The 282,827-nt window shown below is 51.6% G+C and overlaps 4 protein-coding genes and 1 long non-coding RNA gene across 12 annotated transcripts; 4 read left to right on the forward strand and 1 right to left on the reverse strand.

The window, feature by feature from the left end:
* Window positions 1-14,941: 14,941 nt before the first annotated feature.
* Window positions 14,942-77,446, forward strand: PTPN1 (protein tyrosine phosphatase non-receptor type 1). 2 transcript variants are annotated; one of them, XM_065922168.1, is made up of 9 exons: window positions 14,942-15,167; window positions 57,349-57,439; window positions 60,305-60,405; window positions 62,681-62,779; window positions 68,292-68,429; window positions 71,355-71,564; window positions 71,873-72,034; window positions 72,386-72,612; window positions 74,283-77,446. In XM_065922168.1, exons 1-9 carry the CDS (start codon window positions 15,105-15,107, stop codon window positions 74,467-74,469), a joined length of 1,278 nt encoding a protein of 425 aa, XP_065778240.1. In that variant the 5' UTR covers window positions 14,942-15,104; the 3' UTR covers window positions 74,470-77,446. The 2 variants fall into 2 exon arrangements, with proteins under 2 accessions (XP_065778240.1, XP_065778241.1); XM_065922169.1 differs by having other exon boundaries at window positions 57,349-57,419.
* Window positions 77,447-78,693: 1,247 nt separating this feature from the next.
* RIPOR3 (RIPOR family member 3) lies at window positions 78,694-151,674 on the reverse strand. Of its 3 annotated transcripts, none has more exons than XM_065922172.1 (22): window positions 151,541-151,674; window positions 107,617-107,735; window positions 99,271-99,402; window positions 97,650-97,728; window positions 95,018-95,041; window positions 94,659-94,715; window positions 93,935-94,084; window positions 93,714-93,777; window positions 93,344-93,387; window positions 93,038-93,163; window positions 92,822-92,967; window positions 91,240-91,369; window positions 89,201-89,773; window positions 87,783-87,913; window positions 86,792-86,915; window positions 86,179-86,314; window positions 85,408-85,569; window positions 84,563-84,724; window positions 83,889-84,091; window positions 82,622-82,705; window positions 80,561-80,651; window positions 78,694-80,007 (listed from the first exon to the last, which is right to left on the reverse strand). In XM_065922172.1, exons 2-22 carry the CDS (start codon window positions 107,724-107,726, stop codon window positions 79,904-79,906), a joined length of 2,832 nt encoding a protein of 943 aa, XP_065778244.1. In that variant the 5' UTR covers window positions 107,727-107,735; window positions 151,541-151,674; the 3' UTR covers window positions 78,694-79,903. The 3 variants fall into 3 exon arrangements, with proteins under 3 accessions (XP_065778244.1, XP_065778243.1, XP_065778242.1); XM_065922171.1 differs by having other exon boundaries at window positions 94,659-94,712; window positions 99,271-99,417; XM_065922170.1 differs by having other exon boundaries at window positions 99,271-99,417.
* A 17,589-nt stretch (window positions 151,675-169,263) lies between these two features.
* LOC136158045 (uncharacterized) lies at window positions 169,264-170,833 on the forward strand. The gene is made up of 3 exons (XR_010661310.1): window positions 169,264-169,533; window positions 169,963-170,072; window positions 170,332-170,833. It is a non-coding gene; the product is annotated as an uncharacterized lncRNA (long non-coding RNA).
* An 11,189-nt stretch (window positions 170,834-182,022) lies between these two features.
* Window positions 182,023-198,149, forward strand: PARD6B (par-6 family cell polarity regulator beta). The gene is made up of 3 exons (XM_065922173.1): window positions 182,023-182,187; window positions 186,830-187,052; window positions 195,594-198,149. The coding sequence occupies exons 1-3, from the start codon at window positions 182,122-182,124 to the stop codon at window positions 196,421-196,423; spliced, it is 1,119 nt and encodes a 372-aa protein (XP_065778245.1). The 5' UTR covers window positions 182,023-182,121; the 3' UTR covers window positions 196,424-198,149.
* A 26,502-nt stretch (window positions 198,150-224,651) lies between these two features.
* Window positions 224,652-280,918, forward strand: BCAS4 (breast carcinoma amplified sequence 4). 5 transcript variants are annotated; one of them, XM_065922176.1, is made up of 5 exons: window positions 224,652-224,799; window positions 241,198-241,269; window positions 248,957-249,058; window positions 255,016-255,150; window positions 280,343-280,908. In XM_065922176.1, exons 1-5 carry the CDS (start codon window positions 224,710-224,712, stop codon window positions 280,463-280,465), a joined length of 522 nt encoding a protein of 173 aa, XP_065778248.1. In that variant the 5' UTR covers window positions 224,652-224,709; the 3' UTR covers window positions 280,466-280,908. The 5 variants fall into 5 exon arrangements, with proteins under 5 accessions (XP_065778248.1, XP_065778251.1, XP_065778249.1 ...); XM_065922177.1 differs by lacking the exon at window positions 224,652-224,799 and adding an exon at window positions 230,179-230,332 and having other exon boundaries at window positions 280,346-280,918; XM_065922175.1 differs by lacking the exon at window positions 224,652-224,799 and adding an exon at window positions 230,189-230,332 and having other exon boundaries at window positions 280,343-280,909.
* Window positions 280,919-282,827: the final 1,909 nt, after the last annotated feature.

The following is a 282,827-nucleotide window of genomic DNA, read 5'->3' on the forward strand; positions in this document are numbered from 1 at the left end:
GGGGATTAGCGCATAGACATCTTTGGGGGGGTGCGGTGTGTACTCAGTTATGTGTGTGCTCAGCTGACTCTTCACAACCCCATGGACTGTAGCCCACCAGGCTCCTCTGTCCACAGAATTTTTCAGGCAAGAATACTGGAGTTGGTTGCCATTTCCTTCTCCAGGGGGTCCTCCTGACCCAGGGATCAAACTCACGACTCCTGCATCTCCTGCATTGGAAGGCGGATTCTTTACCACTGTGCCACCTGGAAAGCCCCTAGACATCTTTAAGGGGACCCTTATTCTGTCTACTATAAGTGGCTGTTAATGGCATTATTAGTATAGTTGCTCGCTGCAAAAATTCTGTGGCAATGTAGAATATTGATGATGACACATTGGTAAAGGGGAAAAAATATGCTCTCACACTGCCCTATGAAAACCTTCCATAGGAAAGAAGACTGGGAGAATACACACTAAAATGCAAATAGTGGTTGTAATTGAAGTTAAATCAGCATAACCAGGGGTGGTGTTTCTTTTCTCCATTTTTGGTAACACTTTTATAGGACTTTTATAATAAAATATTTTAATGCAAATATTAGTAAATATTAAAATTGAAAACCTTAATTACATATATATTATTTTTATATATATTGTTCTCACTATCAATTGATGCATGACAAACTACCTCCAAATTTAGAGGCTTAAAAACAATGGTTTATTATTCTCATTCACAGTCCTGTGGGTTGACTGGACTCGGCTGAGTGGCTCTCACTTGGATTCTCTCAGGCCGTTGCAAGCAGATGGCTACGGGGGCTGATGCGTCTTGACTTGGGCTGGACCTCCAAGGTGGCAACTCAGCGCCCTCCCACTGGAGCAGCCCTGACTTCTTCCATGGTTGCCCAGGGCCGCATGAGGCAGGAAGCCCAGAACTGGCCCAGGGTCACGTTCACCATGTTCTACTGGTCAAAACAGACACAAAGTCTAGGCCAGTTCAGATTCAAGCAAGTGGAAGGTTAGACCCCATACCCAAAGGGAAAGAATGAACGACAGCCATCTCTGAAGTCCAGTTAACATGCACGCTTTCTCTCCCCACTCCTCCCCAGCATCATCCCAGGATGTTGCCTGCTTCCCCCCTTCCCTATTTCATTCTGGGATGTCTTCCTCTCCTTCTTTGAGGGGAGTGTCACTGCCTGCTTCTTTGGGGGAAGATCACAGTTTCATGGGTTCTCAGTTAAGACATGAAACTTGTCCTCTCTAGCAGTATCAAGAGCTTAAGCTCCTTAGAGAAGTTGAGGTGGGCTTTTTTTTTTGCTTTGTTCTGCTAGTTTAACATCCCTTCCCACTTCCTGCACCAGGATCTTCCTGTGGGGAAACTACTGGTCAACCACGGTGCTTTACACTCTATAAGCTTATGAGTGGGCAAGTGCTCCAGGCCAAGCCAAACAAACCCTCCCTGAAATTTGAATCCCTTAACACAGTGTCCCTAACAGAGTGACAAAGTCTGGAAAACAAAGTTTGCAGTGGACACTGTAGGTGACTCCCCACCAACCAACTATTACACCCCAGAGCAGAAAGGTCCTGATTAGTCTAAGCCAGGGATTTTCAATCTCTGCAGTGTTGACGTTTCAGAACAGGTAATTTTCTGTAGCGTGTAAATTGGGGAGGCACCCATCCTGGCACTGTAGGGTATTTAACTGCATCTCTGATTTCTACAGGCTTCCCTGTTGGCTCAGCGGTAAAAATTCACCTACCAATATAGGAGACATGGGTTTGATCCCTGGGTCAGGAAGATCTCCTGGAGAAGGAAACAGCAATCCACTCCAGTATCCTTGCCTGGGAAACCCCACAGACAGAGGAGCCTGGCAGGTTACAGTCTGACGGGCTGCAAAAGGGTGGGACACAACTTAGTGACTGAACTTCTGATTTCTACCCATGAGATGCCACTAATACCTCCACATGTCTCCCAGTGTTGCCAAAACACGTCCTCCAAATATGCCTCTTGCCGATGACTGGTTCAGGGGTGAACAGGCCCAAGCCACCTTAGCCCACAAGACACCAGGATAGATGTCCTGAGGACTTCTGGCAGCAACACTTCCTTGCTGTTAAGAGAGAGTCCAAGAAAGCCACTCTCTCCTTTTCCCCACTGGATGCTAACAATTTTTTAGCCCGATTTCTACTGGCCACGGCTTTGCAGCCACAGAGGGAACCAGCTATCAGCTGAAGCCAGCGTGTAGATGGTAAAGGGGAGAGAGAGCGCCTGGGTTCTCAGTTACATTCTTGAACCCCCAAGTCAAGTGACTTGAGAGCTGCCCTGCCTCCCAGCTCCCCTACTGCTTAAGCCAGTGTGAGGCCCTGCTCTCTGCTGCTTGTGGCCAAAGCACCCTACGGGACACACGATCAGAGCTGAAGAGGACTTGCCCGCTTGTGTAACCAAGACCCCCTCCCCCCCGCCCAGGCCATCCTGTTCTCAAGCCTTTTCGAACTTGCTTCTGGCATTTTCTCCATTTCTATAAAGTGCCTACCTCCTTCTCACCAGTTCCTTTACCATGCCTGCTGGCCTGAACCAATTTCATCATTTGGCAGTAGGAGAATTCTATAACTCCAGTTGACTAATTTCAGCTCCATAAAAACCGACATTCCCAGCCACCGTACCATGACCATGGGGCTACCTGAGAACCTGTTTGCTGAGGATGACTGACTCACCTGGCATTTCACAAAGTACTGCTTAGGAGATCCGCGAGAAGCATGGAGCCTCATGCGAACAGATCAATGAGAAAATCAAGACGGGAAACATTCCTGTAAGTCCTAAGGGCAGGACCACCTGGCTGCGAGGGTGGGGGAGGCGGGTCAGGCCAAGGGGCAGCCAGGCGGGACCACCCCAGGGCATCCTGAGGACTGCTAGATCCAGCAGGAGATGAGAAGGAGGTGAAAGGGCAGAGAGAAGAGACGAACAGGATTCCCGGGTCAGAGAGGCCCCAGCTCCACCACCAACCCCCTCTGTGACCCCAGAGGAGTTGCTTTGTCCTCTGAGCCTCAGTTGCCTCATCTGTTAAACAAGCATGAGCCATCCTAACTTCTCAGGCTTGACGTGTGCTCTACCTGAGACACACACCTAACCGGTCTAGGGATATGTCTCAACTAGCTGAGGTGTTACTATGAAATCGTGTTTATAATAATTACTACCAAATAGCGTGTGTTGAAACCTCCGTTTTCCCTCTGGGTAATAATAAAACTCTAGAGTAAAGGTAGGATTTGTGGCGGAGACAGGAGTGGAGGCAGCAGCAGGCTTCCACGGAGCGCCCCCCACAGGCCAGGCCCTGCTCTACACAGCTTGTGTCTTCGTCTTGTCCATAGAGTTCAGGCAAGAATACTGGGGCGGGTAGCCATTCCCTCCTCCAGGGGATCTTCCTGATCCAGGGACAGAACCCCGGTCTCCTGCATTGCAGGCAGATTTTTTTTAACCGTCTGAGCCACCAGGGAAGCCCCTGCACACCTTGCAGACATTAATTCAGTGAGTCCTCACAAGGACCTTGTGAAGTAGGAACTTGTATTAGCCCCATGTTACAGAAACAGAGAAACAAGAAGTTTGATCACTTGCCCCAAGACATGTGGTGTCCTCAACCCACCTCTCTCCAATTCTATAATTTTGGGGACTCTTTTAGTTACTGAAACTATCTCCTTTCAGCTCTTAAAACTCGAAACTCCTCAAATTAAAATCTTGGTCTCAACCAGTGACCCACAGCTAGACCCAGCACGGATAATTCTCATGGCCATTATGTTGACGAAAAGAAGGCAAGGCAGGCATGAAAGAGCACACGCTGAGGGATTCCACTGATGCAAAGTTCAAAAACAGGCAAAACCAACTCAGAGTGTTAGGTGTCAGGATGGTGGTCGTCCTTGAGGAAGGGATGTGATTGGAAGGGGTACCAGGTGGCTCTTGGGGGGCTGGCCGGGCTCTGTGTCTTGATCTGGATGCTGGCTACATGAGCGTGTTCAGCTGGGAGAAATTCTTTAAACTATGTACTTAAGACTGTGTACTTTAAACCGTGTACTTATTCTGTATATATGTTATATTTCTGTAAAAATTTGCTCCAAAAAAACCTTCAATCTAGAATTTGATTTTTTTAAAAAATTAGCATAGGGCCTTCCTTTGCGGTGCCGTAGTTAGGACTCTGGGCTCCCAGTGCTGAGGGCCCAGGTTCAATCCCCAGTCAGGGAACAAATATCCCACAAGTCACCTGGTGCAACCAAAAGAAGAAAACAAAATCAGAATTTGATGCAAAGTTCCTCTACACCTCCCTCACTTCCATCACCAAGTTCAAGTGAGACCTCTGGCTCTCAGGGCCTTGGAAATGGAGGGGATGGGAAGTAGGAGAGGCAGGAGGGTGCTTTCCCACTGAAATGGCTTTCCAGGGAGCCCAGGAGAGAAGTGACTGCCCTCCCCTGCTAGGTGAGCTCTGAATTTAGACCTAGTAACGCAGAGGGCCCCCTCACCATTTTATTGTATATATATGAAGTAGTGGCGGCTAAGCATGTGTAATGGGGGGGCCTAGATGAAACCCAGTATACTTGATGTCTTGAGGACTAGCAGCGGGGTGCTCTGCTCTTTTGAAGATGCCAGGAGTCTGTGGATCACACCTGGTTGAAGATGATGCTTCTATTCACGGCCTTTTAGTTAGAAGGAAAAGCCCACATCTACCGTCTTGGGCAGAGTTCCTCCAGAAACCGACGCGGAGGCAAAGCTCTGAATGCAAGTGAGTGACCTGAGAGGAGACCTTAGAGAGGACCGGTCCAGGGTTGGGGGAACGAGCAGGACACCCAGGAGCCGGCCACCACTGTGGGCAAGGGGGACTCCGCCCCGAGGGGACTCCCGAGAGCCCAGGAGCAACCAGCCCCGGAGAGGCCCCGCTCCGGGGAGCAGGAGCTGGGCTGCTTGTGCACCAGCCTCCCCTTGTCCTCGGCGAGGGCTGCTCCCAAAGGCGCGCGCTCCTTGGCGCTGGCGACCAGACCCCGAGGGGCGCTGAGCCCGCCGCAGTGACTGCAGGAAGCTTGCGAGTGTGAAGGCGGCGGCGCGCGCGAGGGGAGGCGCAGGCCAGGAGCTTGACCCGGGACACCTGTCCCGGGTTTCTCGTCCTGTGGGGAAACGCAGCCTCAGCTGGAGCGTGACTTAGGGCCGAAGCCTTCCCGATGCAGGAAGAGCAAGGGAAGCTGGAGAGCAGGCTGAGGGAGCCATCGCGAGCGAGAAGAGACAAGTGACCCGAGGTCGAGGAAAAGGTCCCCAGACTTCTCAGAAAGTGCTGCGGAGGCCAGGGCACTGAAGTTCCTGCTGCCTTACAAGACGGGGAATTAGATCAAGCTGAGTTGTTTATTAAGGAGGGCGGGGGACGACCCGGTCTGGAGGGTGAAGAACTTGGAAACATTTAAATTTGAGGAGAGAAAGATACTTGGAGAGAGAGAGAGAGAGTCAGGAGGGGCTGAGGGAAAGAGGGAGATGGAGACAGAGGGGAAGAAACAGGGACAAACCATAGAAATGTGGAAATGCACATACCAAAACGTTAAGTCACCATCACAAGTGGTCAGACTAAAACACTGAGTTTCCTCTCTTTCATATGTGCTTTCCAAGGTTTCTTCACTAAACATGTATTACTTTTGCAATTAGAAGAAGAACTGAGGGGGGAGAAAAGGTCTAGAATTGACAACTCTTGGTGGAGAGCACGCCCACCTCGAATCATTTCTGTGTCTAGTTCTTCCATGTTTCTTGAAATGATTTAAATACAAATACAGTTTCCTTTCTCCTCTCTCTCATTCCTTCCTTTTTTTTTTTTTTTTTTTTTTTTGAGATGCTCTGGGTCAGAGTCAGCTCAGAGCTGAACCAGACCTGACTGAATCAGAGCTAAGGCTGACAGTGGGTGGATTAAAGGTAATTTAAAGAGAGAAGGATTAGAAGCTGCTTTGGAACCGAGAACCGAATTAACTTCTTCCTGTCTCTACCTCTGCAAGAACTGTCTTGTCCCAGAGTAGTGTAGGAGGGCAGTGGGGAGGGAAATTGGCTCTGTTGAGGGAGGTAATAAAATTGGGTTTAGATGATTCATTCTTTCATATAGTCATTCAACAAGCATTCAGGGAGCACCTCGTTTGCCCAGCCCTGAGCTACCCAAAGGTATACCAAGATGAATGCTCCTCCGCCCAGGCCTGAGACAAGCTCCCAGGCAGCAGAGAGAGACACACATCCGGACCAATACGAGAGGACTGATCTGCGCCAAAAGAGAGGGTTGCACAAAGGTTGAAGTTCTGCTTTCACCCCACCCCACCCAGATACAGATCTTGGTTTGAAATGAAGAAGTAAGACATGACAAGGGAGATTCTTACTTAGAAGAAAAGTGGTGACAAGTCGATGCAGGTGGTTTCCAGAAGGGCTTGACTTCCAAAGCAATGAGGGCTTTGCAGAAGGAATAAGGTTACACTTGAGACCCAGGGCTGGAGGAAGGTTGAGACAAAAGACAAAGACAGTGTATCAGTTAGCGTGCTTCCGGCTGCAAGTAACAAAAAAGCGGCTTCAACAATAAAACAAAAAAGCTTGTCACTACAAAGACGCCAGAGCCAGGTGGTTCCAGGAACAGCTCCTTAACTCGGTGACTTTGTCAAGGACGCAGGGCTCTCACTCTCTCTGTGCTCCTCCAGCCTTAGCCTGTTGAGGAAGAAGTGTAATTCCTTCTGCGTGTCTTTTACAAGAGGGAGAAACCTTTCCCAGGAGCTCCTGGGCAGACTTTGCCTGACATCAAATTAGCTGCGCTTGAGTTATACATCCATGCTCTAACTGCCAAGACGGTTTGGAAAAAGAACAGCTCACTTTTTTTGTCTCTGTTATATTGGGTGGGCTCAGTCAGCCAAGAAGGAGGGTGGGGGAAGGAATGATGGAGGGATAGGCAACCAAAAAGGATCTGCCTCAGAAGGGAATTAACATTCTCTGGGCATGGTTTCTAACCCCAGCTGTCCCCGAAATTTCCAGCTTCCCCTTTAATATCTAACTAACAATCAGACCCCATGACTCGAACAAGACTCAACTTTATCAGGTTCTTTCTGCGGATATTACTCAGAATCTCTGGGGGATGTTCACATGTCCCATGGACCACCCCTGTGGTTGCAGCCCTTGTCTCCCTTCTCTTAACTGCCTGCAGCAGGGTGCCACTCCTGTCCCCAACACCATCTGAATCTGGAGGCACTACCCAGCCCTCTTCCTTACCAGCCCCCTAAAGCAGGGCTGAGTTAACCAGAAAACAGGTTCAATTACTGTAAATGAGACTTCCACAAACAGTGGCTTAAACAAAGCAGAAGTTTATTTTTAACAGTAAGAATGTCTGTAAGCAACCACGATGACTAGACCTGTATGTATCAGCTGAATATCAGCCTCCTTTATGTCTCTCTCATAGAACAATCTATGCATGACCGGTCTAGGGTGATGGGCCAGGCACTTCTATCTTTTTCTCCTCCACCCCTGTATCTTGCCCTTGTCTGCACAGTTCAAGTTGGAACTCACTGCATCCTGCATTCCAGGCAGAGGGATGAAGTAAAAAGCGAAAGAAAGAACTTACCTGTCCCCCTGCCCAGTACTACTTAGGCCTTTGAGGGCACGATTTAGAAGTGGACCATATCACTAGCACTCACATCCTATTGGCCAGCATGTAGTCACAGGGCAGAGCTACCTGCAAGGGAACACGGGAAATGCAGTCTTTAGATGGGCAGCCATTGCCAAGTACAATCCTGTTTCTATGAAAGAAGAAGAGAATGAATGCTGGGAACGGTTAGTATCTAACCCCCAACTTAAGATGACCTTGTAGCAGTGAACAACACTTTAGTGAAGCCTTGAGTGGAACAGGTGGGAATTATCTGCAGAAAAGGAAAACATAAAATGAAATTGTGAGCACATAGTTTCTAGAGGCCACGTACCTGCATCCTACTTTCGCTCATGCTGGTCTCCTTCCTCCTTCCTCTCCAGCCTGTGACCGTGTTGTGGGAGCCAGTCTACCTGCCATGGAGGGGGCCTTCCTGCCTCTCCCTCTAGACTTTGGACCCTTTCTCTCCCTTGCCTACCCCAGATGTGGGCAGTGGCAAGATCCTGGCCCTTCGAAGGAAAGCTCCACCCACCATTCCCCATGGCTCAGGTGAGGATAGCAAAAGAGTTGTGAACGCATTTCCCCAAGTCTGGGTCTCTCTGCTCAGTCACTCCAAGTGTGGGACCTCCCCACAGGTCTCCCTCCAGCACAAGGAGAGAAAGTTCAGGCCAGCCCCTCCCTCTCTGCAGCCAGTTCTCAAATGGAAGACTATTTCCATCTTCAAACACAAAAACTGCTGAAGCAAAGACTTAATAAAAAGACCTCAGCCTGGGGCCCTGCGCGGCTGCACAGGTCACAGGGTGTGCGTTCAGCCACTCAGTCGTGTCTGACTCTTTGCAATCCCATGGGCTGGAGCCCACCAGGCTCCTCTGAAAAGGGGTTTCCCAGGCAAGAACACCGGAGTGGGTTGCCATTTCCTCCTCCAGGGGATCTTCCTGACCCAGTGGTTGAACCTGCGTCTCTTGTGTCTCCTGCATTGGCAGGCAGGTTCTTTGCCCCTGAGCCACCAGATTAGAGACACACCCACAAAGCCAGCCCTCCTCACCTCCAGCAGCATGCCAAAAATTAGAGATGTAAAATAGGAGGTGGCAACATGAAAACATCTGGAGGCAGGTGGTAGCTTTTTTCACTCAGCAACCTACGCAATCGCAATAATAACAGCCATATTTATGGAGTCCTGGCCCTGAACTAGTGACAAGGCTCAGACACCAACTCATTCAACTGTCACATCCCTGTCTTAACGTAAAAGACGGAACACTGACAGAGAGGGTGAGTAACCTGTCCAAGGGCACATAAGCCCAAGTCAGCCAGATTACAGAATCTCCACCCAGAACCACCATAGTGGGGCGGCCTCTGGAAACCTTCTTTTGCTGAAAGCATGGGGCCAGGTCTAGTTTCCATCCTTGAGTCAAACTTCCCTGATCGAAGGTTCTCTGCTTCAATCACCACCCCCCACCCTCCTTTCTCAGAAGACACGTGATTCCCCTAGTTCCCCTGAGTGCCTGCCCCTCCAGTCCCTGGGAACTCACCCTTGCAAGAGAGGCAGCTCCAGATTAGATTTATGTATTTATTTTTGTTTTTATTTTTAACAGCTTGGAGTCAAGTCTGAAATATTTTGTGGGGGTGGGGGGAGGGGTGATGGGAGAGTCTTCACAAGAATGGTTAAGGTCCCGGGAGGAGGTGAGGGAGGAGCTTCTGGGCTGCTAACCTTTCTGTGAGTTCTGAAACAGTGCAGAACTCAAATGTAGTCCTAGAATTTCAGAATTAGAAACAGCATCTAGAGCTGAGCTGGGTTCAAATCCTGGCATCACCATTTCTTAGCCGTGTGACTACAAGCAAGCTGTGAAACTTTCTGTGCTTCAGTTCAAATGTGGGATAATAATAGTAGTAGCTTCACCATGCTGTTGTGATAATTATTATCACTATTATCATGTGTCCATGGTTTATTATTAAGCCTTCCCTGTTGGCTCAGATGGTAAAGAATCTTCCTGTAATGCAGGAGACCTGGGGTGGAGCCCTGGGTCAGGAAGATCCCCTGGAGAAGGGAATGGTTACCCACTCCATTATTCTTGACTGAAGAATCCCATGGACAGAGGAGCCTGGTGGGCTACAGCCCATGGGGTCAGACATGACTTAGCATGCACACATGGCTATTATTTGTTAAGAGCTCATGGGAGTTCTTGGAGAGACAGTGACTGAGAGCACAGATGCTAAAATCAGATTGCCTCTTATCTAAATCCTACTTCCATACTTATAGCTGTGTGACCTTGGTTAAGAAATTGACCTTTCTGGGCCTCAGCTTACTTCTTTGCCAATATTTCCCTTAGACAAAGCGACTGGTTTAGAGATGGCATGTGAGACTCAAGTGGACCAATGAGATTCAAGGCCAAGACTGGTACCCGGGACCACAGCGGAAGAAACGCACTATTTCTGCCGGGGTCGCCAAGTTGGCGAGGAGTGAGGCTGGAGCTGCCGGGGCCGTCCTGGGTACCTGGCGAGGAGGGTGAAGCTACACGGACGGAAGCACTGAGACAGCAGGGGTGGGAGAGAGCCGCAGTGACAAGGTCTGAGCCCCCGGCCGCGGCTGTGCCTGGAGCGAGCCACCTTTGGACTTCCCAGTTTCCGGAGCCAGTGAATTCCCCACTTTGTGAAAGCTACTTTCAGCTGAGCGTCTCTCGCTGGAAAGCATCCAGGCTGACACTAGAAGGTTGAGCAACTTGCCCAAAGCCTGAAAGGTAGCAAGCAGCAGACCTAGGGTTTAGAAGCTTCTAACCCACTGCATTCAGACCAACATTCTATATTGGGTTATTCACTGATTTCACCTCTTTTTACCCATTTTCTCATCACAAAATGGAATAACACCAGACTTTCGGGACTGTTGGAAAGCATAAGATGCAAGATCAGAACTTCCCCGGCCGTCAGTGGTTAAGACGCCACACTTCCTCTGCAGGGGTGCAGGTTCAATCCCTGGTCAGGGAACTAAGATGCTATGTGCCACACAGCCAAAAAAACAACTCTATTTTTTTTTTTTTTAAGAAAAAGCCAAAATAAACTATTTTTTAAAAATAAAATAAATTGCAACATCACACCTAGCATGTCTGTAACCCATGGCTGAAGCTCTCTCTATGCATCCAGTTTCCGTGCTGTGGGCCTGGGTTTTGTCCCGAGTCAGTTATCCCATCTCAGGGATGCATGTGGCTGTCACCGAATTGGTCAACCGGCCCAGGTGCCCAAACCTCTTCAGGACAGCAGCTGTGAATCTCGGAGGGAAGGGCCACGTCCCTTCTCGGCTGTGTGTCCTCACTGGCAGACAGAAGGAGCTGGGGGGCCCTGAGGACCCTAGAGGTCCGAGTCGATGAGGTAGAAAAAAGCCCTGTTATCTTGATTTCTGGAACCTTCTTGTGGGCCTTGTGGGTCTTGTGGGCCCATCTGGGAACGACCTGTAGGTCAAGGCAGACAGCACTGAAGCAGATCGACTTTTGTCTTTTTTCTTCATGGAGTTTACACGCAGTGGTAGACGGGAACATGTAGAAAAATGTATGACGTTGACACCACATGGTAACAGTAGGGAGAAAATATGTCCTCAAGGGCCTGATAAGTGCTAAGAAGAAACAGGGATTCGGAGCACTGTTTACTCGGGGGCATCAGAAGGGGCCTCTCTGAGGAAGCAACATAGCATCGGAGACTAGTTTGACCTCTCCCTGAATCCCAAGCTCCTAACACTGGTCTGTCTCCCAGAAAAAAAGACCAGGATGGATTTTACCAGGAAACTTGCTGACACTGCTACGTCAGGATTCAATGATGTGTCCGAGGCTTGGTAAACAGCCATCCTTCTCTACTGACAACTCTTTAGGACATTTTTAAAAGTTTAATGGGTCATTGATTTCCTCCATTAGCTAAATCTGTGAAGGAAAGACCCGGGAAATCGCGTGAGACCATCCCTTAGGCAGGCCTGCCAGGAAAAGGTTTTAGCTATCATGACATATGGTCATTTGTTTATTTTCTAACCGGTCATCACTAAAAGATTCCCCAACATCACCATCACATCTCTAGGGGATAGCAAGGCTTGGCTAGTTCTAGGTCAGGCCTTGGCAGGGAACTGGCAGAGTGTTATGGACAAGAGCCAAGCCTCAGAGAGCCGCAGAAGATTCCAGCACCTGGAGTCTCTCCTCCCAACCCAATATCAGGGGCTTGAGACACGGCCCAAGAGGTCGAGGTCCCCACCCTCATGGAATGCTTTAGTGGGGGGGGGGGGGCAGGAAAAGGAAACAAGCCAACAAATAAAGAGGGGGATTTTACAGAGAGATGAACTCTGCGATGCAAAAAAAATGAAAAAATACAAGGTCACTATTAGAGAGTGACTGGGGTCTATTTTAGAGAGGGTGGTTATAGACCTGTCTGCAGAGGACATTTTACCTGGAATTTAAAGGGTGAGAAGAATTGCAAGAAGATTCGGGCAGCAGGAAAAGCTGGTGCAAAGGTCCTGAGGTTCAAACTCATTCTGTGAATCAGAGAATTGGACTAGAGTACAAAAAAAGGAGAGAGCTTGGCAAAATGGACCAACGTTAGGACTTATTTGGGTTTCATTCTAATAAGGATGGGTGGGTAACTACTGGAGGATTTTACATATAAGTTTTCATGATCTAAAAGTTAAGAGCATCTTCTGGCTGCTATGTGAAGAATGGATATAATAGTGACTAGCTGAAATCTGAAATGAGAAGTTTCATTCAGGACCAATATTGTGACAAAGTTTTACCCTCGGCCATTGTGGTAGGTTGAGTGGGGGGCCTCAAAAAGATATACCTGAGTCCTATCCCCAAGAACGTAGAATGTAACCTTATTCAGAAAAAGAGTCTTTGCAGATGCAATTAATTCAAGGATCTCAACATGAGATCATCTTGGATCACCTGGCCATGCAAAGTCACCCTGCATTAGAGTAGGTCTTAGACCCAACAACAGATACTCTTCAAAGAGTAAGGCAGAGGGAGACTAGACAGCCGGAAGAGGAGACAGAGAAGAAAACTGAGTAAAGACAAGACAGAGACCAGATTTATGCTGCCACAAGCTGAGGAACGATTGAACCCACCAGGAGCTGGAAGAAGCAAAGAAAGATTCTCCCCTAGAGATTTCAGAGGGAGTGTGGCCCTGTCAACACGTTGACTTCAGACGTCTGGCCTCCAGAACTGTTCAAAAATTTTATTTCTGCTGCTTTAAGCCAACAAGTTTCTGGCAATTTGCTAGGGTCACCCTAGGTAACTAATACACCCACTAAACACACAGACCCTGCACCCCGCCACACTCCTTCACCAGGATCCCGAGCACAGCGCTGGCTCCACTCGAAAGCCGCTCCCGTCACTGGGTGGCACTCCCTGAAGGCAGGAGGGCCACTTGGGCTCCATATGGGCATTTGATTTATTTACTTACTTAGCTCAGCCCATGTGAGAGGAATGAACCAGCCCTGTTCTCTGTTCCCTTCAAGGAGCTCTTCTGTGAGTTCCAGACAAACTAGCACTTAAAGAAACAAGGGCAGGAAGAGTTCATGGACCTGGAGAGTCAAATAGCTAAGACTTAGATTAGACAACTGCCAAGTGTGGGGTTCCCAAACTTTTCACTTGAAGGGACATCTTTTGTTAATTTCCCCCTCCATGAAATAGTTTCTAAAGACATTGCTTACCAAACCAATTGCATTTACTCAATAATAATTTACCTCCCATTTGTTATTATTTGATGGAATATAAATAATAATGGGGGCTCATATTTATTGATCCACCCACTAGACTAAAAGAGCTGTGCGGTGTGTGCTGAGTTGCTTCAGTTGTGTCTGACTTTTCGAGACCCCATGGACCACACCCTGCCAGGCTCCTGTGTCCATGGGATTTTCCTGGCAAGAACACTGGAGTGGGTTGCCACGCCCTCCTCCAGGGGATCCTCCCCACCCAGGGATGCAACGCCACTCTCCTGTGTCTCCTGCACTGCAGGCAGATTCTTTACCGCTAAGCCACCAGGGAAGACCCCAAAACACTATACATATTCTTTCAATCTTCACACCACCCTATGAGGTGGGTACTTTTATTATCTTCACTTTACAAAGGGGGGAACAGAGGCAGAGAGCGGTTGGTTAGGTAATTTGCCCAAGGTTGCACAGTTAGTATTATATTTAATAGAACTGCAATTTGGACTTAGGCAGCCTGGCTCCAAAGGGTGTTCTCGCCTGGAGACTGGGTTAGAATCCTGGTTTCCATACCCATATGCAAAGGTACATTGGCCAAGTGATTTTGCCTCCCACAGCCTCGGTTTCCTCATCTATAAAATGAGAATAATAAAAGTGCCTATATTGTAGGGTGGTTGTAGAGATTAAATGAGAAAATGTACTTGAAGTGCCAGGCACAGTGCCCACCTAAGCACTCAACGAATGAGCTGGAATTCAACACAACTCTTGGGGAGGCTTGAGATGGGAACAGTGAAGAGAGATGATTCCTTCCTGTAGGGTCTCTGACCCCACGAAGTTCACAAAATCTAAATAAGGTTCCAGAGCCAAAGGTAGATGGCTTATAGTAGAACCTGCGGGAAAGCAACTTGACCAGCCCTTTTCACGTGCGCTTCAAGGACCACAGGTACAGAATTAGCTGGGTTGCCGGGTGAAAAATACACATTCCTGTATCCGAATCTTTTGGAGGTCGGCCCGGAAACCTGCCATTATTCAACACTATTGCACCGTGGAATGTGTGCTACACTGAGTCCAGTCTGAGCAGGACTTCCTTGCTATTTTGGGAAATATTGAAAATCATTTCAAGATCCCAATCCATTCATTTTCGCAGCGTCCAGGAGACTCCAAAACGGAAAGTACATTCAGAGAATAGCGGGGCCTTTCCCAACAGTCCGGTAAACCATGAAGCGCTAAGTTTCAAGAAACCAGGGCGGACATCGGGGCAGAGAAGGGAGCCTGGAAGGGGAGCACGTAACGCCCCCTCGCTCCCCGCGCCTCCTCCAGCTTTGAGCCCTGAGACCTAGGCCCTGGCGCTGCAGAAAAGAAGCATGACTGCTTCAAGGTCACTCGAACCCAACGCTCCGCGTCACGGCCTGCGCTCAAGACGCGTGGGCGGGGTGGGGGGAGGCATGCAAACCCACGCGCCGTGGGCGGGGCGCCAGGGGTCGCCTAGGCAACGGGCGCGCGCCACGCCCAAGCCCGGAGTCCGGGAAAAGAGGGGGGAACGCGCGCGGCAAGATGTCTGCCAGGCCCCGCCCCCGGCCCCGCCCCGCGGAAGTGCTCGCCGACACCTACGAGCGCTGATTGGCCCTCCTGACTGTGGGGCGGAGCTCGCGGCAGCGCGGTGCGTACTTCCGGCTGCCGGGTTGACATGAAGAAGCGGCGGCGGCGGCGGCGGCTGAGGCGGCGGTAGCGGCGGAGCCGAGGCTTGCTGGGGGACTCGGGGCGGCGAGCGCGACGCGGCCTAGAGCGGCAGACGGCGCAGCGGGGCCGAGGGAGAGGCGCGGCAGCCGCCCCGGCCCGTCATGGAGATGGAGAAGGAGTTCGAGCAGATCGACAGAGCTGGGAGCTGGGCGGCCATTTACCAGGTGCGGGAGCGCCCCGGAGCGCTGCAGGCCCTTCCTGAGGCCTCGAGAGCCTTCCCCTCACACACGCCGCCCCGGGCCCCGGTCTCCCTGTGCGTCCCGCCCTCCGCCTCGGCCACCGCTGCTTGAGGACGCGATCGGACGGCGGCCGCGGCCGGTGCCCTGTGTCTTTGTCCCCTGGGCGGGCCTGCGTCTCTCCCGGGACTCGCAGCCCCCCGCTGACCCCCCACCTTCCTCAGGTCCTTTAGCCCCGGCTGACCGACCTCGCGAGCCTGGAAGCCGCCGGCCTCCGCTCTCGGCGCGAAGCCTCGCACCCCGACCCCGCCCCCCTGCCCGGCCACTCTTTGTCCCCTGGGGTGGTGGGCAGAACGCCCCCCGCCCCCACTTCCCTTCCTAGACCGGACCACCGCGGACTGTCTTCCTTTGTCTCCCCGGGGGGAGAGGAGGACTCCCGCCCTGCCTCTTTTACATTTCCTCTCCCCTTAGTCGTCGTGCTGCGTCGAGTCCCAAGGATGACAGTCCCTTCCCCTTTCCTGTTCATTCATTTGATGGATCTGCATCGGCGTGCCTCTTACCGTGCTAGGCACTGCGGAGGCGCTGGAAGTAGTGTTTGCTGAACGAGACCCGCGAGATCCTATCCAGCCCGGGAGCTTAGAGTCGAACGGGGGCAGTCAAACACGTGAGCAGATCATTTCAAGTGGTGACAGGGGCTACGAAAAAAACCAAAATATCAGCGGATCGAGAGTGACTTCAGGGGAGAGGGGCTGTCTCAGGAAGGGGATCAGGGAAGACCTGTCAGAGGAAGAGGCATTTGCTCTGTGAGCTCAGCCCTGAGAATATCAGACTCAAGCGCTTTCCAGCCAGGAGGCCTGTAGCACCCACTCCACTGGGGCCAGAAGGTTACCCCGTGTCAGGCAGGCAGCGAGGGGGGTGGGGGTAGGTTAACGTTTTTAACTCTCCCGAAAACAGTATATTTTTCTCCGGCGAGCATCTGACCCTTCGGTCAGGGTGGAGATGATGTTTTCGCAGTCCTCGTCTCCTTGTGGGCTATGGTGGTTCATGAATAAAAACTTAGGGAGGTGGGGTTTCTCCCATATATCCGCATCATCAGCTAGAAAAGATGAAGAGGTCTGCTTTCAGGAGCAGCGAAATCCTGTGAGGAAAATGTCATTGCGGGGGTTGTGAGGATTAACCAAAAAAACCACACTGGGTGTTTTAAATAAGCGATGTGCAAATAGAGAGGTGTTGTTACTTGTGTAAAGCGAGAAGACTGTCTTCGGCTTATAGGCTCAAAAGGCAAATTGTGAGACCCATCAGCTGGTAGTATTAACATCTATTTTGAGCTCCACTTAAAAAGGAAAAAAAGCTTTAAGCACTTCTTTGGTATGCTTGACTAACAAAAGCCTTTTTTTGGCAGGCTTGGTTTCATGTGGATTTGCATCAAGCTTATTTGACAGGATTATTTTTACTTGCACTGTAATGTATATTAGCTTCTGATAGACTAATGTTTATACCCACTCTAATCTGTATAAGTACGGTCGATCAATATATAAAATTTGTATTCCATGTCTAGTCTCTCTGAGTGAATTGAATGAATTCCACAAGTGACTTTGAGAATGTGTAGACAAGTTTTTTGCATCAGATTTAATACAGTAGAGTAAAGTGGTTTGAAATGAAAAAATTCTTGGTCTGAAGTGTTGAAGTTGATTATGATGTACCCCGTCTCAAGTAGGGGTGGCCTCCAGGAGGTTTGGGGGAAAATCTTTTATATGGAAACTGACTCAGTTGGCAGCAACAAATTCATATTGTAAAAAGCCTTTGGTTGAATTTGATGTTTTAGGGCAGAGTGAGAGACCTGTCACCCAAGCATTATTAAAACTGTTAAGCAAGCCACTAGCGTGGAGCATGGTCTTCAATTGAACTTCCCTCGTTCCTAAGTTTGTCTACCACCTTGAAGTCCCATGAGTTATGTGTTGAGATTTCTCTAGACTCGTAATGGATTGCCACATTTCTGGAGGTGGTTTCTTTTATCTTAGAGAATTATCCACTCAGGCTTTCTCACCTTTGCAGTACAGATATTTCTCTCTTACAAAATCGAAATTAGAAGTTCTTTTCCTTCTTAACGTTAAAAGTGTTAACAGCCAACTGTGGCATTTTAAAACTATAGAATTCAAATGACCTTGAGTTTAAAGTGGCAGATTTTCCAAAGTATGTGTCAATTTACTGAAACCATTATTTTTCAGAAATTCAAAGAAATGTGTTTATGGTTGGTAGAAAATGGAAGTTAAAAATATTTTCTGGCATGTCACAAGGAAGGCAACTTTCTACCAAGCCACTTTGAGCTTGCTTAGTCTATTGTGATTTAAAAAATAATACGTAATTTTTGTAAACAAAGCAGTGCAGTTATTTCTCACTATACTAACTTCTAACGAACAAAAAGATGTAAAAACTCAGAAACAGTGGGAAAAGAACACAGGATGAAGTAGACTCTTACATGCTGAGGAATGTGGCAGCTTAGAAAACACATGTTTCAAGCGAAGATTCTCTGTCGATTTGATAAAGTGAGTATAACTGCTTTTAGTCGTTAATGCTAACAAATAGCATAGACATTGATAAGCATTTAGGTCTATAAAAAGCTCTGAAAGCATGTGCAGGTGGCTTTAAAAATTGTTTTCTATCATTTAAATGATTGTATGTCTGGTTTGAAAAGTGGAAGTAATACATAGCGGGCCTTGAGTGCTCAAGAGAGAAGAGATAGGGGAAAGGGATTGGTTTTGGAGCTAGAATGAGAGAAGAGTGGGCTTGAATGAATCAAAATAGGAAAAACTGCGCGTTTGTAATTTAAAGTTGGGGTCAGGTGTTTTCACTATTTCTCTCATCTTTAATTCTTTGATTCTCTGACACTGTTCACTACGTCTCAGTATGAATGATTTGATTGTCTCAGATAAAAGAGATTGCAACAACAGCTTGTGACTCGAAGGCAAGATTTATTCTGTGTTAGAGGCAGGCTTTGTAAAATAGGCCACTCTCCCAATTGACATTTGTTTTTATAGCTGCTTTCATTGTGAAATACGACTTAAAGCCTGACTGTGTTAAAACCATGTTGTAACAATAGTCCACTAAAATTCCTTACTGTTCTACACTTCTTGTGTTGTTATAGTCTAAGGCGAATATTAAAATTTCCTAATAATTTTTATATAAATACTATGCGCTTCAGAGAAAAACTATGTTTTGTACAGAGGAAGAGATCTATACACTATGACTCACTTCACTTAAAAAAAAAATAAGACAAACGGAAATGACATGGAGAGCTTGGGAAGCCCTAGTCATCTTGAGTGACCCATTAGATCTAAATGTTCTCTTGTAGCCCTGGTTTGAGTGCACTAAATTTAGGTGTCTGATCCCCACTTTGGAAATGTGCAAAGACACTTGTAATTGTCTGGACTCCTCTTAGATTAATAGGGGGTACAAGTAGAAATAGTGAAAGGAGGAGTGTTTTGCTGTCATTATTTGTTTGACATCACTGTTGTATTTATAGGAATACTTTGGTTCTTTTGGAAATACATCATAAATCGTACCAGATGGTTCTAAAAAGTCAGCTGGCAGATAACATGTGTATACATGCACGCACACGTATGTGCTTAGTCGTGTCCAACTCTGTGTGACCCCATGGACTGTATCCCGCCAATATAGTGGTAATGCAAGTGATTTTCAGTTCTCTACCATTGGGCTCCAAAGTCCCTCCAGTGCATTTTGCATTTTAGCACAAATAGCTCTCCCAAATCTATTTTTTAAAAATTCTGGTATTGAGTAATGTAATTAATGTATATTGAATTTCATGATAAATCTTTAAATTTCCTGTAGGGGTTTTTTCATTCTCTAAACTGCTGAAATAACTGTGTCTGCCCCATGGCGCCTTTTTTCTGTTTTTTCTGTTTTTCTGTTTTCTTTTTTTCTGTCTGTTTTCTGATCATTTGGTTGCAGAATCCTTTTAGCAGTTTTGGTCTAATGCTGTGCTCTTAATGGCATGTATTTTTCATCAGCCTACCTGATGGGGTGTGAGTTTTGCACAAGCTGGCATCCGTCCCTACAGTGTTTATGTTAATTCGTTCATGGTAACCAGCTGATACTGACTGCAAAGAGGCTGGGCATGTTCCCTTGTACTGCCCCTGCTCGGGAACAATAGGAAGTCCAGCTGGGTCATTGTGTCCAAGACAGTGCAGTTTGGTACCAGTCATTTGGTGCACGTTTTGAATATCCAGGAATGCTGGGAACTTTGCAGGGGTTCTTGATTTCCTCTGCCACATCTCACTGCCCGGTCACCATGACATGCTTCCTACCATCCCAGTGGTCTCAGTTCTCAAATTTTACCTATGCTGCTACCTTATCTTGTTTCACATGACAGAAATTAGTGAAACGAGAAACATAATAATCAGGTCCCTCAACAATCTCTCCACATCTTCCCCCGCCCTACCAGACGTATTCTTCACATTATCTCTAGAGTAATTGTGTTAAAAACAGACCTGAGCCTGTCTCTCCTCTGTTTACTTCTCCGCTGTCGTTTATCTGTGAGGTCCAAACTCCTTGGCGTGGCAGCCAGGCTCCCAGCCTTCCCCTCTCTCCCATGTACCTTTTATTCTAGCCACCCTGGAAGGTGCAGTCTTCTCCAGACTCTCCCTTCTCTCTCTCGTTCCTCTGTCCCTTGGCTCAGCACTCTGTTTAGGCTGCCAACCCCTTTCTGGCTTAGACGCGTGCCCCTCACACTAGATTTTGGCCTTCTCACTTGCCGTGTCCACACACCTTCACACCCATCTCTTTCAAAGCCGTGGGCTCTCATGGGAGTGGTTTCTTCGCATCTGGGAGCATCTCCTGTAGAGTCGAGCTGTGGAAGTCGGCTCTTCATCTTTCTCGTTCATCTAGGTGTGTTTTGCCCTGGCCACAGGTGCCTTAAGAAATGCTGGGGTCGGATTGACTGTCAGCACTTGGCTCTGGGCGTTGACAGCAGACAGACAGTCATGGTCCCCAGCTCGCGTTCTAGGGGAGGAGGGATGGTAGTCACACGTGAGTAGATGGGCCTGTGTGGGTACCGGTAGCAGAGGCCACTCAGAGGAAACCAGCCCAGTGTGGGCCGCGGCCTGGTGAGGCCGTGTGGTTCTGCCCACTGTGGGGGCCTGGAAGAAAGGCTTAGGTTCTTACCCAGTAGCGTTCACATCACCAGTGTGTTTCACAGGAACTTTCAGTTTAACAACAATTTGTCCTTGGCCTGGGGTGAACTTAATAGGAAACTCGGAGGTAGTATATCTGTCTCTCTAAGAATTTTTGAATTACTCTGTTCTCATCACTCGACTTGTTCTCACATGCCTCTAGAAGGGCTTCACATGTACCTGGTTTGTAAAATATGTTTTGACTATGGTGGGATTAAAAATATGGTTCTCCATAAAGTAACAACCCTTTTAAAATCTGTGATTTTTCTTTTTTTTTTCCTCAAAGTATAAATGGTAAAGGCAAACATTTTTGGCCTTTGATCAGACCACACTTCTGGCCAAGACAGTAGTTGAATCTTTTGCTTTTTCTGTAGCCAGTTCTAACACTAACTAGGCTGACTGGGTCTCTTCCCTACTTTGAGCTTCAGTCCCTTCCTTTGTAAAAATGATCCTCGACTAACTGACCACTAAGTTTTCATTAAGTAATAAAAGTCTTTAATGTACTCACAAAGAGAGTTTAATGTTCTTGAAGTGATCCTGTAAACACTGCAGTGGTTACTCAGTTTTGTAAGGGATGTGGGTGTCAGTGGGCACAATTAGGCTCAAAAATGCCTGAAAGTTTTGTGAGTATAAAGATTCAAAAGAATTGAAGCTTTTTTTCCCAAGAGGTATTGAAACATTTTTAATAAGTGGGGTTCCTTTGGTTCAGTAATGTGGGAAAATGAGTGGCACTGACATATGAGTTACGCTTGCAGTTTTTCTCGAAGTAGCAATTGGTGGTTTTTCCTGTAAAGATAGAGGAACTGATTCTTGAGAATTTACGAAAGATTCAACCCCAGCTAGGTACACGAAGAGTCGCTGCCCTTTATGTTGTAATTTTAGAAAGAAGCCTGCATCTGGTCTAAATTCGTTTGAAGGGTATGTTAGTATACGCAGCGGCCATGTTTGCGAACACAGCACCTGAGGCTCCAGCATTTGGGATATAATGCTTCACTTTGGGCTTCAGAGTTGCCTAACAGCTGCCCTCCCCTTTCTCAAGGCAGCTTGATGTAATCACAAGTGACTTACTGACAGTCTGTAAATTTTGAATGTCTGAAAGCTACAAACAAGACCGTTTCCCACATAAGATCTTTTCCCCGAAAATAAATAGCCAGAGGAAAAGCAAGCGCACACACCCCCACCCCCAACCCCACCCCTGCCCCCATCAGTCAATCTTGAGACTGAGGTACAAGTCACCCTGCAGATAAAAATAACTCCTGATACATGATTTTCAGTTTTCTTCTTTTTAAATTTGTGACCTGATTTAATTTGCAGTTCCAAATGCTTATGATTCTGCCGAGGCTGTATGTAAAATTTTACTGGTGGTTGTTATTTACTTGCTAAGTCGTGTCTGACTCTGTGACTCTGGACGGTAGCCCACCAGACTCCTCTGTCCATGGGATTCTCCAGGCAAGAATACTGCAGTGGGTTGCCATTTCTTTCTCCCAAAGTTTTACGGATACCCCATGGTAACTAGATTTGGTGCTTAAAGTGTTCTGCAGCACAGAATCACAAAGTAAATGGGGCTTATTAACAAAGGGACCCTTAAGGATTGTAGTTTTCTCGGGAAAATTCACATATTCCCTACTACTCTTAATCTAGTACTGTGCCAGGAAATTTTGAGTCCTTATTGAAGAAGGTTAACCACTTGTTGAAGCAAATCTTTGGGCCCAAGTAGCCTTGTGTCGTGGGCTCTTTTACTTGTAGAGCAGTCTTCTCAAAGACTGAGTGAGGCATGCTTTCTTTGACAGATGAAGAAAGAAAAGCCTCGGTTGTGTTTGTGGCTTTTGTGGGCCAGCAGCACCACTTGGAAAGATAAGATGAGCATAGCAAAACTAGGGTTCCAAGACTGCGTTTTTCTAGTTTACTAGTTAGTGATTAGAGAGGGAGATCTCTCCCTTATCTCCTTTACTCTGTTATTAAACGTTCTCCCCCTGACTTTTGTCTTCTTACCTAATGGCTTTGTTATTGGTACAACTCTTGCTTTTGAAGAATCACATTTAAAAATTGCCACACTGAGTCCCAGGGAACAGCTTAGCTAGTTTTTATTCTGATGAGTGCTGATTACTCAGAGAATTATGCACTGCTGTGAATTGCTTACAGGAAGGTGAACATCAAGTAATCACTCCAAATAGTTGGAGTTCTCTGAAGAACAGGGGGTCACTTAAAAATGTCTGCACATGAAATCACTTCTGAATATAACCTTCACTCAAGAGAACAAATAGGCAAGCTGCATTTGGCATAATAGGGCAAATTAGCTTTAAATTCCCAATTTAACCACCAGTGGTTAAACATTTGTCGCTGTTATATTTATCTCTCTTAGACCTTGTATTGCTTCACTTTTCAAAGAGTCAGGCCTGAGTTTGCTTCTGCAGGTATAAAGGTGAAGTGTGCTTCAGTGGCTAGTCAATATTTGTGTGGCCTTCGCACAGAGAGAAGAGGCCTCTCAGAAGATGTTCAAAGGTGTATTGGAGGGAGTTTTGTTTTTTGTTGTTCTTGTTGTTCTGCTTTATTTTTACCCTAATTTGAACTGTTTTTTGACAGCATCTTGGAGTGAAGAGTGTCGCCATTCTTTTTCTCTGTTACGTGGATGTGCTGTGTAGTGTAGCTGCTCAGCAGTGTCCGACTCTTGGCGACCCCATGGGGATTCTCCAGGCAAGAGTCCTGGAGTGGGTAGCCTGTCCCTTCTCCAGGGGCTCTTCCCAGTCCAGGATTGAACCAGGTTGTCCCGCATTACAGGCGGATTCTTTACCTGCTGAGCTGCCAGGGAAGCCCCTACCGCCTGGATGCCACTTCCTCATTGCCAGGGTCTTTCAGATCATCGTCCTAAGAGGTGGGGTGAAGGGGTGAAGCAGAGTGGCGCGAGGTCAGGAAGTTGCATTAAGCCGCGTCAGGTTGACAGACGCAAAGCCCGCCTCTGGAGCAGCCCTCGGAGCGCGGGGTGAGGTGGCCGTGCTGGAGGGCCAGCCGATCCACATGTCTCTTGGCTATTTGTTGAGAATCCGCGTCCCCAGGATGCGTGCTGTGCTCTCAGGGCCCTGCATGCGCCTAGCATGGCGCTGTTTCCGAGTGTATGCAAGTGCTCCTTCATGTCCTACTGACAGTTCCTTAGTACATCCTGGGATTCGGTGCCGTCAGCAGAGCTTTATTCCGTCTGTTCTCCTCGTAGTGCCCAGGTCTGCTCCTGTCCCTTGTTTTCCTGCTTACTGTTAAGAATGCTTTTGATAATTTGAGTAATCGTATTGAAGAGTGCAGAGGAGCAGTTGGTAAGTTTTATGCTCATCTTTTCTTAACCACTTGTTTCCATCCTTTTTGAGCTTGAACTTGCCTCAGAAAACTTATCAAAACGTAGTCATCACTCAGAATAACTGTAAAAAAAAAATAGTCAAGTTTAACAAACTGGTACCTCCCACTCCCCCCCCCCCCACCGCCAGGAACCCATATTTGTCAACTAAGCTTCCTTTTGCAACATGTTCCACTACTTGTTATTGTTTCCCAACAGGCTGTTCATTGGACGGTGCTGTTCCTTTTGAAAGTAAAATAGATGACTGGAGGAGATGGAGGCAAGGTTTGGTTTGCAGTAGGAGTCTGGCGTGTCCCTGGCTCTTTGTGTGAAGCGCAGCTGGAGATGGGTGTGGTCCATCATCTAAAATTTCCTATCTTCAGTTTGAGGAGGTGGTTACCATTCTAACCACTGAGGAGCTGCACAGTACATGCTGTTTTATTTTCAGGGTGAACCTTAGCTCTAGTGGTTTCCCCTGTACTTGCCTTCAAAGTAATAAAATGTCATTCTTTGGTAATGTTTCCATGTCAGGTCTACTTTAGAAGGAAGAAAGGATACAGCTGAAGTTAAAGGATTAAACTGGCATCACTCCTTTAGTTTTGTAAATGGTTTTAATGTTTGATTTTTGTAGGTTGATCATAAGGAAGTGATAAGTGTGTTAGGTTATTTGTGGTTTGAGCTAATTTTAGTCTCCTGTTCACAGCTTGCTTTGTATCCTTTGACATTAAAACATGCTTTCTTAGAAAGACAAATTTTGAATGTAGGACTCAGTCTGTATTCTGCACTTGGCTACATTTCAAAAGCATATTTTTCTCAGTACTTTGGTAGCTGGACACTGTGAAGCATAGCAGCCTTCTTTTAAAATCATCTTTTGCTTTGCTGAGTAAAGTCTATCCTTTTCCAGCAGGTAAATTAGATTCTTTCCTCCAGGCATGGAACTGTTGCTCCAGGCCAGTAGCTAAGAGGGTATTTTTAAAAAGTGTCTGATCCTGGGATGTAACTGTGCTCGGAAACCTTTCCCACCCTGTCCCCTTCCTTGATGGAGCCTTGTACTCCTGAAGGCTGGACTCTTGTCTCCAGTACTGGTGAGTTTCTCACAGGAGTTTTGCTTCAGAGCGTTAGTTCCAAGCTGCCCTGCTCCCCACCCTTAAGGAACCACCCTGAACATACATCCCCAAGGGACTTGTGAGGTGATGGAAGGGAGAGCATGGGGTTTGGGTTCTGGGTCTGCCTTCTACTGTTGTGGGACCTCAAAGGAGTTAGCATTCAGGATCAGGAAAATGTAGTGATTAGACCAGATAACCTCACAGCTTGACTGGAATCTAACATCCTGCACCTCCGTGGTCAGATTAGGAGATCAGAGCTTCATGTCCTACGGATGCTAGATTCAGGAGCCTTCTATGTTCCGTGCTCCCCCTTTATCTAACAGTGAGACAGAACTTTAAATTTTCATATTAGCTCAAAACTTTAAAGACTTCATTATGTCTTTAAAAATAGAGAAAGCACTGTATGTAGGCATAAATTATTTTATAAAATGACCAACTGCCACACTGATGAATGCAGTTTCTTCTGAAATTCTTCTCATGTCTAAAGAGGATTATTAGGTTTTTGTAATTGGACTAATATCTCCCATTCAAGGGAGAGAAACACGGTCTGATCCATGTTCTGTGCTCATTCATAATGAAACCCAGTAATAGCTAACATTTATTGAAGTCTGTTGTATGCCCCAGGCACTGGGCAAAGTGCTTTACATGCAGTGCCATTTATTACACACCATAAATTGGTCTTTAATAGCAGGAAATGCTTTAGGAGGACAATTAGGTGTCAGAACTTCTATGTTCTTCCCTGCCTGAGGTCTCCCATGTCCTGGATCCAGCTTTACAGCAGCCTGGTGGCGGTGCTCACACTGACGCACCACTGCAGACAAGGAATTTTGCTGTGCCTCCTGGGCCATCAGCACCTGGAAAGAGAAGGTGAAGATCGTGACCGTTGTCTCTGTTTCTGACCTGTTACTTAGATGTCACAAGGGGACCACCCAGTTATATTGGACTTGGTCCACACAGCGCTTTAAAAACAAGAGGAGCTTAAACTTTGTCGTTGCTGATAAATCAGGAGGAATCACATAGAAATCTGGGTTTCTGACTTTTCTTGAAAAATCTGCAGATCACGCGGTCTGAACCCACTGTGATAGTGGTCTGGTGGGCCCAGGGGCACCACTCCCGCTAACTACACACTAGTAATCTAACTTGTGTGTATTCATTTACCACAGCTCTCCAGCAGGTCAGCCCATCCTCTCTCATATGAACTACCCAGCCCTTGGACCCTTGAATTTGAGCCTCTACTCCAGGCTGGGTTTTTTCCTTAGAGTTTGCTATCAGCATTAGAATTAAGATGATTTTTAAGATGATGTTTAGGCTTGTAAGTAGTTAGTGTGCTGTTATTAGATAAAATCAGAGCAAGGGAATTCTAGCCTGAGATGTGGTGGCTGGTGTCAAAATGCCTGAGGGCGGGCCCTTGACATTAAAACCCAGGATAAGATCATTAACCAGGGGCTTCTTTCCTTCCTGCCCTTCCCCCTTCCCTCCTCATCCCCTGCCCCCTTCTGCTATTTTGAAGAAGCTGGAAGCTGCCACCATGTTTTTCCACCTCGAGCAACTGAGTGCGACTATATTTTTGTCCCATGTTCAATTATTTCCACGAACTATTTTTGATGATCAACTTGGAAATTAAATTGGGTAGTCCATGTGGGACTTGATAAAAAGAATGACTTGCTCAAATGTATTTGCACTGAGAAATCTTAAGAAGTAAGGTTTTTAATGACTTGCTTTGTGACCTGGTTAGGAGTGATACCATTTGTTGTGTGTCTCAATTCATGAGATTTCTTTCTCTACCTTATACACTCTAGCAAGGGATGAAATAAATGACAGTCATAATAAGAATATTTATATATTACAAAGACTAGATGTGAGGGGTGTCTATACCTGTTTAGCAACAGAAGTTCATATTTTATTGTAAGAGATGCTGTTTCTTTGATCTCTCTTCAACACCTGTTCTTCCACAGAGGTGTGTTCTATATAACGAGTCAGAACAAGCAATAGAGGGAAATCCCTGGTGGCCCAGTGGTTAGGACTTCGTGCTTTCACTGCCACTGATGTGGGTTCAGTCCCTAGTCAGGGAACTAAGATCTTGCAGGCTGCATGGCACAGCCAAAAATAAATACATTAATTAATTAAAAATAAAGTGTTTTTTTTTTTTTTTAAGTACAAGCACTAGGTAGGGCAGATTCTTTACCATTATAAAGCATATCAGGATCTTTGTTCCAGGGTTTATACCTTTTCCCTTCCTAAAGCTGAATCCCAGAAGGACAGAACTGACTCAGGCGTGAATCATGTGACGTGATGGCACTGCTCATTTAATGCTTTTTTGTATTAAAGTATTTGCAGTTAAAATCAATAACTGAAGATCAGTTTCTCCATGAAGCTTTTTAGCTACCCTTTATTTCCTCTTCTGTTCTCCATTTGTAAGCTCCTCTCAGGCTGAGTCCATTCACTCATTCAAGTACGTGAGCTGGATACCAGGCTCTGGGAGGCAGTGAGGATAAGTGGTGCACGAGAAAGACACAGTCGGTCCTTACTCTTAAGAAGCTTAGCAGTCCAGCCAGCAGAGGGGCTGAAAAGAGATGCTCCCAGTTCAGGAATGAGTGCCTATTGGCTTAGGCCTGGCATTTGGGCGTTTGGGAGAAGGAAAAGCAGGCAGAGGAACTGTCAGGTAAAAACGGTTTATATAAGTCACATCTGGGCTTCCCTCGTGGCTCAGTGGTAACGAATCCACCTGCCAGTGCAGGAGACGGCTTCGATCCCTGGTCTGATCCCACGTGCCCCGGAGCACCTAGGCCCATGCACCGCAGCTATTGCGCCTGCGCGCTGAAGCCCGGGAACCTCACCTTCCGAAGCCTGAGCGCCCTAGAGCCTCTGCATCGCAGCGAGAGCAGCCACCGCAGCGAGAAGCCCTGCAAATACTCTTCAGTCTACAGAAAACAGCCTTATATTTTAACATGTAAAATATTTTTTAAAAGAATCTTTAAGTTTAAACTTGACTCACTAAGAGCAGATTGAAAATATGTGGCTCTCCCCCTGATTTGCAGATGATACTGTAAGATAAAGGTCTCATTTATTCATTGTGAACTTTAAAGGATATTTTTAATGGTGTTGGCTAGTTCATGCCATTGTGTGGTCTGTATTAGCGGTTCTCTATAAATAGATGGCTTTGTTTGAGTGATTCTTTCATGTCTAGTACCTTGTAAAGTAAGTTTGCTGATCATTTATCCTTGTTTTAAATGACTGAGTGATGGGCTTTAATTCTTAGGCATTTTAGCATTTTGGGTATGATTACAAATTCTGAGACTTTATGATTGCTTAAATTTAAACATACAAATTACCATCTTGAGCAGTTCTGAATGAGTTGCTGACTGTTTCTGTTTTCCATTCACATACTTACTAAACTCATTCCCTGCTCTGTAGGGACAGTCAGAATTAGATATCTGCAAACCATTAAGGTTGTGAAACATCTGTTTTTCCCTTTTTCTAATTCTGGCTATGAAGATCATGTATCAACATAACACTGGATTTTATTTTTTAAAGAATAATTGTTGATTACTAGTCGTCAGATTTGAAAAGGGGAGAGGTCTTCTTACTAATGGGTGACAGAGTAAAAGAAGCTTTGACTATTTTTCTTTTAATGGTGGAGGAGGATGTTTAAGTGTGGTTTTGTTTTGGAGTCACTTACAGGTTGCTAAATGGATACCATGGAACACCCACAGCAGTAGATGTACGGAGTAGAAAACAATAGTTCATAGGCCTCTCACAGAATCACTCAGCATAGCAATTAACGGGCAGAATATTGCCAGGCGTTGGTGGGGGGGGGGGTGCGGTGCGAGGGAGCAGCTGTTTAAGATGGAAGTGAATAGGAAAGCATCATAAAAATAGACCTTCAGTAGAAATCCAAACTCTGGACAAGACTCCAGTTCATTGATTTTGCTTTGTCTTCAGATTTGCTGAAGAAAGTGAAAACAGTTAGGACCGGAGGGGAGTTATGGCGGCGGGGGGGGGGGGGGGGGGGGGAATGGGTATATATCTTAGAGAGGACCACAGCAGGGATTCATCTCCTAGTCAGTAAATCGCCTTTGGGGACTGGTATTGTGCTGCTTATGTTTTAAGTGGGCCCCTCTGCATCCCTCTGCCCCCCTAATTTTCCTGGCTCCCAGCATGTCTTCTGTCCCATGGCTGCTTTCATCCCGGGCCGCGTCAGAGTTCACTGGGGCCATCCGCCTGCCGTGCTCATCTTGTACAGTTCGTGTCTCTCCTTTCGGTCTCCCTCCCACAGGCGTGCTCTGGCCCTTAGCATCATCTCTGTCTTTCCCGTCTCCGTAGACTCAGACCTTTCACTCTCTGATCACAGTGCCTGTGCCTCCACACCCCCTCCCTCGGTTACTCCCCTCCTCTGGGTTTACTCCTTCAGCCAGATTTTCAGCTGCTCGTTTCCAGCCCAAGCCCTCCATTCCTGCCAGCGGTCAGTCCCATGAAATGCTGCCTCTCCAGTATTCCCGCCTCGCCCTTTTGCCCATCTTCTTGCCCTCAGCACACCTGACCAACTCCACTCTGCCTGGACCAAGCCAGCCACCTGCTTGTCTCTCCCTGGGCCCCCGCTCCTAAGTGCTGCTGGAAAGGATCTTCCAGCTGTGCAGATGGGCCCGCTGGAAATCTGGTCAGTAACCTCAAATCTGTCTCCCCCAGCTTCTGGCTGTCAGGCCTGAAGTTTGCCAGCCATCCTTCAAGCCTTATTTCTCTCGACGGGAAAAAGGAGCCTTTGTCCTAAGACAGCCCTTATATCGGTGCTCTCCACGCCTTCCCATCCTGCCTGTTCAAGGCCTCTTGTTCTGACAGGTTTGTGACTCTTTTATGTATGTGTCCTTAGCCCTCCATCTATGTTGCCATCTTTTTTGAACCACTTAAACATTTGCAGGCTTTCTCTGGCAGCAACTCCCCCACCATCAGTGCTTTCCAGTTGAAATGTTTGAAATAAATAGGTCACTGTGTCCATTGTTCACCTCCCGTCATTCCCCGACCCAGGGAAGCTATGCTCCACCCTAGCACACCTTGAAAATAATTCTTCACAAGGTCACTGTTCGCTTCCTTGTTGCTAAATCCAACGGATTCTTTGCATCCTTATCATAACACCGTTTAACACGGTCGATCCCATTTGCTTCTTGAATATTCTCTAAGCGCAGTTTCCATCACTCTCTTCCTTTCCCTTTCCTTTTGTATCTTCTCCCTTTCTAGCTAGTTGGTCCCAGGTCTCACTCCTGGGCTCCTCTGCTGGGGGAGTTCCACGCGTCTCCCCACACCGCCGCTCTCATCTGCCTCTCTGTTCTTTGCTGTTTCAGTTGTTCGCCCAGAAGTAGTACCAGCCCCTGAGTTCAGAGTGGCTCACAGATGTTCTTGGACTCTGGTACAGCTTCCAAAATGAGTTTTGTTCCTGAAATGTCAACTCGCTATCTCCCACAGGGCCTTTGTGTGTACTGTTTCCTCTGCCTGGAACATTCTCCCTCACCAAGTCTCATTCTGCCTTCCAGTCCCCGCGTGGGCGTCTCAGGAGGCTTTCTCAGACTTCCCCGTCTCGTCTCCTGCATCCCTGAACTTCCGCTTCCATAGCCTGGGTGTGATGATGCTGTAACGACACCTGTTGTCCTGTAATGGCCTGTTTGCCTACGTGTCGCCAGCTAACCCGTCTTAGAAGTCTTCAAAAGGGCAGGACTGGCAGGATTGCTTTTGTTTGAGTTATTTCTGTCCCTTAGTACCCAGTATAGTGCCAGGCACATAGAAGAGCCTAATACATAGTTCCTGAGTGAGTCGATGAGCTGTGCTCTTCGGGTGGGTGAGTTGAAAGCTGGTTGATAGTGAGGCGTTGATAGGTAAGTGTTGTGCAGACCATGTGTTACTGACCCCGCCATGGGTTTAGCGCACTGTTCTCTCTCCCCTTTTAGAGGATGTGTGGGAACCCCCCGCCCCCCCGAAACTAGACGCCCTTCTGACCTGGATCCGGGTGGAATTCTTGGTGTGTCCCTCAGGGTGCCCTGATGTAGTGAGACTTCATTCCAGTGGTCCTTAGCTCAGATAAATAGACGCACACGTACATAAATACACTCGCTGGAACTGTCTCGTCTGTAAGCCACCTTTGTCTCCCTCAGCCGGTCCTGCCTCGGGGCTGTGGCCTTTGCCCTGTGGGTCCACCGTGCGGGCCTAGTAGGAGCGACGTCAGCAGGGGGGAGTCTTCCCTCCTGAAACTTCTTAGGTTTGGTAGCTGGGACTGACCAGCGCTGACTGGAAGTAGAGGCATTTATTAAAAGCCAGAGTTGTCAGCGTGCAGGATGAAGAGCTCCTGTTCGCAAAGGATTTTGTGGTTGGCTTGGTGCTCCTCTATAAAAGTAAAGAATTGGACAAAAATGGGAGGAGCATGCTTAGGTCTCTAAAGTCAGATCCTTTTTCCTAAGTAATTTGCCTTTAGAGTTTCATTTGTTTGGAATTTCCTGAGATTTTGATCTTGCCAGACAATTTCCAGCAAAACAAAATTCTGGGCAGGTGAAGAATCTGCATGTGAAACGAAATCATTGTTCTTGTTTTTGACTTTTTTCTTAACGTATTATCCTTGGTTCAGCCCTGAAGGTTATTCTGTCTTTTGTGACTCTCAACTTTTCCCTCATCTTCTGGTTCTTACGGAAGGAGTGGCATTGTCTGAATGGAGAAGAGGAATAAAAATAGACGTCAAAGCATTATTCTTGCCTAGGCAGGCTTGCCTTTACGGCTTAGAGTGGAATGACGTGTCTGATCTGATGAAGAAGGGGTATTTTGGGTTGGTTTGGCTTCTTGTTGGATTTGACTTTTTTTTTGAAGGTTTGTCTTTTAAACTGGAATTTTTATGTGAATGTAATCAAATGTGTATAAACATCCTTAGTTTCACAGTTGGCATCACACATTTCTGTTACCTGTATTAAACGCAAGTCATTGTGGTGAATGGCGTGAGGCAAGGTTGCTTATTCAAATGAACCAAGGCCTGGCGTGATTAAGTGGTCGTAAAGCGGACTTGTGACCAGAGAGTTGTCCAGCGTCCTTTCCTGCAGGTGTGCCCCTTTCCCGGAGCCCGGGGAATGCCTCTTGTCGGAGTGACGGAGCAGAGGCTTCCTGTTGGGACTGCAGCACTCGCCCGCCTTCAGTCTGCTCGCCTCAGAGCGGAGGCTCTGAGCCCTCATTGCTACTTACAGAAATTGTTTTTCACCATGAAAGTGCCTTTAAACAAGTTTGAAGGCCAGAGGTAGACCAGTTGAGAACCAAGTCGAAATAGCATTAAAGCCAGAGCTGTTGGCAGGAGTCTTACAATATGTGTTGAAGATGGTTATGGGAAGCAGGAAGCGTTTCTGTCCCAATAGGTCGGGTTCAGACATACTAACACAGCCCCGGTGTTGTGGAGTCTGTTACCGAGTCCCCCCTCACCATCACATTCTTTGTCTTGTTTCCCCCTTCCTTGCTTCCCCTCCTCACCACCCTCTTCCCCCGTGGCCACTGCGGGCACCAGTAGCAATCGCCCACATGTTGGGCCTCAGGCTGCTTCCCTACCAGGACACGGGCCGGCGGCGTTGGCTGTGGACGCGGAACCGAGGTCAGCAGGTTCTCGTGCTGTGTGCCTTGGGACATTTGACTGGCTGCAAGCTAGCAACAAACTGCTACTTCCACGGTCTAATCTGTGGTTGTTTTCTGTCTCTGTATTTTAAGGCCGGTTGAAGAGGATGGATGATAGAAGCAAGCCTTCAGCAGGTTGGGAGAGGTGTCATGAGCAGTCAGAAAGCCGGGCGTAGCAGCCTGTAAGGCAGAACAGGCTCCGAGGGGCCGAGTTCGGCGTCCATGGGTTTTGGTTTTCGTCTGAGTTTTAATTTCCCTGTTTTGTCTTTGTTAAATTGACAGGCCTCAGATAAAAAGCTGTGGGCAGTCTCGTGTGTCATGGAGTACCTGGGTGTGAGTCTCAAAGATTATGACTGTCCGGAGCATCCCTTAAATCTTACTTGGGTCAGTTCACAGGAACAGGGTTCAGATGGACTTTTCCAGCTGGCAGAGTCTAGAACGGTAACCAAGCATGAAAGTACAGACAGTCCCTGATACGTAAACGCGTCCAGTACAAAAGGTTGAAAGTTAGTTGTTCAGGACACAGAACATAGTTTCTATAGAATCAATGTGGTGGTTAAGGTCCAGACTTATCCTGGTACCTGTTTAATGTGCAGTATACCTGAAGTGTCCCTATTAATGTGTGCTTTTCTCATAGAATTATTACATACGATGGTTATTTATGCATAATAGTGGTTTTCTTATTAAAAACCGTGCTCGGTTCCGTCTGGGAGGTTGTGTGTGTCTCTGGGGGAGGGGGTGGGATGGGCGTGTATTAAGGTACGCTGTTCTCATGCAGCCTTGGCACTGGACGTAGTTTTTCTCCTCCCCTCCAGGTAAGTGTGGACTCCCGTGGATTTCAGGGGAGAGGCTGGGTTTAGGCATGCAGGGGGTAGACTGGAGCTTGAAGAATTGGTTAGGCTGGTGCTTCTGGGGCTGGAGGGCAATGGCAGCTCCCACAGCACTTCCTGGGCCAGCCGTCTCTTTCTTGTCCTCTGTTGTTGTCTCCTGGGGTCTCCAGACATTGACCTTTTTTCCTTGGTTACCTTTTTTTTTTTTGTTTGGACTAGGGTTTTTACTTCTGATCTGTGCCTGAATTTCCTATCCGAGGCTCCTGTTTTGAAATAAATATAAAGTCTTTCAAAATTAAATGTTGTAGCAGAGTTGTCACCTGTTAATTTTTCTGTGAGAAATTGTAGAATCCCAGGTGACTAAACTTTATAAACTGTACCTGTAATCGCAGGTGACTAAACTTTATAAACTGTACCTGTAATCGCAGGTGACTAAACTTTATAAACTGTACCTGTATTTCAATTTCACTCTCCCCTGATGTGTATCACATTGCAGAAAATAATAATAGCATTTATAGTTAATACTGGTTACATTTCCCTTGATTATATTTCTTATTTAAGACTTGTTTTCAGGTAAGACATTTTCATGACCGTAGCTGAAACTGTACAACGCGCTTTCTACTTAAACCTTTGGAAGCTGTCCACAGAGCCCAAGATGAGTTCCGCCAGGCACCTGGGTAAACCTTCGGGCAGGTGGTCTCTGTGGCCTCCTCCAGCTTGATTGGTGCCCCACCTGGTCCACAGAAATCTTCACGGGCAAGTACAGGCAGCACAAGCCAGGCCTAGCAGACGGGACCTAGAGAGCGTCTGAATGGCTCGGCAGGCCTGGCCCTCGCAGCCTTGGAGAAGTGGTTTGCCTCCGGGGCTGTCATCTCCCATAAATGTCGCATTCCCCTCGCTGAGCCCACAAATAGCCCGCTTGCACTTCACCTTCGTGCTCAACCAAGCGGCGCTGAGATGCGGGGGCCGGGCCCCTGGGTGTCTTCATTTAGCGCCGGGCTGCTTTTGAGCTGGCTCGTGGGCAGCTATAGGGCTAAGGTTCCCTGCTAGTTCACGTTCAGCTTTTTGTCCCTGACTGGACAGCTGCTGTTTCACTTCTCAGCAGAAAGGGCCACTGGGCCTACCCATGCCCACTCAGAAAGGAAGGTGTGATGTACCACTTCTGAAAGGTTGGGTCTGGCGCCATCGTAAACAAGAAGGGGGGTCAGGCAAGGCTGGAGGTGGAACGTGGCTGCTGCCCAGAATTACAGATTGTTCCACAAGTGCATTCTGGCACACTGTGTTGGAAGTTTCTGGCATTTTATTCCTCTTAATAATCATAGCACAGAAGGGGATGGGGGAGTGGGCTTGTCTGGCCGTGGAAGCTGTCATATTAAACAGCACTTTTTGCTTTTAACAAGCTTTATCCAAATGAGACTTTACGTTTTCTCTCTCAAATTTACTGGCAGTTTTTCTGAAAACATCTAATTATTTTGCCAGAAAATCACTCAAGGACTTAGCCTTTTTTTTTTAACCTATGCAAATATGTACACACTCTTTTAAAATAGATCAGACAGAAATGGGTTACCTGTAAGATATTATATATTCTCTAATGCATTCTTTTTATATTAGATACACTTCTATAGACTTTCTTATGCTCTTATTTGGAGGGTGTATTTTGTAATATAGAGCAGTGCTTTATCTTGCCTCATAAGCTTGATAAATTTTTTAACCACTAAACATTTTTTTGTATATTGTGAAATCCACTGAGTAATTATAACATCAGCAGACATTTGTTTACACATTACACAGATGTATCTATTCCTAGTTGCACTAAAAACCCAAAATAGCCTTCAGTTCTTTAGCTTTCCCTTACTTCCAGCTGGTTGTCACGCCTGCCGGCTTCCTTCTTGAAGTGTGCGTCTGACCTCTTCTCCCTCGTCTTCTCCGCGTGCCTCTTCAGGCCCCTCCTCTCTGGCCGTTTGTGGCCCCCTTCAGCTGGGTCGGGCCCTTCACTTCCAGCCTGTCTTTCACGGGAGGAGAAGGGATATCCTCGTCCTACTCGAAGACTTCCGGGGGCTCCCCGTTGCTGGGTCTGTCGTCTCCAGATTCCTCGGCCTCACCTAACACAGGTGCTCACAGCAGGTCCGCGGAGGCTGTGGCCCGCTCAGCGGGCTGGCCTCCCCACCCCTCAAAGCCCCTCGCCCGTTCCCTTCGCACTCCAGACCGAGTTGTCGAGGGTGCTGGGTCTCCTGTCCGCCGAGAGCCTCCTTTCGGCTCACAGGCCCACCTCCGTGGAGCATGTGCCTCCTGCTCCCAAGGCCAGCTGACTGTCCTCTTCAGTTCCCTTGCTTTAAAATACTATGGCAAATATTACTAGTATGCCTTCTCTGGTACCTCTGTGAATGCAGTGATTTTCCCTTATCCACCCCAGGAGTCCCATCTCCCTGGAGGAAAGTTAGGATTTGGTCCCGGGAAGAAAGCCACTGAGAAAGCACGTATTCTGCCTCTGGCATGCCAAATAGCATTTTTTTTTTTTTTTTAAACAACATGTTGCTCCTTTTTAGCAATTCCATTTAATGTGAATTAATCTTTTTATTCTATTGCTTATATATTATTTTCTTCTTAGCTAGAACATGAACCCTCCAAGAATATGGGATTGTGCCGTTCAGACCTTTGTATCCTCAGGACCAAGTGTATTGTAGCACCTGGCTGATTGTCACCTTCTGGACTTGTATCATACACGCATTTAATCTTGCTTAGTTAAACTATACATAGTGTCACAAGCAAAACGAGAAATTCCCCTAAGTACCACATTGTCCTATCTGACCACATCTTGATATCCTCTGCAAGGAAGGGGAGACTGCAGGTGAAAGAGTAACAAAAGAAGTTAAGATCTGGGCTTTAAAATATCTCAAGCTTCAATGCTGGCAATTCAAGGTTTTTTCTCACAAGGTTTTAATCTCAGTTGCATATAATTTTTGCTTCATAGAAAATTATAGAATTTAGTTGCCATGTAAGATGGATACCTCTGTACACCCTTCAAAAATGTTTATGGAATTAAAGAAACCACATTAAGGACTCAGCACTTAAGAGTAAGCTGCCTAGCAATTATTCATGAACAGAAGAGTTGTAATTTTCCCTACAAACCATTATGCTGGTCATCTATAAATTCATATAAATTATGTTGACACTTAATTCATTCCAACTTCATTGGGTGCCCGTGGATACCAGGCAGGATGCTAGGCAGTGAACAGGCGTGGGTGATCGGAAACACAGACTGTGGTCTCTGTAGCAGTCACAGGAGAGCGATGACATGAGACAGTCACGCAGACTATGAATTGTGGAGGAAAGTGCCATGAAGGAAATATAAAAGGTGCAAGGAGAGTGTTGAAGAAAGGGCTTTAAGCTAGTGTGAAGAAGTGAGTGAGTGCCTGGGCGAGGCTTCCAAGATGGGGTGGGACAGCCTTTTGAACAGAAGGGACTTAGCAGTTTTCAGCAAGGCAAGGAAGACATGCATGGCCTAAGCATTGGTCTCCAGAGTATGTCACCTCCTGAGATAATGACTCCTGGAAGTTAATTATTCACTCGCAGAAAGTAGGACTTCCTCTCTGTTTATAGACATTTTAAAATTAAGGATTTGTCTTATGCTAGAATCCCATGATTTGTTGAAGAGTCCTGTATTCACTTTACTCGCGTTGCTTGAGATTTTATAAAATATTTTGAGAATACCTAAAGTCTTGATCTTATCCTTTCAACCCTTATTAAGAATTCTTATTTTTCTGATTTATACTGTAATTCATTATACAGTGATATATTTACTGTGGAAAACAAAAAAGAATAAGTTTTCTTTATCCCTATCACTGCACAGTGTAGGCATTATAACCATTTTGTCTTATTTTCTGCCAATATTTTTAATTGAAATTTTTATTGAGATAATTATAGATTCATGTGAGAAATAATGGAAGGATCCCTTGTACCCTTTGCCCAGTTTCCTCCCCCTTGATAACGTGATGCAGAGTGTAACACACCGTCACAGCCAGGACACTGGTGTTGATGGCAGTCTGTCCGTCTCACCAGGTCTCCTCGGGTTTCTTGTGCTCATTTGTGTGTGTTTTCCATAGGTCCTTGTATTAGTAATGCTATTTTGTGGTGTGATTTCATTCCAGTTTTTTTCTTTTTTGCCCTCAAAAAGCTTCTCCTCTCCTGATCATATATCCCTCTCACATCCTTGTGTGCTTTTTCTAAACTTGTTTTAAAAAGCAGCTGCCCATAAGGGAGGTGAGTGGATTGAGAACAGAATTGTCAGTCTGAATGTACTTTGCCAGCTTACTGATTATTTGTAGATAGTTTAGCCAATTTATAGTTTCTGGCCCTGCTGCTGAAAGATCCTCTGGGTGGTTTCTAACCAAGAGAGAACTATTTAGTGCCTTTCAAAACAGACCAAAGTTTATCTGAAAAAAAAAGCCTGACAGGGATGTGTCAATGTTAAGTTGCCTGTAATTTAAGCAGAGCAGAGTAAGTAGAAGGATAAACATATACAGAGAAAGTACAGGTAACAAAGGAGGCTTTGAGAATTTTGCTCTTATTTATTGAGTGAATAGTCTTCTCATTAAGATAATAACCACTTGCTGCATGTGTGGTCAGTTGATTTTTCAGTAGTCATATGATTTTCATACGTGGTCTGGTTTTTGGTATTGCTTGAGTTTTCTCAATGGAAATATATTACCTTAATAAACAGAAAATACCCCCAATTTTCAATTTTGGAGTAAAAAGAAGCAATAGATATGAGATAAGTAAGAAGGAAATTGGTTTAAAATATCTGAGTTCAGGAAGCATGAATAGCGTGGGAGAGAAGCCAAGATGATTGATGCCAGTCATGAAGTTGCAGAGGGTCGCTGAAAGCACAGTGACCAGTCAGCCAGCCTGAAGAAGCTTCACAGTAGGAGATAACTGCCAAGGGCCTCTGTCCATGCAAATGGAAAGGACCCCAGAAGGAACACGAGGCGTGAGTGTCGCATTAGAGTTTGGAGAGTGAGAGAAGGGAGCTCCTTCTGTCCAGAACAGGATCTCAGTGGAGGTTAGGCGCCAACTGATGAAAAAGAACTGTTTGGTTCTGGCTGACCTGGTTCAGCAACTCTTAATGATTAAGATTTAATAACATAAGAATGTCTGGAAGGTACTTCAACAAGAGAGTCTGTTTCTCAAACTTGTTAAAGTGGTGAAGTTTTTTTAGCTTATTGTTTAGTCACTAAATTGTGTCTGATTCTTTTTGACCCCTGAGCTGCAGCATGCCAGGCTTCCCTGTCTTTCACTACTTCCTGGAGTTTGCTCACAGTCATGTCCCTTGAGTCGGTGATGCCATCCAGCCATCTCATCCTCTTTCGTCCCCATCTCCCACCTTCAGTCTTGCCCAGCATCAGGGTCTTTTCCAGTGAGTCGGCTCTTTGCATCAGGTGGCCAAAGTATTGGAGTTTGAGCTTCAGCATCAGTCCTTCCAGTGAATATTCAGGGTTGATTTCCTTTAGGATTGACTGGTTTGATCTGCTTGCTGTCCAAGGGACTCTCAAGAGTCTTCTCCAGCACCACAGTTCAAAAGCATCAATTCTTTGGTGCTCAGCCTTCTTTATGGCCCGACTCTCACATCCGTACATGGGTGTGAGACTACTGAAAAGGTCACAGCTTTGACTAGATGGACCTTTGTCGGCGAAGCGATATCTGCTTTTTAATACATTGTCTAGGTCTGTCACAGCTTTTCTTCCAGAGAGCAAGCATCTTTTAGTAAGGTGGTCTGATATTCCCATCTCTTTAAGAATTTTCCACAGTTTGTTGTGATTCACAAGTGAAAGGCTTTAACCTAATCAGTGAAGCAGATGTTTTTCTAGAATTCTCTTAATTTTTCTATGAGCCAGTGGATGCTGGCAGTTTGATTTCTTCTATTTGCAATGTGATTGATAAACCCAGAAAATGCAGTTTTAGAAAAATTAACCTGAGTAAATGAAGGTAGGTTAGATGGCTGAATAACAAGATTATATTATAGAATAATACATATATTGTGGGCCCGTCTATGTAAAAACAAGTGGTAACAATTCAGAAATAGTGAATTCATTATTTAAGAGTTTATTGCTTGTTTTGTATGTTTGGAGGAGTAGATACGACTAGACTGTTAACGCTGGTGAGGTTTTTCCTTACACCTGTATACTGTATACACTGGACATGTTTTTGTAATTCCTGTAAGTCAGTCTGAGTATTTAGGAACGTTTGCATTTTCTGATGACTCCTCCGATGCTGATGTCGCTGTTCTGTACCCTTGGAGCCCTCCCTTGGGGACTGTTACTGTGACTCCCTCTGTGCGCGCTACTGAGGTTACGCAGTAGTCAGCCGTCCTTTCCTTCCCTCTCCCCCGGCTTGCGATCTGAAGTATTTTCGGCTGGCATCTGAGGAGTCTCTGTGCACATCTGTGAGCTGACTGCCCTTCCCGTCCTGCCTTCCCTGCTCGCCCTGGTGGCGTCCTCTGCATCGTATGCGCCGCGCTTCTCGCTCAGGCCTGCTCTGTCATCCAGTCACTAAGCCGGATCCGACTCTTTAGACCTGCTGCTGAGGAGTAATGCTCACTGTCGTTGCTACTTAAACCTTTCTTGTCATTTCAGTTGCCTGATGCGCCTTCTCTACTAGATTCCTCAGGAATGGTTTATAGAAATAGTCTGTGAATTATCAGTGCGTATTCATAACAACAGTTTGTCTGCAGCTTTAAAATTTGAAGGCCATTTTATCTATATAAAAATCTTTGGATCCCATATTATTTCCTTAAGTAATTTAAATATGTTATTCCACTGTATGTCTTATGGTATAAAGCATTGCTGTCGATGTTTGATGGTCTGACTTTTTTGCCCTTTAAAGTTATTTGGTCCTTTTGCTAGATGCCCAAAGGAATTTAACCTTTTGTGTCAAAGTGTAATCATTTATTAAACTACATCTTGCTCTTGGCCATCTTGGGTCATTCTCCTCCCAAATCAGTGTGTTCTTTTAATATATAGTTTCAGACCTTTTCTTTTTTTTAATTTCAGGTGAGTCTTAAATTCGAAGTTGCAGTAATTTCTGTTGTTCCATTGTTTTTATTTTATTCCCAGGGACTCAGCCTGTTGTGTGTTTGTTTGATTTTCTTGTTCTATTATCTATTTCTTCACTTCCTCAAACATTTTTAAATCTAATTAGCTTTAAAAGTAAAAGAAAAATTGTTAAATATAATTGCACATTTAAAAAAATACAATTTCAAACTTACACAATTAAAACAGTACAGAGAACCTATTTCTCTTTGGTTATATTTTTTGGAATTTTTTTTTTAAACTCCACTATATCTGTTTCCTTTAAGGCATTAAACATGTGTGTTTGCTCTTGGGTTCTCCTTGTTTATCTTCATTTCTGAAAACACTTTCTTCTTTTCCTCTTAATTTGTCCCGCTTTGTTTCACTTAACTTTTCAAATCGTCCTCTTTCCCAGTGACTTTGATTGTGAGTTCGCGTTCTCGTCTGCGCCCTTCTTCCTGAGCTGCTGCCACGTTCCTAGCGTCTTCTCAGCTCGCTGGATTAGCTTCATCTTTTGTGGGCACCTTTCTGGCTCGCTCTTGTTTTCTGTAGGGGAATTTTTTTGTCCCTTGTTCTCTCATATAGTACTGTTATGTGGAACTCAGCTGTTCCTTGTCTGTTGACCATCTTTAAGCGAACAGTTTCCCAGCAGTTTGAGGAGGAAGGGGTGGGTCACGTGGACAGTCTTAAGCTCAGGGCTCTCGGGCTCCTTCTTGAGCTGCCTTTGTGAAGTGACTTCTGTGTCTCCAGGATCTGCTTCCCCTGTCCCTCCCATTTTTACCTGTTATCTCAGCCTTCTCTCTGCTCTGCCCCTTTTGTCCTTACTGTGCTCCATGTGTTCTACTCCCAGAAGCCGCTCGGTACAGGCTTTGTCTTGGAAGGTCTTAGTGGGGAGAGTCTGGAGGTCCTCCGGGTACCAGGGGCAGGGGGAGCCTGCCGACGCCTGTGAATCAGAGCCTGCAGGATCTGCTCCCGGTTTGGCTGCGCACACGGTCGGCCTGTTACACCTCCCCATGAGGCCTGATGCTTCGGGGTTCTCCTGATCACAGCCATCGGAATCCCCCATGTCTTCATTCTCCTTCTTCCCATGCAGTGCGATGCCACATGGGTCTTAATCACTGGCTGTCCCCCACTTCCTTGTCCTTTAAAAATCCTAAAGGGGTTTGTTCTGTTGTCTGAGGGTTGTCTGTCAGTTTTGCTGTCCCATTGACTTTTATGGGGGAATTCAGGGAGAGGGAAAACCTGTGCCGATGCCACTGACTTCCCAGAGCCATAAAGCCAGAGTAGTCTCTCGGAAACAGCATCGGATTGTAGTATTCCTCCCTGCTCAAAAAAAATTGAGTTGCAAGAATCCTTCATGAAAACTTTCAAACATATAGAAATAGATTAGTATAACGAACCCCCGTGCATTCGTCACCCAGTTTCAACATTATAAGCGCATGGCTCACCTTTTTTCCTCTGTACCCCCTACCCATTAACCCCTCCCAGCTCTCATTTATTTTGAAGTATGTCTAGCATGATAATAAATACTTTAAAAAAAAAATTTGAACACTCAGGATCAGAGGAGCCAGAGTCACGTTGCCTTTGGACTTGGAAAGGAAAGGGAAATGTCAGGGAAAGCTGACGTTAGTGTCCGGGATCTGGGCTGAGGCCCCGTCAGCCCGGACATACATGGACAGGCGTTCGGAGTGCGGCCTGTAGGGAGCTGAACATCATGGCATGCTCTGCTAGGCAGGGAGCTGGGAAGACAGCGCTTGCCTTTCCTGCCTGAATATCGTTTGCTGCAGAGGGCCCTGGGAGTGGGGAGGTGTGCTTTCTACCACGCTGAGTTCTCCTTAGCCTGGCTCCAGACTCCAGGAAAGCCTTCTTGATATTCCAACTGCTGACCTGCTCCTCCCCTGGTCTGTAGGGATGGGGTTCAGGGAGCCCGGATGGAGTGAAGCCTTCTCCAGGAATGTAGCACATCAGAGAGCTGTATCCCCTGCAGGAAAAGTGGAGAGGAAGAGGCACATCTTTCCAAGAAATGCTGCTCTCACACCCAGCCATTCCCTGGGTATCGTGGCAGGAAGTTACTCATCACTGGAAAATCACCCCTGACATTTCTGCTGAGGCCGTCCGAGAGCAGAGCTCTCAGAGATGGCGGGGTCACTGGTGCTCACTTGTTAGAGCCACTGCTTGTTTTCCAGCTCCATCCTCACGCTTTCTCGGTTTTCCTCATTCCACGTTCCTGTCTCTCAGCTTGGTTCATTCTGTTTAGCCCACTCAACTCAGGGGATCCTTGATGAGGGCCCTGCATCTGCAGGAGTCGTGCTCGGCAGGGAACACGCTAGACCCGGAGTGTCTGCTCCTTGGAACCGAGGAGGCTCAGACCGCAGTCTGGGAAAGCCTGTCTGGCCGTGTGGAGCAGAGGCAGCTTTAGAACATGGTGGGTGTGCCCTGTGCACCCCTGGGGGTCCCAGACCTGGGTCACAGGCCCAGATGAGGTGCAGGCCCACTCTGTCCTCTGACCACAGGCCTGGAGAGGGCCCAGGCGGCAGGCTGCTGGGGTTGCTCAGTGGAAGATGGCCATGCTTTCTCCTCCCCAGCCCTCATTTTTCAGGCTTCCTTTGAATCAACAGTGTTGGCACAGACTAGGCAAAACAGCTTGGGCATCAGCCGTCTGACTTCTTTTCTCTGCTTAGTGCTAACCAGTCGGCAAGGAGAGGCAGCAGGTCAGCAACGCTGGGAAGAGCTCTGCTCTGCACCATATGCGGCTGCTCCCCAGTCACTCCTGAGTTTGCAGTTCTCACTGTCACTGGCTCTTCTCGATGCCTTTCCCCTCTTCCTGTGAATAGATGCCCCTCCCAGCAGGCCAGCACTCAGTAGTGCTGTGTTTGGCCACAGCTGGTCTTCCCCACCGAGTGGGACCTCGGTGAGGACAGGGATCATGACAGAGCCACCTGCCCCGCAACACCGGCGCAGCATGAGATGCAAGGCAGGAAATTGACTGCAAGTACAATGATAGATTGTGCTCTGGGTTCTGAAGGTGATCCTCCTCAAAACTTGACTTTGGCACCATATGTAAGGCTTTGCTTTAAAAAATAGACGTGGGTGTTAAGACCAGTTACCTTTAAGAGTGTTACAGTTCTGGCTTTCTGACTACCCTGTTCTGGAGTGAACATGCCTTACTGAAGCTGCACAGTTTGCTCTGAGTAATCTTGGGAAGGTTGCTTTTCACGCAGTAAGAAAGCAAACATTCAAATGGCGAGCTTTTTTTCAAGTTTAGGCATTGCTTGTTCCACGAAAATGTCACTAGACTTAGTGTCTCTAAAGTTCTTTATTTATCCTGGTTTTTGCAAGATGTTTGATTTATTTGGTCCTAGGGATTTATTTTCCTGCTAAGCCAGCATAAATGTCATCATTTTGTGAGCCTTGGGAAGAAGAGTGTCTGGCTATTATTGTAATATCTTAAGGGATATTGCTTATGCAATAGCTTCAGTTATTTATGTATAATAGTGACCCAAGTCTGTGTCTAGCAATATGTATATGGATTTTTAGTTCCTATATAGTTTTAGTTGTAGCATTGAGATATCGAGCAAATCCTCTTGAGGAGAGATTTGGCATGCATCAGCTTTCAAAAGCTTCTAAAAATTGATCATATATTATTAGCAGAGATTTACTGCCTCCTTCCATCCCATAGAAAATGTATTATTATTATTATTTTTTTTTTTTAGAAAATGTATTTTTTGTGTATACAGTTCTGAGAAGGCAGATGACCAAAAGATCATGCAGCTGGTGCTCATGGCTTATGACTAGCGAGGAGGAGGGCAGTTGGTGGTGGTGGTGGTGGCCACTAAGCTGTGTCTGACTCTCTGCAGCCTCACGGACTGCAGGTTACCAGACCCCTCTGTCCGTGGGACTTCCCAGCAACAATGCTGGAGTGGGTTGCCGTTTCCTTCTCCAGGGGATCTTCCCAACCCAGGGATCGAACCTGCGGCTCCTGTATTGACAGGCATCTTCTTTAAAACAATTGCGTCTGAATATGTTGAAGGAGACGGGAAGATGTTCCAATTTAATTTGTTGAGGTACAGCTATTTTTGAAGAAGGAAATGGCAACCCACTCTAGTATTCTTGCCTGGAAAATTCCATGGACAGAGGAGCCTGGCGGGCTACAATCCATGGGGTCGCAAAGAATCGGACATGGCTGAGCAACCAAGCAACAACAGCACAGCTGTTTTATGCTGGATCTTGTTTGAAGTAGTTACTCAGAAAGTTGCCTTTTGCTTAAATATACTCAATAAAGTAAAATTTGCTTTGACAGAAGTTAAAAAGTTAGAAGTCAAAAAAAAAGTGAGAAGTCAGGTAACATGGAGAAGTATGCTTTTTACAAAGTAATCGCTTATTGACATAAGCGAACAGAAATAATTTAATGTTTTCATTGTTTTCCGTGTATTTCACTACAAGTTTAGACACAGAATATACATACCAGATAAATACGGAGGCAGAACTTTGTGCCAAAGCCATGCTGCCTACCCTTTCCTTACAAAAGAACAAAGGAACAGTGTTCATCTTAAGTGCAGAAATAACCATTGTGGGTATTTTTAATTTCCTACCATTTTAATCTCCTGTGTTCCTCTTGGTTTTTGCTAAATAGTTGCAAAGAATGAATCGAGCCTACATTAATCTTAAAAAAAAACAAAACTCTACCTAGTTTTAATGGTTTTTCTTTCTCTGAAAAATAGTGATTTGTTCTTTCTGAAATCTGAAAGATCAGATGCAGCTGCATTTTTGTTACTATTTGAGTTTAGGGAGAGGGAGGTCAAGCACTCTGAATGAACACAGAGATTAGCAGAGTAACTGTTAGGCTGACAAAAGGAGAGGAAACACCTAATCTTTGCATAGTTTGAGATTTAAAGGCAATAGAATGGGTATAGTTGAAAACTGTAGGAGGAAAATAAACCAGATGGATTAAAATTCTTTTTTTTTCTGAAGTGTTATTACATACTGAAGAAGATGACGACTTTCTACCATTATAATGAAGCAATAAAGGAAATCGCAGAGGAAAAGGTCAATAGGGTTTGAATACTTAAAAATTTAGAACTACTTTAAAACTTTTTATTACTTAGGTAATGCATATGTGCTGTAGAAAGCCATCGGAAAACAATAGAAAATAAAAAATCTCTTAATCATTCTCCCAAGTGGCAGCTCTATTGTTGTAATGACGTTTTACGATCATCCTTCCACACTTAAAAAAATTTTTATGTAGGGGAAATTAACTTTAAATGTGCAAACAAATAAGTTGGAAAAGTGGTTTCCAGCACAGACAAAGAATTGATGGCTTTAAAATATGTAAAGAGCTTACATGAGTAAGAAAAATGCTTATGTTCTCCAGGACCGGTGGACAAAGACAGACATCCATTCCATTGTACCTCCTTCACCAGACGTTGAGTGCCTGTTGGTAAAGTTAAAGGAGTGCTTCCTGTGCACAAAAGCAGCTGTTAGAAGGGACAGACGTGGCATTCTGTCATCTGTATGTTTTATTCCAGCGTTTTGAGGCATACCAAGATATAAGTGAAAATATATGGGAAACATTTTTCTTTAAACTTTCAAAAATAATGTAGGTGAGTGTGTATATAAACTTGAGATGGAAAACTGTGTTTTTTTCCCAATTATTTATTTATTTTACTTTACAACATTGTATTGGTTTTGCCATACATGGACATGAATCCACCACAGGTGCACATGTGTTCCCCATCCTGAACCGCCCCCCCCACCTCCCTCCGCATCCCATCCCTCTGGGTCATCCCAGGGCACCAGCCCGAGCACCCTGTATCATGCATGGGCCAAACGACTGTTCTGTACATCTGTGTCTCTCTTGCTGTCTCACATACAGGGTTATCATTACCATCTTTCTAAATTCCGTATATATGCGTTAGTATACTGTATTGATGTTTTTCTTTCTGGCTTACTTCACTCTGTATAATAGGCTCCAGTTTCATCCACCTCAGTAGAACTGATTCAAATGTATTCTTTTTAATGGCTGAGTAATAGTCCATTGTGTATATGTACCACAACTTTCTTATCCATTCGTCTGCGGATGGGCATCTAGGCTGCTTCCATGTCCTGGCTATTATAAACAGTGCCGCGATGAACATCGGGGTGCACGTGTCTCTTTCAGATCTGGTTTCCTTGGTGTGTATGCCCAGCAGCGGGATTGCTGGGTCATATGGTAGTTCTATTTTCAGTTTTTTAAGGAATCTCCACACTGTCTCCATACTGGCTGTACTAGTTTGCATTCCCACCAACAGTGTAAGAGGGTTCCCTTTTCTCCACACCCTCTCCAGCATTTATTGCTTGTAGACTTTTGGATAGCAGCCATTCTGACTGGCATGTAAGGGTACCTCACTGTGGTTTTGATTTGCATTTCTCTGATGATGAGTGATAGTGATGTTGAGCATCTTTGCATGTGTTTGTTAGCCATCTGTATGTCTTCTTTGGAGAAATGCCTGTTTAGTTCTTTGTCCTACTTTTTGATTAGGTCTTTTATTTTTCTGGAATTGAACTGCAGGAGTTGCTTGTATATTTTTAAGATTAATTCTTTACCCGTTGCTTCATTTGCTATTATTTTCTCCCATTCTGAAGGTTGTCTTTTCACTTGGCTTATAGTTTCCTTTGTTGTGCAGAAGCTTTTAATTTTAATTAGATCCCATTTGTTTATTTTTGCTTTTATTTCCAATATTCTGGGAGGTGGGTCATAGAGGATCCTGCTGTGGTTTATGTCGGAGAGTGTTTTGCCTATGGGAAAACCGTTTCTTAAACAAGATTCCCCACTAACAATAAAACTAAACAATAAAGGAAAAGATTAATAAATTGAACTGTGTTGACATGAAGAACTTCTCTTCATCAAAAGACACCATTAACATTGGGTTGTTTGCAGAAATGGCCTGCGCATAGGTCAGGTTGTCCTTAATTTACCCACAGTGTACGGCGCGTGTGCTTTTACGCGTGGCGCCTGCTGCCCGTCTTTGTTCCCAGGCGCCGCTGTTCAGGGCTAGAACCCTCACCCTAATCCCCAGGAGGAAGCAAAAGGGAACGCACGTGCGGATGGAGGGCGGGGCTTCTCCAGGAGGGATCAGATCCTTGGTGTTGGGGAGGGGTGTAGGTAGAGCACGCGCCTGCTCGGAGCTCTGGTCCTTCAGCTTTGCTTTTGGTCCCTGATGAGCAGTCGTGGGCCTGTCTGAGTGAGTTCTGTGTGACAGCCTCGCGGGTGTTTGTCTGGCCGTCGTCCCCCCTGGGGCACAGGGTCCACAGGGGCAGGACTTTGCCGCCTTGGTCACCCTCCTGTCCTTACTGCTTTCCACGTCGTCAGTGCTAAACAAATATTTGGATGAATTAAAGAGATTCAGACATTGAATCTATACTTTGCTTCCTTAATCCACATGTGCACAGTTCTTGCAAAGAGCTTGGTCACCGCTTCCTCTCTTCCCCGAATTGTCATTTTACTTTTGTGGCTTTGCTAAAGAACTATCACTTTAGAATGCTTTTGAGCATCAGGCGCATCTTCCTTCATCATCTCTAATCCCCAAATGGTTTGTAGAAAAGTACATTTACATCTAGAAGATATTTAGAAAACTCACTTGGTTGGTAACAAGAGTACAAAAGCCTTTTCTTTGGTTATGGTAAGAGAATCTTGTACTACTCTTGAAATATTAAACAAATTCTTAACCAAAGCTGGTTTCATTTTGACATTCTGTTTCCCTCCCTTCACACTCCTAGATTATCCATAGAATGCCATCAGTTTCATAAATATGGTTCTCAGCTATTTCAGAGGAGGCGTACTGTGTGGGTTCCTCAGGTCCCTCTTGGGAGAGTGACCGTGGAGGAGGAAGCTGGTGGCTGGGAGTCTGGTTCCCTGCAAAGAAGGTGTGAGCCTTCCACTCTCAGATGTCTGCCGGCTGCTTGTGTCCTTAGTCAGCTGTGCCACTGTCCTCGGCAAGGTGCCAGAACCCCAGGGCCTGGACACTTAAACTGGCCTTATGGAAAGCAGAGGGTAAACAAAACAGAAGTGAAAGTGGATTCAGTTTTTTAGACTGTTCTCTTACAGGAATGGTTTTGTGGTTCTCAGCATTCAAAAAAAAAAAAAATGCTTGTTCCAATATGTTTCATTGACATCAGTTACTGTAAGTCTGATTCATTTTCTGCCTATTGATTTCTGCCCAAGGAGAAATTTATGACATTTAACAGAAAACGTAAGTGATGTTAAAAAGCAACAAAAACCAGATATTTTAAGGATTGTAAAAATAAGGTTTAAAGTCAGTGACCCTTGAAAACACAATTTTTATATTTCTTTGTTAACTATTTGACTGTGTAACCATAGAGTTGTTAAAAATAAAGTAAATGATAATGTTAACATTATATTAAGTGTCAAAAAGATAATATAATTTACTTTGAAGATTTTTTTTTCCCCTTAATACTCCGCAGCTCTACTCTGACCCTGGCGTGTGGGCGCTGACTCTTACTGCAGGGGTGTGCTGGGGCCACTCCACCCTTGGCGTCTCCTGTCTCCCCATCCGTGTTCCTCTGGACTGGCTTCTAAAGTACCCAACCTTTGTGTTCTGTGGAGAGTTTATCTTCATCTGTTAAGGTCTGTTGTTGCTTAAATTTCAGTGGTTGTCAATTTCATTTCAAGATTTCTCATTTATTCTTCGCTATCTGCTTACTGTGGCTTCATTTATTCCTTTCTAGTTGTATATGTAACATCTTTTTTATACACGATTTCTTTATTTATCCCTGATCTCAAATATATTTATCTTTAAAGTGCCTGACAAGCTAACAGTAAATTTCATGTCAAATAGTTATTTCTCTAGTTGATTATCTTTTTTGGAGCTAGTCTTTTGTGGTGGTGTGTGTTTTTCTTTTTTTGTTATTGTGCTTACAGATGATTTTGAGTGGGAGGTCTGATTTTTTCATTTGTTCTTGCTTTGTTTTTGAGCCTAGCTGTGCCACTGTGTTTTTCTCTATGTTTAATCGACCCTCACTTTGTGTTCAGAGCTGAAATCAGCCCCACCACCTCCACTGGTTGGTTCCCCGGTTCCCCTTGCCGACTTTGTGGTGGGTACTCCACACTTCCCATGCCTGCCCTCATCTTCTCATTTGTGGGGAATTTGTAAAACAATTTGATTATGCTTTTTTCCATGTCATTTTCCAAATGCACATAATTGTTCTGGAAGTGATTTGTAACTCCATTATCTTTGAACCTCACCCCCAACCAGTGGACAAGATGACCCAACATTTCCGCAAGCTCTGGCAAGGATGATCTTTGTAGATCTTGCTGTCTTTTAAATGCAGGCCAGTTGTGTTCATTTCTCCTTCCTCTCTTTCAGCTTACCACATTAGATTCTGAGGTCCTTGGTTTACTTTTCAGCATCTTTTTCTATTCAGTACATAATCATTTTAAACTTTAAACCAAAGCAAGCTTGCTACTAGTTAACTAAATTTTAAACTCTGTATTATCTAAGCATTGTAGATTATCTTACAGTTTAGCAGTATTGACTATGACTTCTGGCATATTGATTATATAAATGGATAAATATAATAGTTTCCTAAGTTTTATTGGAAGGGCTGAAGCTGAAGCTCCAATACTTTGGCCACCTGATGTGAAGAGCTGACTCCCTGGGAAAGACCCTGATGCTGGGAAAGACTGAAGGCAAAAGGAGAAAGGGGTGGCAGAGGATTCGATGGTTAGATAGCATCATTGACTCATTGGACATGAATTTGAGCAAACTCTGGGACATAGTGAAGAACAGGGAAGCCTGGTGTGCTGCATTCCATGGGGTGGCAAAGAATTGAACATGACTTAGTGATGACTTAGCGACTAAACAACAACAAAGATTTTTGTAGTAAATTATATTGTTCCATTAACTAGTATAGACAAAGAATACAGCATTGCTTTCAGCTTGAAAGATGTTGAATTTCTGATTTTGATAATTTGTGTATTTCTCAGTATGCTTTACTATACAGTAATTTTATTTTACTTTATTTTATTTTAGTGGAGTGCAGTTTATTACACTGGTGGGCCCAAGGCAGGGTCTCCTCTTAGCCAAGGACCTATAGAGTAATTTTATATTCTCATTTATAATGCGATTTATGAGTAACAGAGTTTGTTCAACACAAACATTACTTGAAGATTTGGTTGCTAAAATTCTAGTCTAGCCACCGCCCCCCCCTTCTATATATATCTTCCTATTCAGTGGTGACTACTTGCAAGAGTTCCAGGAAATGTATGCCCTGTATGTTCACATATTATTTTAAATTATTGCGTTTACTGTACTTCTGTATTTCCCTTTGATCTAGCTCTATTTCTGAGAGCCAGTAGCTTCCTTAAAGTACTAGGTAACAGCTAGAACAAATTAGGCAACCTTGTGTAAAAAGAGGGTGTGGGGAGCATAGACGATGTTGAAGATGCTACGGGAGTTGCAGTTTGCTGCAATTATAGCAAGTACAAGATACCACTGGGGTTTTTTCTTCCCTCAGACATTTAAAAACAGATGGCTGTCTAAATCATCTGAAAATAACCATTTTCGCTTTGAATTCGTGTTTTAGTAGCTCTTTTAGTACTATCTTGTCGAGAGGCTGTGTGACTCAGTTGCAAAGCAAAATAGTAATAATAATAATAACTGTTGTTATTATTGAAAAGCAGGAGTGGAACAGACATTTGCTTAAACACATTCCCTTTCAAGAACATTTCTATTCCATAATATGAAGCAGACTGGTATAGAGTTAGGACTCTTTGAGCGCCTTTAGAACCATTCCTTAATTTCAGTCATTAGAATTAGGTTGAATGCCCACTCTGGGCCCGGGCTGGTACTAGGAGGGTTGAGAGTCTAGGACCTTCCCAGCAGACTCCCAGCTTTCATGAGACACTGGCTCCACCTCATCGCTGTTGGATAGTTGTAAGAGAAGTAATGCATTTTACAGTGGGGCCAGAGACATTCCCCCTGTTGTGGGACTGAAAAGAGAAGGATGTTCAAACTAAAATCTCTAGGTTTCACTTAACAAAGTGCTGTAAACATTAGAATATTTCTGCAAGCCTGGCTTTTATGCCTATGTGTTTTTAAAAATTAGAACTCTCAACGTAAATCATTATCAGCTTTATCCCATGTTTGACTTTTGCCTAATTGGATTTGGGAGCTATTTGAATAATGGATAATGAGCTTTCCTGTAAATAGAGAAACCAATTGACTCTGGGCCCTAATTCATTCTGTTCCCAGAGCTTTATGAGGAGCTCACTGGAGGTCATCAGTCATCTTGTTAAGTGAGTGTGGAAGGATGGGGAATCAGAACTAGCTTCAGAAATTTTTCAAGTAATGATGGTTTCTGCTCTTCCTTGCCTGTTAAGATTGATTTTCAGTTCAGATGTTTTGTTTAAATTTTATCAGGCATCTTTATCCCAACTTTCTAACCCAGCCCAGTCATAATTTTAAAAGAACTTGCTTTTTTTTTTTTTTCTCCCATGAAAATGATTCACTGTAGAAATGAGTCAGATCATTTTGGGTACCCAGTGCCTATATGAAATGACACGGTGTAATTTAAACCACTCACCAGTAAGCTGTGACTGAATATGAGCCCTCCTTTGGCCGCACATCATCAGATGTATTCTCTAGGAGAGCATGCACGTTTGATGTCTGTTACACGTGATGCTTTCTTCCGTCACACTTCTGAAAGCTATACTAAGAATAGGAAATGGGCCCCAGAAAAGCCGGTGAAGCGCCATCCGAGGGAAGGAGACAGGTAGGTTGTCTGTTTGTTGGTATAGGTCCTTTCACTGTTAAAATTTCTCATTCAATGTGATCTCATCCCTGAAATGGTGAGGTGCACTTTGAATGGTGCTTGAAATGTTGAATGGGGATTTTTTTAGGGGATGCTTCTGAGACTATGTTTCATGGCAAGTTTACTATTTCATTTTTGGCTTGGCTCCTAAATTTACCCAACAGTCATCTAATCATCATCAGCTTTAATGCCTGTATTCTGTTTTATTTTCTCTGTGTGGCTATTTCACATACTTCAGTGGATTATTTAATCTTTGGTCAGAGTAATAAAAGATCTAGGGATACCGTATACTTGTGATGGCAGTCTCCTTAAACTTGATCATTAGTCAGTGATCTGCTTTTCTTCAACTGCTAGAAAGTTGACTTACCTTTGATACACTTTTAGAATGCAGAAATCTTGTTTTGCTGTAGTTCTGTCACATTTAGTGGTACAGTTGTTCTACTTTTTTCTAAACACTATTGGTAGTTAACTTTTAGTTTTAAAGGTGCTTTTATCACTCCTCAATATTAATACTATAATCCTGGCATTTTATTTTACTGAGTGAAATGTAAACTCTTGTATTTAAAACCTGCATATATTTCTCATATGCAATTCTGAAATAGAGAAACACTTAAACCGGGTTTGTTTTATTATTTGTAAATTATACCTCAAAATTGGTTAGACAACAGGGACCTATTGTATAGCACATGTAGCTCTGCTTAATGTTATGTGGCAGCCTGGATGGGAGGGGGGTTTGGAGGAGAATGAATACATGTCTGTGTGTGGCTGAGTCCCTTCTCCATTCACCTGAAACTGTCAGGGCATTGTTAATTGGATACACCCCAGTACAAAATAAAAAGTAAGAAATTTGGGGGAAAAAATAAATCAGGAAACAAAAAGAAATTGGTTAGAAAAACTAACTGAACTACATATTTAAGATCTGTTCATTTAACTCTTTGAGTCTACCTTAATTTTAAACTCTTCTTTTAAAAGTATTGTGTGCATAGCTTCTATTTCCCAATATTTTTATTAGCTGTCTCCAAATTTCGGTGTGCTCTCTTCAACCAAAAAGTACAGATTAATAAATCCTCCGGTTGCATAAAATCAGTCGCACACTGTTGTTATTTTGGCCCTTATTTCCTCAGAATGAATATTTTTTTCAGTTATTCATATCAACTGTTTCTTCCATTTTCTTTCAGCCATACCAGCTGGACTGCTCAAGATTGTTTCATGTCATAAGGCAAATTTGTACCTATTGGTGAACACTTCCAAATAACAACTAGAGTAAGAAATTTGAAAAAAAATTTTTTTCCCTTCAAGTCATTTTTCTGTGCTGTGTAGCATTTCCCTGAAAGCTTAATCTCAGCCATAAAAGATGTCATGGGTACATTCCTACTAGATTAATTTGTTTAATCTCAAGTGGGTTTATAATATATTACCATACTTTTAAATTGCTGTCTAGTCTCTCGTATGAGTCAAAAACCTTGCCATTTTGTAGGTTTTTCTTTTAAGTAAGTAGAATAGCAGAAAGTGGACTTTCTCTTTAAATCCAAGGTGAATGTATACATGGTTTAAGAAGTTAAATAGTACCACGGTGGTCTTATAATCCAGTTATTTGCTGCCCACATCGCCCCATTCCCAGTCTTTCTCTTTATGAATGACTTTTGAACTCTTTGAACCTGCTTCGAGCTTGTATTTATTTCCAGTTTTTAAGGAAAATGTTTATCCTTGGATTCATTGGTTTAGATCTTCAGTGAGTTACGTCGTTTTCTTAAACAGCCATCCCTTCTGCTATCTCTCTTTGCTTCCCCTCCTCCGTTCTCCCAGTATGTTAGACTTTTTGGTGAAAGCCATATTCATTATTTACATTGTTTGCCTAGCACATAGTCACAGATAGTGTTGTACTGTCATGCTTTCCTTTTTAATAGATTTTCTTGTAGTTATTAATTGCCTTTTCTTCATTTGCATAGTTTCCTTTCTGCCTGAGTCACTAGGGAAGCCCCTGCCTGTTGTTAACTCTTCTCGTACCTTCTGAGAACCTCTCACAACAATTTTCCATAAGTTCAGTTAGCACTATCCAGTAGAAATACTGTACCAGCCATCTATGTAGTTCTGCTTTTTCTAGTAGCTGCAGTAAGAAGGGGCTTCCCAGGTGGCGCTAATGAAAGACATAGGAGACATGGGTTCGATCCCTGGGTCAGGAAGATCCCCTGGAGAAGGGCATGGCAATCCAGTATTCTTGCCTGGAGAATCCCACGGACAGAGGAGCTTGGCAAGCTACAGTCCATGGGGTCGCAAAGAGTCAGACATGACTGAGATGACCTAGCACGCAGCAAGAAAGGTAAAAGGAAACAGATGAAAGTAATAGTATAGTTTGCTTAATCCGACATGTTCACAATGTCATTTCAACCAGTAGTCAATGTTTGACGTATTTGAGATATTTTTCTTTCTTTTCTTAGTACTAAGTTATCAAAACCCGTTGTGTGTTTTCTGCACTTGCACAGCCTCTCTTTTCGGACTCGCCACGTCTCGGGGGGCTCATGGGTACTGTGTTAGAGCAGGTTGGGTGGCTCCGCGGCTGCAGCTCGGATCGGAGGAGGCCTCCCTCCTGGACGCTTCCGTCCCCCTGTCTGGTCGCTGGCTCTGAAGACTGCCGCATGGCGACCATCTTGAGACTGCTTTGCTTTGCTTCTCAGGTGGCGTCCCTGTTTTCTGGACTGCAGGTATTCTCATTCCCCTCTGGTGGTTTTGCTCAGCCATGGTGGGCAGAGGCATGCTGTCGGCATGTCCATCTCTTGAGTCACTCTGGCCGGTCCAGCCGCTCACCTCCTGGGGCTGCTGCGTAGCTGTCCTCCTGGGGCCTCCCCTGCCGCAGCCTGCATGGAAGTTTCCTGTGCCTTTGCCCTTGTGCTGGATCCTTTTTTGTTCGTTTGTTTTTCCCCTGGGTATCTTACATCTTTCTCTTCCTTGGTTTTTTCCTTCACTCGGGTGGAAACTCCAGTGATCGCTGAGAAAAGGGAGCAGAGGTGGTGGGCTTTCTGAGACCCTGTAGATCTGAGCCGTTTCTCTCGTTCCCTCTTGTGTGACGATTATTGGGGCTGTGTATAGAATTCTAGGTTAGACATCATTTTTCTTCAGAATTTTGAAGGCATTGCTTAATTGTCATTCAGCTTTCAGTGTTTTTGCAAAATCTGAAGCCATTCAGATCCCCTTACCTTTTGAAAGTGAACTGTGTTTCTTCCTGGAAACTTACAGAATCTTCTCTTTGTTGGCGAGATCCTGGACCTGCACGTTACTGTGCTCCAGTGTGGGTCTGTTTTTATCACTTGCTGAGCACTTGATGTGTCTGGTAGATTTCCTTAACTATTTTTTAGTGTTTTCTTTCCTTGTATTTTATTCTGCTTCATTTTCCATTGTTATTTATTTAGGCTTTGCCTTCTAGAAAGGCAGAGTTTCTTCTACCTTTATCTCCTGACTCTTCAGTTAAGCTTATCATTTCTGCCATCTTGCTTTCAAGTTTTTATCCAACATCCTGTTCTTAATCCATGAATACAATGAATACAGGATCTTATCTTAGTATATTAATGATAAATATATTTTAAAGCTTTTGTTTCTCTGCACTTTATTTCCTCCAAGGGGCTTGTTTTTCCCCTGTTTTGTTTTTCCTTTAAATCTCTTTCACACTAGAGCCTTTCTTCCTCTGCCGTCTCTTACTCGGTGGTCTGCGCGTGATGAAGACGGGGGTCTTCCAGGGTCTACTGCAGGCTCCCAGCAGGTGCACGGGGCTGGTCAGCACACATCTGCCTCAGGCCTCTGGGTGCAGGTGGGCTGTTATTTGCTTACCCTCATGATGGTATCTTTTGGTCTTTCCTCTTGTTTGCTTGTATCACCTGGATGGTGCTCTGCCCCGATTCATATTTCAGATTTCAGCAGAGGTGTGAGGCGGCAGGCCCCCAGCAGCAGGAGAGGGGAGGTGGGGGTGGAGATGCAACTCCTCTCGTCCAGCCCCGCCCCGCCCCTCCCTGCGGAGAATCCCACCCCTCGTTCCAGAAGCAGGCTTCCTGCCCTTCTGGAGGGTTCTGTGGTGGAAGTCAGGCCGGCGCTCTGCCGTCCCCACCACCGCTGTGACCGAGCCTCCTCCCACCTGCCAGCTGCCCGTCACTCTGGTTGCGTCTTCCAGAGCTGTGCTACTGTTGTCCGAGCTCCTGTTCTCTCCCCGCGGGCTTGTCCTTTTTTTTCTAAGTTGTGGTAAAACACACATAGCATAAATCTAGCATCATAGCCGTTTTCAGGTGCGCAGGTCAGCGGCATTGAGCACATGTGCACACTGCTGGGTGAGCGTGTCTTTTCTGAAAGCACTAGTAAGACAGGTGTGAGAGGAGACCTCCCCGTGCGGTTATGGTGGTGATGGAGAGCAGCATGAGGTGTGTGGTCTGTCTAGCAGGATACACGCTGCAGTCTTCTGTGAGTCCAGGCACTTGCTCTTTCTGACAGTTTGATTTAATGGGATTTGTTTACCATCCGCTAGGAAAGCATTCGGGGTTTCCCAGGTAGTGCTAGTGGTAGAGAATCCACCTGCCAGTGCAGGATACTTTAGAGATGCAGGTTTGATCCCTGGGTTGGAAAGATCCACTGAAGCAGGAAATGGTAACGCACTCCAGTATTTTTGCCTGCAAAATCCCATGGACAGAGGAACCTGGCAGGCTACAGTTCATGGGGCTGCAAAGAGTTGAACATGACTGATCGTGTATGTGCATGCGAGTGCGCACACACATACGGGAAAGTGTTTGGATAGTTGTTTGGCAGAAAAGGGCATTTTATCTGCTCGTGATAAACTGTAGCTTTACAAGAGGTTGCAGATGGAATTCCCAGGCCTGACACAGAAGTCTCTCCAGGATCTGATCTCCACCCACCTGTGTACTCCAACCCCCGTGCCTCTGCGGTGCTGGGTGTTGCTGAGTACTCCGCCCCGTTTCCGTCTCCTTGCCCTCTTCCGTGTCATTCCAGCTCCCAGCCCCATGCCACTTCTCCCACCCGTGGCACGTGGTTGTCCTTCTGTCTTCCTCCCATGACCTTGGACATGCCTCTGAATTAGCACCTTGCCTTTCCCACACTCCCCAGTTCCCTTTGATGTTTGTTTCTGCGCCGCGTCTTCCTCAGTGCTTGGCACGTGGCCTGCACGCAGTCAGCTGGACTCCTGGTGCCAGAGATTTCAAGAGAGAACTCTTTATCTCTTATTTTGTAGGATATCCGACATGAAGCCAGTGACTTCCCATGCAGAGTGGCCAAGCTTCCTAAGAACAAAAACCGAAACAGGTACAGAGACGTCAGTCCCTGTAAGTATTCACACACCACAGCTACCTGCTCCCATCCAGCTGGCTCCTCCAAGACTGCAGGCCTCTCAGACTCCTTTAGCCCCGGGGTCTGGTAATAAATCAATAGCAGTCAAGGTTGATGACTTGGTTGTTTCCTATGATAAAGGTGCTAGAGACTTAGAGTGATGGTGCACTTTCCCTCCCATGGAGAAGGGCTAAGTTTTCGGTTTCTAGAAAATTCAGCAAAGTTCAAAGCACTTCTCTTAGCTTTGACATTAAAATAAGGATGAATCATTTTCCTACCAGCTGAGTGTGTGCAATGGCAGGCATAATATAACCCCTTCTGGGTGACTCAGCGACAGTACTGTTAGGCCCCAAGCATTGTACTGACCGGTAGCGATGCCCTGCACTGGCATGGGGGGGCGGGGGTAGGGGAGGCACTCACCCGCCACCTCAGCTGGAGACGCGGTCGGCTCTGCTCTCTGACCTCACCTCTCCCCCACCCCACCCCTCCCCCATCACTGTTTCTCTGGCTCTTTCCTGCCATTAGCTCGCAGTGTGCCCGCTGGCAGCCGCCGCTGCCTTCTGAGTACTGGACTCTCAGTCCGCTGATGAGTACTGGACTCTCAGTCCGCTGACACCTCGAAAGTGAATGAGTGTGTCAGAATCTGTGTAAAGTGAGAGAAAGTGGGGCGGAGGGGAGAACAGGAGCCTCACCGCCTCCTCTGGGTCACAGAGAGCGTTGGGACTCAGCTCCCCGCGGCGTCGCCCAGCAGCGGGGGCCCGTGGCTGCGGCAGCTCCACAGCGGTGCCCTCTGCGGGGACGTGATGATGCCGCCAGGCCCCGGGGCAGGCCTACCCCGCCGAAGCCCGCTGCGGTGGAGCTCCCGTGGCCGGCATCCCGGCATCCTGCCGGGTGGTGCAGCGCCCAGTCCCTGGGAGAGGAGTGAATCAGACCTGGGCTGGCGCTGAGCAGTCTGCCTCCAACGGATGCCATGGCTTTCTGCTCCTGTGAGCAGGCGGCCGCAGGCGGGTTGCCCTCTCTGATCTTCAGCCACACAGGAGTCACAGGGATCTCAGGACTGGGCGCACGCTGAAGTCAGGTCGCATCAGCATGTAGCCCTGTGTCTCACTCCGTGTTGGCTGTGGTTGAGACGGTCAGGAACTGAAGTGCCTGCCAGGAGCATCCACTGTGCAGGCCTTGGTCAGGTGACACAGGATTTAGCACTTCTAGGCTATGGCCCCACATAGATTTTATTTAAAAATAATACTCATGGCCCCTTCTCAGGGAATTCTGCCATGAGGCCCTGGCCAGCTGCCCTGCGCTGGAATCACCATCACAGTTCACACCGTACACACGGTGCCCACCGAGCCCTCGGTCTGTAGCCTTTGCTGTCCTCACTCTGAATCAGGCAACAATATTATCTTTCATATTTCTTTTCTGTGTTTTCAATCAGTATTCATCTAAATAATTCTGTAAATCAGCTTTATAGAGAAAAAAACAGCATTTGAAATATTCTTCCAGGGATACAATTCCCAAACTTTTTAACCAGTCTTAACTCCTTGCATTTTTCTCCCCTACCCTCCACTCTTCACTAGAGAAGGTAGTTTGCTTTTAAAGTTATGAAGGAAATGGGGAGAATGTTTCAAGGTAGAAGGTGATCCTGTTACCTTCCATTTGGCAGGTGACATACTCAACACTCAGAAGATAAGTTGTCTGCCCACGGTCACCACCCGGTGCTGTGAGACCTCTCATCTCCATGACCTGTTTCAGTATCACCCAAGTATTTCAGTGTATCCTGACCCTCTATGATGAGAAACATTATCCCAGACAATGGCTAATTTACTAAAACATCTCTTTGGAATGCTTTTGAATAGAAAGCCCCTAACTGCTTATCCCCGTTAAGTTTTCCTTTCTTGCTGGGCAAGGGGAGAACTATTTATGGGTCATCACTGAGTTTACCATCCCTTGTGTTACCAGAAATAAAAACACCCACCTGTGCTTGTTAAAGGCCCTGGCAAGATAAAGAAAGTTGCTCTCGGGAAAATAGGACTTTTGTGACAAAATTGTGGTAAAGAGGAAAAGAAGTGGTTGTGCTTTTTTAGTAATCTGGGGCAGACCAAACGCAAGTGTATTTCTAAAAGCTATTCCGAAAGTTACTTTTAATGTATTTTCAGTGTTGTGTTTTGAATTCAGAGTCTATGTTTTCCTGTTAAACTCTCTTTTAAATGTCTTTGATTGTGACATTTATGTTATACTTGAACTTTTTTAAAGACAACCTTGTATCAAGGAATTCGAGGTATGAATTTTCACACTGTTGTATACTTCAGCCATTTAATTTTGGAAGCATTAGGCACAGGTGAGGCTGAGACATGATCGTAAATCTTACCAACTTGGTTCATTGTACCCACTTGAGCTTCAGGGACTGGGTGGAATATTGGTGGATTTTGTTCCCTTTTAAAGATCAAAGCCATTGCATTTTTCACTCATAAAGGTATATTTTAGGCCTGAGAGAATAGATTTCTTGGTGTCCCGTTTCCCCCCCCCCCACCCCCAGTCTTCTGAGGTGTGAGGACAGTAATAAATTTTTATAAAACAATAAAGCCTAGAAACAGATTTCCCAAACAGGAGTTAATCTCTGTTTTAGTGTAATTTGTTTCTGTTACTATTTTGTATTAAGTTTCAGATACTTTCAAAAACCTTCTGAAAGTACTAGTTGTTCCCATTATTGGAGACACTAATTTAATCTCAAAACAGTTTGGACTCACCCAGTGTGAATGCCCTGAGCGCCTCACTCGCCTTCTCTGCTTTCCCCGTAGGGCTCATCGCCTCTGCAGGCACTTAAGTCCCCCCGGATTAACCTTGCGTTCTGGCTTGCCTTTCAGTTGACCACAGTCGGATTAAACTTCATCAAGAAGATAACGACTATATCAATGCTAGTTTGATAAAGATGGAAGAAGCCCAAAGGAGTTACATTCTCACCCAGGTAAACAGAGTCTGAATTTTTCTGTAATGGTTTTTGCCTCTTTGCACAGCCTGAGAGTGACAGTGCCGTAATCCACGCCTCAGATAAAGTTTCCCACATCTTTTAGATCAGGTTTCTAACCCAAAGCAGCAACACGGAAGGGAAAAGTCTTCCTTCAGAGACTCAGTCTGATCATGACGTGAATCTTTTCTGGGAAGTATGGCACTCCTGGGTTTGTAGACAGCAGCAGTGAAGTGCCAGGGTTGTCCGTCTAGTTTGTTGACAGAGGCTGTAGACAGAGAGGACGGTACCCGTTTCGAGTCTCTAAGTGTTTGCCTCAGGGCATCAGGGCTGCTTATGGACTTGGAGAGGGTTAGTAATAGACCAGAAATCTTTATCCAGACGGCCTTTGACAATTCCTCTGCATGGTCCTCATTTTTGGGGGGGTGGAGGGGTGAGGTAGATTATGTGGAGAAGCATGCAAAATCACCTGAAACTCCCATTGCTTTTTGGCATCTTTATGGAAAAAGAAATCACAGCAGTGGTTTCATAATTGGCCTTTTGTGAAACACTGGTATATGACCCAAAGACCACGGGAGTCTGGGGAAGGGGGTGAAGGGGTCTCTTTTAACTGATTTTCTCAAGTCTTCATCTGTTAGTGGTACACTGATTCACACAGTCTAAATCTCTCTCTCTCTGTTTAAATCCTGATTTTCTCTTCTCTCTTTCCATGTCAGTTTCTCAGGCTTATGTAAGCTTCGGGTCTTGGGGTGACTGTTAACATCATAACTCTGTCTAATACTTGGAGACTAAAGTGACACTGAAGCTAGGAAGCACAGGGAACACAGTCTGCTTTGGGGCGGGGCATTTTCCTGGTGGCCCTTCTTGACTGTCCCTTTTGTCCCGTCCGGGTTCCTCCCCACACATGACCAGAGCCGGCCCGACACCCCCGTAGTCACTGTACGGAAAGTCAGTCCCCAGGCCCTCAGCCCGTGGTCCTCCCAGCCCTTCTGGGGTTGGGGTGAGGGGCAGGGAGACCTTGGTGGCCAGCTGGTGGGAAGAGGTTGTGGCTTTTTGGGAACTTCTCTTTTAGATGAAGTCAAGTTTCTTACTTCCTGATTTCAGCCATTCAACTTTGGTCTGGGGTCAGCAAGCCCAATGCAAGGATAGGGTATATAAAGTCAAACGCGCATTAGGAAATCACCGTAAAAACTTTTACCCCGCTGTCCTCCCCGCCCCCACGTCCTCACAGTTGTTTGGCACGTCTGAAGTTCCATCTGTCCATCAGATTGTGCCCCAGATGTGTCCAACTGCTTGCTGACATGGTCTCCCTCTGCCCTGAGACATATGGAAGGGGTTCAAGCAGCCTGGACCCAAAGTTGCGCCCCTGGACGGTGGGACTGAAAGCATTTCCATGCCACAAAACCAAGATCACTGTGCCCAGTGTTTAAATGTCGTTCAGTATGCAAATAACACAAGGCTCTCGTCTCATTTTTTAAACCCATAGAGAATAATGTCAGGGATAGTGACCTTCACTCCCACCTTCAAGTACTGGCTGTTCAGTGTCTGTCCATGTCTGTCCATGACTTTAGTCGCTCAGACCCGTTCTGGACTGGAGTGATGTTTGGGGCCATAACGAGAACTCCGGCTGTGGGGCCCAGAGACGCCGCAGCCCTTGCCCACCCCCGACTGTCTGTGTGTCTCATCTCAGGTTCCGTGCTCCAAGGATGAGGGTTAGCCGTTAATAGGAATAATAACAGCTCACACTTCTTTGGGTGTTTACTGTGTTCCGGGTCCTGTGGAAAGGCGCAGTAAGTCTGTGACCGTCTCCACAGCCCTGTGAGTAGGTGCCCTAATGACTAGTGAGCTGGGTGGAGACGCCGCGGGAAGACAGGCAGGGTGCGCTGTCCGAGGGCACGCAGATGGGACCCTTCCCCGTGCCACTGCTCACCTGCAGCCGGCCGTGGTGCTCGCCGTCCCGCTCGCCGTCCCACCGGCCTGGCACAGAGATCTCTGGCTCTCTTGCTCCGGCCAGCCCAAATCAGAAAGCAGAATCAATGTTTTCGCTCCTCTATCACTTGGCTCTGAACCAGCTCTGAGATATGAAATGACCTTTCGCTGCATGGTAGAAAATAAAACTGTGGTTACTGACCACTAGGCAGGGAGAGGCGGGTCCTGATCTCAGCCCCAGTCGCCACGCTACCTGAGGGTGCTGTCGTCCACTCAGCGCCGACATCAAGCTCGCGCCGGGACGGGTTTGTCTGTAAGACGCACACGCTGTGAATTGTGTTTGCAGGGCCCTTTACCCAACACCTGCGGTCACTTCTGGGAGATGGTGTGGGAGCAGAAGAGCAGGGGCGTCGTCATGCTCAACAGAGTGATGGAGAAAGGATCGGTGAGTCCCCGTTGCCCGGTCTTCACGTCACTGCCCGCGCGGGTGCCCGTCCATGAGGGCGACGCTTTTCTGCTCATTTCCTCAGGTTGCTTTTTATTTCTGTTAGAAAAATCCAAAGCAGCAGTGCGTAATCACATGTTTACTGTAAACAAGTCAGATAAACAGATGAGTTTAAAGGGGAGAAAGGTCAAACGGCCCTTGCCCTGGTCTCCACCCAACCCCGGCAGCCGGCCTCCCCAGATGTGGTGTGTGAGTCCCACTTTCCTCTCCCCCGTGCTCCCAGTGCTGCTCTGCTGGCCTCCTGCAGCGGTACAACAGAGTTCCACTTTGAAAAGCAAGTTCCTGCTGTGTCTTGATCGTGCCTGCTTTCTCTGGTAAAGTGTCCCTTTGCACAGCCAAGCGGTGGGCGCAGCTGAACGCAGATTCAGCCCCGTCAGATTCGCAAACTCTGGGCCCCTGGCCACTCCTTTCACAGGGACAGTGTCCGCGTGCGCTTCCCTTCAGGATGTGTGGGCCTCTCTTCCGAGTACTTTGCAGCATGAACCCATTTGTTCAGGCCACCTCCTGCCTCTCCTCAGTCTCTTCTGCCCCCTGCATCCAGAGCGATCTTTCTAAACCAGGTCTCCCACACCTCTTGCCAGCTGAAACCTTTCTGGGGCTCCCACTGCTCCTATGGTAAATGCCGTGTGACTGCTGGACCGGGTACAGCTGGGCCCTCGGTGGCCTGGGCCCCACTCCCTCCCTTCATCACCTGACTCCAGCCAGAACAGACTTGTATTTCATTTTAAAAACTCTTTTTAAAGTTTCTTGCCCCTTGTCTGGACTAATGACCCAAATCACACTCACCCCCTCACAGGCACGTGTGACTTCCCGCAGGTCCGTGTAGGTGTGCTGACCTCCCCTCACGCCTGGGGGCACAGTGTGGTCTTTGCCGCAGGGCGTAGGTGCCCCGTCCTCCTCCCCGATGCCCACTGCCAGCCGCGGGGCTCCACAGCCTCCGAGTCGGAGGACCCAGGGGAAGGGAGCCGAGGAGCGTGGGGACCAGTGGGAAGGGGAGCCCAGGCCGGACAGGCGCTGGCACCATGCTCGGGCTCAGCGGAGACACCGCTGGCCTGGCTTCCAGAAGGACGCGAATGCTCCAGAGACGCCCGCCTCTGGAGAAGGGACTGTCGTGGGCCTCGGGAAAAGTACAAGTGTGAAGCAGTAACACGTCAAAGGAAGCTTGAGCGGTGAAAACCTGAAGGGCTAACACACTCGCCACGCAGACTCGGCCCTCTCTCCCCAGAAAGGACGGGGCTTGGTGACAGCAAACAGCCCTTTTAGGACAGTTCATGTTTAAAATCGTATTTTTGCTTCTGCCTCCTTTTCTGAAAAGAAAGGATTCGTTCGCTCTACAGAAGCAGATAAAGCACTTACCTGAATATTCGTTTTACCTGAATGTTCAGCTGCTACAGCAGTGCGTTTTGTCTGAGAAAGTCTTCAGTGAAAGTGGTTCTTTAATTTTCTCTGCAGTGGCTTGATCAGTAAAACACAAAGTTGCAAACGTGAGGTGAGCCCTCATCCGGCACCTTTCTTGTCAGCAACTTTGAAACGAAACATCAGGTTCCTGCCATACAGGCTCTCCACAAGGGAAAGCGAACTGTGGTGGCCGGTGCAGTGCTGAGCGCAGAGGAGCGTCGGGGTCTCCCAGCCCTGGTACTGCTGCCGGCCGGCCGGGTCGCGCTCTGCTGAGGGGCAGGGGACAGCCTGTGCCTCGGGGCATCGCTGGTCTCCCCCACCAGCCGCTGGGAGCGCCTTGCCCTCGGCCGAAGCCTTTAGAAGCATCCCCAGATGCTGCCCAGCGCCCCCGGGGATGCAGACTTGCCCGCAGTGGCGACTCTGTCATTGTGTGGAGGGTTGAGCCTTTTAAATCAAGACTGACTGACTCAGAGCCCGTCAGAGAAGGTAGCGTTTGCCTTTTGTTTGTCACTGAAAGTCCAGGTGAAACCTCTTCCCTGTCTGCACGTGGTTTGCTCCAGCTGCTGCTGTCACAGGACACCAGGAAGGGTGTCCAGGCCTTGAGGCCGCGTGCTCCTCCGCAGGCCCTGCCGCTGGTGCTCCCCCACCCAAGGCTGAGCATAAGCAGACCACAGATCCACTGTGGGGTCCTGGCCCCTTGGACTGCTGTGCCGGCCGTTTAAAAAAAAAAAAAACGGGGTTGTTATATGTAGTTTACTGTGGTAATGTGGCGTAGTCCCTGTTTTCTGCTGTACCTCTTCTTTTTACCCTCGGTCACTTGGACATGCAAATTGGCATGGAAGGCAGTGTATGGTTTATGGTTCTTAAACCTTCGTTGGGATAAACATTTTAAATTCAGATCAGCGTTATCCATTATCGCCCCCATCAGAGCTGACCAGGGGAAATAACGAGAAATTGCAGTGTCTTGTTTGCTCGACTGATCTAATCATACTTTCTCCACTGCAGCCGGTGGTTAAACCAGCTTGCAGAGTGTCTCCATGTGATGCACGTTTGTTTTCTGGTTTCTTCCACCAGATAGTGACCAGTGGTCCCTCTCGAGTATTTCGGAAGAGCTCCCTGTTGCCCTTCTGGGACCTGATATGTCCTGGAAGACAGTTGTGCAGAAAATGATTGTGTGTGTTAGACCAGGGTCGTCCAGGTGCCTGAAGTTCTCCTCCATCTCATGTAGAAGTTGCATTTAAGACATGACAAGCTAGCGTGCATGTGTGTGCAGGGGCCAGGCATGCATATTGTCTAGTCAGGGGGAGTAAGCCAGGCCATAGTCAACCAGAAGCGTCACCCGAATCTCTCTCCTGAAGTCCCTACTAGAGATGCTGTTTGATTTCAAGGGCTTTCAGCCTCAAGACCCTGGGTTGTGTATCACGGGTACTTTAGGCTTTGTCCGTCTCTCTCACACTCCACTTTTAGTTCTCCGTGTTCATCGTTCTTTCAGCCAGATCACCCATCAGAAGGTCACCTCAGATGACTTATGGACTTCTCTCAACATGCCCTCGCTGTTTTAGAAGAAGCCGAGAACTCTCACACCACCGTCCTGGTGGTGACAGCATCTCTGACAGGTGCCCGCTCTGGTGCTGGCCCGTGGCTGTTTGCTGCCACTCAGGACATGCCTCCAGTTTAACTCAGCAGAGGACTGCTTTCCAACAAAATAATCTCCTTTTCCGGTCCCTGTGTGTCAGCTTAATAGGATCACAGGAAATAGTGATCTTGTGCCGCTTCTGTTCTGTTCTGTTTTATGTGTTTACAGCAAAAAACTTCTACAGGAAGTGACACAGAGCAGACTGGCATGTTGCTAGAGACGCCTGAGCTGTTTGAAGAACTCCTATTTTTAAATAAGTATTGGTTGATTGACACTCAGTGTGTGCCAAAATTCCTCAGCGATGAAGTTCCAGAGTCTTGGTCTTTATCCAGATAGCAGAGATTTGTGAGGCTTTATATTCACCTTTGAAAGGGAGTGCTTGCTGTGTGGAGATGAGATTTAAAAGACTTGCCTCTCCTGCCCATGAGACATGAAAACATGGGCCTTTCTCTGAGAGCAGCTGGCCGTTCTGCATTTCTGCTTCTTTGCTTCGCTCTCTGTCTGCTTGCTGCCTTGGGTGCCAACTCCAGCACTCGTGGCTCTGGGCCTACCAAGGTGGTTTCTTTGGTTCTGGTGTCTCAAGGCATGACACGGGTCTGATTATTTGCAGTGTAGGAATGAATGCCTCCGTTAAACGTCCTCTGGAGTCCTGCTCGCGCCTGCCTCGTGCTCCGTGGCTGAGCCTGTGGTCGTGAGCGTGCCACGCCCACAGTGCGCCTGTGTCCTGAGTGGCAGGATCACTTCAGTGCTGACAGCTGGGGTCTGGTCCAGGGGTTCGTTTTGGCAGCTGGGCTTCCCAGGAGGCACTAGTGGTAAAGAACCCGCCTGCCAGTACAGGAGACTTAAGAGGCGCAAGTTTGATCTCTAGGTCAGGAAGATCTCTGGAGGAGGGTATGGCAGCCCACTCCAGTATTCTTGCCTGGAGAATCCCCATGGACAGAGGAGCCTGGCGGGCTATGGTCCATAGGGTGGTGGAGTCTCGGACAAAACTGAAGCGACTTAGCACGCACACATGCACACCGGTGCAGGGAGATGACATGGCTGAAACTGTCCAAAACTTCCATGTCCAGTCTCTTTAGAAAACCTTAACTGGCCTTCTGTTTGGGGACCATAAAGTTGGATGCTTTGGTGGCCTCACAATGTGGTGTTTCTTGATTTGTTTCCCTCCCTTTTTTCTGTGGCTTTGGTTTTCATTAAAGCAGGATCAATGGGCATTTGTTGTTCTGTCTTCAGGCTCTTCAAGAGCCTCCTGGCTCCTCTGAGTCAGTGCGTGTTGAATTGTAAGTGTCTTGAACTTGTACTGTTTCCCAGAGAGCTGTTGACACGCACTGATACTTCATTTGATGGAAGTCATACTGCCTCTGAGGGCCCCTGTCTGGGGATGTGTCAGTTCTTCTGGCTTATGGACCTGGCAGCTTCTCCCCGTCTACCTGCCAGTTTTGTCCAGAAATGTCTGGTGTAGAAACTCTGCTCACACTGAGCATTGCCACTGAATTTGACCCAAATTTTCTTTCTTGACCTCTAAATGAAACGAAGTCTTTGGGAGTTTGCTTGCTTTAAGGAAAATGTTAATGAGCTACATTTAAATCAAGACTATCAAGTAGTTCCTGGGATTTTTAAACTCGAACATCAAAAGGGCTTTTCTGAACTGAACCAGACCAGAATAAAAGGGTGGGATGGGGCAGGAGGTGATCCCCAGCCTTGGAGGACCCCTCTCAAGCCTTCTGGATCCTGGTTTGTGTTTGGTTACAGCCTTCAAGGGGCTCCCCAGTGGCTCAGCAGTAAAGAGTCCGCCTTCAGTGCAGGAGCCCCAGGAGGCATGGGTTCCATCCCTGGGTCGGGAAGATCCCCTGCAGGAGGGCATGACAACCCGCTCCAGTGTTCTTGCCTGGAGAATCCCATGGACAGAGGAGCCTGGTGGGCTCCAATTCATGGGGTCGCAAAAATTTGCGGACACGACTGAAGCGAATTAGCATGCACAACCCCTCAAGCTTTTCACAGTCTCGTCTTGTTATCATCCCCAAGGTAAGGGGTCGGCGCTGTGCCAAGGGTGCCAGTCAGGTTTTTGATGATCTTTGAAATGGCTGCATGAAGTCATTCTGAGAGACAACGTTGTGTGCAGGCTGGCTCCTCTCGTGGGTGACGGAGGGGTTGCGACGCCTGGAGCACTCCTCTGTGCGGATAAGCAGGGTGGCTGCGCCCGGAGTGCTCGTCCTGTCTGCCCACCTCTCCCTGGCCTAGGTATTCACAGGCCCCTCCCCATCTCCCTAGGAGGCAGGCAGGTTACATTCATGGCAGCTTCCAAGGTCAGAAAACCCTGGGTTTGGAGGTTATCTTAAAGCTCATGGACAGTACTCCACACCTCCGTAGGAAGACAGTCCATTGCTCACAGTAACTCGGTGCTATTTTCTGTCCTAGTTAAAATGTGCACAGTACTGGCCCCAGAAAGAAGAGAGAGAAATGGTCTTTGAAGACACAAATTTGAAATTGACATTGATCTCCGAAGACATTAAGTCCTATTACACAGTACGACAGCTGGAATTGGAAAACCTCACGGTGAGTGCGGCAGGCACCTGAGTGCTTGGGGCGGGCCTGGGGGCGGCCTCTGCTTGAGGTGGTGTTCCGGTCGGCGGTGTTACTTAGCACCAGTGGTTTTCTGAGCTCTGAGCGAGATGCAGTTTTCACACCATGGTGAGCAGTGCCTACCTGCGTACCTGCCCGGTGACCAGCAGTGTCTGGGGGGGCGAGTCTCAGTACCTCCCTTTCCATAGAACTCTCTCAGCCCCAGCTGACACCAGCTCTTAGGGGAAAGGGTAGGTTCTTACCTCAGACCAACTGCAGAGGGTCTAACGTAACGGCCTCGGAGTTAACACCAGCAGGGCGCGCGGGCCTTTCTCGCCACAGTCTCTCTGGTCTGCAGTGAGAGAAGAAAGGCCCGGTTTGTGGTCAGTGTAAAGTTCCTAGATGAGGTCCTGGTCTTGTGGCGGGGAGTTTATAACACCAGCTGCGGCTATTGTTAAATGATGGCCTTGGACCACCTCTCGGCACTGCTGGAAGCAGCTCCGCTGACGACACGGCCTCGGGGAGGCTGCAGAGCTTGCCTGCGCCCCACCCCCCAGGAGACCCCACTAGGGACGGAGACCGCAGAGGGGAGCTCAGGGCAGCTCCAGGGGCCCCCTCAGACGTGGGCACCCCGGCCTTGTGCAGTCCTGCGGCCCGCCTCCTCAAACTGTCTGACCCTGGGCCGAGGGCACCGTGTCTCCCCGCATGTCAGTCTGCCCCTAGTGCGGGCTTTTGGAAGGCTTCCCGCAGCGGTCTGTGTGCGGTGAGCGCAGCATAGGCCCAGAGCTCGCCGCAAGGGGTCGCGGGCTCCGGAGGGGCCGCGGGCGGGCTGACAGGCAGGGCTGCTCCGGCCTTGTCTTCACTCGAAGCTTAGCTTTCAACTTTGCTCTGTGGTCGCCATGACTCCTGGAGTGGGTTCATAGTGGGAGTAAGATGGAGAACTTAGCACAGGTGCCTGGGAGTGGAGGAGAGGTGAAAACCGCGAGGCTCTGGAGGAAAGCAGCCGTGCCGCACGCGGGCTGCCGGGCTGACTGATGGAGGGGCTGATGCGGACGGTTTTCAGGAATAATCTTGGTGGAGGGTTGGAATGTGCCTGAAGGATTATGTGATAGACTTTTTTTTTAATGCTTTTGAGCACTTGTGAGCCTGGCATTAACAAATGACTTCTGGTAAACTCTTGAGAAAATGTCTTTCATTCATTGAAGTAAACGGTTGGGCCCCAGCAGAAGAGGCGCGTGCTGTCTGGGTGGCAGAGAGAGGTTTGGAGGAGATCTGTTTGCTCTAACAGAATGTGGTTCTGGAAAAAAAAAATCTATTCTGAGACTTGTGGGTCTTTTCGAGCATACGTCTGGAATGAATTCCTTGAGAAAGAGGTGGGCAGGTATGAGGCAGAGAGTAAACAGAGATAACCCACACCTTTCTAAGAATTTAAAGAAGGAACCTGCTTCTGGACTGTTTTCTTATTCCATTTTTTAAAGTCTGTTTTGAAGTGCTTTTCTTAACTGCCCCCCCCCCCCCCCCCCCCCCCGCCAAAAGGAAGACACATTTCCTTTACACCATGAAGGTACGTACGGAGGTCATTTTCTAGGGAGGAAGGTATGGAGTTGTTTGTGTGGTTTCCGAAGTTACCCTGATGAGACCAGCAGATTGGCTCCAGCTCTGCAGGAAGACCCCAGCGTGTGTTCCCCGCGGGGGTCGGGTCCTTTCCCGCGTTTCCGTCCCCCTCGGGTCGGGGAGGGTGGCTGTACCGGAGCCGTGAGCTCTGGGAGGGCAGGGCCGAGTCGCTCCCTCGTGGTACCTGGTGCCCAGGAGGCACGTGGCGGACGTCCGCCCAGTGAGGGGAGAGGCACTGTCGGTCACCGGGTCTCTGGCCCAGGGTTTCCCATCAGCGGCTCTTCAGGTGACCTGGGTGCCGGCGTGGCCCTTGGCTCCGCGCCGCCGGTGGGGCTCCTGTCTCACGTCTTACTCACCCCGTGACTGTGGGCTCTTAGCTGGAGTGCTCTCCTCAGCAAGAACCACGGTTTAACTGTCGTCCCTGGTAGCCCGCTGTCCGCCCTGGGAGTGGAGTCTCAGAGGAGCAGAGCTGGAAACAGCCCCAGAGGCCGTCCTTACGGTTCCCCTGGGAGCTGATGGGGCCACGAGGAGACACAGTTGGGGACAAGCATCAGGATCCACTTTCAAGGGTCCCTACAGCAGGCTGTGAACGTGGGCTCTGGAGTCAGGCAGTTCAGATGGAAACTTCTGTCCCCCTACCTAGCGGAGGGCTGCCTGCCAAGCCTCAGTCTTCTAATCCAGAACATGGGAGCAGCTGGCCTAGTGGGGCTGTGGGGAGAGCTCTGGGAGCCAGGCGCCCGGCACGGGAACGTGTAGACGCTCACCGGTAGGGCCAGGCCAGCTGGTCTTACCGGCACCCCTCCTCGCTGACCATCTGTTCGTTGAGGACTGAGCTACGCGGGGCAGCCTCCAGTCTTTGGGGACCGAGTCAGTAACTTTTTTCTGTAAAATGACAGTCCTCTGAGACGTGCAGATCGTCTTATAAAGCCCTGAGTTCCCAGAGCTGGTGCCGCACACTGCGGCTACGTTTCCACTCCTTCATGTCAAACCCGAGGCGCTGACGACAAGACTGCTGTGGGCGGCAGCGCAGCATCCCTGTGACTTACGGAGAGAAGTCAGTTGGGCCCTTGAAGACACAGAAGGGAGCGGGGCATCGAGACGAGGGCTCCTGGGGGCGAAAGTGCTGCAGTTGAAGCCCGGGGCTCAGGGCTTGTCCGTTGGGTCCGTGGTCCCGAGGAGAGAATCTGGGAACGAAGCCTACTCGTGGAGGCAGGCGGGTCAAAAGGCGCTTTGTGCTTACTTGAAGTTAGTGGTTCTCACACTGGTGATTCTTTGAGAGTCATCAAGTGCATATTTCTCTTTCAGTCTCGAGAAACCCGGGAGATCTTGCATTTCCACTACACCACGTGGCCTGACTTTGGAGTCCCGGAATCGCCCGCCTCATTTCTGAACTTTCTCTTCAAAGTCCGCGAGTCGGGCTCACTCAGCCGTGAGCACGGCCCCATCGTGGTTCACTGCAGCGCCGGCATCGGCAGGTCGGGCACCTTCTGCCTGGCTGACACCTGCCTCTTGCTGGTAAGACGGCCCTCAAGATCGCAGAAAGCAGAGGGAGCTTGCAGTGACCTCCAGGCTCGCCTGGCCGCGGTCCTCTGTCACTGTCTGCGGTCAGCTAGCTTTGGTCTCGACTTTCTAGCAGCTTCCCTCCCATCAAGGGAGCTTTACCCTAAACAGCTTCATTTGGAGCAGTGCTCTTAATTTTGATATGGAAGCCAGAGAATCCCCTTCCCTCACACTTTTCCGTCTCACGCTCCCCCAGGACGTGTACAGTCGTGTTGTACCTGACACACGACTCCATTCAGCTGTGTCTCCTCTCTGGCTTTCAGATGGACAAAAGGAAAGACCCTTCTTCCGTTGATATCAAGAAAGTTCTGTTAGAAATGCGGAAATTTCGGATGGGACTGATCCAGACCGCAGACCAGCTCCGCTTCTCCTACCTGGCTGTGATCGAGGGCGCCAAGTTCATCATGGGAGACTCTTCAGTGCAGGTCAGCATTCCTTCTGCTTTAATCTCAGGTGTGTTGGTTTTAAACTTTTGCCTCTAAAGAAGGAGGCTGTTCACTGTCAAAGCTGAAATAATGTCAGGTGTCAGGGGAAATAGCTAGACTTCATGTTTAAGTCTGTTTAGCTAGAAAGTTGTGGAAGTTGTTACCATGTTCCAATGTCTTTGAAGTGCTCACATAGAGAGCGCTAATAGGGAGAATAGATTGTATTTTCCAAAGATCTCGTCTTCCAAGGACATGGCTGGAGACCCGAGAAGCTGAAAGGCTCCTCACTTGAAAGGGAGCAGATGTCCTGACGAATCACCAAACGTGAAGTCTTCTTGCTGCTTTTTCAAGGAGCAATGGAAAGAACTCTCCCACGAGGATTTGGAGCCCCCACCGGAGCACGTCCCCCCACCGCCCCGGCCCCCCAAGCGAGTCCTGGAGCCACACAACGGGAAGTGCAAGGAGTTCTTCCCGAACCATCAGTGGGGCAAGGATGACACCGAGGAAGAGGGTAGAGAAGACGGCCCCATCAAGGACGCAACCAGAACCCCTTTAAACGCCCCCTGCAGCCTGGAAAGGTAAAGTTAGAGGGTCCTGGCCTCCTGGGGGGCGGGGGGCAGCCTCCTCTTGGCAACCGGTGCTTCTGTGTCCTTGGGGAGACCGGGCCCCTGAACCAGCCCTGTGCCTCCGCTGGTTGGCAGAGCCTCTGGGTTGAGCCACAGGTTGGCCCGGGAAAGGCTTTAGCGGGGGTCTAGCACCACCTGGCGGTGATTGTTCGAACCAGGGCTCTGGTGCGACAGAGACAGTCTTCAGCCCCGTGTTGACAGCAACAGAAAACAGAAGCGGGGCTTCGGGCCAGTCCTGAGACTAAAACCCAGACTTGACCATGCACCTTCAGCCCCCAGAACTTAACCTTTTCATGTAGCTTTGATTGCCGCTTTGCTTCCTTACAGTTTGACAGATTACTGAGCACCTACTGATGCATGTGAGAACTGAGATAATTAGACTTCGGCCCCTGGTCGGTATTGTGGACCATCTTGTTGGGAAGGGAACAGTAGGTTGTGGCAGGGGCCCCATGGACAGGGCTGTGATGGAGGCGCACCCTGAGGTGGTCAGCCTTTCCTGGGAGGTCAGGGAGGGCTGCCTGCAGGAGGTGGCATTGTGCAGAAGCTTGAAGGATGGACAGGAATCAGCCTGAGCCCATGGGAGCGGTGCCCTCGTGCCCCCTGTTTTGGAGGGCAGCTTAAGATGAGCGCCGTCTCTGACCTCACATTTGTCTGCAGCAGTTCTCAGCAGGCGTGTGGGGTACAGGGGTGTGTAGGCAGAGGTGTTCATAGTGGCATCACCTCTGATGGTGGAAAACTAGAGGTGGGTTGATTTTGTATCCAGGGAGTGTATTGGGTGGGCTTTCTCCCTGTGCTGAATATTCTGTAGCTTTTGAAAGACAGGATCAGAGTGTATTCTTGTGGCCAGACTTGGGAACATCATGCGGGAGAGAGCAGGTCACCCGTGGTGTGTCCCCCGCAAGGTCCTCCAGCTAAACTCACCATCCAGACCTTCCCTGGTTACTTTGCCGAATGCTGGCTTCCACATCTGAGTCCTGACCCATGAGCCTGCTCCCAGGGCCTTTCGTGCACCTCTGGTTCTGGGGCTCTAGAGACACTTGTCCGGTGGAGCCTCCCAGAGCAGATCCTGAGTGTAGGGAGCTGTGCCTGGCTTCCCGGGCCTCCGCTGACACTCGAGGGTGGACTGGTGTACTCCCCCTGACGGCTCACGGCGGGCCACGGGCAAGTCAGGAGCTTGCACAAGGCTTGTGTCACATCTGTGTTGCGTGTCCTCTTTCTTTGTTCATGAAGACAGTGGAGAGAGGTGCCCTCCACATTCCGTGGGTGAAGGTGAGGAGGAGGGAAGTGTGGACCTGGGAGCTGAAAGCCAGAGGGTGCCAGGAGAATGTGGAGTGGGCCGAGATCCTGAGCGTCTCTCCACCGGGGGGAGCCCACACGCACCCAGGCCTCGCCCCGTCCACGAGCCTCCCCTGTCTCCCGCAGCGGTGGCTCTCCGGACCCCTGCCCTGGCCCTGCAGCCGGGCCCTGGGAAGGAGGTGGTGACGGGCAGGCTTCCGACCACTGTCAGTGTCGCCAGACTGTTTCCATAGGGCTCCTTTTCCCTACAGTTCGTCCCATGATAATTGCGTTCTTGCCATTGTCTCCCCGGGTGAGTAATCCTTCTCTGCCCCCTCACTCCTCAGCACGAGTCAAGACACTGAAGTCCGAAGGCGGGTCGCAGTCGCAGACCCTGCGCAGGGGGAGCCGTCACCGCCGGCAGAGGAGCGAGACCAGCCGCTGAGCCACTGGAAGCCCCTCCTGGTCAACGTGTGTGTGGCCACGGTCCTCACGGCCGGCGCGTACCTCTGCTACAGGGTCTGTTTCCACTGACGGATGTGCTGGCCGGACCGCGCGCAGAAAGCCTGGCCTTCGCCCGGCGCGGTGCTCAGTGCCAGGGAAGCTCTGAGCCCGTCCCGGAGGAAGCAGGCCAAAGGTTTTCAGAGTCTGGAACTGTGAAGGGCTAACGAGAGAGGACTGGGGTTGATGCACTGGGGTCTGGAGGCACTTGGTCCCCAGAGTAAAAGAGTCTAATCTCAGGGCCTTAACCTATTCAGGAGTAAGTAGAGGAAATGCCAAATACGTCTCTCTCTTTTTTTTTCTTTTTTTTTTGTTCATTTGTTTTTGAAAAAAAAAAATAGAATTACAACACATTGTTGTTTTTAACCTTTATAAAAAGCAGCTTTTTGTTATTTCTGGGGAGGGGGGTGGAGAAAAAACTAGGCACTTATGAAACTTTCTTGTACCCTTAGGTGGTGTAACCAGATACAGTTTTTATTTGATTTCCCAGGGAAAGACTCCCACACGTGTACGAATGTAAACTCCTTTGGAGAAGAGGATTGAGGGGCGGACCCTGTCTGCTCGGGCACGTCCCCTGCTGCGGGCTTCCCCGCTGGGAGGAGGAGAGCAGCGAAGGCCATCTCTAGAAAACAGAGCCTGGCTTCTGCTTCTGCTCAGGGCGTCCCGCTGTGTCCTTCCGTCCGTTGCCCCACAGAGCCCTCCCCTCGCAGCCGGCCTGCCGCCTCGCTCCGTCCCCATTCAGAGCCCCCCAGGGCCAGAGGTCACCACAGGGCGGCCACTGGCCCTTCACCCAGGCCTTGAGACCCAGACGGAGCAGGTTCCACTTGGCTCGTAATAGGAATGCTGTCTCAGTAGAAATACCCCCATTGGAACGTGTCGCTGTTCAAGTTAGGGAAAAGGTCAAGGAGGACTCTCAAATCTCCGGTCACGGAAATCGCCTCCCAAGGTGATTTGTTCTTTAATGGTTTTTCACATTTTACCTCTTTTCTAAGCAACTGTCTTTGAGTGCATCTGGTGGTATAGCAGCATAGAAACAAATTTTTTTTTGGAGGTGATTTTTGGAAAGGCAGAGCTCGTGAAAAATCAAACTTTTCGCGGGAGGCAGGGGTGGCCAGGGTGTGCATGGGTCTGCAGCTCTGCAGCGCTGGGCTTGTCTGGAAATGCTTGGCTTCTTTCCAGTCCTGTTCAACAGTGACACACAGCCTGACCCAGTGCCACCCTCGTCTGCCTGGCAGGCAGCCGCCGTGGGCGAGGGCTGCGGGCAGGGCCGCCAGCCGCCCGCGAGCCCCGGCTCTGCACTGAAGCGGCCCTCCCAGGCGCTTGGCCTCTGCTCCGCCCTCTTCCCTGCCTCCCTTCCCCTGCTCGGAGGACCAGACCCACAGCCCAGTTCTGAGGAGGGCACAGGACGGCGCTGTGCCCGTAGCACGGGTCAGGGCGGCCTGGGTGGGCGGCGGGGCGAGCCTCACGTGGGGGCCTCAGCAGGCGGCACGCAGAGTCCTCCCCGCCGCCCCCCTCGGAGACCGCCGTCGTGAGCCGCTCTCCACTCCATGTTTATTTTTCCATTGTTTCCCCTGAAGGCATCCACAGTGCACTAGCATCTTCTTAAACCAATAACATGTTCAAGTTTTTGATGTCAGCCTTGGACCAAGGGTTTTGTCCAGAAGTAGAGCAGTAAACCCTCAGGTCGGGCTGGACAGGAGGACTCTGCCGTGAGCCTCCGCTGGACCAGTGCCTGGTAGGAGGATGGCTGGGCGCTGTTGCCACGTCACGATGCTGCGGGAAGCTCGAGAAGTCTGTGTGTGTTCACAGAACAAGGGAATGATATATAATGGACACTTGGCTATTTAAGACATGGCGTGAGGTTCCTTTGTCCCGGGTCCTCCCCTCCCCAGTTACCTGTTCAACCTTGATCTCAGCCCCCACTCTCCCTGTGTGTATTAGATGCATGTGCCGTCTTCCTGTGTCCCCATCAGATACGATGTGCTTGGAACACTTAGCGCTCTGCTGACTCACGTGCCCCATGTACAAGTCCAGTTTCCCTTTGCACGGTCCGATCGTTACGTGGCTGTGGTTCCTAAGACTGTTGCTGAAATAGTCGCCATTCAGCAGTGGAATGGCATTTTCCAGTAACAGAGAGTTGCCTAATTCCTGACACGATGCTGTGGTGACTTCCTCGTGAAGCCCAGCCTGTCCTGCTCCAGCTGGGTCCACTGCAGCTCCGACATTCCAAGGGTGTGGGAAGCCACAGTCACACCTGCACTCTGGACATGTAGACAAGCAGGTCCTCCCACCCACATACACGCGCACCTTTGGGATCAGTCGCCACTGCTCCCAAGTTCACACTCTCCTTGAGCGGACCGTGATTTGGAACCAAGGCAACTGTCGGAAACCGCCCTTCCTGAAACAGCCTGGGTGACGGTCCCTTCAAGTCATCCTGTGGCCCTCTAGGTCTGGGGGCCTTGCTGCACGAGCTGTCTGCCCCACCCCGAACCTGGGGACTGATGGTGCTCAGGACTCCGCCTGCGTGGGGGAACCTATGACCTCCACATTCAGTGGCTTTTTTACCAAGAAAAAAAAGGCAGCTGTGGCTCACGAGCTGCTCTTCCGCCAGCATTTTCACACTTTGCCTTTCACATGTTAGAAGCTCTGCGAGGAGTTTCCGTGGGGGAGCGTCTGCGGCGTTGCCCGCAGGCCTGGGTAAGGTGCGGATGAGGCTGGGGGCCAGGCTGTAAGCGTGTTTGAGCAGGGCTTGTCCGTCTTGTTCTGTTAAGTCCTGTATGTTTATGTAGTAGTTTGGGTGTGTATATATAGTAGCATTTCAAAGTGGATTTACTGGTTTAACCTTCTATCCTTGGAAAACAGATGGCTCTGCGTCTTGTCACACGTATGTTAGAGAAGTAGTGAGCTGCTCTGCTATATGCCTTAAGCCAATATTTACTCATCAGGTCATTATTTTTTACAATGGCCATAGAATAAACCATTTTTACAAAAATAAAAACAAAAAAAGCCAGGTGTTTTGGTATAATACCTTTCCAGGTGTGTGTATACGTGGATGCATGATGGGGGGGTGGGGGGCATCTCAGGGTCTTCTGTGACCTCACAGAACTGTCAAACTGTACAGTTTTCCAACTTGCCATATAAATGATGGTTTGCATTTTAGTTGCAACAATAAAAATCTTTTTTTCTAAAGAACATGGATTGGGATGCTTCCCATCTCTTCGCTTAATGGGCCTAAACCAGGCTGGCAGCTCGTGTTTCTCTCCATCCCTGCTGATGTGAAGCGGATGCTGTCGTTCGGGAGGGGTTACAGCTTTTTCACGTCTGAGGATTATGACCGCCTCCTGGGGGTCGTGGGTGCCTTTGGTCTGCGAGAACTTTCCCCGCCTGGTGCGTTTACTCGGAGCTTCAGGGCCTCTTATTCTTACCCCTCAGTAATGGTAACAAAACTCACCACTTCAGTGTATTAGGGCCCTTGGATAACTTAATGAGTTTATACAAGTTGTTTGAAGAACTGCTCAAACCTCACGAACGTGTCCCCTTGCCGGCTGCCTTTAGGACTCAGGGTGACCACCTCTCAGCCCCTTTCCCAAGTCACATTTGACGTAGAACTGATGGAGCTGTAACAGTGAGGATTCGTGTAGTGTAGTCTGAAATCAAATGGGAATCGCCCCTAAGGTGATTTTTTTTTTTCCTTCTTATTCTGGAATAATTTCAGATTTGCAAGATGTTGAGGAAATAGTACAAAGAATTCCCCTGCATCCCTTAATGCTTTATGGTCGTTTCAAAGCTGGCTGCTGAGTAACCTGTGGATGCTGTGGCCTCCCAGTGAGATCTGTGGAACCCAGAAATGAAGACAGCCTGTGGTCACGTGGCCAAGTGCCCAGCGAGGACAGTGGGGACCCGGGTACCACACCCGCCGTCACTGTCGTCTCAGATACAAAAAAAAAGGCAGCCAAACTTTGATGAGGAGGTGGAATGCCAGTGTGAGAAACGATAAATTTGTAACCTTGAGCAGAAATTAGAGTGCAGGGCCAGAGCAGGGTGGCCTCCTGGTGTCTAAGGAGAGAGGACTCAGGGAGCCTGGGGAGAATCCAAGAGGCGCCCTGCCCCAAGACCACCCTCCACTGCCCCTGCGACTGTGGCAGAAGCCACTGCACAGAATGTCACGTTGGACAGGGCCCTGGGGATTGGGGCAGGGCTGAGGGTGGCTTCTTGCTTGAGGATGTTTGAAAAAACCACCACTGCCTTCCATGTGTCTCAGGTAGAGTGAAACACCAATAAAAAGTTATCTTTATTGAAATTTCAGAAAACAACGTATCGGCAAGGCAAATAAATACTGAATTAAACCGAAAAGCACAAAATATATACATGAAATGTAAATGAGCATGTTTAACTTACAGAGCTTTCCGATTTCACTGTGGATTCCACATCCAGAACCCAGGGTGCCTCTGTATTGACCCAGAAACATCCCAGGACACTCTGGGGTTTTCTTAAGACTTAAATAGGAAACAGTTTCTTCCTTTAAACATGGTGTCCAGTGAAATCTTTCCTCAGACCACCGCGTGGCCTCTGAAGCAGTTGTTTAATAAGCCCCACGTGGACTCGCTTCAGAATCCGACTTTGATTTCTGCTTCATCGTGCTCAGTCGCTCAGTTGTCAGACTCTGTGCAACCCCATGGGTGGCAGCCCGCCAGGCTCCTGTCCATGGACTTCTCCAGGCAAGAACACTGGAGTGGGGTTGCCATTTCCTCGTCCTGGGGATCTTCCCGACCCAGGGGTTGAACCCGAGTCTCCTGCAGTGCAGGCGGATTCATTACCGCTGAGCCCTTGGGTTCTGCCTGGTGAAGGTCACAGCACAGGGCGCTCGGGCTTCCCGGCTGGGGCCCCGTCCTTGTGTCCTGGTGTGGAACCACAGTGAGAGCAAGGTCCGTGGTCGGCAGGCCGCCGCCCGGCTCCACAGACATCGGGGCTGCGTGTCGGGTGAAGAGAACAGCGGAGACCCCGGCTGGGCCCTCCCGCGTGGCCCCCGACCCCCTCCCACAGCGTCAGCCTGTGCTGTGGCCAGGCCCGACCCGCGTCGCCGCCTTGCTGGGTCAGCCGCCTGTTCGCCGCCTCGGTCCCGGGCTTGAGGGAACCGGATGGCGCCAAGCCGGCTGCCCTGCTGACTCCCAGCCTCGGCCTCCCCGTAGCAGGACCGGCGGGCCCTGACCCAGCTCTGCAGCCTGGGGGTCAGGCCGCTGCTCAAAGCCAAAGGCGGACCGGAGTGCGGCCCTCAAAGTGCGGTGCTTGCTCTACCCCGGGGCTTCATAACTGGCCCGGACGGTCAGGAAGCAGCTCGGCCAGCTGACGCTTCTGGGGGAGCACTCAGCCTGCCCCCCACTGCTGCACCCCCCCAAATCCTCCCTGTGTTGGGGCCAGGCGCAGCACAGACAGGGACGCCGGGTTTGAGCCCGTCAGCTGAGGCTTTTTAAAAGATGGTGATTTCAACATCTGCCTCCTGGCCAAAGGCCGCTTCTCTCTGTTCTGAGCAGAGTCTGTCCATCTTCTCAAAAGCCAAGCGGCCTTTCTCCCCTGAAACATCAAGGCCGTCTGTCAGTGGACTGTCCCCCTGCCTCGCTCTCGTCTGCCCTGGGGAGCCACGGTGGCCTCAGTGCTTCTGGACGCCCGGGCCTCCGGGGCCGCTGGAAGGCTGCGGGTCAGGGAGCCCGGGGGCCGCCTCACGTGGACCCCGTGACCCGCCCCTGTGTCCGCACGGTCTGCCGAACCTTAGTCCCGCCTTCCGTCTGGCTCTCATCCCCACGGACTGTAAACGGGGCAGGTTAAGAGGTTAACAGAGCGCCTCCTGCCACCTCGGCCTTACAGGAAACCTGCCCCGGCCAGGCGCGGTGAAGCGGGTCACTGGTGGTGCCCGTGTGTGGGTTTGCGTCTCGGGGAGCTGACCGTGGCCTCCCCAGTACAGCCTGTCCATGGACCCCGGCACCCCCACCCCCCGCCCGCACTGGGGAGCACGGGACTGGTTTGGGTCTTTGGGGAGCTGACCGTGGCCTCCCCAGCACAGCCTGTCCATGGACCCCGGCACCCCCAGCCCCGCCCGCACTCGGGAGCACGGGATGCTGGACCTCACCAAAGGACAGTGTGGTTTCCCGGGCAGCCACACGCACAGCCTCCACGTCAGACCGGCACAGGCTGGCGATCTGATCGATGCTTTCCACGCCCTGTTGGAGGTTGGGGAGAAGTGGGCATTTTAAGGAACAGGTGTCCGCTTTCATAAAACCCTGCACGACCAGCCCTAGCATGCTCTCTCCGACCTCAGCCCCTTCCTTCTCCAAAGGCTTACATGCTTCTCATGAGGCCTCAGTCGCTCAGTCGTGTCCGACTCTTTACGACCCCATGAACCGCAGCACACCAGGCCTCCCTGTCCATCACCAACTCCCGGAGTTTACCCAAACCCATGTCCATTGAGTTGGTGATGCCATCCAACCATGAGGCCTCAGGTTCACTGAAGTGCCATTGGCAAACGTCATCTTTTCCACCCTGACACCTTCTGAAAGGCCCATGTTGGAAGAAGACCTGCTTTCTTCTGGACCTTTCTAGCTCCTCTACCTCGCCCAACCCCACCCTCCAGGTCGGACCAGGAGAGGAGTGATGAGTGTCCTGGTCCAGGCACGGCTGACCACCCGCCATCCCCCAGGCCCAGGGCCAGAGTGCATGCTAGCCCCCTCTAGTGGGCGTCTGGACACTCCCTGGTTATTTGATCATAACCAGATGGACCTTGTAGAATTTCCTGTCGGTTTCTTCCAGAAAGAATTTAGTCTCTATTGGATCATTTTTCATCTAGCAAAATGATGATGAGTTTTTTAAAATAAGAGTTATAGACACAAACAGAAGTTAACCGAGCACCGCCTCGTATCTGCATTTTCACACAGGTGAGTGTCAAGGGGTGTGTGGTCTCAAGTCTCAAAAGCATTCAGGGCTTCCCTGGTGGTTCACGGGATAAGAACACGCCAGTCAGTGCAGAGGACATGGGTTCAACTCCCTGCCCGGGAGGATCCCACAAGCTGCGGGCCAACTAAGCCCGATTGCCACAACCACTGAGCCAGCGTGCTGCGACCGCTGAAGCCCGTGCGCCTCGAGCCTTTGCCCCACGAGAAGAGAAGCCCCCACAGCGAGAAGCCACGCTCCGCAACAAAGAGGAGCCCGCGCTTGTCGCAACTAGAGAAAGCCCGGGCACAGTCACAGACCCAGGGCAACCGAGAATACGTATTTTTTAAAATTTATATTTTCTGGCCCTGGGATAACACTGAACAGTAAGTCTAGCCTAAGGAAGTAATCCAGAACTCCATATAAATTTTAAGAGCTTTATGCACAGAGAGGCATAACTTTGGGGGAATTTCCTGGTGAATCAGTGGTCAGGGCTCCACCCTTCCACTTCAGGGGGCCCTGGTTCGAACCCTGGTTGGGGAACTAAAATCCCGCATGCCCCAAGGTGTGGCCAAAAAAAAAGGATGAGTAACTTTTGCATTTCTGCATTTTACACCTTTTCTTTGTTTATTTTTGGCTGTGTTGGGTTTCATCGCTGCCTGGGCTTTTCTCTGGTGGCGACGAGCCGGGCTGCTTGCTGTAGTGACTTGTGGAGCCTGGGCTCTGGCGCACGCGGGCTTCAGTAGACGTGAGACATGGCCTCGGTGGTGGTGGCTCCAGGGCTCTCGAGCACAGCCTCAATAGTTGGGGCGCACAGAGTTACTTGCTCGGAGGTATGTGGGATCTTCCCGGACCAGGGATCGAGCCCCGTGTCCTCTGCGTTAGCAGGTGGGTTCTTTGCTCCTGAGCCACCAGAGAAGCAAGGGCTGTTTTTCTACAATGAGCTTATCGTGCTTTTAGAAAAGTTTTAATTGAGGCTGTTAAATCATATAATCCAAGAGCACAAAAGTGAGCCTCTTGGGGCCACCTGCTTGTTCACACAGAGCCGGAGCAAATGAGCACGAGGCCACTGCCGAGGGGCCTCTGCCCACGGGGCGTCTGCTGGCGGAGCGGATGGCCGTCTCTCTGCAGCCAGCTCTTTGCGGTGCTTTTTCACTGGCAGGTTTTTTTTTGGCCCCAGTGGAATCATTTCGAAATGCACTAACTTCAGCATTAATCACAACCAGGCTTCTCTCCATCGCCAGCAAGGGCAGGTTAGACTCACCCGGAGATGTCTTAGCGCCACGCACGCAGCTTGCTGGAGTTTTGCATCATTTTCGGTCAGGGCGTTGGTGTAGAAGAGCAAGGCCTAGGAAATAAGGTGGCTGTGAACGGCGGGCTGGAGAGAGCAAAACCCACAGTACTACCCACCGCCTGTCTTCCAGCATGCTGGAAGTACACAGCGTGTGTATATGGATATGCCTGTGTGCACAGCATAGTTGTAGGAGTGGTAGGCTGTGGTACTACACGCCCCGTGCGTACCAGCTCTAGTTTATCGAAAGCACTGGTCTCAGGACTCCCTGGGGGTCCAGTGGCTACGACTCCGCTCCCAATGCAGGGAGCCTGGGTTCCATACCCATCAGGGAACTGGATGCCACATGCCACAGCTAAGACCCAGTCCAGCCAAATAAATATTTTTTTGAAAACATCTAACGTTTACAAAATGCATTCTGAAACTACCATCGTAGGTAAAACGCTACATCAGAGATATCCGCTGTCCATGGGGGACAACAGAAGAACGGAACACGGAGCTTTGGTGAGGCCGCTGGAAGGAAAAGCATCTCTTCATCACCCTTTCCAGTCACAGCTCTGACCCCGCCCCATCGGTCACATGACCATGGCTATGTCCGTCCAGCTGGAAAATAAAGCTGGTGCTTCCTTTGCAATATGCTTTAGGGGCTCACAGGAAGCAGGCGGGGGCGGGGGGGGGGTGTGTGGGGGATGTACCTGGCACTTGGATGCGCCCGAGACTATGGTAAGGCCCCAGTATTGCCCTTCTCCGACCCCAGCAGGCTGGTCCCCTAAATCTAGAATAGTCACAGGGCCAGGAACCTGGCGCAGAAAGGCGCCAGGAACCTGGAACCTAAAAGGCAGAGGGGTCCCGTCTCGGTTTTTCAAGTGAACCAAACACAACGAACCAGCCAGCCACACGTGTTAGACGAAAGTAAATGAGGGTGACTGTCAGAATTCTGAAAAAGGAACATCCTACGTGCAGGTGCCGTCTCAGCCACCGAACAGACGACGTGGCTGTAGAAACACTGAGCTGAGCCAGCGCACGTGGGGCATGCGGTCACGACAGCTTGGCAGCCCCGGCCCTGCCCCTGGGGCCAGTGCCGCCGACGGCGGGGACGGCCACGCGCGAGGCTGTCGTCAGTTCCTAGGAGCATCTCGCGAACGCAGCCCCCCATCACCCCCTTTTGTATTTCTCCGAGATGAAGCCTGCCTGCCCCCCGGCTCACATGCCCGCAGAGGCCGCCGCCTGCCACACGCACCTTTTCCCGAAAGCTCTTGTTTCTGGCCGCACCGGCCAGGCGGGCGCTGGCCGCTCTGCACGCCCGGGGGGGTCCCTCCAGCTGGAGCAGCGCCCAGGCCCTCAGTGTCTGCGGCAGGGGCTGGAGCTGGCCCAGCCGCTTCCCCTGCAGCTTCCTGACTGTCCTGGCCTGGGGCCCGCACTGCAGCTCCTCCAAGAGCGTTACTGGAAGAGACAGAAGAGACGCCTGGGTCCCCTCTGACTGTGGCCGAGCCGGGCGGATCGTCAGCCATGGAGGAGCAAATCCCAGGATGCTTCCGTGTGCTCACCGAGGCCCCGCCCAAACCGGTCCCACGGGGGCCTCCCAGAATCTCCAGGAAGGCGTTCGAGCTAGGGGTCAGATACACCCTGAAGACGAATCGATGCCAGCCCCACTTCAGGGACTCGGGCCAGCCCAGCGCACACTCCTGTCCACTTCCGACCTCGGCCCTCTGCTTCCTACAACCTCCTGCCCTTGGCACTCATTTCTACGTGGGCTGAACAGGGACTCTAATTAAATCCGGTTCTCAAAAGAACAGCTGGAGGGGAAACGGATTCTGAGAAACCGGCTTCGCAGAGCCGAGACAGAGGGCTCCGCGGTGGGCCGGCCCCTGTCGTCACCGTGTTGCCTGCGGTGCCCACCGCCCCAGCCCCTACCTTCCTTGGTGAGCTGGGCGAAGTGCTTCTCCAGGTCGGAGACGCTCTGCCTCCGCAGGTAGCTGTGAAACTGGAACCAGGTGACGGTCTGTTCCTCGGGGAGCCCGGCTCCAGGCAGCAGCCCGCTGCAACTGACCACCTGCTCCAGGAGCCTGCGACAGGCTGGCGACACAGAGGGCGAGGGGGGAAGACGCCCCGGGGCCCCGGCCGGGTCAGTCTGGAGGCTCCGTGACGGCCCGTGGATGGGATCGCTGGCGCACCCCCCATTCCCACGAGGGACACACCCCAACTGAGGCCCCCGAGCCTGAGCTGGGGGTCCCACAGGGCATCCATGCACCCTGGGCCCCACCAGCCCCTTGGTCTGAGTCCCAGAGGCAGGCAGGTGGTCAGAACCAAGTAGGGTCCAGAGCCACTGCCTGGCATGTGCCTGCCACCCTTCCGTGGACAACACAGAAGGATGCTCCAGCTCTGCGTCCCGGGGAAGAGTCCAGCCAGGACGCACGACGCCGCCATCGGGCAGACAGGGTCCTGCCTACTGTCCCCAGGGCCTTCCCTAAGGTTCTGGTGGAGGCCATGCAATCAGCCGGTCCCCAGAAGCTGCACCAGCCCACAGATGCAGGCCGCTCCTGGGGTTCACGGACTCCGCCCTCCTCTCCCCGGGAAGAGGAGATGCTCTGTGGTCAGGTGAGCGACACCTCCCTTCGATGCCACGTGGGCAACTGTAGCGGGGGTGGGCACGGCAGGGGCAGAAGGGAGGCCTGCGGTGGTGATGCTCCAGGCCCTGGGGGCTCCACACAGTGTTTCCCGGGGGGGCGTGAGGAGGGGCGGGGCAGGGGAGGGGCTACCTATCTCTAGCTGTCCCGGGTATTTCCCCCTGACTCTGTGCAGGAACGTCTTCTTGAGCTGGTCCAGCAGCGTCGTCCCCGGGCAGGACAGGGTGGTGCCGGGCCCCATGCAGCCTCTCCAGAGCTTCAGGCAGCCCTTCCTCCGCGTGGCCTGGGGGAGGACTGAAAGGCCAGGCTCAAAAAGCCGCCCGGCATACCGGAAGGGCAAGCAACCAGGAGGCCCGGGGGGTTCCTGACCCTGGGACCCGAGGGCTCGGGGAGGGGGGTACGGCCTGGCCTAAGGCAGGCGCCTTCCCCACGGGCGTCACCTGCAGAGACGAGCAGCTTCGGCCCTGAGCCTCATCTGGTCACTGCCCGCCGGCCCCACGACACCCCCTGGGCTGCTGCTCCCAGTCTCCCCTGACGGACAAGGGTGGGTCCCACGGGGGTGGGGTCCCAGCCGCTGTTGGGCAGCACGCTGTGTGTGCCTTGAATGTGTCCTGGGGATTCCTTCATTGACACCTACCCGGGGGCCTCCCCATTATACAGATGGGGAAGCTGAGGCTCAGAGCGGTGACTCATTTGTCCAGGGTCACCCAGCTGACCGAGGCTAGCTGGCCTCCCTTCCCGCCCCCATGGTGTGTGTCTGGTCCCAGCCTAGCCACTCCCCCACTCGCATCCCCTGTGTGCCACTGAACGGCGAGTGCCGGGAAGGGAGAGGAGCCCCACCCACCACGAGCTTTCATCCTCATCACTTCCTGCCATTCACACGGCCGGACGGCAGGTACTTACTCTCCTCAATGGACATCGCTTTGCTGACCTTCTCAAAGTCAAGCACGGACAGCGTCTCCAGAACCTGCTTCTGCTGCGCAGCTTCTTCCAGAAGGCACTCCTGGACCATCCTCGACAGATTAGGGGAGCCCAGTTTCTGGGAAGCAGCCCACAGTGCTCCAGGTTAGCCCAGAACGTGCCCTCTGAGGTCAGCTACCATGCCCGTGGCCCCCACCCGCCCCTTCCCCGTCCCTCCTGTCCCCACGCAGCGCCCTGGCATCTGGGGATTCCTCCTCGCCAGAGCAGCTGGGAGGACAGGATGCAGGCTGGAGCTGTCAGGAGCCTGCCAGAGCACGAAGCCAGCCAGCACAGGCAAGCAGAGATAAGAGAGGGTGAGACCCAATCGTGATGCTGTTTGCAGCCCTGGATCCAGCCGGACCTGAAGCCCACCTCTGGGCCTTTCAGGTCTGTGAACCAAAACATTTCCTTCTGAACCAGTTTGGACTGGAGATCCAGCATCTGCCACCTACCGAGTCACCACCGCCTTTGGTTTACGGCCTGGGCTGCCTGAGGACCACACAACTGTTTGCCGCCCCCCCACCTTGAAGCCCACCCTCCCCAGGTCGTCACCCACCTGCAGCAGCGCTTTGCAGACCTGGAGGTGAACCATGAGCAGCACGTCCAGCTCTGGGGCACCAGCCGTGAGCTCCCGGGACGACGCTTTCAGCGATGGTGGTGGAGGTGGACTCCTGTCCTTTCTGAGTGGAAGTGAGAACTGGGTGACTGGTCCGTCAGCATTCAGCTGCCTCCAAGGACAGGGGAAATCCTCCCTCCCTGGAGAGCTCTGACCAGGGGGGCCAGCTCCCGGTCCCAGGGAGATGGAGCTAAACTGGGGAGAGAACTAAGAAATGGAGACGTGGCAAATGGGAGCAACAACTCACACAACGCGGGGGCTGGGAAGGCTGCCCCCTATCCCCCACCCACCTTCCAGGGCGTGCAATTGGAGCAGAAGCCTGAGGTTCAAACGAATCCCTAGCTCAGGGACTCTGGATAAGTCTGCCTCCCAGAGCGTCAGTTTACTTATCCGAAAAGTGGGGGCAGGAACCCCAAGCTTGGGCCACGGGGGGGTTGAGTCAGACACCAGTGCACCCGGCACCGTGTCAGCTCCATGGCAGGGGCTGAGACCGAGCCCTGAGGGGGTGGACGTGACACAGGGATGCTGGGGGGAGATGCCACCCGCTCCCCGTGGGGTCCTGAGAGGCGGGGAGGAATGTAACGGATTCGTGCACTTCCGTGCTGCTGAGCGGTGGGTGCCCGGCGTGCTCGTGGGGGCGGGGCTGCTGCTTCCAGATTGCAATGCAGAGGTCTCAGGTTCTACTGCGTGTGCTGGTGTCATTTTTTAGGGTTTAAAAAGAAAGCCCACTGCTCAGGGCAAAAGCTCAGACCAACTGAGATATCCTTGTTTGCTGTTGGTCACGTGCCGGGCACATGGGCCGGGACGATAATAAAGGAAACAGACGCAGAGTGGGCGCGGTGGGAGTCACCGACGGGGGGGGGTGGGGGGGCCGGCAGGCCGCTGGGCCCGAGGCTGGACTCCAGGTCAGCACTGGGAGGAGCGCACTCACCGCTGGCCCTGGGCTCCCCCAAACAGGGCCAGCTCATGGGGGGCGATGTGGGCGTTGAGGAAAGAGAAGCTCTCCAGGATGCATTCCATCAGGCTCTCGGCAGACGCATGCTCCCGGCAAGCTCGGCGGGGCTGCGGGCAGACAGACAGACCGACGGCCAGGCTTCAGCGGTGCCCGGGCTGGGGGGCATGTCCCCAGGGCCCTCCCCAAGGGGCCCTGCCACCCGGGGTGTGGGACCTGACGCGGACCGTTCAGGTTTCCAAGAAAAACCAGAAACCTCGACGTTGTGGGGAGCTGCCCAGTTTTTAAATACCAACAACTAATTGCAAATTATTTTTTAAAGATGGCATGGCTCGGGCCAGACGACAGAGGCCAAAGGCCACCAGGTGAGCCTCTGGATTCCAGGTGTCTCCTCTCCCAGGGAAGCGTGGAAGGGGAGGAGTCTGGAGGCAGCCCCTGCCTGGGGGACCGGGAGGCAGGGTCGAGTCATCGAAGCCTCCCGGGGGCCGGTCCCCTGTGGCTGAGTCTACAGACTGCACAGGGCTGACTCGGACCCCACGAGTCAGAACTGGGCTCCTGAAGGTTGATCCCAAGGAGAAAATCTTGAGCAACAAGACAAGAATAAGGCTACCTGCAGATGTTTCCTTGCTCGATGGGGAAAAAAAATGTTTTCATTTGTATATATGCACGAGCGCGCGCACACACACACACACACACACACACACACACACAGCAACCATTATTCACAGTAATTACGGTGCATAAAGTCACCGTGACCCCTGGGATTTGAAACTGAACCAGTCTTTGCTCCCATGGGAAATGCAGAGGCCATGAGCCTCAGGTCAACGTTTTTTATCCGCCCATCAATACAGAGCCTTGTTTTACGCGTCTGTTTGTGTGTGTGTGTGTGTGCTCAGTCCTGTTTGATTCTTTGTAACCCCAAGGGCTCTAGCCTGCCAGATTGCTCTGACCATGGAATTTTCCAGGCAAGAATACTGGAGTGGGCTGCCATTTCCTTCTCCAGGGAATCTTCCTGACCCAGGGATGGAATCTGCACCCCTTGTGTCTCCTGTACTGGCAGGCAGATTCCTTCCCACTGTGCCACCTGGGACGCCTGTGTCTGCTTAAAGGCATCTCGTTTAATACAGACATATCACTGACTCATCAACACTGAACTCAAGGTCAAGGCTGAACAAGGCTTATCCAACACACAGAGTTCCTCCACAAGATGCATCAGGAACACTGACCAGCATCTCAGCCCAGCCCTCGGGGGCTGTTTCCAACAGCAAAGTTACCAAAAATAAGTGCTGGGCTGGCCAAAAGTTCATTTAAGTTTTTCCCCAACATCCCAGGCTCCCTGTCCCACTGCCAGTCACGGCACCATCAGCAAGCAGGGCGTGCCCCCGCAAAGAGCATACCTTCAGCCGGTCCCTGAAGGTGAGGACCTGGTACTCCAGCTCCCGGAGCTGCGGCGGCGCAGGGTCCATGGACCTCAACAAGTCCAGGACCTCCTGCAGAGGCCTCTCGAGGGGCAGCCCAGGCCCACCCACCGTGTCCTCGGGGTCTCCTTCATCAGGGCCCTCCTGGCTCCCCGGGAGCGCGTGGTTGTGGAAAGGGGAGCCCCGTGACAGGTCGGGGGTTCCCACCCCCAAGTCTCTCCAGCCCGGCTGCTCCACGAACGAGCCCTCCGCCAAGTGCAGCATGTCCGGCAGGAGGCCCAGGGGCGGGGGGTCCTCTTGGGCCTCCTCTTCGATGGAGGTGTTGGGGCCCATGGCCGAGGGCAGGACGCCCACGTCCGAGGTGGATGCCGACGTGCTGGTCTCCATGTCTCGGGGGTCCTCGGAGCTGAAGGAGTCCATCTCGGGCAGCTCCTGACTGCGGCTCCTCAGGCCAGGGCCCTGAAGGTCGCCGTCGGACAGGCAGCTGAGGACGGAGGGGGCCCTTGGCCTGTCCAGCAGCAAGGCCTGCTGTGCCCGCGGCTGCAGGACAGACTGGAGACAGACAGACAGACAGGTCGGCCTCAGCAGCCGCCCTGGGGATCAGAGTGAGACCCCCGAGGGCGTCCTCCCAGACGTCTGCTCTGTGGACCCACAGCCTCGGGAAGACGGGCGTCCCCCCAGGCGCCTGGCACTCGGAAGCGCCAGTGAGAGCCTGGCACCTCTCGTACCCCGCTCACTCACTCCTTTCCGGCCCCAGCCCCCGAATCAGCCGCAGTGAACCCTCACCACGCCTCCCCGAGGGTGGTGCTCTTCTGCCCTCAGAGAAGCGAGGTGCACGCAAGGATGGATGTGTGAGCAGTTTAATCCCGGCCAGCTGACGCGGACTCTGACCCCCGCTGCTGCATCCTTTCCCTCATCAACCAGACCAACGGCTGACGTTCCTGCAGCACCGCCTGCTATTGTCAGGCGTTCTAGTAAGCACTCCTCATTTATTTAACCCTCACAAAGCCCCGTCGGGGCGGTGCTGTTAGTTTCATTTCTCCGATACAGAAATGAAGTCCAGAGAGGTTGAGTGACTTGCTCAAGGTCACACAGCAGATGAAAGGCACAGATACAACCTGGAGCCCAGGCCATCTGGCTTCAGAGTCCTTGCTCTTGACCGTAGATGACTTTGTAGCCAAAGTACGCTGGGACCACCCCGGCCAGACAACCAAGCTTCCTTCGAATGCATAGCTGCCTGGCTGATCTAAAGCTGCCGTCCCCACCTAAGGCCCAGAGGAGGGCGGCAGGGTGGTCCTGCTCCGCATCAGCCCCCCTCTGGGCTTGACAGAAAGTCCTTGTTTTTGTCCCGCATCCCTGGACCCTCCCTGGGGCATCTCCACACAGAGGGTGATCTGGGTACCAGGTTCTTTACTGCCCGCTTGTTGGTAACAGCAAAAACTGAACCCCAGGACCGTGTTAAGTAAAGTGTGGTTTTAGCCAAATGCCGGATGCCGCACGGTGCCAACATGTCAGAGAAGGTCCCAAGGCGTCACCAGGGCAAGGGCTGCCGAGGGACAGGCCAGAGAGGATGCGTCTGCTCTCAGATGGCCCAGAGCCTCTCTGGAGGACCATGGAGGAAGGTGAGAAGAGTGGGGCGCTAAGGAGGGGACCCAGGCCCCTGGAGGTCACAGGAAAGAGGTGTCTCACTGCACACGGAGTCCAGCTATTACCTACTGGAAACACGTTCCAAAGTGCAAAACAAACCGGAGGCTAAGGCCGTGGCCGGGGTGGTAGAACCATCTGGAGAACCCCACCCCAATCAAGCCCAGAACCGAGTCCAGAGGCCACAGAACAGAGGGCAGGCAGTGAAAAAGAAAAGGTACCCCAAAACACCCCCAAACAAGGGAGGCTGAACCCAAAGCTTGCTGCCCCTGGAGGTGCCCACGCTGACCACCTGCTGACCCCTGGGGAGTCGCCCCCCTCCCCCACCCCAATCCCAGCCTGCCCACCACATCCCCCCAGTGAGGCTCACTCACCAGATAGTATCTCTCCCGGAAGCTGGGGGTGTTTGGGGGTGTCCAGTTGTACAAGGAGCCTTTCCTGCTGCCTATGGAGAACTTCCCCGGGGGGCTGGGTGACACCAGGGAGCTCTCGGTATCAAATGGGCTGGAGGGGAGCAGAGGCCAGGCTGTCATCGATGGCCGGAGGCCATCGGACCGCAGACAGGACCAGGGGACTAGAGACAGAGGCCTGGGGGGACAGGCACAGTGGAGGGACCCCAGGTCCCCGTTCTGAAGACTCCTGGAAACGTCTCAGATATCCACTGCCCCGAGGCTCCTTAGCCAAATGGGGAGGGGCACCGATCGGCCCCTTTGATTGGAGGCCCTTCGAGAAGCTCAGCAGAGCAGCGGCGGACACTCAGAGCTGCCGTCTTCTGGGTAAACCACGTCACTGCCCCCCGCAGGTTCCCCCCGGGTCAGGGGGCTCCCGTCACAGTCCTGGGGGGGCTGCAGACCCGCAGGGGGAGCACGGGAAGCGACGTTCCAGCCAGGCCCTTGCCTGTCCTTGGCGCAGCCAGGGCTGGGTCGGCCCTCCCTGCCTCGTGGACACCTGCACGCTGTCTGCAGCATCTGCACGCTGGCCCAGCTCACAGTGTCTGGAGCCCAGCCCAGCCACAAGGGCCTGCGGCCCAGGGGCCCTGCCTGGACGCCCCCCTGCCTGCCCAGGGCAGCTACGGACCAGTGGGACACCCAGGTCCTTGGACCTTCCCGACCTGGGGCTGCAGGGCGCTGCAGGGCCACCCCCTGCCCTGACCGCTTGAGCGGTGTGCTCACCCTCACTAGACAAACGAAGGAAGGAAGCCTTAGCCCCGTCCACCCAGTTCATGCCCAGGGAGAAAGGACAGACTGGCCCCAGTGGTCAGCACGGGCACCAGAGTAGGGGAAGTGTGTGTCTGCCCGCTGCTCCCGCAGCACCTGGCCTGGGGAATCAGGAGAAGGGAGTTTCCTCAAAACGCAAGGTTTCATTTGGGGGAAATAAAAGGCCTCTGCTACCAAAAACCAAAACCTGTGGAAACCACCAGGATGGGCTGCTCAGTGGAAAGCCCCACCCTAGGCAGGGGTGGTTCCCGCGAGCCCAGGGGACCGCAGGGTGACCGCTCAGCCCTGGGCCTGGTGGGGGCCGGGGCCAGCAGGTAAGGAGATGGTGGGTGTAGGAAGGCGGAGGTGGGTTTCTCCTGGGAACCCAGCCCAGGGGGCTGCCATAAAGGGTCCTGGCCGCCCCAGTCTTTAACAGCCACTAATTCAAAAATGAGGGGAAAAAAGAGAATTTAAACTCGTGGGGGGCGGGGGGCAGGCCGCAGCATGGACAGGGCTGCAGAAAGGGGTCTGGGCCCCTGCCTGTCTTGGGGGGCAGCCGAGGGCGGGGCTGCCCAGGGTGGATGCTGGGGTGAGGTCACGCTACCAGGGGAAGCCGGAGAGGCCTCTCCGCGGTCGTCTGTGGGGGGCGGGGGGGGGGGCCCGTGTTTGAGGCTGACCCCCTGCCCCCACCCCCTCCTCCTCACCCCACTCCACCCAGCCCCCCGGGAGGGGCAGCGGGGGAGTGGCCGCCCGCACTCACTTCCACAGCACCTCCAGCTGCAGCTTGATGGTGCCCAGCTCTGTGATGTCCACCACGATGACCTGCGGCCGGGTGGTGAAGAAGTCGGTGATGTCACAGGTCACCGCCCCCACCGCCAGCGAGCTCAGGCCGCGCAGCTCGGTCACCTGGGGGAGGGCGGAGTGGTGGGTGAGGGTGCCCGCGCCCCCACCAGCCCCTGCCCTGGGCCCCACCCACCTTGATCTCGAAGTTCTCGTGCAGGGTAGGAATGAAGGCCTTCTCCTCCTCGTCCCAGGTCTGGCTGTCGTCCGACTCGATGCGGCCCCGCAGCTTCCAGCGCTGGCGGCCCAGACGCAGGAGCACCTGTGCGCCAAGCCCGAGACAGGAGCGGTCAGCCGCGCCCCTTGCCACCGCCTGGGGGCCCTCCCTGCCAACTTGGGGGGGGGGGGGCAGGAACCCAGCGGAGACCCTGGTTCCCAGAAAGCCCCACTCCCAAAGGCCTGACGGGGAGCCCTGAGGGCCGATCCCAGAGGGTGGGCGTACCTCGTACTGGTCTCCAGGACAAAGACGTGCGTAGCCCACCAAGCCTGCAACACAGAGACGGGCTCATCTCTCCGCGGTCCACCGTCCCTACCCCATGGGTCACAGGCCCTCACGGGGGGAGCCCCCCACTACAAGTGGGGGTCATCAGCTTCAGGGGGGCGGGCAGTGAGCTAAGCCATCACGATGACAAGGGGCAGACCTGGGCCCTCACTTTCAACTCAGAGAGTGGATAGGACTTGCCGAGGTCACAAGTCACAGAAGAGGAAACCCTGGGGTTCTGACCATCACTCCCCCATCCTCAGCACAGGGTCCCGGAGAAGGTCGGAGGCTCCACCCAGCTGCCCCCCCGCCCCAAGCCCTGTCCTGTTACCTTTCATCCTGACGTGGAACTCGCCCAGGTGAACCTCCAGGGCCCCCTCAATGAGCCACATGTCCTGCCAGAGAAGGAGGCTCAGTGCCTGCCCCGGGATGGACCACGGGGATGCAAGGAGCCTGCCAGACAGAGACCACCACCCCCCCCCATCCCCGGGGGCAGAGAGAGAGGCTGCCTCAGGGCCCAGGGGGCCCCCAAACCGGCCCTCCGCCACCCACCTCGGTGCACTCCTGCAGGCTGCGGCCCAGCTCCTGCAGGCTGTCTCGGGAGGCGCGGCTGGGCGGGCACCGGGAGAAGGCCCGCTGCATGTTGGAGGCGCCGTCGCGCAGGCGGCACTGGATGCAGTAGCCCTCGTAGAGCTCGTCCACCTGCGGGGCGCACGCATCCCGGAATTGTCTCCCCGACTCCATCACCTCGGGAGGCCACACCCCCAAGTCGGCTGGCCCCACCCCCGGCGAACGTGCGCCCTGGAGGCAGTGACCACGTGGGTCCCATCCACTCCGCATCGCCAGCACCCGGCAGCGCCTGGCGCACAGCTCGGGTACGATAAAACTAGTGAGCTGGATGCGTGGATGCGGTTTTCTTTGGTCAAACAGGGAAGGTGGGTATGTGATGTTCCATCCACCCGCGGGGTTCCCGCGGAGCAGAACGAGTTCATGGAGGGGTCTGCCCATATAAAGCTTGAGGGCCTAGCTGGGTGACCCTGAGCCCGTTCGTGTCCCTCTCTGGGCCTCTACAGCCCCATCCGTACAGTCGGGTGGTTGGACTCAACACTCCCAGGCCTCTAACCCCACCCCCCTGATCCCCACCTCTGGGCTCAGTCCCGGCGGTCCCTGCACCGCCTTGGCTTTCTGCAACCACCTGGCGCCCAGAGAGCCTTCCTGCACTGACCCCGCAGAGGTCCCCCCTCAAGCCGAGAGGCGCCCCCGAAACCAGGCTGACCTTGCTGATCTGAAACTCCATCTTCCGAATGTGCCTCTCCACTGAGCGTGTTTGCTTCTCCCAGAAGAAGAGAAGATGCTTTAAAAGGAGCCTGGGCCTCGCCCGACCCCAAGCCCCTGCCACCCCCCTGCAGGTCCTGACACAGAGCTGGGCTCGAAGTCAGGCCAGCCCCTCGCCCTCCCTGAGGAAGGCTCATCGCCGCGCCTCAGTTCCCCATCTGTCAAGTGGGGAGGAAACCCAAGTATTCCTCCCACAGGATGGCCAGGAGGACAGAAGGCCCACGGAGACGTTATTCCCATCCAGCCAGGCCCAGCCGCGGCCCGCCTTGCTTACCCCATGCGGACAGAAGTTTCCCTCACCTTGTCCAGGTCGTAATAGAAAGCCTGTGGGTGGGGGGAGAGGTGTCAGGGCTCCGGCGTTCCTCTGAGACCGTGAGCCTCCATCCCAGGGGCGCCCAAGCTCAGAGGACAAAAAGCCAGCGGCCACTCGGTCCTCCAAGGCCTGCAGTCAGCAAGCTGCGGTCCAGGCCAGGCAGGAAGAAGGAGCGAACGCATGGGCGTTGAGGGAGGTGGCTGAAGGCCTGACTCCGTGTGCCAGCCGTGTGTCACAGACAAGCTTCTCTACTCTCTGAGCCTCCATCTCCTTTTGACAGAGGAGACGCCATCGCACCTGCCCCACAGCGCTGCTACGAAAAGGACAGTGCAAACTCAACAAGAGGGGAACCACTGCGACTTGATTATTTAAGGGGCGACTTCAACCACGATCAGAGACTAGGGAGAGGCAGCCAGCAGCCGCCAGGAGTGCAGATGGAAGGAAACTGCAGATCCAGACTGGGCCATCCCCGCCAGGGGCCATGGTGCAGCCAGTGAAATGAATCTATTGTCAGGGCGAGGGAGTCTTTGTGCAAAGGGCCAGAGAGTAAATATTGCGGGTTTTGCCGGCCACACGGTTTCTGCCTTTGGAGTGTGAAAAGCAGCCACAAACAGGGTGCCCATGATGGGTGTGCCTGTGTTCACGTAAAATTTATTTCCAAAGCAGGCCCTGCTTTGCCTGCATGGGTTAGGGTCACTGTATCTGAGCCTGGATGAATTTCCACAAAGTTGGTGACCACCAATGCAAAGAAGTAAGACAGGGGTGAGTCTGTGAGTTGTGACTTCACCAGAGCCCTCTATATATCCACAGTCTGCGTACTTTCAGTAAGGTGACAAGGGAGGAAAATATGGAAAGATAAATACTAGATGATCCTCAAGGGTTAAACAGGACGGGACGAGAAGATCGGGCAGGGGGGTCGGTCAAGCAAGAGGGAAAAGATGGATTAACCACCCCTCAAAGGGGGCATGTTTTCCTAGGTATGCATCTATGTGACATCGTATGTGTGGGATTATGAAATGAAAACCCTATGTAAGAAATTAAGAAATGGGGAAGTTCCCAAGGCTTTGGGAAGAAGAGGAACTGTACAGCGATTCCTCGGAGACTGGGAACCGGACCCCACGTGCTTCATCCCTCGGGGCGGCACCTTTGTGGCCTCCATGTACCCACCTATGAAATGGGAGCAGCTACACATACAGACCTCTACATACGCCTCGCCTCCCTTAGAGTTACTTCTAGAAGGGAGAGACAGAGGTAGCTGAGCCAGCCGCAGCCACGGGAGAGGGAGATGTGGCAAGCGCTCAGAAGGCCGGGAGCTGGGGTGGGATCTTGGCACCACTTCCTTCTGCCTCTGCGCTGACCCACCCTCACCCCCCAAGACAAGGCATGATGGAGCCTGCCCGCCTTCCGTTCCCCCAGTGGCCGGCCCCCTGGTGAGGTGGAGTGGCCCTGCGTCTCCCACTCTGCTGACCCTCGAGGTCTTCTCTGCTGGGGCCAGGATACAGAGGTGGGGGACACAATTTGGTAGACTCATCCCCACCCCGCCACCACGCTTGCAGTCCCTCCGTCAAGCTGGCGGCTGTTCTGTGGTTTGGTGCTTCACAGGAGTGACGCTATAATAAGCCAGAGAAAGTCACAGGCAACAAGGCCTCCTGGTCTCTGCTTGCAGAAGTCTACTCCTGTCGAGGACAGAGGGGTCTCCTGTCCTTAATAGCAGCCAGATAGAGATGAGGGGGCCAAGAGGGGCTCCCCAAGACCATAAAGAACCTGAGCGCTGGAGAGACGCAGGGCCCCCCGCAGGGGGGTCCTGAACGTGCCAGCAGATAAATGACAAGACAGCCAGTTACATTTAAATTTCCATTGAATGATGGATAAAGTTTCCTTTTTAGTGTAACTATGTCCTGAAGATGGCAGGGGACATACTTACACTGAAAAATGATTTGTTATTTATCTGAAAATCAAATTTAACTGCACATCGTATTTTTTTGGGTTTGTTTTTTTGGTATTGGGCTTTTCTGGAGTTTTTGTTTTTCTGTTTTCTAAATCCGGCTCTGCTAAGGGCATGGTAAAAGCCCAGAGCAGGTGAATCTTGGGCTGAACAAGCCGTGGGGCAGCCTCAGAGGCGCCCCGACGGGGGCAAGGCTGCAGAGCCACAGGACGTTGCGGGAACTCGCGGGGCTGATGCAGGACGGCATCCGGGCCTCTGCAACACACCCGGGACTCGATGGCTGATCCAGTTCCCTGCCATGACATGAGCCAGCCTGCCTGTAGGGGGACTGTGATGGCCAAGACCTACAGAACAGGGCCAGGTAATGCATCCATCCCCCTGTACGCCCATCTACCTCTGAGCTGCTTCCAGAACTAAAGGGGGGCTGGAGGTGACCCTAAGGTGTGTGAACTGCTGCAGTGTGAGGGGTGGGGGTGTCGGGGGGAGCTCCCCACCAGCCTGTGTGGTTTAATCCATCAGGGTCCAAGGGAGGTTCATTCATTAAAAATAAAGTCCACTCTGTCGGCCTCTGCGTTCCCGAGACAGGTTCACACCCACGAGGCAGGCCAGGGGGTGCAGCAGGGGCTGATTCGCACCAGGCCGCTCGGCCGGGAAGGGCTGGGGAGGGTCCTCACCAGCCTGGAATTCCTGCGCGTGTCCTTGTGACGTCCCGTCAGGTAATCCAGCTCGGCCTGCTGGGCGCACAGATGCTCCCTGTGGGGAGAACGAGGGAGAGGAGCTTGGGAAGGAGAAGAGGAAGGAAAGAAATGGGCGGGGGCGCGGTGTTCCGGGGAGCAGGCAGCCACGGCCACTGGCCTGGGGAGAAGCGGGGTGCTCAGCGGGTTCAAGGGTCAAGGGCAGAGCTGGCCCCCAGCTGAGAGCCCGGCCCCCACCCACTCTGCCTCTGCATCCCACACAGTGCGTGCCCAGCACTGAGTTGGAACTCCCCAAACAGCCCTGCCAACAGGAGGGAGCTGCTGCTAATACACCCATTTTAGAGATGGGCAAACTGACTCTGAAACCACCCAGTACAGGGTTCACAAGGCACAGAAGAGTCTGAACCCAGGTCTGAAACCAGGCGATGGCTTCCAGAGGCCAAGATCCTCCCCCAGCCATGGGAGCTGGGGGGGGTGTGGGCACGCCTCCCTCACAGACAAAGGCGGGCTGTCCTGCTGTCTGGACGGCCGGGACCAGAAAGGGGCTTAACGAACCCCTATTCTGGAAAACACAGAAAAAGCCATGGGCCCGAGGAGACTTTTCACATTGTGTTTTGCAGCCAAAGACACTCTTGAGAGTCCCTTGGACTGCAAGGAGATCCACCCAGTCCATCCTAGAGGAAATCAGTCCTGAACATTCACTGGAAGGACTGATGCTGAAACTGAAGCTCCAATTCTTTGACCACCTGATGTGGAGAACTGGCTCATTTGAAAAGACCCTGATGCTGGGAAAGACTGAAGGCGGGAGGCGAAGGGGACGACAGAGGATGAGATGGTTGGATGGTATCACCGACTTAATGGACATGAGTTTGGGTGGACTCCAGGAGCTGGTGATGGACAGGGAGGCCTGGTGTGCTGTGGTTCATGGGGCTGCAAAGAGTCGGACACGACTGAGCAGCTGAACTGAACTGCACTGAACTCTGCAGCTGGCACTTGACAAACCTCCAATAAAAATATGGGGAATAAGTGACTGACTCCTCCTGTCCCGGCCTCTGCTCAGTCAATCAGTCGTTCTCTCCTTCACTCAAGCCCAGCCTCCCTGACCTACAGCTCCTCTGCCAGCTCCTACCACAGGGCCTTTGCACGTGCTTGCCCTCTCCCCGGGATGCTTGTCCCCCAGGGGCCAGCACCACGGCTGCTGCTCAGAAATGGCCAGGACGTCCCCAGGATGGCCTCTGGACCCCCCTGTGTGACAGGCCCTCCAGGTGCGGCCTCTCCACGACCTCCGCTTGTCACTGCCCTCCGGGTGCATGGAAGTTACGGTGTTGACCCCATTACCCCTCTATGGCCATCCCCCCTGCCCCCCGTGGGCGTTCTCCATGAGAACGGGGCGCCCTAGCCATTATTCCCTCATCCCAGCAGCCACGGAAGGGGCCGAGCAGGTGACCGCACGCGGACATGCTTGTTGACTAAACGGATAACCAGGAGCTCGCTCTGTGGTCGCACACAGACAAGACCCACCCCCGATGCCCAGGGAGAGGCAGAGAGGAGCTAGCAGACGAGGCTGAAGGATGTGACAGGCGGCCTGCGGCCTCCTTACTTGAGCCCCCTCTTCAGCGCTTCGAAGATCTTCTTCACTTGCTGGGGCTTGGGGTCCGAGCAGACGCACCCCTTCCGCAGCGTGCCGTACGTCTTGGAGGATTTCACGGGCGTCCGGGACCTCACTGAGTTCCTGTGGATGGACTTTCTGTGAGAAGGGATGGGGGGATCAGGGCGGGGGACAGGCCCTTGGGGAACGGTGCCAGAGCCCCAGGCGGTCAGGGGACCTAGCTGAGCCCGCTTCACTGCCCCCCAAGCTGCATGGTCTCAAGAAGGCTGCAAGGCTCCCTGGGCCTCAGCTTCCTCACTGCAAAATGAGCGCTTGAATTCGAAGATGAAAAGAACAGTGACACTAACCTGATATGAGAAATTAGCTTAGAGTGAGTGAGCAATACAACCAAGTGGCCCGAATGCCAACGCTGTCTGTCTGTCTGCGCTCTTGAGCAAGCTCTGTGCAGGCGAAGCAACACGAAGGCCAAGCCACGGTCCGGGGGCGTCCCCGGGCTGGGCGCCTGCTGGCTTTGGCGGCCCAGCCTCCATCCCCCGTCCCTCTGTTAACAGCGCCTCAGTTCTCCTCTGGGGCGTCTCCCCAGCCTGCTCTTTATTCACGTAGTTTGGCGACTTGTAGACTGACAAATCGCCGCATGCACGCACGCGCACGCACACACATACATCCATAGGCGTTCTGAGCAAACCCCTGTCCCAAGCCTGGATCAGTCAACACATTCCACTCCCCTGAAAGAGAACTTCTCCCCCCTTCCTCGTCTTTCTCGGCCCACTGAGCACCAAGCTCCAGCCACGAGCACTGGGCCCCGCTCAGGGGACGGCTGAGCAACAAGAGAGGAACAGGCCGCCCGTGCAGCAGACCATCCACTGCCTCTGCGCTCGTATGAGAAAGAGGGAGGAGTAACTGGTCTCATCTAAAACTCTATATTTTTGGAGGTTTCTCTGTCAAAGCAACTTCACTTCTACACTACTATACTACCCAAGCCTCAGTTTTTCTTCATCTGTAAAATGGGAAATAGAGCAGAACCTGAATCAGAGGGTAATGCTAAGAATTCTCCCAGGTACCAAGTCAAAGGTTTGACAGAGTGGGGTCACTTAGTAGGTGCTTAATAAATGTCCATTACTGTTAAGGTAATCGTATCCTATCTGTATCCTTCCCTGTAACACAGCCTGGAAGACAGTAAGTGCTCAGTAAACACTGAACTAAACTGAACAAGGGAAATGCCACATGTCGAGGGCGATCCTGAGGCTCTTGGCTGGACCTTGAAGGAAGAGCAGGAACAAAGGTACCCGCCCCCCAAGAAGGGTGAGCCGACAGACTGACCAGGGTGGAGAGGTGAGCCAGTGGAGTCGTGTGTGATGGGGCAGTGGACCTCCAGGGCAAGGCTTGACTGAAGCAGAGGCGGGAAGATGCTGGAAGGTGCCAGACACAGGGGCCCTGCCTGCCTTGGGGACCCCAGAACGGGTGTGCGGAGGAGAGTGTCAGGTCCTAGCAAAGTTCCCGCTTCAAAGACGGTAACGGTGGCAACTGAGAGTTCCACAGAGTGGAGCAACGAAACCCCAGCCGCAGCTACTGGGCCGCTGGGCCCACCAGCACCATCCCCGCGGCGGCCCAGGGAGCTGAGTGATAAGATGCAGCAGAAGACATCTGCTGAGCATCCGATGTCGCCGGGCACTTGCTAAAGGCTTTGTATAAATATCGACTTGCACAACCACCCTAAGGGGCAGGTATTAACCCCTGCCAGACAGGGAGACTGAGGCTCAGGTGGGTGATTTGCCCCAGACCACGTCCCCCCAGAGATGGGACCTCAACCCACGTGTACGCAGGTTCTCAGCCTGGGATCTCAACTACCCAGCTGGGGGCAGGATGCAGGACTCCCTCAGGTTCCCAGAACCACGATGATTTGTGAGACTCGGATTTGCTCTCCCGCGACCACCACCCTCCCCTGAAGGTTCTGCTCTGACAGGTCTGGGTGGAGCCTAGGGATCCACGTTTCTAACATGTCCCCAAGTGCTAACCAGGGTGCTGGTCCACCACCAGAGGACAACTTTCTCAGGAGTCCTCCCTTTCTGCTTTGCTCGGAGCCCTCCTCCTGAGAGAAACCAAGCTTCAGGTCTCTCTGGACACCCTTCCCAGTCGGCTGCCTTTTCAGGGTTTCACAGCCAGGTCACAGGCTCATTCATTCATTCAGACACTCACAGAGTGGGGCTTTCTCTGAGCCAGGCACCTCGATGGGAGCCAAGGGGCCAGAGTCCTAACCTTAGAGGCTCAAGGTCTGCAGGGAAGGGGGTGAGGGCTTGGGGTCTGGAGAGCAGCCAGGAGGCCAGCAGGACAGAGCTCAAGCTCCTTCACCAGGCCTGGGAGCAGGCCACTGGGCCATCGATGAGCCCTGGTCCCCACGGACCCAGCTGGAAGGCTGGGCCGCCCTTCCAGTCTAGTCAAGATGCTGCACGTTCCATGGACGGTCACAGAGCCCTGCTGTTGACTCAAGGGCGCTGTCCCGCCCCCCTGCCCCGAGCCCTGTGCTTCCCCAGCACGGATGCCACATCACAAACCAGCGTGCCAGAGACACAGATCCAAGCCTTGCCCAGGCACGCTGAGAACTCCGTCCCAAGGATGCTGTGGGAAAGAAGGATCTGGAACCCCGCCCTGGAAACCTTGGGGCCTCGCCAAGCCAGAAACTCATATCATCTCTTGGGACACAGCTCCTGGTCAGCTGCCCATGTCCAAATCCTAACCACAGAGATCACGGGTACTTAATCTGCTGGAGCCTCAGTTTTCTCATCTGTAAAAGAGGGATAATGAGAAGGCACGTCCGGCAGAGTTGTCATGAGATAGTCATTCACTCAGGAAATATTTACTGAGCTCCTGTCACGCACCAGATGCCATTCCAGGAGCCAGGACTAGAACAGTGACCGAAACACTGACAAAACCTCCACCCCATGAGCGGCCCTGTCAGCTGGGGGGAGGTCGTGGGAGGCAGCAGCAAGCACCGCCTATGGAGCCAGGGACGCCGTCTGGCTCCCCCGGTTTTAAGCTGTGTGACCTTGGGTCAATTCTTGGATCTCTCTATACATCAGTTTTCTCATCTGTGAAATGAGGACTAGAGGAAGGGTCACTGTGACAGTTAATAAGTGTAGAGATTCAAGCAGTTCCCAGGAAAGAGTAAGTGCTATATAGATGCTGAAGTTAACATGGGGACTTTTTAAGTACATATATCATTTATATCATAGAGCAACTATCTGTTGTTGTTTAGTCACTAAGTCTTGTCTGACTCTTTTGCCTCCAGGCTCCTCTGTCCCTGGGATTTCCCAGGCAAGAATACTGGAGTGGGTTGCCATTTCCTTCTCCGGGGAATCTCCCTGACCCAGGGATGGAACCTGCGTCTCCTGCACTGGCAGGGGATTCTTTACCACTGAACCACCTGGAAAGCCCACAACTGTACTCCAGTTCAGAAGTTATCATCAGATAGTGCCTAGCGCCCAGAAAAGACGGAAGGCCAGATAATGAATTTCAGTCGGGTGAACAGGGAAGGCTCCTCCATTCAGGCCGTGCTTGACCAGGTAGCGTGCATGGAACCCTGGCCCAGAGCCTGTCACAGCAGCCGCGCTCACCCCTGCACCTGCTGCCGCTGTCATTCACATGCTGTATGTCAAGTGACGCTTTGCACAGCCCAGGAGGGGGCTCTGTGCCTCGCTCTCCCACCCTCCCGGACGCCATGTCACCCACCTCTTAGCACACAGCCTCCTCAAAGTTGCCATCTCCAGGCTGGTAGCGACGGGCAGGACTGTAGCCTCGAGAGAAGCAGGTTTCAGACAGGCTAGGGCCCCCGGCAGGCGGGCGGGCAGGCAGGTGCGGTGGGCAAGCTGCCGGGAGGTGGGGCTGCAGGAGCCCCGCTTGCCTGCCAGCTCCGGGGGCCCACGGTCCCCGGCGGGTGCGCACCCTCGGCTGGGCCCCGCTTCCTTCTACCTGGAGGCTTCCTTGCCCTCGGTCTGCGGCTGTGCCTGAAACCACAGGCTCCCGGGGAGGCTCTGCGCCGAGTGCGCCCATCTGAGGCCCCACCAAGCAGGTGTGGCGGCCACTCGGAGCCGGCGTGGTGGCCTCTCCAGGGTCAGCAATGCAGCCTCCGGATGGTGAAATCAGGTTGCACGTCTGGTCCAGTGTCACAACCGCCAGGGCAGGGAGCACCCTCCAGGGGTGGATGTTACACTAGCCCTGGGAGGACTCAGTAAATATTAAACACCCCTGGCATGCCAGACAAGCTTCCAGATGGGCACGTGCGACCCACTGGACCCGTCCCTCACGGGAGGCCGCCAGGCCAGCCCGTCTGCCCGGGCTCGTTGAGAAACATCAGAGGCCCCGGGTGCATGGCTGCTGCAGGTGCGGGATCCAGAGGCGGGCGGGGCTGGTGACGGGGCAATAAATAATAGCATCGACTGGACACATTTCGGGCGAAGACTCAGAGCTCGCTGCAAGCTCACCTTTCTTCCTGCGCCGGTGGTACTCGATGCCCGGGGATGAGGACAGACAGGCACACACACCCGCCAAGGTCAAGTCTGGTCTGGGTGCTCCGTGGGAGCTGGCCCGTGTCTCCTGACACATCTCTGAGCTCTAGCCCCCCATCTGTCCTTTCTCTAGTCTCCTTTCCTTGGAAAGCAAGGGCTGATGCTTTGTTTTCACACTGACATTTCCCAGGCATGTCAGCGGAGGAATTCCCAAGGCGATCGGGACACCACAGCAGATCCTGGCTCGGGAGGGTCCCTGCCCACCAGCCTGGGGGAGGGGAGCGCGGGCTGAGGAATGGCAGGAAGGGGTTGAGAGCGGCCCTGCCTGTCAATCAGGGCAGAAAGGGGACCGTGTCAAGACCTGGCCTTCTTCTTCACCTCCCCCCCTTGTTATATATGGCCTTATGTTATAATATATTATTATGTATCAATATTTGTTACACATGGCCTGGTTATGTTAATAACATTCCTTCACACCTTAGTGGAGAATTTCCAGATGACTTCCCCAAATGAATTCTTTGATTATGCAATTAAAAAAGAAAAATGTCCCGAGTCAAAGGGTGCCTGCCATCTGCCAGGGCGGGAATGTGGGCCGGGGACACCTAAGCGGAGCCTGGCTCTCCTCTTCTCCCGTCTAAGGTTATTTTTGCCTGACCCGCCCCCACTGCTGAGTGCCTTGGCGAGCGGCCCTGTTTCAGCCTGGTTGGATTACCTGGGCAATTAAGCCAGAAGGTGAGGCCTGAAACCCAATCCGGACCCAGAGCCAAGGGTCCGGATCCCTGCGCGTGGGACAGGGACAGGAAGTTAAAGATAGACCTGTTGCTTCTCTGCTGTCGCGGGCAGCATCTCCCCCACCCCCTGGAGAGGGGACTGCAGAGGGCGAGGCCCGATGGCAGCCACTCAGGAACCTCAGACCTCGTCCAGGGCACGTCTCCTCTAGAACTCCCTGTGGGGTTAGGGGAGTGCTGGACGAGGACCCCCAGGAGGGGCCTGGGACATTTACAGCCACCAAGGCCATCTCTCTCAGACTGGGATACAGGCTCTGCAGGCATCTGGTCAGGACAGCCTTGCTGATGACCACTGAGCTCTAGGGTCAACAGGTCAGATCCGCTCTGTTCTCTTTCTGCCCAGAGACCCCAGGAATCCAGGAGAGCCCAGCAAGAGCCCGGGGACCCCCCTTGGTGCACTCTTTGTGCAGAGCTCCCAGCTGGGGCCTGAAGGGACATTTGCCATGGATTCAGGGGGTCCGGAGGCTCCCAGAAGCCTCGCAGGAGAGCTGCCCAGCAGGACAGGGGACAGAATCAGTGATGAGGCAAGACAAGAGAAAACGCAGGACCCTTTGGTCAAAACTTGCTAGGAACTTTGGGGTCGTGACAGTAGTGTGAGCTCTGAGCGTGGGTCGCCGGGTGGGTGTGAGCTCGGGCAGCCAGCCTTGGCTGCGGGGTCCACAGACCCCTCCCCGCTGCAGATCCCCTGGAGTTCTTCTATAGAAGTCAGAGAAAGGCGCCCTCCCGGAGGCCCAGCCACACACACGGCTCCACGCGTGCTCAGCCGGGGAGGGTCCCAGGGGTGGGAGGCCCCCGGGGGACATGCGCAGCTGTCCTTAGCAGCCCCGACTGCAGACCTGATGGGGTGAGGCCCCGGCGAAGCCCAGGAAGAGGCAACTCAGAAATGACTGGGTGCAGAAACAACATCGTTCCCTGGCCAGTTTGGGCGTATCCCCTCTCCGCAGCATTTATGGAGCGCCCACTGTGTGCCTTCCTCATTGTCCCTAGCCCCTCTCCACAGCATTTATGGAGCACCCACTGTGTGCCCTCCTCATAGGGGCACCCACACAGTCCCTCCTCAGAGGCATCAGGGGCGCTGGTGCTAACTCCCTCTGAGGCTTTGGCCAAATTTCTCCCCATCTTGGGGCCTCAGTTTCCTCTGTGCCAGCCCGTCCGTGGCTCCCCTCATGCTGTGCATGTCCCAGGAGTCTCCACAGGGTCCCCTCCCCTCCTGAGCACTGTCCCCCAGGCCGGCCGCACACCCACTTCCTGCCCCTCAAAGCTCATTCCTACCCCAGGGCCTTTGCACCTCTGTCCCCCTGCCTGGAAGGCCTCTCCCCTCCACGCCCTGTCTGCAGTGATCCACCCTTCCCCCCTCCAGCCTTCACTGAACTGGGTCCCTCCTCCCTGGGGGCCTCCTCCAGCCCCCCGCTGCCTGCTTGCCTGTCCTGCTTTAACTCCTTCATGACACCTGCCCCCAGCTGCACCCACCCCGAGTGTCACTGGCTTACAGTTTTCAGCCCTGAAAGGAGGGTGAGACCTGGGACGGGGCCTGACCAGAGTCGGTGTCCAGAAATACGTCAGGAAGGAATTCGGGGCTCCTTAGGGTTTCACCGGACCTCAGCTGGTAAAGAATCTGCCTGCAGTGCAGGAGACCCCAGTGTGATTCCTGGGTCGGGAAGATCCCCTGAAGAAGGGCATGGGTACCCACTCCAGTATTCTGGCCTGGAGAATTCCACGGACAGAGGAGTCGGGCGGGCTACAGTAAATGGGGTCGCAAAGAGTCAGACTAACTGAGCAGCTTTCACTGGGGATCCCTAAGGGTGCTTCCAGGATTTCAAAGTGGACGCACCTCGGAACTGAGGAGCTGAGCGGGGTGGGAGCTGGGAGGGCCTGACTGCGGGGCCCATCCTCACGGCAGTGGGGCCCCCTTCCTCAGCCCAGGATGCGGCAGTGAAGCTCAGGCCCCTGAGACTCAGCAGGACCGGGCCAGGTGAAGGGGACTGGGGGGGTGGGTTCTGGTGGAGGTGGGGTGTGGGCCAAACAAAGGCCTGGAAGGGGCAGAGACGCCAGCGTGGGCTCCCAGTGCCGCAGGCCGGCCAGACCCGGGGGGACAGGACTGGACTCTTGGTGGGACGGGAGCCCCTGCAGGATCTTGGGAGGGGAACGCCGTGATGAGCTCAGGTTGCTGATGGGGTCACCGGCCCACCAGGCCCCGTGCCCGGCTCAGCTGTCGTCACAACTGCTCCGACGGCCTGCTGGCGGGCCCCTCAGGGTGCCAGGGCTGGCAGGGCCATGGCCCCAGGAGCAGGAAGGCACCTTGCCCCCGGGCTCTCCCCGAGGCTGGAGGAGACGTCACGGAGCCGCCCTGAACTCAGGTCCGGGGTGAGTGCCGACCAGGCGTCCCTGCAGAGGCCGCTCCGCCTCCCTGGAAACCTCCCGCAAGCCCCTGCTGTGCGCCAGCGTGCTCCAGCGCTCAGCACGCGTCGGCGCCCTGTTCCCACGTGGCAAGCCCGTGAGGGAAGGACACTGGGCCTCCCCCCGGGCACGTGAGCAAGCCAGGCTCAGGGAGGTGAAGTCACTCGCCCCAGGTCACAGGCAGCCCTGTTTCTTGTTCCGTCAACCAGGAAGGACATTCTAACCCAACCCCGCCTCCAGGAGGCTAAGTTCCAAGTCCGAATCTGTCTTGCTGTGTGACCTTGGGTGAGCGGCTCCACCTCTCTGAGCCTCAGTTTTCTGATCTGCCAAGTGGGCCTGATAAACTCAGGCGGATCAACTTACAGGATCAACAGCGAGGCTTATGTGAGATGACACCTGTTCGGATCTGAAGCAAATTAGAGGTTTCTCCCAGCACTGAGTCTCACACACACACACACACACATGCACGCACACACACACACACACACACACTCTCTCTCTCTCTCTCTCTCTCTCTGCCCTGGGCTGCAGGGCCGGCATGAGTGAGAGCCTCAGGGCCACCGGCCGCGGAGAAGAACGCCCTCACCACCCTCCTCCCCAGTCCCTGGCCTTCAGACAAGACTCCCCCGTGTGGCGTGGGCAGAACTTACGCGATCCTCCGGCTCTGGGCGCTGCTGAAGCCCGCGAAGGAGGCGCTCCGGCCCATGACCCCCACGGTCCCCGCGTCCCCGGAGGACAGGAAGCGCACCCTCACCGACATGGTGGTCACCTGCAGGGAGAGGGCCGGACAGTCAGCCTCGCGCTGGCAGCTGGTGAGTGCTGACCACAGGCCGGCCACCCTCCCCCGGGGCGCCCAAGGGACCGGGGCGGGGGGCGGCCGTGCTGCGTCCAGCTCACAGATGAGAACACTGAGGCTCGGTGAGGTTGCGAGAGCAGGAGCAGGATGGGAACCAGGCCTCTGCACTCTGCGCTCGGGTCCTCGGTGCCTGTGCAATGCTGAACTGCACAGGCACCAGGTCCTGAGCCAGCTATCCTCACCTCCCCTCTTCCAGGAATCCTGACCCCCTCCATAAACTCCGACAGACCATCTCCTGTGAGCCAGACACCACCCTCCGGGCCAAGCCCTCGCCCTCTGGGGCTCCCGGTGCAGCGGGAGGCTACTGAGTCTCCAGGGACAGGAGGGTGTCCCTAGCGGAGTGATGGGGGTACCAGACCCACCCATGGAAGAGGCGACCAAGAGCTGAGAAGGCAAGGCTGAGGAGGGAAGAAGGATAAAGGGAGGGGAGGGAAGGGCCTCTGAGGCAGAGGGAACAACATGAGCAAAGGCCTGGAGGTGCAGAGGACCAGGTGTAACCCGGAGACGGACAGTTCAGTGGGTGGGGGTGTGGCCCCAGGTGAGGCTGGAGAGGCCAGCAGAGCACATGTCAGGGGTACCTCGGCGGCCCCAGGGAGGGCTCCAGCCCTGCAATTGGCTGAGGGTAACTGGGAGCCATGGGAGGTTTTGAGTAGGAGGTGATGAAGCCCAGTTCATAGGATGCCGGGCTGCTGGCATCGGAGACTTCCAGAAGCCCCCGGTCCACTGTCCCGTCTCTGACCCAGCTGTAGTGAGGCCAGCCTAGAACCCTGACTGTCTTTTCCTTTTTCCAAACCATCTTGAGGCTGGGGAAAAAAAAAAAAAATGCCACTACATCCCTTGGGAATATCGCCAACTGTCTTCCACCACAATCGGAAAGTTCTCCTCCATATCTAACCTAAATCTCTGCTGCTACAGTTCCATACCTCACTGCTCAGCCAGGGTGGGGTCAGTGCTAGGATTCCAGGGGCCCCACTGCCCTACGCGCCCTGTCAGCTCCTTCCTGACATCCCCCCAGCCAGTGGCTGAGTCCAGACCACGCCTCTGCCTGCCCTGGGGCCTCTGGCTGGAATAACGTTCTCTTTGGGGCCACGTCTGTCCAGGGTCTAGTTCCACACTTTGTTTGCAGCCCCTGACATAGGCTCCAGAGCCCTCACTCTGAACCCCCTGGAAGACTGGCGTAGCCCCCACAAGCTTCCTCCTCCTCCAACACCCCTCACACCCCTCAGCCCCGCACCCCCTGTGCATAGGTGAACGCTGGAAACCAAAAAGCCAGACCTGGGCTCAAATCCCAGCTGCACTTGGGCCACTCCCTGATTCTGGGCCTCAGTGATCACATCTGTAAAACGAGAATTCCGAAAAGGATCAAAGAGACAACGGACTGAACAGCGCATGACGTGAAGTAGACACTGGAAGGAGAAGGCGATGGCAGCCCACTCCAGTACTCTTGCCTGGAAAATCCCAGGGATGGGGGAGCCCGGTAGGCTGCAGTCCATGGGGTCGCTAAGAGTCGGACACGACTAAAGTGACTTAGCAGCAGCAGACACCGGAAAGAGCTGGTTGTCTGTGCGGCGGTCGGCTGACCGAGACCCCAGCCTGGAGACCCCGATGCTGGGGCAGGTGAGCCAAGGAACGACCCCTGGCCCTGACGGTTTGCTGAGCATCCACTGCATCGCGACCCCAGTGCCAGGGGCTGTCCCACCCTATAGACCCGTGAACCGCGGACAGGTGTATGGACGGGGAGGTGGACACAATCTGGCGGCGGAGGCAACGTTTATTGAGTGCTCATAAGTGCACTAAGTGCCTATTTGAATTATCTTATTAGCACCACACAACCCCCTTGGCGGAGGAGCCACCTAGCTCAGCAGATGAGGAAACTGAGGCTCAGAGAGACAGCAGGGAACCCAGGGACCCAGCTGTGAAGCGGCAGAGCCAGGCTGAGGACCCGAGAGCTCTCAGACACGGGCACGGACGCCAGCACCTCTCAGGCATGCGGTCCGGCATCCCCCACTCTGGGGGCTCACCCCCGCCCCACGGGAGCACCCCCATGACCCCCACAGTCCCTACCTGGGCTGCACTGCTGCCAGCTTGGACCAGCTCGCAAGAGTCGAAGGTTAAATTGTCAGGAATGTTGGTAGCTTGAAATCAACCACGATAGAATTAAGTGCAGCGTGGAACTGCACAAGTGCTACAAATTAGGTTTTGAGGGATTTTTTTTTCCTGCCGGTTGTTAAACTTTTATCAGCACACCGCTGCCCCCACCCCTATCAGCAGGCTCTGGGTGGCGCTGGAACCTCCTCAAACTGCCAAACACCCCCTCCCTCCACCCCAGCCAAGCAGGGCTAGGAACAGGGGGGAGCAGGCAGGGGGACCCCCAAGGCCAGCGGCTGGGGTGTGCCTGCCCCAGAGGGTTGGGACCGGAACTCCTTCCCGCCACCCTTCCCCTCCGCCCCCCACCACCCTCCCTCCCAGGCCTTCTGGGGCCTTCCTCCAGCCTCCCTCTAGTCCTCCGCTTCAGGATAAAAGAGAAAGACAGTTGCTAAACCGCTCAACAGTTCCTCTGCATGCAGTTCGCTAGAACAAACCCACCATCTTCCTGCCCAGCGCTAGGAAAGGAGGGCCAAGGAGGAGGAGACCTAAGGTTTGGTGCAGACCCACACGAGGTATCAGCCCCTGGCTGTGGACTCACAGTTCACGGCAGGGCCGTGAGGGTCAATGACCCTACTTTTCATATGAGGAAAGAAGCTCTAAGAGGTGAAGAGGCTGGCTCAGGTATCTGCGTTTCACATGTGAGGACAGAGGACAAGATGGTTGGATGGCATCACCGACTCAATTGACATGAGTTTGAGCAAGCTCCGGAAGATGGTGATGGACAGGGGAGCCTGGCGTGCTGCAGTCCACGGGGTCGCAAAGAGTCGGACACGACTGAGCAACTGAACAACAGTGCGAGGCCTGGCTGCCACATGGGGGCTGATCCCCTGACTGATACCTCCGCCCTCTGCCACCAGCCCAGATGTCACCTCCCCCAGGAAGCCTTCCTGGACCTCTCCCCAGTCCCCAACTCCCTCTAATTACAGTGGACTGTGAAAGGTGAGGTTTTTTTGGTCTTCCCCACTAGACAGTTGCCGGCAGGCAGGGCCAGGGACGTTCTCTGGGGCTTGGAGGATTCATAGCACATCTTTCTGGGACCAGAGGCCACGTGCTTCCCCGACTTCACAGGGCTGTGCCACTCAAGGCGGAGGCCATGGAAGAACAGGATAAAGATAAGAACTTCGACTGTGCGCTGGGCTCCAGAGAGAGGGGGACAAGCGTCTGCTGTAAGGGCCAGATAGTGAAAGTTCTTGGCTCTGCAGGCAGGCCTTGTACACAGCTATGCAGCTCTACCGTCTTAGAGAGAAAGCAGTCACCGACAGTATGCAAACGAATGAGCCTGGCTAAGTTCCGCCTGAACTTTATTTACAAATGCAGCAGCTTTTGACAGATGACCCCTGGCCAGCACTCTGCCTGCTACCTACTCCAAAAGCTTAAAATCTCATTTAATTCTTTTCATCACTATAGGAGGCAAGTATCATTATTATGGTTCCCATTTTGCAGATAAAGAAACCGAGGCTCAGAGACGAGGGAAAATAACTCATCCAAGGTCACACAGGTCAGAATCTTTAGAGCTGGGTTGAACTTGAACATGACAGGCTTCAAAGCCTGACTACCTCATGCTAGGCTGCACCTGCCTCTCTGGGGGCTGTGCCGAAGACACCCCCCTCCCCCGCGCCCACCATGAGCCTGAAGCGGGGGAAAGGGGGCCCAGAATGAAGCAAGTTCATGACCGAGACCTGCCAGGCTAGAATGCGGCTCTGGAGGTGACAGAAACCCAGCGCCATCCCCCGCAGGCTTCGGGGGGGTGTGGAGCCCAGGTCCCTTCGGACCAGCGTCGGGTCTCAGCAGCGCCCCCTCCTGGCCGGCCTCTGGTAGGGCGGATCCCTGGTCGCGGACCCTTGGGATTGCACCTAGCGGACTTGCAGGACCGCCCCCCTCCGGTGGACTGGGCAGGAGCTGGCCGAGCTGAGACCCCTGGGTTCCCAGGAGCCCCCACTGGGGGGTCCCATCCGACCCGTCCCATCCGACGGGCCCCAACGGATGTCTGTCACCTTGACCAAGGGTCATCCTCGTGGTGATGCTCCACTGTTGACACAACAGCAGACCTGACCACGCAGACAGAGACCCAGCACTCTGGAGCTCCCCCTCTTCCCCCCAAGACCGTCCCCCTCCTCCGCCCTCTGCCCCTGCCGGCGAGGTCCTTCAGCGGCTGGGCGGTGGGCAGGTCTGGGGGGCCGCCGGCACTCTGCAGGGCGTGAGAAGCCAGCCGGGGACCTCGCGGGGGCCCCGGGCAGAGGAGAGAGACAGAAGTCATGCAGACACCAAACCTCGGGCGGCAGACAGGAGTGTCCCTCGCTGCCTCTCTGCGGCCGGGCGCCGGAGGCTTGGGGAGCGGGGCGGGCAGGCGGCTGAAGGGGCTCCTCACCCAGCAGCAGCTCCCAGACACTGAGGGGACCGTCCTGGGTCTCTCCCCGCCAGGTGCAGCCCGAGGGAGCCGGCCCCTGCCCCCGCTAAATCTGTCCGTTCAGTGCTGCCCAAAGCTGCCTGCCGGCCGCGGGAACCTGCAATTTCACCTCATTTGGAGGTGACGCTTCTAAATTTAACGGTGTGGGCTCTCGAGGCTGGGCAGCGTTTATGCCCGAGTCCCTCACTTAGGGCTCTTTTAGATCCACTCAAATGCCAGCCAGGGATTAGTTTGCTTATAGGAGTTTCCAAAATAGATCTTGGTTTAGCAGGAAAGGAAATGGCAAAATAGCCCAGGATGAGGGGTGTGAGTTTATACCGAAGAGGGAAGGGCTGCCCGGGGAACCAGACTGTCTGCGCCGGACACAGTCCAGCTCCCTCATCTTCTCGATGGCCAGACCCAGCCCAGAGGGGTCAGACGACCTGCCCAGATCACCCTCAGGGGAGTGGATGCGCCAGAAGAGCCAAAACTCCCCCTCTCTGCCCAAACCCAGCCCCCTGCGCCTCCCCCCACCCCGTAAAACCCCACTGCCAACCCCCACCCAGGATGGGAGCCGCAGAGACCCCCAGGCCCGCCAGCTCGGGCTCCCCCAGTCTCCGCCGAGCCCCTCCCGAGTCAGGTTGCCTAAGACGGGGGAGACGTGCCCACGGAAAGAGGAGAGCGTGGTTCCAGCCGCACGCGATCTTGAACAAGTTCTAAACCTCTGTCTCCGGTCTGCAAGCGGGGAGGACCGGGCTAGAACGCAGGCACTCTCTGGGCCAATAAGGGACGCACAGCGGGCGCGCGGCGCTTTGCGGGAGGGCTAGCTCAGTCTTTAGCCCCCCTTTCATCCCGGCTCCCTGACACTTGTCCCCCGTCCTGTTCAACAGAGCACAGAGCTGGCCCCAGGCACAGAGCCAGGGGCGGCAGAGGAGGAGCTGGAATGCAGTCGCGTTGTTTTGTTTTTGATGAATTTCATTTAAGGTAACCGTCCATTTAGAGCAGACGTCCTCTGTATGATTTAAACTGGGGTTTTTTTTAATGCTGTTTAAATGAAGAGAGTACAGACTTGAAGGACACTTGGTTTAAAGAGAGCAAGTAGCAATCCCCTCTGCTCAGCAGGTCACATTCCTGGGCCCTACCACCAGCTCTCAGGGGCCACCGTGGAGGGGGCACCCGGAGCCAGGGGGGGACACCCCTGGTGTGTCTTTGCAGACAGACAGTCCCCCTCACGGGGGCAGATCAGCTGACAGTTCCAGCTTCTGGGGTAAGACAAGAGCCCAGCTGGACCTCAGAGTTCACTGTCCCATGGCTGCAGGGCAAACAGAAACTTTCTGACTGCCAGATGGTTCAAGACCAGACGCTGGTGTCAGGATCCCTGCTGCAAGAGGGCCACTTGCCTCTGTGTATCATGCGGTCCATGGCCCCCTGTGTCCTTCCCGCCCAAGGCAGGCCTGGAGGAGTTCCTGTGAAATCCTGTAAATCCAGCCTGTAGCCCGTCATGGACCAGTCACAGGACAGGGCAGGCAGGCCCTCTCATTGGACTTCACAGCACACCTGTGCCCATTTCACAGATGGGAACACTGAGGTGTGGCTACAAATGGCCAGGTGCAAGACACAGGTTCAGTAACCTATTTGTGTGGCCCCTAGGAATATGATTTTGAGGAAGGATGACATGAGAAAATTTTGAAATAAGATGTAACTAAATTTTCCTAAAGGAAATCAACCCTGAATATTTATTGGAAGAACTGAAGCTGAAACTCTCAGACTTTGGCCACCTGAATTGAAGAGCTGACTCATTGGAAAAGACCCTGATGCTGGGAAAGATTGAAGGCAGGAGGAAAAGGGGGCATCAGAGAACGAGATGGTTGAAAGGCATCACCGACTCAATGGACATGAATTGAGCAAATTCGGGGAGATAGTGGAGGACAGAGGAACCTGGCATGCTCCAGTCCATGGGGTTGCAAAGAGTCGGACTCAACTGAAGCTATTGAACAACAACAAAAACCAGAGCAAGATGTAAACTATATACAGCATGTTTTACTTGTGAAACAATACCTGAACATAGTTGGAAAAAAGTATTAATTTGAAGAAAATCAAGAGATTGATTAAGCTGCCCTTGGTCAGGCAGTAATCAAGCCGCCAAGCTGACTGCATGTCCGCCAACTAGAGAACACTGCTTTTCAGGGTGAATCTGGGGTCAAAGGAGAGATTTCTCTCTTAAAAAAAATTTTTTTTTTCAAAAAATCCACAGATATTGTCTACACTCCCAGCTAACTCCACTGGGGCTTTACCAGGCAAAGATGACTCATGAATTTCTGTGAAATATTCAGAGGGTGTTTTAATTTAAATGCCCCCCCGATCACCACTGACACACTCCATTGGCGGGTCAACCAGGGGTCTTCCGGAAGAGCCAGCAGGTCTTAGCGGAAGCAGCCTCCTGGGGTCCATGGAGGGGAATGTGTGTGGGTGTGGAGGGCAGGGCAGGGGGCTGGGCTGCCCAGGGAAGAAAGGGTGATGAAGCTGGGCCTCGGGGAACATCACCCCCACCCTGGTCGGCTTAGGACCAGGAATAAAAATGGCGCCAGGCCAAAGGATCTGGGCATCTCGCCACAAGACCCGTCTGAGGTGGGCACTGTGACCACACCCCCATTTTGCAGACTGGGAAACTGAGGCTGGTAGAACTGCAATGGCCTGAACTACCCAGTGGCAGCAGGTCTTCAGTAGTTCACTTTAAGGGACTTCCCTTGTGGTCCAGTGGCTAAGACTCCATGTTTCCAATCCATGTTTCCAACTCCGTGTTTCCAATGTCATGAACCCAAGGGAGCGAGGGTTCAATCCCTGGCCGGGGAACTAAGATCCCATATGCCCCTTGGCATGGCCAAATTAAAAAAAAAAAAATTCACTGTAAGATGCGTGCAGGTGGGCGGGCGTGGCCCGGCTTGCATAGACCTAATCCTCATCCTGGGGGTGAACAGGCGTCACGTGGGTGTCAGGTGGAGGCTGCTGACTGGGGTCCCGCTCCAGAAGGAGCTACGGGAGGCTCTCGTGCCCAGCACGGCCGCCATTTGGGGCAGGCTCATTCTTCGCCGTGAGCATCGTCCTGTGTGTTTACAGTGCCCCCCACCCCGCACACACCGGGAGCTCTCCACCCTCCAGCTGCGGTAACCAAGATTGTCTGCAGACACTGCGCTGCTCCTTGGGGCGAGTGGGGGGCAGAATGGTGGCCACGGAGCCCGAGGGGAACTGCCAGGGTAGAGGCCGCTGGTCAGATCTGCACTGCGAGGCCGGGATCAGCGTGCTGGGGGTCAGGAATGAGTTCTCACGGGCGAGAGGAGGGGCGGTGGAGATGCGGTATTCTGTGGGCTGCACGTGTTGTTCAGGCTTCTTCTCCTGACCTGAAAAGGGAGGCGGACGCTGGGGGGGCCTGGCATCCTGACATCTTCAGAAGGGGGCCTGGGCCACCTCCACCCTTCACACTCATGTGCACGCGCGTACACACACCCGGGCATGGATGAGAGCCTGGAAGCCTGCGCTCAGGACTTGAGCTTGGGGTGGAGGTTGGCCTCCTCCTCGAGGGGTGCTGGCCATGGCATCCGAGCTCTGTTGGAGGTCTGCCTTCTCTGTAAAGCCCCACCCGGAGGCCGGAAGAGACCCAGAGGCTGCGTAGCTTTCTAATCCCAAGGAACCTGACTGCTGATGGACGCACACCCTGGTCTGGCAGCCCAACCCAGGCCGGGTTTGGACGCAAATCCAGGCGGGCAGAACTCTGCCGGCCACCTGGGCCGACCACTCTGCCCTGGATGAAGCCGACTGGAATTCTCGGTATCCTGGGGACACAGAGCGTCCCCTCACCGGGGATCCCCTCACCCCACACAGCCGGACATCAGCGCCCAGGAGTCTCTCTCCAGACCAGTCCAAAGGTCTGGGAAAGAATTCTGTTCCTGGCTGCTATTTGTGGAACAGTTAGGGCCAATTTCTCCACCAGGGATGGGGTCACAGGGCACAGGCTCCATGAAAATGTGAGGGTTATTTTTAAAGTCAGGAGACTGAAAAATGAACTTTCAGGTCAAACGGAATGTTTTACTATTAATTATAAAATTAATTACTTATATGTATTGATAGGATGTATTTTATCACATAGTACATTCATCTTTACACCCGTCATAAAATACTATACTATTTAATATTTTTTGCTGGGTGGGGTGGGGATGAAAGCCTTCACGTGGCCCTGTCCTTGGCCCCTACTCCATCTGTCAGCCTTCAGACCAACCCTTCCACCTCCAGCCCAGGGTCGGGGGCGCTCTCCAGCTCCCTCCCACCAAGCCTTTATTATGCCAGTCAGATTCATCCTTCCTGCCCTTCTCCCACTTCTCAGCTTTATCTCCCTCCTCCCTCCTTCCAATTCCACGGGGCCTGGCCCCGCAAGATGCAAGAGCTAAAACAGCCACATCAGACCTTGCTCTTGACCCAAATTAGCTCATCTGAAAGCGTGTCCGACTCTCTTGCGACTCCATGGACTGTAACCCACCAGGCTCCTCTGTCCATGGGATTCTCCAGGCAAGAATATTGGAATGGGTTGCCATGCCCTCCTCCGAGGGATCTTCCCGACCCAGGGATCAAACCCGCCTTTGCTGTGTCTTCTGCGTTGATGGGCGGATGCGTTGCCACTGAGCCACCCGGGAATTTCAGCAAAACAGGGCACCACGTGTTTCACCTCATCCCGTTCCGGCCTTTGAGTTTGAGGAAGCAAAGCACAGGCGGCCAGCCTTCTCTCAGCCGAGGCCTTAGCTGCCAGGTCTCCATAATGGGCTGAAGCGCCCTTGGACAGAAGTCACGCGTGGACCTGATTCCTAGTGAGAGCGCGTGGATTGCCATTCGTGTCTTTTCCTTAGAGTCTCTTCTTCTGGAACTCACAGATTCATCCTCCCTTGTATAGTTGTCTAGCTTGATCTCCTTGATTTCCAGGGGCTGTTGATAAATCCTGGATGGGGATCTTTTCTTTTCTTCCAGCCCCTCACTTACTTTCTACCTCGTTCTTAACGGGGTGTGCGTGCATGTGTGTGCGTGCGTGTGTGTGTGTGTAACAGAAGCTTCAAATATTTATATGACTGCCTCTGTGAACATTCCTTCTGTGTTTTCGAGTTAAGAACCTACTTTTCCACCTCTAAAATTGTTTCAGATCTGTTGACCACCGAAGTCTAGGTCCCCGGAAGAGAGTTCTGTCTTCCTGGCAGCCAGGCTGGAAGACCCCCGGGGCATCTCTTTCCTCCTCCTTGGTCACCGTGTGCCCCGCTTCTCAGAAACACCCTGGGTCTGTCCCCTCCTTCCACCCTGGACCCCAGGGCCAAGCCCCCATCCCCTCTCTGGTCTCCACTGGTCTCCCTCCACTCACCCTCTGCCCCTACCTGAAAACCAGAGTAAGCTTTTAAAAATGTCTGTCAGCTTCTTATACCCCACCTGAAGTTTGGGGCTTCTGGAAACTCTAAGGATTAAAAATGTCACTACTTATTGTACCCACAAAGCCCCAAAGGAGGCAGTGCCTAAGGACGGAACCCAGGCAGGGATGGCAGAGAGCCTCCTGCTGACCATCCAGGAAGTCAAGAAGCCCCCTTGGTGCTCAGCCACTCAGTCGGGTCCAACTCTTCCAGCCCCAGGGACTGCAGCCCACCAGGCTCCTCTGTCCACGGGATTTCCCCGGCCAGGATACTGGAGTGGGTTGCCATTTCCTTCTCCAGGGGATCTTCCCGACCCAGGGACTGAACCCAGGTCTCCTACACTGCAAGCAGATTCTTTACCTTCTGAGCCATCAGGGAAGCCCCAGGAGTCTCCTTCCCACCTTCCTACCCCTCAAACATTAATCACAACCAGGTCTTCTCATGGTCAAGGTCGGGGGGGGGGGGGGCAGGGGGAGTAAAGGGGGAAGGGCTGGGACGGGGCAGGGACTGCAAAGCCTTTACATCACCCATCCTGTTTCCAGCCCGTGAGGCGGCCCCTCACCCCATTTAGAGCTGAAGTGCCTGGACGCTGCGCCCCATGAAGCTCCTTAGCCCAGGGGCGCTGAGTCAGCCCCCTGGAATGCCAGAGGCTTCCCCAGCCCGCAGGCCTGGGACTCCTGCACGTGGGCCAGTGGAGCAGGACTGTTGGCTAATAGACGCTGTTAACAGCACGAGAAATGGTCAAGGGGTCAGCAAGAGAGGAGCCATCTGGTTGTCCCGAGGTAAACAGTTTACAAGAGAAAAGGCAAGCCAGCCTGTTCTTCTGGTTTTTCTTTTGACAGTGTGGACGTGCAGTAGACAGACTGTCCCAGACCCGGCTTCAGCGCCAATGCCTCCCAGGGGTGGGGGGTGGCAGTAGGCAAGAAGGCAGGAAAAGTCAGATTTTGTTCACACTTTCTCTTGCCCTATTCTCAGGACTGGGTGACTTCATGCCAGCTGGTTAACCCGCATTGCAAGGATTTCCTCCCAAAGGAACAGCCTTATTTTCTAGCACCCAAAGCCTTGAATGGCAAGAATCTTCAGCCTTAAATTTATTTCCTGTTGGAGGAAGACCCCTACTGGTCTCCCCAGGGATTGCAGCCCTACTCTACCAACCACTACAAATGCCCACGGGAGGTGAGAGAGGGTCTCCATTCTTGCCGTTCAGAGTTGGCCAGTGGGTTCCAAAGCATGAAGAATATGCATGTGGTTTAACAGCCAGAAATAAACAAATTGTGCTGAAATCAGAATCCGAAAGTGTTGCAAAACATTCCAGGCAGACACTGGACTTGGGATACTACAAGCTGTTTACCAATTAATTCCTTCTTTGCCAAACATTCTTACTTGGGTCTATTGGGAGATGATTTTGGTGGGAGTGCATTTCCCATTTTGTAATGAAAATCACCAGGGAAAGAGGACTCGATCTGCAGAGGCTCAGATTCCAGAAAATGTGGTCGGAACAGGTAGTTCCCTTAAGGACAAAGCTAGTACTAAGTTTCGCAATAAAGAAAAAGGACATCTGGGGACTAGGATCTGGGGACCCTGCAATGGCCCGTGAGAGCAACATCCACACGTTCTCAGGGAGGGTGATGAGTGCAAGTCTTGGGGTCAAAAAAATTCGTGTTCAAGTCCAGCCTCTGCCTCCTTCTAACTACGTGACTTGCACAAGTCACACACTCTGAGCCTCAGTTTCCTTGTCTGTAAAATAGAAACTGTTAAAATCAGTTCCTTTGCTGTACCGTTTCCAGAAGGTGCTTTTTTCCCTCCCCTCCTCCTTAAAGGGAAAAACCAAACCATCATTTATGGCTTTTCCTGCTGCTTTGTGCTGCTGAGGTCAGAGACCTGAGGTCGGATCTTAGTTCTCTGTGGCTGCTCTTAACAAAGTACCACTAAAGCAACAGAAATGTGGGATTCGCCTGGTGGTCCATGGCTAGGACGCCATGCTTCCAGTGCAGGGGGCTCAGGCTCGATCCGTGGCTGGGGAACTAACATCCCACATGTCTTGCAGTAGGGCCAAAAAAAAAAATCAAAAAATAAAGTGGCTCTTCCTATTATTAAACAACAAAGACAGAATGTATTGTTTCACAGTTCTGGAGGCCGTAGTCCAGTCGAGGCATCAGCAGGGCCCTGTCCCCCCTAAAGCCTCTAAGAAAGAGTCCTTCCTTGCCGATTCCAGCATCTGATGGTGGCCACCAATCCCCCACCTTCCTGGGTTTTCAGCCGCACCGCTTCAGTCCTGCTTCCAGGGCGACATGGCCTCTTCTCCTGCGTTCTGTCTTCACAAGCGTTTCCCTTTAGTTGTAAGCAAGCACGCCATCACTAGATCGAGGCCTACCCCAAAGACCTCACTTGAAGTTGATTCATCCACAAAGACCCTACTTCTTTTTTTCAATTTATTTATTTTTGGCTGCACTGGGTCTTCGTTGCTGTGTGCCGGCTTCCTCTCGTTGCGGTGAGCGGGGTCTCTTGCTGCGAAGCACCGGCTCTAGGGCGTGCAGGCTCAGCGGTTGTGTCTCACGGGCTTGGCTGTGCTGTGGCACGTGGGGTCTTCAGGACTAGGAACCGAAACCCTGTCCCCTGCATTGGTGGGAGGATTCCCAACCACTGGACCACCGGGGAAGTCTCACAAAGACCCTGTTTCTGAACAAGGCCACGTTCGCAGGTACCAGGAATTCGGCATGTATTTTGCAGGGAGGGTACACGTTCAATCCATAACAGGTCAAAAACATGTTGTTCAGCCGGGCGGTGTATTCAGGTTTGGGATATGCTGAGCGGGGCTCTGAGCATTGCCGGGGGCGCGGGGGGCGGGGGGAGGAGAGATGCTGACTCTTGCCTGTAAGAAAGCGCAGGCCTGTTAGTGTTGATGATTGACAGCTGGAGCTGGGGAGGCTGTGGGGGAGGGGAGGGCAGAACGCAGGGCAGTCTCCAGGCAGCGGGATTTTAGGATGGGGATTCCAGACTTGCAAGTGTGCTCCCCCCGGGTTCCCATTACCCCCGATTCTGCAGACTTCCTCTCTTCCCCACGGCACCCCGGTTTCCCTTTTCCTAGCCCGCTGCCGTCGGTCTGGTTTTCCGGCCCCACCACCCCCCGGCTAAGGAGAGAAGCAAAGGCTAAGCAGACCCCCCGGGGAAGGAAACTCAAGCAGAGGGACCGGCGCAGAACACGCAGGAGTCTTCACTCTGGCTGCGGAGCGCCCCCGAATGCGAGGTCTGCCACGAGCCCACCCCGGGTTCCTGAGCCTGTGGTTCAGGCCATTTCCAGGGCTGCTTTTCTGGATCCATTCAGGGAGCGCCCCCCTCCCCCACGCCCCAAATGGCCTTCCAGGAGACCCCCCCTCAGCTTAAATTAACCGGATTCTTTTGCACCCGCTCATAACAGAGATGTCCAAAGTCTGATCTCCCAGCAGACTTGTGTCAGCAAAACTTTGGGGAAAATGAGAGAACTGGAGCAGCAGCCAGCATGGGATGAAAGGGGACAAGACAGCAACTTTAGGGGAACGGAAATTTTTAAAAACTTAATCTATCAGCACAAATGTTTCTAGAAGAAATGTTGAGACCCGCGAGAATTCTTGGGGATAGTCCGTGGGGGGTGGGGGGCAGGGGTTTCTCGCTGGGGTCTCAGGCTCTGGTTAATATTAAGGGGGAGAGGAACTGGAAGATCCCCACATGAGCATCCAGGGATCCACATGAGCCCTGGGCGTGGAGCGTGGAGACGAGGTCAGTGATGATGGCTCCTTGACACACGGGCCTCTGGACAGCGCGGCCCCCTCTTTCAGCCGGGCGCCTCCCCCGCCGCAGGGCCTTTCTGCCCACAGGCTGTTTTGATTCTGCGCCCCCTCAGTCTTGACTCGCTTTCCTGCCTAATGAGGTGAGCTTCACCCGGCCCAGGGGCAGTTCCTGTAAACGCTGCAGCTGCGATGACCCAACGGGGTGAATGTACAAGGAAGCGCTCCCCCAGGGCTGGGCTGGCTGGAAACAGATGCTTCGCCCTTTCCGAGGACGGTAATGAGGTCTGAGGGTTCTGACGGCAGGCGAGGGAGCTGTGGGCGCCAAGAGCCCCCGGCTGGCTCGGGGTCAGAAGATCTGGGCTCCAGCCCCAGACACGCTATCGAGGCGTCCATCTCTCTCCTGCGTAAAATGGGGATAATGCACGCACCTCACAGCCTCGCTGCTGGGCTCCAACCGGAGCCAGATGTGGAGTCAGTCTGAAAACCACGCTGCTGAGTAACAGGAAGTACCGCCGCTCCTGCGGCTGTAATTTGGTTATTATTAGAACCTAAGGGGACTTCCCTGGTGGTCCAGTGGTTCAGACCTCGCCTTCCATTGCAGGGGATGTGGGTTCGACCCCTGGTCGAGGAACTAGATCCCACATGCCTTGCGGCCAAAAAACCAAAACATAAAACCAAAGCAATGCTGTAGCCAATTTAGCAAAGATTTTAAAAATCGTCCACATCAAAAAAATCTTAAAACCAAAACCAGCTAAGATCTTCCATGACTGACAATCCCAGGGAACTTTGACCCTGAATGGAACCCTCTGCCCTTTGAGTGTGGGTGGAACCTGGGAATACCAGGAGACACTACTCCTGTGAATGTGTCATCTTCTGTGACAAAGGGGGGGTTATCCTGGGCAGGCCTGGCCTTCTCAGGGGAGCCCTTCCAGACAGGAGAGGTTTAAAGCAAGAGAGCGATTCAGTGTGAGAGAGACTCTACTAATGGCTTTGGAGATGGCAGGCCACGTGGCAAGGGCAGCAGAGGCCTCTGGAAGCTGAAAGTGGGCCCAGCTGACGGCTAGGGAAGAAGCAGAACTTCAGTCCTCCGTGCGTGTGTGCGCTCAGTCACTCAGCCGTGTCTGACTCTTTGTGACCCCATGGACTGTAGCCCACCAGGCTCCTCTGTCCATGGGATTCTCCAGGGAAGAATACTGGAGTAGGTGGCCATTCCCTTTTCCAGGGGATCTTCCCAACCCAGGGATCGAATCCAGGTCTCCTGCATTGCAGGCGGATTCTTTACCACTAAGCCGCCAGGGAAGCCCATAGTCCTTGACCACATGGAATTGAATGATGTCAACAAGAATAGTCTTGGAAGTGAATCTGTCCTTAGACCCTCCAAACAAGAACTTGGTCTATCCACTATCTCCAACAACAACTTCTGTTCTCCAGAGCTGGGAGCCCTTCATGGGGATTGCATTGTGCCACTGGGTTCCTGACAATTCATTCCATGGCAAGAGAAAACCCACCTGCCCCCCTGTGAAAGTGAATGTTAGTTGCCCAGCCGTGTCCAGCTCTTTGTGACCGAGGCCCCCTTCCCCTGTGAATGGTGTAGGTGCAGAAGGCTCCTACACCATCTCCCTCCTAGTGTGGCGTAGATGGCAGAGACGAGCTTGGACTCCGACTAGACCGCTCACTGGCTGCGTAGGGTGGGCTGCAAGACCTCCCTCAGGGCTCGGGACCTCCGTCTGCTCATCTCTGAAATGGGAATGGAAATTAAATGCAAGTAAAACGTCAGAGCTCCCCTGATGGCTCAGTGGGTAAAGAATCCACCTGTGATGCAAGAGACACAGGAGATGCAGGTTCCATTCCTGGGTGGGGAGGATCCCCTGGAGGCAGAAATGGCAATTCATTCCGGTATTCTTGCCTGGGAAGACCCCATGGGCAGAAGACCTGGTGGGCTGCAGTCCAGGGGTTCAGCTGGACACGACCGAGCAGGAGCATGTAGGGAGCGGAAAGCATCAGAGCGGTAGGTCGAAAGGACACGTAGTAGATGCTCGAGAAACATGAACACCGTGCATGTTAATGATAGAAATCGGCTGGCAGGGACACACCGCTTTGAAAGCTGGGGGCCACTGTGGCCCACTTGCTGGCAAAGCAATAAAGGTATTATTTTCTACTTTGCAGTTATTTTCTTACCACCCCCGCCACCAAAAAAGAAATCAGACCGCAGCTGACAAAGAGCGTTGAGTCTGGGGTCGTCAGAGCCCTGCCCCCACACCATGGGTACAGGAATGAGCCCCAACCAGGGTCCTGGGGGTCGGGACTGAAGCCCACAACCTTGGAGACGGTGGGTGGTAGGTGCCCAGTGTTCTTCGTGGGGTGCAGGCCAGGCCTGGAGCTCTGAGCCCCCCTCGGAGTCTGGCGCACGCCTGGGGGCGCTTCCCGTCTCAAGCCCCACTTTGGTCCAGCTTCCCTGAGGGGGAGTCTGCGGCCTCTGTCTGCCCCCTCTGTCTCAGTGAAGCCCAAGGCCTGTCCTCGTGAGGACACAGCTCACCCTGGGCCCAGGAGGAGAGGTGGGTGCAGCCTGCCCCTCACACCCCCCATTCGCCAGCCTCCAAACCCGGGGACCCTCTGACTGCCCTTCTAGCACCCTCAGGTCCTCGGAGTGGCTGCCAAGCCCGGGCGCCCCCACCCAGCTGCAATCAGCCCTCCCACCTCTGTGCCCACTGACCCCCGTTCCAGCCACAGCAGGCTGGGGCTGGGGCTATGGAGACGGTAAGTTTGCAATTAATCACAGCTGGGGACTTCTTGGTGGTCCAGTGGTTAAGAATTTGTCTGCCAAGGCAGGGGACAGGGGTTCGATTCCTGGTCCGGGAAGATCCCATGGGCCTCAGAGCAACAAAACCCGAGGATCATGATGTGCCCAGAGCCCGTGCTCCACGAGAGAAGTCACGGCAGCTGAGAGCAGCCCCGACTCACCGCAACTAGAGGAAGCCTGCAAGCGGCAATGAAGACCCAGTGCAGCCAATGAATGAATAAATAAAACTTGAAAAAAAGAAGGCAGTCAAGAAGGACTGCTAACTTAGCCCCTCCTTCCCACCGTGGCTTTAGATTAAAAAAAAAAAATACAAGCAATCACAATTTGCCTGCTAGGGATGCCAGTCAATCACAGTGAGGTACCATCTGACATCCACCGGAATGGCCGTAATCCAAGAGATGGACAATAGCAAGAGTGACGACCCCGGAACCCTCAGACACTGCTAATGGGCACGCAGGACGGTGCAGCCGCCTAGGAAGACCACCTGGCAGTTCCCCCAAATAGTTAAATACAGACTTAACATATGACCCAGCAATCCCACTCCCAGATATATCCCCAAGGGAACGAAAACATATGTCCTCACAAAGCCTGTACGCAAATGTTCACAGCGGCATTATTCCTCAGAGCCAAGAAGTAAAGACCATCCAAATGCTCATCAACTGATGAAAGATAAACAGTGTGGTACATTGACACAATGGGATATTTTCCAGCCATCTAAAGGAATGCAGCACAGATATATGTTACAACACAGATGAATCTAGAAAACATCATGCTGACGAAAAGAAGCCAGACACAAAAGGCAACGTATTATACGATTCCATTTATAGGAAGAGTCCAGAACAGGCAAATCCAGGGAGACAGAACCTGGACTAGTGGTTGCCGGAGTCGGGAGCAGAGGAAAGTGGGCATGACCGCTCACGTGTCCAGGGTGTCTTCTGGGGACTTCCCTGGCAGTCCAGTGGTTAAGACTTCACCTTTCCAGGCAGGGAGTGTGGGTTGGATCCCTGGTCAACCCACATGCCTCTTCGCCAAAAAACCAAAACATTATGCAGAAGTAAGTAGTAACAAATTCAATAAAGAGTCAGATACAACTGAGCAACACGTAGGCACAATGGTTGGAGGACTTTGTGAGAAGGCTAACAGCCCCTGAATTGTGCACTTTAAACGGTGCGCTTTATGGTATGTGAATTATGTCTGAATGTTTTTAAGAGAATTTTTTTTTTTAAGTCCTGAGAGCAGCCTACTTTGCGTCCCCTTGCCTGGGTGACCTGGCCAAGCCTGAAACTCCCCATCTGTGAAACAGGACTAACCACAGCGCTGCCTTGTGGGTCCGCTGAGATCACAGATGAAAAGGCAGGCAAGCTGTGCTCAAGATGAATGGAATTCGTGTTAGGATGAGTCCTGGGACAAGCGCAAACGCGGGGTGGTCTCCCAAGGGGCCGCCTCCCGCAGCAACGCGGCCCCCTGACTCACTTGCTGCCTGGGGACTGTCCCCATCTTTCCACCCCCCACTCAGCTTCCCTGTTTCCTCTGCCTGGAAAGTCCTGCTTGTACACCCTCGGCAGGTCCAGACTCGCCCCTGCCGTCAACGGTGCCCCCACCAGCAGCCTCCCCTCCGACCAGATCTCCCTGACTCATCAGAGCCTCGGAACACGCCACCCCCTTCCAGAAGCCCTTAAAGGGAACTGATGATCGCAGGTCACACGGTGAGCTTTCATCTCCTGGGCAATGCTAAGTGAAGGCTCACGTCGGATTTTCGCGTATCCCAAATTTCATTCATTGGTCACCTTTACAATTTCCCCCATGTTTGAGGACCACCTGTATTTCAAGTTCCTTAATACTTTTTCAAATCAACTCACTTTTCAAAAACTAGAAGAAATTGGAAAGATGCTTTTCATAACTGTAAGTGAAGAGCTGGTGTAGTTTGCCATCAATAGTAATATAAACAGTAACTGCGAAATAGTCTCGCTGAACACAATGTCAAGTTCAAGGGCTGTAGGCACGCTTGCCTACTAAGCCTCTGCACTTTCAAGGAGAAGTGGGGAAGATTTCAGGGTCTTAGGGAGGCATCAAAGACATATTGACAATAAGTAGAGACTTTCTGATTGGCATTATCAGAACTGAAAGATACTTGAAAAGGAACTTACGCATAATCCATGAGTCACTGTTATTTAATTTCTGTGCCTCTTGAACCATCTCCCCTCATCTCCTGCAAGCTGTTACCTAATATCTGCTTTCCTGGCCCCTCATCTAAGTGGGACCACCCCTGCCCTCCTTTTCCCAACCACCCATCCCAGCTTTACTTTTCTCCTTAGCATTTAATACCATCTGATATTCCTACATGCTACATCTTCCTTCTCGTCTGTCACCCCAGCTAGAATCCAGGCCCTAAGAAGCAGTTTCCTGATAATAGCCAGCCTCTCCAGAAGGTGCCTGGCTCCTAGGAGGCTTGAGTATCTGCCAGATGGATGGATCTGGTATCTCCAGTAGCTTTGTACTATCTTAACACTAGCTTTGTATCAAATCTCACACACAGGCGATGGCCCCGTAAACAGTTGTTGAGTGAGCCAGTGAATGAATGAATTCATCAATTGACACATTTTTGCCTGGAGAGTGAAGCTCTCAGTTTTTGAGATAAGCCAGACTTCTTTGTGTGTATGTTTTCAAAGTCCCTGATTCTAAATTCTTCCTGCAGATTGTCTCCAGGACTCAAGGAATGGGGCGGCTTTGCCAAGAACAGAGTTTGAATTCTCAGGCCTCCAGTTTAGATTAAATAGAGATGGTTTACCAGGAAAAGATGGTTTCCCCAAGAAGTTGTGGGGAGCTCTGGAGAGCCTTCCCCAGAGCCAAAGCCCTCCGTGCCCCTCTGCCCAGCGCCCCGGGCACCCTGCCGAGCTGGAGAAGCCAGCCAGACATTCAGGCAGGCTGCAGTTACTAAGTGATCCTAAGTACATCAAGATGGGTGCGTTGACGCGAGCCACTTGGAGAGGATCTGGAATGAATTGGGGGGTTGTTAAGATCGCCGATTTAAGCCTCTCCTCACAGGAAAAATATTTATTTCACTGAGCTCTGCTTTTTGGAACGCTGCGCCTGTAACAGTCTGCATCGATCGAGCAGAGTTTTGGCTACCGCTCGTTTTTGTCTCCTCTCCTGTTGTGTGTGTGTGTGTCTGTGTGTGTGTGCGTGTCCATGATTATTAAGCAATCAGCCAGAACACACAGCCAGGACACTCGGCTCTACTTTAACCAGAAAAAAATGGACACAAACTGAGTTCGTGGCAGGAGACACGACCTGGAGGTTTTATCTTCGAAGATGCCTGCTTGCAACAGGCAATTGCCTGTTTCTTTTCCTGTTTATCTGATATGCGCTGTCCCCACCCCCGGCTTTGGAGGGAAAAATACAGACAAGCGTAGGGAAGAAAATAAAATTAACTCCTGCTCTTCCAAGGAGCATGATTATTTTCTAGTGTGCCGAGTTCTTTCCATTGCTTTTCTGCTCTTTGGAGCCCAAGGGCCTGGGTTGGAACCTCAGATCTGCCACTTTCTGGCTGGGTGACATCCTCTGTTTCCTCATCTGTAAAATGGAGTAATAATAATACCCACCTCTTTGGGTTGTTGGGAGGAGTAAGAAAGAAAGAACTTAGCAGAGTTTCTGGCACAGAGTGAACGCTCCATAAATGTTACCTATTTTTATAGGATCAATATAGTCAACATTTATACTTTCTTTTGCATGAAAGAGTGGCACATATGCAGTTTCTCATTTCACTATTCTCATCAGCATTTTTAATGACTACAAAACAGTCCTTTACAGGACTTGCTCAGTCATGTCTGACTCCTCTGCAACCACTATGAAGTGTAGCCCGCCAGGCCCCTCTGTTCATGGGATTTTCTAGGCAAGAATAACTGGAGTGGGTTGCCATTTCCTCCTTCAGGCCATGACAAGACTACACCAGCCTTATTTTTTTTCACTGTTCCCAATGGATAGAAATAGAGGATGCCTCCACAATATTACAAAGATAGCAGTGACAGACTTCTCCAGAGTCAAATATTGGTCTGCAATTGAAGTTCTTTAGGATGAGTTCTCAGAAGTGGAATTATTGGGTCAAATGGTATGAACACTTCCAAGAACCTCAATACATCATATTTAGCAATGCAAGTCATTTCCAGAAAGATTACCCACAGATGTCTATGAGAGAATCCATCTCACCATGTCACAACTGCATTATTTTTTCACGGTTGCTAAGATGACATGGGAAAATGTCATCTCATTCTTTCATTTGCATTTTTTAAAATTTTACCCACTATTTTTCTAATACTGATTTTTTTAAAATCAGCTATGATATGTTGAGTGCTTACTATACACCAAACGTGGGCTAAGGGCTCTTTTTAAATTATCTCAGTCACACTCTGGGTAAGAAGTGGAAACAGGGGCTTGATCAGATATTCATACACCTGTGTTCACAGCAGCGTTTATTCACAATCCCCAAAAGGTAGAAGCAACTCCAGTGTCTACTGACAGATGAATGGATAAACAAAATGCAGCCTATCCAAACAATAGAATATTCTTCAGCTTTAAGAAGGTAAGAAATTCTGACACGTGTCACAGGATGGGTGACCACTGAAGACATTGTGCTGAGTGAAATAAACCAGTCAAAAAGGACAAGTCTGGTCTGATTCCACTTACACGAGGTTCCTAAAGTAACTGGATTCAAAGAGACAGAAATGAGAATGGTGGTTACCACAGGCTGGGGGTGAGGGGATGAGGAGCTACTGTTTAATAGGTGCAGGGTTTCAGGGGGCGAAGATGAAACGATTCTGAAGATGAACGGCCGTGATGACCACGCACGACAGTGTGAGTGAATGTGATCCCACGGAACCATGCACTTAAATATGATAAAAATGGTAAATTCTGTGTGATATATATTTTAGCACACAAAAATGGCTTAATCAATTCTCACAACCAGCAACATGCTGAGCTGAGCTGAGTTGAGCTGCTCAGCCGTGTCTGACTCTGGGACCCCGTGGACGGTAGCCCTCCACGCTCCTCTGTCCAGGGGATTCTCCAGGCCAGAACACTGGAGTGGGTTGCCACGCCCTCCTCCAGGGGATCCTCCTGACCCAGGAATCAAACCCAGTTCTCCTGCATTGCAGGCAGATTCTTCACCAGCTGAGCTGCCAGGGAAGTCCCACACCCTGTGAGGTAGATGCCATTATTACCCTCCCCTCTTCTTTAAAAATGATGAGGGCTTCCCTGGTGGTCCAGTAATGAAGACTTCACCTTCCAATGCAGGGGATGTGGGTTTGATCCCTGGTCACGGGGCTGAGATCTCACATGCCTTGTGGTAAAAAAAAAAAAAAAAAAAAAAAAAAAGGCATAAAGCAGAAGCCATATTGTAACAAATTCAATAAAGAGTCATAAAAACCTATGACGAAGGCCCAGATGATGAAACACCTTCTCAGAGTCACACGGCCTGTGAAGTAGTAGAGACAGGCATTTTAGATGCCAGGTCATGACCTTAAAGCCCACGTTATCCTGCAAGAATAGATGCAGAGTCAGAGGTGACAAGTCAACCAAACTCAAGGTAGCAGGTGGTGTTAGCAGGCAGCCAGGGCCAGAGAGAGCTGCTGGCCCTCAGGGGCCAGAGGTCAGTTCTACATTTATTCTCTGACCTTCTTGTGGCTTCTAAATTTGACCAAACAAGTTCTTCCAGTCTAATCGATGACGTAGGTACTTTGTTTTGAAGATCAAACCTTTTTCCTGGTATGAAAGTAAGAAAATAAGGCAGAGTTTGTTTGACGAGGCAGCCAGGCTGCCTGCTGAAAGCCACCTGAGGATAACCCTGGGCTTGTTCACGGTGGACACACGCAGGCACCGACCAATTTCTCAGGAACAGTGATCGACACCATCTCCTGAACTACGTCTGAATTTCTTCTCCTGAATGAACCAGAAACGGAGCCTAGAGAAATAGCTGTGGGGGGTGGGGGGGAAATGTAACCAGAACCAATCTTAAAATTTCCGTAAAATTACTAATTAGAACAAATAGGGGCTATGCAGGTCGTCTTCAGCCCAGGGAGGACCTGCAGAGTCCTTGGGGACTCGTGTCACTCAGCCTGTGGGTCCCCGCTTCTCTGGGAAGGTATCAGGGTGACTGACTGGCCCACAACCACTTCTCAGACATCCTGCCTCCGCTGGGTGGGAGCAAGCATGTGACCTTTGTGGTCTGGCCACTCACGGCTGAACCCAGGAGAGACGATCCACTCACTGGCCAGAAACATACAACTCCTGGTGCTTGGCCTGAGAGGATGAATCTAAACATCTGATTCCCTCCCTCAGGAATATAAATGAAGAGACAGGCAAGGACATTGTCGTTGTTTTAGGTCCTTGAACTAAAGGGTCATGCATATTTGAAGTTGGAACGGCCATTCTGGGAACACATGCAAACAGATGTATATGGAAGAGGGATGAGGCTGTGGCAGTCTGAATCCCCATGATAGTGTTGAGTGGCTGGATCAAACTTCACCTGAAACCCACCCTACTGCTGGACTTTTTCATTACATGAATCAACAAGTCTTTCTTCACATTGGTTTTATCGAGTGTTCTAGGATTTTGCATTTATTTGTTAGTTTTGAATAATCAAAAAGAACATCTCTGTAATCTTCCAAGGCATCCTCCTTTTACCTGGAATTGTTAGAGCAGATTTATGACCCCCTGAACCCTAATACACCAAGCCAAATTGGGGAGAAGCCCTTTGAGAGAGTCAGGATTCAAAGCCCAGTCCTTGCATGTCCCCAAGGACAAGCTCGCTCACTCTGTGCTGAAGCACTTGGAGGAGGCGGCAGGAGGCTGGGGCTTCGCTGCAGGAACACGCTGTCCTCACTGCAAGCCCTTCTCAGCCTCAGCACTGCTGTTATCAGCGTCGCCCTGGAGGTCCTGGACAAAGGGTGAAGCCAGGAACTCCTGAGGCCAAGGGGCAGGTCAGGGGCCTGGGAGAGAAGGGGCAGAAATACGCCTTCCGTTTCCCTAGGGCCCCCACAGCACAGCTGCCGTCCACAGGGAGTTTAGCTGGCCACGGGGACGATCGCAGGCACTCCGCGGGCCGCGCCCCAGCGCTCAGCGGGCGCTCCTGGGGGTGAACCCAGCCTTATCGAGGCGCAGGGGCTCAGCGGTCCATGTGGTTCTGGGACGCGAACCTGCGTCTCGTGGGCTCCAGGAGTGGAGTCTTTTCCAAAAAAGCTGCAGCGAAGCCCTGCTTGGCCGCGGGCCTTTGACTGTGGCCACATCTGCCCTCGCACTTCCCTTCCAGCTGCTTCCGCCATCAGCAGCCCCTCCAGAGGCTCCGAGGGGCTGACTGCGGATGAGCAGAGGATCAGCTGCAAACTCCACTCTCCCTCCGGCCGCTGCCAGACCCACCGGAGGCGCGGGCGCATCCAGCCTACCTGGGAGCCTCTGCTTTTGTCATCAGTCAGGCTGCCTTGATTAGGGCCAGGCCCCCTTGAGGATGGGGAGAGCCAAAACGTGTTAGAAGTGAATTTCCAAAGGAAATCAAGAACCAGTAATAATTGGCCACATCTGTGAAATCGGGTGCTTGTTAAGTGCCAGGTCCCGGGCCTGGGTTTGAGCCCAGGCGGTGGACGCCACAGGCGCCGCCGTCAGCATGGCCGTCCCACGCCAGCGCACAGCACCCTTGGGTGCATCTCTGTCCGGAGCACCCCCAGCACCCTCCTCTTGGATGCTCCGGCACCGCCCCGCCACGGTTTGATCTCTATCATTTCTCATGGGTCTCCAAGGGAGTCAGCTGAAGTGGGACCCCATACGGATTCACCTCCTGGCCCCACGGCTTGCCACGGTGCAACTTGGGGGAAGTCAGTTCTCCTTCTTGAACCTCAGTTTTCTCACCTGTAGAATGGGTGGGGAGGGGGACTTGTTCTAGACCAGAAGCTTTCAAACTGATTGTGTCTCTCTGTGGGCCATGAGCTTAAATGTCACAGCAGGCACTTGTTTACATTATTAGCATCCCCAGAGATGTTCGTCCCAGAGGCACACCCCGTGCCTTCTGGGAACGACCATGGGTTTCTCTGAGCCCAGTAACACCCTGCGCCCTGCTGCTGGGGGTGACGGACGGAATGGCTCTCCAGGGGCTCACACATTCCCTTCTGCCCCTCCTCACCATGCCTGCCAGCCCATGGCATGGGGCTCGGTCAGGACCAGAGTCAGGCACGTCTGACTGGGAGCCCGGCTCTGCCCTCTCTCACAGGCGGCCGTGGGCAGTGTGGCTCCCTCTCTCTAAGCCTCCAGTTCAGCCTCTGTGCATAGGCGCAAATCTACCTCCTCTCTGGGGTTGTGTGAATTTAAGATAATGCAGGGCTTCCCTGCTGGCTCAGATGGGAAGGAATCTGCCTGCAATGTGGGAGCCCCAGATTCGATCCCTGAGTCAGGAAGATCCCCCTGGAGAACAAACTGGCCACCCACTCTAGTTTTCTTGCCTGGAGAATCCCAGGGATTCACAGTGCAGGCAAAGGGCGTCTCAGGCGGTGCTAGTGGTAAAAAACACACCTGCCTGCCAACGCAGGGGATGTTAAGAGACGCAGGTTCAATCCCTGCATTGAGTGGGCATGGCAACCCACTCCAGTATCCTTGCCTGGAGAATCCCATGGACAGAGGAGCCTGGCGGGCTACAGTCCATGGGGTTGCAAAGAGTTGGATGCAACTTAGCACGCAATGCAAGCAAAGCCCCCACACTTCCTTTCTTTTTTAAGATTTTGTTTTTGCTCATGTGGACCATTTTAAAAGTCTTTATTGAATTTGTTACCATGTTGCTTCTATTCTATATTTTTTGGTTTTTTGGCCACACAGCATGTGGGATCTTAGCCCCCTAACCAGGGATCGAACCCGCACCCCGGATATTGGAAGGCTTAAACACTGAGCCAGCAGGGAAGTCCCCTGAGATGATCCTGGCAAATCTCTTGCCTTTGTGAGAGGCACATGGTAAGCCCAATGTCAGTCCTCCAAAATTATTAGTAAGTTCATACCCCATACTTGACAGTAGGCTCCTTGAGGTCAGGATCCCCTTCGGTACCTTCCTACGGCCAGATAACCAGCTGGCTGTTTGGCATGTACTTTCTTCCTCCGATTGGGAGAGGCTGAGTTGGGAGAATAAAGGCTATGTTAGGACTCAGCCTCTGCTTTCTGGCTTCCCAGCCCTTTCTTTTTCCCGCTGAGACAACTCTGACCCCAGTTCCCAGGAGGAAGTAAATTCAGCATCATCTCCCGTGAAGAGAGTGTGCCTAGCAGAGCACATCTTATTATATTTGAGGTAGAGCACCCAGGTTTTATTATATTTAAGGTAGGGCATGCACATGCCCATTGAGAGCTCTATGGGTGCACGAATGGTTTGGCTGGTGGTTTCTGCATGAGTTGCCCTGCCCGCCGAATCACACTCAGCCCCAGGGAGCGTTCTCAGCCTGAGCTGGGTCAGTGGCTGAGTTTCCTGGCTTTCCTCTGACCTCAAGTATATTTTTTTTTTACCACGTGCAGCAGTCGTCTGGAATGGAAATCTCCACTGAGGGACAGACCTCCTCTCAAGGCTCAAATCAGGCAGAATCCCACAGGAAAGGCAGCCGGCCAGAGTCAGGCGGGTTCGGTCCGAGTTCCTGCATGACCCTGGGCAAATCACGTAACTCTCAGAGCTTCGGTTTCCTTTACTCCATCGGCTTAGAACAGAAATTGCACATTGTTTTGGCCCTTGTTCTAACACCAATTGATGGACCCGGGGTGCTTCCAAATCAGGATTGAGTTGGAGTCTGCAGCTCACTGCGAAAGGGAGCTGTGAGCCTTTAGCAACGTCTGCCATGAATTGAAGAAGGGGGAAGCAGGGTATTTATGTGGCACACGCTTGCCATGCCAATCCAGCTGCTCTCTAAGGTCCTCAGAGCTTGGAATGGCTCAGAGACTTAAGATCTCATCTGAACACACAGAACTTAAGAAGCTCTCTCTGTTGATGTGACTTTTCTTCCAACAGCACCAAAGCTTTCTCCCAACCAGTGACCTCTTTACCACTTTCCAGCGCACACCATTGATACCATTCAGACCAGCAGGTTCTCACAGCTGCCATGACTGGATAAGCCAAAGAAATCACTTCTAGCCTAGGCCACTGAAAACCAACCTTCAGATCCTCCACCCCGAGCCCACTCCACTGGATCCAGTCACACCTGAATCGGTACCTAATCCTTGACTTAAGTGTGAGCCAATACATTCTCTTTTTATTTTTTTTAAAACGCTCATCAACAGATTTATTTATTTTAAAATGTATTTATTTGTTTAAACTCTTAGTTTCGGCAAGTGGGATCTAGTTCCCTGACCAGGAATTGAACCCAGGCCCCCTGCTTTGGGAGCACAGAATCTTAGCCACTGGACCATCAGAGAAATCCCCATTCCCTTTTCAGCTTGAGCCAGTATGATTTGGGGTTTCATCACATGTAACCCAGGTCCTCAAGCACAGATTATTTTTCCCAGGGAGGCCCCAGAATGGGGACCAAAGCAGGTTTAGCTAATATGTCTAGGGGTTTGTTTTTGCTTTTTCTCTTCGATCCAGCCAAGACAAGAGGCATGCAGACCCAGGACACCACTTTCTTCAGCTGTTGGTGCCTGGAAGGTGCCTCCCGAGGGGTCTCAGTGATATAGGGGGGTCCTCTGCTTTGGATGGGTAGAGTCAGAAAGGAGGCAAATTGTCTGGCATATCCTTTTATTCCCCCACCCTGAACAGTTTCCAGGACGACTATCTCCTTAGCTACCTGAGGCACTGAGTCTAGCTTGGTTGAATTTTGTTTCAAAACACTGGCATAAATCACGCGTACCCTTGGGAGGGAACATTAACCATCAACCAGCAAAATCAGGGTCCCCCCACCCCCACCCCCCCGCCCCATCTCCTCCAGGGACACGGACTGGACCCTCCACCCCTTCTCCAGAGGACCGTTCCCCGCCTTCTCCGAGAACATTTCAGAACTGGGTTTCTGCTTGAAGTTCCCGACATCTGCTCCCCGCAGCTCGGCTCCTTCACAGTGAGGGGAAGGCATGGGGACACAGCTCACAGCTCCGGGCATGTCTGGAGTCTGGCACTTGAAGTTGTTTTTTTTTCCCCTGGGGCAAATTCTTCTCTCCTCCACTCTGCCCCCATCCTGGGGACTGAATGGCCCCGCAGGCGTGGGAGGACAGTGAAGGGTGTGGAGTCAGACAGCCCTGGGGGACAAATCCCAGCCTGCCACGTTCTCCCTCGTCATCGTCATCGAGGCGAGATGCTCAAGCTGGCTGAGTCTCAGTTTCCTTCACGTAAAATGGGGATGATAACACTACTCGCTGCCCAGGGCTGTCTCTGAGAATTCGCGGTTATAACACTAGCCCATGGTTGGCACAGGGGCCTTCGCATTTAAATCGGCTTAGGTGGGGACAGGGGGCACAGAGGATGGAGGCACCTGGGAGAGGGGTGGCTTTGGGATGCCCTCGGGGCTCCTCCATCCTTCTGCCCCGGCCGGTCCCGACCTGTCTCCCTGGTCACCCTGGTTTCAGCATCCCAGGTCACTCCCAGGAAACCTGCTCCACCTTTTCGGGGTGACAGGCTGCCTCCTTGTTCCCAGGTGGGGAGACCGAAGCCGGGCCTCTGCTGGGTCCCAGGACGGAAGCTGAGACGGCGGCTCTGAGCGCCGGGTCTCTGTGCTTTGCCCCCGCAGCCCAGACGGGCTTAGGCCGTTGCGGCACAACCGCGTCGCTCTGGGTGTCCCTCCTTGGCGTGTTTGTTGCAACCGTGACTGAGTCAGTGTGACCGTTTCTGCAGCAGGTTGGAAAACATACTGCGCACTCCCCTCTCTGCTTTGTGGGGAACGGCCCACCCCTCCTGGAATTCAGTCCTCGACCCGCCCGGGTAGAGGGAGGTTCGTACAAAGGCAGAAAGAGGAGGACCATGGCCAGGCTCAGCTCCCGATAATCAAAATAGATTCTGCCGTGAGACAGCAGACTTAAAAGCCTCCACTGTGAGAAAACATTCTTTCAGAGGCCCTTAGCTCTCCATGAACATAGCAATTTCCCAAGTCACCGAGAAAGTAAGAAGGCCTCCCTTCAGCCGTGACCCCGGGCTGGCCAACGACCCCCAAAGGAGCGTATGCAGAGGAAGTGAGGACCCCTCTACCCCTCTCTGCTTCGGCCCAGAGAGGACAGGAAATGGAGCACGCCAGAGGTGAAGAGCGTGGACTCGGGGGCACCTGGGTCCACCACTTACTGGCTCTGTGACCACAAGCAAGCCATTTCCCTCCTCTGTGCCTCAGTCTCCCCATCTGTAAAATGGGACTGGCAAGTACTTCTTCAGAGTTGCTGTATTAAGTGAGCTCACATGTGAAGTACTTAGAAGAGACCAGCGTACAACAGGCACCCTGTGTGTCGGCTAAGTGTATTTATTAGCGTTTTCATACATGCGGGGTCAGCTCCAAAGGCAGCTTCATCTTCCGGAGGCTCAAGGAATTAGCTGCCTTGAAACCACTGCCCACCATTTAGCGCTGAGGAACCCAGAGATGCAGCAGGTTGAAAAGAAAGAAGCCCCATGGTCCACTCTCCCCGGCTACACAGGGTCCCCCCATGACCAAGATGGGGCTCAACACGTCCCTTCCGGGGTAGCGAGGGACACGTTGTCGGGGGAGGGGCCAAAGGACCACAGCAGAGGCTGGCGGTGGACCGCTGAGGCAGGGGGCCGAGTGCAGGGGTGATGGAGGGGGGCGTGAGCCAAGGTAGAGTCAAGCCAGCCGGGCAGGGCTGCGGGCCCAGAGCGTGAGTTCTTCCCGCCGCCGGCTGCAGCCGCAAGTGCCAGAGAGGCCAGCGGCGATCCAGGCATGGACGTGGCTGCAGACCCGCCTCCTCCCCTCCGCGGGGAGCCTGGCCCGCAGCATCCCTGCCCGATGCACAGACTCAGACGCACTTAAGAGAGAGGCTGAGGGGGAGCGGGAGCCTTCCCTCAGGGCCTCCATCAAATTACATTTACCAGCTTTCCCATGTTGCCTACGACCAGGGCTTCTGAGAAATCTCAGATCAGTCACAGGACACTTTTCTCAGCACACAGTGACAGTGTGAGGGGATGTGCAGCTCCCCAAGGTCAGTCCCTGGGATGGACATTCCCGTGGGTGTGAGCCACAGCTGTCCTGGGCAGGGCCTGAAACATAGGTGCTCAGTAAAGGCTCCCTGAGGACGTGAACAGGCGGCCCAGCTCTGACCTGGCGGGTAGCAGACAGGTGGCCAGTGTCTAGGACTGGGGAGGAAAGAACTCTTTGCTCAGCTTTCTTTGGCGGGGTGGCGGGGTGGGGGGAGCAGGCTTTAGAGTCAGACCCAACTGGGTTAACATTCTGAGGCTGGGCAGCTTCCAAAGTGGCCCGCAATGACCCACCCCTGCTGGCATCCACCCTCTTCTCTTAAGCATGAGTTGGCCCAGTGACTTGCTTCTAATGAATGGAATATGGCAAAAGTGATGGGGGTGGATGTCGTCTCCAAGATTAGGTTATAAAAGATAGTGACTCAACTAACACACACACACACACTTCTTCCTGGCTTGCCCACTTTGACAGAGCAAGCTGCGGTGCTGGGTAGGACCACGGGGCCAGGAGACCGAGGGCTTCCCACCAACAGCTGTGGAGGAACAGCGCCCTGCCCACACTGCCGCAAGAATACGGAAAAGGATCCTGCCCCCGTCGGACCCCGCGGTGACTGGAGCCTCTCACCCCTTGACTGTTGCCTGGGAGAGACCCTGAAGCAGAGGACCTAGGTGAGTCAGGCCTGGACCTCCAATGCGCAGAAGCGATGAGATTAGAAACATGCATCATTCTAAGCCGCTAAACTTTGGAGTCGTGTGTCACGGAGCTACACACAGCTAATACAGCCCCTCCTCAGCGCTGCGCCCAGCAACTAGTCACTTAAGCTTTACCAGGGTTCCCCCATCTAAAAATGTGCATCTGAATAATAGCACCTCCCTCCCTTATGCATTCGTGGTGAAGACTAAGAAAATGAATGAATGGGACCTCTGGCTGGAGCAGTGAAATAAAGAATCAGGAATTAGAATCAGGAAATAAAGCCCATCGGAATGGAGCCACGGGACTTCCCCGGTGGTACAGTGGATAAGACTCTGCAGGGGACACGGGTTGGACCCCTGGTCTGGGAAAGATTCCTCACGGCATAGAGCAACTAAGCCCGTGAGCCGGAACTACTGGGCCTGTTGCACTAGGGCCCGCGTGCCTAGAGCCTGTGCTCCACGACGGGAGCAGCCACCGCGGTCAGAAGCCTGTGCATCCTTACAGAGATCTTCTCCCACTTGCCACAGCTAGAGAAAGCCTGTGCACAGCAATCGAGACCCAGGGCGACCCCAAGATAAATACATAAGGAAATAAGAATGAAGCCAGGAAGGGCCCTCACTGAGCGGTGTCCAGCGGTGTCCACCTGGACAAGGTGAGTGTCCAGCGGCCCTCCAGGGACGGTCCCCCGCCCTGGAGAAGCCTCGCCTCCAAGCTCACTTTGCAGGCCTCCTGGACTCCAAAGGGCCATGCTCAGAGCTGCCTGCAGCCGGGGCGCCCAGCATCCTGTCCCCCCACCCCGGTCACCCCCATGATGGGTTCTATGGTCCCTTCTTCACGGATTTTGGGGTTCCTGTTGCCCAAAAGCTGGCTGGGCTTTGTGCCATGGAGATAAACAAGCCAAGAGCTGCAGCAACTGAGAGTTCCGGAAACTGGCCTTCGTGGGAGAGTTGCAGCCGGCTGGCACGGCCTGGCCACGACCCCCAGGCAGTCAGACCTGGAGGTGATGGGCACGTCGGGGAAGGGTCAGGCCTCAGCCTCCACATGCTGACAGATACCTGACTCCAGGTCCGGAGAACAGACTTGCAGCCCAGATGCAGCTCACAGGACCTGGGCGCCTTGATGACTCTGATGTCCGGCGCTCCCCACCCCAGGTCTGTGTGATCCCCGCCCCTGAGCTGGACCCCCCATGCAGCCCACCCCCCACCCCAGGCTGGCTGCCCATGAAGACATGGGTCCCTCCCTCCGCCTCATCCGGGGTTGGAGCTACCTGAGAAGGACCTCAGGGACGACATGGTCCCTGTCTGCCCTTCCATCGGCCCTAAGCTGCGAATGTGAATCAGACCCTTGACGTCCGCAGGCCTGGCTTCTTGGATGCTGAGCACAGGGACCACCCAGACCTGGTGAGACCACCTCGACACTCGTCCCCCAGTTGCCCAAGGGAGGAAGCTCCTGCCCAGCGTGCGGCGGGCGGGTTAGGAGTCTGGCCCTGAAGCCACAGAATGAGGTCCGCTCGCCGCGGCTCCTCTCTTTCTGCAGGCAGCCCCGCGCTGGATCGGGGGCCTGAGGACACCCGGCTGGGGTTAATGAGAACTCGGTCTGTGCTGTTAGCTCAGGGCTTCCCGCAAGCCCCCAGGGCAGCCTCTGTGATAATCCCTGTCCGACTGTGGGGCTGACCAGGGTGGTCATAAGGAGACAGGACCTGGACCCACATAGCCTGCTTGGGAGCAAAGCTCTCAGCCCTGTGGCCGGCCCCATCAACCGCCCCCAGCAAGAGCTGCAGGCCAGCTGGGTCCTCTGGGGACCCCAATCCCCCTGGGGATGTCCAACCCGTTCACTCTCTCCGGGCTGACAGAGCCAATATTTCCTGGCCCCAAAGCCCCAGTTGTTGGAAAAGACAGTTTTTCTTTCCCGACTCCTAATTGCCCACACCTCCCATCAGCCAAAGCCTGTTCTTTCCTCGGCGAGCGTGATGGAAGCTGACCTGCAGGGCATCGTCTGGCTGGCGCTCATTTGTCTCCAGCAGGCCCATCCCGGGCCCAGGGCTCCACTCTCCCCTCTCTGCTGACATCAAAAAACCAGCCCCACTCTTGCTGCGAGGCCATGGCCGGGCCCGGCCTGAGAAGTCAGGGCTGCAGACCCGACAGAGTGAATCGACTCTGCGCGAGCATTTAATAGCACAGTCTCGATGATGAATAAATCACACCTTAAAGGACCCCTTTGCAATTTGTAGCCCCCAGTCAAGACTCCAAAAATGTTCCCAGATGTGAGGGATGACGTGTGTGCCTCTGGCACGCTCTCACATGCACGGGGGGCACGCCAGTTTCCTGCCCACAGGAGACCCTGCACCAGCGGCCCGCGGCAGAGCACAACCTCATGTTTTCTGAACAAAGATGCCTACCCTGACCCTTTGATAGCCTCTCGGGGGGAGATATTTCTGGGAGAGACGTGTGGGCCAGGAGTGAGCCTTTCTCAGACGGCTGGGATCCTGGGAGGAAAAGTACGGCCACCCCAAGCTCTCGGGGTGGGGTTGGAGGGTCTCGAAACCTTGTCAGCTTTGCAGTCAGAGAGAAAAGGGTCCGAAAGCCAGGTTTGCTATTTAACAGCTGTGTGATCTGGGGCAAGTCATCCACGTCGCTGAGCCTCAGAGGTAATCATGGAGCCGCTTTGCACAGCTTCAGAGGGGCCAGAGAGATAAAGAGAGAAGGAATACAAGAAGCTAAGGGGGAGGGATAGTTAGCGAGTTTGGGATGGACATGGACACACTGCTGTATTTAAAATGGAGAACCAGCGAGGGCCCACTGTCCAGCACAGGGGACTCTGCTCAGTGCCATGTGGCAGCTGGATGGAAGGGGGTTTGGGGGAGAATGGACACATGTACATGTGTGACTGAGGCCCTTCACATACTGAGGCCCTTTCTGTCCACCTGAAACTATGACAACGTTGTAAATCTCCACGCGTGCTAAGTCACTTGCGTCGTGTCCAACTCTTTGTGATCCCAAGGACTGTAACCCACAAGGCTCCTCTGTCCATGGGATTTTCCAGGCAAGAATACTGGAGTGGGTTGCCATGTCCTTCTCCAGGGGATCTTCCACACCCAGGGATGGAACCTGTGTTTCTTGTGTCTCCTGCACTGGCAGGCGGGTCTTTACCACGGGTGCCACCTGGGAAGCCCTAACTGGCTCTACTCCATTACAAAATAAAAAGCTTTTTTACAAATGAAAAAAAAAAAAAGGCGCTCAGAGAGGTGGCGACACTTGGGCGTCCTGCCTCAATAGGCGGTGGAGGGAGTGATAACAATGGTGACTATTAGCTGCTGTCGTGAGTTGGACGGTGTCCCCCCAAAATTCGTGTCTACACAGAGACATAGGATATAACCTTATTTAGAAATAGTCTTCACAGATGTGATTAGTTCCACTGACGTCATGCTGGATTAGGGGGTCCCTGAGTCCAGTGGCTGGTGTCCTTACGAGAGGAGAGGACACACGGAGGGGTCGGGGACGGCAGCGATGCCCTGCTCCTTCCTGGGCTCTCATTCAAGGCAGGTCCCACAGCAGATCGGGTGGGACCAGGCCTCCAGCATCCACAGTTCAGGGGCCTCCCGCCCTTCAGAGACCCTGGAGCAGTTCCGAAGGTCTTCAGCATGTTCGCCCTCTCTGGATCTTTTGCAGTCGGGTACAAGGAAGAAGGGAAAAACCCAGACAAAACCACGCTTCTGACCGACCCAGTCCAGCAGCAAACATCCCTCACCCCGGGTCAGGAGTGTTTGTCCACCAGGAAACCAGAACGGTTCATCTGAGTTTCTTCACCCCGTATCCCCAGATGCAAAAATGTCAGAAATGTGCAAGGGCCCTGCTCAACGAGGAACTCTGTGTCTCGCCCCCGCGGGCCATTTCCTGTGTGAGGTGAGGGTGAGGACCACTGCCCTGAGGGTCAGGAGAAGCGGGTCGGCCCCTGCTGCGCTGTGAGCTGGCTGTGGAACACAGCGAGAGGCTCTCCCGTCTCTGAGCCCCTCTTCCTTATCTGTGAAATGGGGGTGCTGACGCCTGCTCCAGCATCCCACAGAGTTAGGCGCCAGCAGAAGGCATGAGCCGCAGGTCAGGTCGTCTGGGGTGGTTTTCCTGTATTCTCTCTAAGGGAGTCAACCACAGGAGAGATGGGGTCTTCCATCACTGCCTCTCTCAGACCCCACCTTATAACCAGCGGACTTGGCCCTTTCAGGCAATGCGTCTGATCCGCAGAGCACCCGGGGCACGCATGATGCTGTGCCAGTTTCTGGGAGGGTGTTTGACAGCCAGTGACACAACATGAATGATATCAGCAAAGCCGGCATTGACTGAGCCTTTGCCAGTTCCAAAGCATTATTTGCTTTGGCCTCACTGAATTCTCCAAACAAACCTGCTAGATAGGTGTCATCGGAACCCCCATTTTCGAGAGAAAACTCAGTGCAGAAAGAGGACGACTCGCCCAAGGCCACACCATTAGGTTGGACTCCCTTCATATTTGGTTCCAGACTGGACACCGCTGCCTGCAAATGCCCAGAGCTCAGTGGGCAGGCAGTTGGACCCTCCCACAGGCGACACGTCTAGTCCTAGCTTGTGTTTCTCGGGACCAACGCGGGGTCAAACATTCCACCAATGTTGTGTTGCTGAGACCTCCCAAGACCTTTCTGAGGAGTTGCTATCATTGTTGTTATTATCTGGTTCACAAAGATGAGGACACAGAGACCCTGGGGGTTACGTGGGTGGAGGGCTAAGAAGTCAGGCCTTTCGGACTCCTCATCTTAAGGTCTTGCCCTCCTCAAAAGGGAGCAGGACGCCGTGGTACTAAATCCATGCAGAGACAGTCACGAGTGTCAGAACATAGATCCCGGGGGCTTCCTGGAGGAAGAGGATCACAAAAGATGGGCAGAACCTGCATGGCACAGATTTCTTCTCTCCAGGCCACCTTGGGCATTGGCCAGAACCCGGGTGCTGGATGGCTCGAGAGGGCCCGACCCTGCCCTGTCCCACTGGCCTCTCTGCATGCCAGGCCGGGGCTGGCCCTTTGTCCACACACCTCTCCTCATTCTACAGGCCCTGGGAAGGACAGTCCAGAGCCAAGGCTATTGTGGGGTTCACAGACCTCAGGGGAGCGGTAGATACACAAAGCTACAGGTGATTCAATGCCGCGTGCTTTGAAATCACAAAAGACTGGAACCGATCTCAGGTCTGTCCACAGGGAGCCGGGTTAAGATACAATAGCACAACCACACGCACCTCGAGTGTCAGCAGAGTAAGAATGAATCAGTAATCACTGAGTCAGTAATAAAAACTGACGTCTAGAGGCTTCCCTGGCGGTCCAGTGGTTAGGCATCCGCCCGCCAACACAGGGGCCGCTGGATCGATCCCCGGTCCAGGAGTGAAGATCCCATGTGCAGGGCAGCTGAACGTGTCCCCAGCACCCACGAAGCCCTCGCTCCCTAGAGCTCAAGCTCCGCAAATAGAGAAGCCGCCACAACAAGGAGTCCTCACACGGCAACTAGAGAGTAGCCCCCGCTCGCCGCAGCTCGAGAAGGCCCGTGTACAGCCACAGACAGCCCCATGCGCCACAGCAAAGACCCAGTGTGGCCACAGATAAAGAACTTCTAAACGTTAAAGCTGCCGTTTAGGAAGGACTTTACGTGCAGTCAGGGGCTCCTCCGAGTGGATCCACTCGTGTGGTCCTGACAGCAATCTCAGGAGGAAGGACCATGACCATCACTTTAAAAATGAGGAAACTGAGGCCACAGGACCTCAAGTCCATGGCTCGTAGCTACAGTAGAGCTGGGCTCTGGTGTGGGCAGTGGGCATCGGAGGCCCTCGGGGGACCAGCCCGCCACACGGCCTCCCAGCTGCTCCGTCTTGCCAAGAGCCCCTGCAGCCCCTGGGAGCCGGGAAGGAAGAGAGACAAACCCCCTTCAGTGGCCCCCGCCCTGCGCCCCAGTGCAAGGAGAAGAGGCTTGACTGAAGCATCCTCATCTCAACCGGCTTCTGATAACTCAGCCACTGGGGTAGCTAACTTCCCCTCCAGCCAGTTACGGTCAGTGGGGCCCGCTGACGGTTTTTATAGCCTTTCCTGGAGTCAGCATGACAAGGAAAATGAAGTGAGCTACAGGACCCCTTTCAACACTAGCAGCTGGGTATCACGGCTGCGGGGTGCAAGAAGGAAAGAAAAGTCACTTCCCCCCACCCCCCACCCCACTTTGAGCTCATCCACAGAACACGAGCCTGGGCGGCCAACATGCTGGTGTTGAGAAAAGCTGTTCTCAAGCGGAACTGATTGGCAACAGAAATGGAATTTTCCCCCCAAGAAAAGTATAAACACGCTTTCTCCCTGGGAATTACCCTTCGGAATAGGTATTCCAGACGTGTGTGTGCAACGGCCTGAGCATGGCCGTCAGCCTCGAACGAATGAGGCAAGAGACCAGTGTTGGTCACCACTCGTCCCGGACAGTATTTCTGGCCATAAGATGGTCACCAAGGTCAACGGCGAAACCAGCCCAGCCCGGAGTGGACATCTGCCCGCCCGTGGTCCAGCCCCTTCTAGGACCCCCAAGACTCGCAGCTGGCTTTGGGGCACCTCAAGACTTCCCTAGTGGCTCAACTGGTAAAGAATCTGCCTACAGTGCAGGAGACCTGGGTTCGATCCCTGGGCTGGGAAGATTCCCTGGAAAAGGGAATGGCAACCCACTGCAGTATTCTCATCTGGGAAATCCCATGGACAGAGGAGCTTGGTGTGCTACAGTCTCTGGAGTCACAAAGAGTAAGACATGATTTAGCGGCTAAACAGCAAACACCAAGGACTGAAGACTTTGTGACGCTTAACAAACTAGGCTCGACCAAGAGGCGGTGCAGACTCCAGAGGAAGCCAGACAAGCTGGATCCAAACCCAGCTCTGCCGTTTACTGAGTGATTTCAGGCAAGTTCCTTAACCTCTCTGTTCACTGGTTTGCAGATCTGTGAAGCGGGGCAGGATCCCAGGGCTGCATGGATTTACAGCGACACATGTGGAGTGTGTGGAATAGTGCCTGCTCATGGTGAGGAGCGTAGATGGAGGGTAGGGGCCTCTTTCACCTGACTGTGATTAATTCAAGCCGCCTGAGGTCTAGCTCTTAAAGATTCAAGGACAGCTCTCTGGACCTGGATTTGGGAGCCAGGGACCCAACGGGGGCCTCTGGGTAAGTGAGAAGAGAGCTTGGGCCGTTCCAGCTGCTGTCAGCCAGACATCGGCCTGTTTGGCACCTGGTGGGTGGAGGCATCACCGGTCTGGAGGGACCATCAAGCCCACCCCCTCGGGCCTCCACCTGTAGGGCCTTCCCTCCCCTCAGTCCTTCTGCCCCGTGGAGGGAGTCTGGAGGGTCTGTGCAGAGCCGCCAGCAGCGCTGGGTGGTGAGAGAGGGGATTCAACTCGAGGGACATCACGGTAATAGCCACCTGGCCATGACGGGATCCTCGCCCCATCATCTGCCTGACTCCCGGGTCCATCTGAACTCAGGAGGGAAAGAGGGGGCTGTTTACACCTGAGGCAGACCAGAGGAGTGAGCATACAGGGGCCCCACGAACAGCCCAGAACCTGGGTCTGGGTTGGCTGGACGGGCCCGTTTGAGCATGCCCAATTCCACAGACTTGCTTGCTATGCAAAGAAGTGGCTGCCTGGTAAGTTAGCATGGGCTATTAAGACGCAATATTCATAAATGAAATGTGGCCTGCAACCAGAGGTTCCCAGAGACCCTAATTCAGTTTGACTGTTTTGTCACCCTTGGCAATGTAGCAAAGCAAATATTTCCATAATTCTATGGGGTTAGATACAGCACTGAATAAAACAGGAAAAGAAAAAAAAAGAGAGAGAGAATCCTGCCCTCAGGAAACTCACATTTCTATTTTTAAAAAATGATTTTGTCCGTTTGGCGGTGCTGGGTCTTCACTGCCGCGCTCGGGCCGTCTCCAGGTGCAGCGGGCGGGGTTACCCTCTAGTTCGATGTGCAGGCTTCCCCCTGCTGTGGCTTCTCTTGTTGCAGAGCTTTGGGAGTCGAGGCTGCCCGGCTCGAGAGCACAGGCTCAGTACTTGTGGCGCACGGGCTTAGTTGCTCTACGGCACGTGGGATCTTCCCGGATCAAGAATGACACCCGGGTCTCCTGCATTAGCAGGCGGATTCTTTACCGCACAGCCACCAAGGAAGCCCCTCAAGCAGAAGATATTTTGAAAAAGAAAAATAACCTATCGTGTGTTCGATGTTGGCAAGAGGTACAGAGGGAGCCACGTGGACATCTGGAGAGTGACTGTCCCAGGCAGACGGGGAGGCGAGGGCAAAGGTCCTGAGGCCGCCCTGTGCTCAGCACCATTCTCAGCGGCGAGTTCGGTGACGGGGCGGGCAGGGGAGGTGAGGCCCAGGTTCTATGGGGCCTGGCGGCTATGGTTAGCACTTAGCCTTCTATGCCGGGTGAGGGGGAGCCAGGCCAGCGGGGAGGAGGTGCCCTGAGCAGAGGAGGGGCGGGATCCGATCCCCTTTGAACAAGACCCCGCTGGCTGCAGGTGCAGAAGAGGCCGTCAGAGAGGCAAGCGGAGAGGCAGAGACATAAGGGAGGATGCAGCCACAACAGTCCGGAGAGAGACGGTGGCCGCGTGGACCAGGGTGCAGGTGGCAGAGGTGATGGGGAGCGGTCAGCTTCCCGAGGCAGGTGGACGGTGGAGCCAACAGGGTCCTTTAACGGAGGAATGGAAGCAGCTGGGCTCTATTTGTGTGTTTGTCGGCCAAGAAAGTTTGAGACGCGGGACTTCCCTGGTGGTCCAGTGGTTAAGAATCCGCCCTGCAGGGCAGGGGACACGGGTTCGATCCCTGGTTGGGGAACTCAGATCCCACATGCAGCACCCACGAGCCACAACGAAAGCAACTAAGACCCAATGCAGCCAAATTAACTAATTTAAAAAGGAATTCTACAGGCCCCGACAAAGACTGAAGATCCTGCAAGCTGTAGGCTGCAGCCAAGACCCAGCGCAACCAGATAAATAATAAAAATACATGAAACTTTTTAGAAAAGAAAGTTTGAGACCTGATTTGAAAACAGAGATGTGGTTGTCAGCACAGCTCCCCTCTCACAGCCCTCCGGGGGGCCGTCACGCAGGCATCGAAAGGTTTAGGTCTTCTGTGCTAAGAGGGAAAGACACCCAAGGTGTATTGTCAAGTGGAAAAGGAAAGATGCAGAATAAAATGTAAGAATGATCTCAGTCTTGAAAATTAAATTACATATGTGCGTGAATACAGGCTTCCCAGGTGGCACAGTGGTAAAGAATCCACCTGCAATGCAGGAGACCTGGGTTCGATCCCTAGGTCTGGAAGATCTTCTGGAGGAGGAAATGGCAACCCACTCCAGTATTCTTGCCTGGAGAATCCCATGGACAGAGGAGTGTGGTGGGCTACAGTCCATGGGGGTCACAAAGAGTCAGACACGCCTGAGCAACTAACACACACACTCACACACGCATGTGAGTGAATGAACGGTCTAGGAAAGCTTGCCTGGAGTGGGACCCACTGAGATTTAAATTCAGGATTGCTGTTCCTAAATGCAAACTTAAAAAAAATTTTTTTTAAACTGGTTTTAGCTCTTTTTAAAATTGCTGCGGGCAGGGCTCGTTTCCTGCCATCCCAGTCCCCACCTGGGCCTCCTCCTTGGCTAGGACCCTACGAAGGCGGAACGGGGGAATGAGAAATATTTTCCTCTCGTGCTTGCCGGCCTGGGAGACTGGAAAGAGCCCACCTGGCTCCAAGGCTTTCTAAAAATAGAAGGTGGTCTGAACTTCCCTACAGGTTTGGCTTAGCTGTTCCTCCTCCTCGATCCAAGACGCCGTTTTGATTAGAGAATCGTGTGTTGCGCATTAACATCAAGGATGGCGGGAGCGAGACCTGAAGTGGGATGGAATTTACAGGGAGCTGCCCCCGAGGCAACCCGGAAACATCCCGCAGATGTGGGGGGCGTGAATGAGGGAACCGAGCACGCGGGGACCGGGGCCTTCCTGCTGCCCGAGCTGGGACGCGGGAGGCAGCTGGTGTGGATGACACCTTCTGCCCCTCCAGTCTCTGCATCCACTCCAGGGCTTAGGGCAGACAGAGGAGTTTGGCTGTTGGTTTGCTTGAGGCCAGAGGAAGAAGCTGAGGGATTGTATCCAAGGCCCGCTGCCAGGAGTTTGAATCCCTCTGGGTGAGAGCTGCGCCTGGTCTCTCAGGACAGTCCACAAGATTTCTAAGACCCTGGGCGCAAGCAGAGATGTGTCGGGGCCAGTGGTGTGTGCGTAAACGTTTAACAACCAGTTTTCCGGGGGAAAGTGCATGTGTGTGTAAGCACATGCACACGTGTGTACAAATCTGTGCATTTACACATACTCTAGAACACATCAGAATACTCAGGTTTACTATAGATTCTTTTGACATAAAGGATGTGTAACAAACAACTTACAGATAAACATAAAATGTACAATAACCCCCTTTTTGTAAATTTCAGATACTCAAGTGATTCACACAGGACATTGTTATTGATTTTTTGCCCCTTGACTCTCGTATCTATTGTTAACCTATGGTTATAATTGATGAGCGACTGCAGTTCCTTCCGGAACGTGGGCTGATATCTGCTTTTACGCTGAGCAGTGAGAAAAAAGGATACAGCAGAGAGCAGGTCGGCACTTTCCTGGCTTGTCAGCAAAGTGAGCAGCTTCCTCGATTTTTGGTGCTATTCCCACCGCACCAAGTAGAGAGATAACACACTTCAGTGTTCAATCTGCATCAACCGTGTCTCCCTCCCTCCCTTTGTCTAGGTCATTCTGTCTGTTGACCTAGATAATCAACGAAACAATAAATCAAGCCCTGAGTTGTACTGTTTGCCAGTTCTCTTAGTGTCATCACTCCCACCCATGGCCGACTTCAGGCTACCAACCTGAAGTCACAAGAAAACGGAATTGGGAAGAGATTTGCAACAGTGCACTGGAGTAGCTCCACCAGACAGGCACGCCGGATGTTAAGTATCCCCAGGAACACTAGCATCAGTAACCAGGTAGCTTTTTTAAAAATGCAAAGTGATGAGTTTTAAGTACCTATGACCTCTGTTTTTAATGTCATTTATTTAATTATAAATTTATGCAGTTTAGTTTTTAAAAATGGCTCTGTTTACCAAGGAGTTCACCAGGTTTCTAAAAACCTGACAACTGGTTTTCACGAGTCAGTCCAATCTGGCTCCAGCACACCACATGCAGGGGCCACCCAGCTGAGCATCCCAGGCGGGAGAGGGACCCACAGCGGCTCGGGCACGAAGCAGTAGAGTTTGGCCCCACCAGAGGGGTGCTGGCAACAGACACGCTGCCCACGTGGTGTTACTGGTAAAGACTCTGCCTGCAGGAGATGCAAGAGTGGCAGGCTTGATCTCTGGGTTCGAAAGATTCCCAGACTCCTGGGAATGGCAGGAAATGGCAACCCACTCCAGTATTCTTGCCTCGAGAGTCCCATGGACAGAGGAGCCTGGCGGGCTACACTCCAAAAGAGTCAGACACGACTGAGTGACTGAACGCGCACCTTTCTGAAGCTTGTGGCTACCCAGGACTGTTCTCACTGACACCAGTCACTGGGCACTGCAGGCCAGCAGTCACTTCTTCAAGCTCGTCCGAATTCCAGCCTTCTCTAGCACATTCCCTGATGCGCTGGGGGGTTCACGGGATGGTTTTCCTCCTCTTTAAGCTTGTGTCTCACCCACATTTAAAACTTGAGTGCTCTGACTCTCTCCAGCCAGAGTCACAGCATTTTAGAGTTGCAAAGAGATTGTAAAGATTTCCTAAAATAATACTTTTGTTTCATAGACGGGAGAAAGTGAGTCACTAGCTCAAAGTTGCAAAGGAAAAAAAAAATCAAGGGCAGAAGTTCGAAGGGTGACCAACCATCCGGGTTTGCCCAGGACTGAGGGGAATCTCCTGGGACAAGCTGGTCACTCTTGAGCAAGGACTGCCTGTCAGGTCTCGAGTCAAGCCCAGGGCAGAGGGCTTGGGCCAGACCCAGAAAGAAAAGGAGTGAGTTCAGAGCTGCTGCCGGATGGAATTTTCCCAGAGAAGAAGGACAAGGCCACATCTGGGTGTCGGAACTCCCAGCTCTGCCCAGATACCAGGCACCCAAGGGACTTCCCACCTGCCATGGCCTGGCGGTGGATGTAACGTGCGTCCTCCTTGTCGGTGCCAGACAGACACTCGCTGGCTTTATCTGCATCTTATCTCTTGGCTGCCGCCATCACAGCTGCAGGGGTGCATATGCAAATCGCCTCTGATGATGTGAATACGTGATTCCCCCAAGGGAGGCATGTGGAAAGCACTGCATGTGTTGCACAATTCTGTTTGGTCCAAAGGAGCAGTGGGAGCCCAGAGTGATTCGAAACAGATTTTTGAAAAGGCAAAATAAAATTGGAACACAACCTCATACAGACATGTGCCGCTCTCTCCACCCCTGCCTGACATTAACCCTCTTCTCTCATGGCCCCGGGAGCCTCCTGTAACAGGGTAGCAAACACTGCAAGGGGCATCAGGTCCTCTGCATTCAAGCCAGGAGCCCCTGCCCATCCCCGGGCTGACAGACCCTCCAAAGAGTCAAAGGCTGGTCGGCCTATGACTTCACCTGTCCGGTCCCTCTGCCTGCCTCCTACACACAACGGTCCCTCTCCTCCTTCACTTCTGCTTTCTGGGATCATCACAGGCTCAGAGAACACAGAGGATCCCAACTACTCCCGGAGGTGCAGAGCTTAGCAAGAGGCAAGTTAGAAAGATGGAGATCTGATTCCCATCTCTGCTGCCAACCAGCGATGTGACCTTGGGCAAGTCACTTCATTTCTCTGAGCCTCGCTTTGTCAGTGTAGGATGAGGATAATAGTAATAAGAAGCTCTATCCTGCCCCGGGGCTGGAGGGGATCCTCCGAGCTGAAGCTTCATCAGTGCCTGGCACAACGCCTGGTGGAGCAGACCCAGAATCATAGTTGTCATAGGGAATTCCCTGGCATCCAGGGGTTAGGACTCTGTACTTCCACTGCCAGGGCCCCGGGTTCAAGCTCTGGTTGGGGAACTAAGACCCTGCAAGCCTGCCGCACAGTCAAAAACAAGAAGGAAAAAAAATAGTAGTCATAGTAAGACTCCCTTAAAGACGACTTCCTTCAACCACCCATTTTCGGGATGGACAAAGGGAGGCTCCGAGCGGGAAAGAACTCGCCCAAGGCCACACAGCGGGGTCCTCCCGCGATCCCATCTCAGCCTGGGGCTCGCGGAGCTCCAGGTAGGGTGTCTGGACACGCCGCCCTCCCACCCCGGAGTCTGGTCCACACTCACCACCCGGCAGGTCCGAGCATTCTCTGCCCGCGTCGCCCCGTCCCCCTGGAGGCAGCTCGACTTTCTTTATCGCTGAGACGAGCGAGCAGCGGCTCCCACCGGCGCGGGGCTCAGGAGACGAGGCTGTGCGCTGGGAACGTGGCCTCGGAGGACCCCCGGCCCGGCCTCCCTCGCGGGGCCGGCGCTCCCGGGCTCCGATAGAGCGGCAGCGGCCGGGCTTATCGGGCCGGGTCAGGGTGCAGGCGGCCGCGGAGCGGGGTTCCAGGAAGCCCGCCTGGGGCCCCCCGGCCGGCCCCGTCCCCCCCGGATGCCGCCTGCGGCTCTGGCCGCGGCCGATCGCCCGCCGTCGGTGTCGCGCTGAGCTCCGCCGGGGAGCGTTCCATGCTGGCCCCCAGCAGGCGGGGCCCCCACCCCTCACGGCCCGGCCCCCACTCCCATCTTGGCAAGGGGGCCGGGGGAAGGCAGCTAATTTCAAGTCTGCACGGCGTTTGTGGTCGTGTCCTGAACTCTCCACGATTAATCACCGGAGCATCTGATTTCTGCTTGGCCTCGGAGGGGGGTGTGGGGACGCCTGGAAGTTTCTGCTTACTCATTCGGCCCCCGACTTCGGCGCTAATCGCAAACAGACCGGGACAGGGACGCAGGCTCCCCCTCCCGCCCTCTCCTCGCCCCCCTTACCTTGCCACTTTCGGGTCCCCCGCCCCTCGGTCCCTCTCCTTCTCCCCTCTTTCCCGGCCGCCCCCTCCCCCGCCTCTGTCCTGGATCCGACCTGGCACACCCCATCCTGGTCCAGCTTCCCCCCTCAAGTCCCCTCCGCCTTCACACCTCCCACTTCCCCCGGGTGTGAATTAGCTTGGCCTTTTCCCTGTCCATCTTTGCACTTAGTCCTCACCCTCTTTTACTTATTTACAACCTAATTATTTCAGGGTTTGCCCCCGCACCACCCCCATTACATGTATGCGGAATTCCTATGAACTTGACAGTCTCTGCCAGTCAAGAGTGGGGTCCAGACACAGCCCGGCTCCTTTGGTCACCTCCGGCATCTCGGTTTGGGATCCTGCTCAGGGACCGACCGGGAACAAAGTCCCCATTGACGCCATCACCCCCCACCCCCAGCCCCTGCGGGGCCTCCCAGCCTCTAACACCTAGAGATGAATTTCTCTCTGCACCCCTTGGCTCCCTGCCACCCTGCCGCCACTGCAGACAAGACACCGGGAATAAACAGCCTCCGAGAAGAGAAACTGACATCCCTCCCCACAGCGACACACACAGATAGTCTGATGGGTAATTTGGCCATAACTTTGAAAACCAGAAATAAGCACAGACTGCCAGCCAGAACATCACTTAATGCTCATCCTTAAGGAGGCCTGCACATTGACGTTTGCTTAAAAAGAAAAAAAAAAAAGTTTATCATAAGAAACATCAGAAATATTTACCCAAAAAAATGACTGATTAAATGGAATATGCAAGAATCCAAGGCAGGGATTTGAAGGGTGAGCTGCATCTGTACGTAACAATGGAGTGGGGTCTTCAAGACGTATTATTGAATGAAAAGGGGATCAGAATCATACAGTCAATATAAACTTGGTTGTGCAACCCTCCGCCCTTACACACACATAAAATGAAATGCTATGGAAACACATATAAAGCCAGGAAAATAGTCTGGAAGAATATAAACTTCACTGAGTCATTACCTCTGGGAAAGGAGGGAGGCAAATTTTAAGGGTGGTGCTCATACCCCTAGTAGCTTCATTTCAAAAAGTGAAATGGATTTATCTAATATCTCTGTCCCAACCAGCTTCCTTCACCAGCAAGACGGCACCCCATACTCGGAGAAAATTTCATCCGTCCGCTGGCCTCCTTGGACTGACTCAAAGAATTCTGCAATCTGTTAGCCAAGAACTAAATGTCGGCCTTGAGGAGTGAACCCAGAAATTCTGCAAACGGTTCACTTTGATCACCTCTCCCAGGTGGCACGAGTGCTAAAGAATCCGCCTGCCAATGCAGGAGACGTAAGAGATGCGAGTTCAATCCCTGGGTCAGGTGGATCCCCTGCAGGGGGACATGGCACCCACTCAAGTAATCTTGCCTGGTGAACCCCACGGAGAGGAGCCTGGCAGGCCACAGGCCGTGGGGTCACACAGAGTCAGACATGACTGAAGCGACTTAGCATACACTCATGCAGTCAGGTGGTGGGTCCCAGAGCTGAAAGTGACTTTCCACTGAGTAAAATTCCTTAAGAGCCACGGAGCTGTCCGAGTTATTCTGGAGCGGGCTTTGGTCTCCCGGCAAGGAGGCCAGCAGATCTCTATCTGAAAGCATAGTGCTGGATTGGAAAGTGATGACTTGGTTTCAGGAAATAATATCACCTCCTCTAACTCACGAAACACGAAAACCAGTGTGACGCCTTCTAAAGGAATGAACGTGAACGAGTTCACCGAGACAAGGGCTGCTGAGAAGCCCAGTTTCAGCTCAGCCCTCCTGCTCACTGACCACTCACACAACCCGTCGCACACACGACAGACGAGCAGGCCTGATGCCACGCAAGGGGTTTCCTTCCCACGTGCTGTGACACAACGGAATTCTCCAGAAAGCTCTCTATGCCGCCCTTGTCCAATGCCTGCAGGCTTTGGGGATTCAGCTGGGGCATTACTATACAGAAGACAGATGATGTCCCCAAAGCCCTGGGGCAGTGGAGGCCTCAGCCCCTCCACCTTGCCCTCCAGGGCAGAAAGGAACCCCCCAGGTTTGGAAACCTGCAGTCTCAGACTTGGGGATTCCAGCCTTGTGAGGGTGGGCAGTTCCCACGGGGAGGCTCGCTTGGGGCAGTGACCGGGATGACTTCGGGCGGCACCCAGACTGGGCATGGAGCACTCCCACCGACGCTACAGTGCCAGTGTCAGTCTACTTCTGTGGCAGTTCTCTTTCCATCTCATTTGGCCTGGGAGAGTCTCAGCTTCATGCTAACCCATCTTTAACACCTCTACCCTCTACTAACATCCCTTTTGGACAAAGAGAAAGCAGGCCTCAAGCTTAGGTCAGCCGTGAGCCAACAGCATTCAGCTAGAATCCTGTTTGCCAAGTGATCGTGGTTTTCCACTGTCTTTCATTTTCCTATTTTTAACTTTTTTAAGTTTAAAAGGGAGTCCATCAGATAAGGGAAAATCTAACAAAAGCTTAATAAGACACAGATGTCAGTTAATAATGTTGCATCAACATTGGGTCATTAATTATGACAAATGAACCATAGCAATGTAAGATGACAACAGGGGGAACAATTAGAAATTGGGTGCAAAATATGTAAGGGTTCTCTGTACCATCTTTGCAAAATTTCTGAAAATTTCAAACTAGTCTAAGATTGAAAGTTTAGTGGTGAGCATATTGTAACATGTCGAAATACTGAATCATTATGTCGTATAACAAGAACTAACATAATGCTGTAGGTCAATTACACTTCAAAAATACAAACAAATTCATAGGAAAAAGGTCCGGTTTGTGGATATCAGAGGTGGGGGTTTGGGGGAGGGAGGAATTGGATGAAGGTGGTCAAGAGGTACAAGCTTCCAGTTGTAAGATAAATAAGGAGGCTCCCCTGGAGGTCAGTGGTAAAGAATCCATCTGTCAAGGCAGAAGACACAGGTTCAGTCTCTGATCCAGGGAGATCCCACATGATGTGCAGCAAGTAAGCTCACATGCCCCAAGGACTGAGCCTGTGCTCTGGAGCCCAGGAGACGCAACTATAGACGCCCACGAGCCCCAGGGCCGGTGCTCCTCAACCATAGACCCTTAAAAAAAAAAAAGATAAATAAGTCCTAGGGATGTAATGTCCAGCACAATTAATATAATCAACACTGCTGTACGTTCCTGAGAAGGCTGTTAAGAGAGTGAATCCTAGGAGTTCTCATCACAAGGAGAAAAGTATTTTTTTCTTTTTCTTTATTTTGTATTGATATGAGATGATGAATGCTCACGGGAGTTACTGTAGTCATTATTTAATGATGTATGTAAGTCAAACCTTAGGCTGTATACCTTAAACGTATACGGTGCTATGTGTAAATGATATCTCAATAAAACTGAAAGAAAAACAAGTAAATAAAATTGAAAGTTTACTTAAAGATGTCTTATGAACCCAAGGACTCCCCTGGTGGCTTAGCTGGTAAAGAATCTGCCTGTAATCTGGAGACCCGGGTTCGATCCTTGGGTCAGGAAGATCCCCTAGAGAAGGGAATGGTTTCCCACTCCAGTATCCTTGCCTAGAGCATTCTATGGACAGAGGAGCCTGGCGGGCTACAGTCCATGGGGTCGCAAAGAGTCGGACCTGACTGAGCGACTAACACTATGAACCCAGGAAAAAAAATGCTAGGTGATAAAGTAAATCGATGTAAAGAAAAATATTTAGTACACAAGGGCCCACGTGGCAAGTGGGTATGAGCAGCTTGCCAAGGCGCTGAGTTGCTGGCATTTGGGAGACGCTGGGCTCAGAGGCAGTCTGGCCGGGAGACCTGTCATGACTCCGTAGGACCCTCTCCAGTCGCCGAGCGCGCACACTCCTCCCCGCTGCCCCAGAGTCCCTTCGGCAGCCCCCCACACGCACCCACCTTGCGGGGCGCCCCGTTCATCAGGCTGTCGAACCGTTCCTCCACCCCCACCCCTCTGAGTCAGCAGGGCAGGTGCTCTTGCCCCACGTGCCAGGCTGGGGCTCTCGGGGACAGAGACGAAGGAGGAGGAAACGTTCCAGGGGGAGACAGACATGCCCGGGGAGCAAGTACCAGGTGGGTGGGGCATCGAGGCAGGGCCCCTCCTCACCCGCTGCCCGCCTTCGAGAATGCATGGGACGCCCAGGGAAGTGTCACGGGGCAGGATGAGTCAACAGAAAGGTTACCAATCCTTCTAGAGAACCTCTGTTTTCCGGCCCTGGGGGAAGTCAGAGCCCTGCCCTGGGGGCCCTGCGGCGCCTGGGACTCTACCCCTCCTGGATTTTACCTGGTTAATACCTTAACCATTAACCTGCTGGAACCCCCTAAGGAGCCACATTCTCCAAAACGGTCTCTGAACCCCGAGTCTGCTGGGGAGCCCCTCTCCCTGGCAGCCCCGCTGCCTCACCACGGCAGAGCTGTGTAAGCACACGGCCCCGGCATCCAGTCCTGGCTCCTCTCCTTCGCACACGAATGACCCCGGGCAAGTCACCTGACGTCTCCAGTTCCTCATCTGTACGATGGGAATAACTCTACAGACGCTCCCTGGGTTGTTGTGAGGACTAGATGAAACAGTACTCAGTCTTACGGATGGGAGGATGGGGCAGCCTGTTAGTACAGAGTCCGAGGCCTCATCCCCAACCTTCTGAACCAGACTCACAGGATCCCAACGTGATTCACATGCACGTTAATACTGAGACGCACTGAGACATCGTCTGTAAAGTGCGTAGACCCTGCCTGGCGTGCAGCCGGCTCCTGTTGCATAGATGTGGTTGTCAGCGTCAACAGCATCTCATTCTTCCCTACCTGAGAGAAACGATGCCTGCTGCGCACACCACTGCACACCCAGAGGCCAGAGCAGAGAAGGGACTTTATGAATTATGGCTGGATTAGGTCCTTTTGTCTAATTTTCATGGAAAAGCCCTACTGGAAGCCAGGAGCCTCACTCCTGGCTGAACTTGTTTGAACTCACCCCTTTCCCAAACCCCCAGCCTCCTGCAAACACAAGGAACAGAGCCTGGGATGGTGAAAGGGTCTCCCATTTGGGAAGGCATGGGGGTGAGCTGGACGGAAGGAAATTCATCCCACTTGGTAAAACCCATCACTTTGCTGCAGGTAGTAGGATCACAGCTCTCCTCCTTTATCAACCCTTTGGCACCAAAGAGAACATTCAATTGCTGATTCTTCCTGCAGGTAAATATTCTGACCTATCATTGCACAAACGTCTCCTCCTCTCCCATCTTGACTCAGAGTCCGGTTCCTGGCACCTCCGGTCCGCAGTGACAAGCTCAACAGATTCGTCAGCTAGAGGCTGGCTCTTCAGAGCTGGGCAAGGCTCTGAAATGACAGGTCCTCTCTCTGGCCTCAGCCAGGGCCATAAAGCTTGCTTCAGCAGAGGAATTACTCTGTCCCAAAAATCAGGGCACCTTATCAGTTGGGGGGATTAGCAAAGGGCTTGTCCTGACCTGAAGGAAAATCCCGACACCCTCCACACTCCTTGAGGGACCCTCCGGAGTCAAATATTTTCCGAACCAACTCCAGTTAAGTAAATACTTCTCTGCACATGAGTGCCCACAGGGCTTCTCGGAGGACCTGACATTCTCCACTTGGTGACTGTCATTTCCTTACAAACATAACATTGGAAGCAATCTTCGCATTCCCAGAATGACTTCCCCAGCTGAGGAATTCTGCGTTTCTCCTGGAGTTCAGGGTCGTGGCTTTATTTTGCGATTTTATGACAACATCCTGTAAGTGCATCTTGTATGATTCCATAAGAAAACCTTCCTCACCGTACCCCCCACCCCAATGCGTGTCTTTCTTTGCCACAGATTTCTAGTGAACTCTTCAAAAGAAATGCACGGCCTAAATTGAACCCTGATGCTTGGAGCACTAATGGGGTGCCTTCTTCAAAGCAATTCTTTACAACCCAACAGTTTACATGTTGCTGGAAACAATGGGCTTAAGCACACAATTTATTTGGATTGGCTGGTTTCATGCTGGTTGGAATCTGCTCTGGGGGGAAAACAAACTCTGCATGTGTTTAGATTTATAATTTATACTGAAAGCACAGATACCTCGTAATAGGGCTGCAATGAGAGGCGGTTATGAACAAAAGTAACCACACATGGAGGCTTCGCCGTCTTGCAGATATATTAAGAGAGATTACACTCTGCTTTTTAGTGAAGCCACCTCTCCTTTGCCATCCCCACCCCGAGACTCATCTTTAGTGGAAGCCGTAGACCATCTGCCTGACCTGGCTCCCGCGCAGCTATCTGGGGTGGTGACTGTCCCGTGCCCACTCTGAGCGCTTTGCAATTCTTTCCTCACTCCATCCTCACCACACTCCTCCAGGCACCATGGTCCCCATGTTAAGAGGTGGAAACTGAGGCACAGGAAGGTGAAGTCGCTTCCCCAAGGTCACATAGCAGACAAGTGACAAAGCCAGGATTCTAACTCAAGGAGTCTTGGTCTAGAATCAGAGCTCTCCACCCTGAGGTCCTTTAGCAGCACAATCTGCAGAACTAGCCAGAATGCTCCATTAACTTGACTTTTTATTGCAGCTGGGTTGGAAGAGAAACAAGACAAATGGCAGGAAAATAAAATGAGATCATGACTTCACCAAAGCAAAACTGAGATCCTGCTCCCCAAATGAAACCAAACAAAATCTGGAAAAGAACAGATTCAACATAATCTCCTCCATCTTTTCCAACTCTGTCTCCAGGACCAGACAGGGAGATGCCACATTTGGAGAGGAGACTCAGGGTCCCTGAGGACACTCCGTCCACAAGAAAGACCCAGAGCTGCCCTGTAGATTCCAGAAGGAGGGACTGGAAGAGTGTCCTCCAGAGAGATTGCCGTGGTGGATTGCTGTATTGTGTGCCCCAGTGAATGTGTCTCCTGGATCCCATGACCCTGTGATGAGCTGCTGTAGCCATGTGAATCTGTGACCTGCTTTGAACAACAGATCCAGGCAGAAGTGATGGTTGTCCAGCTCGGGAAGCAGGCTTCACCTCGCACCTTCTGTCTTTGCTTTCATCTTCTTGGACCTTCAAGGCCACAAATGGTGAAGAGGCCCGGGTCAGCCTTCTAGAAGGCAGATGTCCATGTGAACGAGAACCATGGCACCCGAGCCGACACCAGATCGCTACCGGTGCGTGAGTGTGGCCACCTGGACCCTCCAGTCCTCGTCAGACTGTCAGATGACTGTGGTTACGAGAGAGGCCAGTACACCCACCAGATTGCCAACCCACAGACTCATAAGACACAACCAGCTCTCCGTTACACGCAGCCCCTAAGGTTTGGGGTGGCTTGTTATACAACCACTAAAGCTCAAATAATTATTAACACAGTTAAAACGAAGGTTCCCTATTGAACCCACAGCTATAAAGAGGATTTCAGCATGACCCGGGATGACAGCACTTTCTGGAGGATTTACCGAAATGCCTCCTACCGTGTCCTCAGCTCATTCACTAGGACACTGGAAGCCAAATTGTGCTTTTGCTTTTATTTGCTCATTAAATATTTGACCACTGTTTTCCACATAAAAGGAAGAACTATCTTTAGCACTGAGGACACAGATAAATTTGGCACAATAATGTCTTCTAAGAAGTCCCAGGACAACAAAGGAGGTAGACAAGACAGCTATTGTATTCGTGCAGCAAGTATTTGCATACCAGGCGCTAAGTTAAGGCCTGGGGATACAAGGATAGGAAAGTCACAAGCCCAGGCCTCTTGGTGTCAGAGTCCAGCTGGGAGGGGGACGTTAATAGAAAGAAAACGGATCAACGTATACTTGGAAATGGTCTCAAAGATATTAAATACTATGAACAAGTACCCGCAATGCTCTGGGAGAAAAGTAATCTGGTGGGAAGAGGCTAGAAAGGTTCAGTTGAGGAAGCACCTTCCAATTTGGACTTGAGGGACTTCCCTGGTGGTCCAGGGGTTAAGAATTCACCTTGCAGTGCAGGGGACTCAGGTTCAGTCCCTGGTCAGGGAACTAAGATCCCACATGCCACGGAGCAGCTAAGCCCACGTGCCACAAATAGAGAGGGCGTGCGCCGCAAAAGAAGATCCGGCAAGTTGCAGCGAAGATCTTGTGCGCCTCAGCTAAGCCCTGACACAGCCAAATACATAAATAAATATTTTTTAAAAAAAGGATAGGTGAAGCACCTGGTCAAAGGGTAGAGGAAAAGTGTTCCAGCCTGAGGCAAGAGTATATCTTGGTGGTTCTTACCAGGAGCAGTTCAGTTAACCTAGAAAACAACTCTATTTCCCATTTAAACACAGACTGGCTTTTGCATGGTTTAAACACACACAAAATTTTCCTGGAATGCAGTGACCGTGCAAATTGAGAGAAGGCTGAGCTGGACTCTGCGTGGGGGTTTCCAAGGGTCATTCTTCTGGAACATCAGTACTGGCAGCATCTCCAGTCACCGTGCTGGTGGTACACGAGGGGTCAACACCCCACACCTAGGTCTCCCTGCGTGTGCAGCCGTCACCTTCACAGAGCTTCTACCTGTTCAGTTCAAGCCCCGGGCTACTTCGCTGGGACTTCCAGCATTGTACATGTACATATAATTTTCTTATAAATTACTTTTCACTTATTCTCCTCTGTTTTAGAGCTTGAGAATTACATGTATGTGTTTTCACTCTATGAGCAAGTTATATTATTTGTGAATTTCATTTCAGGATAGACAATGAGGCACTGGGTCTGATTAAGGTTAGAATCACAGGCACCTTTGAGACCTTCCATTTGGACTTCCTTGGTGGCTTAGTGGTACAAAATCCGCCTGCCAATGCAGGGGACACGGGTTCGATCCTTAGTCCGGGAAAATCCCACAGGTGTCAGAGGTTAGAGCCTGGAGACTCAGGAGCAGCGTGGTACCAGATGAGATGAGGGGAGGATGTGGGGAGGTAAGAATCCTCGGACACTGCTGGGGGGATGGGAGATGGCAGAGTCGGGCAGTCCCTCAAAGGTGAAACAGGGGGGAATTCCCTTGTGGTCCAGTGGCTAAGACTCTGTGCTCCTGATACAGGGGGGCTGGGTTCGATCCCTGGTTAGGGAACTAGATCCCATATGCCACAACTAAGACTCTATGCAGCCAAATAAATAAAAATAAATGTTTAAAAAAAAAAAAGGTGAAACAGGGAAAGTCATCCAAATGAACATTCTACCCCTAGGCATACACTCTACGAAACACAAGGTCAGCCAAACACCCGAACAGATGTTCACAGCAGCATTATTCATATCAGCCAAAAACAAAGAACAGCCAAAATGTCCATCAGCTGGAGAACGCATAAACAAAATGTGGTGGAATATTATTCAGCCACGGAAAGGCATGAAATACTGATCCATGTTATGACGTCGATGAACCCTGAATATCACATGCTAAGCAAAAGAAGCCAGACATAAGAAGCCACATATTGTACAATTTATATGCACTATCAGAATAAGTGAATCCGTAGAGACAGGAAGAAGATTCAAGGTTGCCATAGGCTGGGGCTGAGGAGGCCGTGGAAAGTAACTGCCAGCAGGTCTGGGGTTTCTTTGGAGGATGATGCAAATATTCTGGAATTCAATAGTGGTGACAATTGTACAACTCTGTTAATATAGTAAAAACAAAAAAATACTGAACTGTAGACTTTAAAGGGATACAATTTATGGCATTTGAATTACATCACAAATAAAAGGACAAGCTTCAGAGATAAGACAAGGTCGCCCCACTCAAGGCATCATAGTCCCGTCACTGAAGGTTTTAGGCATCACTAACTACTGCATGGATCACAGCCTTGTTGTGGCGAAGGGGCTTGTGCAGCTCACTGAAGCTATGAGCCACGCCGTTCAGAGCCACCCAGGACAGATGGGTGATCGCGAAGAGTTCTGACAAAACGTGGTCCACTGGAGAAGGAAATAGCCCACTTCTGTATTCTTGGCTTCCCAAGTGGCTCAGCGGTAAAGAACCTGCCTGCCAATGCAGGATCTCGGGAAGGTCCCCTGGAGAAGGAAATGGCAACTCACTCCCGTATTCCTGCCTGAGAAATCCCATGGACAGAGAACCCTGGTAAGGCTACAGTTCATGGGGTCACAAAAGAGTCGGGTACAACTGAGTGACAAAGACTGTCCTGTATTCTTGCCTGGCGAACCCCATGGACAGTATGAAAAGGCTAAAGATATGATGCCCGAAGATGAGCACCCCTCCCCAGGTCATAAGATGTCCAATATGCTACTGGGGAAGAGAGAAGGGCAATTACTAGGAGCTTCAGAAAGAATGAGGTGACCAGGCCCAAGTGGAAACAACGTCAGCTCAGTAGATGAGGCTGATGGTGAAAGTCAAGTCTGATAAGATGGCTAGATGGCATCACCAACTCGATGGACAGGAATTTGAGCAAACTCGGGAGACAGTAGAAGACAGAGGAGCCTGGCATGCTACAGTCCATGGGGTCGCAAAGAGTTGGACATGACTTAGTGAACGAACAACAAAAAATGACAATATAGGTGTGCTTTTGAGAACGATATCTGATGAAGAGTGGACTGGAGATGGGCAAAGGTGGATGGCCTTTTTTTTAAAGATTTGTTTGATTTATTTTTGGCTATGTGGGTCTTTGTTGCTGCATGTGGGCTATCTCTAGCTGCGGAGAACAGGGGCTACTCTCTAGTCGCAGGGCATGAGCGTCTCGTCGACGTGGCTTCTCTTGTCGGGAAGCGTGTGTTCTAGGGGCGCGGGCTCGGAGGCTGCGATGCAGGGGCTTAGTTCTGAGCCTCACAGGATCCTCCCGGACCAGGGATCAAAGCTGTGTTCCCTGCATTGGCAGGCAGATTCTACACCACTAGACCACCAGGGATGCTCAAAAATGAATGGTTTTGGAGCCGAGGAGGAGTCAGATATCTGGAGTCACACCTGGCTTGGGACCTGATCAAACTGAGGAGTTGGAACCCCTCTTGGGGGTTCTGGAAGCCGGCATGTTGACAGCCATTTTCTAGAACGGCCGTCACAGAGGTACAATCATGCTCGAGGAGACGAGAGCTGGGGAAATTGCTTGTGACTGGTGGCATCTGGGAAGGCGTTTTGGAAGAGGTGGTCTTTGAGCAGAATGTTGCAGTTGGTTTAGGGCAGGCTAAGGTTCTAAGAGCCTGCTAGGAAGAAGGGGTCATATAAGCAAAGGTATGGATCCCAGCAGTGCCCAGGTTTGACAGAGTTCTGTTTAGCCCAATCAGAAGGGGAATAAAAATTATAGTAATGCATTAGTCAGGGCTCTCCAGAGAAACAGAACCAGTAGGAGAGAGAGATAGATACACAAGAGGAGATTTATGGTAGAAATTGGTTTATGTGACTACCGAGACCAGGAGGTCCCTTGATCTGTCCTCCGTAAGCTGGAGAACCAGAAAAGCTGGTGATATAATTCTGCCTGAGTTCAAAGACCGGGGGCCCCCCAGGTGGCTCAGATGGTAAAGAATCTGCCTGCAATGCTGGAGACCCCGGTTTGATCCCTGGGTTGGGAAGACCCCCTGGACAAGGAAATGGCAACCCACTCCAGTATTCTTGTCTGCAGAATCCCATGGAGAGAGGAGCCTGGCGGGCTGCAGTCCACGGGGTCACCAAGAGTCAGACACGAATGAGTGACTAGCATGTACACTTCATACCAAAGGCCTGAGGACAGCGGAGCTGGTGGGGCTCATTCCAACCAGAGTCTGAAGGCCAGAGGACCAGGAGCGCCCGGGACCAAGGACAGGTGAAGACAGGTGTTCCAGCGCAAACCCGGAGGACAGATTCACCCTTCCTTGGCCATATTGTCTTATTCAGTTCTCAAAAGACTGGAAGATGCCCATTAGCATCAGTGAGGGTGATCTTCTTTATCTTTACTCAGAGGACTGATTCAGATGGTGATCTCTTCCAGAAATATCCCCCACAGCCACACCCAGAAAGAATGTTTAACCAGTTATCTGGGAATCCGTCAGTCCATCACACTGATTGACCGGGAGTCCACGCCTTGTCGGCTTGACTCCCACGTGCATCTCCCCAGAACCATTCTTCACGTCCTCATGGAGACGACAACTAGGTTTTTGACTCCATCTAACCCGATACAACTCCCCTGCTCTAACCCAGAACACACCTATACGGACCGGCAGAGTGTGTCCTCCTGCGTCTCAGAACTTCCCAGGGAGGCATTAACCCCTCTTCACAGGAGACTGAGGTTCAGAGAGCTCAAAGGGGCTTATCCTTAAAGTCCTCCAGCTATGAAAGGGCTTTTTAACCTCAGGTCGATTTGGAGGAAAAAAAAAAAAAAATGATGCACCAGGTGGGTTCAGGCCAACTTGTAGCATGTGGACTTTATTTTATAGGCAATAAAGTTAGTCCTCTTCCTGCCCATAAAACTCATTCTTCTCTGCGTGTCTGCTTTGTATTACACATTCCGATCCCTCGCATCTTTCGATAACAAGTTTCCTTAAGGGAGAGATTGTGCTCATTGTTTGGAAAATGTAATCCACCATAGCATAGGAGATGAGGACTCCTGACGCCTCTGTGCAGGGAGGTAGGGTGTGTATATTTCAGTGCCTGACGAACCATAACCTGTGAATGCTGCCTCGAGAGTGATGACAGCTGTCTAACATCAAATAGCAGACGTGTGTTCTTTTTTTTTTTTTTTTTCAGACGTGTGTTCTTTCTGCCACTTAAACTCCCTGGCTTTGCTCTGAGCAATAAGTAACAAAAATAAATGCATATTTGCTGAATTTTTGTTGCATTCTATTTGGATTCCGATTGTTGAGATATAATCAGTTCTTTTATGTAATGGATTTTTTAAAGTATATGCTTGAATCTTTATGGTTTTTAGCAGCCATGGAAAAAGTCTTAAAATATTTTTAAAGAGCAAGAGGTGGGGCAGGAGGGAGGGATATAAGATACAATTGTCAGAATTTAAGACCCAGTGCAAACAAACCTAGCTGGCGACAGATAGGAATTCTGAAAAGGCGGAAAATAAAATGGGGATGGTGCAGCCACAAGCTTGTTTTCCACCTGAGTGTTTATGCAACCTGCGATAAGCAGAGGAAGCTTGTCTGAAGGGCAAGGGTGTAACTAGAACTTTCGAGATCCTCCTGATGTGGTATGGAAAGCAGATTGTATGAGTGCAAGGGAAGAAGCAGAGAAATCAGACTGGAGGCTACTGCATTGGTCCAAGCGAGAGATGACGGTGACGTGGTCCAGGGTAGGAGGCATGCAGGTGATGAGAAGCTGTTGGTAACTGGATATACTTTGGAGATCAAGCCAGTAGGACTGGATATGGTGTGTGAGAGAAGCAGAGCAGTCAAGGATAATACCGATGGTAGTTTGGAAAATACAAGATCAAGGATGGGGTTGCCATCTGCTGAGATGGAAGAAACTGATAAGAAGGGGATGGAGAGATCAAAGGTTCAGTTGGGACCATGTCATTCTGAGATGCCTGCCTGCCTGCGTGCTCAGTCGCTTAGTCGTGTCTGGCTCTTTGAGACCTCACAGATTGTAACCCTCCAGGCTTCACTGTCCATGGAATTCTCCAGGCAGGCATACTGGAGCAGGTTGCCATTTCCTCCTCCAGAGGATCTAACCCATTCAGGGCTCCAACCCGAGTCTCTTGCATCTCTTGCATCGGCAGGTGGACTCTTTGCCACTGCTCCCCTTGGGATGCCTGTACTGTGCTATGCTGAGTCCTGCCCGGCTCTTTGCAACCCCATGGACTGTAGCCCGCCGGCTCCTCTGTCCATGGGGATTCTCCAGGCAAGAATACTGAAGTGGGTTGCCATGCCCCCCTCCAGGAGATCTTCCCGACCCAGGGATCGAACTTGCGTCTCTTAGGTCTCCTGCGTTAGCTCTTGGGATTTTCCAGGTGGCACTAGTGGTAAAGAACCCATTTGCCAATGCAGGAGACGTAAGCGATCACGTGGGGAAGAAATCAGAAAAGAGAGGTCCCGAAACAGAGCAGACATGAGTGACAATCAAAACTTCCTTTCTGGGACTTCCCTGGTGGCCCAGTGGTTAGGAATCCACCTTCCAATGCAGGGGACTGGGTTCAATCCCTGGTCAGAGAACTAAAATCCCACATGCCATAGGGCAACCAAGCCTGCAAGCCACAACTAGAGAGAGGCCTGCAACCTGATGCAGCCAAAAATAAATAAACAAATATTAAAAAGAAGATGATTTAAAAAAAAAGATGATCAAGGATTAAGAGACGATAGGCTGCAATTTACATTTAAAAAAGAACTTCCACTCTACAAATGAGAAACATAAACCTTGATTAATTTAGTTACCCATCTCTGATCTCTTTCAGCCTAGTTAGGGTTGGGAGGACAGTGGAAAGAGAACTGAATTTAGATTCAAAAGACCTGGCCCCTCTTCCTTACTGTGGACCTTGAACTCAGCAGGTCACTTCTCCCAACCACCTCTGGAAACTGGGGGAAACACTGCTGCCCAGGTGACTGCAAGGATCAGATGAGACGATGAGAGTGCCATGAACTGTAAAGTGCAGAAAACCTCGGTCACTGCTCAGTTCTTCCCAAAGGGACCAAGTTCGGAAATCCTCACTTCATCCTGGGCTGGCGCAAGCATACCATGGCTGTTCATTCACTCAGCAAACAGTCCCTGACAGTCTCCTATGTGCCAGGAATTGGTCACTCAGCAACGAAAGACACAGTCCCTGACTTCACAAAGCTTCTTTTCTGGTCAAAGGGTGTAGTCAAAACAGCCACCTGTTGTTGAATCTTACTTCTCTTGGAATCCTTGCATTTTGTGTTCTGAAAAGTTTATTATTGTTTTTTCATTTTTGTGTTTGTTTCTAAGAGGTAAGGAGAGATCGTTTCAGGTTTTATTAGTAAGCACTGCCTCCCCTAAGAAAGTACAGATATATATAGAATCATTGCTCTGCAATTTTTCTTTTTTTCCCCCTTAATCATATAACTTTATTCATAAATACACACAGTGCACACACAATATACTTCTACTTATAGCCAAATAGATATTTTGTATGTATTTTTCTTTTTAATGTTGATTTTTTTCAGTAATATGGGCTTTTCGTTAATTTATCAGATGGAAACAGCAGCGAGCGTTCCACTAGGGTCTAAATGACACAATGCAGTCTGAGAATCAAAGTAACTTACCACCATGTGACTGCACGGTCCTCGAGGAGTGTCGCCGAAACCAAGCAAGGGGCTGAGCCTCAGGCTTATTCTTTTTTTTTTTTTTTGCGGGGGGGTGGGGTGGGAAACAAACTCCTATAGTGCCTGGTGTTTTAACAGAAATTTAAAAATAATGGCTCCACTCATCTTTTTAAACTTAGACGTTAGCCAGGCACCACTGCCTTTTTTGACATTTCAAGGGAGACCCTCTTAACACAGCCCTGGGGTGTGAGGACCACCATTGGGAAGCACAGTTGAGACACGCAGGGCTTGACAGACTGGCATCACCACTTCCTGGCTACGTGACCTTAAGCAAGTCTCCACACTCTGCCGACTCCAACTTGCCCTGTCCCAAACAGGGGATGCTATGGGGCTTCTCTGGCAGTCCAGTGGCTAAGACTCTGCTCTTCTAACGTAGAAGCCGTGGGTTCGATCCCTGGTTGAGGAACTCAGATCCCACATGTGATGCAGCCAAAAAAAAAAAAAAAACAGGGGACAATAATATTTCCTATCTCCTGAGGGTAAATGACACCAGGCCCGTCAAGGCCTTAGCTTTACACAGTCAGCTCTCCGGTTATGGCAGCCAAAGGGAAGGGCTGGGGCCACCAGGCCCTGCCGAGCCCTGAGCTTTTTTTAACAGAGGGGAGGGGGGTCACCCAGCCTGCTGGGCTCCAGAGATGCAGGTCAGATGGCTCTGGCTGGGATGCTCTGATCGGGGCCTCCCAGACCTATCTGGATATGGAGACAAGTCCTGGCAGGAGGTCATGAGGGTCCGCCCTCCGGCGCTGCTGTGTGGCAACAGGGAAGGACCAATGTGTCAGATATTCTGAATCAGGCAACTACCTGGATACAGGGAGTGAGAGAGACAGAGGGTCCAAGATAAAGTCATGGTCCTAGATGGCCCAAGAACCAGTGACTCCATTAACAGAGATGGATTACACGGAAGATGGAAAGGCGAAGACAGACGATGATACTCAGGAGGCCGAAGGTTCAGAGAGGGGTTAGATGGAAGGGAGTGTCCGTGGAATTTGAGGATGTGGCCGCTTCTCGTCCTTAAATAACCTCTTCAGAGCAGCTCTCGGTGGTAAGTGAAAATGACTCTGACCTTAATTAAATCTAAACTCCAGGAATAAATTGGCACCACGGGAGCATCTTACTGAAGCTCCTCTCTGGGCTGAGAAGACTCCCACTCCAGCTCAGACAGTGCCCTCTGTTGGACGCAAATCCTGATCCTTCTATTAAATTCCTCAAGAGAAGGATAAGAGAAGGAAACCAACATTTCCTGGGAGCATCCCAAGCGTTGTCCATACATTATTCTGACTTTGTCATCATGATTACTCTGCAGAGGGTTACCTCTCCCAAGGGAGGGGGGACCAGTACAGAGGAGCTGGGAGAGCCTGGCACCATGCCCCGTATCAAAGCGGAGCACGGCTAAGTCTGGAGGCCAGGCTCAGCCCCTTGCCCACCCTACTCAGCTGTTCTGTACACGACAAGGGCGATTTGGCGCAACGGAAATCAGATGTTCCTCCGAGAGGGGCTGCAAAGTTACCTCAAGTCACAGTCCCTTTCTTAAGGGTCTTAGGACACAGTCTTAAGGACCGAGGTTCAAATTTGACATGAACATAAGTATTCAAAGCTTTCACTCCTGGTTCTGTGCAGGACACACCTCCGGTGAAGGTAAATGGCCATCGGGCGGTCAAAGGTTGATAAAAACTCTGCAACTGGAAAGAGAAGCAGGAGGCTGTGTCCTTGGCTCTGTCTTCAGTCACATGTGACCTCGACCAGGCTCTGCCCATCGTTTCAGCCCCTTGATCCGCATAAGGAGGGATGAGTTCAACCGCACATCTTTCAACTCTAACATCTGTTGATGACGCATACTATCTCTCAGGAGGATGAACTTGGCAGTACCTACAACATTTCAAATGTGCACACCCACTGATAGATCTGCTGGAATCTATCCCGGAGGAGCGCACGCCTCGGTGCCCAGGACCCTGGCACAGGACGTTCACTGCGACTGAGCGATCACGACCTAAGGGTTGGCCATCACAAGACTCCCTAAAGGAGGCGCGACGCACCCACGTGGGGCTAAGACACAGTCAGGGAGAAGGAACGGGGAAGGGACGAAAGCAGTGAGTGGAAGTATCAACAACGTGGTATGTTGCTGAGTGAAACAAGCAAGATTTGTAAAAACATGTATAATGTGTGTGTGTGTGTGTGTGTATATATATATATAACCCATGATGGCTCAGCAGTAAAGGGTCAGCCTGCCAATGCAGGAGACCCAGGTTTGATACCTGGGTTAGGAGATCCCCTGGAGAAGGAAATGGCAACTCACTCCAGCATTCTTGCCTGGGAAATCCCACGGACAGAAGAGCCTGGCGGGCTACAGCCCATGGGGTTGCAAAGAGTCAGATACGACTTAGTGACTCAACAACAGCGGCTGAGCCCTTTCTTATATGTATGTGTGTATAACGAAAGATCTAAAAGGCAAGGTAAAAGGGAGAGATTGTTTGCTCTCCAAAAGGCTTGACTATACACAAATTATTTTTGCACAATTTTTAAAGGTTACTTTCCATTTACAGTGATTACAAAATACTGGCTCTGTTCCCCGCGTTGCTCGGCACATCCTTGGGCCTCCCGACACCCGATGGCTGAGGCCGCCCGCGCTCCCCCGCGGCGCCCCTCTCCGCTGGTAACCGCTGCTTTGTTTGCTGCGCCTGTGAGTCGGCTTGTTGTGCTGTAGTCACTGGCTTGTTGCACATTTTAGACTCCTCATAGGGGGTACTCTTTTGCCCCCTTCTGATGCCTGTGTCAGAAGCTTTCTCTATCTCCTTTATATTTTAATAAAACTTTATTACCCACACACACAAAAATAGACTCCTCATATGAGCAGTATCACAAAATGCTGGACTTACAGAATACAAATTATTTTAAAACACTTTAATTTGTAGAGTCAGTCTATGTGGCCCTCACCTAAGCACACTGAGCTAGTGAGCCACCAAAAGAACCCGACGGTGAGATTTGTCCACTGTTCCTAAGACGTGGCTGCACCTAGCGTTTGTGCTTCAGCTCCACCCAACCATCCGCAGGCGCGGACAACCAGACGCGAGGGGACATTCAGGCTGGAGACCCCGATCCTCAAGACTGCTTCTGGTAGGCATATGATTGAACCCTCTGGGTTCCTGCAAAATGATTTATGTCCCTCTCTTCGGGGAATCGCAGACCCATGAGACATTTGTCACCCTGGACTGTGAGTCTGCCCTCAAGCACAAGTCTACTGGAAATGTGGGCTACTGGATCTTACCCCAAAAAACTGGGGTGTAGGGACCTGCCTGGTGGTTCAGTGGCTGAGACTCTGCACTCATCATGCCAGGGGCCTGGGTTCAACCCCTGGTGAGGGAACTAGATCCCACATGCTACAGCTAAAGAAGCCATGAGCCACAGACGAAGACCTGGCACAGCCAAATAAATAAATATGAAAATAAACTAATTAAGTTTAAAAACCGGGGCTTAGAAAATTGGGGCTTGTTTTTTACATGTCGCTGGTATTTTTAAAGTTCAGTTTTTTCAAGTAGGTCATTTTTACCCTATTTTTACAAAAGGGTCCATCTGTGACAATGGGGAAATTTTTGAAAAACAGGTCCTTCAGCACTCCTGTTTGAAAATCACTGGGTCCCCGGAGAGAAGACACTTGTCTAAAGGACGGCAGGCTCTTCCAGTCTGCTGCATGAATGAGCGCGTCTTCCAGGGATGGACGGTAGGAGGGACAAAGAGGAAGCCACAGGAAGTGCCCGGGATGCAGGTTCCTCGTTTGGGGTGGGCGCTTAGGACTTCCAAGTTCCTGGCCAGGCTTGAGATGAGCATCAGTAAGCGTCATCCTCTTGACCTTAAAGATGGAGCTGGGAGACCTTTCCTCCCAGGTCATGGGACTGACTCACCAACGAGGTTCACATACAAATAAGAAGTAACATTAACTGTTCACGACTACAAAAGTCAGAGGTTAGTAAACCCAGATAACCACCTCCTCACCATCCTGAACCCAGTAACAGGAAACGCAGGCCTGGCGCACAGGATTCTATTTTAAGGATCTGAGTAGATGCTGTAGGGTACATTCACCTCCAGGGTGATGAACTGGACAGTAGACAGGGATCCGCCCTGGGGCACGGGGTCAAGTCTGCCTGGAGCTCTTCAACTGTGTGGGAAACACCTAGAGCCTGAAATTTTCACCTCTGAACATAAGCAACACCCCCCTCCCCCCAATCTGGAAGGCTGCCTGGTATTCCTTGTTCCACTTAAAAATTCCCCACTGGCACTTTCATGAAATACTTAGTTCTTCTTTATACTTAAGGAGACCTGGAATTTGAAAAATGGTATCTATTTTTTTTTTCCGGGAAGTTTCCCTGTAGAGTTAGAGCAGACAGCAGAGTCAGAAGAGACCTGGGTCCTAATGCCCGCCTCTCTGTGTAAAGTTTACAGGCAAACCACTTCTCCCCACCTCCACCTGTCTCCCCATCTGCAAACAGAATAAAAACAACAGTCCCGAAGTCAGGTGCTGGTGGTTTAGTCCTCAGTTGTGACTCTTGTGACCCCAGCCAGGGTCCTCGGTCCATGGGATTTTCCAGGCAAGCATTCTGGAATGGGTTGCCATTTCCTCCTCCAGGGGATCTACCTGATCCAGGGATCGAACCCCTCGAGTCTTAGGTCTTCTGCAATGGCAAGCGGGTTCTTTAACACTAGTGCTGCCTGAGAAGCCCCGTAGCTGAGTTAAGGTGAGGATTAAATATCACAGGATGGAGACTGCCTAGAGGTCCACGCTTAGATCCCTGGTTGGGGATCTAACATCCCACATGCTGCAACCAAAGATCTCACATGCGGCAAGCAAGAGATGGCACAGTCAAACAAACAAATAAAATAAAAACAAATATTTAAGTAAATAAATACCACCACGCGTGCAGCGCACTCAGCTAAGGCTTGACCCAGCCTGAGCCTTCAAACACTAGCTTGGGGGTTCTTACTCACAAACCAAACTGAGAACCCAAAAAGGTCTCGGAACAGTGACTGGTACTATGGATTCGATACTTGACACACGCCGGAAAGAGTGTTAAGTGACTTATTTGTCGTCTGGTGGAATTCTTAACCCTCCGAGGCAACTCCTCTGCGTACCCTTTGAAAAGACGAGGCTCAGGGGGTGAGGTTCCAGCTCGGGGACAGCAGCTGCCCATGGCACCGGGCTCCCCAGCTGTCCCCCGGATCGCTCTGTTCTCACGCTCCTAGCTTCCTTGTTCTTGTTTGCCTCTGTGTTTCCTAAGAGCCTAAGATTGTGGGCATCGACTCTGGCTGGCCTTGTTGTTGTTCTCTAGCCTCTTTCATCATTGGTATAGTTTTACATAAACTTGGCATGCCTTTAAATTTTTTTTAAAAAATACATTCAGTTCTTAAATATCTCCTGAGGGAGAAGAGGGTTTCTATAAACGATTTCGTTCTCTTCTTGACGCTGAACTTAATAAGGCTAAGTCACTGGATCTCCGGTGACAAGTTGGGTTGTTTGCTTGTTTATTTTCATTTTGGAAACTCCTCTCCTTAGTGAACCACACTCTCCCTCCCCCTGAAAAAAATCTCATGGGGAATTCTGATCAGATGCCGGGCTGTGGGGCTGATCCCCTGGAGGCTATTGGGTTTCTAGAAGGCTCCTAGAAGGCAACAAGTCTTGCAACCTGACTCTTAGCTGACTTTTCACCCATAGGATTGTCTCGGGGAAGGGGTAAAGGACACAGGCAGGCCTTTCTGTTTCCAGACAAAATGATGTATTTCATCAAGGAAGAAAGATGTTTAAACCCATCACTGAAATTCACTTGACCCTATGAAAGGCAACCTAGAAGCCTCTGGAATCCAACAGTTTGGATTTGAGCACCAGCTCTGATACTTATCTGTGTGACCCTGGGTGAGTTACGTAACTTTTCTGTTCCTCAGTTTCCTCATCTGCAAAATAAAAGTGATAACAGTACCTAAATCCATATATGTTTATGAAGATGAAAGAGGTCTTGACAGGGACTGAGGGGTTTCCTGGAATTCTCAAGGTTCAGAGATGTCTTTTTCAGTGAACCTGGGAAAGGAGCCTGGCAGGCTTCAGTTTGCAGAGTTGCAAAGAGTCAGACATGACCGAAGTGACTCAGCACACACACACACAGAAGAAAGCCCAAAGTCATCACAAGACCTGCCTGACCCGCCCTGCCCTCCTTTCCTCCTTTCCCCTCTGGTCTCGTTTAAAGCCCTTTTTTTCCTTCGCTCCTCAAGCTCCAGGCACGGCTTCCTTTGAGCTCCTCAAACACATCAAGCTTTTCCCTGCATCCTCGGCACAGGCTCTCCCGTCTCACCCCAGCCAGCAGAGCCACCTCCTCAGAGCTCTTCTCACAACCCATCCTAGGCAGAACTCATGCACACCACCCACCCACCCACCCACCCACACACACACACACACACACACACACACACACACTCCTCTTATCCTCAGTCACTCCATCCTTTCTGATCAGTTGCCAGCAGTTACTGGAATCAGGAATTTCGCATGAAAATGTCCAGCCTCTCTTAAACTGAGCCATTTGCAGATGTGCACGGACCTAGGGATTGTCCTGTAACGTAAAGGAAGTCAGAAAGAGGAAAACAGTTGTATGCTATTAACTCATTTATGTGGCATCTAGAAAAATGGTACCGATGAACTTACTTGCAAAGAGAAACAGAGACACAGATGCAGAGAACAAATATCCGGACATCGAGCGGGGAAGGAGGGCGGGCCAGGTTGGGAGACGGGGACTGCGATACACACACTCTGTATAGAACACATCACTGCTGGGAACCTGCTGTCCAGCACAGGGAAACCTACTCAGTGCTCAGCGGTGACCCAGACGGGAAGGAATCCAAGGGCAGGGGTTCATGTTCACGTGCGGCTGATTCACTTGGCTGTAAGCAGAGGATAACACAGCACTGTAGAGCGATTGCTGTTGCTGGTTCAGGCGCTAAGTCCTATCCAACTCCTTTTGACCCCATCGACTGAAGTCCACCAGGCTCCTCTGTCCACCTGATTTCCCAGGCAAGAACCCTGGAGTGGGTTGCCATTCCCTTCTCCAGGGGATCTTCCCCACCCAGGGACCGAACCCGCATCTCCTGCATTGGCAGGTGGGTTCTTTACGGCTGAACCACCAGGGAAGTCCAAAGCGACTATATTCCAATTAAAACAAACAAAAAAATGTTCAGCCTCTCTTAAAGAACCAGGAGACCTGCCTGTATGAAGCCCACCTTCGTACAGACCCACGGGCTGGGTGAGCCCTTGATTTGGGGGCAGGTCCCTCTTCTGCAAACCCTACCCTCCCGGCCACCTGCCTGGGCCATAAAGCCATCCTGTTTGTGCCTCCACTCCCAAATTGCGTTCATTTGCTCATTATCTGTCTCTCTCGTGGGAAGAGATGGTCTTACTCTCCCCCACCCCTTCCGCCGCAGCCCCAGCATCCAGGCGGTGCCTGGCACGTAGCGGGGCCTCAATAAAAATGTGCTGAATGAATGAGTAACTGACGGCCGGGTGGCCTGCCTCCTCCTGAAGTCCCACAGGCCGCGCCACTCGCTTTGCCATTTAATTACACTGGTCCCTGCAAGACTCATTAACTCGCTGCCCCAGTGCCTGCCTCCTCCGGAGAGCTTATTAAAACACCAATCTGTTCCTTCCAGTGCCCAGTTTTAAAGATGTTAGGAGTCTCCCGGCAGCAACTGGGGAAAGCAGACACTCCCCACCGCGGCCTTTGAGACCCATCGCATCTGCTCGCCACCTACTCCGCCGGCCCCCGTTGCCGCAGAGGACCCCAGCTCGGCACCCCCACGCCCCACGCAGGGGCTTGGGGAGCACCCCGCGTTCCTTGCCCGCCCCCACAACCCCGCGGCCAAGCTCCCTCCGGCTGGAATGCCTCCTCCACCCCCAGCCCCGCTCCGCCCATCACCCCTCCACCCCACCCCACCCCACCACATCCCTAGCAAACTCCTACTCATTCCTCTGCCCCGGTTGCAAGCGAAGCCGCTTCATCCGTGAAACACTCCAGACCCCCACCCCCCCCAACCCCGAGGCTGACTTAGTCATTCTCACTTCTTTGCTCCCACCCCCCTCTTTCCTACCCTGGCCTTCGCACTGAGTAATGACTCAAAATAGCAGCTGGAGCCTTCTGAGCGCTAGCTGTGTGCCAGGCACCGAGAGCTTTATCTCCTCGGATCATCAGGCCCACGCTGAGCCCCCCGCCTGGAAGGCTTCCCCCCATCCTCAACCCCCACCCTGCCCCCACTAGCCCGAGAAGCTCCCAGGATGGCTTTCTCCTCTGCACTGTCCCAGACGGGACCCCCTTGCCACTCTATTTGGAATTTTGTTTTCCCTTCTAGCCCTCACCCCACTCCCAAGCTCCCTAGCCCTCCCCATCCTCCTTCCCTGCTTTCTTTCTCTCCATAGCTCTCATCACTTAACACGCTATCTTCTAAGTATTTAATTTGCCTATCTGTGTCTCTCCTCCCTTGGAATGTCAGCCCCAGGAGGGCAGAGATTGCGTCCTGTCTTCCCTATTCCTGTATCCTTAACCATCTAGAAAAGTGCCTGCCACATCATAGACACTCAATAAATATTTACTAGTTCAAAGAAGGTAGATATTATCACTCTCTTCATTTCACTCCAGAGAGAGGTGGTCTTTAGGGAGACAGAGGTGTGTGCGGACTATTCCACAACTGGTGAGTGACGGAGCCAGATGCGAGCTCCAGGATGTGAGCTCCAACAAACCTCCCTGCCGTAACTACTCCACACATCACTTCCAGAAGATATCTCTCCGAGGGTCTGACATCTCAGCTAGACACATGTTCCTTGGAGACAAGAATTCGATCATAGTCATACTACTGTCTCCTTGCCTGATCCTCAGTAGGCATCCAAGGATACTTGCTGAGCCAACGTGTATGTGAACTGTGAAGTTCTAGATGGTAAAAACCATGTGCTCAGTAGTTCAGTCATGTCCGACTCTGCGACCCCACAGACTGTAGCTCAGGCTCCTCTCTGTCCATGGGATTCTCCAGGCAAGAATACTGGAGTGGGTTGCCACGCCCTCCTTCAGGGGATCTTCTCAACCCAGGGATGGAACCCAGGTCCCCTGAATTGCAGGCAGATTCTTTACTGTCTGAGCCACCAGGGCAGCCCCTGGTAGAAATCATATCCTCATTCTTTTTATTATTCTTCTTTTTCTCATGTCGAGGACCGTAGTGTACACACAGTTGAGATTTAATATGTAATCACATCAATGAATTCTATTATGACAATAGGTAATAAAAATAATTAGACAGCAATAAGGACAATAATCGGTAACACTGAAGGAGTCCTTACACTGCTGGGTCGTAGCCTAAACGCTCTGTCCATGAGTGAAGGCAAATAACACTCCTATTATCCTCATTTTACAGGTGAGGAAACCGAGGCTCAGAGAGCTTGAGAACTCGACCAGGGTCACACAGCTAGAAAATGGCAGAGGCAGCACAGAATGCAGGGATCTGGGAGTCACATCCTAAGTGACTCCTCCAGGCTGCCTCTTGGCCTCTCTAAGAGAGGGCCACTAAAACTTCTTGTTTCTTCTTGTGTGAAAACAAGAAGAATGGTTTACTACATATTTCTATTTTATTACTAAGAATTTCTTGAAATTCTACCAAAGGCTTTGGTAGGCAATATTATGTGTTAAATAATAACCACTAGAGTTCTCACCAAACCTGAGGTGTGCAGAGCAGTTTCACATTTAGTTTCTCATCTGAGGAGAGACTCCAAGGCTCTGAGTTAGTTGGATGGACAGGATCAAGGTCACCCAGCCACAAGGGGCAGAGAGCAAGGGCTCAAATCAGCAGCTACCACTCAAGAAAAGTTAAGATCCTAGTGCCTCCAAGCATAAAGCTCTTCCTGCATCTTAAAAGTAAATGAGATAGGGACTCGCCTGCTGGCTCAGTGCCTAAGGCGCCACCCTCCCAACGCAAGGGGCCCAGGTTCTAACCCTGGTCAGAGAACGAGATCCCACAGGTCACAACTACGACTCTGCATGCCACCGTGAAGCCTGAAGATCTCACGTGTCACAGCTAAGATCAAGCACAGTCAAACACATGAACACATGCATATGTTTTTAAAAAGTAAGATAATTTACAGGGAAGGCACTTAGCACTGGCACCAGAGTGGAAGTGTCAGTTGCTCAGTCACGTCCAGCTGTTCGGGATCCCATGGACTGCAGCCCGCCAGGCTTCGCCTGCTGTGGAATTCTCCAGGCAAGAATACTGGAGTGGGTGGCCAGTTCCTTCTCCAGGGGATCTTCCTGACCCAGGGATCAAACCCAGGTCTCCTGCACTGCAGGCAGATTCTTTACCGTCAGAGCCACCAGGGAAGCCCCTAGAGTAGACCTTCATAAGTGTTAGTTATCATCTTTATCAATACCTCCCAGGAAGTGGAACATTTTAGCTGATGGCTGCTGCCTGTCTGTTGACCCTGATGGAAAGATTGCCCTTTTCATTTCTAGCTCATCCCTGGTGATGCTGAAATAATGATGAGTCTCCATCTCCCCTGGGTACCACAGAATGTTGAGAGCTGGAAGGGACTGTGAAGATGATCTCATCTGATGCCTGCATTTACAGGTAAAGAAACTGAGGCCCACAGAGGGAAAGGGTCAGCAAGCAAGCTCCTAGAGGGCAGGGATCGTGCACTGGGCCTGGTACAGGCTGCCTCCCACGAAGATGGGTTTTTACCTAAGATAGTAGTTCATTTCTTACAGGCTACAGGAAAATAGCTCATTCGTCTGAGCGTTATAAGCTATTAACCAGAAAATAGATCACGTGACTTAATTCCACCTCTGCTAAAGGGCTTAAAATGCTTTGGTGAGTCGTCTGAGATTCATAAGTGCACACTTCACCTCTCTCTCAAAGAATTATTAACCAGCTCCATCAAAAGTGGCACTTGAGCAATCAAGGAGAAAGAGAACTGGCAAGAGAAACTCCTTGAAAAAAATCTCACCAGCATTATATGTGACTTCTTGCCACCTCTTTTTAAAAATTTTTTTTCCCTAAGAGGAGGAAGGAAACAAAAAAGCACCATTATGCAAGATGTAAATCAATAAAATGAATGGTGGAAAATTACAAACTCTTTCCACCTCACAAGGTACATTTAAACAGACATAGCAGTCGTGTGAAGTTGTAGGACTAAAGACAGACAGTGTTGGAAAGAGGGCTGAAGCTGAAATGAAACCCTCACTAGCTTCTTTCAGATGGCGGAGGTGGGCTGGGGAGAAGACAGTACACGGGTGTGATCATCACTCCTGAATAATGCCTTTGTGAACCTGTAATTTAAAGAGTCCGTGTCATCCACTCAACTTGCTTATCTCCCCAACTCAATGAGTAGGAATTCTCCCGAGTCTGGGACTAGCTTTTCATTCCCCACGTAGGTCTTGATCAGCTTTAGCTTGAGGATTTGGGGGTGGGGAGGGAGGGGTGGCGAGAAAGGAGATTAGGGTTCAGCTCTTCAAACCAAAGAAACAGGGATATAAACCCTTCTCCATTTCGGCTGTTTCTCTGGGCTTCATGCTTCTGGAGATAAACTGAATTTCAGGCCCTGAAAACAAACTTGTGCCCGGAACAGCCCTCTCAGAATGAAAGGGCTCCCCTCCTCCACGACACCTTTATCAAAATCAAACTCTTTTCTACATTCCTTCCTTACACAGCCCAGGCGCGTGTGTGACGCAGGCCTCAGAGCAAATTCCACTTAGGAGATCCAGAAATCTCAGGCCTGACGCTTCCTTCTAGAAAGGAAAGTCCACCAGGGGTGCCACGCCCGGGGGGAGGGCAGAGAGGACATGACGACACCTCCAGGAATGCAGGGCCCACGCAGGTGTGTTGGCACCCACAAACTTCCTTTTTAAAAGGGCTTGATAAATCAGTACCGATAACAGTAATAAAGCTCAGCCACTCAACACTCCCTCCCACGGAACCGGGGCCCAGCACCTGGCCCTGGCAGCCGGGGAGCGGGGGTAACAGCCGAGTACAGACATCCCAGTGGTCCCTGGGAGTCCCTGAGACCCTTTCAGGGGGTTCTCAAAGCCAAAGCTATTTTCACAATACTAAGATGTCACTTGCTCTTCTCACTCTCCCTGTCACACAGGTATATGATGGAATTTTCCAGAAGGGACGGGACCTGGGATGATGTCATGTCCCTGATGACTACCGGAATGTGTGTTTGTGTATTTTTCTTAGCATTTCTTTTTATTTACTTATTTGGCCACACCAGGGTCTTAATTGCAGCACGGGGAATCTAGTTCCCTGACCAGAGATGGAACCCAGAGCCCCTGCATTGGGAACCTGGAGTCTTAGCCACTGGACCACCAGGAAGGTCCCTGTGCTTGTGAACCCTTGTGTTTTAAACATTTCTCAGTTTTAACTTAACTTTGTTTTTTAAATGTAATTGTATGTTTTGGACACTTGTGCAGCATATGGGATCTTATTAAATAGTTTCCCATCCAAGGATTGAACCCGTGGTCCCTGTGTTGGAAGCCAGGCATCTTAACCACCGAACTGCCAGAGAAGTCCCAACAGTTTTCATTTTAATACAATGACTGTTGAAAGACATATCCCCACATAAACACAATACCTGGAAGCCCTTCATAATTTTTAAGAGTATTAAGAGGTCTTGAGACCAAACTGCCCATCATAGCACCACACTTCATTTCCAGTTTAGCCTGAGTCATATAGCAGGTGCTTTTGAACAGAAGGTAGAGAAGGCAGATTTTACAATGATTCAGCTTGGGATGGTGCCCCTTCCATCTGGACTTCCACCCAAAATGGCGAGAACAACTTTATATTCCCCCACAGATACTTGGTGAACTGAACCCTTCAGAGGGGGAAGATGAGAAGCCCACCTTTCAACTCAGGTTGGGCTGTGTAAATATGGAGAAACCACCCTCCCCAGCTCCAGCACCCCGCAGAGACAGATGTGAGTACCTGCGAGCACTCAGGCAGATGCTACTACTCGGAATCACAGTGAGCAAAGCGGAGGGGTCACTGCCTTTCAGAGCCGTCCTTCTCCAAAATACATGGGGAAACTGGAATTTGACACAGGTGCTGGGAAGGTGGGATGCCAGTGTGAGGAGGGATGAAGGCAGAGACAGGGCGAGGAAGGTCCAGAGGCTCCCCTGGAATGCAGCACCCTAGCCAGCTATTCTTGGCCATTTCAGGTTAGAACTGCCACTCGCAGGCCCAGGTCCAGCTCACAGGAGAGTTCCACAGCTCTGTGATGAGCCCCTCTGCAGGTGGGTGGGGGGGCCCTGGAGGTCTCCTCCTCTTCACCCCAGCACTGCCAGTGCTGCAAAGGATCCCTGAGAGGAGAAACCCAGTTCTGGGCATTTAAAGAGAAGGATTCAGTTTTCTGTTATCAAGAACATAGCTGGTCATCCCACTGGAGGGACAGAGACAAACACAATCTGGCGGCTGTCACTGGTGGACACAGTGAATAGCACAGAAATGGCTGGAGGGAGAGGACCTCAAAGGTTAAAAATAAATTTAAAAGACAAGGGGGGCGGGGAATCCCTGGAGGGCCGATCTAGAAGTACAGACTTTCGCATCCCCGGCCTTTGCCCACTTCCCCTCCCTCCCAGCGCCCACTCGACTCCACGGGACCTGACTGGACTGCAGAAAGTCTCTACCAACGACATTAAGCCAGCAGAACCCTGAGATTTTTCTCCAGTTACTGTTGCAGAGGCGGGAAAACTGGAATTTTGCAATCCGAGTTGCAGCCAGACGACTAAAGGACGCAAATGAGTGACGGAGGGGCGTTGTTGGAGGCTGCAGCATCCCAAAGTGGAAGTGAGGGAAGGGGTGGCAGAGACCGGGCAGCCCCACGGCGTCCGGCCACCAGCGGGAAAGTGCGCCCCACGCCACAGCGGAGCGCGAGCCCGAGCCGGGTCCCGAGCAACCAAGCGCGCACCCGCGCGTGCGCACACGGCCCACCCATCCCAGCGCGTCTCCAGGTGCGCTCGCGCTTCCGGCCGGCCTTCGCTGGGCGGAAACTCCAGGGCCCGCGCATGCGCTTTGGAGCTCGCCTGCAGGGTCCGGAGGGCCCCTCCCGGCTTCAGGTGATCCCACCCCTCCCTCGCCGCGCGGGACCAATCGAACGGCGGCAGGCGGGTTTTTCGAGCAAGAGGCCCCGCCCACGAGCGGCGCGAGGCGCGTACCGATTGGTTGGCGCCGCGGGCGCAGGTGCGCGCTTCCCATTGGGTGGGGGCGGAGCGCGGGCCGCCGAGGCTTCGGCGGAGGCTGCAGGTGAGCGCGCGCACGCGCCGCGGCGGCGGCCCGGGGTGAGGGAGCGCGCGCGCGCGCGGGGCTGGCGGCCGAGAGCGAGGCTGCGGCGCGTGTCCCCGCCGCTCCGCCCCCTCTGCCGCCTCCGCCGTCGCGGCCGCCGCCGAGGCCGGGAGGGCGGGCTCCGCGTCCCCGCCCGCCGCGCAGCCAGTCGGACCCTCGGTCCCGCCGCGTGAGGAGCCAGCGGAGCGGGGCTCGGCGCGGAGACGCGAGCCGCGGCCGCCCCTCTGCAGGTGCCTGTGAGGAGGAGCCCGGTCCGCCGCCGCCGCCGCCGCCGCGTCCCGAGCCCGCCGGCCGCGCACTCGCCCCGCGCGCCCCCGAGGGGCGGCCCGGCTGGAGAAGGCCGCCGCGGGCCCGGCCTCAGGATGAACCGCGGCCACCGGCACGGGGCGGGCAGCGGCTGCCTGGGCACCATGGAGGTGAAGAGCAAGGTGCGAGGGCCCGGGCCGGCTGGGGGTGCCCTGGGGCGGGGTCGCAGTGACCGGGCCTGGGGCGCCCGGAGTGTCTGGGGCCGCGGGGGGCGCGCTGGGGGGACTTGGGGGCCGGAGACGGTGGGTAATGAACTTGCCGAGAATGGGGGGGCCTTGTGTCCGCTCCCGCCCCCAGGTAAGGCTAGAGCCCCGCCGAGCACTTAATCCCCTTCCTTAAAAAGTCATTCCCTTTCAAGGATGGGAGTCAGGCCCGAGGCATACCCGAGGATGGGGGGACATTTGAGCGAGCGCAGCATGGTACGAAAGGTTTGGAGGAATTCTGCCTTCTGGCCTTTGAGTAAAGAGTGTTTGAAACACCCGTAGTCACCCAAATGTAAAAGTTAGCTTTTGCTTCCTGCTAGGGATTTTTCTAGCAAGAACTTTGGTAGGCATTGAATCTTGTAAAATGCACACTGTCACCTTTTGTGTGAGTGGCACTTCACAGTTTTGAGTTTGGATGCCCTTCTCATTCCATCCTGCTACTCTTTCAGGTCAAGTGTTTTCCCTCTTGACCAAGGGTATGCCCATCTGCTGATGACTACGTGTGGGTATCCTCTGAATTCCTAAATTGCAAGGCTCCTTGAGCAGGACAGTGTATCAGGATTAGTGAGGGAATGCTTTGTAAAGGAGGCTTTGAGCTGGAATTTGAAGATGATCGGCAGCCCCAGGAACATTCTCAAGCAAGCATTTCATGAATTGAAGAGCCAGAAGGGACTTAGATAATCTAGTCTGATTCTCGGAGAAGACATGGGCTCAGAAAGGTTTTGACTTCAACAAGCTCTGCTTTTTATGACAAAACCTTAAAGCCCTTTTAAATACAAGATAAGTTTTAGGCCTTAAAGAATGCTACAGAGAGCACACGGAGCTGAGCCCCATGAACATGTAAAGTAAGAGTTGGGAAGATCAAAACACAGGGAGGAATAGGAGAAAAGGAAAAGCGTGTCAACTTCAAAAATATTGAAACCTTACCAAGTATAAGATTACGGGGATGGGGTGGAAGGGAGAATGCAAAATCAAGGAGTGATTTTCAGTGAAGCAGAGTAAGGAAGGCTCTCTGGGGTAGAAGGGTTTTTATTATCTGGAGTTGATAAGTAAAGTCCTGTTAGTTGCTATAATTGATTTTTAACATTTTAAAATGTTATTTTCAACTTAACTTGTATCAGAATAGGTACTTATTTCAAAAACCTTTCTGCTTAATAAGAACAGAAATATAGCAGTTTCAGGAATACACTCTCTCCTGTGTCCTCCATGGAATTGCCATAGCGAATTGAAGTGACATGCTTGAACTAAGGGTTAAGGTAACAAAATATGGAGAGTTTTTCCTCTGGCATATAGTGGTAGTAGTGGTCCTGTGCCCAATGGTTGAACCTTCTTATGGCATTTCTGTTATAAATCTAGTTTGGGTTTGTGGGAGTTGAGGTTAAGAAAAGAAAAACACTTAAAATTCAGTTCGGGGGTCCTAATCTTGGTAGCAAGTCTTTAACTTTTTATCATAGGAAAAAAATGAGTAGGGATTCTAGGTGCTCTGATAAATACAGTCAAGTGGTAATTTATCTTCAGATTAGGAAACCTCGAGCATGTAAGGACTAGAATTTCAGGCTTTCCGTGCATCTTTTCTGTCAACTGGTTTGTGAATCTTTCCCACACTATCCATTATATATTTGGCCTGCTCTACTGCACTTCTGGTGAACCAGATCTCTTAAGCAGAATCAAGGCATTCTGAGAACCTGCATCTCTTAAAGTGGGTCCCACTTGTGTTCTAGCCGCTGATCAATAGGCACAGAGGAGGTACGATTTCTAGTGCGTCTCTGACACCTTGTGTTTTAACTATACATTTATTTTTAAGGGCTTAAATAAAAGCACTTGACATCTTCACCATTTAAACAATATTTGGACAGATGGGTGAAACAATACGTCCATTTTCACTGCTTTGGTGGTGATATCACAGCTTTTTACAAAGTTGATAACGAAGAGGTTGTGACCCCAACTCTGGTATGCAGATCCACATTTCAGGATTTCTTTTTCTTCTGCATGAAAAGCAAGTGTCAACGTCATATCTTCTGCTCATGGAAGGGGAAAATGGTACAAATAAAGTAATGGATCATGCAAATATAAGTATAGTTAAGTTGTGATACCAGTTACCATGTAACTTTTTGGTAACATTTATCTTCCTGTTTCTGTAGAGTTGAGAGAGCTCTTAATCAAGGTGATGTCCTTCAGCAGTCTTAGATATCAAAGACCTGGAAGGAATAGTCATTGAGCTGTACATTTCCTGGTTATTATTCATGGGGAACCAATATTAAAATCAAGGTTACATTTCTAGAGTGTTGTACAAAAAGATGCTGGGTGACGGGTATCCATCTCCACGACCAGGCCAAACTAGACCAGGCTAAAAAAAGTTTTAATAGTTGTTGATTGGGTCTTAATTTTATCTCTATTTTTGTATTTTTCTTCATGTAGTAAAAAGTTCTCTTAATCCTGTTGTTCTGCTGCAAGAAGCATAACAATTCTCTTTTTTTTTCTGCTAACTTTGCAGAAGGGCCCATCTACTGTGCAGCCTTACAATTTCCCATTGTTTTTATCATAGCATTTAAGCAAGAGAAAAAAAAAATGTCGAGCAAAGAATTTTTATCCACAAGCTTTAGCAAAAACATTGCAGCCCTAAAATACTCAATTATTAGCTGTTACTCCCATTCACCAGGGGAAGTAATAAAGCCCCAGCCCGGGGATGAATCAGAATGCACTGGGATGTTGCGATACCAGAATAAAGAAAATGGAGGAGAAACTATGACTTTTGATAACATCATAAGACTGACTGTGATAGGAAGGGTGTTCCCCAGTTTTTATTTACTTTGAAACGTGAAGGTGTGACTAAACTTTTTGAGTGCTTTAGGTGTGAGTCACCTTATTTTCTTGACAAATGTTAGTGTTTATGTTTGAGGAATGCGTTTTGGAAACTTTCAATTTATTAGAGGTAAGAGATGGTTTTAGTGAGTTTTCATTTTAATTGAAAACTAGCAAATAGTGTGGGTATAAGCAAGGCAGATAAACCTCTTTACCATAACAAAAGCTATGTGAATCCAGGGAGCCCATGGAATCCTTGGGGAAGTGAATGGACACATTTGTAACCTAAATGATTCCAGTAGGGACTCTCTGTGCATAATGTTTAAGGCCCTGTTGGTAGTACAACTAGTGTTACTACCCAATAATAGATACTTAGAGGAAAAGGAATTCAGTGGTCAAATACATTTGGCAAACAGTTTGTTTTAAAAATTTTTTTCTGTTTTAATCAACCCCAGGGCCTCACCTCGCCTTTGATAACTGGTCTCCCCAGTGGGTCCCAAGAGCGTGATTATAGTTATATAGCATTTCCCAAACTCGTGTGGCTGAGGCACCTTTTGAGGAAGGCTGATGGGCCTGTCTCAGGTTTCCACATCTGAGGAAATGCCATGCCAGTTCCATAGTAAGTTGCAGATCGTGTTTGTTATGGACTGGATGAAGCCAGCCCTTCGTGTCGCATAAGAGCCACTGGAATCATGTGGCATTTGGATTCTAGAGTGGGGAAGCAGACGTGAGTGTCAGAATTGTGAAGATAAACACTGGGCGTGATGGAAGTGCTGTCCTCACTGTCTGTGTGGTTCCTTAATACCGCTCATATAATTATTCTCTCTACCCACTAATTGCTGAGCTCGGGTGCAGGCCCGAGTCTTTGATTCTCTAGGGCCTAGCACTGTGCCAAGCACATAATAAACACTTTTGCATTAATTAGATAGTTGTATGACATATATTTAATGTATTAATAAAACTGCCTTTTTTTTTTAAGATTAACATTGGGAAGACACTTATCTTTAGACTTATTCCTTCTATGATATGCATCCATTCATACAGTACCTTAATACCAAGAAGTTCAAAGTCCTACTTGAATATGCTGCTGTTAATTCCTGCCACTTCCTACGAAGTTGTTACTCCTTTTATGGGGGAGGAAACCTAGATGCTTTTTGCTAACAGTCAAAATAAAGCCTTAGGCATATCTCCATTACCCCTTGGCCTGAGTGAGGAGGGAAGACTGTTTCAGGATCTGGACTCCAGACAGGGTTTGTTTGAGCTGAGTCATTCTGCAGGACAGTCCCCAGTGAGGCCTGGGTACCCCAGGGATTAAGTTGAGCCTGCATCTCTTGAAGGGAATGCCCTTCAGAGATGCAGCCGTGAGCAGGCACATTCCTGTCTTCTTTAAGCTGTTTTATCTCCAGATAATGAGGTTTCTAGGGGCTTCCCTGGTTGCTCAGCTGGTAACGAATCCGCCTGCAATGCTGGAGACCTGGGTTCGATCTCTGGGTTGGGAAGATCCCCCTGGAGAAGGGAAAGCCTACCCACTCCAGTATTCTGGCCTGGAGAATTCCATGGACTGTATAGTCCATAGGGTCACAAAGAGTCGGACACAACTGAGCGACTTTCACTTTCAGTGAGGTTTCTGACTATAAACTGTGTGGTTGAAACTGTCTTCTTTATTAAAGGAAACTCGTGTCTGTGAATTTTTCTGTCATGCATTGTAAGATTGTTACAATCTTGTTACCTTTTTAAAAATTAATATGTTTGTTTGTAGTTTGGAGCTGAATTTCGTCGGTTTTCACTGGAAAGATCAAAACCTGGAAAGTTTGAGGAGTTTTATGGATTACTGCAACATGTTCATAAAATACCCAATGTTGACGTTTTAGTAGGCTATGCAGACATCCACGGCGATTTACTACCTATAAATAATGACGACAATTATCACAAAGCTGTTTCAACGGCCAACCCACTGCTGAGGATCTTTATACAGAAAAAGGGTAAGTACCAACGTCCAGAGAAACTGTTTGAGAATTAGAAGTTGTTAATTTTCCTCATTGATAGGATATACAGAGTTTGCCACAAATTTAAGGAATTAGACATTTTGTGTGAATCTTATTACCAAATTAACTAACAAGTGAGTTAAGACATCTGTGATATTATTGGTTTAATTAACATCTGTACACTTAATTAAGTGTACTTTAGAAAGTTTTGATTACTTTGTAAACCCTTGGATTCTTTTTCTTAATGGAAATTAGGAATATATTGAATGTTCACGTTGAATGTGATTTTGGCCATTCAGAAAGACGTGGTAGGAGGAGTGTGGCTTTGGAGTCAGAGCAACATTCTCCTTTTTCGGTGGCAACTAAGATGACTGGTGGTAAAGAACCCACCTACCGATGCAACAGACATGAGTTGGATCCCTGGGTCGGGAAGATCCCCTGGAGAAGGAAACGGCAACCCACTCCAGTATTCTTGCCTGGAAAATCCCATGGACGGAGGAGCCCGGAGGGCTGCAATTCATGGGGCCACAAAGAGTCGGTCACAACTTTGAAATACTGTGTTTACTACTTAATAGGTACCTGAAGGAACGTTGTTCGCTCTTCGGGCTGCAGAGTCTGTATCTGGAGAACGGGCACGCCCTCTCATAGCATTGCTGGGGGCGTGAGCTCCGTGCAGCGCCTTTGCTTGGACTGGGGCTCCGCTCAATGTTAGCTTTCCTCTAAGGTGTTTCTCACAGAAAATACAGCTAGTTAATTATCTGGAAAATTAGTAAGTCATTATTTTGGAGGAATGTAAACATTGATAATTGGTCTTGCAAAAGAACGTTTTAAATAACCACTATATATGGCAGGCATTGAAATGTATTTTGATTTTAAAAAGTCCTAAACAAAATTTTTTTTAACTTGTGGCCTCTTCCGTGTGCGCATCTGTGTCTGCCTGTAGATGGGCGCCATGCGTGCTGTTTCTTCCTTTGTCTTTGGAAAATGAGGAGGTTTGGAAAGGTAACATGACAGCCGCCAGCCCAGAACTGGTGGGATAATTAAAGCCTTACTGTGTTTGTAAACCAACCCAGAAGGCAGTTTGAGAGAATGGGCCGAGATTACCCTTGAAGGCGAAACTTTATTTCAAACCAGTTGATAAGCGTTGGACCACTCCCAGGGCTCTGAAATTCCACTGATTGTGTATCTTTGCTTCTGGTTTGGAGGAACTCAAGTCCACCAACAAAATAAACTTTCAAGGGTAGGTAGGGTAACTTATGTCTATACCACTTGACTATTTACAAAATAGTTAGAATCACACAAACTCATTTTCCCAGAGACCCCTGAGATGGGTTTCCTTGATAAGTGATAGGAGCCTGGTACAGCTAGGATGTTACCTCAGGAAGACTTGTGGGCTGTTGAGGATGAACCCGAGTGAGGAGCAGGCAGCTGAGAGATGCTGCCCGCTTCCACCCCAGTGGGAGACGAGGTGAGGTAGATAGAGGGGAGGACTTGAGAGGCACCACGCTCCTCACCAGATGTCAGGAGAGTTGAAGAGGAGCCCAGCGGAAGATAGCTTCTTGGACTCGCGCCTGATCGCTGGGACAGTGCCATAAAACAGGCAGAGTTTGGAAGAGAGATCGCCTCGGAAAGAAAACTGGTTTCCTCTTAGGCCAGAAAAAAAGCTTATCTGGCTGGCGAGTTTCAGCCTTGTCACGTACAAAATTAGAAATGGTGGGCAAAGAGTTGAAGTCTGCAGAGAGCGACAGTTGAAATTTCTGGGAGTAGACAGAAAAGCCAGCAGAGGCGAAGACCAGGGCTAGTTACTAGAAAGCTATGCATAGAATGTTGGAGAAGGAGGAACAGCAGTGGAGAAGACAGAACATGTCAGTGGAACTCGTCATTTTAAACAGAATAATTTAAATCATTATTGTTGAATAAAAGGCCTTCCTTGTTAGCAGTTGTAATTTTCATTACAAATTTAGTTGCTATTTGGAAGTGTATTTAAATGTAGAATGACTATTTTTAAACTACTGCCATCTGACAAACTTGTTGGATTATCCCCTTTGTTAGAAAGATTATAGGCTGTGGATTATAGATCACATGTTTATGTTACTGTTATGTTTGTAACACTCATAGGATTAATCCTAACCTCTTTGAAGGGTGGTTATCTTCTGCTAGTCCCTTCTTCAAAAAGGGACTTTTGAACACAGTAAACAAAAAGTTTTCTGTGCAGTAGAGGTAAATGTCCAGTAGGATTCATAGCCCTTAGAATATGAGTTAGAAAAAGATAGTGTGTTCAGCAGAAGATTTGTCTTTAAAACTGTTACGTTTAATACAAATATGACTTAAGCAAAAAATGCAAAGTCAGTCAGTCGATTCATTCCCACTTAAAACCCTCCAGTGGCTCCCGTCACACCCAGGGCAAGAACCTTGCTGATCTGGGCCCCACAGCCTCCCCTCCCCCCGTCCTCCTCTCCCGAACTAGGACAGCCATGCCGGCTTGATTTCCCACCCCCCCGACTGGGTGGGCCTGCCGCCGCCTCTGTGCTTCTGCGCGTCTGTTCCTTCTGTAAGGAATGCTTTTCCTGCAGCTCAGCCCGTGGCTGCCTCCATTCCCTCGGTTCTCAGTGCGGGTGACTTTCTCAGAGGGGCCTCTTCCGACCACCCCAGCTAGGGCCCCCACCGACCCTCATCTACCAGACTACCACCTGGAGACCTGAAATCACCTTACTTAGGTAGCGTTAATGTGTTGTGGTCTTACAGAGTTACGCAGTGCCCTGTAGTTCGTGGCGATACTTTTTTTTTTTTTTTTAACAAAGCTGGACAGATGCTTAAGTAGAATGCTGATTCTGCATAATCTTTGATGAACATTAAATTCAGGAAACTAATATAAAACATGATATTAAGTATAGTTACATTTCATTGCTTAATGATGACAGGCTTTCTGTTTTTCTGATTTGCGGCTTCCAGTTTAGCAGTCAGCAGGGCAGTGGGTTGCTCTTGATATGGCACCAAAAAGACAGATAGAAAAACAATTTCAAAATTTGAAACCATGTGACCTGTTAAAATCTGGTACACTCTATCAAATAAGGTTTCTTTGAAGTGAAAGCTCACGATTGAAGGCATAAACCACTTCATAGCCTGATTTTGGAGGTCACATTGTAGCATATCTTGAAAAGTTTTATGTTTTACGGTAATTTATCATTAGAGGGGAAAAACCCTAGACAGTGTTTCCAGGGCTGTTATCGTGGAGGCAAGAATCAAAACAGAAAAACCTGATATCTTAAAAGTTATTTTCAGAGAGGATTCCCAGGTCTTTTGCCAGCCCCCTTCGCCCTGTTGGAGTTTAGAATTTCCTCATTTATTTGAGGGGAAAAAGAGTTTTCCTTCTCTTGTTGTACAGGTGGTTGTTGTATGTAAAACAATCTTAGACAATATTTAAAGGTTACACCTTTAAAAGAAAAACAACTGTACTCCAATTAAAAAATTAAAAAAAAAAATACAGCACTTAGGTCACCCCTGTCGGTTTGAAGGATGGCCAGGGAAGTGTGTGTTTCTTCAAAATACTCCCAGCCCATCCTGACGATGGTCAGCCGGGTCTCAGCCCCATCGTGACATGCGTGGACTCCTCGCCAGATCAGATCAGGATACCTACACCACAGCTTCTTGCCACATTGCCGCCAACTGTTTTTGCGTGCCATCAGACAAACACATGTGTACCACAGGTTTCTTCAAAGGAGCGTGTTGGGGACACTTTTGGTCTTGCTTTAAGCCTCATCTGCCTTAGGACATGGCCTTATGGCCCAGATACCTGGAACCGGGTGGCCCTTCAGCGTCTCTTAGAACTCTGCCGTGCAGTGGATGTGACTTGGGAGATGTGTTTTAAGGTTTTCTTTTAATGAGTCGGGTTTAATTTAGAAATGGCCTAAGGAAAATATATTTTAATAGTAAGTTGTAAAAAAAAAATAGTTTAACAAAAGAAATAAAATTAAGTAAAATAAAAAGAAACTGTAGAGAAACATCTCAGAATATGAGACCAGTTGCTTATGTCAGAAACGTGGATGTCACCTTTGACACATACTTCTTTTTTTTCAACCAGTCCGTCACCAAGCCTATTAAAACTGTGTTCTAATTATTTTTCAGACTTATCTCCCTATCTCCATTGCTTCTGCTCCAGGCCAGGTACCATCCTAAATTACCTGCAATAACCTCCAACCTTGCCCTGCAGGTCCCCTCTCTAGCTTACAGCCAGAAAATCCTTGGTGTTTCTTCCCTTTGGCCTTAGGCTGAAGTCCGGAATCCTCCCCACTTCCCCGGGGGGCCGGTGTCTGTCCGCAGGGCCCTGTCTGCTGACTTGGCTCTCCTCCTCCCTGCTCACTCCCAGCCTGCCTTCTCCAGAGGCCCCGTCCTGCCGTCTGCGCCTGCACGTTCTTCCCTCCCTCCTGCCCGATGAGCTGCTCCTTTCTTTTCCAGTGTCAGCATAAGCCTCACTTCCTGAGCAAGGCTGCCGTTGCCCTTGTACGCCCACTGACAGGCTCCCTCAGCCCAGGGTGCTTTACAGCTCCTGGCACCTCTGTAATCATAATGGTCTCGGGTTCTTGGTTAATTGCCATCTCTGCTAGTCTCTAAACACCTTGAAAGAAAAGTACCTGCGCGCCGGTTTGTGTTGGATCTGTGGCCCAGAGCGCAAGGCGTGGCCACGCAGCAGCAGGTGCTTCTTACGTAGCTGGTGGTTGATTTTTCTTATATTAGAAAGTGAAGGGATCTGCAGAACTTGAATACTGCTTTAAGTGACGTTTAATCCTTTTAAAAAGCTGCCACATCTATTTCATTTAACCATTTTGGATGAGAACAAACGTTGGCAAACTCGGGCTTGCTCGCTGTTTTGTAACAGTTTTCATGGAAACACAGTCATGCTCACTCCCTTCTGTGTTGCCTGCAGCCGCCTTTACAACAGAGACCGTGCGACTTACAGGACCCTGAAATATTTATGGTACGACTCTTTACAGAAAAGGTTGTCCACCCCTTGAGTAGAACAGTTCCTCAGCTATTTCCTTCTTCTCTGTCTTCCAGCAGAACTTGAAACGCATCATAGTCTTGAACTTTCTTGGTGACTCTCCCAGGAGTGGTCACTGTTTTGTCGCTGTGCAGGGACAGGTCTGGGTTTTGTAGAAACGCTTCGGTCGTTGGTTTTCAGGTCTGCTCTATATTCACTGCAGGCTTCTGTTTGTTGTACCTCTGCCTGCCACTCACTGGTGGACCCTCAGTCCTGCCTCATGGCTCTGAGCTGAGGAGTGAGGTAACCGGGGCTTTGGGAGTTAATGTTTAAACAGTAAGAGGCTCAGAGGGAGGGCCTCCAGGGCTCCCTCTCGGTGCCTACAGCACAGGCGCTTTCTGTGTGTAAGGAAGTGAGACATCCAGCCCGGCTGTTGGGCGGCATTCCAGGTGGAGAGGCTCACCGTTGGGCGAGCTGAGCTGGTCAGGCGCGGGGTAGGTGCGGCGTCGCTGCTCGAGCCGCACCACGTGCCGTTGCGTCAGCCTGGGCTCATGCGAGCGGGAGGTTGCCCTGAGCCAGGTGTCCGGCCCTCCGGCCCGTGCGGAGTTTTGCACTTTGACAGACGCGCTCAGGTGGAGCGTCAGCCCTGGGCCCTGTACACGTTCACCTTTACACTTTAAGCCGACACCCTGCACCCTGGCTTTCCGCCAAAATATTTCTTTTCCCAGTGGCTGGAAACTGATTAGCTAGATGGGCGAACAAAGGTGCCTTTGTACTGGGGCATATTGCTTTTGAGAATTTAGCAGAGAGCATTCAAACAGAGTCTGGAGGCGATGCCAAATTATGCAGATTGGGGGGTCTTTTGGTCAGGTTTCCCATGAATAGGTATGCAGGCAACTTGGTTTTGTTCTCTGTTTGTATCGTCTGAAATTTCCCACATAAAAATTGTGTGAGCTTTCTTAATTGATTATAAGACACATACAGTTCTGAATGAACACAGTCAGGAGAAGATTGTTGATAGATTTTTGGCCACATTTTGCCCAAAAGATTGTTTTGTCAGTGAATTTATTCCCCAAGCCAAATTGTAAATAAATTTCTGTCTTTGTAAGAACACAGTGTAAGTACTTTCTCCATAAATGAAGCAAAATTATCCCTGGGTGGTAAAAAGTGCCCCAAAATTAGGCACCCCTGGTGTTGTACATTTCTCTGAAACTAGCTCTCGAGGCGTGATCAGGCACCCTGAGAGAACATCGCTGAAGTTCTCCAGGCTCTGACACGCAGTGCACACGTAACACTCACTGTGTGAAGTGAATGTGCACACTGCTGATCTAGTAAGAAAACTGGGCCAGTCTTCTGTCTGTAACATAGTTTGTACCCTTCAGTTCAGTCGCTCAGTCATTTCCGACTCTTTGCGACCCCGTGGACTGCAGCACGCCAGGCCTCCCTGTCCTTCACCAACTCCCGGAGTTTACTCAGACTCATGCCCATCGAGTCACTGATGCCATCCAATCATCTCATCCTCTGCCGCCCCCTTCTCCTCCTGCCCTCAGTCTTTTCCAGCATCAGGGTCTTTTCCAATGAGTCAGCTCTTTGCATCAGGTGGCCAAAGTATTGGAGCTTCAGCTTCCGCATCAATCCTTCCAAAGAACACCCAGGACTGATTTCCTTTAGGATGGACTGGTTGGATCTCCTTGTGGTCCAAGGGACTCTCAAGAGTCTTGTACTCCTATTTGTACTCCTATTTGTCCCTTAATTTCCTATGAAGTAAAGGTAATAATATTCATCATAAGGAGGCTGAGTCAGGGGACAGGAGACGGGAGATGGAAGCCCTGTTGCAGAAACAGGCTGGTGATGTTACTGTCGTCTGTAGCATTGGTTGAGACTAGGACTTTAGTTCTTGGGGTGGGGTGGGGTATTTTTGTCTTGTTTAATTCTTAATTTTTTTAATCCTTGGAGATTCTTTTTAGTGTATCGTCACTCTAGTTATTGTTGAGACGTGGCTTCACCTTTTGTGCCTGCTGTTAGCTCTGTTTGCTCATCGTCTGATGAGGGATGTTTGTAGGCTGCTACCTCCAGCTGCGCGATTAAGATCGTGTTTTAGTGCCCTGTTCTCCCTAGTTTCCATCAGAGATGATCAACGGCTGACTTGAAGAATAAGTCACTCCCCACGTTACTTTGCTTAAACACGTTATTGTTGTTATTTAATTGGGTGCAGGATTTTAAAATGGAAAGATTTTTTTAAACGTAAAAATCTCTGTGACAAGCTGAACTGGCCACACAGATTCCTACAGTCCTTGAAGAGAAGCTGCCTGGAGCGAGAGACGCCACGCCATTAAACGGGGCAGGAGTGCTCAGCTTTGCCAGAACCCTCCCCCTGCCTGTCGTGTCTGTCTCAGCTCAGCCTCTTTGAAAAGTGGGAAAATGAAAGGTTAAAAACTTGCCCAGAAAACTGAGGGAGCATGTACTTGCAGAAGACCAAAATTCTGTGTTTGATACACATTCATTTAATTTCATTATGATTTTATGTGTATTATCTATTGCACTTAATTACAGGTGAACCTTGGATATATTTTTGGGTTTTATAAAGTGATTATCTCAATAGAGTGAGTCACATGAATGTTGGCACAAATAAGTGCATTATGTCTAAAAAAAAAAACTTCATTTTAGGGGAGGGAGGTGGGAGGGGGGATCGGGATGGGGAATACATGTAACTATATGGCTGATTCATGTCAATGTATGACAAAACCCACTGAAATGTTGTAAAGTGATTGGCCTCCAACTAATAAAATAATATTTAAAAAAAAAAAAAAAAAAAAAAAAAAAAAAAAAAAAAACTTCATTTTAAAATACCTTTTTGCTTAAAAAAAAATGTAACCTTTGCTTCAGTGAGTCATCTTTTTTTTGTGATAGTGACATCAAAGATCACAAGTTTGAAATACCACAAGAGTTAACAAAATGTGACCCAGACACACGAAATGAACAAATGCTGTTGAAAAAACGGCATCGATAGGTTTGCTCGATGCAGGGTTGCCACAGACCTTCTTGTTTAAAAAAAAAAAATTATCTGTGAGGCACAATAAAAAGAGATCTGCCTGTATACTGTCTGTGCAACCTCTAAAACAGGTATTTGAGCTTCAAAAGTGTCCAATTTCAAGTCATTAAGTCAAATATAAACATGCAAACTGGAGGTTTTTGAAAAATGTAGGGAAAATACAGTGTAAATAACTTGTTATAAATGGTGCCAAGAATGTGTGTGTGAGGCTTATCAGAATTTCATTTGCCATATTTAATGTTTAAGTCCTTGAGCTTTATCAACTCTAAGGGCACCTTTTGGTGATTTTACGGTGAATACTTGAGAGGGCCACCTAGTGGTTTTTCCTGGCACAGCACGTCTTCTTACTGCACTCCGTTTTTTATCTGATGGAAACGGGCTGATATTTAATGAGTTTTGTTTCTGTACCAAATATGCTTTGAGTTGCCCTTTCTGTCCAGATCCCACCATAGATAAACGTGTATTTCCATGGCATTCCTGTAATTATTTTATTTTTTTGCTTGAACAGAAGAGGCAGACTACAGTGCCTTTGGTACAGACACCCTCATCAAGAAGAAGAATGTTCTCACCAACGTGCTGCGGCCCGACAACCACAGAAAGAAGCCGCACATAGCCATTAGCCTGCCCCAGGACTTCCGGCCTGTGTCGTCCATCATCGACGTGGACATCCTCCCGGAGACGCACCGCCGCGTGCGGCTCTACAAGTACGGCACGGAGAAGCCGCTGGGCTTCTACATCCGGGACGGGGCCAGCGTCCGCGTGACCCCGCACGGCCTGGAGAAGGTCCCGGGCATCTTCATCTCCAGGCTCGTGCCCGGGGGCCTGGCCCAGAGCACGGGGCTGCTGGCTGTCAACGACGAAGTCCTGGAGGTGAACGGCATCGAAGTATCCGGGAAGAGCCTCGACCAGGTCACCGACATGATGATCGCCAACAGCCGCAACCTCATCATCACGGTGCGGCCGGCCAACCAGAGGAACAACGTTGTCCGGAACAGTCGGACTTCGGGCAGCTCCGGCCAGTCGACCGACAACAGCCTCCCCAGCTGCGCGCCGCCGCCGGAGCCCAGCCTGGAGCCGGGGGAGGAGGACAGCGACGACGACGACATCGTCATCGAGGACAGCGGGGAGCCGCGGCAGATCCCCAGGGCCGCGCCCAGCGCCGAGAGCCTCGAGTCGCTCTCGCAGGTAGAACTCGCTTTCGAGTCTGGGCAGAACGGTTTCATCCCTGCTCACGAGGTGGGCTTACCACCGGTAGCGAGTGGCGCCCGCACCGAGTTCGAAACGAGTGCTCCAGACCAGAAACTCTTAGAGGAAGACGGCACAGTCATCACACTCTGAGACCTTCCCGGCTTGAATGCCTTCTGAACGAGGATGCCACGGAGACTCTGTAAATTTGGCTAGTTGCAAGCATTATATACCTCTGAACAAGTGATCTGGGATAGGCATGAAAAATATATATATATATCTCTCTGGCAAGCTTAAAATGTTATTGAAATAGTAGTTTGATAATCCATATAAACTTTGCTGGGTTAGAGGTAAATTCCAGTCTAAAGCAGAGGGGCCTTTGCTATTGAAATGATGTGCTTTTGCTATTTTGTCTATAGAGAACTGGATGTTAGAGCACATTTCCCCAGAACTAAACACCCTAAGGACTAGATCATTTCCATTTGAAGTGGTTGCATATTTAACCTGCTGTGCAGAGCCTGGTTACTTTTTCCCTTAACTATATTTTTTAATTTCTAATGTGAAGAAGTCTTATCTATTTGGTACTTTGGGGACCTCAGCTCCTATATGCCCCGTATTTTATTTTGACTTTTTAGATGTTCCTCTGTTGCTAATTTTAACAGTTTTTCAAATGCTCCCCCCCCCCCTCCCCCCCCCCCGGGCTCTCAATTTGTAAGAAATCAAACCAACTGACTTTTTTAGGGGCTGCTTCAAGTTATAAATCATTGAAGCAATATTCCTGAATTAAGAAACTCTTAACAGTTGTTCAGATCTGCGTTTGTCCCTCCTGTAACTTCCACATTTACAAACTCATTCCATTCAGGCATCCCTTAAACGTTGTGAAAGGCAGTTCCATCGCCTCTGCTGATGTGGGAGACTCTCTCCCATAATGTCTTCTTGTCCTCATTCCGAATCTCATTGGAAATCATTCCTTTCTTTGTGTATTTTGTTGGTCTGCTTTTATACCCTTTTAATGTGTTTGAGTAGTGTTAATTATTTTCATTAAAAAAAAAAAAACACACACCCAAACTAAGAGATTTTTATACACAGGACAGCCTTGTGCACTTTTTATATGAAAGTTTTGGGTTTTCCTTAGTGGAGATCGTAGGAACACTGCCTACACTTTATGGAAAGTATGTAGTATTCACCTTTGACAGGTAGAGTGTATCTCGATTAATGTTAAGAGGCTATTTATTACTTTCTGATGCATCCACTTAGAACAAGGTAAGAGTAAGGCTGCTAACTTTTCGTTCCTTGCCTGGTTTCGTTGTATGAGGTGCACAGGCGCTACGGTAGCTTGTATATAAAGACTAAGAATAGTATGAACTACATGAATTCCCTGTGGCTTACTGATGTTGCTCTCAGAGTTATTTATTGATTAATTTTATGGTAGGGCTAGAATGGATACCTTTTAACAATTGTGTGCTATTAAAACAATGAAGAATGGAATGACTCCGTTTTGAAGGATATTTTCTCTATATGGTAAAAGTATATGAAGTAAAGTTGATTAAATGAAGATCACTTGACTCAGAATACTTCATCGTGTTTTGTTCACATTGTACCACTAAACATATTATCACTAAACTATTAACTGCACAATGTTATGTAACACAGTATACTTTTTGTTGAATTCGTAGAAATTCTTCCACTTATTTAACCACTATTTTTTAATGGCATTCCAGGTTTAACATTCAGTTGAGTTTTACAAATTTAACTCTTGAATGGCAAAATTTAGTGAGTAGAAGGTTACATTTCATTTATATTACAAGTGGTGCAGGGGTTCAACATTTTGAGTAAAAATGCTTTCACATACTACCTCTCTTTCTCTCTCTCTCTTTTTTTTTTTTAAACAAAGTTTTAACATCAGAACTGTTCTCTTAGGGGAAGAAATACTTCAGGGCTTGACTTTTTGAACAACTTTTAACTGTAAAAATATAGATCTGTCTTGTATGTATTCATGAAAATGGAAATCAAAGCTGCTAGTGCTTTTTATTTTAATTTTCCCGCTAAAAGTATATGTCAGTGGTCTTTTCAACTGGATCTCTCATTTAAATTATTGGTGAAATAACTGATTACTAGACATACTGTAAAACCAATAGATCTTGGTTATACAATAAAATGTCGATTCATTGGTAGTCTGAATTGTTTCAAGTGTACCTTATTAACAAAAATATCAGTGGATTCACCTTAAAATTTTATAGTACTAAATGTCAAGCTAACTGTGAATTTTGTTCTGTATCTTAAGTAAGTTTATGATAATGTCCTCATGAGCTATCAACAAAATATATGTACTTTTGTGAACTATGAATTTTCTAATTAAATTTTACATGCAACATGATTTTTACATGAATGATACTTTGTTTAAACTATCAAATGTCAGTATTTTACTACAATTTTATTATAAAATGTACATTATCACTAAATGAATTTTGATTTTAAAAATCAAATTAGCTTTAGTTGTATATTATTTTTTACAAATAAAGATAGACTTGTATAAAGGCTGCTTTCTTGTTTGCAAAAATACACAAAAAGTCACCCAACAAGTATTTAGCAAGCACCCAAAATAGAAAATGAAAAGGGAGAAAATTGCCACGTTATAACAAGAGCCTAACTTTCTTAACTTTTAAAAGCTCAACACCTAGAATTTGAGTGGTTAGGACTCCTCACTTGGACTGCCGAGGGCCCAGCATAGGATTGGGGCATTTAAAATGCAGTTAAATTCAGAGAATGTGAGAGGTTATACATGATACACATCCAGAATTATCACTTAGATGTTTGATTACTTGAAATTAGACAAAAGTTGTTTCTGAAGTGACAGTTTCTTTTCCGAATTCAAATTCACTTAGTTATGCTTTTTATCACCACCTTAGGTATAAGTACTGCCTATATGGATTGGATTCAACTTATACTGAACATCGTAAAAGGCCGGAAATAAAACACACCCTCTTCCTGAGCCATTTCTAATTCCAAATTAGTCACCCTGTAATTGGCTAACTTGATCTCTGCACTAACTTCTATGCCAGCCAGCATGCAGGACGACAACCAATTCCCTCCCCGAGTTTAAAAACAGCAAATCCTCTAAGTAAAAATTCAACATCACGTACATAGAATCCTACACATGATCCGTTGGTGTAGACCAGGAAAAAAAAGGCAAGGAAAAGCTGACCCATTTCTGGTTGGTTGCCTTACGGTGCTTGAGTTAATGGTTAGCAGCAACTAGCGATGCGGAGAGCTGACTCATTTGAAAAGACCCTGATGCTGGGAAAGATTGAAGGCAGGAGGAGAAGGGGCCGACAGAGGATGAGATGGCTGGATGGCATCACCGACTCAGTGGACATGGGTTTGGGTGGACTCTGGGAGTTGGTGATGGACAGGGAGGCCTGGCGTGCTGCGGTTCATGGGGTCGCAGAGAGTCGGACACGACTTAGTAACTGAACTGAACTGAATTGAACTAGTGATAGCATTTGCTCTGACTTTTCCATCTTTTAGACTGATGAAAGGTTTAATTATGGGTGACAAAACTTTAGGAGTTACGTGTGTCAGTGACTGGTAGCTGAGCTCTCAACAGATTGGGGAGCACCTTAGAAGATGTGGAAAGTCTTGACATTTAAAAGCTAATGTGTTCATCTAGTTACTTTACAACATTTGATGTGGATTTTATAAATTAATGTTAAGAGTTTGTATTTTATTTACAAGCTGTATTTAGATGGCTTCCCATTTTAAAAAGCTCTCAGTTCTCCGTGTAATAGGAAATCTTTTTTTTCTAGTTCATTATAGTTATCTAGTTCACTGTAATCCCCAGGGATGGATACCAAAGTTATTTAAGATATTATTAGTAAAGATAACTTTTTTCCCATTATACAAATAATACGGAAATTCATTTTTAAAATAATGCTAAAGTTCTTTTTTTCCATGAAGCATACTTATTCATATGACACTTTGTTACAAAAAGAAAGTGGCTGAAAATAAGAGTGACTATAATTGACACTGGGACATTTTTGAGAGTGAACGGATTTGCTAGTAATTATGCCGGGACAGCAGACACAAACTAGGTGTGTTAGGTAAAGTGTAAAGTGAGTCTAAGGCACTTTGTTTTCCAGTTGAGAAATTTGCCATGGAAAATACTAATCTATTTTTTCCCAGGTGGGAAAAAAGCACTGCATTGCTTGCTTGCTTTCCTATTTTGAAATAATTTCAAATGTAGAACAGAGCTGCGTGAAAAAGTACAGCCTATACCCTTCACCCAGATCATACCACATTTGTTTTATCTCTGCTTTTCCTGAAACATCTGAGAACTGGTTGATCAGAGCCCCTGAGCCCCTGAAGACACGCATGAGAGAACAAGGACGATCTCTCATGCATTCCTTTATCCAATTGCAGTTCGGTTATCAAATTCAGAAGATCTAACTTAGACAGTCATATGGATTACACAAAAGCCCGAACGAGAATCTCAACAGTTGCCCCCATAACGTCCTCTGCAGAAAATCCCTCCCTCCATCCAGCATCTAACCAGGAACCAGGCGTTGCATTCACACGTCACATCTCTGGTCTCCTTTAGTCTGAAACAGTTGCTCAGCTTTCTGATGTTATTTAAAGAGTAGAGACAGATTGTTTTGTAGACGGTCCCTCAATTCGGGTTTGTCTGTTTCCTTGTAATTAGATTCAAGTATTTGGCAAGAATACTATGAATGCGATGTTATATCCTCATATTACCATGTCAAGAGGCACATCATGTCATTTTATTTCAATATTGTTGATGTTGAAACACTTTCAAAACTTCTATTCTTGTGTGTTTCCATTATTCTAATTACTCTTACGCTGATAAACACCAACGGGGACTTAGGAAAGGCATCTGTTTTCAGATCCATTCAATCTACATTCTTCATTGTTTTCTAATTGGGGAAACAACAGAAAAATGGTGAAATGGCAAGGATGTTCCTGAGTGCCATTTGTTTAAGTACATTTGTGGACCCAGTGACTATTTTTTCTGGCACTGTCCTGGGTGGAAAGAAACCACCCCAGTAAAACTGAAATCCTGCGGTCATGTTCTCCAGAGAGCTAACTGGAGACTCCCGCCTTTGGAGTCTTCGGATTATGAATACCGTAAACCCAGCTCCAATTGCTTCACTAAAAAAATGATTTATTGGTTCACAGAGCTGAACAGTCAGGGCTAGAACTTCAGCACAGATGTTAACAGTGCGGCTGGGGAACCTCATACAGTGAGGGGAAGGGCCTGTATTTGCTTGATCCAAACGGGGGTCACTAAGTCACAGGTGTCTGAGATGTGACTGGTGCAACCGAGAAACTGAATGTTTAACGATGTGCATGCGTGCTAAGTCACTTAAGTCATGTCCAAGTAGCCCGCCAGGCTCCTCTGTCCATGGGATTCTCCAGGCAAGAATACTGGAGTGGGTTGCTATGCCGTCCCCCAGGGGATCTTCCCGACCCAGGGATCAAACCCACGTCTCAAAGCCTCCTGCATTGGCAGGCTGGTTCTTCACCACTGGTGCCACCTGGGAAGCCCTTAACTCTGTGTAGTTTTAATTAATTTATTTAAAGTAGCCACATGGAGCGAGTGGTTGCTGTATTTTACAACACAGGCTAGAATCTCCATTTTTTTTTTTTCTTTTTAAATTAATTTTTATTGGCTTATAGATGCCTTATTTGAACCTCTGTTTCTGGCTTTGCTTTCCTGTTTGCTGTTTTCTCAGGCAAACAACCCTTTTGTGGTGACAAAAATGTTCTGCCGCGACGCTAGCATACCTTCTGCCATTAACTACCCACCCGGAAGGGAGCCTCCCCTCCCCGCTAATGGCAGCCGAGGCCTCAAAGCCCACTCTCCGTGGCCCCGTCCAGTCCCAGACCCACGCCTGGGCTGGGTCGGTGAGCAGCGGTCCCTCAAATCATCAGGGAATCAGGGTTCTGTCACCTCATGAAAGGAAGGTGTTAGTCACTCAGTCGTGTCCGACTTTGCAACCCCATGCACTGCAGCCCGCCAGGCTCCTCTGGGCATGGGATTCTCCAGGCAAGAATGCTGGGGTGGGTTGCCATTCCCTTCTGCAGCAGATCTCCCGACCCAGGGATGGAACTCGGGTCTCCTGCACCGCAGGCGGATTCTTCCCCATCTGAGCCGCCAGGGAAGCCGTGAAAGGAGCCCGTGAAAGGACGGTGAGCACGGTGTGTCACTGGCCGCTTTGCTTTCGGGTGTCTGGGGGCAAGTTTCTCATAAAGGACAGAGTTAAAAGCATCAGCTGCTGTGCGAAAGTTACAAGGGGACAGACGGCAGCCCTCTCCAAGGAAAACAGTAAAAGTAGAAATGAAATTTGGGGGTCTAATGGTGTGTTCTGAATTTGAAAGAAAGGTTTAAATCTCATGATATTGACAGCATTTGTTTTTTTTTTGTTTTCAGGTTATTATTGTTTATTTGGACTATATTTACCATAACTAAATCGGATACAAACCTAGTGTACAGAGTACATGAACCCAATAGGACCTTCAGTCTGAAGTGGCAGAGGGGCTTCGGGGCTCCTGCAAGTGCGGGGTTAGGGCTCAGTTAGGACTCTCCCTGTTGGGACCCTGGGTTCCATCCTTGCTCAGGGAACTAAGATCCTGCAAGGCACACGCCACAGCAGGAGCAAGGAGAGAAATGGCGGAAAGCCCAAAGTTTACTGCTTTTGAAATATAAACGAGAGAACCGTGGTCTTAGAGCAGTGGGTAAATGGGATGCCCAAGGGGATGCAGTGGGGCTGGCAAACCAGAGTCTCCCTTTAGACACACACACAGACACACCACGGTGTTGTTAGCACGTCACCCCTTGGGCACGAATGCGCACACTGTTGCCAGCTCTTCAAACTTAAGGAGATATCAGACGGACTTCCCTTGTGGTCCAGTGGCAAAGACTGCATGCTCCCAATGCAGGGGACCCAGGTTTGATCCCTGGTCAGGGAACTAGATCCCACATGCAGCAACTGAATATCCTGCATGCAGCAACTGAGACCCAGCACAGCCGGATAAATGAAAATAGATATTTTTAAAAAGAAGATATCAGAAATCCAGAATGTCCCATGAGACATCCTGATTTTTAAAACAACTCGTGAGACAGACCACACAGACCAGCCGGCCCCAGATGGCCTGCAGGCTGCCCTTTGGCCAGTGCCGTCTGAGAAGCTCAGAATGGTAGACCATCGACGGCTCTCATTCCTTCACCATGAAACCATCTCCTGAGGACTGAATGAGGTAGTGTGTACAGAGGGTTGAGGACAGTGCCCAGGGATTAATAAGCCGTCACTGAATGTCGGCTGTTCCGTCCATCCTCAGGGAGATGGCTGAGGCCCAGAGGGATTCGGTGACTGGCCCAAAGTGGTCCTTCAACTGTGTGACTCCACAGCGTGGTCCCCAGACAGCAGCTCCAGCATCACTTGGATGCAGGTTAGAGATGCCCACGCTCAGGCCCCACTTCTGTTCTGTGGAACAGACTCTCTGCTGGGGGGGCGGAGTCTACATTTTAACAAGCTCTCCCCGGGTGCAGTCTGAAAAGTTCTGAAGTCCATCTGTATCACTCTTAGCAGAACTGCTTTAAGGAACACAGCTTATAAACGCTTATAAAATTCATAAAGATGTACAGAAACCTTCATTTTCTCATCTGGCATATACCGTGCTCTTAACTTGGCAAAAGCGAGCTTCGGTCTCCAACCCCCTCGGCAAGGGATCCTACTTCCTTAAATTAGTATAATCTGACTTTCCAGAATTGCAGTGTTGATCAAGTATAGTAACTCCCCACAGAAATCATTAGAGGCGTGCAGAAACAAGCCTTGGAAAAGTCTGGGCTGGATTTTTGTGTCGGGCTATCCAGCAAAAGGGAAGACAAAAAAGGCTAGAATCTGACGAACAGTCCCACCCACGGATGGTATCAGTACAGCATTCCTTTCCCATCTCATCCCTGGCAATGCCTGAAACGACAAGCAAAGAGCATTCATGGCATTGTTCCACGTGGGCCTGGAGCAGGTTCCACTCGGGTGAAAGAGCAAGGTGCTGCTCTTACGGAACGTAAGAGTCCTGTTCCCAGGTTCCCTGTCCTCTGCTAGCTTTAAAGCTGTGGTGGGTAGTCAGTTGCAGATCAGGTTTTCCCAACATTTCCCAGAAGCCTGCAGCTGCTGTCTCAGGTATGTGCCCGGGGTGACTCAGGTTAAACTCTGTATGCTGAGTGACTCAGAAATGAAATCATTAACTTGGTGAAGTGTTACCTGCCAAGGACGGGGAAGGGGATCTTGAAGAGGAGGGCTTTAGAACGTGGGCCTTCCGACAATGCCGTGATGGAGAGAGCATGGGAACCACGGGCCTGGATCAGTGACTCACCCCAGAGTCATCTGGAATCAGAGGAAGCTCCAATCAGTCACTCTCAGGAGGAACAATCCACCTGGGTGTCAGACCAAGAATGCAGACTTCATCTGCGTGAACCTCTATCTGGTAAATCAGGAAAGCGTGGGAAAGGATTCTTGGTTTAAAAACCCACCTACAGATAACTTTTGGGGGCTGAAGGGTAAGTGTACTGTTTTATTAGCATTTAAATCTCACCAGGGGTTCAAGTAGATGCTAGCTTTATGTTCAGATATTTGAAATGAAGATAAAACGGACTAACAGCTTTAATGGTGCAACATATTGAGCACTGCACAACATATTAACCAACTGGACAGTCGTGGGGTGACATAACCATACACTTAGGAGCACAGGTACAGGGGAAAGGCCTGGAATTAAAGGAAAACCCACCTTTCAGGGCTGAAGAGAAGTCCTTGGTTGCTGACAGAATCTCCCCTTGACTTCAGACTTGAGACAAACCGAGCCAGTCTGTCAGACACACACACACAGTTTTAACTAGTTGATTTTTAAACTGAGTACATGCATTTAAACTGAGTGCGCACACACACAAATCTAGTCAGCTGGAATGTGGAATTAACATTAACATACTGCAAAAAAAAAAAAAGAGAGAGAGATAAAAAGGGACTTCCCTGGGAGTCCAGGAGATAAGACTGCATTTCCACTGCAAGGGGCACAGGTTTGATCCCTGGTTGGGTTGGGAAACTAAGATCTTGCATGCCACCTAGGGAAATAAAATTGAAAAATCAGTGACATGTACATAATGTGTACTTCTGGCACAAAATGCCATACAAAATGCCAGAAGTGGAAGTGTTAGTTGCTCAGTCATGTCCGACTCTTTGTGACCCCATGGACTGTAGCCCACCAGGCTCCTCTGTCCACGGAATTCTCCAGGCAAGCATACCAGAGTGGGTTGCCATTCCCTTCTCCAGGGGATCTTCCCAAGCCAGGGATCAAACCTGGGTCTCCTGCATTGGCAGGGTAATTCTTTACCATCTGAGCCACCAGGGAAGCCCAGAAAATGCTAGGCAATACTTGAAAAATAACTTCAAACAAATCTCACCCCGAAATGGCCACTGTAATAATTTTTCAGTCCCCTGTGGAACCCAAGAGTAAAACCTTTGCAATACAATCAATCGTCACGGTTCCGTTGCTGCCCAGGAGGGTTCTTCTAGCGATCTGGCCACCCCGGCCTCCCTCTGCCCCCGCGGGGCCTTGGCTGGTGCTCCCAGGGTCCATGCCCAGTGGGGCGGGCATGTGCCTCCATCAGCCACGCCGACCGGGGAGGCAGAGGACATAACCAGGGAAGGGAGAGAGCCAGGAGAGGAGGCCGAGCGGCGGGAAGCCGGCCAGATGGCAAAGGGCTGAATGGGCTACATCAGCTTCTGCAGCGCCTCAGGTATCCCTGATGTCCTGTCCCCGCGCTGCCTGAATGCCGGGCGAACCCAAAACCCCTCTGCCTGGACGTCGCCAGAAATCCGTAAATGTTGCTTTTTAAAACAGCGCGTTTAGCAGAGCAAAATGCTCATAATTTTGAAGGATGCAAAACTGGAGACAGAAGGTGAGGTCACCTTGACGTCCCTTATTCAAGTCGTGAAGTTCAAGTTCAGCCTGCCAACTGCTTGTTTTAATCACGGTTAGCATTTTTCCTCTTTTGCAGGGTTTATGCTGGAATGTTGAAGACTTCTAGGAGGGAGGAAAGATGACAAGACTACTAATGCTTACGATCAGATAGGGGTGTTTTCTTCCCCTCTCCTCTTTTAGCTTTGCAAAGACAAATAATGGTTAAGGATGGATAAAATATTTAACAGTGGCCATGCATAATTTATTCCTGAGTTGTTACTTCTTTCCAGCCAAACAGTTTGCTCTCAGTAAGGACTTCTCAGAACCGCCATGTCTCCTTGGCAAACTGACATTAGGCTTATTTTTACTCTTTTCTTCCTAAGGCTAATTGTTTTTATTCTTTGTTGTTCTTGAAATACTCATTCCTAGATGTTCTTTTTATCAATAACAAAAACCAACACTGGAGGCAAAGTGTTGTTTTTTTTTAATATTGATTTCTGGGTCTTACTCAGCTTACTTAGAGCTTCAGAGACAATCTGGGAAAGACAAAAATATATTTGCATATATAACTGCCTCTTATGTGTACTTAGTAGCTCAGTTGTGTCTGACTCTGTGACCCGATGGACTGTAGCCCTCCAGGCTCCTCTGACCCTGGGATTCTCCAGACAAGAATACCGGAGTGGGTAGCCATTCCCTGCTCCAGGGGATCTTCCCAACCCAGGGATCGAACCCAGGTCTCCTGCCTTGCAGATGGATTCTTTACTGTCTGAGTCATCAGGGGATGAAATTACATACGCAAGACTGGCTAAGGAAGCTGTGTGTCCAGTGAAGTAATACATGACTTTAGAAGAAATTTTAGGGAAAAAAGCATATGTATATAAAAAAAAAAATCCACCCCTCCTCCCTAAAAAAGCACTATTCAGAAATAACCACTCAAGTTTTTCAGTACATATGCACATCAATATATACTTATTACTTAATGTGTGTTTTGATAGAAATAGGATGTTACATACATATAAATTATTCTGCAGTTTGCTTTCTTCAGAGGACAATATATTGTGAATGTCTTTGTCCTGTCAATACAGCTCTGCATCATTTATAATGGCCTCCTCGTTCTTCATTATATCGATGAATTCTCATTTTATAAAACCAATTCCCTATCATTTGCTGCTTCTATTTTTTCACAATTATAAACAGTGCTGTGGTAAACAGCTTTGTAAATACATCTTTTTATTCTTCGTTCAATTAGTTCCTTAGGTGAGATTTCTAGAAGAGGAATCATTAGATCAACACATATGCATTTTTTTTTTTTGGAGGTGGGGGGCATTGGTTCCTGAATATATTCAATTTCCTTCTGGAAAGGTTGTTCTAATTTGCATCCTCACCAGAGATATGTGTGAGTTGTTTCCCACTCCAAAACACCCGATTTATTACTTTTATGCTCTTCCTAACTTAGTTGGGGGGAAAAGCATGTCTTTATTTTACTTTCAATATCTTTGGCTGTTAATATGAAGGACTTTTATAAAATTGTTTATTGGTATTTCTTCTTCTATTAGCTTCTCTATTTGGGTCATTTACAAAACATTTTAAGAACTGAGTATCAGGGAGTTTTTTGGTAGTCTAGGTAAGGTAGGATAAGACTCCATGCTCCCAGTGCAGGGGACCTAGGTTTGACCCCTGGTTGGGGAAAGAAGAACCCACATGCTGCAAATAAGAGCTCTAACTAAAGATCTTGCGTGCCATGACTAAGACCCAGTGCAACCGAATAAATAAATAAAAATATTTTAAAAAATTAAAAGTGAGGTGTTGGTCTTTCCTTAACATGTTTTATAGATTAAGGAAGTCAACCTTTTGGTCATCATTTTTTCCTAATTAGTCATTTGCCCCTTACTATATTTATCATAGTAAGAATCGCCTGCCAAGCAGGAGACGCAGATTCGATCCCTGGGTCGGGAAGACCCCCTGGAGGAGGGCGTGGCAACCCACTCCAGTGTTCTTGCCTGGAGAATCCCATGGACAGAGGAGCCTGGCAGGCTGCAGTCCACGGGTCACAAAGAGCCTGACACGACTTAGGACTCGACAGTAGCAGCATGTTTATCATCGGCTTTTGTATTTATCCTGTAGGAATTTATTATTTTCCATGTAAAATCCTTTATTCATTTCTCTAGTAGTTTCCCTCACAAATTATATAAATGCTTACCCAACTTTTATCCTAAGTTCTATTCTTCTATGACTGTTCTTACATTTAAATATTTAATCCATCTGATAATTATCTGGCCATCAGGCAAAAGTAAAGATCTGAGGGTTTTTTTTAATGCTCCATGGATTATTCTCACATAATGTATTGAATAAGGCGCTGCTTTTCACTGAACTGTAATTCCACTTTTATCATTTGCTGGTTTCTTAGATGTCTTTGGGTTTGTTTTGGCCAAATCACTGACTTGTTACTCTGTCGTCTTTGCAGCCGTGTCATGCTGTTTTGATTATTGAAGCTTCAAAATACATTTTAGTGTCTACACAGCAAATCTTCTTCCTCCTCAAGTATTTACTTTTTACAAAGTCAGTTATTCGGATGAAAAATAAATTTACATGACTCAAACAACCAAAAAAAGTTTTTAAAAGTACATGGTCTAAAGAAAACGGCGGCCTCCAAAGGGCTCCCGCCAGTGAGAACTGCCCAGAGCTGCCGCTGCCCGCGTCTGTCCACGCAGCAAGCCCCAGCTGTGCCTCCCCACCCAGCCTCTGCAGGAGACCCCCCAGTATTAGGGGGTAATACAACCCTGATTCCACTGAACTGGGAGTTAGAACTGCCGCTCAAGAACTTCAGACTCGGGCTTCCCTGGTGGCTCAGTAAGAATCCACCTGCCGATGCAGGGGGCACAAGTTCCGGCCCTGATCCGAGAAGGCCCGCCCGCCACACAGCAGCTACACCCCTGCATCACGGCCTCGGACCTGCGCTCCAGGCCGCGGGAGCCGCAACCACAGGCCACCCGCCCCAGAGCCTGGGCCGTGCTACAAGAGACGCCGCTGCAGAAAGAGGCCCGTGCACCCCGGCTAGAGAGCAGCCCCGCTCACCCAGCAGGAGAAAGCCCGCCCGCAGCAGTGAGGACCTAGTGCAGCCAAAAATGAATAAATAAACAAGTATTCGATTATAGAAACAACAGCAAAAAACAAAAACCTTCAGATTCCTCATGCCTCTGGAACAACAGGCAAAGGAACTGCGGTCTTTGCTGGCATAGATGATCCTCATTACCAAGTGGAAACTGGTCTACTATTCCAAAATGGAGGAGGATAATCTGGCATAGGAACACTTCTGCTACTTGAAATGAGTCATCCATGAAGTGAATGGAAGGACACTCAGTTCAGTTCAGTCCCTCGTCATGTCTGACCCTCTCTGACTCCATGAACCACAGGAAGCCAGGCTTCCCTGTCCATCACTAACTCCCAGAGTCCACCCAAACCCATGTCCATCAAGTCGGTGATGCCATCCAACCATCTCATCCTCTGTTGTCCCCTTCTCCTCCTGCCTTCCATCTTTCCCAGCATCAGAATCTTTTCCAATGAGTCAGTTCTTCACATCAGGTGGTCAAAGTATTGGAGTTTCAGCCTCAGCATCAGTCCTTCCAATGAATATTCAGGACTGATTTCCTTTAGGATGGACTGGTTGGATCTCCTTGCAGTCCAAGGGACTCTCAAGAGTCTTCTCCAACACCACAGTTCACTACTCCCCAATAAAAAAAAATTAAAAGCCAAAAAGAGGATGTCTTCTCTCTCCTCCTCCCTGGCTGTGGGGATGTTTTAAGTTTAGCCAACTGGATGCCCTCCCCTGGCACCTGAAGCTTGACCAGGTGACCCAAAGAACCTGACACATTTGGAGATGTTTACGGCGACAGCAGCAGGACCGGGAGGTTTCCCGTTCATGCCACTCCTGCAGCCTGACCCTCGGCTACGCTCTCAGCTGCGTGGCCTATTCACTCTTGCACATCTTTCACGCCTGGTGCTTCAGCTTTGTTCTCAGTTCTGTGAGGTCCCAGAGATCCTTCCAATAAATTTCTTTTTGCTTTAAAGAAGTACTCAGTAAAAACACTTTCACCTTTTGGTTTCCAGTTTACCAACTGTCATTCCCTTCCCTCAAGTAACACTTACGATTTGTTTCTTGCTTATCTCTCCATAGATTTTTTAACATAAACCACACAGCATGAAAATACATTATGTCTCCTCTTCTTATTATATAAAAATAGCATATTCCACCCTTTGCTTCTCTCCTTTAATATATTTTGGTAACCTTCCCACATCACTAGATAAAAATCTCCCCCATTCATTTTATCTCCATCCTTTTTTCTAAAGACAAACTGTAAATTTTGGAGTTATTTTAGTTTTTTTTTTTTTTATTTTTTTATTTTTTATTTTTCAGTGGGTTTTGTCATACATTGATATGAATCAGCCATAGAGTTACATGTATTCCCCATCCCAGTCCCCCATCCCACCTCCCTCTCCACCTGATTCCTCTGGGTCTTCCCAGCCCACCAGGCCCGAACACTTGACTCTTGCATCCCACCTGGGCTGGTGATCTGTTTCACCACAGATAATATACATGCTGTTCTTTCGAAACATCCCACCCTTACCTTCTCCCACAGAGTTCAAAAGTCTGTTCTGTACATCTGTGTCTCTTTTTCTGTTTTGCATATAGGGTTATCGTTACCATCTTTCTAAATTCCATATATATGTGTTAGTATGCTGTAATGTTCTTTATCTTTCTGGCTTACTTCACTCTGTATAATGGGCTCCAGTTTCATCCATCTCATTAGAACTGATTCAAATGAATTCTTTTTAACAGCTGAGTAATATTCCATGGTGTATATGTACCACAGCTTCCTTATCCATTCATCTGCTGATGGGCATCTAGGTTGCTTCCATGTCCTGGCTATTATAAACAGTGCTGCGATGAACACTGGGGTGCACGTGTCTTTTTCAGATCTGGTTTCCTCAGTGTGTATGCCCAGAAGTGGGATTGCTGGGTCATATGGCAGTTCTATTTCCAGTTTTTTAAGAAATCTCCACACTGTTTTCCATAGTGTATTTTAGGTTTACAGGAAGCTTGCACGGATAGTACAGCATCACCTGGCTCCCTCTGATGCGAACATGTTACACCACCACGGTACATTTGTCGAAACTAGAAACTGACATCGGTACGTGTCTTCATCTGCTGAGGTTGCCATAACAAAATAGCACAGTCTGGGTGGCTTAAACAACAGAAACATGTTTGCTCACAGTGGTGGAGTCTGGAAGCCCAAGATCAAGGTGCTGGCACGGTACTTCAGGAGAGGGCTGCCTATTCTCTACGCCCTCACGTGGCCTCTCCTCTGGGCGAGAGGGGCATCGAGTTCGCAGGCATGTCTTCTCATAAAGACCTAAAGGCGCAGACCTTACAGGACCAGGGCCACACCCGTATGAGCTTATTTAGCCTCAGTTATTTCCTTAGAGGCCCCATCTCAGATACACCCACACTAGGGGTTAGAGCTTCAATATATGAACTTGGCAAAGGTGAAGAGGATCAACTGTTCAGTCTATACCAGGACATTACTACTCACTGAACTTTAGACTTTATTTGAATTTCACCATTTTTCCAATAATATCTCCTTTCTGTTCCAGGATCTAGTCCAGGATACAACATTGCATTTAATCCCCATTCACTTTTTGAAGCCTGGTTTGAGGAACTAATATCCCACATGCTGCATGGCATGGCCAAAAACATTTTTTTAAAAAGAAAAAAAGAAATTCTTTTGGCTTCTAATTCGCATTCCTTGAGGAATAGTGGTTCCAAGTCATTGGACAGATTGGCTGAATCAGAACCTGCATTTTACCAAAATCCCCAGGTGATGTATCATTCACTTGATACATTCAAGCTTAGGAAGCAGTAATCTAGAGGTGAATTTCAATCAGAGCAGGAACCCCATCTATACCGTCCCTGAGGGCTGGGGTACAATCTGGGAGGTGGTACCCAGCTCTGCTTGAATTGCCCCCAAGGGGTGGGGTTCACCACTCCTGGACCCCATCTGTCGATTCACATACAACTCAACTTCAGAAACTTTCCCCTCACTTCGAGATGAAATTGTCTTCCTTTTAGTAATACCTTTGTATGTGTTTCCCTTTGCTGTGTAACACCTTCCCACAAACTCAGGCTTAAAAACAACACACCTTTGTCATCTGAGTTCCTGGGGGTCAGGAGCCTAGGTACAGGATCCTGGATGCTGGCTCAGTCTCAGGCTACAGTGAAGGTGCCAACTGGGGCCGTCTGAGGCTCGAGTTCACGTCCAATGTCAAGCACATTCAGGTCACTTGTGGGTAGAATATTCATCTTCTGCATCTGTAGGACTGAGGCCCTGGACTCGAGGCACGAGCCTTTCCTGCCCCGTGGCCCCCAGCCAGTGGAGCACAGCTTGGCGGCTCGCTTTCCTTCAGGTCAGCAGGAGAATGCCTCCCTGAGTCCTTCCAGCTCTGACCTCTAAAGCCTCTTTAAGGGCGCCTCTTGATTAGGTGAGGTCCACCCAAGGCAAGTTCCTTTTTGATTAACTACCAAGTCAGCTTAAAGATTAGGGCTTCCCTGGTGGCTCAGATGGCAAAGAATCTGCCTGCAATGCCAAAGACCCAGGTCCATTCCCCTGGAGTAGGAAAGTGCAACCCACTCCAGTATTCTTACCTGGGAAATCCCATGGACAGAGGAGCCTGGAGGGCTACAGTCCATGGGGTCACAAAGAGTTGGACACGACTGAGTGATTTTCACTTACTTTCTTAGCAAGTCAACTAACTAGTAACCTCATCATGGGGAGGCTATCCCACTGTCTCCTCTGGTTCCGCCCATACATGGGGATGATGTGCGGTCCACCAGTGGGCTGGAATTCCACAAGTCCAGGGGGTGGCATGCGTACTGTCTATGTGAATGGTGTCCTGGAGTTTTGCAATGGGCAGCCTGCATAGCCAGGCAGGTGGGACTTCTCTGAATTTTCGTGTTCCTGGCTCAGTTGTTCTTTTCTCAGGAGCCCCATAGAATTCCTTGACCCTTCCTGGCAATCTTCCTTTAGATAATCCAAACTTTCTCCAGGCAAAACAGCTCCAGCCCCTTCAAACTGTCATCACATGTCATTAAGTCATATGACCATCACATGAACATCAGTTCAGTTCAGTTCAGTCACTCAGTTGTGTCCGACTCTTTGCAACCCCATGGATTGCAGCACGCCAGGCCTCCCTGTCCATCACCAACTCCTGGAGCTTACTCAAACTCATGTCCATTGAGTCGGTCATGCCATCTAACCATCTCATCCTCTGTCACCCCTGTTAGAAAACGTCGCGGGAAGAAAGAGCCACCTCTAAGGACCGGTGGTGAAGGCCTTTATTGGGCGGGCGCTCTCGGGCAGATCTCCCAGGGAGGGGCGGGTGAGCGAGGAGACAAAGGGAGTCTGCGAGGAAGGAGAGGTGGGGAGAGGTTTTATAGCCCGGGCCGGCGCCCAGGCCAGGTCCTTCTATATAAGGAAGAAAGCGCGGGCTACAGCGGCGGTGGGTGTCCAAGGGCTCTGTGTCGGCTCCTGATCGGACCAGGCTGCAGGGGGGGGTCGGTCCCCGGAAGTTTAGCCAGCCTCCGGAACTTGTCTGCGGCACTTTTTTCCGGGGCATGCCTCAACATACCCGACCTTTCAATCCCCTTCTCCTCCTGCCTTCAATCTTTCCCAACATCAGAGTCTTTTTTAACGAGTCAGTTCTTCACATCAGGTGGCCAAAGTATTGGAGCTTTAGCATCAGACCTTCCAATGAATATTCAGGACTGATTTCTTTTAGGATGGACTGGTTGGATCTTTGCAGTCCAAGGGACTCTCAAGAGTCTTCTCCAACACCACAGTTCAAAAGCATCAATTCTTCAGCACTCAGCTTTCTTTATAGTCCAACTCTTACATCCATACATGACTACTGGAAAAACCAAGACCCTTGTCACAAAGTAATGTCTCTGCTTTTTAATATGCTGTCTAGGTTTATCATAGCTTTTCTTCCAAGGAGCAACTGTCTTTTAATTTCAGGGCTGTAGTCACCATCTGCAGTGGTTTTGGAGCCCCAAAAATAAAGTGTGTCACTGTTCCAATTGTTTGCCCGTCTATTTGCCATGAAGTGATGACCCAACGGATAGCAGGCCACAAGGCTCCTCTCTCTATGGAATTCTCCAGGCAAGAATACTGGAGTAGGTTGCCATTACCTCCTCCAGGGCATCTTTCTAACCCAGGGATTGAACCCAGGTCTCTTACATCTCCTGCACTGGCAGGCAAGTTCTTTACTACTAGTGCCACCTGGGAAGTCCCATGAACATCAAATCAGTCATAAACCGACTTTTGTTCAGTTCAGTTCAGTCGCTCAGTCGTGTCCGACTCATTGCGACCCCATGAACCGCAGCACGCCAGGCCTCCCTGTCCATCACCAACTCCCGGAGTCCACCCAAACCCATGTCCATCGAGTCGGTGATGCCATCCAACCATCTCATCCTCTGTCGTCCCCTTCTCCTCCTGCCCTCAATCTTTCCCAGCATCAGGGTCTTTTCCAATGAGTCAACTCTTCCCATCAGGTGGCCAAAGTATTGGAGTTTCAGCTTCAACATCAGTCCTTCCAGTGAACACCCAAGACTGATCTCCTTTAGGATGGACTGGTTGGATCTCCCTGCTGTCCAAGGGACTCTCAAGAGTCTTCTCCAACACCACAGTTCAAAAGCATCAATTCTTTGGCACTCAGCCTTCTTTATAGTCCAACTCTCACATCCATACATGACCGGTTTGTCTCAACAGTTGTTATTGTTGTTTAGATGCTAAGTCATGTCTGACTCTTTGGAAACCCACCAGGCTCCTCTGTCCATGGGATTTTCCAAGCAAGAATACTGGAGTGGGTTGTCATTTCCTTCTGTAGGATCTTCCTGACCAGGGATCAAACCTGGGTCTCCTGCACTGCAGGTACCTTCTTTACCACTGAGCTACCGGGAAGCCCTTGCCTGAACAGACATTTATTAAATGCGTTCTTAGTGACCAAAACCTTGCCACCATTAGCTGTGCTACCTATCTGGCCATCTTCTCTGTCCTCCTGGAAAACACTCTAGTCTGTCGATATTCCACTTATCATGTAGCATTTATTGAGCACTTCCTCTATGCCAGCCAGTGCTGCTTAAAGCAGTTGACGTAGATTGTCTCATTGAATCACGTCAGCAACACCGCGAAGTTGTATCATGCCACTTTATTGATGAGGAAATTCAGGCAGAGAGAAGTTAAGCAACTCCACCAAGACCACCAGCTTTTGGTGGCTGGAGCTCAGACCACTGGACTCTAGAGCCTGTGCTGTTATTCACTGTGCCTGGCTCCCTCCCAGAGGTTCACTCTGAACCTGGCAGGGGCCCTCCAGGAGCCAGAAGACTCTCCACTACTCTCTTTGCACTGCATTCTGTAGGTTCAAAAAAGCAAATGCTTCTTCCTTATTCTTCGCTAAACTTCACTGTTACAGCCAGAGGCCCCTCTTGGCTTGTTGTCCACTGCTGGTCTGCCTGCAGGCTTCATACAGAGCAGAATCTCATTTACCGAGAGCCTGCTGTGTAGACAACGCTGACCATGTAACGCCAGGGACAGCTCAGGGCCTTTGAACCCTAGTGAAAAGAGACACAGTTTCCTAAAGCAGGAAAACAAATACGTCCCAAATAGCCTGACGAATATTGTTTTACCAGGGCACTTCCTTTTCTAACTTCAGATCCATCTCAACGTGATCCAAGAGAAAGAGCCATGGACTTGAAACCCAACTCCAGTTAGTTACATGCATGGGCCTGGGTCAGTTTCCTGAGCCTCAGTTTTCCGGGCTGCAAAACAGAAAATCAAGTCCACAATTCCTTTTTTTGGTACTTTTAAAATCCAGGGAATAAAACCATTTGCTTTTTTCTCCATCAGGCCAGCAGAAATGCAATGACCAGCAAAACCTGAGCTGAACTGGCATGAGACTTATTTAAGACCTCCAATTTGCTCACGGAAGGTGAATGTTGACACATTTTGCTGAGAAATACAAAGCTTGATAACAGGGTGCTTCCTCCCTCCAAAACCCAGGAGTTCTGATTCTGAAACCCGCTGGCCCCAAGGGTTTTGCATTAGGAATGGTGGGCCTGTAATACCCAGTTCGGCCTCTGGCCAGCAGGAGAATTTGCAGAAGGCCCTAAGCTCATGCCCGGGTCACCTGAGTCCTGTCCCTTCACACTTCTCTTGGCAGCATCTTCCCTCCAGCGTCTGTTTAGACGGAAGCAGAAGAAACAGCCCGAGACCCACATTTCAGTAACTTGTTCAGTTGTTAAATTGTGTATGACTCTTTGTGACCCCATAGACTGTAATGACCAAGCTCCTCTGTCCATGGGATTTCCCAGGCAAGAATACTGGAGTGGGCTGCCATTTCCTTCTCCAGAGGATCTTCACGACCCAGGGATCGAACCATGGATTCCTGCAGGGCTCTTGTAATTTATTTTTTTTTTAAACCACTGAGCCACCAGGGAAGCCTCATATTTCAGTAGCTGGAGGGGGGGGAAAGCTCCTCTTTTCTCTAAACCTGTGATTCTCCTCTCACTTCCCAGGAAACAGGCAGCGCTAGCCAGAAAGCCAAACGACGCTTAGGGAGCACTTTGAACCTTGGCCCCTGGCCTCTTGCCTCCAAAGCTACAAGACCCTTTGTGTAGCTCTGCTGCGGAAAGAAAAGCCACAGTGAAAACGGATCAAATTCCTGGGGAGAAGTAGAAGCTTTCTTTTACAGAGAAGAATGGGATGTGCTGTCTCCTATTACTATAGAGAGATCATTTCAAAACTGTGTTTGAAAAAATGCTTTTAAAGCCTGGCTTTTCACTGCGCTGCTCTCAAGAGGGGTTGTGTTCTAAATCATTTTGCTGGTGGGGAGGCAGACACTAAACAGGAGAGCGACTTCGAATTCTAGCAAAGCGTGTTTACTGAGGACTGGCCTGTGTGTGCGGAGGCAGCCACTAGACGCTAGGGAGAGCCCCCCCACGGCCGCCGCGGGGGCGGGAGCTGCCGTCTGACGCTGGCCCTGCAACTTGGCAGAAGGTACGAGGTAGCAGAAGGTGAGCTTGAAGGGCCCGGCTGTTTGGGGGTCGGAAAACGGGCCATGGAAGAAAGGCCTTGAAGACTAGGCGGAAAGGCAGGGAGGGTGGTGAGCCCTGGGGCAGCTGAGGCTTCCAACGCACACACACGGGCTCTGATGCGGAGCCCGGCAGACGTGGGGCATGTTCAGGGGACCCCGGGGCCAGAACCCAGACACCTTCACGGACCGAGAGGTCAGAGAGAGACTGAGGCCAAGTGAGGAAGAGCGTGCCAACTAGGGCATCCCATTAACTCATCTCCCAGTGTGGGCCCATGGTTTCCTAATCTTTCCTTTCTTATCGACAGAAGCCGCAGTTCAATGTCTGTGTGGACTGTCAAAGGGCACCATGTGGAAAGATACAGACATTTAAGCACAGTTCAGTTCAGTCGCTCAGTCATGTCCGACTCTCTGCGACCCCATGGACTGCAGCACGCCAGGCCTCCCTGTCCATCACTAACTACTGGAGCTTGCTCAAACTTGTGTTCGTCGAGTCGGTGATGCCATCCAACCATCTCATCCTCTGTCGTCCCCTTCTCCTCCTGCCCTCAATCTTTCCCAGCATCAGGGTCTTTTACAATGAGTCAGCTCTTCACATCAGGTGGCCAAAGTATTGGAGTTTCAGCTTCAGCATCAGTCCTTCCAATGAATATTCGGGACTGATTTCCTTCAGGATGAACTAGTTTGATCTCCTTGCAGTCCAAGGGACTCTCAAGAGTCTTCTCCAACACCACAGCTCAAAAGCATCAGTTCTTCAGTGCTCAACTTTATAGTCCAGCTCTCACATCCATACATGACTATTGGCAAAACCATAGCTTTGACTAGATGGATCTTTATCAGCAAAGTAATGTCTTTGCTTTTTAGTACACCGTCTAGGTTGGTCATAGCTTTTCTTCCAAGGAGCAAGCGTCTTTTAATTTCATGGCTGCAGTCACCATCTGCAGTGATTTTGGAGCCCTAAAAATAAAGTCTGTCACTGTTTCCATTGTTTCCCCATCTATTTGCCATGATGTGATGGGACTGGATGCCATGATCTTAGTTTTCTGAATGTTGAGTTTTAAGCCAGCTTTTTCACTCTCCTGTTTCACTTTCATCAAGAGGCTCTTCAGTTCTTTTTCACTTTCTGCCATAAGGGTGATGTCATCTGCATATCTGAGGTTATTGATATTTCTCCTGGCAATCTTCATTCTAGCTTATGCTTCATCTAGCCTGGCATTTCACATGATGTACTCTTCATAGAAGTTAAATGAGCAGGGTGACAATATACAGCCTTGATGTACTCCTTTCCCAATTGTGAATCAGTCCATTGTTCCATGTCCAGTTCTAATTGTTACTTCTTGACCTGCATACAGATTTCTCAGGAGGCAAGTAAAGTGGTTTGGTATTCCTAGCTCTTCAAGAATTTTCCACAGTTTGTTGAGCATTTAAGCACAGTGATGTGCATTTCTAACACACCTGTGAATGTCTTTGTTTGGGCCATGCTATAACAAAACAAAGACACTTACTCCTTGGAAGGAAAGTTATGACCAACCTAGACAGCATATTAAAAAGCAGAGACATTACTTTGCCAACCAAGGTCCATCTAGTCAAGGCTATGGTTTTTCCAGTGGTCATGTATGGATATGACAGTTGGACTATAAAGAAAGCTGAGAGCCAAAGAACTGATGCTTTTAAACTGTGGTGTTGGAGAAGACTCTTGAGAGTCCCTTGGACTGCAAGGAGATCCAACCAGTCCATCCTAAAGGAAATCAGTCCTTGGTGTTCATTGGAAGGACTGATGTTGAAGCTGAAACTCCAATACTTTGGCCACCTGATGCGAAGAGCTGACTCATTGGAAAAGACCCTGATGCTGGAAGGGATTGGGGGCAGGAGGAGAAGGGGACGACAGAGGATGAGATGGTTGGATGGCATCACTGACTCCATGTACATGGGTTTGGGTGGACTCCAGGCGTTGGTGATGGACAGGGAGGCCTGGTGTGCTGCGGTTCATGGGGTCACAGAGAGTCGGACATGACTGAGCGACTGAACTGAACTGATATCAAAACACCTTAGCCTGCATGGCTTATAAACAGCAGACATTTATTTCTCACAGATCAGGAGGCTGTAAGCTCAAGATCGGGGTGCCAGCAGGGTCAGGTTCTGGTGAAGGCCTGCTTCCAGGTTGCAGGCTGCTGACCTCTCCACATGTCCTCACACGGCAGCAGGGGCAGGGGAGTGCTCTCGGGGTCTCTTTAATTTTCTTTTTTTTCTTTTCTTATTGTGTGTGTGTGTGTGGGTATACACACCCACACACACATGCTTACGTCAGGCTTCCCTGGTGGCTCAGAGAGTGAAGAATCTACCTGCAATGTGGGAGTCGCAGGTTCAATCCCTGGTTCGACCCCTAGGAAGATGCCCTGGAGAAGAGAATGGCTACGCATTCCAGTATTCTTGCCTGGAGAATTCCATGGACCAAGGACCCTGGTGGGCTATACCGTCCTTGGGGTCACAAAAAGTCGGACAGGACTGAGCAGCTAACACTTTCACTTCTCACATGTACATGTGTGTGTACATATATACATATACGCATCCCTCCAGGACTCCTGCATCTTGGCGTCAGCCACGTGGAGGCGGCGCGGAGCAGACCTCCCTGCGGACTAGATGCCCCAGCCTGGTCCTCCTGGCTCACCTCTGTCAGCGCGCTACAGCAGGGAAGGGCTCCACCCTCATGATCTAACCACCTCCCTAAGTCCCCACCTCCCAAGACCATCACCTTGGGGTTAGGATTCCAATGTACGAACTGGAGACACACACATTCAGCCCATAGGGTCAGGCTCCACGGCAGGGCCAGCACCCAGGTGAGGCAGGAGGGATGCCCAGGACAAGCACACCCCAAAAGAAGACCCTTGCTCCTGGGGGCTGCTCCTGACCAGGAGGCCCCTAAACAGTCTGGCCTCCAGGGGTCTCTCTTGCCTCACGCGGGTCCTAGCTCTGCTCTGTGGGCTCCCACTGGCATCTCAGGGTTCAGAGAGAAAAGCAGTAGACACAATGGCAAGGGAGGGCTGGGGGCGGCTCTGAAATGCACCGCTGAACCTGAAGTTCCCTTGGGGAACTGAAAGCAGGAAGCGATTGCCCGCTGGTGCTTTGGGAGGGCAGTGAAAAGGGGGGGCGGGTCCTGGCACAGGGGCAGGGCAGCTGCCCACCTTCCCAGCAGGCCAGGCTGGGCTGAGGTAGCAGCACCGGGACCAACAGCAGGGTCATGCTGTAGGAGGCAGGATGGGAGTAGCAGGTAAGGACCTGGGTTCTTCCATTTACTAATCATCAAGATGTGTTGTTGTTCAATCGCTAAATCATGTCCAACTCTTTGTGACCCCATGGACTGCAGCATGCCAGGCTTCCCTGTCCCTCATTATCTCCTAGAGGTTGCTCAAATTCATGTCCACTGAGTCAGTGATGCCATCTAACCATCTCGTCCTCTCCTTGGCAGCCTCCTTCTCCTTTTGCCTTCAATCTTTCCGGAATCAGAGTCTTTTCCAGGGAGTCGCCTCTTTGCAACAGGGGCCCAAAGTATTGGAGCTTCAGTTTTAGTCCTTCCAATGCATATTTAGGGTCGATGCTCTTTATGATTGACTGGTTTAACCTGCTTGCTATCCAAGGGACTCTCAAGAGTCTTCTCCGGCACAATTGGAAAGCAATCAGTTCTTCGGAGCTAATTATAATCCCTGACAAGTGATGTAACCTCTCCGGGTCTCAGTTTCTTCATCTCGAAAATGGGTATCAGCAGAGCAGCCCTGTCTCCCAGGGTGCGGAGGAGATTCAAGGCAAGCATCTGTTTAGAGTTTGAAACACAGCCTGGCCCCCAGGAAGCGTTCACAATCTCAGTGAGGCCAGCGGACCTCAGAAACGGGCCACAGAGATAACGAGCGTTGGAGCCGCACAGATAGAATCACCTGGGGGAATCCTTCCAACCTCCCCAACCTAGGCCAGGGTCCCCTGCACGATTCAACCCGTCACTGGGGAGCGGTCTGGGCATCAGTATTTTTCCGGAAGTCTCCAGGAGTTTCCAACGCGCAGCTGAGTCTGGCAACCATGCTCATCTAGAACTTCGGGTGCCTGAGGCCTGAGCGGACAGAGGTCACCTTGAAAAGACGCAGACAGGCAACCATTTTGCAGCTGGAGGTGAAGCCAGATGGGGTGGGGGGTGGGAGGCTGGGGGGCCTCGGGGCCCAGCCCGGGGGCGGCTGCGGCGCGCTCTCGGGGGTCGCGGGGCCCGGCGGGCAGGGCGCCCGCAGTCCCGGCGGGGAGGCAGCCAGGGGCCGGGCCCCGCGAGCCGGGCGGGCAGGAGGCCGGAGCGGCTCGCAGCGCGGCTCGGGCGCCAGGGGGAGCTCGCGGGCCCGCCGCGCCCCCGTCCCCGCAGCTGGTTCAGACTGGTTCGGGCAGGGTGCGGCCCGGCGGGCTGCATTCCAGGCCGCGGGCGCGCCGCCGGCTCCGGGGTCGCCCCGAGCGCCTCCGGGGGGCCGGGGAGACTTTCTTGTATTTGTCTTCTTTGTTTCAGGTCATTCACTTGGCCCCCACGGGGGCTCCTGAGCCCTCCGACACACCCTGGGCTATCCTGGTGTCCTGCGTGCATCGCGGGCCACCGCAGAGCTTTCCAGAGGGCCCCCGCCCAGCGCCCCTTCTCCCCAGACTCCGACTCCGAAAGCTGGGGTGGGGCTGCGGGCAGCTGCATTTTAAGCAAAATGTTTCTAATGCATCATTTATTTAGGAGGGGGAAAAAAAGACTGGAAGCAAAATGAGTGTTGGCTAGCCAACTTGGCCCAGGGTAGGAATCCCCTTGACGCTTGTACCGAGCGAAGATCTCTTCCCCCGACACCCCATCTCCAGGAAAAGCGGGTCGGGGTAAGCAGAGTTTTGAGCTAATACTCTAGGGTTTTGGTTTTTCTATCCCCCCCCCCCCCCAATGAGTCATATTGTGCATCTTAAAAGTTTAAACACTGTAACAAGCATCAGCGGAAGAAATAGAACACTACGAATACATAATTGAAACCCCTCCCCAGTTTCCTCTCCGCCACCCCAAAGTAACCAGTTTCCTGAATGTGGCGCCGCACCCCCGTGCACAGCCTTATACTTTTACTCCATATGTCTGTATCCATAAACAATATATAGTGCGGTTTCGCGTGTTTTAAAAACTTTATGTTAATGGCAGCGTGCCCTACAAGAGCCTTCTGCGACTTGCTTCCCCCCCTTCCTTCTCTTTTTCTTAGCATTATGTTTTTGAGATTCCTCCATCAGGGGAAGTTTGCTGCGCTTAGCCCTGTTTGGCTAATCTGAAGCCGTTTCTGGGTTTTCCCGAGGGGAACCCGGGTCCGTCCGCAGGGGTGGGAGTCAGAGCTGGGCTGTCTTGTGTGATGGAGAAGAGCTCTGGGCATCAGACGCTTCGGGACAGTAATGAATGTCCAAGTGCAGGTTCAGTGAGTTTGTGTGAAATCCTCTTCCTTAGCACGTGAGGCCCAAGTCTTAGCCAAGAATTTTCCAGAATATTCCTCTGGCCCAAAAGCCTGGATATTTGGGCCCCGATGTAGAGCAGTTTGCAGTGGACAGCTGTGGAAGGGGGAAGATGGATTACCCAAAACACACACCAAGCATGTGCTCATGCCCCCCTACCTAAGCTTGTCGGATAAAATACAAATTCAGATTTAACAGGATGGGGATAAGGGGAGTCCCGTATACTTATTTCTAGCCCTAAGCTGAGCCCGATTTTTAAAAAAACCAATGTAACACTTTAAAAGAAAAATAATCATGGGAAAAATTAGACTGCTAGACCTCCAGATACCTTGTTACATTTTTAAAAAACTTGACTCACTAGCAGATCCGTCTAGTCAAAGCTATGGTTTTTCCAGTAGTCATGTATGGATGTGAGAGTTGGACCATAAAGAAGGCTGAGCGCCGAAGACTAGATGCTTCCGAACTGTGGTGTTGGAGAAGACTCTTGAAGAGTTCCTTGGACTGCAAGGAGATCCAACCAGTCCATCCTAAAGGAGATCAGTCCTGGGTGTTCATTGGAAGGGCTGATGTTGAAGCTGAAACTCCAATACTTTGGCCAACTGATGCGAAGAACTGACTCATTGGAAAAGACCCTGATGCTGGGAAAGATTGAAGGCGGGAGGAGAAGGGGAGGACAGCGGATGAGATGGTTGGATGGCATCACTGACTCAATGGACATGAGTTTGAGTAAACTCCGGGAGTTGGTGACAGACAGGGAGGCCTGGCACGCTGCAGTCCACGGGGTTGGAGTCGGACACGACTGAGCGATTGAAGAATGATAGCATTGCTTTGGACCCTGCCCTCTTCAGCCTCGGAGGAGTTTAGACTAGCCTCTTAGGGGGTGGGGGTCAAATTTAGTGCGCTTAAGGAGTCCCTGTGGAGTTTATTTTAAAATCTGCCCCCCGGGAAGAAGAGGATCGCTACATCCAGCTTCCCTAACTGTTAGGACTGTCAGCCAGGCGCAAACAAGCTGCTGTCCTAGGAGAGGCCTGGTGGGCGGGGTGATGGGGGAGGGGTGATCTTTAAATGAAAGGCTCCTCTAAGTTAGCTGTTCTCTATCCTGAATGCACGCTGGAACCACCCGGGGAGCTTTACAAACTAATGATGCCCAAGCGCCACCTCCAGAGATTCTGGCTGAATAGGCCTGGGGTGAGGTCTGACTTCCGGGCTTTTAGAAACTCCCCAGTTCAGTTCAGTCGCTCAGTCGTGTCTGACTCTGCGACCCCTGGAATGCAGCCTGCCGGGCTTCCCTGTCCATCGCCAACTCCCAGAGCTTGCTCAGACTCGTGTCCATGGAATCGGTGATGCCCTCCAGCCGTCTCAGCCTCTGTTGTCCCCTTCTCCTTCCTTCAGCAAACTCCCCGGGCCACTCTAAAGTGCCGTGGGAGGCGGGGCCCGCTGCTCCGCCGGGTTTCAATGCAACGGGGTAGTCTGCAGCCACGCTTCTCAAACTCAGCGGTGCGTTAGACTCACCTGGCGAGCATGCAACCATGCAGATGCCCAAGTTCCAACGTGTGGCCTGGACTTGGGGCGTGTTAAAGGAGCCCTCGGTGATCGCCATCTGAAGGCGGGTTTGAGACTCTGGTTTGCCAGGCGGTGCGGGGGCCGGGCGCAGGGAGCGCGGCGCACCACTGGGCGGCGCTGCCCACTCGGCCCGGCGCTCCGCTCGGCGCGCACCGGCCCCGCCTCCGCCAGGCGGGCCGCGGGGCGTGCAGCGGGCCGGGGGCGGGGCTCCGAGGCCGGGACGCGGCGTCGGGCAACCGGGCAGCCTCCGCCGGCCGGACCCTGCCGCTCTCGTGATGCTGCTCCTGGACGCCGATCGGCCGGAGCCCGTGCGCGGCGGGGCGCGCGACCTCGCGGTCTTCCTGACCCCCGAGCCCGGTGCCGAGGTAGGGGATGCGGCTGGAAGTGGGGGAGGCGGGTCTCGGGGTTGCGGGGTCCAGGACCCGCGCGCCCCAGGGGCTAGTGGACGAATGGGGGTGGGGGACCCCTGAGCGCTGGGCCCTCGGCTTCCGCGCAGCTTTCTCTCGTACCTGGCGCTGGGGCTCCGGGGACGCACGGGCGGCCCCGGGACTCTTCTCGGCGGCGCGGTGGCTTCCCAGGGTCACCCAGTGATGCGCGTCAGGTCGCTCCCGCGCGGTCCTCCAGCCAACACGGCTCTCGGGGGGCCCAGACTCGCCTCCCATCCTTACCTGATCACCCCCTCTCTCCGACCCCCCCACCACCGGCATCCGCCGGGATGCCAGAGGGAGGCGCGCTCAGAGCTGATGCCCTTTGCAAACCCGGGCTCTCGGGGAGGCCGAGTCCCGGTCCCGCCTCCGCCCGCGCGTTCGGCCTGCTCGGCTCTGAGCTGACGCCAGATTCCCGCAGGAGGCAGGCAGGCTGCGTCTGTGAGGATGCACCCGGCCTCGGTCCGCTTCTGTTGCTAGGAGGGAAAATTCCTCATCTCTGGCTGTTCTTGCTGTTTTAAAAGCACAGAATAAAAAGTAGATCTTACGCTGGATTCTTTATCTTCCACCTGAAGCTAGTATGTTGACAGTGCCACGAAAAAGTTACTTACCCAAGTTCACCCGGAGTTATTTAGGGCCAGAAAGTCAACCCATTCTCTTTTGAAATCTCAGAAGTGGTACGCAAGTATTTAAAATAAAGAGGATGCACCTTCTTTCTCTCTCACTCCAGTTCTGGTTCCCAGAGATAACCATCTCCCACAGTTTGGTGTACATCATGCCAAGCATATTAAAAATGCATTTACAAATGTAGGTGGGGATGTATACTAATAATTATACATAATTAGTTTTTACAAAAAACCCGCTTGATACCAGAATACTTTTCTGCAACTTGCTTTTCATTATTCAAAATAGCATGGACAAGTAGGACGTGACTTAATGGTAAGGCACAAGGCTTCTTTCAGGGTGATGAGACTATTCTGGAATTACTGCTAATGGTTGAACAACTTTGTGAATTCAGTGAAAACCACAGAATTGTACACTTTAAAAGGTTAAATTTTATGGCATATGAATTCTATCTCAATTTAAAAAATAGTATGGACATATTTCCATGTCAGAATGTAAGAACTGTCCAATAGAAATATAATTTGAGCCAAATATGAGCCAATAATTTTAATTTTTTTTAACATTTTAAATATTCTAGGAGCCATATAAAAAGGGGAAAGAAACAGGTGAAATTGTCAATATATTTTTTTCCAGTTTTATTGAGATCTAATTGACATACAGTGCTATAAGATTAAGATGTACAAGTTTCATTATACTTAACATACCTATCCAAAATGTCCTTTCAGCATGTCATCAATGTAAAAAGAATTCAATGAGATTTTTACATTCTCTTCTTTGGACAAAGTTTTCAAAACCAGGCTTGGAATATTAAGCTTACAACACACCTAGGTGTGGACCAGCCACATTTTAAGCATTTAGTAGTTGTGAGGGGCTTCCCTTGTGGCTCAGCTGGTAAAGAATCCACCTGAAATGCGGGAGACCTGGGTTCGATCCCTGGGTTGGGAAGATCCCCTGGAGAAGGGAAAGGCTACCCACTCTAGTACTCTGGCCTGGAGAATTCCATGGACTGTATAATCCATGGTGTCACAAAGAGTCGGACACGGCTGAGCATCTTTCACTTTCAACAATCATAAGAGGCTGGTGGCTTCCATGTTGGAGAGTGTAGGTCTTCATCATTCTTCAGCTTCCAAGTGTCCTGCCATTACATAATGTTGTTGTTCAATTGGCAAGTCATGTCCAACTCTTTGTGACCTCATAGACTGCAGCACGCCAGGCCTCACTGTCCCTCACCGTCTCCCAGAGTTTGCTCAAACTTGTGTCCATTGAGTCAGTGATGCCATCCAACCATCCCATCTTCTGTTGCCCCCTTTTCTGTCTGTCTTTAGTTCTCCCAGCATCAGGGTCTTTTCCAGTGAGTTGACTGCTTGCATCAGGTGGCCATAGTATTGGAGCTTCAGCATCAGTCCTTCCAATTAGTATTCAGGGTTGATTTCCTTTAGGATTGACTGGTTTGATCTCCTTGCTGTCCAAGAGACCCTCAAGGGTCTTCTCCAGCATCACAGTTCGAAAACATCAGTTCTTTGGCACTCAGCCTTCTTTACGGTCCAACTCTCCCCTCCATACATGACTACCATTACATAATAATCCCTCCTATTTTCTGAGCATATGCTATGTGCCAGCAGCTTGCTGCACTCTGTTCATGGACTATGCCATTGCATCCTGGCAGCGACGCAGTGGCTAGGACGTTGCTATGTCAACTTCATGACTGTGAAACCTGAGGCCCTCACCAAATATGTGGCGTCCTGTGGATGTCCGGTAATTTCTGAACCACACCCCCAGGCGTGGGCATTTAGGCTGTGTACCTGCTTCAGGGTTTAAGTAACCTGAGCGTCTTGTTCTTTCTCCGCCTTGCTCTCAGCAGCAAGATGTCATTGTGCCCAGGGGCTCAGCCTCATTTTGTCTGATTAGGGACAGCCTCCAGGAGAAGCTGCATGCATTCATTTCATTTGCTCACTCGGGGCTCTCTCTAACTCAGACGCGAGCTGGCTCATGCTCATTTGTAAGGGCTGTAATGAAGAGCCGAACTCCCCGTAGCTCCACGCGGCAATAAAGGCACTTCGAGCTCTTGCTGAAGTTTATTTACCAAAAGAAGCGAAAATTGCCCGGGTGGAGTCACTTGCAGCATCTACTTAAAGCTTAATTCATTAGCAGTTCCCCATGCTACAGCCGTCTGCAGAGATGGGCAGATGAGCTGGAAAAGGGGAGCCTGGTTTGGGATCAGGCCTGGGTGCCTGGAGCCTCCTGTAGCAGCCCACGTCCTCGGGCCACTTTGGGCTTTTAAATGGCGCGGTCGGAGTCCCAGACTCTAGTCCTGGGGGTGTCCTGGAGTTCCTGGGGAGGTGGGTCCTTCAACACCTCGAACCCCTGCTGTGTGCTGGGAGTGAACCACACAGGGGCCCCACTCTCAGACAGTAAACGTGTAACACACCAAACCTCTGCGCTGTGATGAATGCCGTGGAGAATGCAGCATGGGTGATGTGGTAGAGAGTGTCTGGGAGACGTGGGTGGGGACGGCCTCTCCAAACCCCTGAGGAATGTGCAGGGAAGAGGGAGCACAGACATCCAGGAGACCGAGTAGCAGAGGGACCCCCACTTTATCTGGGAGTGGTCAGGGAGGGCTTCCCCGAGGCAACATCAGTTTAGGCTGAGCTCCGAAGCATGAATAGGAGTTGACCAGGCTGAGAGGGAGGAGAAAAATGTCCCAGGCAGAGGAAACAGAACTTGCAAAGGCCCTGGGGTGGGATGAAGCAGGGTAATCATGAGGGGAGAAGAGCAGCAGGTAGAAGGGTGGGCAGTGAGGGCAGGGTGGAGCCAGTGAGAGGACCAGAAAGAGGACTTTGCACTGCCTCCCTGGATGGAGGAGCCACTGAAGGGCTGCGTGTTGACCAGGGAGCATTTCACTCTTTGCAGGGCCTTTGGGTTTTTTGTCCAACCAAGTTTTTTGTGCTTTACTTTCTCTCTCTTTTTGATTTGCACTTCCTCTTTTGGGGGAACTTTCAGGCAGGGTCTCTAGAAGCTGCTTCAAGATGGCAGGGAGAGAAAGAGATGTTTGCCTCTTGGGGGCCCTCCTGGATAGCTGAGTCCTGATACCCACCCAGGGCGGAGTTCCTGACAAGACTCAGAGTTCCATTTGGTTCCTGTGCTGGGATGCAGGACAGGCTTGGCCCCCAGATGGGGTTCATGGCCTGCCTGGAAGGAAGTAAAGGACTTCACTTGCTCACACTTGCTCTGCCTGAGCGAGCAGAGATGAGAGGGGAGAGTTAACCCGTGGATGAGGTCCGGGGCTGCAAACTGGTGGCCCAGGGGCTGAATCCAGAACTCCGATATGATTGGTTCACTTCACATAGGGGTTCTTTTTTGTTGCTGTTGTTTAATTCTCTTTTTCACACAGGGGTTCTTAAATGAAGAATTTTCATGAAAAAAAAAAATCTGAGTTTCTTGTTTGTTTAAAATAATGGACAGTCTGGAAATCCGCGGTCCCTGCTTCCTAGTCATGGTCCCCTGTGAGCCACGGTCCTCACCACTTATTGTCTCCCTCTACTGAAGCTGGTATCAGTTACTGCTTACCTTTGTGCTTGAACCTGTGACGTTTCTAGTCATGATGAGAGGACAGGAAACTGTTTCTCCAAACCAGGAGTCTGGACTGAATAGGAAGACATGAGTTAGACCCAAATGCCCCTGGGTCTCAAGACAAAATTTGGAAGAGACCATTTCTTTGTGGAAGCAAAGACTGTTATTCTGTCCAACCTGCAGACGCCATGTGCCTCTGGGAACCCTGGCACGTGTCTTATTCTTTTGACCCACTGGTCCCCTTTCTGCTTTCAAATTTTGGGTGTTCAGATTAGAACCCTGTGGGTGGGTTCCAGGGCACAGTTTACTGAGTCTACTGTGTCTTGAGATATAGTCCTGGGTTCGTTTATTCCTCTGATCCTTATGGTGGACTTGCTGTGGGCCAGACAGTGTGCCGGGCACAGGGAGAGGCCAGCAAGGTAGAGGCAGTGCCTGCTCTCAAGCACAGGAGATGAGCCGGCTAGGAACGATCCTACAGTTAGCGAACAGTGGTATATGCCCCAGGGGAGACACCTGGGGGCTGTGATGGAGACACACAGGGAGGACTTGAAGGAACGTCAGGCAGAGATCTGGCACCGTGTGTGCAGCTAGAAGCAAGGAAAGAGGATGACCCAGGAGGTGCCCGAGCAGGTGGACCTCAGTGATCAAGGAGAGAGTGGGCAGGGCCAGACCAGGGCCTGGAGTCAAAGGGAGGAGCCTGGAGTTCGATTCTCGGGGGTCGTGGACGGAAGCTGTGAGCAGGGCCGAGCTGGGTGTGAGCAGGAGAAAGACAGGATCAGACCTGTGGATTTAGTGCAGTGCCAGAAGGAGTTGGAGGGGCTGGCGCGGCCGCAGGGGGACCACCGGTGTGGACGTGGGCTGAACCGGCCGGGCTCCCTGGATCAGAGCCTTCAGGGGTGTGTGAGTCAAAGTCAAAGCGGGCGCTTGGAGAAGGGCAGTGTTTCTCAGAAGAAAGTTCGTGTTTTCCCCGGGGCAGAACTGCCCAGCAGCGGAAGGACCCATTCCCGACTCTGAACAGTCTCTTATCACAGGACATCTGGGCTTTGGGGGTGGGTCACCTTGGAACCGTGGCTAAATGCTCCCAGTCTCCTGACTCTCAGCATTAATCAAGAAGAAGCTTGGAAACAGGTTCCCCAAAGGTGGGAAGTAACCCTGGGGTCCACCCACGCAGGCTGGTCACGTAGGGATGCTTCTGCACAGCGGGCGGCTCACGGTTGCAGCAGGAGTCCGCTCTGAATACACCATTCTGGAGCCAGGGGAGAAAAGAAGATGCCCAGAGGTGTATGTGGTGTAAATAAAAACTTTGAGGGCAAAAAACACTTATCTCATGCATCTATATAAATAAGAGATGAAGATAGATCCATCTCTGGGGGGTGGGGGAGAATGGCCAAGCTGTGAGCCCTGGGGTAGGGCATGGTCCCCAACTTCACCTCACATTGGCCTCATCTGTGATCTCCATCAACGAGGAGAACTGCTGCCCCCCCCCCCCCCCAGATACCCTCATTTCATTGGAGTGGGTGCCTCCTGGGCACTGGAATGCCCAAAGCTTTCCAGCAGAATTGAAAAGCCCGGGATGACCAAGACTGATTTGTCTGTTGGAAAGTCCCCGTGGCTGCTGACTGCTGGGGGCCCCCGGGAGGCCCCCAGGCCTGGGGATCTGGACTTGTAAGCCCTCTCCAGAGATCCTGATGGTCAGTCTGGTGAGTAGCTCACGACTTGCCTCCCTGCAAGCGGGACCTGCCGCAGGCCCAGAGTGTTGGCTCCCTGCCCCCTGCAGAGGGCAGAAAACCCTTCGATCCTGCCTGCTGCCGTGTCTACACCACCGGCTACTGACTCCTCATGTATCAATTGAAGCAGCATCCTTTGCAGATGTGTGCCCCCCACCGACCCCACCCGCGCCCCTGCCCTGCTCAGGGTGCGTGGTGGGAGGTCAGCTCCAGAGCCACAGGGCCTGGGTTTGGATGTAGGCCCTGCACCCCCTCCGCCCTTCCTCCCGAGCTGTGGGGTTGGGGGAGGTGATGCCTGGGCGATGCTTGGCTCAGAGTCTGGCCCACAGTAAGTGATCGGTGGCATTAGCTGCGATTATCCATTTATTCATTCTGTAGGTGTTTCTGGAACAGGTACTGGGTGTGGACCCCGAACCGGATGCTGGGAAGTAAGAGCGCCAGGGAGGCACGCCCACCCGCAGGGCTCCCCGAACAGGGTTAGAGGGGCCAGGACACGCACTGATAATTCTACTCCGTGTTTGCAGGAGGCCAATTTCAGCCTCCACTTGCGCAGAAGATGGTGAGTTCTCACTAGCATGACCTCCTGAAGGCCTGGAAGTCCATGGTTAAGTTTCTCTATCTGTGTACATGAGGCCAACTGTAGATCCCAGGTTTTGGTTTGCAAAACAGTTGCTCCTTGCATGGTCCACATGAGCCCTAGGTTCTCTTAAACTGTTTCAGGATCCGAATTGATTCCTTGGGGCAAATGTGGTGGACATTTGGCCTGTGGGTTCCTCTAAGTGGATTGGAGTTGATTTGATTTTTAAATAATTTTGTTTATTTTTGGCTGTGCTGGGTCGTCGTTGCCGCTCAGGCTTTTTTCTGCTTGTGGCGAGCGGGGCCCTTCTCGGGTTGCAGTGTGTGGGCTCCTCATTGCAGTGGTTTCTCTGTTGCAGATCGCGGGTTCTGGGGTGCGTGGGCTTCATTAGTAGCGGCTCCCAGACTCCAGAGCACGGGCTCAGTAGTTGGGGCACGCGGGCTTCGTTGCACCTCGGCATGTTGGATCTTCCTGGATCAGGCTTCTCTGGTGGATCAGCTGGTAAAGAATCCGCCTGCCAAGCGGGAGACCTGGGTTCGACCCCTGGGTTGGGAAGATCCCCTGGAGAAGGGAAAGGCTACCCACTCCTGTATTCTGGCCTGGAGAATTCCATGGGCTGTATAGTCCGTGGGGTCGCAAAGAGTCGGACAGCACTGAGCGACTTTCACTTTACACCTGCATTGGCAGGTGAATTCTTTACCACTGAGTCACTAGGGAAGCTGGGAGTTGATTCTCTTTAAATCGGTTTTGTTTAAAAATAAACACTGTGTGCGCATGGTACGAACCCAAATGCCCCTGTGACCGCGGAGCGACGCGTGAGGCCCCGCCCTGCCCGTCGGCCTGCGGCCCCGCCCCCGTCCCGGCCACCCGCCGCCCCCATCGGCATCCTGCTTTCTTCACTCCAGTGTCTCAGCTTTACACGCGAGTGCACGCGAGCTGGCCAATTGTTTCTAGCTGCCAAACAATCTCATTGTCTGTCTGAATGGTAATTTAGGTATCCGTTCCTCTCCTTTTGCCGTCACAAAGTCTATTACAATGAGTATCTCTGTACCTACATCATTCTGTATTTGTGCAAATATGTGTGGAGGATAAACACCTCGCGGGGGAATTACAGGGTCCAAGGATACCTGCTTTTAAAATTTAAGGGGGACTTCCTTGGTGGCCCAGTGTTGGAGAGTCTGCCTTCCGATGCAGGGTACTTGGGTTGGATTTCTGGTTAGGGAGCTAAGATTCCACATGCTGCGGGACACCTGAGCCCGTGTGCCACAGCCCAGACCCAATGCGGCCAAAGATCAATCAATAAATATTAAAAAAATTTTTTAGTTGCTGTTGCCAAATTAACCTTCTTGTCAGGGTCAGGGCAAGAATAGTCAGCCCTTTTGGACATTTAGACCTCAAGGTCAAGGGTCCCTCGGGGATGGGAACGCTTTCTTGGGCTGCTTTGGGGGCTGGGAGGAAGGAGTTCCCGCGTCTCCTCTTTGGGAAGGGGATTATCATCTGATGGGCCGGGCCCCTCTGGGTTTGAGATTCTAGCGCAAGGAAGGACATTTCCTTCCTTTGCTCTTTCCACGCCTTCATTCATGGCTTGCCCCAGCTCCCAGGATCTTTCTGACATCAATCCAGCCCGTTCATCCTGTGCCCAGAGATGAGACTGCTTCTGCTAAAGGCCTTTACTGAAGGTAAAGGTCTGAAGAGGCTGTCTGAAGGAGTCACCATGAGTGCTTTTAGAGAAGAGGAGGCATTCCTAATTTGCCTGCCCTGGGTTTTGGGCAGGCCTCACAGTCCTTGGGCGGGGTTCATTTTCACCCCCATCCTGCACTCATGGACCCTGGCCCAGCCTGGCTGGGGGAGAGAGGAGCAAGGTCAGGCCAAAGCACCAAGTGTTAAGCAAAAGCTGAACTCACCCCACCCTCCAGACTTGATCTGGCGGCACGTGGGTGTCCTATGCTTGGCCCAGTGATCTGATTTGTAAAATGCTAAGTAGATGCCAACTCTAAAAAAAGTGGAGTTTTCACATAAAAATCCTAATGTCTGGCTTTTCTAAAAATGTTGTGACAAAAGGTGTAGATCTTCAGTGGCCTTGTTTCCAGGCTGAGCAGACCTTATGTTTTCTAGAAAGATTCTCCAGACAGAGAGAGAGAGAGAGAATGTGTGTGTGTGTGTATGTAAGCAGTGTTATTGTGATATAATTCACATAATGTTCAGCCCACCCATTTAAAGTATACAGTTTCATTCAGTTTAGTTCAGTTGCTCAGTCATGTCCGACTCTTTGCGACCCCCTGGACTGCAGCACGCCGGGCCTCCCTGTCCTTCACCAACTCCTGGAGCTTGCTCAAACTCATGTCCGTCAAGTTGGTGATGCCATCCAACCATCTCATCCTCTGTTGTCCCCTTCTCCTCCTGCCCTCAATCTTTCCCAGCATCAGGGTCTTTTCTAATGAGTCAGCTCTTCACATCAGGTGGCCAAAGTATTGGACCTTCAGCATCAGTCCTTCCAATGAATATTCAGGACTGATATCTTTTAGGATGGACTGGTTGGATCTCCTTGCAGTCCAAGGGACTCTCAAGAGTCTTCTCCAACACTACCGTTCAAAAGCATCAATTCTTCTGCACTCAGCTTTCTTTATAGTACAACTCTCACATTCATACATGACCACTGGAAAAACCATAGCTTTGACTAGATGAACTTTTTTCAACAAAGTAATGTCTCTGCTTTTTAATATGCTGTCTAGGTTGGTCATAGCTTTTCTTCCAAGGAGCAAGCATCTTAATTTCATGGCTACAGTCACCATCTGCAGTGATTTTGGAGCCCAAAAAATAAAGTCTGTCACTGTTTCCATTGTTTCCCCATCTATTTGCCATGAGGTGATGGGACTGGATGCCATGATTTTAGTTTTTTGAATGTTGAGTTTTAAGCCAGCTTTTTCATTCTCCTCTTTCACTTTTATCAAGAGGCTCTTTAGTTTCTCTTCACTTTCTGCCATAAGGGTGGTATTATCTTTGTATCTGAGGTTATTGATATTTCTCCCGGCAATCTTGATTCCCACTTGTGTTTCATCCAGCCCAGTGTTTCTCATGATATACTCTGAATATAAGTTAAATAAGCAAGGTGACAATATACAGCCATGACATACTCCTTTCCCAATTTTGAACCAGTCCGTTATTCCATGTTCAGTTCTAACTGTTGCTTCTCGACCTGTATACACATTTCTCAGGAGGCAGGTAAGGTGGTCTAGTATTCCCATTTCTTTAAGAATTCTCCACAGTTTGTTGTGATCCACACAGTCAAAGGCTTTAGCAATTTCACTGCTTTTGGTTTATTCACAGGGTTGCACAACCATCAACCACAATCAATTTAAAACACTTTCGTTATCCCCAGAAGAAACCCTGTCCCTCTTCACTCTCACACCACCAAGAATCCCCTGATTGACTTTCTGTTTCTGAAGAGTTGCCTGTTCTGGACATTTCATAGATGTCTGTGCTTTAGAGACACTGGTAAGCCAGAGGGGGAAGGCCACATTCAGCCTGCAGCGAGGCTTGTTTGGCCATCGTTGTTCGGCCGCTCAGCCGTGTCCCACTCTCCGAGACGCCCCGGACTGCCGCGCGCCAGGCTCCCCTCTCCTTCACCGTCCCCTGGAGCTAGACTGTCACAGAGTTTATTTAACTTTTTAGGTTTTCAACATTTTCAATTTGGGAGAGTGTGTAGGAAGACCTCTATCACTGTCCATCTTGAATGAAACCAGTTTGGTGCATTCCCACCTGGAATGAGCTGCTCAAACCACGCGGCAGGTGTCCTCTGTGGATGGGGTCAGGGGCCTCTTGGCCAGTCTCCACCCCTCCCTTTTGTCTTCCTGCCTTGAGTGTCGGCTGCCGTTTATTACCCTGCTGATGCTACTGTTTCTTAGAGAGAAGTAAAAAGTCTCTGTCAAAAGTGGGAAACTGAAATAAGCAATGTGAGGAAAATATCTTCTTAAGCTTGGCTTCTTCTCCCTAGCATTCACTTCCTACCTGGCTTCCGTGTCTTTCTGAGTTTGGAGCCCCCAGTGGGTCACAGCCCTCTCCTGTGTGGGTGGAGCATCATGCCAAGAGTAACCTAGAGAAAGAACTTACCAGACCCTCCTCAGCTTCCCGCTCAAGACAGAGGAAGCCTGAGGCGTTCCCCACACACACACTCTTTCACATGGGGAAACAGGCACGGGGATGGTCAGAGGCGTCGTTAGGACCACACAGCATGAATGGGAGAGCAGGACTCAGGCTGTCCCTCTTCCAAGAGAGCACTTTTCCTCCTTCCTCTGGCCTTTCTCTTTTCTCCTCCCTGCTCTCTTTCTTGCAGCAAATATTCATTGAGCATTGTATTGGTTACCGGTTGCCAGGTAACAAACCACCGTCAACTTCAGTGGATAAAAACGACCCCCACTTTAGAGTGCATGATTGTGCGGTTGGTGGGCTCCTCTGAGCCCTTCTCTCCCGTGGCGCTGGGTGGGCTGCCCCACGGGGCTGCAGACAGCTGGGGGTCCGCGGCAGCTGAAGGTCCAGCATGACTGCACTCGTGTCGGGCGGTTGGTGCTGGCAGCTGGGGCGCCTTGGTTCTCCTCCACGGCCGCTCGTTCTCCGGGACTGCTCTCGTCCTGTGGCCTCTCAGACGACCAGAACTGCCTGCTGTTGTCTTCCAGGAGGGTGAGCCAGAAGCTGCAGGGTCTCTAGTCTCGGAAGTCAAACGTGGAGCAGTGCGTTGCTTCCACATTTTATTGGTCAAAGCAAGTCCCAGGTTAGTTCAGGCATGGAAAGCAATGACGCTGCCTCCCCACGGGCAGAGGAGCAAGGCCATATTGCGAAAAGACATGGAGAGAGCTGGAAGGCTGTCTTAGGGAACACAGGTACCTACTGTGTGCCAGGCATTATCTTAGGCCCTAGGGGCACAAAGGTAAATGAAACGAAAACCCCTGTTCACCAGGAGCTTTCATTCTGTTGAGGGAAGATGACAACAAATAAGTAAAATATGTAGTAAGTTAAATGGTGACGCAGGTTAAAGAGAGATAAATTGGTGCAGGGTGGGGCACGGCAGGAAAGCTACAAGACCAGGGAAGGCCTCACGAAGGAGAATCATATGGGCAAAGGCTGGAAGGAAGTGTGAGATAGGCTTTACCAGTGACGGGAACAGCAAGTGCAAAGGCCCTGGGGTGAGGACATGGTTGGCATAGTTGGTGGGGCATGAGCAGTCAGTGATGAGCTCAGAGAGAGGTGGAGGGCTGGGATGGTGTGGGACTGGGGAGGCCCCCAGTAGGTATTTGCTGACTGAGGCGGAAGATACAGGAAAAGTTAAGATATAATCCATGCAATATAAAATTTACCATTTTAGAGTATACAGTTCAGTGGTTTTTAGTATATTCCCTATGTTGTGCAGACATTACCACAACCTAATTCCAGAACATTTCCATCACCCAAAAAAGAAGTCTCATAACCATTAGCAATTATTCCCTGCTCCTCCCCACCCCGCACCGATTCCATGGGGGAGACAACCACTAACACACTTTCTGTCTCTCTGTCTTTGTGGACATTTCACATAAAAGGAATCATGTAAGGATTATTTTCAAGGATTATCAACATTGTAGCATGTATTAGAGCTTCATTCTTTTTTATGGCTGAATAATATTCCATCCCATGCACATGTCACATTTTGTTTGTCCATCCATCAGTTTATGAACATCAAGTTATTTCTACTTGTGGGCTATTAGGAATAATCTAAAAGTTTTTCTGTAAGAACCTCTGTTTTCAGTTCTTTTGGGTACATTGCTGAGTCATAGGGTAATTGTTTAACCTTTAGAGGTTGGTCTCCAAACCAGGCTTGTTTCCAAAACAGCTGCACAATTTCACAGTCCCACCAGCAGTGGATGAGGGTTGCTTCACATCCTCACCAACATTTGTCACTTGCCACTTTTGTGATCGTGGCCATCCTAGTGGCTGAGGATGGTAGACTGGAAGATTGTGAGCTGAAGAGGGCTTTGGTTTTAACGGAATCTCTGAGGACCAGATTGAAGGGGCGCAGAAGAGGAAGGAGGGGACAGCCTACTGCAGTGGTCCCGTCAAGGGGGAGTGGTGCCTCGCACCAGAGTGGTGGTGAGGAGTGGTTGGATCTGGGATGTATTGTGAAGGCAGAACTGAGAGGGTTTGCATAGAGGATGGATGGGGTGAGGGGTGGGAAAGAAGGATGAGCCAAGGATCCTCCCAGTGTTTGGCCTGAGCACCTGGATGATGGAGTTTCCATTTGTTGAGCTGGAAAAGACCACGGATGGTGGAGGATCTTTTTGTGTTTTCTTGTGCCAGTCGCTGGTGGACAGGGCCAGCCCTTTTTTGGTTTTTGGCACATCCGGCTGGGAAGCTTGACTTGGCACTTTGGGAGAAATCAGGGGGTGTGGAAGAAGACAGTAAATCATAGTTCACACGTATTAAAAAATGCCCACCTGCCATCTCCACCGGTCAAGCCCTGAAGGTCACTTAAAGAGGAACCACTTGCTTCCCTCCCCTCAGAGTGGGATAGTTTCTGCCCGGGGAGGTGCAGAGGATGATGAGGACATTCATATTGCTTTTATGGGCTGGGTTAAAAAGGCATGCGGGTTGCAGCCTGCAGGAATCATACTTCTGGGGTCACTTTCTGGGAGAAAATTGTCCGCTGAATGATTTGTGGGGCACGGTGGGGTGGCTGATCCTTCCCTGTTGGTTGGGAATGTCTCGGCACCTGTTCCTCCCTTAGCTGACCAGGCAGTCAGCAGATCATTTCTTCACTCGCCTTCTGCTGCTTTGTGACCCCCTGGGTACCAGGAGGGGGTGGGCAGTGAGGGTGACCGTAGTTGACAGGCAGCTGTAAGGTGGGCACGCTTTCCCCCTCCCCAGAGAGCACCTTGGTCCTTACCAACTTCTGAAGTCAGAGAGGTCAGATGTTGGCTTCTGTATTTATTCGCTGTGTGACCTTGGGCAGGTGACTTAAGCTCTCTGATCCTCTGCTTCTCAATCCATAGAAAGAGGGAAATTATGGCACCTGCAGGAGAGAGTTTTTGTGAGAATCAAAGAAGATAATTCATATATAGTGATTTGCCATTTCTTCTATCATCTAGTGAGAGAGATCCATAAAGCTACCATGTATTCACGCTTACTGCGTGCCCACACCCTGTTAAAGGACTTAGCCACAGCATGAAGTGGACCCAGCAACCCTGCCAAGTGGGCGTGGCCCTTCTTGTCCCGGGTGAACCAGCCCAGATGCCCAGCGGAAGCCACTGGGTTAAGGTCCCACGGCTGGCAGAGGGAAGATGGGGTTAGAACTCAAGACTGACTTCCTTCCTGAACGTGCTTGGAGAGGTCCAGAGCTCTTCCTGCGAGCAAAGACTGCACGTGTGTCTTGGGAAGAGGTCACCCAGCCAGGGGTCCTACGTGTCCCTCCGGGGTTCCGTCTTCCCAGGCATGTTTGGACCTGGGGTGTAGATCATCTTGGGGTTTCCCTGGTGCCTCAGACACTAAAGGATCTGCCTGCAGTGCAGGAGACCTGGGTTTGATCCCTGGGTCAGGAAGATCCCCTGGAGAAGGGAATGGCAACCCACTCCAGTATTCCTGCCTGGAGAATCCCATGGACAGAGGAGTCTGCTGGGCTGCAGACACGACTCATCTAGACTGTGCTCCATGGCGGATCTGTGCCCCCTCCCATCTCTCGCGCTTTCCTCTGGGTTCAAAGGAACCACCAACCTCTCCCCTCCCAGCTCAGTGGCCTCTCAGCTCCTTCTTTCTCCCTTAGTGCATTAAGGACATTTTTTTTAAACCATGCTTTTCTTTTTGGGGGGTGGGAGGGGGAGCTTCCTGTGTGTTTCCAATCCCCCTTCCACTGTGGTCCCCTTCCCCTGTCAAGCCTCCTCCAGTCAGGCACAGAAATAGTCCCAGCTGTGAGACGAAGGCTCCAGAGTTTAAAATTGCAGCTCTGTACTATTTATACTCCAGCCGGAAAGAGGTTTTTTTGCACTGCCGTTTATTTGGTTGTGGTAGTGACGGCCTAGGCTGCAGGCAGCAGCTCCTGCACTGTATAAACATTTCTCTGGGGACAAGTGGGCGCTGAGGGCAGCCTTCAGGTGAAGGGGCAATGCCAGGCCTGCCCAGAAATGCCTGAGAACACCTCCCTGGAGCAGAACAGCTCGGCCTCGTAAGCCAGAGAAAGTGCTTCATGTTCCAGCTGAACTTCCTTCCGAGATGCCTGGTTATTAGGGGGAAAAAAGACAAAAGAGCAGGTATTTTATTCGTCATGAAAATAGTATATGCTTGAGGGGGAAAAGGGTTCAAACTACTCCTTTATGCAAGTGATTAAAGCAGACTCTTCATGTTCTGTTTTGCTTGGCCCACGAAGCATTAAAGTGGAAAAATAATTTTTTAAAAAATATGTGCCACTATTTTAAAATTGGGACATTTCCTATAAAGTTAAAATTTCTGGCTTCTCTTGAAAATGAAAGATTCTGGCAACCCTGGCCTAATGTTGTCTGATTTCTCTGAGTGGCTGGCTGCTCTCGAACTAGGCTAGTGCTTCTCGAGTCACTCCAAGTCCCAGAGGCCTGCTTCATTCATTTGCCTTACTGCACGGTCTTGGTAACTTCTGAGTTTTGGACCCTTCACATGACATAAAACATTCAAAGCTCCCATGTCAGACTGTGTTCTCCAGTTTCTACTCCCCAGGGCTAAATAAGCACGATTAATAGAGTCTCCAGATAAACTACAGGATCCCCTGTCAAATATGAATTTCAGGTAAACAACAAATACTTTTTTAGTGTAAGTATTGTTGTTTAGTCTCTAAGTTATGTCTGACTCTTTGTGACCCCATGGACTGTAGCCCACCAGGGTCCTCTGTCCATGGGATTTTCCAGGCAAGAATGCTGGAGAGGGTTGCCATTTCCTATTCCAAGGGATCTTCCCGACCCAGGGATCAAACCTGCATCTCTGGTGTCTCCTGCATTGGGTAACCCCCTAACTATTTGCAGTTTGGTACATGTCATTCAGGTGGCTCTAGTGGTAAAGAACCCGCCTGCAATGCAGGTGACATAATGAGATTCGGTTGGATACCTGGGTCAGGAAGATCCCCTGGAGAAGGAAATGGCCACTCACTCCAGTATTCTTGCCTGGAGTATCCCATGGACAGAGGAGCCTGGCGGGCTACAGTCCATGGGGTCGCAAAGAGTCAGACATGACTGAATTGACTTAGCATGCACGCACATGTCACTCCAGTTGAAATGAGATGAGGTGAAATCCCATTGTTGAAACATGCACATTTCTCCGTGTTCATACAAGGACAGTTTTATATTCTGCCTCTTGCAGTTAGTTCACTGTTTCTCTCCAGGGGGTTTCTCAGGAGGCATTTTTTGGTGTTGATAAGAGCAGGCTTTGAGGCTGGGAATCAAACCTACCTGAGAATGTGGGCCCCGACGCTTGTTAGCTGTGACCTTGAGCAGGTTCCCTTACTTCTTGGAGCCTCAGTTGCCTTACCTGGACCATGGATGGTGCTAAGGGGCACTTTGTTATCTCCAGTGAGTATTTATTTATCTCCTTTCTTTTGAGAACTGCATAGAGCGGATGGTCCACAGTGGCTTTAACCAGAGTGGTTAGACAGAAGGGTCCACAGGCGTCAAGACTGCCACTAGCACTTCCAGGTTTCAAATGAGGCTTGAGAGGTTTTGAAAAGGGAAAGTAGGTCTAGAGGGAACTGGGCAGATAATCCTAAGATTTAGTTTGCTTTAAAAAAAAAGAAAAGAAAATGAAGGGCGTTTGTCTCCCTGGAAACCACTTGCTAATCTCCAGGATATTGTCTCTTTTCAGGCAAAGGAGGTGGAGGAGACCATCGAGGGGTTGCTCCTCAGGCTGGAAGAGTTTTGCAGCCTGGCTGACATGGTGAGTGGCTGGCTGACATGGTGAGGGCCTGCCTGGGAGGCGTGGGTCGAGGCCCAGGCCAGGCCTCAGCGCCCTCCTGGGCCTCCCTGGGGAGCCATCTTGGTGGTGGCTTAGCGAGCAGGGGGCGTGGGCAGCGGCCGGCCTGGGGAAGCCACCCTCTCTCTCTCCCTCTCTCTCTCTCCACACAAGGCTCCCTGAGGCGGCCATCTTGTTAACGCCCTTCCCCCCGAGACGCTTTCGCTCCAAGGAGGAGGCGGGAGTGGGCCACCAGGTGGCGCTCTCGGCCCCGGCGCCGACCGGCGGGGATGCTAAGACTATATTTAACTTTCCTCGCCCGGCGCCGTTCCCCAGGCAAACGTGGAGACAGCCGGGAAATGGCTGAAGGCCTGGGAGGCCCGGGGGAGCCTCCCGGCCGGGCCCTGCGCCTGGCGGGGTCGGGCATGGCGTGCCTTCCTGGACCCTTTGCTGGCCCCGCCGTTGCCTCCTCCCCTGTTGTGTGGGGACGGCTCCTCCTGGCTGGAGGGAAGATGGTGACCTCGGCCAGGAAGACGAGGGCTCCAGGATTGCTGCCAGATAGATGTGGGGCCCTCAGGAGCACTGACGGAATCTTCTGGAAGTTCCCGAGCTTATTAAAGGCGCACCAGCAGCCAGGGCTCGTGGTTTCTGCCTGGAGGTCCAAAGGGTTGAGCTCCACGTTGGGAACGGGCCTGCCTCGCCCCGGAGCCCCGGCTGGGTGCGGCCGCATGGGACGGCCCCGGGCGTCTGGAGGTGCGGTGGGGAGAGCCCAGGGAGCCACGCGTGCTGAGCATCTACTCTGCGCCAGGCCCCGTCAGGAGCCTGCTTCCCGGTCCTCCGTCTCACCTCAGAGCAGCCCGCCATGATGGGAGCAGCGCTATCCCCGGACGTTCCGCGGGTATCTGAGCGCCTCGCTGCGCCGGCCCCTGGGGACGCTGCAGTGAACCAGGCGGCAGGCGTTCCCACAAGGGCCTGTGTGTGCTTTTCTCTCCAGAGCCGAGTTTTTAGTTCAGATGTGGGTCCAGGTGGGAACCAGGTAACGAGACGGACTTTGAACAGCCTGAATAGTCCTTTCTTCATCCGAACATCGAGCGCCTTCTCCGACTGGTCCCTTGAAGAGCCTGAGAACGCAAAGAGAGACCAATCTGTCTCCCTTCCCCCGCCCCCTGCCCCTCTCATCCCCTAGGTTACCGGGGAAACCGATCTGTGCATCAGCGCTGGCCTGGAGGTGTGTACCAGGTGCAGAGTGGAGGCTTTGTGAAGGGAAAGAGCTTCTAGAAGGAACCAGGCACATAATCCCAAGATTCCGTTTGCTTTAAAAAATATATATATATGAGGAGCAGAGGTGTTAAATTCTGCCTGGAAAATTGGGGAGGCTTTGCAGAACAGGTGTTGATTAATTTGGGGTTTGAAAGAGGAACGAGAAGAATTCAGTTGCTGGGAGTGGGGGGTGGGGGTGGCAGGCGTCCAGGCAGAGGGACTGGTCTGGGGGGGGGGGGGCGGTGTGCTGGGCGCAGCGGGACCGATGTGGGCCCCCACAGCAGGGTTATTGTGAAGGTGGTAGGGACAGGCGATCCTGGGACATCTTGGATCTCAAATCCCAGCCCATCTTCCTCCTGTGATGAGAGACCCACTCTCCACCCTTTATGAGAGCTCTGGACAGAAGCCCACTTGGATAGACAGAAAGGGGTCCAGATAAGGCTAGTTTTACTAGCCTTAAAAACGTCAAGACTTCCCAAAGCCTGCGTTTATCTTGCCAGGAGGCCCAAGGTTGCATGCAGCATGGAGAAGGTCCTTTCTGAACTCAAAGTCTAGAGATGCATTGATGCAAAGGTTTTAAATCCAGAGGTCACAGGATGACCTGCGGGCCCAATCCTGCCTGCAGACATGTTGGATGCTTCTGGGAAAAAAGAAAGGAGGGCTAAGCAGCTGACATTTATAGAATGTCATGCAAAAAAAAAAAAAAATCTGGATTTCCGGCTTCTCTTGGAAAAGCAACGATCTGTCTTCCACTCGCATCCCCCACCCCTTGGGTGCTTTCTCTCACCCGGCCAGCATCAGCCGGAGCCCCTGTGGAGAGCACACGTGCTCTACGGCTTGTCACCATCCCCGTGGGAGCCCCCAACTCCCCTGCCACCCGCCAGCGGCATCCATCCTGCGTGTGTGTCTCTTGTGGTAGCGAAAATTTCTCTGTGCTTCGGGCCCTACTGAAAGCAGGCACATATCAAACAGAACAAGAGAGTCCTGTGTTTTAAGAAATGGAAAAGAGTGCACTTCTTTGAAAGTAAATGCTTATATGCAGATGAGCATGTCTATGTCATAATAGAACGCACCTAGTATGATGCTTTTGTGGCCCTTTGAGACGTTTTTTATTTTGCAGTCCCTACGATGAGGCTCTGCGCTGATGCCATTTAGATTATAGAAATCCTCTCAGCCCCACCAGCTGATGGTTAGCTTATCCGGTGTGTCTGTGCTGGGGTGTCGTGGACTCCACGGTACAGAGAGAGATCTGTCCAGCTAGTGGCCCTGGCTTGGGACCTCCTTTTTTCTTCTGATCCAAGCTAGAGACAAGTGGGGACCTGTGGGAGGCAGGTGATGTCACAGCACAGAGCGCCATCCCCTGCTTTGGCCTTTGTGAACACCAATCAGGTTAGAGGTCCCAGAGAGGCTGGGCTCCCCGGTGCCAGTCGAGAGAGAAATACTTCATTTCTGATGAAATCAGGCTACTGGAAATGAGAGTCCAGCTTCCAGTCTGTTGTATTAAGTCCTCTGCCAGCCTGTCTGAGATCACTCTTGAGTAAGCAGCATCCACACTGTGTGCTCAGGACCTGTTCTGACCTTGGGTGTAATGCCCCTTGCCATCACCCCGGGCTCGGACGCTTCCCAGTGTGAGGCCGTGGTCACGGTCACTCACCTCTCTGTGCCCTGATTTTCTCCTCTGTAAAATGGAGATGGTGGTTGGTTCCGAGTATCTATGGCAGCATCAAACTGCCCCAAAACTTCGTGATGTGAAACAACCACGAGTTTATCACTTGGGCCAAGACAGGGCACAGAGGGTACGGTTGGTCTGAGCCAAGTGGCACCTGCTGGGGTGAGGACGTCCAGGGTGGCTCCTTCGCTCACTTGTCTGGTGTCTCAGCTGGGAGGGCTGGGTGGCCGGGGACTCGTTGGCCACATGGGCTTTCTTGTGCCATGGCAGTCTGGCCTCCCAGAGCCAGCATTCCAACAAACACAACGTAGACGTGTCTGAAGCCTTGGGTATGGCAATTGACACAGAGTCACTTCTGTCATATCTTATTAGCCAATGGAGCCACATAGCCTACCCAGATCCAAAGGGAAAGGACATAGACCCTTCTTCTTCATGGAAGGAATGTGTGGCCATCTTTCATCCACTGCACATGGTACCCATCTCCAAAGAGTCATTCTGAGGAATAGACAAGGCAGGGGTGTGCCCTTTACATCCACTAGAATGACCAGAATGCAAGACAATAGCACGTGTGGATGAGGGTGTGGGGACGCTGAAACTCCCCTTCATTGGCTGGTGGAAATACGCAAAGGGACAGTCACATGGAACACATAGCCGTTTCTTGTAAAGTCAGACATATACTTACGCTGCATCCCAGCAGTTCTAATCCTAGATAATAACCCACGAAAAATGAAAACAAGAGTTCAGAGACTTGCTGATAAATGTAGCAACGCTAGTATCTGTCAGCAGTTGTCGTTTAGTCATTGGAGTCTTTTGTGACCCATAGACTGTAGCCCATGGATACTCTGTCCGTGGAATTTTCCAGGCAAGAATACAGGAGCAGGTTGCCATTTCCTGCTCCAGGGGATCTTCCTGACCCGGGGATGGAACCCACGTGTCTTGCATTGGCAGGCAGATTCTTTACCAGTGATCCACCAGGGAAGCCCCGGTCAGCAGTAGAAACCAGTAAATAGGGAATTCCCTGGCAGTCCAAAGGTTAGGACTCCGTGCTCTCACTGCCAAGGGCTCGGGTTTAATCTCTGACTGGAGAACTAGGGTCCGACAAGCCTTGTGGCATCACTGAAAAATAAAATAAAAAGAATTGAGTAAATAAGCTGTTGTTTATTCATATGCTGGGATGCACAGCCACGGAAGAGAATGACCAGCCATATACAACAACACGGGTGATTCTCACTGACATGCTGTTGAGAGAAAGAAGCCGGACACAGGAGTACTTCCTGTGTGGAGCTCCATAATCTGAAGTTTAAAAACAGGCAAAACCAGTCCCTGTGATGGAAGTCAGATAGAGGTTAGCTTTGGCTGGGCGGTCATGACTTCGAGGAGGCTAGAGGGAGTCGTGTAAAGCAAGGGGTGTTCCAAGGGTTGGTCTGCTTCCACAGATGTAAGTTCATCAAGCTGTTGGCTAAAGCCTGGGCTCTTTACTGTATATCATTTACACTCAATTAATAATAATTGCTTAGCACAGTGCCTACTATGTCTTAAGTGACCCGTGAATAGTAGCTACTGAGGTCATCAGCGTCGTCAGTTTCAAAGCACCAGAGGGTCATGCCACCCATGAGTTTATCCCCAGAAACCAGATTTGTGAGGCTGCTCAGCTCAGTGCCCTTGGGGGCTTGGGCAGCTTGTCTGGGCCCTCCGAAACCCCAGTGGCCTTGGACCCACCTTCTGGCAGAGAGCGGACTCGCCCCTGTCTCACGTAAGCGGAGAAAACTTCCTGTTGGCCTCGGCCCAGCAGTTGCATTTGGCATTGGCGTGTGTTCTTAGGTCAAGTGCATTTGGCTCTCCTTTCTGGGCCCTGCGTCGTCCAGGACAGCCGCGTTTGCTCTGTGATAACCCCCTGCATCCGCTGCCCAGACTTCTGGGCTCCGGAGACCAGCTCTGGGGAGTGGAGATGACAAGCTCCCAGGTCCATAATCCTGGCTGGAGGTTTGTCCGAGCAGAGGCTCGGACAGCACTGATTCTTCCCTGCCATCTTTGTTCTTCTGAGCAGTTGGCACAAGTGTGAACTCACATGTCTGTGATGTGATGAGGTGAAGTCGGTTGGATGTAAAAAAAGCAATGTCTTCCTTTCCTTACACTCCCCTAGAAGATGAAACGCTGTAGGGTGTGGCATGGACGCTATGTTGGGGAGACTTTAGGGAGCGGTGGAGGCTGTGGTTAACCCAAGGAGGCCGTTGTCACCCGGCTCCAGCTGATTGCTGCCACGTGGAACATGGGCTCAGTGTGGCTGGGGCCTTCTGGCTTTTCACAAGAAGCTAGAAATCTGAGTTTCTAAGGGGAACATCCTGAACTTTAGATCTTGGCACCTAGATTGGTTATACTTCTGGGGCTTTAAGCGTGACACAGGCCAGCTCTGCATGGGCCTGCTGGAACACATCTGCAGACCTCTGGTATTAGCAGGTGGCCTCAGACCCAAAGAATCCACCATCTCCCACTTTGCAGCTGTGTGACCTTGCCCAGATGATGTGGCTTTTCTCGGTTTCATCACCTATGCAGTGAGGTTGAAGAGCGAACAGTTCCTGCTGTTCATCATTCACGTGATGACTGCTCCTGGGTGTTGGTGTCCCGCCCTCCCTGGTTTTTGCCATTTGGTTCCCAGCTTACTGGGAGCCCAGGGGAAGGCTTGGGGTTGTTTCAGACGCCCTCCATTTTCCCCTCAAGGACCTGCAGGCTGCCTTCCGGGCAGGAGTGGACAGCTGCCCTCACCCTCAGCCAGTGGAGAGGCCTCTGCAGACAGGGGCCTTCCTGCTCGGCCCACAGACCCTTGACCTTCCAGTTCCTGCAGATCCGGAGGAAGGCGGGGAGTGGTCCCTGAATCTCCTCTCTACCACGTTCCCTTCACCCCATGGGTTGCTAGGTCCAGTCCCTGCTGATGCTCACGTGTTTCCCCTTTTAGAAATCAGCAGGAAAAAAAGATCTGCCTTTGATCCTGGTGCTCCCGATTGACACGAGTTTCCTGTTCTTCATTGTATCTTAGAAATTTCTCCTGAGGTTAGCCTTGTTTGCTGACAAAAGTCCATCTAGTCAATGCTATGGCTTTTCTAGTAGTCATGTATGGATGTGAGAGTTGGACTGTGAAGAAAGCTGAGTGCTGAAGAATTGATGCTTTTGGACTGTGGTGTTGGAGAAGACTCTTCAGAGCCCCTTGGACGGCAAGGAGATCCAACCAGTCCATCCTAAAGGAAATCAGTCCTGAGTATTCATTGGAAGGACTGATGCTGAGCTGAAGGTCCAATACTTTGGCCACCTGATGCAAAGAGCTGACTCATTGGAAAAGACTCTGATGCTGGGAAAGCTTGAGGGCAGGAGAAGGGGATGACAGAGGATGAGATGGTTGGGTGGCATCACCGACTCAATGGATATGAGTTTGAGTAAGCTCCAGGAGTTGGTGATGGACAGGGAAGCCTGACGTGCTGCAGTCCATGGAGTTGCAAAGAGTTGGACACGACTGAGCAACTGAACTGAACTGAACTAGCCTTGTTGAGGGATAGGCTTCTCTCTAGACATTCAGCCTGGGGGAACAAGGGAGGATATTGAGCACTTTTCTCTATTCCAGCTGACAAATGCAGGTGCCTGTGGGAGCTCCAGCATAGGCTTGGAACTTGGCTGAAAACAGGTTGCCAGCTGACCCCACACAAGCTAGACCAGACTTGGAAGGGCCTGGGAATATGAATTAGGCTTCCTCCAGGGGATCTGGATGCTCCTTAGCACCTGAAAGTCATATGTATACTGCCTCTCTGCGTGATGAAGATGTGATAACATGGAAATTGTATCTCTCTCTCTCTCTCTCTCTCTATCACACACACACACATACACACACACACACTCTCTCTCTCTCTCTCTTAAGGATTAGACTTGTCCTCTTGGCTCTGAAGGAAAATGGAGGCTTAAGTGTCCAATCTCAGTGATCAAGAGGAAGATACAACTTCCCAAACTTCACAGTCACTTTTGGGGTCCTTCCAAGCAGAAGAAACTTAAGTGAGATGCGTGATGTGCAGGAAATACTTCACACAGTGGCTACATATAGGAAGCACCGTGAGAGTGAGATTTGTGGTTATCATTATTAGTGTTAATGATTACCATTAACTCTTCTCATTAGGGCTTCCCCAGCGGCTCAGACGGTAAAGAATCTGCCTGTAATGTAGGAGGCCTGAGTTTGATTCCTGGGTCAGGAAGATTCCCCGGAAAGCGAATGACAACCCACTCCAGTATTGGTTTCAGTGGAACAAAAACTCGACTTTGCTCAAATTTAATTTAGGGGAAAGATTTTGATTCTTTCCATTTGGTCCAGTTCAGTGGTTAATAAAATAAAGATACTTAGTTTGAAGCTGGTGCTGTTTTAGATGTTTGCAGGGGACAATTAACTCCTTTTCCAGGGGATCTTCCCAACCCAGGGATCGAACCTGCGTCTCCTGCATTGCAGGCAGATTCTTTACTATCTGAGCCACCAGGGAAGCCCAGTTAATTTGTAGCTCAGTAAGTCATACCTGGTTGGGTCTGGGTCCCCAGGGGCAGTGACATCGGTCCCCACCTGGGGCTCCGGGTTATTCCCGGGCCTGCCCCTGGGCAGGGTGACACTTGGTGTCTCGGCCGCTGGCGAGGCCTCTGCAGAGCCTGGCCGCCCCCAGAGCAGGCGGAAGCGGGGGCCGGAGCAGAGGGGCTCATGAGCCGTCCTGTTTACTGCAGATCAGGAGCGACACCTCACAGATCCTGGAAGAAAACATCCCCCTCCTTAAGGCCAAGGTGGTGGAAATGCGTGGCATCTACGCCAAGGTGGACCAGCTGGAGGTGAGTCCAGGGTAATTAACTTTGTGAGCCTGTGGACTTGTTCTGACTCTTCTGGCCTCTCTCCCAAGACGCTGATCTGGCGTTGATAGTGTTAGGCCCTAGACCCAGTGGAGGGGGTGGGCAGCAAAAAGGGGCCTATATGGTATTTTTTAAATATAACAAATATGAATTTATATAAGGAATCTCATTTTAAAGTTGGGGTGCTTTCTATAAAAACCTGAATTTCAAGCTGCTTTTTGTCATTTATTTATTTTTGGCCATGCCGCAAAGCTTGTGAGAGCTTAGTTCCCTGACCAGGGATTGAACCTGAGCCACGGTTGTGCAAGTGCGGAATCCTAACCGCTGGACCGCAAGAGACATCCCTAAGTGGCTTTTGGAAATTTAGCATTTCTCAGAACTCTGGGCCCGTATTTCTTTAAATAGTTTGATCTGTTTACATTTTAAGGTGTAAATACTTAAAGTGTACATATCGTAAGTGTACAATTCAGTGAATTTTAACATGTATCAACCCCTATGGGGGCTTCCCCGGTGGCTCAGCAGTAAAGAATCTGCCTGCAATGCAAGAGTCACAGGAGATGCAGGTTCGATCCCTGGGTTGCGAAGATCCCCTGGCAGAGGGCATGGCAACCCACTCCAGTATTCTTGCTTGGAGAATCCTATGGACAGAGGAGCCTGGCGGGCTACAGTCCATGGGGTTGCAAAGAGTCAGACACGCCTGAAGCGACTGAGCGCACACACGCGTGAACACCCACGTGAAGATGGCCCAGGTTGAGAAACTGAGCCTTTCCACCCCTGGGGCTGTTTCCCGGGAGAATTGGCGCTCAGACAGGGCGCGGACTCTGTTTCTCTGCAGTCCCCACCCCGCCCTGTTGCCTCCCGCTGACTTAGTTCACTGGCCTTTTGTCTGTGTGGGCGCCGGGCTGAGGTGCAGGGTATCTCATTTGCTCCTGGCTGCACTGCGAGTCCACACCGTCCCCTTCCCATCTCCCGGAGGAGGAGCACGAGTTCCTCGAGGTCAGCCCCTTCCCAGGGATCACACAGCTGATTCCATGAAGCGGGGGCTTCAGTTCACATCCATGAGAGCCCAGGCTTTTCCTCAAACTGGGGCCCTTGGGCCAGGCTCCTGGCCCCTTGCGCAGTGAAAGACCGGGAGGCTGGGAGAAGCTTCAGGGTAGCAGCGGTGGCCTGGACTGGACGTGAGCCCCCCTAGTCTGCCCAGGAAGGGAGCCAGCGGTGGGCCCTGGAGTTCGCAGAGAATTAGCATTCTTGTCAGCAGAGGAGGCAGGAATATAATTAAAACTTTGCCCTTGGAATAGCTGATTCATTTGAATTTTATTCCACACGTTTGAAGGAGGACAGAAAAATGCAAAGATGTGCAGCCCTGCTTCTTGCCTCGCTTGGGCCGCCTCACCGCTCGAGCCGCGTTGTTTCCTTGGCACTCAGTCTCCTAACGCTTATTGAGAGCCCATTTGATGCCGCTGCGGGCCCTCACAGCGAGAAGGACGAGTTCAAGGCTGTCGCTCCCGCCAGGAGAAACAGCAACCGAGTGTGACCATTGTGTTTCCCGGGGCTGCTGTGACAAGTTATCACAAACAGAGCGGCTTAAAACGGTGTGAACTAAGCATCTTACGGCTCCAGAGGTCAGCAGTCTGAACCGTGGCAGCAGGAGTCAGCAGGGCCGGCTCCCTCTGGGGGAGAATTCCCGTCCTGGCCTTTGCCAGCTTGCATCTCCCAGCTCGTGCTGCCTTCCTCCCATCTTCAGAGCCACAGCGCAGCATCTTCCAGGCTCTGTCCTCCTCTGTCTCCTGCTTCCGTCTTATAAGGACCCCCGTGATTACTAGGACAGTCTCCCCACTTCAGCATCTTTTTCACACCTGCTGAGTCCCTTTGGCCATGGAAGGTGATATGTTCACAGGCCCTGGGAGTGAGGCTGGGGACCTTTGGGTGGGGTCATTACTCTGCTGCCCACATTCACCAAGGGCGACTTCAGAGGCGTGTGCTCTGGAGGGCAGTAGGGAACGGGCAGCAGACGCTACAGGCCCTGGAGCGTGAGTGGAAGGAGCTGTGCTGGGTAGGAGGGGCAGGTGGGCGGCACAGCCAGGGTAGAGTGGTGGGAGGCTCCGGGCTCTGGGCAGCAAGGAGATGATGGACCAGAAGGATCTGAAATGGCCAGGTTACAGGGGCGAGGGGGGTGATGACCAGAGTGGGGCTGGAGATGCCAGCAGGGTCCAGGACTGCCCTGGGCAGCCAGGGATGAGAAGGCCAGCCCCAAGCCACTCCTCCTTGTCCTCCGGGAACAGTTGAAGCTGAGACGCACTCTCCCCTCCCATGAGGTGTGAATCTTCAGGCCGCCGCAGTCGCCACTCTGACCTAGAGTCTGGCACCATCGAGACCCAGTAGTATTTGCCTCCTGTCAGCCCCCTGGGCTGCTGTTTTCTGTAGAGCAGAGAGAGATTTCTTTGCAGCTGGGCCCTAGTTAAAAAGAAGAAAAACTGTGTTGGTCCAAGAGGGTCATGGATTTCAAGGCAAATGGGAGACTCGGTATTTCCTGCTGAGCTACGTGTGACATAAGGCGTAGGACCTGATCAGAACCCAGCGTTGTCCTGAGGCAGATGGATTCCTCAGATCTGCCCCTTGGAGACTGTTTTTTGTTTGGGGTTGTTTTTATTTTTTTGACTGCACCATGCGGAATCTTAGTGGCCTGACCAGGGATCAGAGCTGTGCCCACTGCATTGGAGCACAGTCTTATCCAGCGGGTCACCGGCGACATCCTGGGTCTGCACCACGGGTCACTCACTCCCCTCTCGCGGTCAGCTTCCTCCTCTAGGTGGGGTGTGAGGCCGGCCCCTGGCATCCTGCAGGTGCTGGGGAGGACAGGCTGTCACTGCGGGGGTGCCCGCAGGCCGAGAGCCGGGATCCAGCGCCTGCTCATCACTCTGCCCAGCCAGCTGGAAGCTCCAGGGAGCCCAGGAGCACTCTTCTCCCATATCACTGTGATCCGCTGGGGGCCGGGAGGCTTGAGAACCTTGGGGGTGACCTCTCAGGCCAGAAAGAACTAAGTTACTGAGCAAGTGCTGTGAGCCAGGGCCTCTAAGTGCTTTAGATGAAAGAACTTGCTTACCCCTCACAGCAGAGCAGGTCCTGGTATTGGTCCTGTTTTACAGAGCGGTGAGGCACAGAGAGGTGAAGGGATTAATCCAGGGTCACACAGCCGGGGAGTGGTGGAGCTGGGATTACAGAAGTCCGTGCTGGGTGTCCCTCCTCAGTGCTGGGCGCTGGCACCGTCTGGACCCGGGCCTGCCCTGAATGCGGGGGCCTTTGTCACAAGGATGCAGGCGCATCAGAACTCACACCTGTATTTTAAGACCACGTCTCACTCCTCCCCTCCTCCTTCCCTTCCTTCCTTCCTTCCCTCGCTTCTGATAATAAAAGTGGTTCGTTTTCACTGTAGAGACAATTATGTGGAAGTCACCTCTGCTCCCAAGGGCGGTCACAGCCCCCAGCCGTCCCCGTCTGTGCCCTCTCCTCCCCTCTCCGCGTGGATGCCCGTCAGGGTCGTCCCGCTGCCCCCGTCAGCTTTCCTGGCCAGGTTCAGCCCTCCCTGGCCGTGGCCTGGCCGGCCTGCCCTCCCTGGCAGGCGTTTTGGAGGCGGATCAGACCTCGTGAGCGCACATTCCTCCGCGTCCCTCACACTCCCCACCACAGCGGTATTAACCCAGGGAGCGTAAAATTGGAATCGGCTGCAGGGAGGGCCTGCAGGACTTCCTTCTGTGCTTTAGAGCCAGATGTGCCAGCCGGTGAGGCCAGGGGAAGCGGCCCGGCCCGGGGCTCCTCGTGTCCCCCTCCACCCAGCACACACACACAGAGACACACACACACAAACACACACACACACACACACACACACTTGATGTGCCTTATTCAGAGCTTTGGTTCATCCAATGTTTTTTTGCTGAGGATGCGGTCATTCATTTATTCACTGACTCTTGGATGTGTGCCTTCATTCCTGGGTGTGCATTCGTGCATAGATGCATTTATATGTGCATGCATTATTCATGCGTGTGCACCTTCATTCACGTGTGCATTCATGTATGTGTACGTTCATGCATGTGTGCATTCGTTCATGTGTGTGTGCATTATTCATGTGTGTGTGCCTTCATTCATGTGTGCATGCCTTCATCCATGCACACGTGTTCTCCTGTGTGCACTCATCCTCTCACGCGTGCATGCATTCCTGCCTCCGCCATCCAGCCGAGCAGGCCCTGGTCGTGGCCTTGTGAACAGCACTGACTCAGCACCTGCTCCTCCAGAGCTCACATTCTGGAAGGAGATGGACCCTGAACCGGCAGACAGGAAGCTGAGAGGGCGAGGAGAGCAAAGAAGACGGGGCCTGGGCAGAAGAAGACGGGTGGGGCCGCGTTAGCCTAGGCGGTCGGGGAAGGCCCCTCTGGAGGGCCCAGCGGACTCAGGGCCTGGGAGAAAAGCAGGGTTCACCCATGGAGAAGAGAGGTGCCCGGGCAGAGAGAGAGCTGCTGCAAAGGCCCCGAGGAGGGTGAGGCTGGGGTTTTCGAGGAAACAGAGAGAGGCCTGGGTGGGACACAGGGAGGGGGCAGAGCGGGTGCTGGGCCTTGCTGGGTCGGCGGGCCTGGGGCCTTGCATCTGCAGAAGTGGGGCTCCCCCGTGGGGCCTGACGCTGATGCAGGCCTCTTCCTGATGCAGGAAAACCTTCTGCATTTTCCTTCGGGAAAGGAGAGGCCCACAGAGGGGAGGCTTGTCTGAGATGGACCTGGAGTCGCCACCTTTGGCGGCCTTCCCGGCTGTACGAGCAGTGCACGCACACATGACACATGCGAACACACGCGCATGTACACACAACACACACATGCACGCAAACGCAGGTACAGATGCCGACGCACGTGCACCCCGCACACAGACACCGCAGAAGTCGCAAACAAGTGGGCCTGCACAGCCTTTTATAAACGTTCCGGATTTATTGCTGACATTGTTAAAAACTAGACATTTTTCATGAAATCTGAATGTCCTGTTTTTTCTTTTTAAATGATGTTATCTGGCATTAATTGAGCTCTTAATATGCCCTGGGCACTAAACTGCTGAGCAGGGTTGATATCGTTATGATTCCTGCTTCACAGATAGTAAAATTGGGGGGTAATAGAAATGAAGTAACCTGGTACAAGGCATATGACCAGTGAGTGGTAGACCCCTGGGTTCTAGTCCAGCGGGTCTGACCCCAGCCTTCTCTTTTCTCTTCTCAATATTGAAGGTTTGCAGTAGAGCCCCAAGCTGAGTGACCCCCCGGAGCCAGGGACCTGGTATTCCAGCTCACCCAGCCTGTTGTCAGTCTGTTTCACTCACTTGTCACTGCCTGCCCCTTGGCGGTTTCTGAGTGTGAGACTCCCCAATACCCATCAAATATTAAACCGAGCAATTTCGGGGAATTCCCTGGTGGCCCAGGGGTTACGACTCCAGGCTTCCACTGCTGGGGGCACAGGTTTGATCTCTGTTCGGGGAACCAAGAGCCTGCAAGCTGCGCGGCATGACCAAAAAAACAAAAAGAGAGCGATTTCTAAAAACTTTAGTTTTCATGAAGAAGGTCGTGCAGCCCGAGTCCCCTCTCTGCTGCTGCCTAGCTGTGTGACTTTGGGCAGGTGGTCCGACCTCTCTGACCGTTGGCTTCTCCCCTCAGTGAGAGTCTAAACAGAGGGTCCCTACGGGAGAAGGAGAAAGGATAGGAGTGGAGGCTCGGCAGGCCGGGGCCCCAAGAGGAGGCGACACTGTTAGGGTCAGGGCTTCTGAAGGTGCTCCCAGCCAGGCACCAGCGAGCCTGAGGTCTCCCAGAGCCTGGCGCCGGTGCGGCTGGCGAGAGGGAGGCTGGAGGCAGTGGCTGCTGGCGGCCGACGGAGGCAGCCGTGGCATCTGTCTCTCCGCTCCCCCGACAGGCCTTTGTCAAGATGGTCAGACGGCACGTCTCCTTCCTGGAGGCCCACGTGCTCCGGGCCGAGCGGGACCACGGGGCCCTCTCTCAGACCCTGCGGAAGTGGCTGGGCTCCTCCGGGCTCCCCGCGCTCGGGAACGTGAGTATCCCCCTCCCCGCCCCCTCCCTGACCCCGGGGCCGGGAGGGGGCACCGGAAACGGGAGTTCAAAGGGCACGGCTGGCGTCTGCAGACAGGAAGCGGCGTCTGGCTGGCGGCTGGGGCGTCGCAGACCCTCTCTTGGGTGCCCCGTGCGCCCTGAGCGGTGGTGCCGTGGCTGCCCGCCCCCTCATCCACAGTTTGCTCAGTGCCTGCTGTTTGCCTAGCACGGGTCTGTCTGGCGTTCCCGCGCTGGTGAGACAGCTCCTGTCCCTTCCCTCCGCATCTGAAGCTCAGGCCCATTTCCAGAATTCAGGTGGGGTTCCGCGTCCCAGGGCACGAGTCAACCTCCAGCTGGCCAGTGGGAGGGGCAGCGAGCCCACAGCTGGCCAGGGCCTCTCCCTCCCGCACTGCTACTTCCTTGGAATCTTCCCTATGCAAAAGGAAGGGTCCTTGTGCCCCTTATGCTGGTGGAAAAACTGCTCTGTGCTGCTTACCTGCTTGCCTCCAGGTGAGGGACGGCCCCAAAGCCAGTAGCACCTGGATCGTGGCATCAGAGTTCATGGTCTCAGAATTCTTATTGATCCGTTAGAGCCCAAGTTAATGTCACCTCCTCTGAGAAGCCCTCTGCAATTGCGCTCTCTCTAGACAAATGCGTTCTCTTGCGCCTTCCAATGACAGTGAAGTCAGGAGCGGCCTCCGTGGTCCTCCTCTCCCTCAAGTTATGGTGACTATTGCAGGGTGACCAGGAGCCCCCAGTCACGCGGTGCTCTGCCCACTGATGGCTCAGAAGCACCACCGAGGGGGAAGGACAGAGGTCCTGGCTGCCTGCTGTCTGCAGCAGGTAACCTCACGGTCGGGCCTGCCAGGCCCTTGGTCTCCGCACCTTACAGTCTTTTTCTGTAACCCGCACGGCTGTCCCTTTGTGGTTGGCACCAGTGCCTGCCTTTAGTGGCAAGGCTTGGAGGGGAGAGTCAGGCATCTGAGGTCAGTGCTGGGGTTGGAACTCAGGCCTGCGGGGCTGTGGAATGGGGTCCCCCGCCCACTCCTGCTGCGGGATCCCATCAGGGTGTGGCCAGGCACGCTGGGACCTGCACCCTCTCATCTCTACCAGACTCGGGGGGCCCCCCAGCCCTACCTGTGGTGACTTGTTCCAGGAAACGCGTCCCAGCCAGAGCTGGTGAGTCATTCAGCAACCCCGGTGTGTTGATCTTGGCCCTGGGAGGGCTTTGTGTGGTCCAGGGGATGCAGGCGAGTGTGCGCACACGCGCGTGCAAACCTGAGGGTTTCCAGGGCTGCACATGCACCCGGGGTGCCAGCTGCAGGGGGTCTTCTAGATAAAGAGTCGTCACAGCTTGCCCTGGGCCCAGACCCGCTGGCATCTCACAGCCCATCCAGTGAGGGAGGCTAGTCATCAGATGAGGAAACTGAGGCACCAAAGGGTCAAACCGCTTGCCCGCCCGAACGTGGTGGAGCTGCAATTTGAACCTGCGGAACCGGCGCTCTGCAGTGCCTGGTCCTGCTGGATCTCTCGGGGCCTGGTTCCGACCGCTGCAGCTGCAGTCTGGGTTGGGGTCCTTGAAGAGCCCCCACGTGGCTCCCCATTTCTTCTGTCTGGAAGAACCCACCCAGCCAGGGTTCCACACTGTGTCCAGTCAGTTCCCCTCCATCCCTGCTGAGGTGGACACCTCACTGACCACTGCCCTCGCCCTCGGAGGCCACATGGGCCCGGGTTCTGCCTTCCTGCCGCCACTCACCCTCCTTGCCCCATGCAGTGAGGGGCTGGTTCAGGGCAGGGGCTCTTGGCTGAGGGTCCTGCCCCTACTCCTTTGGAAGCCCACCCCCTCAAAGGAAACGGGCAGCTCATCGCTGGAGTTAGGGGGCATCAGCGAGGGGCCTCCCTCCGGGGGCCCAGGCAGGAGGCCCTCTGCCCTCACCCCCTGGAGCTGGGCAAGGGCCTTTTGGGGGAGGCTTGCCCCCCTCCCTGCTCAGCCATCTGCTGGAGCAGGAGATCCTGGGGAGGGCCAGGGTGGGGAGAGGCCGGGCCTGCGGTTCTATTAACTCTGCCAGCGCCACCGGCCCTCCTGGCCTCCTTTGTCCGTCTTTTCTCTCCCTCACTCTGCAGCTAAAGTGGGGAGGCCAGGGAGGGCACGGGGCGCCGGGCCATGGTCTCCCAACACAGCGGTGGTGGGGCCAGAAAGCCCCCTGCCCCCACTGCCCCTCTGCCCATGTGCCTCGCTGCTGGCCGAGGCCGGGCCCAGCCCGGGGATGCCAGCTGAGTGTCCCTCCTCGCCACGCGCTCCCCCCGAAGGCTGGGCCTGTGGTCTCCGACTTGAACTGCCGGAGACGTGCGTGGTCAGTGCCCAGACCGGGGTGAGGGCTGGCCTGGTGCCCTGGGCCCTCTGTGCCCAGACATAAGAATGTACATATTTCAGTTTTCATGCTAACGCACACATGAATATTTTCATGGTACAAAGGTTCGTGTTTCCATGCTGAGTGGCATGAAAGTTTCCTGTTACGCTTTTATGTTGATTCTTCCAATGCTGCAAACCTTTAACTCAGGATCGCACCTCTCTTTGGCCATGGCATTTTTTAGCTGTGTGACCGTGGGTGAGTCTGTTAGCCTCTGTAGGCCTCAGATTGCTTACCTGTTGGTTACCATGGGCTTGATCATGAAATAGTCTGCCTGCTAGAGAACTGGTTTCGATTTGATGTGCGATGAAGAGGGCCTCCTCCACTAAAGCAGTGGGAAGATTAAGAAGAAAGTGAGTCCAGAACTCTCAGACGGAGAGTTCCGAGCACCGGTGGGTCTGCCGTCAGCTGCACCTTTAAATAATGGCTCAGGACAGGCTGCCTGAGCCCTTCGTGGTGGTGGGGACAGAGAGCAAGCCCAGCAGTGCCAGCTGCTGTTCTCAGCCCCAATACACCACAAGGGAGGCGCTGTTTTTAATCCCGGCCAGGGAACTGAGGCACAGAGAGGTGTAGTCACTTAGCCAGGGCCACACAGCTGAGCATCAGGATAGGAATCTACATTCTTAACTCTGTCCCTCATTATCTTGGGAGAGAGCCGTGACCTCTTACTTCAGGAAGCACATGTCCAGTAGGAGAATAGAGGCAGTGACCAAATCTCAGAAAATTCAGTAGCTGGACATTTCTAAAGAGGGCCTGGCTTGCTCTGAGGGATGACCTCTAAGGAAGGGCCACGTAAGCTGAGACCCGGACGGTGAGTGAGAGCAGGCTGAAGTCAAAAGCAGGGCTGTTCCCACTAGTGGGGGTGGCGGGCCCGGAGGCTCGGGTGGGACGGGCTTGGGTCCTGAGGAACAGCAGTGAGTCCCGTGTGGGGAGCCGGGGAGGGTGTAGGAGACGAGGTGGGGGGCAGCCTGGACCAAAGCAGGGGTCTCGGGCCACACCGGGGGCCCGAGCGCTAGTCCAAGGGCAGCAGGGAGCCTTGGGAGGGCTCGTAGCCAAGGAGTGACTTGGTAGATGTGCTCTGCTTTAGGGAGTTTCCAGGGCTCATTCTCTACCCTGAGCTCAGGCTGGCATTTGGGGTCAGTGCTGTCTTGTCTAGACTTGACCACGGGAGCCGAGCCGGGCACAGGCGTGCCCTCCAAGCTTCAGAGTTCAGCTGTTAGGGCTGGTTTCCTTGGCCTGGAAACCCCGCATGCTGTGCCTGGAGCTCCCTGAGACCCTTGCCTTGCTGGGTCTCAGGGCCTTTGTCCGATTGGGAGAGAAAACGGGGGCTCTCAGGGGGCACCCCGGTCTCCCAGCGTGTGTCTGGTCCCAGAGACCCTGCCTGAGGAGGCGGCCCCCCTGCCTGCTCGCACAGGGCCCCTCACATCTGGAGATCATTTCAGGCACATGTGGGAGTGAAAGTGAGATGGGGCTGGAGGCATGTGGTCTTGGAGGGGCGTGAAGAGCACGCCAGGGGTCGCCGCGCCCCGGGGTCCAGGTCCCGGTGATGGCCGAGTGCCCACCACGGTGTCCTGACCACGCCAGGCCCTCTGCTCGGCGCCCGCACCCAGAGGCACAGAACAGCCTCGCTAATTTGTTGTCAGCCACTGTTTGTTTTCCGCCAAACCAAAACATCTTGTTCACGAGGTGTCATTTTGATTAATTTCCCGATGGATAACAGTCTAGTGTTTTCCAAGGAAGGCTGTCTGGCTAAGCGCAAAACCACTTGGGGCCAAGTCCTGACACTGCACAGAGCAGGCTGCCGGGGTGGGCTGTGGCCTGGGCTCGACTTGGGGCTGCCCGACCCACCTGTTCGCCCCGCACCTGCCCACGGGGCGATCTGGTAACACAAATGGGTATGTTCTGCCAGGTGTGATACAGTAGGGAGTGGTGCAGACTGTGGCAAATTGCAGAGCCCGTGCCTTAATGATAGAGGTAGCTAATTTCAGAAGCAGCCTTTGCAGAAACGGGATCAAGGAGGGCCAGATTTTCCTATTTGGGGGAGCACGCTGGGCATGTGGAGTTTTATATGAATTTTCTAATGTCTAAAAGTCTGCAACTAATTTTTCTCACTGTTAAACATTTGAGGGGGGAAAATGTGTTGTGCTGTGGGTCACACCCAGCACACTCCCCAGCTCTGAATTTGGGGCTGATGGCCGGTATCCCAGAGCCAACCCTCCACCCCCACCCCCCCCACTGCCCTTCAGAGGCATTTGGGACCAGGGAGAGGGGAAAGCCCATGGCATCTTCCTCCACTCTGCGCCAGCCCCAGCAGGGGCCTTCAGCTTTCTGCAGAAGCGTGATGAGTAACCAGCAGGTTTATTGGGCGTCTACTCCGGTTCCAACTGTGGTTGTATTGAGTACTTTCGGACTTCCCTGGTGGCTCAGGTGGTAAAGAATCTGCCTGCAGTGTGGGAGACCTGGGTTGGATCCCTGGGTTTGGGAAGATCCCCTGGAGCAGGCCATGGCACCCCACTCCAGTATTCTCACCTGGAGAACCCCATGGACAGAGGAGCCTGGCGGGCTGCAGTCCATGGGGCTGCAGAGTCAGACACAGCCGAGCGGCTGAACACAGCACTGCACATTGAGTGCTTTCATGAAGGGCTTCCTGTGTCTTGTCTCGATGTCCCGTAACAGCCCCAGAGGTCAAGGGACCTGAGGCTCAGAGAGGGCCGTTCACTTGCCCAGGGCCACACAGCGCAGGCAGCAGAGACAGATCTGACCCAACTTTGACCTTGTTCAGGTCTCTCCCTTCTCTCTCTGATCCTCCCAAGTGCAGGAACCACAGCCTGGATGGCGGGGGTTGCAAACTGGAGACCCTGGGGCCGGGGCTGCCCCACCAGCACGTGTTCTTTGGCCAGCTTGGTATATGTACGTGTTTAATTTGAATTAGCTGCCAGCATCTAAAAAAGGAAGTTTTACATAAGAATGTAGACCTCTGGCTTCTCTTGAGAAAGCAGAAGGGGGATTTCCTTGGTGGTCTGGTGGCTAAGATTCTGCCCAATGGAGGGGCGTCCAGGTTTGATTGCTCGTCAGGGAACTGGATCCCACATGCCATGACTGAGACCTGGTGCAGCCAAATAAAAATATAAAAAAGACAAAGCAGAGGTCTGGGCCCGCGAGCAGCATCCCTGCTGAGCTGCCGTCTGGCCCACGTCACCCTTTGTCATTACCTGCCTGTGGGCACTTGAGTTTCCTAGTGGGTTGAGCGCCTAGTAGGTGTTTAATAAACGTTAATCAGTGGATGCTCTGAAGGCGTCCATGGCCCTTGGAGGCCCCCTTCTCCCCGGGTCCCTCTGGGGGTGGTCGCCAGGCAGTGGAGAGCTGGGCCAGACAGGGCCCAGGTCTGCAGGTCTGCCAGTCTGCCCAGCGGCCCGGGGCGCCTCCTGGGCTTCCCTGGAGGTGGTGGAGGCTGTGGGCGGAGCTGCCCTGCCAGGCCCGCCTGCAGGCGTCCTCGGTGCCAGGCTTGGCGCTGCCCCGCCCCCCGCCGTCCCCCCACCCCGCCCCCAGCTCGCCCAGCCCCACCTGGTCCTGGGGAGGCCGGGGGGCCCCCTGCCCCGCCCTCGCGCTGTGCCCAGTCCCCCAGGGGTGACTCCCGGAAGGAGGCCCGGCCCGGCTGGGCCTTTATCTCGGGGCCGCACAAAGGTAGAGGAGATCCCCTAACGCCTTCTCCCGGCCTTGGAGCGGCCTCTCCTCCTCTGCCCCGTCGTCCCTTGCGGGGGAAAAGTGCAGCCCGAGCAGATGGCAGATATTAACGCAGCAGTGGAGGCGAGGGGGCTGGGTTATTCCCCCAGCAGGCTCGCTGTCCCCGAGCTCCTCAGCACTCACACGTTAACGGATCTTGTTTGAGTCCAGAGAGTTGATGACACGGGTGCCAGGGAAGGACAGAGGGCTACTGGCCGGCTGCTTTGGCAATCAGATCTTTTTTTCCAGTGTTACATTTTTGTTTAGGTTTTGAGCGGGAAGGAAGCTCCTTTCCACAGAGAGGAGTGTTTATTTGGGGCAGGGGGCACTGTTGAGGCCCATGTGGGGACACGCCAACTTCTCCACGGCTGGCAGGGCACCGCGCCCTGTCTCCTAACAGCACCGTCCTCAGGGCTGCCCCCGTGAACATCCTGGAGCCCGGTGCTGCCTCGTGGCCCATCCCTGGGCCTGGCGGACACTGTCTCTGCTCTTTGCTCATGCGGGTCCCCTGCCTGGAGGCCCCTGCCTGCTCCCGGCTTGGCGCTGTTTATTCGTCATTCAAGGCTAAATTGAGCGTCACCACCTCCGGGAAGCAATCTGGATTGCCCCGGGCAGCGTTCCTCTGGGCGCCCCAGTCCCCTGTGGGCACAGCACCCTGGGGAGTCATCTCTGTTTTCACCTGTTGTTCCCCAAGACAGAGTTTCTCAAGGGTAAGGACTGTCTTCTCTTGGACTTAACAACAGTAGCTATGACGACGTTGGTTCCAGCAGGGAGCATTCCTTGGGCTCTCCTTTGGGTCGACCCAAGCTAGCGCTTCACCGTCCCTGGCTCGGCTCATCTTCATGTTCATCCACCCGTTCCGTGTGTTCAGATGCTCAGTCATGTCTGACTCTGTGAGTCCGTGGACTGTAGCCTGCCAGGCTCCTCTGTCCATGGGCTTGCCCAGGCAAGAATACTGGAGTGGGTGGGTTGCCATTCCCTCCTCCTGGGTCTTCCTGACCCAGGGGTGGAGCTGGGTCTCCAACCCACCGCCCGAGTCTCTCCTTGCGTCTGACACAAGCCCGCACCATGCCCCCTCGCCCCAGCCCCTCCCCGGCCTTGGCGTCTGTCCAGCGTCCCTAGGGCTCTCACTGGGACCCTCCCCCCTCAGAGGGAAAGAGAGGCTGTGGGCCCGAGTGGGCTCTCGGTGGGGACTGGAGAGGCAGGCCGGCTGTGCGTCCAGTCTGCGCCTGCTGCCTGGGCAGCACCAAGGACACCTCCTGCCCGTCTCAGAGTCTGGGGGTCCTGGCTGGCCGTAAGCGGGGCCACAGTTGGTGGGGGCGGGGGAGGTCCTACAGAGATGTGGTTAGCGTGCTGGAGAGTCTGGTGGGGGCGCTGTTAGTGATACCCGAGGTGAGCTGGGCGCTGACGGATGCAGAAGTGATAACACTGGTCCCTGCCCCAGCTCACGCTCACCCTGGAGAGTAAACTCAGAGGCGGGCGTTACAGCAGATAATGGTGGGTAGGGTGCGTGGCAGAAACCGGGGGAAGAGGGGTCAGGAAAGGGCCGTGGGAGGGGATGGTGCCCGATTCGTGGCATCAACTTGGCGCTGGGTGTCACGGTGGTCCTGAGCGAGGCAGGCCCCGGCAGAGCACCAGCAGCTCCCATCCATGACTGCAGGTTGCAGGTGACGTGATGGATGGAGGGGGTTCCTCCTGGTGTAGGAACCCGTGTGATGCCTGTAGCTGGGGCTGAGGCATTTGCAGAAGGTGTGATCCCTTTAATACCCAAGGAGCCTGGGAAGTTCTTGAACTTGGCTCCATTCACGGTCAGCTTTCTGCCAGGAAAAGAAACCACGTCTCATTAAGCAGTAAATTCACCTTGGTGCCTGTTCCGGCTGATACCATCACACCTTGTCACGTTGTAATGTCAAGGCCAAAGTTCCTGTTACTTGGAGAGTCCTACTAAGTAACCTGGGACACCTGGTCAAAGAGTGAGGCGTCCTGGCTTTTCAATGAAGTGAGGAGTCGGAGCAGGGAGGTGGCCAGTGCAAGGATGGCCCTAACTGAGCCCCACGTGGGAGGCGGCCCCTGGTGACCTGGGCTGGGGACCTCAGCACTGTGGCCCCAGCTCTGCCCTGTCCCCTCCTGTGTCTGGCGGCTCCTGGCTGGCTGGACCTGGCTCCAGAGGCCCCGGGCACCCCTCCCAGGAGTGTGTATGAGGAGGAGTGGTGGGCAGGCAGACACAGATGGCAGCAGTCGTTGCTGGGGGAGCTCGGGAGGCCGTGGGCCGGGGGGCTGGCCTCAGGGCTGGTGCCCAGTGTGTCCCCAGAGAGCTGTCCCTGTCTGGCCAGCAGGCATTCTTGAGCATCTCCACTGAGCCTGGTCACCAGGGTGATGATAAGCCACGCCTGTTAGGGGCTGAGAAGTGTGCTGGATGATTTTTGAGGGTCGTTGGGAATTAAAAATCAAAGCAGTACCAGAAACTGGCTTCCCTAGTTGTGATTTAGTTTAAATACTCATGCTTTGAAACTGGATGCATTTAACACTGAAAAAAAACTCAGTGTTGTAAAACTGTACACTTGAGCTGCTCCCAAGCTAATGACATCATTTAAGAGAACTGAGGGGCCTGACATCTGTAGCAAGATGGATGGGCCTGGAAACGGTCATTCTGAGTGAAGTAAGTGAGACACGGAGAGACGCATCATTACATCACTTCGAAGTGGAATCTAAAAAATAAGGGAGGTACAAATGAACGTATTTGTCAAACAGAAGTAGAGTCGTGGATGTAGAAATCAAATCTGTGTTACCAGGGGAGAGGGTGAGGAGGGATAAATTGGGAGACTGGGACTGACATGTCCACCCTGCTGCAGATAAAATCGGTAACTAATAAGCACCTGCTTTGTAGGAACTTATTACTGTGTACGGAACTCAATACTGTGTAACTCAATACTGTGTAACGACCTATATGGGAAAAGGATGAAACGACAAAAGTGGACACAGGTAGATGTGTGACTGATTCACTTTGCAGTACCGCAGAAACGACCACAGCATTGAAAATCAAGTATAGTCCTATTTGAAAAGAAAAAAAGAAATCCAGAGGGCAGTAATAATGAAATTCTCCAGCATTCATTGAGGAGTTACTGTGTTCTAAGCACTGTGGGGGTATTTGGGTAAAACACCCTACGAGGTAGAAATGATCATTAGCCCTGTTGGCAGATGAGAAAGATGAGGCACAGAGAGGTTAGGCAACTTGGCCAAGGTCACACAGCTCGACAGAGGGACTGCTGCCATCTGAGGAACTTGGAAATGGGGCATCGCTTACTGTGCCAGGGGGAGGGGTCTTGCCCTCAGCACTGGCGGCTCCAAGTAGGGCTTTCGAGGGGATGTTGAGAGCATCAAAAAGTCTACCGACAGTACGTGCTGGAGAGGGTGTGGAGGAAAGGGAACCGTCTCACACTGATGGTGGGAATGCAGACTGGTGCCACCACTATGGAGAACAGTGCGGAGAGTCCTTAAACAGCTAGGAATAAAGCTGCCACATGACCCGGCAGTCCCCCTCCTGGGCATGTGCCCTGAGGAAACCATAATTGAGACAGACACATGTACGCCAGTGCTCACTGCAGCACTGTTTTCAACAGCTTGGACGTGGAAGCCACCTAGGTGTCCATCGATGGATGCAAAGTGAGGAAGTTGTGGTACATGTACTCAATGGAATATTACTCAGCTACAAAAAGGGACACGTTTGAGTCAGTTCTAAGAGATGGGTGAACCTGGAGCCTATTACACAGAGTGAAGTAAGAAAAAGACAAAATATCGTACATTAATACATGTGTATGGAATCTAGAAAGATAGTACTGACGCTCCTATGTGTGAGGCATCAAACAAGACCCAGACACAAAGAACAGACTTTTGGACACAGTGGGAGAAGGAGAGGGTGGGATGATCTTAGAGAATGCCATTGGAACCTGTGCGTTCCCAGAGGTGAAATAGGCCGTGGGAGTTTGCTGTGTGATGCCGGAAGCCAAAGCTGTGCTCTGTGCCAACCTGGAGTGATGGGGTGGGGAGTGAGGTGGGAGGGGGCTAAGAAGGGAAGAGACATGTGTACCTGTGGCCTGTTTGTGATGATGGCGAAAACCATCACAATATTGTAAATAATTATCCTTCCGTTACCAAAAAAAAGTGCCAGTCGGAGGTCCTCTGTGACCCCTGCCGTCACCCCCACCCCCGTCCCCACAGGCAGCTTGAGCTGCTTCAGAGGCAACGGGCAGGTGGTGGGAACCCTTTATGGCTTGTCCCCGGGCCCCCCAAGAGGTCCCAGAAAGGGAGCTCAGCCTCCAGCCCACCCCAGTTTGTTGTTCTCGAGAGCGTGTGGGCTGGACACCGTGGCCTGGCCTGCAGGGTATTGTCCTGGCTGCTGTCCCTTCGCACCTCGGGCTTTGCTCCGGGAGACCTAGAGAGCGCGTGCCTGGAGGCCAGCCCGCCATCCCCCTGTGCTGGGCGCTTCCTCCCCTTAAGTCTCCCCTTGTGTCCCCCGGAAGGCCCTGCTGCTCCAGGAGCCATCAGTGGGCAACCCCAGCCCTTTACCCCTTCTTCCGTAGCCCCTGGGCCGGGCTTGACTCCTTTGATGCCAGATCTCCGCCCAACACCTCCCTTTTCATTCATTCCTTCAAGAAGTACTTATCATCCACCACCTACCTGAGCCAGATGCTGTTTTAGATCCTCCGAGCCCCCCGGGAGGACAGAGGACGTTCCCGCCCTCCAACAGCCGATAGTCTAGTGTAGCCTGTGAAGTGCCTTCTGGGGGAGAAGGAGGCGAGGGAGGGGGGTGACATGGGTCTGGGGGCAGGAGGGGTCAGAGGAGGCCTCCCTGAGGAGGAGACATGGAGCTCAACGAGGTCCCGGGGGAGGTAAGGAGGGGAGTGTGCCGGTGTCTCAGGCAGGAGCCGGGAGGCGAGGCCTGGTGGGCGGTGTGTTGGAGCCGGGGGTGAAGGTGGGGGGAGTGGGTGGAGCAGGTCGTGGGGTCCGTGCAAGGACTGGGCCCTGGAGGGTTTCGAGATACGGAGGGAGATGCTGGAAGGGCAAGGGTGGAGGTCAGGAGGCTGGAACTGCTGGGGTGGTCCAGAGGGAGACGCTGGGGGCCTGGGCTGGGGGCCTGAGTGGAGGCGGGGGAACGTGTGTGTGTTTAATTGGAGTTCTTCATTGCCACAGTTAGAGGTTCACGTGCTCATAAAGAATAATAGAAAGCGCCCTTGTGCACTCTGCCCAGTTTTCCCCAGTGGTAACATTTTCCAAAACCGAGGTGCATCACAGCCGGGGTTTCGGCCTTGATACGCTCTGCTGCTGCTCTTGGATCTCCCTGGGTTTTTTGGGTTTTTTTGCTACATCACATGACATGCGGGATTCTAGTTCCCTGCGTGGTTGCGTTCCTGCCCAGTTAGTTCTGCGTTCGTGCCCAGTCGCTTCAGTTGTATCTCACTCTTTGCGACCCGTGGACTGCAGCCCGCCAGGCTCCTCCATCTATGAGACTCCAGGCAAGGACACTGGAGTGGGTCGCCATGGCCTCCTCCAGGGGATCTTCCCAACCCAGGGATGGAGCCCGCTTCTCTTGTTTCCTGCGTTGGCAGGCGGGTTCTTTACCACTAGCACCACCTGGGAAGCCCCAGATCCTTCCCCCGCCCCTCCTTAGAGGGAGTCTTAACCCCTGGAAGTCAGGCAAGTCCCTTGGGTTTCCCCAGTTTTACCTGTACTCAATGGTGTGTGTTTTAAGTTCTGTGCAGTTGGATCTGTTCTGTGCAGTTCTGTTTTATTGAGGCTCCTGTCTCCTCCACCACAGCGCGGGCTGAACAGTCCCAGCCCCGAAGCGGTTTCTCACGTCCTCCTGTGACCACCTCCACCTTTCCTCCCCAGCCCTCTCCCCAGCTCCTGGCAACCACCAGTCTGTCCTGCATTTCAGAAATTCGGCTATTTCAGAAGTGTTCTATAAACGGAATCACACAATGTGTCACCTTTGCGGACTGGCTTTTCTCGCTCAGCATAATTCCCTGGAGATTCATCCAGGGAGTGTGAGTCGGGGGTCGCTCTGGGTGCGCTGGCAGGCAGAGCCAGGGTCGGAGATGCGAGGGTGGGGTTCAGGCTCCAACAGGAGCCTGAGGCCTTAGCCTGGAGGCAGAGCGAACACTTGTTGATTGAGCATCTGCTGTAGACCAGATGCTCCTGGGCGCAGTGGATGCAGTCACGGAAGAGAGGAGAAGGGAGACGCCCCTGCGAGGGGCTCCGGGCTGATGAGGGGCTGGAGGCCTGGGCTGGCCGTGGGGGTGGGGGGTGGCCCCGAACCTCTCTTCCTCTTTCTGGCTTTGCAGCCAGGGACGCTTTGCAGCTTTGCAGCAGGCACCACCCCTGGGTGGAAGGGGGAGACCAGAGGTTTCTCCCGGGTCCTGAGTCAGATGAGAGAAGAGCCTGGTGCTGTCCCTCAGGCCAGATGGAGTCCGCTGCACCCAGAGCACCCTGTCTCCTGCACTGGCCTTTGTCTTTTCAGAATACTGTTATTTCTTGGACAAAGGGGTGGGGTTTAGTGTGGGGTGACTTGGGGAGTTTCTCGTGTGCCTGCCGGGCACAGCGCCCGGGATTGGATTGGGGAGGCCCCGCATCCCAGGACCGACTCCCCAGCTCCCATCACGTCTGCTCCCTGGTCCTCGCTGGAGCCCACCGCCCCCCGCAGTCCCCCGTTTCCTGTCGGGGCTTCTCGGCGCTTCCCTCTCCTCCTCCCTCTCATTTTCTCACCTCCCATCTTCTCCCTCCTCCTTCCCACCAGCTCTTCCCTTTCTGAGCTCTCCTGTATCTGGTCGCCACATCTTCTCTCTCTCATATTTTTCTGTTTCTTGTGTGTTCTGTCTGTTTCCCTTTGTCCAAGTCTCCATCTCTGTGCCGCGCTATGCCTAGTCACTCAGTCGTGTCCGACTCTTTTCAACCACATGGACTGCAGCCCGCCAGGCTCCTCTGTCCATGGGATTTTCCTGGCAAGAACACTGGAGTGGGTTGCCATGCCCTCCTCCAGGGGATCTTCCCAACCCAGGGAGTGATCCCAGGTCTCCCACATTGCAGGCGGATTCTTTACTGTCTGAACCACCAGGGAAGCCCCCATCTCTAATGATGTTCATCTCTGTTTCCACCAAGCTCTGTCTCTTCCTCTTTTCCTTTCTCTTGCTCTCAAATGTTCTGTCGCAGACTTTGGAAAGCATCCTTTTTCATGCTCAGGGGGCCCAATGGATAAAATGTCCTTATCCGACCAGGAGAGTGCGCGAGCTGAGTTCTTGTGAAAGGGCCTTGTGAGATCCGTGTCTGGGCCTCTGGGGCCACGGGGATGGGATCGGTGTGGTGACCGTGGCCGTCGGAGGCTCCCAGGCCACCCACCCGCCTGGGGTCGGGGGCCAGAGCCCAGTGCCGGCCTGGGGCGGCCTTGCAGCAGGTTCCTGCCGTCCTGGGTGAGGAGCAGGGGTGCGAGGCGGGCCCGTGGGCAGCTGCTCGGAGCCCGCCGGTCCTGGTGGCTGCCTCCGTTTTTGCGCTGACGGCTTGTTTAATGGTCAACAGCTGCCCACGTGCAGGATGCCGACAAAACGGTCGATGGTGTCTGTAAAGACAGAAGCTTTCTGCTTCCCAGAGCTAACTGGTGCTGCTTCCAACATCCTTTCATGGAGTCAACCACCTTCGAGGTCGGCCAACGAAGCCTCGAGGATTCTCTTGTAAATCGGCATCGGAATGAAACAAGGATGGCTCTGATGAGACCATGACCAGCTGCTGGGCCCTGGCCAGCTGTTGGTTTGGGCTCACGGACGTGGACGTGGAGAACCCCAGTGGGACAGGGAGGCCGCTGGCCCTGGGCAGCTGATTTGGTGCTCTGGCCTGGAAAAGCATCTTCTTTACCTGATCTGTTCTGGGACAGCCCCAGCTGCAGCCAAATCCATCCACCAAGGTCATCCCCCAACTCTACCGTTGCTCCCACAAGCCACCCTTGGCCCCATGAGGTTTTCTCAACCAGGAGCGCTGGGCCCATGCTGTGCCTGGAGCTGACCGCGTGTGACCATCCTAAGGATGGAGAACGCAGATCCCAGTTTGTAACCCGGCTCTGTCACCGCAGCCTGCTACAGAGTTGGCGGGGGTCGTGCAAGATGGAAACCCATGACCCCTTTGTCAAGACTTACTGAGAGGGGCTTCCCCTTGGTGGCTCAGTAGTAAAGAGTCCGCCTACCAATGCCGGAGACAGAAGTTCGGTCCCTGATCTGCGAGGAGGGATCCACACGCCACAGAGCAGCCAAGAGTCTCAGCCTCGAACCCAAGCATGGCAACGACTGAAGCCTGTGTGTCCTGGAACCCGAACTCCCCAACGAGAGGAGCCGCCGCAGTGAGAAGGCCGAGCACCACCAGGGGCACCCAGCACCGCAAGGAGCACCCAGCATCGCCAGAAATCAGTGAATAAAAGTTTCCTAAAATATTAAACTTACTGAAGATTTCAAGACAGTGATAGCAGAGCATCAGATCAAGCCATTTGGCTGGCCCTGCCTATCACTTGCAAGTGTCATGCTTTGCGTGGAGCTTAAGCTTGCAGAATCTCAGTCACATGGGCTTGATACCCAGTCCTAGCCCCTGTCCAGGCCTGTCCTGAGTAGTGGCTGAGATAAAGGAAGGTCCAGCTGCCGTCTCCATCACCGGCGTCGTTAGGACATCAGTGTGATTGTTCAGCCCTTCACATGTTCTGCTGGGAATACACTTTGTGTGTTTATTTTTAAATTACCTTTTTATTTTGAGTAATTTTAGATTTGCGGAAAACCTTTTTTAAGGACGGTACTCCCGAGAGCTTCCGCGCTCCCCTTGTTTCGTCTCCCCGTCTCCCGTCACCTCACGTGACAGGTGGGCTGACAGCCACCCAGGAGAGGTGTCAAAACCAAGACCTCCCGCACTGGTCCAGTGTTATTCACTGAACTTTGGATTTTACCAGATTTCTCCTTCTCATCTGTTTTCCGTTCCAGGCTTCCCTCCAGAGCCATGCGTTGCTTTTGCTGTGTGCTTTATTTATTTGGCCGTATCAAACAGCACATGGGATCTAACCAGGGACTGAACCTGTGCCTTATGCAGTGAAAGCACGGAGTCCTGACCACTGGACTGCCGGGGATTCCTGAAAGCCTCGGTTTCCTCATCTGTGAAGGGCCTTTGTGATCTGCAGATTTAGGTCTCTGAAATGTAGCAGGTGCCCAGTTAAATATATATGTAAGTGCACAGTAGTTAGACGGTTAGCCTCAGTGGCCGTCTGATGAGAGGCAAAGCCCAGGTCAGACACCCCCCTCCTCCAGGAGACGGCCCCGGGAGAGCAGAGGGGCCGCGGCTGGAGGGGTCAGGGAGCCCCCAGAGACCCAGCTCTGGAGGGGGCCACGCCGTGACTCCGTCCACCTGCTGTCCTATCTTGCCTCCCAGACCCTGCATGCGTTTGCAGTTGGTCGCCACTGTCTTGGCAGAATTTCCGGGGGCTCCTTCTCTGCTGGTTTCCACATTAACGCTTTTCCTGCAGCTAAAAGTGGGATCCACAGGGCTCTCGAAGCCTCCAGGGTCAGCATGGCCTCTCACGAGCCTGCACCAGCTCGTCCCTGGTGGTCTGGGGTCTGCCCTGCACCGGAGCTGTCCCAGCTGGGAGCCCCAAGCCCTGTCCCCGTCACCCCAGCAGCCTCCGCTGCCGCTGGCAGCTGTGCTGAGCGGACTGGCGGGGCCGGGCAGGAGGGCTCGGGGCAGGGGCGCTACTGCGTGCGGCCACCATGGGGCCGGCCAGCCCACCCCGCAGGCAGGATTGGACACGCAGGGGCTGCTCGAGACGATGGGAGGGGCCCTGCTCACAGCTGTCAGAGTGTTCTGGAAGGCTGGGGGCCCTGCAGCAGACACAGGCGCTGCCGGCAGGACAGGCGGGCGGGGTGAGGAGGCCTTGAGCGGGGCGGAGAGGCTGGGCCCGGGGGTGAAGGGCGTGTGGGCTGGCCGAAGTGGAGGCCGCTGCCAGGAGCTCGGGAGAGCCCATTTGACGCTCGGCTCTGCCGTTTAGCAGCTGTGTGGCCCTGGGCACATGCCCTGCCCTGCCCTCTGCCAGCTGGCCTTCTCCCCACAGAACAGCCCCAGGGCGCACCTGACTCCGGGCCCCGGCACGCCCTGGAGGGCCCCGGGTTGAGGGCGGAGCCGCTGGCCCCAGCAGCGGCCCGGGCTGGCCGTTCCCCCCACCCCCGGGGACCAGGCCACAGACAGGGAGCACCCATGGCCCCGTGGTGACGTGAGCCCGGAGCCACTGCCGGCCCGGAGCCCGTGGGCCCGGTGTCCTGTGGGCGAATGAGGCCGGCCAGCGGCAGACCGGACGGCACGTGCCCAGACATCTAGGGGCCCGACTTGCCACAGCCCGCGGGAAGACGGGCCTAGCGCGGCCACGTGGCCACATTGTTCCGGAGAAGCAGGAACGCGGTGTTCACGTGAACCATCCCGGTGCCTCCACGGTGGCAGGTAACATGTTTTACAATTTGCACCAGCCCATCCTGTGAAGTGGCAGACTTTATTTTTGGGGGCTCCAAAATCACTGCAGATGGTGACTGCAGTCATGAAATAAAAAGACTCTTACTCCTTGGAAGAAAACTTATGACCAACCTAGACAGCATGTTCAGAAGCAGAGACGTTACTTTGTCAACCAAGGTTCGTCTAGTCAAGGCTATGGTTTTTCCAGTGGTCATGTATGGATGTGAGAGTTGGACCATAAAGAAAGCTGAGTGCTGACAAATTGATGTTTTTGAACTGTGGTGCCAAAGAGGACTCTTGAGAGTCCCTTGGACTGCAAGGAGATCCAACCAGTCCATCCTAAAGGAAATCAGTCCTGAAAGTTCATTGGAAGGACTGATGTTGAAGCTGAAACTCCAATCCTTTGGCCACCTGATTCGAAGAGCTTACTCATTTGAAAAGACCCTGATGCTGGGAAAGATTGAGGGCAGGAGGAGAAGGGGACAGAGGATGAGATGGTTGAATGGCATCACCAACTCAATGGACATGAGTTTAAGTAAACTCCGGGAGTTGGTGATGGACAGGGAGGCCTGGCATGCTGCAGTTCATGGGGTCGCAAAGAGCCAGACACGACTGAGCAACTGAACTGAACTGAACTGATCCTGTCAAGTGTGTGGGCCGACGCTACCCAAAGGCCACTGGTTTGCTGGCTCTGAATAAGCCAGAGGGGGGTGCCTGAGGGTCCAAGGTTGGAAAGCAGATCCTGGAGGGACGTCTCGAGTCCTGGGCGAGAGCACGGCTCCCTGCCCCACTCAGCCCCAGGGCCCCCAGTCCCGGCTGTGCTAGGCCAGGCCGGGCCTGGGTTCGAGTTCCGCTCTCTGCCAGTTCCTAGTGGGGCAATCCTGGGCAGGTGTGTCTGTGAGCCTTCATTTCGTCTTCTGGAGAACGGGAGTAGGGACATCTGTCTCTCTCAGCAGCTGGGCATGAACGGGCTGCGGGCCCGCAGGTCCCGCTGTGGGCTGGGCACTCAGGAAGAGCTCACTACTTGGCCACTGTGGTTGAGATGAGAAAGACGGGGGCCTGGTCTGTCCTGATGGACCAAGATGTTTCTTCTGTCTGCCTGCTTCACCCTGCCTCCACCCAACACAATTTTGTACGTTAGAATTAGAGACCAGTTGCTGTGATAATACAGAGTTCTCATATGCCGCTCACCCAGTTCCCCCAAGCGTCTTGCTTGACTGGGGTGCGCTGTCACAGCTAAAGGACCCTGCTTCATACACTGCTGTCTAACTAGCCTCCGAAGTTTATTCGGGTTTCACTGGTTTTCCCCAGTGCCCTTTTCTCTGTATTCTAGATAGTCCTCGTGTCTGCTCCGCCACCTCTGGTTTATGACAGCTTCTCAGACTCTCGTTGTTTTTGATGACCTTGACAGTTTTGAGGATTGTGGGTTAGGGATTTTGTTCACCGTCCCTCAGTTAGGGCCCATCTGATGTTTTTCTCGTGGTTAGGTTGGGCTTGTGGGTTTTGGAGGAGGGGGAGACCCTGGAGGTGAAGTGCCCTTCTCGTCACATCAGGTCCAGGGCCCCTGCTCTCAACGTGACGTAGCACGGATGATGTTGACCTTGACTATCTGGCCGAGGCAGTGTTTGCCAGGTGTCTCTATTGGGCAGTTATTTTCAGCCTGCTCTCTCCCCTACCCTTGTTCTGCGGAAGCAAGTCACCACGTGCAGCCCTCACGCGAGAGGAGTGGAGCTTCTGGAGGGGGCAATGCATGCATCAGTTATTTGGAATTCCATTTTACCTTTTGGAATAATTCTGAGATCCAGAAGTTTTCACTGTTTTGTGATCATTCCATTCACCATACGAATGACCTGGGTTGAGTCCCGGCTCCACCCATTTCCTAGCTGCATGACCTTGGGCAGGTCACTATTAACTGGAGTGATGGTGAGCGTAATAGCATGCGTCCGTCAGGCTGTGCAACAGAAACCTGACTGAAGTGGTTTAACCAAGTAGGGTTTGTGTTTTTTCCTTGTGTGACAAGAAGTCCTGGATGGCCAGTTGATTCTCTGAGCTACTGCCCTGTCATCCTTAAGCCTCTGGCTTTTGTCCTCACAGTGCCAAGGTGGCTGCAGCACCTCCAGAATCACTGCTGTGCTCCAGGCAGGACTGCATGAAGTCGATGGCATTATCCTCATTTGACAGAGAGGAAACTGAGGCTCTAGCAAATGGGAAACCTCTACCTTGAAGGAGTGCTGTGAGGGTTAGAGATAAGCGTATTGAACAGGGTCACAGGAGCTGAGGTTGTTGTTTACCCAGTAGGTTGGGCCTCTAGTCGCCTGGGCTGGAGGTGTCTGGTAACTCGGTGGGTGAGGGTGAGTCTCTGGCTGCCTGAGCTTGCATCCATGGTCAGCCTGAGGCCTCTGCCTCCCAGAGGTGGACCACACCTTAGAGCCTCAGAACCCGGCCCACGTGTGGGATGGCGGTGTGGTGTTTCTTTTGAAGTGGAGGATGCTTAGTGAGTTGGGACAGGATGGAGTTGCAGTGATGTCTCAAGAGCAGCCGACCAAGCAACACTCTGGCCTGGGGACAGTCTGCAAGGTGGACCCGGCCCTGGGCCCCGCAGCCTGTGTCTGGCGGCCCCTTACTTGGTGACCACTTGCATGGGCGAGGGATGGGTTTGTTATGCCTGTTCTACTTAGGAAGACAGATTTAATTTAGGGGCAAACTAAAAATACCAAACCTGGCCTGCCCCCATCTTTTTTTTTGGCTGCGCTGGGTCTCAGTTGTGGCACATGGAATCTTTTAGTTGTGGCATGTGAACTTCTTAGTTATGGTATGTGGGATCTAACTCCCTGACCAGGGACTGAACCCGGGGCCCCCTGCATTGGGAGCATGGAATCTTACCCGCTAGGCCACCAGGGAAGTCTGTGGGGCTTGCCCCCATCTTTGTAAATAAAGTTTTATTGGCACACAGCCACGCCATTACTTTTTCATTGCCTGTGGCTGCTTTGGTGCTGGAAGGGCAGAGCTGAGTAGCTGTGACCCAGACCATGGGGCTTGCAAACATTTACTGTCTGGCCCTTTGCAGAAAAAATGTGCTGAGCCTGGCCAGGACTCACGGGGGGCCGTGGGGGATTTCTGGGAACAGGACTGGGCGGATGAAGCCCTGAGGCAGGTGGGCCCGGCTTCAGCAGATGGCGCTCTGACTCGGGGGGTGGGGGGCTTCAGAGGAGAGGCCCCCAACCCAGGCTGGCTTGAGGCTTTCCTTTGCCACTTGCTGCAGAGGCCTGGTGGGGGCTTTGTCAGAAGAGGAGCTGGTTGGGGGTGCAGCCCGCCCGGGGGGGCCAACCCCGAAGCACCCACCACCAGAAGCAGTGGGTTCTGGAAAGGCGACGTGGCCGCCAGGGGCCCGGGGGCCGCCCACAAGGGGCGCCTCAGCCCAACCACCGGGAGCTTCCAGATCATCTGATTTTCCAAGAGAAGCTAGCTGGCAGGCTGGTTTTTCTGAGAAATCTGATTTTTTTCAACATATTTGAAATTAATTCCAGTTTTTAAAAATCATGCAGCCAACCAAGCGCGCGCGCACATACACACACACACATACACACACACGTCTGCTGTGTGGGCTGCGGGTTTGGGAACTCGGGGGTCCGGGGTGGAAGTGAGGAAGACGTGGGAGGCTGGGCAGACCCAGGAGGGCCTGCTAGGCCCGGCGCCCCAGCTCCAGAGGCCCTCCTCCAGCTGGGGGCGCGGGCTGGTGGGGGTGGGTGGCCGGGGGAGGGTGGCAGGGCCCTGGACCTGTGGTTTCAGGTTTCCTCCCATCCGGCTCCCCCCTGGTGGAACCTTCCCGCCCGCAGGCTGGGGGGAGGGGGACGAAGCCTCAGGGAGGTGAACAGTCCTCCTTGCGAACCTGGCCGCTCCTGGAGAAGCATCTTAGTAACAGCTGCAGGCCAGGGCTGGGCCGGGATGCTCTCAGAAGTCCCCTCCGAGATTCTGCAGGATTTGGGTTTGAGGCTGAAGCCTTATGGGCCAAGGGGCAGGGGTGACCTGGAGCTGGAGAGGCCTGAGTGGACCCCAGCTCCGTGGTTGCCTGGCTCAGGTGACCTCTGAGTTGGGGGCCGCCCCTCCTGTTGCAGGTCTGTCCTGAGAATCCAAGAAAGCATGGGCATGAGAGGGCTGGGTTTCCTTGGCATCCTGGGGGGGGCCCGGGACTGGGGCCTGGCCTGCAGGGTGTGGTCCTGCTCAGCCTGATGGCATCTGGAGTGCCCGGCTGTCACTTTCGCCTCTGGTTTCCAGGTGTTTGCCCGCACTCCTGTAAATATATTATTTGCTTTAGGCAGGATGCTTGGTTGCAAGTGACAACTGCTCAGGTCACCCTGGCTTAAGAAAAGAAGAGAATCCTGTGGTCTTATGAACAGAGAAAGTCCCAAGGTAACACTAAGTGTGTGTCTGTCGCTCAGTCGTGTCTGGCTCTTGGCGACCCCGTGGACTGTAGACCACCAGGCTCCTCTGTGCATGGGATTCTCCAGGCGAGAACACTGGAGTGGGTTGCCATTTCCGTCTCCAGGGGATCTTCCCGACCCAGGGACGGAACCCCGGTCTTCTGCATTACAGGCGGATTCTTCACTGTCTGGGCCACCAGGGGAGCCCAACACTGACTAGTTAGCTCTAACCTTGGGCAAAATGCGGTTCAGGTGCTCCAAGGATCCTGTTAGGATTCTGCGTTGCTTCCCCTCCCAGCTCTGCTCCCCTGTGTTGGCGTCTTTCTCGGGCAGGCCCTCCAGTGTGGTGGCAGAAGGGACCCCCAGGCTTGTGGCCCGTCCTCGCACAAACCTGCGAAGGGCCAATGGGAGCAGAAAGCATGCCTCCCCCAGTAGCCAGAGCCCCAAGCCTGTTTCTCAACTGGATGAGCCTGGGTCACCTGTTCACGGCCCGGGTGGGTCAGGCATCCTCTCACCCCTCCTTCAGCTGGGGGTGGGGGGTGGGGAGGGCAGCGGGGATGGGGAGCTGACACTGGGGACCCCTCAAGATCATCAAGGTACTGATACCGCGCAGGACATGGAGGCTGAACAGACTGAGCTAGCATCCCATGTCCACCCGCTCTCCAAGAGCAGCATGGAGGGCTGAAGCGGCCATGTTCGGAGCCCCCAGCTCAGCTCAGGGCACCCCCTCTAGGCTGACTGCAGGCCCAGAGCTCCGACGAGCTGTGAGTCATTTTCCCACAAATTTCCCATGTGTCCCAGAAGTTGTTAGGGGCTGGGCCCAGGGCCAGGGTGGAGGGGCAAACCGGCCTCCGGGGTGTCTCTCACCATCTCCCAGGCTGGGGGCCCCCACAGAAAAGGGGAGCAAGTTCATCTGGGATGTCTCATCCTCATGAGTCCCTGTGGGGTCCGGGTGAGAGGCTTCCTCTTGCGAGCACACACGTGACCACTCTAATAATCCACAGTGCTGGCAGAAGGCTCACTCTCCGGGTGTTCCCCTCCCCCTTGAGTCTGAACGCAGGAGGAACAGTTCCGCTCCATCACCAGCAAAAGTGCCACCGCTTTTTGCACTAGACCTTGCTGGCACTAAAGATACAATTATATCTAAAGTTGCTCGGAGACTCTCAGGACTCCTTCTTGGCTCCTTCATCGTTATATGAATTTTCTCCTTTTTCCTGGAGCCTGTCTCCTTGAAAGAGGAGGCAGAAGCCCCATCCCCGTTGGGAGAACCATTTCAGAAAGAACACGGACTTCCCTGGTGGTCCACTGCCTAAGACTCCAAGCTCCCAGTGCAAGGGGGCTGGGGTTCGATCCCTGGTCAGTGAACTAGATCCCACGTGCCACAACTAAGAGTTCACAGGCTACAACTGAAGATCTCGCTTGCGGCAACTAAGACCCAGTGCAGCCAGATACATACAATAAATAAATAAATATTCTTAAAAGTACAAAAAGAACAGTGGGTCAAGAGGCCCAGCATCCCCAGGACAGGGACACCAGCTCTGGCCTGGCCCCTTTCGCTATGTCCCCAGATCAGGAGCGAAAGGTACACTTTAACCCCCAGGCCATCTGTCAGGACAAGGGAGCTGGTCTTTGAACTGTCATTACTTGCCTGTTGCATTTTCTAGATACTACAGCAGTCAGATCTCAGGAGAAAGAGGGTGAGGATAATCTAAAATGATGGGTTATCCACGGACGGCATCCTTCAGGCTGTGAGACGATCGTGGGGCTCCTTTCCCAGCTGTGTTTTGGCTGTGGTGCTGTGGGAGGACTCCAGTCCACTCGCAGGGGTGGGGGGCAGCCTAGGAAGATGCGGGGAGAAGGGGGTGAGTGTGTCCCAAGTACCCGCCGCCCCCCCACCTCCACCCCTGCCAAGCGGGCTGAGCCCGGAGCAGCTGACCCGGTGTCTGCTGGTTAAATGTTCGCTTTTATGAGGCAGAGCCTTGGCCAAGGTGACTTGCTTGGTTGTCCCAGCTTTCCAGATGTGGGTGGTGGTGACTCCGGGAGGTATGCAGTCCCTGGACCCCGGGTGCATTCTACCTTATCTGAAATAAGGTAGATAAGGTATTCTTTGGTGGTTTCTTTCTGCAGCAGAGACAGGCTCTGGTGGGGAGTGGGGAGTTCAGGGCTCAGACATTAGAGTCTGTGCTCTCTCACCCCAAATCCGGCCACTCTCACCTTGAAGGGGCGCCTGCCTTCAACAGCTTCTGCTCTGGTCCCCTCTTTCCCCTCCAGTCTGGTCTCTGCTCTTTCTAAAACACAGCTCATTACACACACTCCCTGCTCCCCGTCTCCCTCCTGATCTCTCAGGATAAAGTTCTTGGTACGACCTCCAAGAGCCCATGTCATCTGGTTTACAGCTTCCTGTCCACACGCTGACCCGGCGACTCCAGACGGACCCAGCTTGGTGCCCGTTGCCCAGCACACCCCCCCAGCGCTGTCTGCACGGCCACGGGTGTCTGCAGCCTGGCCACCACTCTTCCCGCCGACCCACACAGCCCCTCCTAGGTCCTCAGCTCCTGGGAACCTCTGACCCCTGCAGAAGCTGGGCTCCGAGGCCCCGGCGCCACCTCCCGTATTCCCCGTCACACGTTGGGGGTGCGTTCCCGGTGGCTCCCTTGTCTGCGGTAGGCAGGGGCCCCTGATGACGGGCTGCGTCCTCTTCGCAGTGGTGCCCGTGGCCGGGTGCGAGCGCATGTAAGGTGGGAGTTGCGGGGACAGGTGCTCGGAGTTGGGGGGGGAAGGCACCTTCCTGGGCTTCGTCGCCCCCGCCCCCGCCACAGTGGGGAGGGCGGTCCCGGTGTTGCTGCGGGGACAAGCATGGGGCAGGCGAGGGCACACGCAGGGCAGCGTGGGGCTCATGGGGGTCTGCGCTTTGGGGGAGTTGTTATTAACCGTGGGCCGGAGCCCCACACCACGTGCTGGCACCTGTGGCGGCCGCTGAAGGCTGGCGCAGAGATGGGGCCCGGGGGCGGAGCTAGGACCTAGGGGCGGAGCTAGGACCTAGGGGCGGAGCTGGACCCGGGGGCTGAGCTAGCCTGGGGTCTGGGGGCAGAGCTATGGCCCGGGGGCGGAGCTATGGCCCGGGGGTGGGGTGGGGGCGGTGGCGGGGTGCGGAGGTGGCCTGTAGATCACACAGCAGAGGGAGCTGCGGGTGGGGGTGGTCAGAGGGAGCCCAGGTGGAGACGTGCAGAGCTTCCTCCTTCTGCCCCCTGGACCCCCACATTACTGCCCGTATCTGCCTGCCGGGTCCACCTGGGAGCCTTGCAGACCTCCCCTCCTCCGAGCAGGTCACGGGATCAGCCCCGGCTCTGAGACTCACCTGAGAGCGTTGAAATACTCACGTGCCTGGAACGCACCCCAGACCGATGACGTCAGGCTCTGGGGGCGGGGCCTGGGCATAAGCATCCCTTACTCCCGCAGGGGGCCCCCTGTGCAGCCACGTTTGAGAAGCACTATTTGGGGCGGTCCTCTGTGAAACCGTTTGACCCAGAGATGCCTGTGTAACCTGTAGGGTTAGGAGAGCTTGGAGACCATTGCTTGATGGAAAATCTCCCCTCCTCAATCTCCCTGCCACAAAAACCCACAGGAGACATAAGTAAGCCCTTCTTTAAATGGTTCAATTAAAAAAAAAAAAACACGCATATGGCCCGGTCTTCAGGAGCACAGACCGGCGCTCACAGAACCATCGCCGACCCCAGATCCCCCAGCGGCGGCCTGTGGCGCGGTCTAGACTGCCGCTGCTGCGGGTCTAAGTGCCCCTTCCTGGCATTCGGTGGCCCGAGGTGCACCTGCGTTCTCAGCCATCCTCCCAGACCCTTGTTCCACCTGTGCTCTCAAACACTGCAGAGCTCTGCGCACACGGACCAGCCCTGCCGGTCCCCATCAGGTGTCAGACGGGCTGGCTTTGGCTGTCACAGGCCGTGTGACATTGACCTTCATTCTTCACTATGATTCTTGGTGAAGAATCATGGACTCTGCTCGCCTGGACCACCCCCCTGCGGGGTGAACTGCGACTGGAGTTCTTGGCTCTCAGAACAAGTGGCTTCACGTGACTGACCGGGCACCTGGTTTTCTGTCCTTCCAGAAGCGGTGGGCACCGGTGGCCCCGACGTTCGAGCTGCCCGCGTTGTACAGAACGGAGGACTATTTTCCCGTGGACGTGGGGGAGGTGATGCCCCGAGCCCCCAGCTGTCAAAGGCGTCTGTGAGCGCTTCGGTCCTGCCATCCGTGGGGAAGTGAAATCTGTGTGCAGAGCAGATGTGGTTTTCTTCTTTTCTTTTATTGTTGTGGATTCGTTTTCTGAGTTTTCCCCCTTACTTCACGGGGGTGCATGGGGTTTGGAGAAGCACTTGGGACCCAGGGGGTGGGAAGTGCCTCAGTGATGAGCTGGGAAGGCCTCCTCCACCAGCTGTGGCCTGCTTGGTGGTCTGGACGAGGTGGTCACCCCTGGGGATAGCTGGTCACCCCAGGTTACGGGCTGTGGGGACATGGATATCTTTGCACAGGAATTGTGGGGGTCTTGGGAGGTGTCACCAGGGTGCATGGCTCCAGGTCCATCTGTATTGGCTGGTTTGTCTGAACCCCAGTGCCCACTGGCCCTGTGAACCATCTCAATAAAGTGTCAAGAGGTCACCTGGTGTGAATGTTTCCTTGATAGGTGCTTGTGCCACCGAGTCAAGCCAGGTCCTCAGAAGCTGCTTGTTCTAAAGCCCCTCGCCTGAGGGGAGCGCACGGATCTGGCCTGCAGATGCCCAGCAGAATGCCGAGACCTTTAGGATTTCCTGAGCGGTGTGATTTCCTGCTCTCCCAAGCGGTGTTTGCTTTAATTTCTCCTCATGTAGGTGGGTTTTGAGCTATGGTCCTGAAACGTTGGGTTCCTCACTTTGGTGATGGCTGCTTCTAGTTTCTGGAATCTTTCCCAGAGCTGAGAACACACACACACACCCTGTTCTGCAGACCTGCATTCAGATTTCAACACACACACACCCCCCCTGTACTACAGAACTGCATTCCAATTTCAAGGAAATCTGACATCATTAATCAGGCAAGAGAGCAGTAGTAGCAAGGCCAAAAAAAAAAAAAAAAAAAGTTGAGCCTTGTCAATTTTAGGATACTTTTTTAAATGAAAAGATATTAAGTGAAGCCCTTGTTTCATGTAGAGCCAGTGTTTTTGTATACAGATAATTTTTGTAAACTTACTTTAAAACATTGAGACCTTATTATCCATTATTGAAGTATAAATCCAGTGTTGAGGTCACTGAACTTTCACACATGAACACATCTGCCTGACCCTCACCCCATCTGGAAGCGCGCACTCGTCAGAAGCCCCCCGTGCTTCCTTCCAATCCCCCCCACCCCCACCCCGAGCTGACAGCATCCTGACATCTCGCAGCGCACAGGGGCTGCTGTCTGGGCTTCTGTTCTGGCCCTGGAGGCGGGCTGGCGTGTGCAGGCTCAGCGTGGCGGCTTTGTGCCCGCTCCCCCGGCTGCTGCCGAGCCTGTGGGCAGCGTCCCTGTGGCTGCTGACCGTTCGTTGTCACAGCTGCGTTGTATTGATCAGGACTGTTTTTTAACGAAGAGAGAAGCTTGGACACTTCCCCGTGCCCTGGTCTGCTGAGGGAGAGCGGAGAGTCGATAGGAAGTTCGTTTCTTCGGACAAGCAGCGAGGGCGCACATTTCTGGAAGACCGGGCTTGTGTTGATGGCTGGAGGCGCCCACGCTTCTTTCTCCTTCCGAAGCCTGGACCGAGGGCCGGGAGAGGCGGGTGGAGGGCCACGTGATCAAGCCACAGCCGCGAAGTGTCCCGAAGTAGAGGCCCGGGGCTCAGGGCCATCGCCTCCTGCACGGTGGCTTTCCCTCTCTGAGCCCAGCCTGCTCCCCAGTAAGAGGCAGAGAGTAAGGGCGCCTGCCTCTGGGGGTGCAATGAGGAGCGATGGCCTGCGAAGGGGCCTGGCGATGGGCTCTGGGCAGCAGGCGGCTGTGACGGTGGCGGGGCTGGGCGCGGGGAGGGCCGGCCGGCCTGCGGGTCTTGGGGGGCTCTCGGCACCCCAGGGCCCGGGCCTTCGGAACGGCCCTACCTTTGAGAGTAAGACCGGGGCAGCGGAGCGTGAGAGCTGCCGGAATCCTGCTCGGCCTCGCCGGCTCTACTGTCCGGGGACTCTCGGGGGGTCAGTCCTCACCTCCAGGGCAGTGAGGAGGGGTGAGTTTCCTTGATAGCATCTATGGGGAAACGGTGACTCATGAGCTAGAGCTGGTTTTCCCAAGGTTCCTGGAGCTGCAGTGCCAAACAATGACATTTTAGGGATGCTTGGAGACGTTGGGCGCGAGGGTGAGTCAGGGCCCAGGGCCTGCCAGGAATCGCTGACCTCGGTCCTCTGAGCGGCTGAGGTGCTGGCCTGGGGCCACGTGCCCTGACGGGTGTCATCTTCAGAGCAAGTGGCGGATGTCTCCTAGCAAGTCGACGAAAGCCCTGGTGGGTCAAACCCCTTGGAGGGTCAAACCCAAAGCCCACGGCCAGGGTCACTTTGTGGCCGGGGAAAGGGTGATCTTTGTCTTTTCTTTCTCCGGTG

The sequence above is a fragment of the Muntiacus reevesi genome, chromosome 2, assembly GCF_963930625.1.
Source record: "Muntiacus reevesi chromosome 2, mMunRee1.1, whole genome shotgun sequence".
Classification (NCBI taxonomy): Eukaryota; Metazoa; Chordata; class Mammalia; order Artiodactyla; family Cervidae; genus Muntiacus; species Muntiacus reevesi.

What these genes read in the sequence shown, in the direction of transcription:
- PTPN1 (XM_065922168.1), top strand. Translation starts at nt 15,105, where the DNA reads ATGGAGATGGAGAAGGAGTTCGAGCAGATCGACAGAGCTGGGAGCTGG. An exon ending in GGAGTTACATTCTCACCCAG is followed by an intron (nt 60,406 to 62,680) that starts GTAAACAGAGTC and finishes TTGTGTTTGCAG; the next exon opens with GGCCCTTTACCCAACACCTG. An exon ending in TGGGAGACTCTTCAGTGCAG is followed by an intron (nt 72,035 to 72,385) that starts GTCAGCATTCCT and finishes TGCTTTTTCAAG; the next exon opens with GAGCAATGGAAAGAACTCTC.
- RIPOR3 (XM_065922170.1), bottom strand. Translation starts at nt 107,726, where the DNA reads ATGTCGGTGAGGGTGCGCTTCCTGTCCTCCGGGGACGCGGGGACCGTG. An exon ending in TCTGCAAAGCGCTGCTGCAG is followed by an intron (nt 86,315 to 86,791) that starts GTGGGTGACGAC and finishes GCTGCTTCCCAG; the next exon opens with AAACTGGGCTCCCCTAATCT. An exon ending in GGAAACCACACTGTCCTTTG is followed by an intron (nt 80,008 to 80,560) that starts GTGAGGTCCAGC and finishes TTGATGTTTCAG; the next exon opens with GGGAGAAAGGCCGCTTGGCT.
- PARD6B (XM_065922173.1), top strand. Translation starts at nt 182,122, where the DNA reads ATGAACCGCGGCCACCGGCACGGGGCGGGCAGCGGCTGCCTGGGCACC. An exon ending in CCATGGAGGTGAAGAGCAAG is followed by an intron (nt 182,188 to 186,829) that starts GTGCGAGGGCCC and finishes GTTTGTTTGTAG; the next exon opens with TTTGGAGCTGAATTTCGTCG. An exon ending in GATCTTTATACAGAAAAAGG is followed by an intron (nt 187,053 to 195,593) that starts GTAAGTACCAAC and finishes TTGCTTGAACAG; the next exon opens with AAGAGGCAGACTACAGTGCC.
- BCAS4 (XM_065922175.1), top strand. Translation starts at nt 230,240, where the DNA reads ATGCTTCTGCACAGCGGGCGGCTCACGGTTGCAGCAGGAGTCCGCTCT. An exon ending in CCAAGGTGGACCAGCTGGAG is followed by an intron (nt 249,059 to 255,015) that starts GTGAGTCCAGGG and finishes CTCCCCCGACAG; the next exon opens with GCCTTTGTCAAGATGGTCAG. An exon ending in GGCTCCCCGCGCTCGGGAAC is followed by an intron (nt 255,151 to 280,342) that starts GTGAGTATCCCC and finishes CTGTCCTTCCAG; the next exon opens with AAGCGGTGGGCACCGGTGGC.